The 277,720-nt window shown below is 36.3% G+C and overlaps 33 protein-coding genes, 1 long non-coding RNA gene, 1 other non-coding gene and 1 pseudogene across 57 annotated transcripts in view; 20 read left to right on the plus strand and 16 right to left on the minus strand.

Moving 5' to 3' along the window:
• The first annotated feature begins 24,173 nt into the window (after positions 1-24,173).
• Positions 24,174-28,106, plus strand: LOC127905527 (acetyl-CoA-benzylalcohol acetyltransferase-like). Its single transcript, XM_052454379.1, has 2 exons — positions 24,174-24,643; positions 27,413-28,106. Exons 1-2 carry the CDS (start codon positions 24,174-24,176, stop codon positions 28,104-28,106), a joined length of 1,164 nt encoding a protein of 387 aa, XP_052310339.1.
• Positions 28,107-30,119: 2,013 nt separating this feature from the next.
• Positions 30,120-33,575, minus strand: LOC7459930 (2-alkenal reductase (NADP(+)-dependent)). The gene is made up of 5 exons (XM_002309686.4): positions 33,096-33,575; positions 32,243-32,420; positions 31,387-31,553; positions 30,934-31,016; positions 30,120-30,657 (listed from the first exon to the last, which is right to left on the minus strand). The coding sequence occupies exons 1-5, from the start codon at positions 33,333-33,335 to the stop codon at positions 30,279-30,281; spliced, it is 1,047 nt and encodes a 348-aa protein (XP_002309722.1). The 5' UTR covers positions 33,336-33,575; the 3' UTR covers positions 30,120-30,278.
• Positions 33,576-33,901: 326 nt separating this feature from the next.
• LOC7459929 (NADPH-dependent oxidoreductase 2-alkenal reductase) lies at positions 33,902-36,106 on the minus strand. The gene is made up of 5 exons (XM_002309685.3): positions 35,626-36,106; positions 35,315-35,495; positions 35,052-35,218; positions 34,803-34,885; positions 33,902-34,657 (listed from the first exon to the last, which is right to left on the minus strand). Exons 1-5 carry the CDS (start codon positions 35,869-35,871, stop codon positions 34,279-34,281), a joined length of 1,056 nt encoding a protein of 351 aa, XP_002309721.1. The 5' UTR covers positions 35,872-36,106; the 3' UTR covers positions 33,902-34,278.
• A 296-nt stretch (positions 36,107-36,402) lies between these two features.
• Positions 36,403-39,427, minus strand: LOC7459928 (2-alkenal reductase (NADP(+)-dependent)). Its single transcript, XM_002309684.4, has 5 exons — positions 38,843-39,427; positions 38,259-38,439; positions 37,843-38,009; positions 37,499-37,581; positions 36,403-36,934 (listed from the first exon to the last, which is right to left on the minus strand). Exons 1-5 carry the CDS (start codon positions 39,089-39,091, stop codon positions 36,556-36,558), a joined length of 1,059 nt encoding a protein of 352 aa, XP_002309720.1. The 5' UTR covers positions 39,092-39,427; the 3' UTR covers positions 36,403-36,555.
• A 1,854-nt stretch (positions 39,428-41,281) lies between these two features.
• On the minus strand, positions 41,282-42,179 carry LOC127905523 (probably inactive leucine-rich repeat receptor-like protein kinase At5g48380). The gene has a single exon (XM_052454366.1). It carries the CDS (start codon positions 42,079-42,081, stop codon positions 41,566-41,568), a length of 516 nt encoding a protein of 171 aa, XP_052310326.1. The 5' UTR covers positions 42,082-42,179; the 3' UTR covers positions 41,282-41,565.
• Positions 42,180-45,352: 3,173 nt separating this feature from the next.
• LOC7469535 (polygalacturonase) lies at positions 45,353-47,419 on the minus strand. The gene is made up of 3 exons (XM_002309682.3): positions 46,868-47,419; positions 46,176-46,465; positions 45,353-46,002 (listed from the first exon to the last, which is right to left on the minus strand). The coding sequence occupies exons 1-3, from the start codon at positions 47,306-47,308 to the stop codon at positions 45,555-45,557; spliced, it is 1,179 nt and encodes a 392-aa protein (XP_002309718.2). The 5' UTR covers positions 47,309-47,419; the 3' UTR covers positions 45,353-45,554.
• Positions 47,420-52,980: 5,561 nt separating this feature from the next.
• Positions 52,981-54,860, plus strand: LOC7459926 (polygalacturonase). The gene is made up of 4 exons (XM_002310349.4): positions 52,981-53,533; positions 53,643-53,932; positions 54,050-54,278; positions 54,383-54,860. The coding sequence occupies exons 1-4, from the start codon at positions 53,081-53,083 to the stop codon at positions 54,599-54,601; spliced, it is 1,191 nt and encodes a 396-aa protein (XP_002310385.2). The 5' UTR covers positions 52,981-53,080; the 3' UTR covers positions 54,602-54,860.
• Positions 54,861-84,414: 29,554 nt separating this feature from the next.
• Positions 84,415-86,360, minus strand: LOC7469534 (polygalacturonase). Its single transcript, XM_002309680.4, has 4 exons — positions 85,735-86,360; positions 85,330-85,619; positions 84,969-85,197; positions 84,415-84,865 (listed from the first exon to the last, which is right to left on the minus strand). The coding sequence occupies exons 1-4, from the start codon at positions 86,170-86,172 to the stop codon at positions 84,647-84,649; spliced, it is 1,176 nt and encodes a 391-aa protein (XP_002309716.2). The 5' UTR covers positions 86,173-86,360; the 3' UTR covers positions 84,415-84,646.
• Positions 86,361-90,870: 4,510 nt separating this feature from the next.
• On the plus strand, positions 90,871-92,509 carry LOC18100818 (polygalacturonase). Its single transcript, XM_006380192.3, has 4 exons — positions 90,871-91,375; positions 91,469-91,758; positions 91,968-92,196; positions 92,288-92,509. Exons 1-4 carry the CDS (start codon positions 90,935-90,937, stop codon positions 92,507-92,509), a joined length of 1,182 nt encoding a protein of 393 aa, XP_006380254.2. The 5' UTR covers positions 90,871-90,934.
• Positions 92,510-96,944: 4,435 nt separating this feature from the next.
• Positions 96,945-100,002, plus strand: LOC7469533 (probable uridine nucleosidase 2). The gene is made up of 9 exons (XM_002310348.4): positions 96,945-97,113; positions 97,508-97,623; positions 97,749-97,808; positions 98,201-98,386; positions 98,465-98,569; positions 98,922-99,018; positions 99,284-99,391; positions 99,487-99,622; positions 99,714-100,002. Exons 1-9 carry the CDS (start codon positions 97,065-97,067, stop codon positions 99,820-99,822), a joined length of 966 nt encoding a protein of 321 aa, XP_002310384.1. The 5' UTR covers positions 96,945-97,064; the 3' UTR covers positions 99,823-100,002.
• A 1,441-nt stretch (positions 100,003-101,443) lies between these two features.
• Positions 101,444-105,331, plus strand: LOC18100817 (inositol 1,3,4-trisphosphate 5/6-kinase 4-like; annotated as a pseudogene).
• Positions 105,332-106,712: 1,381 nt separating this feature from the next.
• LOC7465612 (la-related protein 6B) lies at positions 106,713-112,226 on the plus strand. Of its 2 annotated transcripts, none has more exons than XM_006380189.3 (10): positions 106,713-107,443; positions 108,113-108,194; positions 108,708-108,802; positions 108,916-108,987; positions 109,149-109,228; positions 109,351-109,450; positions 109,997-110,044; positions 110,138-110,206; positions 110,901-111,050; positions 111,583-112,226. In XM_006380189.3, the coding sequence occupies exons 1-10, from the start codon at positions 106,859-106,861 to the stop codon at positions 111,847-111,849; spliced, it is 1,548 nt and encodes a 515-aa protein (XP_006380251.3). In that variant the 5' UTR covers positions 106,713-106,858; the 3' UTR covers positions 111,850-112,226. The 2 variants fall into 2 exon arrangements, with proteins under 2 accessions (XP_006380251.3, XP_002310383.4); XM_002310347.4 differs by having other exon boundaries at positions 106,715-107,443; positions 111,580-112,226.
• A 434-nt stretch (positions 112,227-112,660) lies between these two features.
• TRNAI-AAU (transfer RNA isoleucine (anticodon AAU)) lies at positions 112,661-112,734 on the plus strand. Its single transcript has one exon. It is a non-coding gene; the product is annotated as a tRNA-Ile (tRNA).
• Positions 112,735-114,819: 2,085 nt separating this feature from the next.
• Positions 114,820-117,965, plus strand: LOC7459924 (outer envelope pore protein 37, chloroplastic). The gene is made up of 6 exons (XM_002310346.4): positions 114,820-115,415; positions 115,508-115,597; positions 115,842-116,012; positions 116,273-116,367; positions 116,798-116,918; positions 117,573-117,965. The coding sequence occupies exons 1-6, from the start codon at positions 115,020-115,022 to the stop codon at positions 117,702-117,704; spliced, it is 1,005 nt and encodes a 334-aa protein (XP_002310382.3). The 5' UTR covers positions 114,820-115,019; the 3' UTR covers positions 117,705-117,965.
• A 493-nt stretch (positions 117,966-118,458) lies between these two features.
• On the minus strand, positions 118,459-125,170 carry LOC7465611 (uncharacterized). Its single transcript, XM_052454552.1, has 15 exons — positions 124,940-125,170; positions 124,613-124,826; positions 124,446-124,514; positions 124,243-124,333; positions 123,972-124,038; positions 123,720-123,766; positions 123,074-123,244; positions 122,848-122,946; positions 121,965-122,033; positions 121,230-121,418; positions 120,912-121,050; positions 120,011-120,155; positions 119,448-119,558; positions 118,965-119,366; positions 118,459-118,858 (listed from the first exon to the last, which is right to left on the minus strand). The coding sequence occupies exons 1-14, from the start codon at positions 125,072-125,074 to the stop codon at positions 119,359-119,361; spliced, it is 1,554 nt and encodes a 517-aa protein (XP_052310512.1). The 5' UTR covers positions 125,075-125,170; the 3' UTR covers positions 118,459-118,858; positions 118,965-119,358.
• Positions 125,171-125,238: 68 nt separating this feature from the next.
• On the plus strand, positions 125,239-126,978 carry LOC7465610 (uncharacterized). The gene is made up of 3 exons (XR_002982936.2): positions 125,239-125,520; positions 125,985-126,063; positions 126,767-126,978. It is a non-coding gene; the product is annotated as an uncharacterized LOC7465610 (long non-coding RNA).
• A 767-nt stretch (positions 126,979-127,745) lies between these two features.
• On the plus strand, positions 127,746-133,689 carry LOC7459923 (type I inositol polyphosphate 5-phosphatase 13). Of its 2 annotated transcripts, XM_024605167.2 has the most exons (11): positions 127,747-128,966; positions 129,306-129,558; positions 129,719-130,532; positions 130,748-130,872; positions 131,043-131,127; positions 131,229-131,388; positions 131,491-131,531; positions 131,617-131,884; positions 132,090-132,213; positions 132,305-132,665; positions 132,981-133,689. In XM_024605167.2, the coding sequence occupies exons 1-11, from the start codon at positions 127,877-127,879 to the stop codon at positions 133,326-133,328; spliced, it is 3,669 nt and encodes a 1,222-aa protein (XP_024460935.2). In that variant the 5' UTR covers positions 127,747-127,876; the 3' UTR covers positions 133,329-133,689. The 2 variants fall into 2 exon arrangements, with proteins under 2 accessions (XP_002310380.4, XP_024460935.2); XM_002310344.4 differs by having other exon boundaries at positions 127,746-128,966; positions 131,229-131,531.
• A 159-nt stretch (positions 133,690-133,848) lies between these two features.
• On the minus strand, positions 133,849-139,722 carry LOC7459922 (ankyrin repeat-containing protein At5g02620). Of its 4 annotated transcripts, none has more exons than XM_002309678.4 (4): positions 139,475-139,722; positions 138,252-139,385; positions 136,027-136,436; positions 133,849-135,171 (listed from the first exon to the last, which is right to left on the minus strand). In XM_002309678.4, exons 2-4 carry the CDS (start codon positions 138,973-138,975, stop codon positions 134,314-134,316), a joined length of 1,992 nt encoding a protein of 663 aa, XP_002309714.2. In that variant the 5' UTR covers positions 138,976-139,385; positions 139,475-139,722; the 3' UTR covers positions 133,849-134,313. The 4 variants fall into 4 exon arrangements, with proteins under 4 accessions (XP_002309714.2, XP_052310389.1, XP_052310388.1 ...); XM_052454429.1 differs by having other exon boundaries at positions 138,252-138,701; positions 138,822-139,722; XM_052454428.1 differs by having other exon boundaries at positions 138,252-138,701; positions 138,762-139,722.
• Positions 139,723-142,428: 2,706 nt separating this feature from the next.
• LOC7465609 (polygalacturonase) lies at positions 142,429-144,732 on the minus strand. The gene is made up of 4 exons (XM_002309677.4): positions 144,134-144,732; positions 143,438-143,727; positions 143,068-143,296; positions 142,429-142,953 (listed from the first exon to the last, which is right to left on the minus strand). The coding sequence occupies exons 1-4, from the start codon at positions 144,566-144,568 to the stop codon at positions 142,735-142,737; spliced, it is 1,173 nt and encodes a 390-aa protein (XP_002309713.2). The 5' UTR covers positions 144,569-144,732; the 3' UTR covers positions 142,429-142,734.
• A 2,623-nt stretch (positions 144,733-147,355) lies between these two features.
• LOC7465608 (uncharacterized) lies at positions 147,356-153,408 on the plus strand. Of its 2 annotated transcripts, none has more exons than XM_002310343.4 (3): positions 147,356-150,419; positions 150,516-150,640; positions 150,739-153,408. In XM_002310343.4, the coding sequence occupies exon 1, from the start codon at positions 147,514-147,516 to the stop codon at positions 149,605-149,607; it is 2,094 nt and encodes a 697-aa protein (XP_002310379.4). In that variant the 5' UTR covers positions 147,356-147,513; the 3' UTR covers positions 149,608-150,419; positions 150,516-150,640; positions 150,739-153,408. The 2 variants fall into 2 exon arrangements, with proteins under 2 accessions (XP_002310379.4, XP_024460698.2); XM_024604930.2 differs by having other exon boundaries at positions 152,682-153,408.
• Positions 153,409-160,430: 7,022 nt separating this feature from the next.
• On the minus strand, positions 160,431-164,409 carry LOC7459920 (thioredoxin-like fold domain-containing protein MRL7L, chloroplastic). Of its 6 annotated transcripts, none has more exons than XM_024605830.2 (8): positions 164,247-164,409; positions 163,805-163,977; positions 163,130-163,695; positions 162,329-162,410; positions 162,122-162,233; positions 161,898-162,013; positions 161,445-161,514; positions 160,431-160,879 (listed from the first exon to the last, which is right to left on the minus strand). In XM_024605830.2, the coding sequence occupies exons 2-8, from the start codon at positions 163,973-163,975 to the stop codon at positions 160,827-160,829; spliced, it is 1,170 nt and encodes a 389-aa protein (XP_024461598.1). In that variant the 5' UTR covers positions 163,976-163,977; positions 164,247-164,409; the 3' UTR covers positions 160,431-160,826. The 6 variants fall into 6 exon arrangements, with proteins under 6 accessions (XP_024461598.1, XP_024461599.1, XP_024461600.1 ...); XM_024605831.2 differs by having other exon boundaries at positions 160,431-161,010; XM_024605832.2 differs by lacking the exon at positions 161,445-161,514.
• Positions 164,410-164,783: 374 nt separating this feature from the next.
• On the minus strand, positions 164,784-170,796 carry LOC7459919 (poly(ADP-ribose) glycohydrolase 1). Its single transcript, XM_024605170.2, has 11 exons — positions 170,479-170,796; positions 169,831-170,016; positions 169,550-169,653; positions 168,680-168,884; positions 168,428-168,532; positions 168,112-168,230; positions 167,033-167,176; positions 166,028-166,166; positions 165,729-165,935; positions 165,355-165,417; positions 164,784-165,185 (listed from the first exon to the last, which is right to left on the minus strand). Exons 1-11 carry the CDS (start codon positions 170,728-170,730, stop codon positions 165,036-165,038), a joined length of 1,674 nt encoding a protein of 557 aa, XP_024460938.2. The 5' UTR covers positions 170,731-170,796; the 3' UTR covers positions 164,784-165,035.
• A 4,586-nt stretch (positions 170,797-175,382) lies between these two features.
• LOC7465606 (4-hydroxy-tetrahydrodipicolinate reductase 2, chloroplastic) lies at positions 175,383-178,390 on the minus strand. Of its 2 annotated transcripts, none has more exons than XM_002309674.4 (10): positions 178,254-178,390; positions 178,000-178,062; positions 177,649-177,886; positions 177,156-177,289; positions 176,983-177,057; positions 176,783-176,881; positions 176,335-176,444; positions 176,144-176,231; positions 175,788-175,849; positions 175,383-175,660 (listed from the first exon to the last, which is right to left on the minus strand). In XM_002309674.4, exons 1-10 carry the CDS (start codon positions 178,353-178,355, stop codon positions 175,600-175,602), a joined length of 1,032 nt encoding a protein of 343 aa, XP_002309710.3. In that variant the 5' UTR covers positions 178,356-178,390; the 3' UTR covers positions 175,383-175,599. The 2 variants fall into 2 exon arrangements, with proteins under 2 accessions (XP_002309710.3, XP_024460909.1); XM_024605141.2 differs by having other exon boundaries at positions 175,762-175,849.
• Positions 178,391-178,703: 313 nt separating this feature from the next.
• LOC7465605 (6,7-dimethyl-8-ribityllumazine synthase, chloroplastic) lies at positions 178,704-181,589 on the plus strand. The gene is made up of 8 exons (XM_002310340.4): positions 178,704-178,847; positions 179,037-179,155; positions 179,257-179,349; positions 179,447-179,542; positions 179,709-179,787; positions 180,360-180,406; positions 180,493-180,552; positions 181,186-181,589. Exons 1-8 carry the CDS (start codon positions 178,721-178,723, stop codon positions 181,222-181,224), a joined length of 660 nt encoding a protein of 219 aa, XP_002310376.2. The 5' UTR covers positions 178,704-178,720; the 3' UTR covers positions 181,225-181,589.
• A 634-nt stretch (positions 181,590-182,223) lies between these two features.
• On the plus strand, positions 182,224-185,292 carry LOC7465604 (inactive glucose-1-phosphate adenylyltransferase small subunit 2, chloroplastic). The gene is made up of 9 exons (XM_002310339.4): positions 182,224-182,723; positions 182,899-183,189; positions 183,315-183,584; positions 183,681-183,848; positions 184,005-184,108; positions 184,199-184,310; positions 184,459-184,557; positions 184,711-184,830; positions 185,029-185,292. Exons 1-9 carry the CDS (start codon positions 182,538-182,540, stop codon positions 185,143-185,145), a joined length of 1,467 nt encoding a protein of 488 aa, XP_002310375.2. The 5' UTR covers positions 182,224-182,537; the 3' UTR covers positions 185,146-185,292.
• A 6,426-nt stretch (positions 185,293-191,718) lies between these two features.
• Positions 191,719-194,735, plus strand: LOC7465602 (desiccation-related protein At2g46140). Its single transcript, XM_002310337.4, has 3 exons — positions 191,719-191,895; positions 192,948-193,888; positions 194,435-194,735. Exons 2-3 carry the CDS (start codon positions 192,950-192,952, stop codon positions 194,438-194,440), a joined length of 945 nt encoding a protein of 314 aa, XP_002310373.2. The 5' UTR covers positions 191,719-191,895; positions 192,948-192,949; the 3' UTR covers positions 194,441-194,735.
• Positions 194,736-199,442: 4,707 nt separating this feature from the next.
• Positions 199,443-201,470, plus strand: LOC7459918 (protein AUXIN-REGULATED GENE INVOLVED IN ORGAN SIZE). Its single transcript, XM_024605861.2, has 2 exons — positions 199,443-199,978; positions 200,415-201,470. Exon 2 carries the CDS (start codon positions 200,971-200,973, stop codon positions 201,376-201,378), a length of 408 nt encoding a protein of 135 aa, XP_024461629.1. The 5' UTR covers positions 199,443-199,978; positions 200,415-200,970; the 3' UTR covers positions 201,379-201,470.
• Positions 201,471-202,635: 1,165 nt separating this feature from the next.
• LOC7465601 (ankyrin repeat protein SKIP35) lies at positions 202,636-207,591 on the minus strand. Its single transcript, XM_002309673.4, has 5 exons — positions 207,426-207,591; positions 206,867-207,241; positions 206,088-206,757; positions 204,349-204,781; positions 202,636-203,731 (listed from the first exon to the last, which is right to left on the minus strand). Exons 3-5 carry the CDS (start codon positions 206,723-206,725, stop codon positions 202,925-202,927), a joined length of 1,878 nt encoding a protein of 625 aa, XP_002309709.4. The 5' UTR covers positions 206,726-206,757; positions 206,867-207,241; positions 207,426-207,591; the 3' UTR covers positions 202,636-202,924.
• A 6,002-nt stretch (positions 207,592-213,593) lies between these two features.
• LOC7459917 (guanosine nucleotide diphosphate dissociation inhibitor 1) lies at positions 213,594-218,509 on the plus strand. The gene is made up of 13 exons (XM_002310335.4): positions 213,594-213,979; positions 214,496-214,558; positions 214,659-214,742; positions 214,855-214,962; positions 215,051-215,223; positions 215,452-215,563; positions 215,681-215,761; positions 215,875-215,937; positions 216,077-216,178; positions 216,325-216,449; positions 217,292-217,502; positions 217,611-217,685; positions 218,250-218,509. Exons 1-13 carry the CDS (start codon positions 213,893-213,895, stop codon positions 218,298-218,300), a joined length of 1,335 nt encoding a protein of 444 aa, XP_002310371.1. The 5' UTR covers positions 213,594-213,892; the 3' UTR covers positions 218,301-218,509.
• Positions 218,510-227,088: 8,579 nt separating this feature from the next.
• On the plus strand, positions 227,089-229,366 carry LOC7465599 (putative pentatricopeptide repeat-containing protein At3g25970). The gene has a single exon (XM_002310334.3). The coding sequence runs from the start codon at positions 227,155-227,157 to the stop codon at positions 229,288-229,290; it is 2,136 nt and encodes a 711-aa protein (XP_002310370.3). The 5' UTR covers positions 227,089-227,154; the 3' UTR covers positions 229,291-229,366.
• A 3,231-nt stretch (positions 229,367-232,597) lies between these two features.
• LOC7465598 (MLO-like protein 1) lies at positions 232,598-237,896 on the minus strand. 2 transcript variants are annotated; one of them, XM_024605033.2, is made up of 14 exons: positions 237,506-237,896; positions 237,278-237,335; positions 236,945-237,162; positions 235,772-235,888; positions 235,596-235,665; positions 235,291-235,385; positions 234,700-234,774; positions 234,497-234,585; positions 234,266-234,315; positions 233,834-233,874; positions 233,507-233,716; positions 233,357-233,424; positions 233,201-233,261; positions 232,598-233,087 (listed from the first exon to the last, which is right to left on the minus strand). In XM_024605033.2, exons 1-14 carry the CDS (start codon positions 237,620-237,622, stop codon positions 232,905-232,907), a joined length of 1,452 nt encoding a protein of 483 aa, XP_024460801.2. In that variant the 5' UTR covers positions 237,623-237,896; the 3' UTR covers positions 232,598-232,904. The 2 variants fall into 2 exon arrangements, with proteins under 2 accessions (XP_024460801.2, XP_024460802.2); XM_024605034.2 differs by having other exon boundaries at positions 235,605-235,665; positions 237,506-237,892.
• Positions 237,897-250,749: 12,853 nt separating this feature from the next.
• On the minus strand, positions 250,750-251,481 carry LOC112328175 (uncharacterized). The gene has a single exon (XM_024605108.1). It carries the CDS (start codon positions 251,479-251,481, stop codon positions 250,750-250,752), a length of 732 nt encoding a protein of 243 aa, XP_024460876.1.
• Positions 251,482-254,556: 3,075 nt separating this feature from the next.
• Positions 254,557-256,466, plus strand: LOC7459915 (F-box/kelch-repeat protein SKIP20). Its single transcript, XM_002310332.4, has one exon. It carries the CDS (start codon positions 254,944-254,946, stop codon positions 256,306-256,308), a length of 1,365 nt encoding a protein of 454 aa, XP_002310368.3. The 5' UTR covers positions 254,557-254,943; the 3' UTR covers positions 256,309-256,466.
• Positions 256,467-256,681: 215 nt separating this feature from the next.
• On the minus strand, positions 256,682-262,642 carry LOC7465597 (cysteine protease ATG4). Of its 3 annotated transcripts, XM_052454499.1 has the most exons (10): positions 262,378-262,639; positions 261,533-261,613; positions 261,064-261,438; positions 260,873-260,958; positions 260,675-260,725; positions 260,170-260,549; positions 259,168-259,306; positions 257,400-257,455; positions 257,238-257,308; positions 256,682-257,139 (listed from the first exon to the last, which is right to left on the minus strand). In XM_052454499.1, the coding sequence occupies exons 3-10, from the start codon at positions 261,254-261,256 to the stop codon at positions 256,943-256,945; spliced, it is 1,173 nt and encodes a 390-aa protein (XP_052310459.1). In that variant the 5' UTR covers positions 261,257-261,438; positions 261,533-261,613; positions 262,378-262,639; the 3' UTR covers positions 256,682-256,942. The 3 variants fall into 3 exon arrangements, with proteins under 3 accessions (XP_052310459.1, XP_024461266.1, XP_002309707.1); XM_024605498.2 differs by lacking the exon at positions 261,533-261,613 and having other exon boundaries at positions 261,064-261,532; positions 262,378-262,642; XM_002309671.4 differs by having other exon boundaries at positions 261,064-261,613; positions 262,378-262,641.
• A 376-nt stretch (positions 262,643-263,018) lies between these two features.
• Positions 263,019-269,043, plus strand: LOC7465596 (histone-lysine N-methyltransferase ASHH3). Of its 6 annotated transcripts, XM_024605036.2 has the most exons (15): positions 263,019-263,138; positions 263,239-263,300; positions 263,755-263,823; positions 264,437-264,563; positions 264,815-264,926; positions 266,178-266,277; positions 266,658-266,736; positions 266,850-267,021; positions 267,126-267,206; positions 267,352-267,529; positions 267,684-267,711; positions 267,811-267,901; positions 268,507-268,555; positions 268,639-268,722; positions 268,815-269,043. In XM_024605036.2, the coding sequence occupies exons 3-14, from the start codon at positions 263,791-263,793 to the stop codon at positions 268,708-268,710; spliced, it is 1,122 nt and encodes a 373-aa protein (XP_024460804.1). In that variant the 5' UTR covers positions 263,019-263,138; positions 263,239-263,300; positions 263,755-263,790; the 3' UTR covers positions 268,711-268,722; positions 268,815-269,043. The 6 variants fall into 6 exon arrangements, 4 of the variants coding, with proteins under 4 accessions (XP_024460804.1, XP_052310269.1, XP_024460805.1 ...); XM_052454309.1 differs by lacking the exon at positions 263,019-263,138 and having other exon boundaries at positions 263,146-263,300; XM_024605037.2 differs by lacking the exon at positions 263,019-263,138 and having other exon boundaries at positions 263,146-263,300; positions 267,355-267,529.
• A 6,491-nt stretch (positions 269,044-275,534) lies between these two features.
• LOC7465595 (methylenetetrahydrofolate reductase 2) overlaps positions 275,535-277,720 on the plus strand; it is a 5,849-nt gene continuing 3,663 nt past the window's right edge. The window contains exons 1-5 of one of the 3 annotated variants that reach the window (XM_024604877.2): positions 275,535-275,722; positions 276,367-276,453; positions 276,777-277,395; positions 277,482-277,542; positions 277,696-277,720. The exon at positions 277,696-277,720 is cut by the window's right edge and continues 58 nt beyond it. In XM_024604877.2, coding sequence (XP_024460645.1) covers positions 276,952-277,395; positions 277,482-277,542; positions 277,696-277,720 — 530 coding nt within the window. In that variant the 5' untranslated portion in view covers positions 275,535-275,722; positions 276,367-276,453; positions 276,777-276,951. The remainder of the gene's footprint in view (positions 275,723-276,366; positions 276,454-276,776; positions 277,396-277,481; positions 277,543-277,695) is intronic. The other 2 variants (XM_024604878.2, XM_052454777.1) reach the window with 2 other exon arrangements.

The following is a 277,720-nucleotide window of genomic DNA, read 5'->3' on the forward strand; positions in this document are numbered from 1 at the left end:
GAACAAAAATTAATTCTCAAACATAATTAACATTCAATTTGGCCCATGATTAAATCAAATTGGCCTATTAAAAATTTAATTATGTCCTTAGACTTAATTTTTATGCAAATTCGTCCAATAATCATTTAATTTGACCTTGAATTTGCATTATTTTCTCCATTTTTGGGCATAATGAGGTACAAATAGGCCTTGAAGTTTCTCCAAAATTGCAGCTTGATTCCCCGGTTTTCTTTCTCCACGTTGCCAGCCTTTATTATTATGTTTTTATTTTTATTTTGAAAAAGAAATGTGATTTTTTGGGAATAACCCAGAATTGGGTTATGATAATGACTATTAAGGGAACCCATATTCTAAAGAAAGGTTCTAGGCCATTACATGATTGGTAGGCTTTCTACTTAATCTTAAAAGGATCTCTTGTTGTCCTAGTGTTCACCCTCATGAAGGTAATTTGAGGGCTCAACAGGTAACAGGATGACATGTGTATCAATCATTACCCGTCTAAGCACTCAACGAAGAGTTGGGCACACAAACTTAAACCTTGACTAAAAGTCATAAGGTAAGCTGCTAGTCTCTCACTTAACCTAAAGTTTCTATGTGTGCCTTCAAAAAATAAGACGTGTGATGCATTAAGTAGTTCTATACAGTGCATGGACAAATATGTACAAAATTTAAAGCGAATAAGCAAATAAATAAAGGAAATGCATAAACCAGTGGAGTCGCCATTCTGTCGCATGTGTGCGGCATCGCGACGAGTGTCCACGCTCTCGTATATTATTTGGAAAATGGGGAAGACAAGGATTTCTAGTCTTTTATCAGTGCAAAGAGGGAATGAGAGTCACCACCTAGTTTTTGGTTACTAGAAACCCTAACTGGCTTCAGAGATTGGGCTCGGGGACTAGTTGCGTAAATGGAAGCTATTATCACCCCAAATACACCCTACCTAAGGTAAGCTGTATTGTTTAATTGTCCAATATATGCTAAGGTGTTATTGTGTTTTCTAATTGTTGGTCTGTCTAAGGTTTAAGATAAGTCCTCCCAAGTAAGGAGATCCTTATCTTATCGGGTGAAACCTAACTGTTTTAACATTAACAAAAAGAATAACTAACTCTTATTTAATATCAGGAATACATCATATGTATAAATGTATAATCCCATATATTAAAAGAACAAAATAATTTTTTGGTATTTTTTGAAATATTGGCCTAGTTGTCATGACTTTAATAAACTGGTTGTTAAAGCTCAAAATGCATGCTAATACATATTTTTTGAAAAAAAATTGTATGAAATATGAATGATTTTTTTTATCCTTGAGAGATTTGGTCGTACCTATGAAAAAAGAAACATATATTTTTTTGTTTTTTCCTGTGTAATTGTTTTGCAATGTTTTGGAGATAACCAAGTATTTTAATACCAAATTTGTATCTTTACAGTATAAAAATTCAAACCAATATTAATAAAAAAAAAAGAGTAGAAAAATACACAAGAAAATCATAATTTTTTTTGAAAGGATACCTAGAATTGTTTTGGAATTTTATATATATATATATATATATATATATATATATATATATATATATATATATTGGATTGGGCCTAGCCCAAATAAGTGGGGTGAGCTCACCTTGGTTGGGCCGAGGTCAGCCCAAAAGAGAAGCTAGGCCGAGATAGGCCCAAAAGAGTTGGGCCAATATCGGCCCAAAACTGGGGTTGGGCTGATGTAGGCCCAACAAACCCACTCAAAGATAAACTGGCATGGATTCGACTTAGATGTTTTGGTCTGGGTCAGCGCTAGTTTGTCCCAGGAATAGTGGCTCTCTATTGTTCATTAGTTGAATAGTGGAGATACTCAGAAGTGGGGGGAAAGAAGAAGAAGAGGAAGAATAAGGGAGTAGGCTAACCAGACAGCAGCCTTGGTGGTGCTGACATTGACGGTGGTGTTGTGGTGTTGCTGTAGTGGCGACTGGGAGGAACGGTGGCAGCTGTTGTGGTTCTTCTTCTTCTCTATGCAGAGACACAGACCTCTTCCTTTTCTTTTCTTTTTTGTTCTTTTTGTTTTTAAGTTCTCCTTCATTTTCTTTTCTTGTTCTTATCTCTCTTCAACCACCCCTTTGTTTCTAATTTTTTTTTTGTATTTTTTCTTTTCTTTACCTTCCTCTGTTCTCCCCTGTTTATTTATCTCTCTTTTTTTCTTTTTTGTTTCTCTGTTTTGCCAATCTCTTGTTCCCTCTTTCTATCTTTTTTTTTTCCTTTTAAAAACCCCCCTCTCTCATCGCCTAGTGAGGGGGTATTTATAGGGGCAAGGGGAGTGAGAGCTACCCTACCCCTGTCCAGTTATAGGGATGAGGTAGTTTAGCTAGGGCGGCCTCTGCGCAGCCACCCGCAGGGCATGGCTCCCCTGCCCCTTCCATGATGGGTATAATTGTCAGTGTTTAGGCACCAAAATAGGTCAAAGTCCAAATCATTTTTAACAAATGGCATTTTAGTGGCAACATTTTAACAAAGTTTTTAGGTGTATTCCTCTTTTTCAAAACAAATACACATGATCCCATGTTTTCCTAAGGATTTTTAGGAAATCAAAGTTTTAGTACAAAACAGAAATCAAATTGGTGTTTGTTTAAACATATGAGTTCTAGAAATTCAAGTGATCTCATAGAAAGGTGACCATACACCTAAAAAAATTGAAGGACAACCCAAGCACCATGAGATAGCTTCAACTGAATGAATAACGAGAAATTATTTTCCGTATTTGTATGTGAGAAAGCAAGGCTTATTGATCCTAAGTGCATGTATTTGAAATGAGAAAAGGCCATATTTGATAATCTTTTCACGAGTCTAAAAATATATCATTTGCAGTCCCCTTTTGAGCCTAATAATGTTTTCTTGGAAATAACCTTGGCTAAGATCACATCCCACACTAGGAGGCAAGTGTGAGAGATATATTAAAATCCTTAATAATTAACAGTGCCCAAACAACACTATGGGGCATGAAAGAAAATTCTTAATGATCAAAGGTGCCCAAACAAAACTGGAGGGCATGAAGAAAAAAATCCAAAAGATCCAAAAGATTTGAGCTTTTCATAAAAATATCTAATATGTTGATGCTCAAAATAAAAATAAAAAAAAAACAAATGAAAAGCCCCAGCCCGACACTAGGGGGCATAATAGACCATTCTGGAAATCAATTTAAGTGACAAAAAGATCGGGAAACAATCACTAGTGAACTTTAATCTTGAAATTCCTTAAACACCTTTTGAGCCTGCAAATATCCTCTTTCTTTGTAGCCAATAGCCAAAGCCTATGTTACATGCTTAATTAAGCTCTTTTTGATCAAAGGCAAGCAATCTAGATCAATAGGCAATCCTTTCTCATGCAAAGCAAGTTATTATTCATGCAAGTAAAATGAATGCTTTGAAGAATGATTCTCTCAAACCCTCAAATTGAATCTTAAACCTCTTTGACCACCAAAATATCACTTTATTTTTACCAAAAATAAGATTTTTTCAACACCTATGAAGACCTATCCATGATGATCACTGGGATTTTTTTTTCCAGAACAAGTTTGTTTTAAACCAACATCAAAATGCTTTTTTGTCCAGAAAGGCTTTGAGATTCCAAAAATTCTCCATGAAAATGACTCCTTATAAATAACCAAATCTTATTTCATAAAATCCCATCCCCTAAGAAAACCCCGAACAAACACTTACGTGTATTGTCATAACCCAATTTTTGAATAAATAATAAAAAAATAAATAGATAAAAATATAATTGAGAATGGGGTTAAGACAACACAAAATTTGAAGTTTGAGGATGTAATTATTAAATTTGGGAGTCAATTGGTCAATAATTGAAGAATTAATAAGTTGGAGACTTTAATTAAAAATTTGGATTAGTTTAATTAATAAAATCAAGTGCTTAATTAAAGAATTGATAAGCTTGAGGACTTGTTAAGTTTTGATTTAATTAATTAAAGAAGTCAGGGGTTTGATTAAAGAAATACCAGAGTTCTGGGCTGATTAGAAGCAAAATGTCAGGAGATTAAAAGACTAAGGACCATAGTGAAATTGCGGGTTTACTTTAGGAATTTTAACTGATTTTTCCAGGGATAATTTTAAAAGAATTAAAAGTTGAAGATTTAATTAAGGATCAAATTGAACAATTCAGAAATTAAAGACTGTTTTGTAAACAGTGTTATAATTTAGGGATTCAGTTGAAATTAATCCAATGGCAAAATTAAAAGAAATTTTTAATTACTTGAGATCCAATTGTTAAATTTCCAAAGATCAGGGGTCAAAATGAAAATATCCATTTATGCCGAAACAGCACCGTTGCTGGGTAGAACAGTCGTGTTTGTTTTCTTCATCCCGATTCAACAGGGGAGCTGAAAATTTGCAACAAATCCGATCCAATCGTGGACCACGGCTCTTGCCCACGATCCTGTTCGTGGATTGAATAACAGTCCTGCAAAGGCAGGACTGGTTGGTGGGCAAGCGGCTAGAGCTCTATAAAAAGAGGCAGAACCAGAGCAAAAAGGAGGAAGAAAAGGCAAAAAAACCCAGAGCAAAAAAAAGAATACACAGAGGGAAGGAGAGGAAAGGAATCCTGCATACACATAGAATTATCCCCGCCATTGCCTTCATCTCTGCAGACATCCCTGCACAAAAAAAGAAAACACCCAAAACAATAACAGAAAGCCGGCACCTTCATTTCATCCCAGGAGCAGCTGAAAGAATAAAGCATTCGGGCACAAAAGCAAAAAGAAGCAGAAGGAAAAGGTCATAGGCAGACGACCACGCTGCAAACATCTTCACTGTCTTCAGAAGCAGGTACGCCCCTTCTTCAAACCCGTTTTGCATTCTTTGAACTTAGTGTTGCAAGAACACTGTGCGAAGGTAATTTAATTACCTTCGCACTGTTTATGCACGCGTGAAATCACTTGACGCTTGCTTTCTTTGATTTTTGCCCAGCCGGGTCACTGGCTTGGGCCAGTGACCAGGCCGGGCTGGCTGGGTCTAGCCCAGCCCATGTGTGTTGAGTTGGGCCCAGCCCAAAAGTATAAATATAAAATATAAAAAAATATAAATAAAAAATATAAAAAAATAATAAAAATTGTGTATGTATAAATAAAAAAATATAAATATGAATTTATTACTTTTTATTTATTGACGCCAGAGTCAGAATAAAAATATTGATTCAAATTTATTTCATTGCATTTTATTTAGGTACATAAAAATAAAAAATGTGCATGCAAAAAAAAAGGAGATAAAATAAAATAAATTTATTGGTTTATTCACTAACGCCAGAGTCAGGAATAAAAATAATAAAATAAATTTATTTTATTTTATTATATTTTAATTTTATTTAGCTACATAAAAAAATAAAAATTATGTATGCGTAATAATAAATTTATTTTGTTTATTCACTGACGCCAGAGTCAGGAATAAAAAATACTGATTTAAATTTAGTTTTTATAGCTACGTAATATTTACCAACGCCAGAGTTGGAAGTATCCGTAGTTGAATATTCATTGGCGCCAAAGTCAGGAATATTACACGCAAATCATCATAGTGTAAACCAACAAAATGTTAGCAATTTATGACAAAACTAGCAATACAGCCTGCCTTAGGCAGGACGCCAAGGGGTGATAATATCTTCTCTTTTGCGTAACCAGTCTCGTACTATAGAATCTCTGTTGACCAGTTAGGGTTCCTAGTAACCATAATACTAGATGGCAACTCCTTAAATAATACCATTCCCCATTAAAGAACAGGATGCCAGAAATCCATTCTTTTCCATGATAATTTTTAAGGCCGCCGCGATGTCGGGTGTGACATGTATGATCAAACTGGGGGACAATCCAGAAAAACCTATAACAGGGCTAGCTCCATGTTTCCCTTTATAAGAAAACCAAATGTAGGGGTAGAGTTGGCAACCTTTAAGATAAAAGCTGGAGGAAAAAGATAATACTAGGCCCTTCCAGGGATACTCCAAGATATGACTCGAGTAAGTAAGAGCGAAAAGATCATCGAAGCTTACTACCAAGACTCAAACTTTTAAGAAAAGGGATACTCCATGAAGAAAGGGGACCTATATTTCTCAGGTAAGTATTCATGCATATTGATCATGATGCATCACTTTTATCATTGATAGATTAATGTCTCACCATCATCTCTTTCGAGTGCGCCTTTGAGCCTTCATCTCTCAAGTACTGCGTTTTCTAACCCTACCTCATTAGGAGTGTGCCTTTGAGGCTCATCTCTTAGGTAGTGTGTTTTCTAACCCTACCTCCTTTCAAGTGCACCTTTGAGCCTCATCTCTCGGGTAATATGTTTTCTAATCTTATCTCATTTCAAGTGCATATTTGAGCCCTCACCTCCTTATAAGTACACCTTTGAGCCCTTATCTCTCGGGTAATGTGTTTTCTAACCCTACCTCTTTTCGAGTGCGTCTTTGATCCCTCATCCTCGTTCCAGCCCTATCATATTCTCCCTTCTAAACATCGTATTTCAACTTGGGTAGGACACCAATTATAATGAGATTATTTTTAAAAATCTTTGTATTTTTCCACCTAGGTAGATAACCCATAATAATGAGACCATTTTTCACATTTTTTTTCCATCTGGGTAGATCACCTATAATAATAAGACCGCTTTTTATTTTTAATAATTTTTTCACCTAGGTAGGTCACCCATTATAATGAGACAATTCTTGAAAAATCTTTATATTTTTTCACCTGGGTAGGTCAACCATAACAATGAGACCATCTTCCATTTGAGTAGGTCACCCATTACAATGAGAACACCTTTTCATTTTTCATTTAGGTAGGTCACCCATTACAATGAGATTGTTGTAACCCATTTTTGGGTCCCCCACAAAAATATAAATATATAGCCGGAAGAAATTAGAAAAATAATAAGAGGTGGGAGCACTCAGAAAAGAATCAGAAAAATTGATGAAAGAGGTTCAGAAATACAAGGAGTGAAATTTTTTACAGGATATACTTGAATGATGAGAGCCCTGTTAGAAAAGAAAAATTAATTTTGAAGAGAAAAGGCCAAAATTAGATGTTTATGGACTCAATTGGATTTTATTGAAGGTTTAATTGAATTTATAGAGGATTTGATTGCAAGAAAAATTGATTTTTAAGTCAATTTAGGCTTTAATTGGAAGAAATTAAAGTTCTGGGGTCGAATTATAATTTTTTAGAGTTGATTTGGTTAAATCAGGGGCTAAATTAAAGAAATTGAAAGTTTGTTGATCAATTGAGGGTCAAATTGCATAAATCAGAGACCAAGGACCGAAGTGAAAAACACAGCCAACTATGGGGGGCGGAGACCGAAATATTGTTCCTCTTTCTTCTTCCCCCGAACATGCAGCGGGGAAGAAGGAAAAATGAGCTTTTGTTTAAATTTTATCGGGGCCTCTCTCGCCTGGAGCCCACCGACCAACCCGAGGCCCCATGCCGTTGGAGCCGAACCTCGACAGTAGCACCCAATGGCCGACCAGCCGCCACGAGACCCGCTCCCATGCGCAACAGCAAAAGCCACACCCACTTGCTCTATAAATAGCACCCAACACAGCAGAAAGAGGCAGAGAGGAGAGGGGGGGGAAAACTTTTTGAAACGGAGAGAGGAAGAAGTTTAAAACGAGGACAGTTTTGTTGAACGGGAGAGGGCTGGAAAACTAAAAGGGGAGGAGTGTTTTTGGAACGAGAAAGAGAGAGAGCACCCAAAAACAGTCCCCCTCCTGGCCATTCCCCTCTCTCGGCCATTTCTTCCCTGCACCCGAAACAGCCTTCTCTGTCAACGGAGCCCCAGACCGACCTCATTTTCTCCTCCATCCCAGCAGCGGCAGCAACACCAGGAGCCGCACCAACGCTGCCAACGCCCTCATCATCTCCTCCAGCCCAGCAGCAGCAGCAACAACAACACCAGGAGGAGGAGCAGCCGCAGTAACACGCCAACTACACCAGCATTGCCAAACGCCACCACCATCCCGCCTCAGTTCATCTCCTTCCTCCCACCCGACGCTGCTACTTGAAGAAAAAGGGAGCGCCTGCCTCACGAGCGGCAGAAGAAGAAGAAGAAAACAGCTGCTGTCACTGGAACCTCCGCCATTCCACCACCATCAGCGCTGCCAACAATAGCAGAAAAACATTGCCCGCCACTGCAGGGAAGAACCATCGTCGCTCCATCATCATCACTACCAGCTGTCACTGGCCTCCCAGTCGATAACAACACTGTGAGAAGCAAAAGAATAAAACAGAAACAGAGGAGAATAGAGCAGAAGAAAAACACAGAGAAGAAGAAGAAGAAAGGTCGACCACTGTCCAAGCCACTCCCCAGGCCCCCGCCGCCAGCACCTCCACGAAGCCGCTGCAGAGAGGGAAGAACATTGTTGACAGAGGGAACAAAAGAAACAAAGAGAAGAAGCAACGCATAACAGAGGGAAAGAGAAGAACAGTAACCTCTCTCTCAGGTCTCTTTCTCTCCACCGTTTGAAACAGCACCATTGCTGCCACAACACTGTCACCATCAACGCCACCGTCAGGTAATCCTTTCTCTCCTCTGTCCAATTTTTGTTCGTCTTCATTTGCATGCAGAATGTGAGCAATTCACATTCTGCAGCAAATGAAATATAATTAGGTGGTTACTGTGTGGAGCACAGTAACCACCTAATTATAATTCACTAGTTACTATGCGGAAATAATTATAATTCATTTGTTATGCACTGTGCATATATAGTAACCCGACTATTGTATGCATGTACAGTAACCCGGTTACTGTTGTTTCGGGCTGGACTGAGTCCAGCCCTGTGGAAAGTAGACCCGTTTTATTTTGGGCCGATTTCGGCCCAGTCTCCTTTCGGGCCAGGTCTGGCCCGTTCGAACAAAAAATTCTTCAAAAATTATTTCAAAAAAATGTGATTTTCTCTAAATTTATTACTGTATTTTGATCAATATCGGTTTGTATTTTTATACTGTAAAGATACAAATCCGGTATTAAAATACCCGGTTTTTGTCAAGTCTTCAAAAAAATGTTTTGTTTTCATGCATACGGCCTAGTCTCTCCAATATATATATATAAATATTATAACATCATATTTTCACACAACAAAGGAAATTTCAAAAACAATATATGTATTAGCATGCATTTTGGCTTTAATAACCAGTTTATTCAAGCCATGAGAACTAGGCCAATATTTCAAAAAATTCTAAAAAAATCTTTTGGTCTTCTTTTAGTATTTGGGATTACGAATTTATACGTAGAACGTATTCCTGATATTAAAAATATGTTTTTTACATAGACGTTAGAACAGTTAGGTTTTACCCGATAAGATAAGGACCTCCTTATTGAGGAGGACTTTTCTTGAACCATCAAGGGACCAACAACTAGAAATACAATAACACCTTAGCTTTTTTATCAGACAATCAAACAATGCAGCTTACCTTAGGTAGGGCGTATTTGAGGTGCTAATACCTTCCCTTTACGCAACCAGTCCCCGTGCCCGATCTCTGAGACCAGTTAGGGTTCCTAGTGACCAAAATACTAGGTGGCGACTCCCACACCATTTTTCATTGATAAGAGACAAAGAATTCCTTGTCTCCCCATATTTACCAGATATATATCCATACCCATTGAGGGTGGACGATCGCCGCGACGTCGCTCACATGCGACAGAGATCATTTCTGAAAAATCTTTGTATTTTTCCACCTAGATAGGTCACTCATTACAATGAGATCATTTCTGAAAAAAATCTTTGCACTTTTCCACCTGGGTAGGTCACCTATTACAATGAAACCATTTCTGAAGAAATCTTTGCATTTTTCCTGGGTAGGTCACCCATTACAATGAGACTATTCTTGAAATATTTTTGCATTTTTCAACCTGGATAGGTCATCCATTACAATGAGACCATTCTTGAAATTGTTTTTTGCATTTTTCAACATGGGTAGGTCATCCATTACAATGAGACCACCTTTTTATTTTTCATCTGGGTAGGTCACCCATTACAATGAGACTATTTTAAAAAAAAAACTTTGCATTTTTCGTGGGTAGGGCACCCATAATAATGAGACCATCTTCCATCTGGGTAGGTCACCCATTACAATGAGACCATTCCTAACACATCTTTGTATTTTTCACTTAGGAGGTCACCCATAACAATAAGACCACTTTTTATTTTTTCCATCTGGGTAGGTCACCCATTACAATGAGACCTCTTGTCACATTTTTTTTTCATCTCAGTAGGTCACCCATTACAATAAGAACATCTTGAAAACTCTTTTTCATTTTTTCCCTAAGCAGGTCACCCATGACAATTCGACCATTTCAAAAATATATGAATTTCATAAAAAAAAAACCCTTTTTGTTTTTACTTTGAGTGTGCTTTCTAGCCCTCACTTCAAATACTTTCAAAACATTTCATCATTTCTTGATATGGTGAGTCTGTTATCTCTCTTTCTTTTTTCTTCTTTACAAAACTTACTATCTAAGGTCTCTTACGAGACTTTCTATCGTAAGTATTGTAAAGAGGGGGGCAACTGTCATATCCTATTTTTGGGTTATTCCCCAAATTCACTTCTTCTTTTTTAAAAAATCAAAAAAATAATAGTAGTGAGAAGATGTTCAAAAATACAAAAATTGAAATCCGACAGTATATTTTTGATTGATGAAAGCCCTGTTGACAAAGAAAATTCAATTTGAGGAAGAAAAGCCCAAAATTAGATGTTTATGTGCCCGGTTAAATTTTATTGAAGGTTTAATTGAGTTTATGGAGGGTTTCAAGAAAAATTAAATTTTAAGTCAATTTGGGCTTTAATTGGAAGAAATTAAAGTTCATGGGTTAAATTACAACTTTTAAGAGTTGATTTGGTCAAATCAGATGCTTAATTGCATAACTATTGATGTTTATTGCCAATTAAGGACTTGATTGAAGAAATTAGAGACCAAGGACAAAACTGGAAAAAGCGTGTAAATAAAAGGACTGAAATTGACTGAATCAGGGGTCAAATTGAAGAAATTGGAAGTTTGTTGATCAATTAAAGGTTAAAATGCACAAATTCAAAAATAAGGACTAAAATGAAAAAAACGGCTAATATTTGAATTTGGCAGGGATACAATTGAATTGATACTTAAAATCAAAATTGCAATTGAGGACTGATTTGGATTTTGACTTGTTTTGGTGACATTTTCTTTTAAATAAAACAACGCAATTTGTTCAAAACGACGTTGTTTCATCCACTGTTAGAAAAAAGAAGAAGCACGAAATGGTGCTGTTTTGAACGATACTGTGCTTCTTTTTCCCTTGAACACGCACAGGAATGGGAAGAAGAAGAATTTTCCCCTATAAACGCCTCCCTCTCTCTCCCTCCCCACTTGTCTAAACACTAATAATTAGCCCTTATGGTCTACAACCATCATGGAAGGGGTAAAGGAGCCATTCCTGGCGGGTGGCTCTAGGCCGGCTGCGCAAAGGCCGCCCCAACTACCCTAACCCATTCCCATGACTAGACAGGGGTAGGGCAGCTCCCACTCCCCCTGACCCTATAAATACCCCCTTACCAGGCGGTGAGGGAGGGGGGTTTTGAAAAGGAAAAAAAGATAGAAAGAGGGGATGAGAGATTGGCAATATAGAGAAACAAAAGAAATAAAAGAGATAAAGAAATAGGGGAGAACAAAGGAAGGTAAAGAAAAGAAAAAAAATATGAAAAAAACAGAAGCAAAGGGGAGGTTGCAGAGAGATAAGAACAAGAGAAGAAAACAAAGGAAAACTAAAAAAATAAGAACAAAAAAAGAAAGAAAAGGAAGAGGTATGTATCTTTGTATAGAGAATAAGAAGAACCACAACAGCCACCACCGTTCCTACCTGCTGCTGACACAACAACACCACAACGCCATTATCAATGCCAGCACCACCAAAGCCACCACCAGGTTAGCCGCCTCCTCCTCCTTTTTTTTCTCCTTCTGCTTCATTACCCCCACCCCGACTATCTCCACTGTTTCGTTAATGAATAGTGGAGAGCCATTATTCCTAGATCGGACCAACATCAACCCAAACCAAAATGTTTGGGTTGGGTCTGGCCCAGTTTATCTTTGAGTAGGGTTCGTTGGGCCGACATTGGTCCAACCCCCGTTTTGGACCATTATAAGCCCAAATCCTGTTTTGGGCCGATATTGGCCTAACTCTTTTGGGCTGACCTCAACCTAATTTATTTGGGTCGGTCTCGGCACAACCAGGGTGGGCTCAACCCATTTATTTGGGTTGGGCCCAACCCTATATACAACAACAGCAACATATATATATATATATATATATATATATATATATATAATTTCAAAAAATTCCAAAAAAATTCTAGGTATCCTTTAAAAAAATTGTGATTTTCTTGTGTATTTTTCTACTTTTTTAATTAATATTGGTTTGTATTTTTATACTGTAAGGATACTGTTGCGAAGTCGCGGTCACACAAATTAATTTCCCTAGCTTAAATAAATAAGATAGTATAGAGCAAGCAAATGATCGATCCCACGAGGAAGGTTTAGTTCAAATTTTTACGCTATACGATATGAAAAGGGGGGGTTTGAGGTTATCTAGACTATAGTAGACTAAAACAATCAAGCTAAAGTAAATAAATCAGAAAATCGAAAGAACAAACCTTGGGTTGAAGTAGACGTCCACCTACGGAAATCAGAACCGATCATTGAAACTAAACATCAATTTATATTTTGAATCTTTATCTTTTCTTAACATTGATAGCTAACAGATCTGTTGTATAACTATTCCTAACCAATAAACAACCATAGTATTTGCACTAGTAATTTTGTTCAAAGGCAAGTTTAAGAACTAGATAAATTGATTAATCTAAATAACATAACTGTTGGCAGTCCGTGTTCAATTTGTTTGAATGTTATCCCTGAGATTAATAATGTAGATCCGCCACAATTATTAATCTCAGCTGTTTCACAAGTTTATATACCACAACTCCGGTTTTGATATCAAACTTAGCAATATATTGTTCATAATAATAACTTAGAATTCACTCTAGCAATTAAAATAAACAATCATAGGAAATAAGCATATAAAAATAAACATATTCATTCATCATATAAACTGAAAAGAAAAGGATAAAATAAATCTCATAGTTCTTGAAATCTGAAGGTTTCTGTGTCTTTGCAACCAAGAAAAAGAGTTTAGCCTTGCATGTCTATTAAACAAGTTGTCGCACGAGTGCGGCGTTGCGACAATCATCCACTCTCGTATGTATCTGGCAAATATGGTGAATAGAGAAGAGAAGGAATTCTTGTTTTTTATTAGTGGAATAAGGGACCATAATTAGAAACTCTAACTAGTCTCAGAGATCGAGCACGACGACTGGTTGCGTAAAGGGAAGGTATTAGCACCCGAAATACACCTTACCTAAGGAAGTTACATTGTTTAATTGTCTGATATATGTTAAGGTATTATTGTATTTGTAATTGTTGGTCTGTCTATGGTTTAAGAAAACACCTTCTCGGTAAGGAGGTTTTTATCGGATCGGGTAAAAGCCTAATCGTTCTAATGTCTACATAGAAGAACTACCTTTTTAATATCTAGAATACATTTTACATATAAATTCATAATCTCAGATACTAAAAGAAAACAAAATATTTTTTGGTTTTTTTTTAACTGGGCCGGTAGCAACCAGTGGAGATGCTCTCCACTGTTCACATGCAACATGAACAGTGAAGAGTGAATTAATTCACTCTCCACTGTTCATTTTGCATAACAGTAGAGGAAACCAAAAAAGATGAAGAGGAGAAGGAAGAAGGAAGAGGGGCGCACCTGCGGTGGCTTCATGGCGGTACTACTGGTAGTGGCAAAGAAGGTAGAATGGTGCGGCGGACAGGGGGTTCCAGACGACGGTTCTTCTTTTTTTTTCTTACTATTTTTTTGTGTTTCTTCTTCTCCCCATTTATGTCTGCTACTTCTCTATTTCTTCTTTTGTTTCTACTGGTGGTGGAGTTGTTGTCGATAGTGGCTCGAAGCGCTTCTTGTGGCTGCGAAGAGGAAGGTAGGTGGTGGTGGTGGCGGACTAAAAGGGGTTGCTGCAGTGGTCTTCTCCTCCCTTCTACTTTTCTTTTTTCTTTTTCCTCTATAACCTCTCTGTTCTTTTTCAAAATCTTCCCCCTTATTACCCTGTTTTCAAATCTTCCCCCTTGTTTGTTTTCTCTTCTCAGGTAACTCCAACCAATTCTTCCTTTAATCTCTCTTGTTCATTCTCCTCTTTATAATCCCCCTGTCTCTTTTTTTTCTCCTCTTTTCCCCCAAACAATCCCCTCTTCCCTTTCTCAAACTGTCTTTCTGTTTCCTTCTTTCTATATCTATCCCCCTTGATCTCTAGTTCTCCCCTTGTATTTATAGGAGGCAAGGGGAGACGGCCACCTTACCCTGTCCAAGCGCAGGGTAAGGTGGCCGAACATGGGTCTTCTATTTCTTCCATAATCGTGGCAAGGTTTGGGTTATGTCAGGGGGGGAGAGAGAGAGTGGGAAAAAGTATTTAAAAACCTTCTTCTTCCCCTGTTGCACGTCCAGGGGAAGAAGAAGAATCAGTGTCATTCAAAACAGCACTGTTTCGGGCATTCTCTCTCTTTTTTTTGGAAGAAAAAGAAATGAATTTGGGGATTAACCCAAAATGAGTAATGACACAACTAATCAAAAAGAAAAAAGAATGCATGATTTTGGATTTAGAGGAAAGGGCATTTTTCTTCTTTGTTCTGGCCGCCCCTGTCTTCCTTTCTCTCTTTCTTTTAATTTGATAGGAAACCCTAACAAAACAGTCATTATCTAATTAGACAATTTACATTTAAGTATTTTAATAACTATTTTTCTAAAAAAGAAAAAATAGTCTTGCATAAAATCCTCAAGATTTGACTTTGGACTTAAAAGAGTTAAATTGCGAATAAAGACTTGGATGTCGATTTGGATGCTTTGGAAAGTAATTTGGACTTGTTTCTTCACAAAATCTGTCTATTGGCAGAATTCATATGTCATCTTAGAAAACTCATATCTCTCTCATATGAGCTCATTTTCTTCTGCAATTTGGTAGACTGATAAGTCTTTGAGTCAGGAATCCAACAAAATTGATTTTGCATCAAATGGACTTCTCTAGCTCAAGATATTCAAGTCGGAATGGCCAAGGGTCACCATTGGTAGAATGCGAGATTTGTCTTTGAAGACTGCGATCTCCATGCTCTTTTTATTTTTATTTTTATTTTTCTTTCCATATATATATATATATATATATATATAGAAAGGTATGGATGTTAGCTTTCTAATTCCACTAGAATCACTTTATTTTGACCTCTAGAGCTCAAGCTCTACGCTAAACATTGATCGGAGGTCAAATCTACCAATTATCTCCAATTTACTTCTTTTTTAATCTTACATCCAAAAGTGCCTTCAAAACATAAAACAAAGAATATCAAGACATTTTATATATAAAATATAGGCAAAACACTAGGTAAACATGGGTAACACTATCAAATAATATGGTAGCATCAGATACAAATTAGGTATTAAAATACCAAGTTTTCTTCGAAACATTGCAAACAAATTACACAAAAAAGAAACAAAAAAATATGCCATGTTGTCATGTACATGGCCAAGTCTCTCAAAGATATAAAAAAAAAATTATATCATATTTCATACAATTTTTTTTTTGAAAAATATGTATTGGCATGCATTTTGAGCTTTAATAAACAGTTTATTAAAGCCATGAAAACTAGGCCAATATTTCAAAAAATACAAAAAAATTATTTTGTTCTTTTAATATCTAGGATTATAAATTTATACATAAGATTTATTCTTGATATTGAATAAGAGTTAGTTATTCTTTTTATTTACATTAGAACGGTTAGGTTTCACCCGATAAGATAAGGATCTCCTTACTTATGAAGACTTATCTTAAACCTTAGACAAACAAACAATTAGAAAACACAATAACATCTTAACATATATCAGACAATTAAACAATGCAGCTTACTGTAGGTATGACGTATTTAGGGTGTTAATACTTTTTCTTTACACAACCAATCCTTGTGCCCGATCTTTAAGGCGCGCAATTAGGGTTCGTCTTAGACAAGAATGCACAACTACTAGTCTACCAATAGTTGAAGAGTTTGTGCTTTCCCGATGGACATGCCTCAAACATATCAAGTTTGGTTAATTTGGAGGATTGCAGATTGTATGGAATGAAGAGCTATGACTGCCACGTGTTTATGCAAACACTATATCCATTAGCTTATCGTGATTTATTGCCAAAAAAGATATAGGATGCACTCACGGAGATCAGTTATTTCTTTAGAGATTTATGCTCCAGCAAGTTGCAGACATAGCTATGAGGCAAAATGACTCCATAGAGCATCTACATATACATTTACCATATGAGACAAAAGTTGGAGGCCTAGTCCAGTATAGATAAATATATCCATTCGAGAGGTTAGAGATTACATATGCCATACAATCTTTGATACTATTTTCATTGTTTTTGTTAATTGAAAACATTCTTTTAATTCCATGTAGGTACTTGTTCAACCTTAAGAAAAAGGTAAAAAAACAAGGCGCATGTTGAGGCATTGATATGTGAGGCCTATATTGTTGATGAGATCTAAATATTTATCTAGTACTATTTCAAGCCTTATTTGAGAACAAGAATCAATCATGTTCCAAGGCATGACAATGGTTGTGAAATGCCTTTGAGTGAGAACTTGTTAATATTCTCCAATCATGGATGACCCACAACAAAAAATGTTGTCAGGGGAAGATATTTGTCTGAAATAGAATGTAAATAAGCCCTCAATTATGTGTTATTTAACTATGATGAACTGAGACTTTTTATTCAGTAAGTATATAAACTTTGTTATTAATGGGCTATTTCTCTCTTGTAATATCACAAACTCATACATTGTTGAATACCTCGTAGGTAACATCATCAATATTTACTGTCCAATAACTTACAGCTAACCGAATCTCAAATCTTTCAATTACAAAATGAACAATTTGTGACGTGGTTCATAAAACATGTAAGTATTATCACAAACTCATTATCTATCAAGATACTTAATTTCGTTAAAGAATTCTCTATCACTATTAATTTTTATACTTGTTGTACGAGGTTTATAAAATGGGAAGGAATGTTAACGCTAAATTGTCTTTACTAAGTCTGGGTCCTGAAAGAAAAGTGAAGTGTTACAATGGTTATTTTGTTAATAGGCACGTGTTTCACACTAAAGAATATGGGCAAGGTTGAAAGACATATCATAGCGGGGTTTATGTTAAGGGATCAACTTCTAATGAGTTTGAAGTTGACTATTATGAGAAATTAAAAGAGGTAATTAAATTGCAATATCATAACGAGCATAATAGAGTCTTTTTATTCAAATGTTATTGGTATGACACCACTAACAAAGGAATCAGAGTAGATCGCCATCATGGTTTGGTCAAAATTAACTCAAAAGCTAGACTCTACAACGTCAACGATGTCTTTGTTTTTACCAAGCAATGACAACAAGTGTGTTACACATACACCCTTTCCTTTAGAAAGGATCATTCAAGAGTTGATTGGTTATCCATATTGAAAATCAAACCTAGGGGTCGTTTCGAGGTTGTTTAGGATAAGAACGATGACTCAAATGTCAGAGATGATGTCTATCAAGTAAGTGAGTTGGTTGAATCATATTGAGTTGCTCCATCAATTGACTTGGAAGAAAATTCAAATTTTCACGTCTTCGATAATATTTTTGTTGATGTTGATGGTGAGGAGTTAAATGTTGTTCTGAGCTCCAGCAGACAAGCACAAGTCGATGAAAATGATGATAACAATGATATCAATGTAGAAGATTGTGTTGGAGCTAACAACGAGTCAATTGAAGAAGAAGAAGACAATTCTGACTACTTATGAAAACATGAAAATGTAATGCCATAAACGATAATGTAATAGTTATCAACAAAGAAGTATTCATTCTATTATTGTTATGCGAACTTTTGTTATTGTGTTGTGTGAGCAACTTTCAATTTAAGTATTTACAAGATGGATAGATACGGAATACAAAAACAATTTAGCTTCATTCATTGTGTAGTCACCGATGGAAACACCGACGGTTTATATTTGTCGGTGTATTCTAGAGACGAAGGAAACTATTCCCCTCCCCTTGGCACTATTCACTATACAGTCACCGATGAAAACATCAACGGACACAAACCGTCAATGTATTCTAGAGGCAAAGGGAATTGTTACATACCATCCCCCTGCCACTACTCACGGTTAACAACACCAAAAGAAATACCACCTACAATACTGATGGAAACACCAATGGATCGTGTCCATCGGTGTATTCCAAAGCGAATGAAATTGTTCCCCTTCTCATATCAGTGATTGCAATTATTGAGTGTCAGGTTCCCGAGAGAATTACTGATGGACTACAAATTTCAATGCCTTGTTAATTAATGCATCTCTGACTTTGTACTGTTTTCTTTTTTTATCAACAAAATCATGGAAAGATTGCCAAAAATGTGGAGGTTTTTTGAAAATTTTAGTGCGAAATGAAATTTCAAGGTGAATTTACCGAGGGAATCACCGATGGACTAATTAAAAATAATAATATTTAATATTCTATCGGTGATTCTCTCGATAAAAACGTAGTATAAAACCCATCGAAGATGCCATAAGTTCATTTTTTCCTCTCATTTTCACAATCCTCTCCTCACTCTCTTTCAAATCCCCTTCACTTGAATCCTCTCTTGAATTGTAGTTTTAGTGGTAGAATTTCAGGTTTTTACTATTAACACGATTAAAAGGTATGTGTGGTGAATCTTTTGACTTTTTTTCTTCTTATTCTTTTTATTTTCTTTAGATTATTAACAATGTATTTTTTTTTATCACACGTAGATAAACTCTGAAATTAAGCACGCCATTTAAGTAAACATTTTTCATTCCTAAAGCTTATATTTGTTTTTGTATTTTTTTTTGTATTTTTTTGTCTACATTGCAATAATGTTTTACTTAGTTTGTTGAATTTTAATTGTTATTGTTAAATTTGTAGTATAAATGTTAATTGAATTTATAAGATTAAATTTTTTTTCTATGTTATTGTCTACATTGCAATAATGTTTTATTGTGTTCGTTAAATTTTAATTGTTATTGTTATTGTTAAATATGTAGTATAAATGTTAATTGAATATTAATGGATTAATTTTTTTTTCTATGTTATTGTCTACATTGCAATAATGTTTTATTGTTTTTTTAAAAAAATTTAATTGGTATTGTCAAATTTATAGTATAAATGTTAATTGCAATAATTGAATTTTAAAAACATTATCACGTTGAAAATGAAATAAAATTGAGTAATCCAAAATTATTGGTAGAAATAAAATAAAATCAGTTGGTTTGTGGCATATATTTTGTATATTTACAGGATTGAAAATTATGGGTAGTATCTAGTATAGGGGAGGTGTTGCCGAATATTTGTTTTTAAAACGATATTAATTATATAAATATTCATAAAATTTGTGTAGATGCATAGAGAAAAATCAACTGAAAGTCGTGAGCACATGATCACAACTAGTTCTTCTAGCAACGATAATGACAACAACGTGTCATTAGGTGATGACCAAGAAAAGGCACCTGCATCGACTCACGACGCTACCTCTTTGAGTGTTGTTCCACAATGTAGAGGTGGTGTCCCTTCATAGCAAAATCCATTCAGCCGTAAGTACAAGGCGTATTAAAAGGATGACCTATAAGTCAGGTTTCTAAACATCTTGATTGGAATCCTCATTTCGATGCATGGTTTATAAGATTTAAGGTTGATGTTAACTTAAAATCTTCAACTATTTTTTAAGTAAATTCATTTACTTTATTTAGAGTATTGATTTATTTTCTTATAAATTGTTAATGCAAGGGTAAATTTGAGTGGGATAGAGAAAATGACAATGTTGCGAGGAGAGTTTGGGAGAATCACGTTGTAATTAGGTAACAACGAAAATAATACAATAATTATTTTTTATTTTAAATATTAAAATTTCAGTTGTCATTAGCTCATATAGAATACGTTTATATCATGTAGGTTACATGATTTTTGGTATGAGGCGCAAAAAAAGCTAAAAAATATGCTAGAGAAAATGCTCTACTAGGCTGGAATGACATGGCGGTTTAGAAGGATTTCAGGCCGCCATACATCCTGGAGGATACATGGGTGGAATATATTCAGCACATGATATCCAAGCATTTCGCATGACGCTCGTAGTCCGGTGTGGGGAACCAGAGCTGACAAATTCACAACTCGGTTACCACGCGCACCAGCAGCTCCGTTCCTTTTGTTTTGCATGCGAAGCGGATGGTAAGAAGCATTTTAATCACATCTATCTTTAATTAATTTGTTGTTATTTATAAATATATTTAACTTGCAACATTTTTTTTCTTACAAGCTATGGCTCTTGAACTTGAACCGAGCCCAATGGAGCTTTTGTGAAGACGTGCGTGCGAAGTGAAGACCGCCAAAAGGAGGTGTAACAATTTGTTAACAACCGCGCTCAACACTTTATGGTATGTTCATTCAACCATTTTCTTTTGTAAGTTATTATTTTCTTGAATTGAATTTGATGATTTTAGTTTTTATTTCCAAGAGACATATAACAACCGATTGAGGGAGAAATACGAGAATGATCCTTCAACCCACCCAAATTTTGATCCGAATTTGTCGATGGAGGCAGGATCATCTGGTGGACCTGATAAAAATTGGGTGTATGAACTCTCCAACTCTACGACCAAGAACTTGCGGATGACTTGTAGTGTCTCAACCATTAGGAGTTCATAAGTGACTCGAAGAGTATGGAATGCAAATTTTTTCTTAATTAGCAAGAAGCACTAATTGCTTAATTTCTTGTCTATGTTTTAGGCCGCATGTCTCACCATGTTAACTTTTTCATAATTAGCTTGACTTTGCAACGAGAGCCATTAAGCTGGCTAATTCCCCTTTCTTTTCCTAATGATTCAATAACCATGCAATAATCCAATACCGAGCTTCACAATTCGACTTGTGGATTAATCTGATGTTCAAATGGATGACTGCTTCTCCATCCCTCAACATTCTTCTAGCTTACTACGACAACGACAATCTTTATTAACCATATCGTGATTTCCTTTACGATCCCTCTTTTACATTAACTTTTATAAGTTGCCCGAATCCAATACCGAGTCCTCTATTTTCTTTCGTGGATACTTCTTGCTGAAATTGCAGTATTTCTTCTCACAGCTCCCTGGATATGGAAAGTTATTCGTATCTTATGCATGAAAAATATTCATTTTGTTTTATTATATATAAATATCAAATTTTTTTATTTATAGCTATATTTTTTACTCAATATAAAAAAAAAAAAACCTACATATTCATTCTTTTATCTTATAAAAAAATATTTGATCCATAACAAGGTGAGTTGAATAAACATGTTAATAATTTCTCTATTTTGAAAAAATAATATTTACAATACTCCTTTGTGTTTCTTTTTCAATTTCAGTTTTTAATCTATTTTTTTTTTCAAATTTATTTTAATTTTCAAATTTAAAATTTTGTTTTTTTCTAATATTTCTCGATTGTTGATTTTATACAATGTTTTTAATTATTCTTTATTGAAAAAGAAATTCTATGTGTAAAATTCTATATTCTTGACATATATTCACATTTAATGGGAAAATTGATCAAATCACGATACAGGGATCATATTTAAAATATCTAGAGTAAGGGGACTGTATAAAAAATTAAAAAAAAAGGTGTCACAAATGGAATATATAATTATTTCATTGTTTATTAGAGCTTTGAGTTTAAAATTAGAGGATTTGAATGCAATTAAAAAATGAATTAAAGATTGAGAGCTCATATTAATGATTGGTCTAACAAATAAACGTTGAGAGATTACAAGGAAATGAAAAAAAAATAACAAATTAATAAAATGACAAAATTTGAAAACAACATAGGAAAAAAAAATAAAACGATTTATTTGTTTTTTTTTATGTTTTGTGTTTTCCCTTGAATCAATGAAATCTCAATTAAATTTTATTTAGTGATAAGAATTTCAAATTTAAAAAAAAAATTGATGGTTTTGCAGATATACATGTTTGAATTATGAATCATAATTTCATTTAAAAAAAATTACATGGCAATCTAATAACAAATAATATATTTACATAATTGATTAATGTTCTTATATATAATGTCTATATGCAGGGATATATCATATACTATTATTCCTTTATGAGCTTTCATGTCTCGTAACTTTATTGATCTAAATATGACAAAGAAGGTATTTTTTTTTTAATTTCACCCTTCAATATTTATTTGGTAATATTTTCACACTTATAAGGGACTCTTATTCGGAGATTAAGAAGATAAATCATGGATTCAATCGCAAGTTAGGTGAAGGAGGTTATGGCTCAGTATACAAAGGAAAGCTTCGAAGTGGTCGTTTTGCAGCTGTAAAAATTTTGCGCAAAGAAAAAGCTAATAGGCAAGAATTTATGAAAGAAGTTACCACCATTGGAAGAATTCACCATTGCAATGTGGTGCAACTCATAGGCTTTATTGTTGAGGGCTCGAAGCATGCCCTTATATATGAGTTCATGCCTAATGGATCTCTTGAACAGTATATTTTTTCTAGGCAAGGAAGCATACCGCTGAGCAACCAAAAAGTATATGAAATTTCTCTTGGGGTGGCTCGTGGCATTGAATATCTACATGAAGGTTGTGACATGTAGATTTTGCATTTTGACATCAAGTCTTAGAACATTCTTCTCAATGAAAATTTCACTCCAAAAGTCTTAGATTTTGGACTTACGAAATTGTATCTAACTAATAATAGCATTGTGTCCCTCACTATGGCTAGAGTAGCGATGTGTTAGGGTTTGGACCGATGGTGTTCATAATCATTGCACATTGGAGGCTGAGCATGTTGACACAATATTTAATGTGGTTCGACAAATCATCTACATCCACGGAAGCAGTCCATATTATTAGAGATAGAGAAAGTATACAATTCACACATACATGGAGAAGGAGGATCACATCCACTCAATGGTGGTTGTCAAACTTATGACTTTCTAGTTGCTGCATGTTTTTTTATAAATGGACGGTACCATCCGTTAAAGGTTGCTGCACATTAAGCAACAAACCTAACAATCACACCCTTTGCCATTCATGTGGGGCAATTGTCCTCATGCTTCTTCAGCACATGCTTGTATCTTGCAACTCTTCTAACCTTACCATTCTAAGAGCATCTTTGGCTAAGCTTACAAGTACTTGCCAAACCTTTCAATCACCAGAGTAAGCAAAGAACATGTTTGCTCATACCAAAGGATCACTACAACCAGATGGTCTGCCACATCACATCTGAAGAGTGTTAACGTTTGTCTCTTACACACGCAACACTCCCCCATCGAGCTTATCAATCATGCTTAGTCTGAAATGATCTATCAAGCCTTACACCAAGGCTTGCAACATCCCCTCAATCGGAAATATCTATCTCTGAGTGCGACAGTCATTAACTAAGAATGATAATATGATTATGAGCTCACTATTCTTCCAATAGTCTACTCTTCCAAGAGTTGTGTCTTACTTCTTCATGAGTTTCTCTCTGTTAGTCTTAAGATTCCAACTAGCTCTTCACCTTTAACCATGGGGGCAACTTATTAAAAGTTGATCTATATATATCTTTATACTCTAAGTATTAGAATGTCATTACTGAGCTCACCACTTTAACAAGATTCAACTTGTTCCCAGAACCTGCATAAGTCCTCTGCTCCTACCTAGCAGCCGTGTCTTAATGCTCCACAAGTCATCCACTTACTTATTGACAAAAGCTAATGTTTTCTAGCTCATTGATCTTTAGCATGAGGGCAATATCTATGAAAATCAATTCAGCACTTGTCTTCATACTCATCAAAGCCACTACATTGGCTATCCATACACTTGTCCACTCATATCTAGGCATTTCATCGGCTCTGGGGTGATCTGAATTTATGCTCATATAATGGCCCTCATACCTTCTCTCTAAGGTGTCTTCGCCTGTTGTCATGGGGCAGTTGCATCCTCCTTCATCTGGTATGCCTCAAAGTGACTCTAAAATTCTCTATCACCATGTGCACTATGGGAGAGATAATTGCCACTGATTACATAGAAAGATGGAGTTGTGGTACACTCTTCACAATTCTCTATCTCAATTTCTATGTTTGGAGCTTTTACGCTTTTCTTCATCTTGCTTGCACTCGTTCACTTGGGATGCTTGACAGCTCCACTTACATCAACTCTTCCTTTGGTGTCTTCACCTTTATTATAGGTGGTCGCCTTTCATTACAGGCATTCATACCCTCTCAATTAGGTGCCTTTGCAACAGCTCATATTTCCATCCTTGCATGCATTGGAAAGGTCTTCGATATTGTCTTCATTAAGAGCACAAGAGATTTTCTGTTGTACAACCTTAACACAGTCTCAGCTCTGAGCTTTATCAGGGAACACTTCTTCTCCTTGTACTTGTTGTCTCATTATAGTACCTTGCTAGATCCTATGGGTACTCCTGCACAGTCTTCATATTCCCTCGTGCAATTTCTATTCACCAGGTTTCTCTCAATTCCTTGCTTATATTTAATAGTTGCTCATCCTGTCACAACACCTATCCGAGTCAAAATAGGGTGCCAATCTTTATCCCATATTGTATTTCTCTTCCATTATCAAGGTCTTCATCAATTCTACTCTTGAGAAATCATAGTCACCGAATCTAGCTTCTTTGGAGAAATCACGGCTCCATCAGATCCTTGAACATACGGAACCCAAGTGTTCCTTTGTGCCTTTATTTTGCTAGTCTTTAATTATTTCATTACAAACTATTACATATATGAAAATAGTACCATATAGAGAAAGGAATAGGATACAAGCCATCTCTACACAGTCCCTAGAGAAGAACCCTCCTCATGATCTTGTCCTGAATGCAAAACCCAAATGCATCACAAATAAATATGCAATTGTTATCTTTACATAACCTATGAACCGATAGCAAGTGTTGTGACAGTTTAGGCACATGCAAAACTTGTTTTAATTGTAAAGAGCGCTGTAGAACAACAGAATAGAAGAACCAACATTAGAAATGCTCAAACCCGAACCTCCAGCAGTGGTAATAGTATCTGATCCTGAGAAAGGAGTAGCTAAGTTGAGTTGAGCTAAGTCAGAGGTCATATGAGTTGTTGCTCCAGTATCAGCAACCTAAAATTGCTCAGTAGATGTAGAAGGAGGAAAATTTACATGCATGGCACTAAGATTGGTGGAAGGAGGTCTACCTTGATAGGACAAGTTGCCTTTATGATAACACTGAATAGCAGAATGCCCAAATTTCCAACAAATTTGGCATTGGACTGAAGAGGTAGAAGAAGATGATTGATTATGCCGTTGACAGCAATCAACAGCTACATAGCCTTTCTTGCTACAGATTTGACAAATGGGAATGTCAATGCCAGGACGAAGAATATTAGGACTAGAAGAAGGTTAAGCTTGATAAGGGCGTGGACCAGGTTGATAATGACCATGGCTTCTTCCACAAACCTTTAAAATAAGAGCGTCTATTGTTAGAATGGTCACCGTTAGTGAACATTGCATTAGGACCATTAAAACCACCCGTGGAACCATGGAAAACTCCATGATGACCATTAAAACCCCCACTAAAGCCAGATGAAAGATGAGAAGATGGGAAGGACTTCGAGCTTGAAGAGTATCCTAGAGGTTGAAAATTAGAATTAGAAGTAGAATTACCTTCATCAAGAACAAGAGCCTTGCCTTGAAATGTCTGATTTTGGGCCAACATTGCAGAAACAAATGGGGATGCAGACTGAGTTTGCTCAAGAGTGGCTTCTTCAACAAGCAATTGAGATCGAAAATCTTTAAGAGACAAATGTATTATCTCTGCCTCTAATTATACACCTAAATGTGTTGTAGTCAGAAGGTAGGCCATTAAGAGCCAAGATCACAATATCATCATCCTCAAAATAAACTCCTGCTGCAGAAAAATGATCTCTTACATCTTTAATTTTTTGCAGATAATGAGAAACTGGTTCTGATCCCTTCTTGATATTCTGAAGCTCACTTTTCATCTGAAAAATTCATGCTTTGGTCATTGTAGAGAATCGATCCTTCAGCTGAATCCACATATCATGAGCACTAACACATCCAATAACATAGGAAATTGCAGTAGAAGAAAGAGTGGCAATAAGCAACTGCATCAATGCTCGATCATGCATTTTCCACACCTGATAGTCATCAGTTTCAGTGCCCTCAAGATCAGAATCTGCATCAAATCAGCTAGGACACTTCCTTGAACCACCAACAAATCCTAAAATACCATGGCTTTCCAGAAGAATTTGCATTTGAAAGTGCCATGTGAGATAATTTGTATCGTTAAGCTTAACTGTCACAGGAGTAGAAACTGTAGAAAGCAAAGAAGTTATAGGTGATTGAACAATCTGGAGTTGAGAAAAGGTCACCATTTTTGTTTTAGAATGCAGAAAAGGAGAAAAATATGAAGAGAATTGCCGATGATGAAGATAGAAGCAGAAGCAGAAAACAAGGAGTGCGGAAGCAGAGGATCAAGAATTATGCTTTGATACCATATGAAGATAGCAGATTTTTCATAGAAGACTGCTGGAGAATTAAGCAGAAATATGAAGAAAGCAGAGAGAGTGTATAACAGTTGAAGGAAGAAGATGAATGTAATCACTGTTTTTCATTACTTAGTTTTTACATTGTTGCAGATGTATTTATATCAAAAGCTGTAGACGAAAACTAGCTTCTTTCTCCAATACTAACAAACTTTCCTAACTGTCTAACAGTATTTTAACTGCTAGAGCCTTTGATCTCTTGACATGTGGCACGATCAGGTTCATTCATATCTTTACTCTCCCCACCCCACCTTTCTTGAGGTATAATATAAAATCTTATAGCAGTTTGGCTTTTGCTGGAAACAAAGCACCAGAATCAGCTTAAATAATCACTGCAGACATTTTATATTGTTTATACAGAAGTTTTTCAAGGAATCCAACCTCTAGTTTGTGTGAAAATTCTTCACAAAAATCTATACATCATCTCTTGCAAAGCGAAAGAATTTGAATATGAAGGTTCAGATCTTAGCTAGAAAGTTGATAACTCCATCATCTCCAACTCCACTCAACCTTCAGAAATTGAAAATATCTTGTTTAGATCAGAATTTTCCTTCAAATTATTACACATCGTGCATTTTCTACTACCCAGCCAGCGGTGAAGAAGATTGTGTTAATACTGCAGAAAAAAGCAAGCACTTGCAAAAATCCTTATCAGAAATCTTGACCTTACCCACTTGGAGGAAGATACGTGAAAGGAAGTGTCTTCATTGATTGTAATGACAATGGGGCAGAATATTTGGAAGCCAAAGCTAGTGGTTGCCTCTCTGAATTTCTCAAGGAAGGAGAGCTTGAAACCGAGCTGAGGAATCATTTAGCTCCACCAATATTTCAACCAGAAGAAAGCCCTTTGCTTATAGTTCAGTTCAACATGTTTGAATGTGGTGGACTTGCCATTGGTATATCTGTGACACACAAGATAGTTGATGGATTCACTTTGTTTACATTTGTTGATGCTTGGGCTACTGCGTGCCGAATAGGAATCGACAAAGTTCACTCCCCAAGTTTCCAATTGTCTTCCTTCTGCCCACCAAAAGATATGTCTTCCATCAAGACTTTTTCCCCGAGGAGCAAAAGAGATAACACGATTGTCGAGAAAAGGATTGTGTTTAATGGCGCAGCTCTATCAAGTCTGAAAGCAGCTGCTCATGTCAACGTTAATAATTCAGGATCGCTGAAAAACGAACCATCACGAGTGCAAGTGGTGACAGCTTTCATATGGAGGGCTCTCATCAAGGCCTCTCAAGCCAGATATGGATGCTTATGTCCTTCTTATCTAACACACATAGTTGACATGAGAAGGAGGACAGCGCTACCGATTCCAGGGAATATGTGTGGAAATTTTGGAAACATGTCAATTGCACAATTCATGATGTGGTAAATTGGCTCCATGAAGGAATGAGTAGCATTTTCTCAGAATGTGCTAAAGCTTCAAATGGTGATGACATGATTTCAATAGTGACAAACAAGATGCTTAAGATGAAAGAAATATTTGAAACAACTTAAATAGATGTCTATTTGTTTAATTCCTGGAGTCGGTTTCCAATTTATGAAGCAGATTTTGGTTGGGAAAGGCCAGAATGGGTGAGTAGCGTGTATGCACCAATGGAGGGGATTTTGCTATTGGACTCTAACGATGGCGATGGCATTGAGGCATGGGTTCGTTTGAAGGAAAATACCATGCTTCATTTTCAACAAATGCTGGAGATCAAATATTAATTCACTTGCCAAGAACAGCGAGCTCAAGAAGGTTTCTTTGGTTCTAGTTTCAAAATATTTAATTTGATTACTCAATCTTGTTGTTTCTTTCATGTTTTGGTTGTTTCTTCCTGAGTTGAAGTTATGAGTTCGGTAGCTGCTTCTGCTGTGATGCTGCAAAATGGCCATTTTGTTGCTCCTAGCTGCTGCAGATTTTCCCTGGTTTTCTTTCTAGGTTCTGCATACTTTCTGTATACAGACTACCTGTTTATTTCCTTTCTTATATAAAATAAAATGGACTTTCTAATCAAAAGAACAAAAAAAATCTGTGTATAGTTCAACTTTTTCAAGCTTTTAATTGAGCAGTTAGGGATTAAAGAAACCTGAAATTTGAGAGGTACTAGTTTTTGTTGGCTTGATAAAGAACAAGGCAGCTGCTCTTGATGTCCTTACTAGTGTTCTCTTACTCCAAAAACGTTGATCAATTATTTGCATCTGCAGCTGCATAATTAGTTGAAAGAAAAAGTACACAGCCAACTTAGCATACCTCACCTTGATCCTGGTTTAACTTCTGAGTTACTAATTTTAATGGTTCTTTTCTTAGGCTTGATCGATGGCGATATTGAATCTGATGACCCTTCTAGTATTTTGCTATTCCAGAGATGCTAAGATATATAGCTAAGGAAATACATCTACAGCTCTGTCATTTGTAAACAGAAATCACCGACTGAAAGAATTTGGAACAATATCTCATAGCACATAGCTCTTAAACTTCATTCTTTGGTGACAAGAAACATGTTAACTATAGGATGTTACAAATGCTAAGTGCAGTAAGGCTTGATAGAAATATTTTTATTTTTTTTTTGAAAAGAATAATTGTATAGAAGGGAAAAATTTATACAAAAGTACAAAAAACATACCCCAAAAAGTATAAAAGGCATGTTACCCAGGTCAAACTAACCAAAGGCAACTGGAAAGAGAAGCAAAAGCTAAAACAGAAGCAAAAGTAAAAATAACATACTGTCAAGACAAATAGGATCGGTTTCTCAGAAAGCTAGGTGCGGTCGATCAGTTGTTTATACAGAAACCTAAAACCTAATTTTTAAAAAAAAAAAAAAAAACTAGAAAACAATTGTTTGACTCCTCCGGTTGACTGGTTTATGCAAAACAATGAGAAGTAGCAGAAGCACATTGAAAGGTGCTAGATGGACCTTAGGGTAGCTAAGTTCTGGTACCTTGGTTCAAGTTCATTTACAGTATCATTAAAATCAATCACAAAATCGATGTATTAGTTGAGCAATTTCATAACTTGCTAGATTCTCCTCTCTAGTATGCATTGTCTAGATCATAATTTTTTTCATTGTTTAAAAATAAAATCCCAGGCACATCAAATATTCAAAAACTAAAAGCAATATGGCTTTCTAGCAACAAAAACAACCAAAAAAAGTTCAACAATAACGACCCAGACCCCAAAATGCCATCTTACAGAAGAGATTAAATCACAGGGGCCACAAAAAGGAGGGTTCAGAGGTGTTTTTTTTTTCCTTTTTCAGCACCATACATGTGACAGTATTTACTGCAGGGAGAAGCTTTTTCATCGTTTCTTCAACACGAAAATAAATCTTTCTACATGAAAAATCTATGGCTTTGAAGCAGGAGAGAATGAATATTATAAGTATAGCAGTCGGAACCACACTTAGAGAAGGATAAATCATTAAACCAAATTTGTCCAGGCTTGAATTATTAACACAGCCATTACACAGAAAAAATGCGTGCACAACCACCTTCGACTTTTAAAATGGTAACAGCCATTGTCCCAAGCTAGAAACAAAGAAAAAGATACAATGGGCTACAGTCACTCACGAGCAACTACAACCAGCTTTTTCCCAACATTTTGTCCACTGAAAAGGCCTACCAGTGCTGCAGGGCCATTCTCGAGTCCTTCAGAAATGTCTTCCATGTACTTTATCTTTCCCTCTCTTATGCAAGGCAATACAAAGTCTAGGAACTTGGGATATTGATCATAATAATCTGTAACCACAAATCCTTCTATGCGTACCCGCTTGTAAACGACAGTCATTAAATTAAATACACCTTCAGGTTTGTCAAGATTGTATTGGGAGATCATTCCACATACCGCAATGCGGCCACGAAATCTCATGTTTGGAAGCACGGCGTCAAGCATCTTGCCCCCAACATTTTCAAAATATATGTCAATGCCTTCAGGGAAGTATCTGTAACAGTTGGAGGCCAGTTACCATCAATGCTTGAAATAATATTGCCACAGCTAATGCGATGTTTATCACTCCATTCCTTCCCCCTCCCCTCCCCTCCCCTCCCCAAATAATATGCTCTCTACAACAATTTTGTGATAAATGGTTTTAGATGGCCATTTCATGCTGGTGAAATTTGGGAGAACTATAATCTCCATGGGATGGCAAAAGATGACTTGAAAAAAATGAAGTATATCAGTGAGTTGGCTTAATGCAATAACATTTACATATACTGACCTTCCCAGAGCAGCATTTAAGTCAGGCTCCTCTTTGTAATTAAAAGCTTCGTCAAACCCAAATTTGTTCTTCAATAAATCAACCTGGTTAAACATGAGAAGAGAAAAAGATACTGTATATCTCAGGGTCATTCACCCAACCAATGGAGGGGGTCACAACTAACATTCAAGAAACGAAAAGCAAGATCCAACGATGTTGTCAAACTCTTCAATGTGATGTCAATGGATGAAATTTCATGAAGACACTATGCCTTATGTTTGTGCTCCCTCATAGGAAAGAATCATGCACTGTATGGTGCTCAAAAATTACAGAACATGAGCTGTAGGCCCATTAATAGATGGAAAATTGGGAAGTACAAGATAAAGTTCTTTGTAAGTAAAAATTATTTCCCAGATTCAATGATTACCAGGAATGACCTAAAACCAAAAGTATTAACAGTGAATGCTGGCTCACCTTTTCTTTACTTCCGGCACTTCCAACAACATAACAACCCATTAACTTTGCAAATTGCCCAACAAGCTGACCAACAGCACCAGAAGCTGCTGAAATGTAGACGTGCTCCCCTTTCTTTGGAGAACAAACTTGATAGAAACCAAAATAAGCAGTCATACCAGGCATGCCTGTAAAAGCAAATGCACATACAATGAGTTGAAATGAAAACATAATTTCCTCTCTTTGGAGAACAAACCTCATAGAAACCAGCATAAGCAGTCATTCCAGTCATACCTGATAAAAATTTGAAAGGACAGAAAAACTAAGAAACAGAGCAACATGAAATTCTTGGAAACAAATGCAGAATTTTTATGCAACAATGCACAAATTTTATTAGATGCAATTTTTCCTTCTCTTTGCGGCACGGAGTTATAATTATCTCACTGCAAGATTGACCACAAACACACTTGGAACATCATACATGAAAGTGAGGCTATCCTAATAACAAGAAATGAATATAATAAACAATGTCTTGCATTGGAGTCAGTTTTGGATCCCAGGAACCACATTCAGTTCATTTTGTTTAACTCCTAAGACAATTCAGTTGTAGGAACTATAGCAACATAATAGCAAACTTCTAGGAATTGGTAAATATACAACATTCAAGTTTAATTGCCTAGTTATGATGCTGTGGGCAAAAAAAAAAAAAAAACTTACAGGGTGAATGAGTGACATTCTAATGATAACAGGGAATGACAATGATAAAAATTACATCTTTCATATGGTATGGGGGATTTTCTGTTTGTAATGGCCAAAAGTTCTTGTAATGCATCTAATCGATGATAGTTTACACATACCAGAACCTTCTATGACTTACCAAGAATTCCTGTATAGTATGAAAGGGGCACATCAGTATCCTGAATTTTAAAGAAGGGTTGGAATGAAGTGATAAGGCTGTACTCTTCCCAGCCTACTGTCCCCCAAACAAAGTCGCCTTCTTTAAAGCCCGGGTGCCTAGAATCCAACACTTTCGCCACTCCATACCCACGTAATGGCTGGCAAGTTTCCACCACACAAATTACAAAATGCAAATTTAGTACACACTAACCATATACAAACCAGCAATTTCAAAAATGCAAGTTAAGATAAATTTACAGGAGGTTTATTTCCAATCATCTGTCTAATTTTCAAAATTCTTAGAGATAAAATATCAATGAGTTCATTTCCATTTAGGTATACGTCTCTCCAATGCTTTGCAACAGAAATATTCCCATGCAACTAGTCCCCGTCTTTCTTTTCCAGTTCTAATAAGTAGGCAATGACAGCAAGATTGGTAAATTAAGGGACACAATTTTCAATAGACATTCTTCCTTAGAAATCCACAACATATTGACTAAAGAACTAGGAAAAAACTATAGTCCACGGGCTTGATAGATTGTTAAGTTTAATTCCATTGATCAACTGTTTAAGTCCTAAATTGTCAACAGGAATCAATAGTCTTTCAGTAAAGGCTATAAGCTTTCAACAAAAATCACAACAATGGTATCAATTTCATCCTCTTATCACTCGAAAGGAACATTAAACAAAACCCTCCACAATTCCCACTTGTCCTAACCCATAAAGCCAAAAACTTTACTTTCCTAAACACATTTTCTTTCCAATTCTCAGCACCCAAACAGAAAACAAAAGCAAAAAACGAAACAAAAACGAGAGATAAGAAAAGGGCTTACAGAGCCTGGGGTATACGAAGTGAAAGTCCTTTGGTCTATGGACTTCTTCATCAAAATTATCATATACGGGTCACAAGAAAGATAGAGATTCTTAACAAGAACCCCATTATTACAACCATCTGGTACTTTGAGTTCAGTGGTAGTAGTGGCAACATACATGTCTGATTCTTTGGGGAAACCAGACACATAGTTCTTGAATAACACATGCTTGTTGCTCACTGTTTCACCTCTACCTGCCATTGTTGAGCTCAGGCACGCTCTCCAAACTCTCTGGAAGCTTTAAGTTACAACTGTTGGTTTATCTTTCTTGGTAAAGTAGTGAAGGCGGATGGGTTGGTGGGCCATGTAGGAGCAGTGATACGCAAATTAAACCAATTATACAGAATATTCGTAAAAATCACTACTTCGAAATTAATGAAGTTAATTTTTGCATTTTTGGAATAACTTTGCTTAGAAAAGTTTTTTAAAAAAATATTGTGTGGTTCAATTTCCATTTTAGAGTCCCATCACCTTTATATTTATTTTTGAGAACTTAAGATTATACATGTTAATGGGTCCCATCACATGTCCTTACACTGTTAAAGACCACAGAAAACGCATACCTACCAGAGCTGCAGGGCCACTCTATCGTCCTTCATCAATGTCCTCCTCCTACTTTATCTTCCCTTCTCTCTTATGTAAGACAATACAGGATCCAAGGAATCATGATAATAGTCATTAACCACCAACAACTCATAGTGTAACTTCAACAATATTTTGGTAAATTGCAAACAATGCTATGTTAATCGTCATCGTTTTCAAGCATAAGAGAAAAAGTAGTTGTTCATGGCATTATAATCGAAAATCTTCAACTGATATTGTCTATGATCATGCATGAAAGAGAGGTTAACAAGATATGTAAGCCATCTCTCTTATTGTCATACCTAAAATGCGGGTTTACATAAATTCAAAGAACTAAACATCAACCATAATATCATTTTTGTTTACCCCTTATTAGTTTATCTATATTTTCTTAAAATCAATTATTTTCCTATAAATTTAGTTCCCATCTACATTTTACATCTCTATAATATGTCTAAACATTCTGATGAAGATCAAGGTAGGCTGCTAAAAATAGGGCTATAATATTAAACTGCTTTAATATCACTCAAAAATAATGCTAAGGTATGCTGAAGAATACTGATCACTCATCAGTAACCTTCACTACTTGCTTTCCGATGTTGCGGCCGCTAAAAAGGCCGATCAAAGCAGCAGGGCCACTCTCGAGTCCTTCAGCTATGTCTTCCACATAAACAATCTTCCCTTCTCTGATACAAGGCAGAATAAAATCCAAGAACTTGGAGTACTGGTCAAAGTAATCCATAACCACAAACCCTTGTATTCGAATCCGCTTATAAACAATATTCGTCAAGTTTTGAATGGTTTCAGGTTGATGAAGATTGTACTGCGAGATCATTCCACAAGCAGCAATGCGGCCGCGCAATCTCATGTTTAGAAGCACAGCATCAAGCATTTTCCCCCCAACATTCTCAAAGTAAATGTCGATGCCTTCGGGGAAGTACCTAGTAATGGAAACAAACCTCAAATCATATATAAGGGATGTTTTCTCAATATCAAGTTTCATATACAAAACCGTAAATCTGGATGACTTCCATGGATTCTGGATTCATAAAAGTGATTTGTGAATCTCTCTTTATATGGACTGACCTTTTTAAGGCAGCATCCAAGTCATGTTCCTCTTTATAGTTGAAAGCACCATCAAACCCAAATTTGCTCTTCAACAGTTCAACCTATAATGCCATGAAAGCAAAACAAAATGCGATCAAATTCACATGTCTAGGATGGACTAATCTGATTAACAACGTCCTCACGCAAATTGTAGCTAGTGAAGTAAGAAGCCAGAGGATAAAAGCATGTCAAGTGAAATAATGAAAAGAGTAACCGAGGTTTTCCCACCTTTTCTTTACTACCAGCACTTCCAACAACATAGCAACCCATCAACTTAGCAATCTGCCCCACAAGCTGACCAACTGCACCAGATGCCGCTGAAACGTAGACGCTTTCCCCTTTCTTGGGAGAACAAATTTCAAAGAAACCAAAATAAGCAGTGATTCCAGGCATGCCTGTTAAAGTACATTCACACACGAGTTGTAGCTCATTGAAATTCATAACAAGCAGCTGCATAATTAAGATTTACAACAAAAAGTAAGAGAACTTACCAAGAATTCCAGTATAGTAGGAAAGGGGTACATCAATATGGAGGATTTTGGTGAGGCATTCAGGTGTGGTAACTAAACTATACTCTTCCCAGCCTACTCTCCTCCCCCAAACAAGATCACCTTTCTTGAAGTCAGGGTGCCCCGAATCAACCACTGTAGCTACTGCAAATCCAGATATTGGCTGTTCAATTTCAACAAAACAGAAAAAATTAGAAAAGCACGCACAATCAATATAATCAAGCCAGTCCACAATTTGATTCATTGTGATGCTTTTATTGGAGAAAGAAAAAAAAAAGAGTGAGTTCGCATACTGAGCCAAGGGTGTAGGAACAGAAGTCAGGATCGGTAACCGGCGTGTATCTCATGCGACCACGGAGGTAAGGATCACAAGAAAGGTATAGGGTCTTTAGCAAAACAGCATTTTTACTATCTTCTGGTACTTTGAGTTTTATTGTTGTGGTTGTCACTTCGAAATCTGATTCTTTTGGAAAACCACAGGCATAGTTCTTGAGTACCACTTGCTTATTGCTCACTTCACCTCTGATATCACTTGCCATATTGCTGATGTTTTAGCTTCCAACTTGCAAGATGCCCGAAGACCTAGTTATATATTATCAGAGTTTACGCTGCTGATGATGTAAGTGTCGATTGTAAGTCCTATTTATAGTATCTAGCAATTTACTTCTGGTCAGATTTGGGCGGTAACCACATTGTTATGGCACTATGGTTTCCATTTTTTCTTGATTCCTAGTGAATTTAAGCCACATATAGCTTCTTGGTGAGATTTGAAGTTGAGAATCAGCACATGTGCTTTTGTTTTGCTTGACTATGGATATAGTGCTAGTGCAGGACTAGTCCAAGAAAGACAGATGTCGGCCTTTGTATCAGTACTTCTCTTGGTATAGATTTTTTGCTAGCACTTAAAATGGAATATGCAAGCCATGTAACGTGTCAAATAAAAATAGGATTGTGAACTAGCCACAACAGCACGCGTTCTATGGTTTTTGCTCGGTTGAGAGCTGAGCTCCCAAGAAATTTAAGGCATGGAGACTATATATATGAAAGTAAGAGAACTGTACAGACTGGAATAGACAGCATCCCACTGGTTGAATTTTATTAGAGATGACAAAATAAGTTTACAACCATATAACTGCAGCATCATGGATGACAAAAATCCATAGCCTTATTCAGACATCTCTGATATTCTATTCAGATTGACAGAATATACTAAAGCAGGCTGATCACTCATTTGTAACCTTCACTACTTGCTTTCCAACGTTTCGGCCACTGAAAAGGCCAACCAAAGCAGAAGGACCATGCTCGAGACCTTCAGTTATGTCTTCCACATAAACAATCTTCCCTTCCCTGATATAAGGCAGCACAAAATCCAGGAACTTGGGATACTGGTCAAAGTAATCGAATATTATAAACCCTTCCAAACGGATTCGCTTAAAAACAACAGTCGTTAAGTTTTGAAGGCCTTCAGGTTGCTGAAGATTGTATTGAGAGATCATTCCACAAGCAGCAATGCGACCATGGAATCTCATGTTAAGAAGGACTGCGTCAAGCATTTTACCCCCAACATTCTCAAAGTAAATGTCAATGCCTTCAGGGAAGTACCTGATGACACAAACAAAACTCAAACCATAAAGGGGCATTTTGAATCTCCCGCTAGCTATAGCATTGCTTACTGGGTGACAATTTTCAGTTTCTGCTAAATTTTATATCTGGCAAGTGATGCAAATTACTCTGTGAATATTAAAGCGTAGTGAAATCATTGGTTGAATGGTGGTTAAGCATGAAAAATGCCTTCTGTGAAGTACACCTAAAGTTTCAACGCTTGCTAATCTATAAAGAGTAACCACAGATCAAGTGGGTATCTAAACCAATAGGGCATGCAAAATTATCAAAAGGGTTTTCCATGGAATGAAGTGTCACAAAAAAAAAAAAAAAATCTATTATGAGACTGCATATCAAGCAAAATCAACGGCTGCAAACCTTGACTCAAGAGATAAGACATTCTAAATTTAATTACCACATTTAATGTGCTGTGTGAACAGAAACCCTTGAAACCACTACTGGCCGCCAACTTTGACTCCCATGCACAGCTAAATGTCCAAAGACTGACCTTAACATTAATTGAAGCTTGCTGTAAAATTCCCCAATGCAATTACAAAGACTGACCTTTTCAAAGCCGCAACCAAGTCATGCTCCTCTTTATAATTGAAAGCATCATCAAAACCAAACTTGCTTTTCAGTAGTTCAACCTTGTATACCATAAAAGTAGATCAAAATCTAATCAGCTAATATGTTCAAGATGAAATCATTCAATCAACTCCCTCCAATTGAAGAAGAAAGACAAGAAAAGGGTGACATAAAAATTGTAAAGCTGATAAGTTACCACCCAGAAAAGGATGATCGTGCTCTATGATTTTTATGAATTTTAATGAACAAGATTCTTGGACGAGTACAAGTAAAATAGAGTAGAAAGAAGCCACCAAGTAGAATAAGGTTCTAAGCTGCCTCACCTTTTCTTTACTTCCAGCACTTCCAACAACATAGCAACCCATCAACTTTGCAAACTGGCCAACAAGCTGACCAACAGCACCAGATGCTGCTGAAATGTAGACGCGCTCCCCTTTCTTTGGAGAACAAACTTGATAGAAACCAAAATAAGCAGTCATACCAGGCATGCCTGTAAAGGAAAATTCATTTACAGGATTTGGCTCAATAATTAAAACAAGCAAAACAACATTAACACAAGAAAAGCAGACAAAAATCGAAACACCCGAATGCATTCTTTTAAGACTAACAAGATTGGCCTTGTTGCTGCAGAACTCTAAGGCATTGCAACTTGCTTGCTGTCAATTGTGAAATCCAATTGACCAAACAATTGTTCCTCTCATAATGAACAGAACTTACATCAAGAAGGCAAACAACTTACCAAGAATTCCAGTATAGTAGGAAAGGGGTACATCAGTATTGTGAATTCTGAAGAGTTTCTCAGGTTCTTTTATTAAACTGTACTCTTCCCACCCCATTTTCCTCCCCCAAACCAAGTCACCTTTCTTGAAGCCAGGGTGCCTAGAATCAACAATTTCAGACACCCCATGTCCATCTATTGGCTGTTCAATTAAAAAAAAAAGAGAAATCACAAAGCAATTTTGGAACTATCCCACATCTTCATACACTAACATAAGCAGCCATTTGGTCTTGAATTCCAAAACATATTTAAATTAATAGCAAAAGAAACCCTTTTTCTAATTAACTAATAGACATCCCATTGGTCTTCAAGTACAAAACATATTTAAAAAGCATGATTGCTTTTTTAATTGCTTTCTTAATCATTTCTTTGTTAAACAAATCCCATAATTACAATCAACATCCGACTAAAATCTTCCACTTTCCTTGTCCCACAAATAAAAAACAATCAAATGAATTGCTGTGTAATAATAAACAAAAAGAAACAGCATATATATATTGGTGTTTCTTGCAGTTCAAATATATAGAGAGAGAGAGGGAACATACAGAGTCAAGAGTGAAGGGAGAGAAGTCGGGGTCATCAACTGGACGATTTGCCATGCGACCACGCATGTAAGGGTCACAAGACAAGTAGAGATTCTTAACCAACACAGCATTATTGCTACTTTCATCTTCTGGTAGTTTGAGTTTTGTGGGACTTGTTTTCACGTACATGTCTGATTCTTTTGGAAATCCAGTGACGTAGCCCTTCAATATGACCTGCTTGTTGCTCACTTCTTCGCCACTACTTGCCATAACTCTCCCTTATCTTTTCCTCTTCTGCTCTACTAAAACCAAAACAAAATGGTAGATTGTGGATGTTTGAGATTTCAAAAGGCAAAACCCATTATTTATAAGGGATTGAAGGGAGGGAAATTGTTCAAGGAACAAAAAAAAAACAGTAGAGGAATGGACCACCACCATCAAAGATATACACACAGTTACACACACTAAATAATTATAACTTAACCAAATAACATATTGATTCTTAATTAAATAAGATAAATAATTCATATTATTATATAAAAGTACTGCAGAGCTAAACTAATCGATTATTTAAAAGAATTTATTTTCCCAATACTTCCACATAAAAATAAATAATTACTGAGCTTAAATAAAAATGGGAAGAATGAAGAGATAAGATTTGATTGCGTATCTTCTTCTTCATGTCAGTCCATGGTTTAGAATTTAGATAGAAAATAGTAGAAATAAAGACTTAAAATGATGGGCGAGTAGAATCCATGCATGTTGCGTATGAAAGGGTACATAAAAGCAATAATGTGAGGGCCAGAAATTGACTCCAAACTTAAGCCACGTGTATATTGCTGGATGCATAAACCACATTTTGCTTCTTCTTTCTTGGCATGATTCATGCAGGTGTGTATGATATTGCGGTAGCTCAATGACCACACAAATTTAAGCCACAGTTCAGAACTACTTTAAAAATAAATTTAGATTTTATCTTTATATTCAATTCTTTAACTAAACACTGTTCTTCCCTTTTTCTTCATCTTTTCAGCAAGCAAACAAAGAGTACGGGGTTTTTAAAATATTGTGACAGTTTTTTTAAAATATTTTTATTTAAAAATATATTAAAATAATATTTTTTTAAAAAAAATTATTTTTAATATCAATATATTAAAATATTAAAAAATATCAAAAAATATTAATTTAAAATTAAAAAAATTAAAAATACTTTTAAAATACAAAATCAAAATACTCACCATGATTTCAACACTGTCATCCTAAAATCTTGTCGAGCTTGCGAGGTGGGGCTCCCCAATAATCAAGCTAGCGTTGGGATCCAGCGCCTGGTGCTCTTCTTTTATGTTAGGGTAAAGACCATACACAACATTGATTGAAGGTTATGACTCAATTTTATGAATTTCTTTTGTTTAAAGATAAATTTTATAGCCAAAAGGGTTTACGTAGTCTCAAATTTGGTCTTCGACAATTGAAAGTGTCGTCAAACTCAAATTCGATCTTCAATAGTTCAACCTAGTTTATCATCATAAAATAATGAGAAATTTGTAACCAAGTCAGCATGTCATTCCCACCTTTTCTTCACTTCCAGCACCTCCAACAACATAGCCGAGCAACCCCCCATCAAGCTGACCAACTGCCCCAGGTGCCACTGAAATGTAGAAGCCTTCGCCTTTCTTCGGAGAACAAATTTCTTAGAAACCAAAATATAAGAAGTCATCCCTGTAGAAGCAAATGCACCAATTAACTGACTAATGTCGAAACAAGAAGCAGAAATGGACTTCTAAGTCTACGAGGACTTGCCAGGAATTCCAGTGCTGTAGTAAGAAAGGGGTACTTCAAATCAGGATCATGAGTAATTGGCAAATTTCTCATGCCACTGCGCTTGTGGGGATAACAAGATAAGCAGAGATTCTTAACCAAAACAGCGTTGTCGCTAGCTACTTTCTTAATTTCTGGTACTGTGAGTTTGATGGTGCTAGCTGTCACGTACGTCTGATTCTTTTGGAAAACCAGTGACATAGTCCTCGAGTATCCCCTGCTTCTTGCTCGCTTCTTCACCACCCATATCACTTGCCGTACTCTTTTGGCTGATTAATATGCTTTCCCTGTTGCTCTCTTGCAAGTTTCCAACAAGGCCAAGCCAATTATTTACAGCACTCGACTACTGTATATTTCAATTCTTGCTGGACGGTTGGGCTGGGTAGTAACTCTGATTATGAAAAATAAAATTTAATAACGTAATAATTAATATTTTCGAACTAATTTTTATTAAAATCCTTCTGGGTCAACTAAATCCACATTAATGCTTACATGGGAATTGAAATCGCGTCGACATAGGGAGCATATCCACTTACATGTGAGGCTAAATTTCCAAAGACTAATTAATTACATCACCAAAGCATTCATTTATTACATAAGCATAATTAAGATTCTTAATGCATAAACACAAATGAACGAGGAAAGATCAGCAAATGTCCAGTGGGCTGTAAGTTAAACAGGCATAGGCCTTTTTCTCTTTGGGTACATACATGGCCAGTGGGCCCGAAAACAAATGGCCTGATCATAGTAATATCAGCCCATGGACTTGAAAACAGCATGCTTTTTACAGCCATGGGCCCATGGCACATAATACATTTTGAGTTCAGATTTCAGAACATGTAGATCCACAGGGGCCTGAAAACATAACCTGAAAATGTTGCCCGAAGATATTCAACAGCAGGCTGGTCAGTCACGCACAACTTTCACTACTCGCTTTCCCTAACTCCATATCCATGCACATCTTCCTTAACAAATGCCATCTCCCAAAAATCACTATTCACACGTGAACTCTTAGTCGAAATCCTGAGCATCGCTTCTCCGAAATTTGATAACTTGGGTTCAAAATTCCTATCAAGTAAAATACTCCTTGAATTTATGTTGAGATGCACCACGCGGGCATTGTAGCCATGGTGGAGCCATGCCAGGCCTCTTGCTACACCAACTGCTATTTTCACCGTCAAAGGCCATTCCAGAATCTTCTTCTGGGCTTCCACAGAATGCAGCCAATCGAAAAGTTTTCCATTTGATATATACTTGTACACCAGAAGCCTTTCCTTTGATTCTATGCAGAATCCTAGCAGTGGCAGCAAGTTATTATGTCTCAATCTGCCCAATGTTTTCAATTCTGATACCATATGTTCCTCAAAGTGTCGAGAATCATGCATTCTCTTCTCCGCAACGAACCAACCATTAGGAAGGGTAGCCTTGTACATGGTTCCCATTAGTCCCTACCCAATGATGGTGCTTTGGCTAAAATTTTCGGTTGCTTTGCTGAGATCTCTGAAATTCATTCTTGTGACAACTTTCTCCAACACAGAAATCTGTGGATATATTCATCTAAGTTTGATTAGTGCTATAGTATGCATCTAAATAAAATCCGAACCAGATAGGACATCAGGACTATGCCTAGATTTTACTCTAATCCATGGATTCAGCTTCTTATATAATAGTTGTGGCAAAGGATGATAAAGAAATAAACAATTACAGCATACAAAATCTTAACAACTGTACCAAATGAAACAATATCCTCCGTCCTTCTCCATCATAAGCCTGATCGAAAATTGACGGAATCTGAAATAAAAAACAAGATCAGGCTGATTTAGACATGCGTAGCATCAACATGGAGGCTTGTTCTGTTCATACACAAACAAAAACAGTATATACATGCACAGACTGTGACGGAGAAAGCACCTGTTCTGTTTTTCCCAGCAGAAGTTCTGCAGTTGGGTTCCTGCATTCTTGACGTTCTTCAGCTCTCCTCTGCTTCTTTGGAATCATCGAAGATATCATTTCTGCTACTGTGATTTTGTTATTTCTCTTCCCTACATACATCCAGGGTACGCAATAGGAAGTGAAAACAACAATAGTTGAAGTCATCCAAAAGACATAACCAATCATAAACCCGCTTTTGAATGAATCTTTAAACTTCCTGTTGACACTCTTTTCGTCATTAATTGAGCAACTTGTTAATAGCTCTCCACAAAGTTATTCGTTACTCGCAAAGCTGTTAGTTGAAACAGTGCCATTCACAAAGTTTGGCACTGGACCTGACAGTAGATTGTTGGAAACATTAAAGATCTTGAGCAGACCAAGCAGGGCAATTTGTGGTGGGATATGACCTACTAGTTGGTTATGATCGAGCTTTAGGAGAGATAGATAACTGCAATTGCTAATGCTTGATGGGATTTCACCGGAGAAATTGTTAAAGGATTGATCACGATGTATATACGGTAGCCTTTCCGTGATGCCAGATGGAATCTGTCCGTGAAGCTCATTGCCTGAAAGGTCCAAGCCTGTTAAAGATGTACAGCTTTCAAATCCAACAGGAAACTAGCCCTTGAGCCCCATATTAGGGAGTCTGATCTTCAGCAACCCGCTGGCATTTGCCTTTAACCATTATATCCATTTGAATCTGCAAGGACCTGTCATGGGCTCATGTACTGCAAGTCTGAGCTGCTCTGTCTTGTCATTGTGATGGTATTTCACATCAATTTCTGAAAAGTAAATGTGTTTTTTTCATTTGGCTAAAATCGTCAGCGTCAGCAATCCATCCATTAAAAGGATGTGAATGTTTAATAACAATCTTGGACTTTACTTTGGGAGTATAAGCCATTCCTAAAAAAAACAAGGGGTACAACAAGAAGTAAACTTGTAGCATTGTTGATCTTTGATCTGGAATGGTATCAACACAATTGCATGCATCTTTCAGCAGCTGAAAGATTTCAGCATCAAATCCTTTCCCTGTCAGAGACTTAACCGATGGCATCACAAAGATCAGAACTATTCAGAAAATGAATAATCCATTCATTAAGAGTACTTTTTGAAGAATCAGTTATTTTGCTAAAATCCATCCCAGTAATCAGCTCAAGAAGCACAACCCTAAATCCATGCACATCTTCCTTGGGGAACGCTGTCTCCCAAGACTCAGCATTCACTCATCAAACACCTGATTTGATGTAGGATGCATATTAACTAATGTGGAACGTCTAGTAGATTTTTCATGGACCATATGACAAGTCCAAACCTAACAAAAAGTCTAGACAAGCCAAACGATTTTTTTACAAAAACAAGAATAACTTTTAATTCAATATATTCTACATACTCAGGTCCCTGTAGAATAATTAAGTTATCTAACACTGGTCGAAGTCAAGATCATACCCAAATTAAGAACAAAATATGTTATTTCAGAATTTTATTTATTTTCCTTGTTATTTTCGAATTTTTTTCTTAACTAAATTTTCAAATTTTATTTGGTTCATGTTTCATAACTATGTAGGTTTTATCTATTATTCAAACAATTCAGTTGTTATTTTTTCGGAACAGATTAAAATGTTAAAGAATTATTAATATTCAAAATTTATCACCCCAGAGTTTTCTCTCTATAGTTAAGGGCTGCAATTTTATTTCGTGAGAAACCTAATTTCTTTCTTGTTGTTTTAAGCTGCGTTCCTCTCTCTCACAGAAAGCCTACATATTGCTTTACCCCATGTTTTCTTGTTAATTTTAGGAGTTGAAGTTGTATGTAGACATCATGAAGGATTTAATAACCTAATCGGTCAGCAACTGGATGCAATAGAAATAGAGCTGAAAGAAAAAGGTCATCAGGTTGAGTTTTTGGAAAATATGCGCAAAGTTGCAAAAGGCGTGAAGAAGATCATGACCATCGATTACCCTGAAGAAAACCGCAAGGCGCTGCCGGAGATTGGATTGAAGAACTCCAGAACAGCATCTCTACCATTTGAAGTGAACTTAGTTGAGAAAGAGTTTTATATTTTAAGATCCATTTGGCATTCACTATTTCAAGTGAAATTAATGTAGAAACAATCCTAATGTGAAGCTGCTGCATATGATTATAAGATTGTCATTTGCTTGGTGTACCAAATACCAATCTTCCAAGATTCAAGACTGTTCTGATTTGATCTCTAATTTGGGCATCTTTCTGCTTCCTTTTTTTTCTTGGTGTTTTTCTGATGGTTATTTGTTGACATCTCACTTTTTCTCCTAAGAAAGTTTATAATGTTAGTGTTTCTCTTGTGCTCTTGTTCTGTTTCTCGATTACTGCCATAGGCCCGGGCAAAGAAAACAGAGAGAGACAGAGATGTAAGCTTTTTGTCTATTTGGATTCTCATAGCCCTCTCCATGTTCAGCAATTGCATTACACTGGAACCAGAAAGACCATGCTCTGATCTCTTTCGGAATGAATGTTCATCAGAATCAGTATCGGCTTCTCTTATTACTTTTCATGGTTCCAAAAACAGCTAGCACTGACCCTTATGAAATTTTTTCCCCATCTAAAATCACAAGTCTATTCGCATTATTGATGGTTTTCCTGGAGTTCTTGTATGTCGAATCATGAAGATGCTCATCCACCACCACCATCATCTTTAGGGGATTCAGCATGGTATAGACACAAAATCATTCGTATGCATATGTGATACTTGAAGGAATGTAATTTTGGCCCCAAGAGAGAGAAGTATTGGGGTGTACTGTTACTTGAAACATAATTTCTTCAAATATTCATTCATATAATGAGAAATTTAGACGATTATTTTCAACATAAAAACAATTGCAAGGCCGGGCTCCAAAGCAACCTCAAAGACCCGGAAGCGCCACATGCTCAAGCAACAAACTTCCTAGCTAATCTAATAGCTAGCATGCATGACATAATTTTCTTCTAGGATTGGCATTTTACATGTTAGAGACAGCTACTAGGCTGAATAAAACCGGAGGCTGTTCCATCAGCATTGTTGCAAGATGCACCAGCTGGTTGATTCATGTAAGTTAGCCTCACATTCTCCATTTTGATACCAGTGCATGGAGACCTTTTACTACAATCAAATTTCACTGCCACTTGTGTTGCTGATGTTCCATGGATATCTTGGTACGTCACACCACTAATTTTAACCCCAGAAGATTGACCAGGACAATTTTTGTTGTCAGGACAGTAGTTTTGGTCGATGACAATGGGATTTTGAACTTTGGTCATGACGGCATGCTGGAAAAGAACATTCCTTACAAAACCATTGCTTGGTCTCCCCCAAGTTTTGATTCTCAACCCATTTTGAGTACCGATAAATGTAACGGTTTTAACTGTCACATTTTGCACCCCTGGCTCCACAAGGTCCTTCCCCAGACTACCAATGCTGCAAGAAACCGCACACAAACACACCCACGTTTGAGTCCCATATTTATAGCCGCATGTATAGATATAGTATATAACATCATCATCTTATCTTATGCGAAAGATAACTTTTTTAAAATCACGTATTATATATATACGAAGGTGTGCTTAATTATTTGATTAATTCAGCGGTACCTGATTCCATGGCCAGGACCACATACAACATTTTCGATCCACAAGTTAGTGGTTCCGGCACCGACCGAGACACAATCATCACCGGTTCCGATCTTCGAGTTCAAGATTGTGACGCCGCTCGATAGCTGTACATGAATGCCATCCGTGTTTGGGCTGTTCCCGGATGCAGTGATCTTAACCCCTTGAATTCTCACATTGTGGCAGCCATTGACAACGATGTGGAACATTTGGCTATTCAGGGAATGCAGTCCACTGATCACTATGTTTTGTGAATTGGAAACGCCTAGTGTCTGCACATGCACACAAACTACAATTAAAATGATCATTGATTAACGCATTTAAATATTGCACTTGAAACGTAATTGAGGCTTTAGCTGGACCTCGTAAACAAAAAGCTATAATTAGGACTTAATTAGTTGTTGACCTTTGATATTCTTTATTAATTCATATTGCAATAATTAGGGCTTAAGTGAACATGGACCATACTAGTCCCAAGAAGGCAATAAGTTGAATGGTAATGTTTATGACTGATGAAATTAAGTACTCTTAGACTCCATCAACTATGCTTCTGTTGAGGATAGGCAGGAGATGATTACATTTCAAGGTTCGAGTCTTGATTACTCTTTGCATCTTATAGAGAATAGAAAAGAAGGGGGAAAAAAAAAAAGGTGGTCACAAAATATTGAACGTACCGTGGCACCACTTGGGCAATTCTTGCCAGATTGCTTGCAATCCCACAAACCAGAACCATGTCCATCAAGTATCCCACCAGAAACTGTAACTCCATCAACATGCTGAAAGGAAATCCAGTTTGCAGCATTACCGATAACCCGATAATCGGTGGGAGCCAGAAGTGAGCCATCTATTCTTACGAGGATTGCATTATTCTTGCAAGGACCACTGAATTGTACGTTTCGTAGAAAGTACCTGCCTGGTGGGACATAGAGGGTAGAACGGCTAATAGAGCCACAAGCCTGTGTCCAAGCAGCAAGAAAGGCTTTGGTTGAGTCAGTTCTCCCATCTGGTTTTGCCCCATAATTTAGGACATTGTATTGTGCTGCACCTGCTAAAGATGGGGCAAAGACAATGACTAGCGATGCAAGGAGGAAACAATTTCTTATTGCGTTTGCCATTTTTTCGCTTGAAGGATACTAAAGGAGTCCCTGTTCAAGTTGAGAGATCAGAGGAAATAGAGAGAAAGTTGAAGAGTTGTGAGGGGTGAAGGTGAGAGGCTTAACGTTTTAAGGAGGTATTTATAGGGTCAAGAGAGGAATTAATTAATGGAGTTTTAATTGCAGAAATAATTAAATGCAAAATAAAGCTGCGCCGTAATTCAAGAGAAGGGAGGTAAGCTTTATATTAATGGATTCTTCAGTTTTAATTAATTTTAATTTTTCTTTACTGAAATTCCTTTACGTGCGTACCTACAGCAATTAGGTAGATGGCTTGCATTTACACTATGCGATTCATCTGCTGCGTACAAGCAGAAACTTCCTCCATGTGAGGATGCATGGATAATGATTTCATGCATATATATAGATCAATAGACATTAAATTCTGGCCATGATCCCATGTTAATTCCTTAAGTATACACATGAATGTTATTCTTGTTGTCTTCAACAAATAAATGGTGAAAGCATATATATAAGCAAGTCTTGCTGTTGAATCATGGGGACCTTAGCAGTTGCTACGTAAGGAAGTAGTAATTATTTCTTCTTGTGATACGACAAAGAATTGGAAAGCTTAAATCGTTGTATGAGACTCTAAGAATTGACAAAGTCTGTACTCAGTATTTTTTTTTAAAAAAAAAAAAAAAACGTCAGAATGAAGGAAAAGGTCGTTACTTAGTGTGTCCAAAGCTAATCTACAAGACTCTAAATTACGTTTGAATGTACATTCACTGTATACAAATTACGGGTATGAAAAATAATTACAATAATATGTACGTGCTAATAAGTCGACATTAATTAGTGTTTCCTTTTTCTTTAATTCTAACCTCTTTTATATAATAATAATAAAAAGAAAGTAATAATATATGTTTCTTTAGGAAGGATTAATGTACGTACAAAAGGTTGCTTGAAATGGGAGTTTTAATTAATTACTTTTAAATATAACATAAAGCAAAGAAATTATAATAATAAATAAAAAATGGGTTCACCGTAAACGTGAGAAACAAAATAGAGACTAGCTAGCTAAGGCCAAACATGCATCATCCCTTCCCTCATCTTTTCTTGTGCGAGGTCACGGCAGCCTCTTTGCTTTAGGCACATGAACAAGGCTGCTTTTTGTTTTTTTCTATGTTTTTCTTTTTCTTAATATTAATATTCCTTTTAGATTTATGTCTCTTCGATCCCATATATATATATATATATATATGATGGGTGTAAATTAAGTTAGAATTTATTCAGGAAATTAGTAACCTTTATCTTCAATAAAAAAGAAGAAGAAAAGGTTTTTTGGAATTTACTTCCAATAAAGCAAGCATGCAGATATTATTACGTGCCTTGGAACAACGGCTATTTATGTGCAAGTACTGTAGTATCCACGAAAACGGCATCGAATAGAATGTGATGACAGACAGCTGCAGATATTGTTAGGCAATTCATTCTTCCACACATCTTTCTTTAACTGGTTGCCTTTGTTTCGTCTTGGGATCTTTCAAATCTCATCAACAGTCCCACACATTACATTCATGTATGTACGTTCCAAACCTAACTAAATTATACTCAAACTCAAAAACAGTGAATTGTGAAAGCAAAAAAAAATATTTTGTTTTTTTTAATATTCGAAATTATAAACTTATACGTAATTAAAATGTATTCTTGATATTAAATAAAAAGATAATTTATTTTATTTTTATGTTGACATTATGTTTTAACTTATGTGATAAGAATCTTTTTACTGAGAAAAACTTTTCTTAAATATTAGATAAGCCAACGATTAGAAAATAATATTGCCTTAGTTTACATCAAATAAATAAACAATGCAGTTTACCTCAAGTAAGACATATTAGGAGTGTTAATACATTCTCTTTACGTAATCTGTCCCCTTACCCAAACTCTAAAACTAGTTAGGGTTCATAGTGTCCAAAATATTAAGTGACGACTCTCATTACCCCTCTTTTACTAATAAAAAACAAGAATTCCTTATTCTTTTCACCCACATCATTTCTCGATAATTCTAATTTAGAAGAATGATTGTCGTGACATCGAACATGTCCCCCGCAAGTTGTGGACCTTCTTAATTTTAGAATATATAATCTTGGACAAATTAACTTATAATTATTAATGAGTTTATCCAAGATGTGGATTCCTTAATTTAACCGCCATTGACGTATAGCTAGCTTTACCTAATTAAGATGAACATAAAAAAAAATGCTGCCCTTTATCAATTATTGTCCATGAGATCAGATCGATAATAAGCAAGTCCATGTAAAAAAAAAAAAATCTCTAACACAAACACAAACACACAAGTTGCAATTGGATGTTTCTTGGGGGATGAAAACAGAAAAGATACACATTTATGTGGTCGTAAATGCAACTCCCTTGTTTATGGGATTCCTTGTTTTAGGCAGCTTGTGCTTTTGGAGTATCAAACTAACTTATCACATGATGTTGGCTTATATTAACTGTTAGGCACATGATATCTGCTCCAAATTCAACTTTCTTCTCTCCTGATCCTGAAATTCCATGCATATTCTATTTGTTCGTGTTTGTCTTGCAATTTCACGATCAATATATTATATATTATTATAAATCATAAGGTCAAGCATACATATAGTACCCCACAGCAGTATGGTTCCGTAGAGCGCATATGATGACAATTCTATATGTAAAGGTCCAAGTTCAGGCTGAGATTATGTACCAAAATAAAGAGACTGTAACTTATGGGTTAAGCCAAAGAAATTGAACGCTAAGGCTTTTATTCCTTTTATCTGAGCATGGAGAGGGCACTACTTGACTTGTATAGTTATTTCTCAAGTTTACCACATGCAGGGGGCTTTCTTCTTCAACTGTCTCGTTGAAAATCATACTCGTGCATGTGCCTATAATCTTTTATACACACAAATGTGCTATATATGCATTTATTCATGAACAGTTAACATGAGCAATTTATTTGATCAACAACCAACCTTGGGAGTTTGGAGGCCATCTGCTATATATGGAATTATGACTTTATCTGTGGTGATTAATGACGAAACAGTTTAAAAAACACCATCCACCCCATTACTAAACACGCTTACAAGAAAAAAGGAATCGTAAAATATGATTCCTGAATGTTCTCTTCAATTATTTCTTTTTTAATCTCATCAATATTGCACTTGCAAACTGATTTTACTTTTTAATTTAATTTATTTCATAGCAGCTATCTAGCAGAAGAGTCTGTTTATATACGAGGAGGGAGGGGTGTAGGGCTCATGAAGGCCAATAATTAACCAGTACATAATTAAAGGAAATGATTATGGGATCGAGCTAGGTAGCTAGATTGCCAAACTAACTAGCTAGATGTATATTTATGTAAGTTTTGTGGCTTAATCTACGATTTAAGTGAGAAGTTAACGTGTCTTGTTGTGGTTGTTAACTGTATATTTATGGTATTATTATTATTATATAGACTAGAATATATACCATGTGGATGGAGTTAGATGTTGAATTTGGGATGCCATGCATGTGCATATTAACCTCAAATTACTACGTGTATGAAAGTGATGGTCAAACACATCACATGCTACCTCGCTCTAGAAACAATATTATTTGCCTGAAACAAGGCAGTTGCAACGAAGCTATAGAAGACATGCAAGTTTTGGTTTTCAAACACACCAAAAGCCCATTCCTTGTTGTCTGTCGATCAAGCTCAGCCAGGAATTTTGGTTTTTGAACAATACATGTGAGCCCTACAACCTGTACTGTTCAAAAGTTGAAAAATATTATTATCCCTTCTGCACTCAAGATCTCATCGATCTCCATATATAGCGTTTCGAGCGAGCAATCATTGAGATGAATTACAATAATGGAAGTAAAGGCCTGTTAATTATTTTAACAATTAATCCAAGATCCCGAGAGATGATAGAATTAAGGTACCGTACTTGTTAAATAATAGACAGTAAATTCTGACAACTCAAGGTCAATCGGGGGAATAATCAATTCCCTTCTCCACATGGGATTTAACTTGTGAATCGGAATTCAAATCTATATATGTAGCTGGTATGAACATAGTTCTTGAAAAAAAAAAGTAAGTTTAAGAAGAATCACATGGGATTCATACAAAATTAAAGGATGTATTAATTAATCAAATATTTTTAAATCTGTAATTGAGATGAAACGCAGACTACATTATATGAACAATGAGAAACTAATTAATTCTTATTAGTCTTCCCAGTAATCCCTTCGAGTAAATTGATAGCAAGCAAAAGTATGATTTTGATTTCATCATGATCCTTCATTGACATCATTTAATTTATTTTAGCATATCATTTAAAAAGATAATACGAAAGATAGAGTAATTAACATTTCCTACTTTTTAAATTGATAGCATATCTTTTCGCCCCATTTCCTCTCTGGTATGAGGTGGAGCTTGGTGCCTGTGATTTGATTAAGCTGGTACATGTCCTCAAAATCTTGGCACAATTAAACTCATGAAAGCTATTAAAGCAACCAGACTTTTGGAAAGAAACATGCAAAAATGGCTAGTGAAGGCCACACATACTTTAATTGCTATCGATTGGTTCCAACCTTCAACCCACAGAATTACAGTATACAATATTGTTTTATGTAAAAAATAAATAAAATTATTTTGGAATTCACTCAACAAACCACCCTTGTACAAGAGGAAACCCAAAAACTATTCTAATATATAACCATGCCTGATATCTTGTTTTAATTATGTGTACCAAAAAGAGGAGGTACACTCCCTGTACGTAGCTAGTCAACTAGAGAGAGAGAGAGAGAGAGAGAGAGAGTAGGATTTCAAGGCTTTGAGCTTGTGGTGGAAGCAAAGAGAGATATGGAAGTAACATTACAGCGGGAAAAAAGAGGCGGTAAGGTGGTAGGCAAGGCGGTGGTGCATGTTTTCTGTGTCGTGTTATCGAATAGATATTGCTTAACATTTATTGATATTATGGATAATATATTTAATAAGAAAACCTACCTAATTTAGGAATTTGTCATCTCAAGCCAACCATATCCATGCAATTGTCCTTCTCCATCCTTTCATACGCATGTTGGTTCTGGATATATGACTTTTTAAAATGACAATAAAGGAATATATATTATATGTAGAATTCTGATATATTAATCTCCCATTATTTTCTTAGTTATACAATTGTAATAAACTAAAAATCAATTAATATTATTGTTTCATAGTTAATTTTGAGTTAATTAAGCCACTCATATATATATATAAGAAAAAAAAAATAGGTATAATTCATGACACTCAAACCAAAACAGTAATCTTTAATTACAAGTATTAGAGTAATTAATTCGTGATTTGGTAATGTTATTTCAATCTTTTTTATCTAATTGCATCACAGATCCAATATTTGGTATAAATAGCTAATAGATGGTGATTAGATTAAAATTTTGAAATTTAAAATTATTTAATTATTACAACATTAGCCACTGTTAATTAGCAGTAATTAAATCCTTAATTAATGCTGAAAGGATACAGCGGTTATACTTTTCCATTTCATAAATTCTGCGTATGAATTTCGCCTAATATTTATTTCAAATACCCAAAAAATTCCATATTCCATTGGCAACTTAATTTCCTATAAATACCGCTTCTGACTGCATCGACAATATCCCATCAGTACTATCCAAGCACAACAAAGTCTCTCTTTCTCTCCCTTTCAACCACTGATCACTTACATCGATTCATATATATATCAAAACCAAAACGAGCAAGCTATGGCAGTCCTTCCACTACCAGTGAGCCCTCTTCTTATCACCCTTCTCTCCATTTCCTTTGCCTTCTCACCTTTAGCGAAGGCAGCAGTACAATACAGTGTGCTAAGTTATGGGGCCAACCCTGATGGAAAAACTGACTCAACCAAGGCCTTTGCGGCTGCTTGGTCACAGGCATGCGCCTCCACACAGCCAGCCACTATCTCTGTTCCTAAAGGGAGTTTCGCTTTAGGTCAAGTGAGGTTTCAGGGTCCTTGCAAGAATAATGCTATTTCGATACGTATAGATGGTACCCTAGTCGCTCCATCAGACTATGGGGTCCTTGGTAGGACTAAAAATTGGCTAATCTTTGAGCATGTTAATGGGGTTACTATATCCGGAGGGACTCTTGATGGACAAGGAGCAGGACTGTGGTCATGCAAGAATTCCGGCAAGGATTGCCCCAGCGGCGCGACGGTATGCTAAACAGACATAATGAAATATCTTACAGTTTTGGCCTGTAGACGAAAATCACGCCATCTATTTTCAATTTCTTAATTTTCTTGTTAATCTATTTATGGTGCAGTCACTTGAATTCTCCAATTCAAACAACATCGCAATTACCGGATTGGCATCATTGAATAGCCAAATGTTCCACATTGTCATCAATGCCTGCCAAAACGTCAAAGTGCAAGGAGTGAGAGTCTCTGCTGCCGGAGATAGCCCTAACACCGATGGAATTCACGTTCAATCATCGACCGGAGTCACCATCTTGAATTCTAGGATTGGAACTGGTGACGATTGTGTATCAATTGGCCCTGGTACCTCTAATCTTTGGATTGAAAATGTGGCATGTGGACCTGGCCATGGAATCAGGTAGTCAAGGAAATTGTAGTCTAATGATAATCAACCATGCATTAATATCATGTCCTCCTAATATTCATTGTGTTGCTCATCAAGGGAATTAAAATAACGCCTACATTGTTGATGTAGCATTGGAAGTTTGGGCAAGGACTCTCAAGAGGCTGGTGTGCAAAACGTAACAGTCAAAACCACTACATTTACTGGTACCGAAAATGGGGTGAGAATTAAGACATGGGGAAGGCCTAGCAATGGTTTTGCTAGAAATATTCTTTTTCAACATGCAGTCATGACTAATGTCCACAATCCCATTGTAATCGACCAGAACTATTGCCCCGGCGAGGAGAATTGCCCAGGCCAGGTACGTTAATTAAATTTACCGTCTATACTAGTTTTCATTAGATTTTGAATGGTAACACGTAAAATACACTAAAATCTTTCTCCATTTTCTTGTACATTAAACAGTTTTCCGGTGTGAAAATTAGTGATGTGACCTACCAAGACATCCATGGATCATCGGCTACGGAGATTGCAGTGAAATTTGATTGTAGCAAAAAATATCCATGCGCGGGTATCAAATTGGAAGATGTAAAGCTCACATACAAGAATCAGCAAGCTGAAGCTTCATGCAGCAATGCTGGTGGAGTTGCTTCAGGCCTTGTTCAGCCCACTAGCTGTTTATGAGAGCCTAATTAAAGAGGGAATGGTTGATCAAACTCAGAAAAAGATTTATTTATTACCATATACTATATATAGCTATAAAAATAAAAAAGAATGCAATGAGTGAAATAGCTCTTTGAGTGAGTTTATTTCTTGAGTCTGTGGCACATTTCTGCCCGATCATTGCAAAAACAATGAGATTTGTTGTGTACAAATGACCCTTAAAAATGCTGTATGAGATTTCAATTCCTTTTTCCTTTAAAATAGTATTGTTTCATATCTCTCATTTATTCTTACTTTCAAAGTTTTTATCTTTCTTGCTATACTGTCCAGTACGCTGATAAAAGGTCTGAGAGTCTGACATTTAAAATTCTGTTCCCATCAAGATGCCAACATTCGATTCCCATAAATCTACAGATGAAACCTTATGTATTGTTGTTGAAGTCCCACGCAGCGCTTAAGTAACTATAAGGGTCTCTATCACAGAATTTTTAATAGATTTCAAGCAATAAATGTCAGTTTCAGTACCTATAGTTATGGTGAAAGTAGCTAAAATTGAGAACATAAAATTGTAGATAAAATTCCCCTTGATCTATCGTTCAACAACTTCTTTGGTGAAATCCCAGCAAGTATTGCTGATTGTTATTATCTAAATGATCTAAAACTGGACCACAACAAGCTAATAGGTCATATCCCACCACAAAGTTCCCAGCTCGATCGATCGTATCAAGACCTTTAATGTAGCTAACAATCTATTATCAGGACCAGTGCCAAGCTTTGTAAGTGCCATTGTTTCAGAAGACAGCTTTGCAAATAACAAAAGAATAAGTGGAAAGCCTTTGTATAGATGTTCAAGTGATCATCGAAGGAAGTTTGATTATTCAATCTAAATTAGTTTTGTGTTTGGTTATGTCGCGTGTGCAACTTCAGCTGTGGTTGTTTTTCACATCCTACTTTGTACCCTACCCTGGACATACTCGGGGAAGAGGAATAAGAAAATCAAGATATCAGAAATGATTCTGCTGATGGTAAGGAGGAAGTACAAGAGTGTTGGTGGGAGAAACCACTGGTGATGGTTTTGAAACACTGAGAGGGGATAAAACACACGGTTTTATTTTAATAACAAGAAGTTTATAAAATAAACAAAAGCTCTTAATAAACGCCCTCTCTTTTTTCTCTAGTGTTTCTCTCTTATCTCTCCCACGCGCTGATAATAGCATAAACTTAGTTGTCTATTTATACATAAATTGAAAGTAAGAAAAAATCTTAGTTGGCGGCTTGTAAAGGCTGCTGGCGGTTTGTGAAGGCGGTTGACAGCTGGTGGCTGGCAGCTTATAGCTGGCGGTTTGAGAAGTCGCTGGCAGTGACTGTAAATGGTGGTTGTCGTCTTTGACCTTCTAGAATGAGTTTAATGCAACAAATTCCCCCTTTAAACTCAATCGAGGGATGTCATGCCAAGTATGAACTTCAATCTGATAAATATTTCTCTCTTCAATGGTTTTGTAAAGATATCTGCAACTTGATCATTTGTTTTGCAGGATATCAGTTCAACTTCTTTGTTATTCACATGCTCTCGGATAAAGTGATGACGTGTATCAATGTGTTTACTTCTTTCATGATACGATGGGTTCTTTGCTAATGCAATCGCTAATCAATTATCAATATAAATCTCTGTAGGATTTTCTTGAGGAAATCCTAAATGCTTCAGCATATTCCTTAACCATATTAAATAGCATACAGCTGAGTTGGCAGCAACATATTCAGCTTCACAGCTTGACAACGTTACTATCGATTGCTTCTTGGATGACCATGTGAAAGATGTATCTCCCATGAAAAAGACAAATCCCGTTGTGCTTTTCCTTTCATCCAGATCTCTACCCCAATCACTATCCGAGTAGCCAACAAGATTGAAGTTTTTACTTGAGGTATAAAACATACCTTCATTTATTGTTTCTTTGATGTAGCAAAGAATTCTCTTGGCTGCATTCAAGTGAGACTGGTCTAGTATCTTCATATATCTGCTGATAAGACCAACTCCGTAGAGTATATCCAGTCTAGTACATGTCAAGTACCTTAAGCTTCCTACTAAGCTTTTGAAGTTGGATCAACATTTCAAACTTTACTCTTTCTCAGGGTGCGTCGTCTGCGCGTGGGCTACAGTGACAAACTTTCAGTCGGAGCGTGTGGGCTACCTCTGGCTCCGATGAAGCTGATTTTTGCACCAGCGAGTTCGTATGGATGAACCCTACACTGTGAAATGATCAAAACTTGTTTTTGACAACTTTGAAAAAACGGATGTATCCCAACAACGCCTCTGTTTTTCTGACGAACAAGGCTCTGATACCAATTGTTGGTGGGAGAAACCACTGGTGGTGGCTTTGAAACACTCAGAGGGGATAAAACACACGGTTTTATTTCAACTACAAGAAGCTTACAAAATAAACAAAAGCTCTTAATACACGCCCTCTCTTTTCTCTCTAGTATTTCTATCTTATCTCTCCCACACACTGATAATAGCATAAACTTAGTTGCCTATTTATACACAAATTGAAAGTAAGAAAAAATCTTAGTTGGCGGATTGTAAAGGCTGCTGGCAGTTTGTAAAGGCGGCTGACAGCTGGTGACTTGCGACAGGCAGCTGGTGGCTGGCAGTTTGAGAAGTCGCTGGCGGTGACTGCATACGGTGGTTGCAAGTAGTGGTTGCCGTCTTTGAACTTCTAGAATGAGTTTAATGCAACAAAGAGAACACAAGACCATCAAATCATGCAGTTTTCTTACTGTGGAGATAGTATCTCTGTTCCTCTCTCTCAGCTGTGTGCATGATTAAATTTTCTGTTCTTTTTAAGATTAGAAAACTTTCTGTTCTTGTTTTCACAGTACATTTTTTGCAGAAAAAATACTATTTCCATATTTCATATTCATTATACATCTGTTCAAAACACGAAAAAACAAAAAGTTCTGTTTGCGGCTCTTGGTGAAGATGGTTTGTTTTTTGTCAGGTTTTGATTGTTTTGCATTCTAAAGAGGTAATGGCTGGTTATAGCAGGTGCTTGGTCTAAAGACCTCTATTGTTTTGTGTGGAGGCAAAGCTGCATACTAGGGCTGTTGCTCTGTTCTTGTGGTTTTTTTGGCCTCTTCTTCTTCGTTTGGTTCTTTTGCTAAATCTGTGTGTTTTTGAAGATTTGTAACTCCTCCTTCCCGCCAGCTTTTGGCGTTTTAATGCATTTCACTAGTTATCAAAAAAAATGAAAGACCATTTTGTTTTAGGTTCTTTGATTGCCTCACATCATCTTCTCGTGCTATGCCTCATCTTCCTCCTTCTGCTCTTGTCAACAGGATAAATTTCTGATCCGAGTCTAAATCAGAATAGACGTCAGAGGGCGAGCTATACCTTCTGCTCCTCCTCCTGTTGCTCTTGTCATCAGAATCCGATTCTGGACCTAAGTCTGAATTAGAAGACTCATCAGAGGACAAACTGCTTATCTTTTCATCGGAATCAGATTCAGAACCCGAGTCTGAATAAGAAGACTCGTCAGAGAACGAGCTATACATCCTACGCCTCCTCCTACTGCTCTTGTCATCAGAATCAGATTCCAATCCTTAGTCTGAAGACTCATGATCAGAGGACGAGCTATACTTCCTAAGTCTACTCCTGCTTCTCTTGTCATCAGAATCAAATTCGAAACTAGAGGCTGAATCAGAACACTTGTCAGAGGATGAGCTGTTCTTCCTGAGCCTCCCCCAGCTGCTCTTGTCATTAGAATCAGATTCAGACCCCGTGTCCGAAGACTCGTCAAAGGACGAGCTATACTTCCTAAGCCTACTCCTGCTTCTCTTGTCTTCAGAATCATATTCCGAACTTGAGTCTGAATCAGAAGACTTGTCAGAGGACAAGATATACTTCCTATGTCTCCTCCTCCTGCTCTTGTAATCAGAATCAGCGAAAGTAGAGTCTTAATCAGAAGACTTGTCAGAGGATGAGCTGTTCTTCCTAAGCCTCCTCCTGCTTCTCTTGTCATTAGAATCAGATTCAGATTCCGAGACGAGCTATACTTCCTAAGTCGCCTCCTGCTTCCCTTGTAATCAGAATCAGAATCCGAACTCGAGTCTGAATCAGAAGACTCATTAGAGGACAAGCTATTCTTCCTAAACCTCCTCCTTCTGCTCTTGTCATCAGAATCAGATTCCGATCCCGAGTCTGAAGACACTCACTTCCTAAGTCTCCTCTTGCTGCCCCTGTAATCATAATCAGATTCCGAACTAGAGTGTGACTCATTAGAGGACAAGCTATTCTTCCTAAACCTCCTCCTTCTGCTCTTGTCATTAGAATCAGATTCCATTCCCGAGTCTGAAGACTCATCAGAGGACGAGCTATAGCTCCTATGACTTTCCCTCTTCTCCTGCTTCCTCTTCTTCCTTCTAAGAGATGAGCTGTATCCCGAACTACTAACACACAACGACCTATGCTTTCTCTTATTCTTGTTCTCCCTCTTTCGCCCCTCCGCATGCTCCTTAGAAAACCAAGGTATGATAGATTTTGCAGAAGATCTTTCTCTTGGATTTCTTTTCAACTATGCTTATCTAAGAGCGGCGCTAGCTAGCTACGAACTCTCCAAGAATGGACTTTTAACGTAGGAGTTCATACTGTTGAAATTAATTTTGAAGTTTTAATTCAAAATGTCTTTTAGAGTTCTTCTATGTGTCTCCTATGTGTCTCTCCTAGGTATATTCATGTAATTATTAAAAATATGTTTATCTTTTAATTCTATTGAATTAACCTATTATATATGTTCAAAGTATTGTACTTTCTCTTTTAAAAAAATAATATATCTTCACCGTGCTTCCATTTTTACTTTTCTCTGTTTCAAATATTTCTAACACATACAGTGCTGGCTCCCTTGCTGTGTATATTTAGTGCAAGTATAGTTCAACTGAGAGTGATATTTATTGCTTAAATCTTGATTAAAAAACTCTCCAAGGATTAGTCATTTTCTGAGTAGATATAATTTTTATGACGCCATCGACAAATCTTGATTGGGCGAGGATTTAATGCTGACATCTTTTAGTTGCTAAAAGTTGCAAGCAACTGCGATGATACCATTTGTTGTAACCCATTTTTGGGTCCCCACAAAATGTATATAAAAATATATAGCCAAAGGAGGTTAGGAAAATAACAGGAGGCAGAAGCGCTCAGAAAATGGGTGGAAAATTGGTCAAGGAGGGTAAAAATACAAAGATTGGATTTTTGACAGTATATTCTTGAAGGAGGAGAGCCCTGTTGAGAAGGGAAATTTGAAATTTGAGGAGAAAAGCCCAAATTTGGATGTTTATGGACTTAATTGGATTCTTAAATGAATTTATAGGAGATTTGATTGTAAGAAAAATTGATTTTTAAGTCAATTTGGGCTTTAATTAGAAGAAATTTAAGTTCTGGGGCCAAAATATATTTTTTAGGAATTTATTAGTTCAAATCAGGGGCTTAATTGCATAATTATTGAAGTTTAAGGGCCAATTAGGGACTTAATTGAAGAAATCTGAAACCAAGGACCAAATTGGAAAAGGCGCGCAAGTATAGGGGCTGCAATTAACAAAATCCGGGGGCCAAATTGAAGAAATTGAAAGTTTAATGGCCAATTAGGGATGAAATTGCATAAATCCGAGACCAAGGACCATATTGCAAAAGGCGCGTAACTTTGGGGCCGAAGGTGAAGTTATGTCGGGACTAAATTGCATCAAATCAGAAGTTTTAGGGTCAATTAGGGAATAATATTGAACGAAATTGAAAGTCGGAGGACTAAATTGAAAATTGGCAAAGAAATCCCTATTTTTATCAAAACGGCACCGTTTTGCACTTAAAAAAGAGGCAGGAACCAGGCGACGCATCGCCCGGTACTGTTCACTGTCTTCCCCGCCGAGCTGCCCGAGTGGCCGACTTCCAGGCGTGTTTGCTGCCTCGTTTGGCCCCCAAATCCGACAAAGCATGCACCGACATGTCCACCTGGAACCCATTTATCCTGGGGAGTGGTCCGGTCGGGTCAAAAAGGTTTGGAACAGCTCCGTTTTGTGGCCCAAATCGTGCACCTCGGGCAGTCTGCAAATTTGGCAGTTCGAGGTGCACACTTTGAACCAACGGTTTGAATTACTCAAGGCGAATCAAGGGCTGGGATGTTTTTCCCATTGAAGACGAGATTACCCTCTGTCCGGCCCTATAAATAGGATCAATTTTCATGCTCAAACGGTTTGGCAAAAGGGGAGCTCAAAGTTGGCACAAAATAAGCTTTTCTGCCCGGTTTTCCTGCAAACAGCCTTCCCTTTCTTTTCTTTTTTTTTCTCTCCACCGTAGTCCAGCCCCCCCACAGACCCACACACACCCGAACAGCCCTCACACACCTCTCCCCTCCCCTTGATTTTCTTCTTCCCCTCAGCAACCAGCAACAAGGGACACCCCCCCTCTCTTGCAAAGCCAAACCGGGGCAGCCCCCTTCCTTTCCTCTCATTCTCTTCCAGCAGTCACAAAGAAACACTGTCCCCTCTCCCGCCCATCAACACAACGCCAGCAACAGATCTTCACCTCAGCTGCTCCTTCACCGCAGCTTCAACAGCCCCAGCAACGCCTCCCGCGGCCTCCTCAGCAGTGACAGCCTCCACAGGAGCAAGCCTCCGCCTTCCAGCTTCTTCGCCGGCCAACAGCAGTCTTCCTTCCTCCAGCGACGCCCAGCAGCAACCGGAGTAGCAGCTCCTTCCTCAGTTACACCGACAGCTCCAGCCGAGAGCTTTCCTTCTCCTCTGCAGGAATCGGCTCCTTCTTCTTCTAGCCGGGACCAGTGCACGCCAGTGAAACCACCAGCCTCCACCGCAGCACCGCCGACATACCAGCGACGCACCGCCGCCTCCACGCCAGGTGCTCTTCTCCCCCCTCTTTGCACATTGTTTGGTTTCGTCTCCTGCATGCAGAACGAGCAGCGTTCTGCATGCAGGAAGGGGGGAAAATAATTCCCCCCGTTTGTTTTTTAATTAGGCTGGGCCAGATTGGTTCTGGCCCAGCAATGTGGTTTCCTCCTGTGGGCCGGACTGATCCTAGCCCAGCCCTACTGGCTGGGCTGGTTCCGGCCCATGATAAAACAGATTTTGTTTGGGGCCGAGATTGACCCAATATCCCTTGGCCCGAGATCGGCCCAGCCCGGCCCAATTATATATTAAATGTTATGTATATTATATTGTGTTTGTATTATTTATATCTGATATATATAGAAAAATTAATTAATTTCTTCGAAAATTATTTCAAAAATATGTGAGTTTATTGTAATTTTATTACTGTATTTTGATCAATATCGGTTTGTATTTTTATACTGTAAAGATACAAATCCGGTATTAAAATACCCGGTTTTCGTCAAAACATAAAAAAAATACATAATTACAAAAAAATATTTTGTTTTCATGCATACGGCCTAGTCTCTCCAACATATATATATATAAATATCATAACATCATATTTTCACACAAACAAAGGAAATTTCAAAACAATATATGTATTAGCATGCATTTTGGCTTTAATAACCCGTTTATTCAAGCCATGAGAACTAGGCCAATATTTCAAAAATTCAAAAAAAATCTTTTTGTCTTCTTTTAGTATTTGGGATTACGAATTTATACGTAAGACGTATTCCTGATATAAAAAATATGGTTTTTCATAGACGTTAGAATGGTTAGGTTTTACCCGATAAGATAAGGACCTCCTTATTGAGGAGGACTTTTCTTGAACCATAGACGGACCAACATACATAGACGTTAGAAGGATTAGGTTTTACCCCTTAAGATAAGGACCTCCTTATTGAGGAGGACTTTTCTTGGACCGTAGACGGACCAACATACATAGACATTAGAAGGATTAGGTTTTACCCGATAAGATAAGGACCTCCTTATTGAGGAGGACTTTTCTTGAACCATAGACGGACCAACAACTAGGAAACACAACGAGACTTTGAATTTTATCAGACAAATAAACAATGCAGCTTACCTTAGGTATGGCGTATTTAGGGTGCTAATACCTTCCCTTTACGCAACCAGTCCCCGTACCTAATCTCTTAGACCAGTTAGGGTTCCTAGTGACCAAAATACTAGGTGGCGACTCCCATTCCATTTTCCTACCAACAAAAGACAATATTTTCTTGTCTCCCCACATTTGCCAGATAGATACCATACACACTTCCTAGATTTTAAAAAGTGGAATCTTCGCCGCGACGCCGCGCACCCGCGACAGAATGACGACTCCACTGGGGACCTTGTGGACTAAGCTTTGTTTTTGTCTGATTTGTTTTTTGTTGTTTTCGTGTGTTTTTAATATACCTTTCCTTTTGTTATCTGCTTATATGCTTTAAATTTTTTTTTACACATATTGTTCATGCATTTGTATAGAACTGTCTCATGCATCTTATAGAACTGTCACATGCATCACATACTTTTTGAGAAGCACACACAAAGCTTTAAGCTAGGAGGGGGATTAGCGATCTGCCCTATGACTATTGGTCAGGGTTCAGATGCGTGAAACACCCAACTCATATCTGAGTGCCTGCTTGGTAATGGTGGGTATACTTACCTTAACTGTTCCTTGCAACGCCCCCATACTGTCTTTACGAAGAACGTCACTGGGCAGATATGAGACCCTTTTAAAGACCAGATAGAAAACCTACCCATTCTCACCTAATAATTAGAACTTGTCCTTAGGATATCTATCTTATGTTCATTTGCATCATGTTTAATAATGTTAAAATCATCAATCCAGGTTTTGAACCAAATCATGACTAAGTACCTATCTTTCCAAGAGTTTGGGCAAGAATCTGAGTTGACTCAAGTAGCTGAAGGAAAATGCCCAAGAATCGATGCTAGTAGGTTGCCTTGCATTACTAAGATAAATCACATGGTAAATGACTTGGGGAAGTTAGTGTCTATTATGGAATACATTGATGAGACTATTTTTGAAAGGCGATATGGGAGAATTGCACAGCTAATGAGGTTACCCGTACAAGCAGCAGCAATCAAAGCCCTACTGAATTTTTGGGATCCTAGTTATCGGAGTTTTACCTTTAGGAACATTGATATGACACCGACTTTGGAGGAATATGAAAGGATTCTAGATTTTCCAAACAACAGCCACAGGATGTATCTAAGGCGAAGATTTGAGGACACAGCTTCGGAGGTAGTCAGTTTATTAGGCTTGGGAAAGATCAGTCAATGTAGAGTCGCCGAGGGGGGTTTCAAATGGAAGGTCATAGAAGCCCGAATGAAGAAAAATGCTGAAGAAGGCAAGTTAGGAGAGGAACGATACAGGTTGGTGGCCTTCGCCATTTTTGGGCTAGTATTGTTCCCTTCCGAAATCGGAGTCATCAGTTTGGAAGCAGCAAGTGTCTTCATAGAATACGAGCGTGACCAGATCAATCCTTCATCAGCTATTTTGGGAGAAACCATGTTATCACTCAATCACTGCAGAATGCATGGAAAAGGAGCCATGAGATGTTGCACCCCTATGTTGTATTTATGGATTATCAGTCATATCGAAACACCAAGGGACATTTTTAACAACTTTTGGTGGTTTGACCTACGACCGTTAAAGGTTACCATGGATGAGACTTGGAAGAATTGGGATGAGAAAGCATGGATAGATAAATATGCAGCATTGCCAAGGAGCAACTTCAAATGGAAAGCACCATGGATGAACAATGCCATCTGCACAATGAGCTGTGGAAATAAGATATGGGTTCCCTTGATTGGTATAACCGGGTACATCAGTTACGCGCCCGCCCTAGTAACAAGACAGTTGGGTGGAATGCAGTACGCGCCAAGAACTCTGGGTTTAGCTGATTTCATCGGTTTATTCAAGCACCAACCCTTCCTCGAAGAAATGGAGCTTATCCGACAAGATTGGGAAAGACCCCTGATGGTAAAAAGGGAAGAAGGGAGCACATTTGAAACATCATTCAGCCAGAATTATGCCGTTTGGAGGAATGAAGAGCTTTCTGAAGAAAGGGGTTTCTCCATACCAAAACATCCAGAATCCGCAATAGAGCAACCAAAAAGGAAAAGGACTGATATTGAGGAAGAGCTGAGAAAGCAGCTAGAACAATGTAGAAAAGGGCCGAGGTAGCGGAAGAAATAGCAAAAGGGGTCCAGGCTGAGCTAAAGAAACGAATGACCGAATATGATGAGCTGGTTAAGAAGAATGGGCTCGCAGAAAAAGAGTTGGCAAAGGTTAAAAGATCAACAAAAGGCAAGATGAATGTTGACAAAGAGGTGATGGATTCCTTGAAGAAGGGAAAGAGCATTCTTTCAAAGAAAATAGAAGTTGAAAAGGAGAAGAATCGGCTAGCCCAGCTCGACATAGAAGAGGAAAGAAGGATTAGAGCTCAATATATGGTGCAGCTTGAGGAAGAGAGAAGTGCAAGAAAGGCCGCCGAGTCTGATATGAGAGATTACCAGAAAAGAGCTGAGTCTTCGAAAGGAAGAATGATGACTTTACAATCTGAGATCGAGATACAAGTAGAAGAGTTGAGGGAGTTGAGAAGCCATTACTTCGAGATGGAGGAGGAGCTTAGTAAGGCTAAGCAAGAGCGTCAAGAATGTCAAGGCTACATGGACAGCTTTACAGTCCAAATTAACTCCAAAATAGCCGAGCTGGATATCGAAAAGGAAGAACTGCAGAGGGTAAGGGATAAGTTGGCCCGGTCGGATGATATGGTTCGAGTGTTGGAAAGAAGTAATGAAGCCCTAGGAGCCAGCAACGAAGTGATAATTGCAGATAACACTGTGTTCCATGATAAGATAAGGCATATAACGAAGCAGGTCGAGCAAGTAGCCCGTTATGCGGAAAGGTTGCAACGACAAGCTACCCAAGTTGGAAATGATGCTTCAAAGTATCGGGAATACATGGCAGCCATCACATGTTTTATTGGGGACTTAGCTAATAGGGGAAACGCCTTTTAAAGGGTAACAATGTATAACGCCCTGTTTTGTAATCATTGTATGAATGACTTCTATTTATAAGAAGGCCATGACCTATCTTTCTTTCTAAGTGTGTTTTGGTAAGCTACTATGATAAAGAACTTGGCAAACCCTCCTTTACAGCAATCGGGTCAACTCAGAAATTTTGCCTAAAGGATTACGAAAGTCATGAATCAACTTTAAAATATACATTTGCACGAACATCATATTTTCATCACACATTTGTTTTTAATTTATCATATGCATGCCAGATCGTGAAACATAGGTCCCGCATCCAAAGTCCACAACACCCGGTCTAGAGCAAGAATGGAGAACGAAGAGAGAGCTCACTTAGAGTCACATTATCAGACCGAGTTGGAGTCCGTAAAAAATGAAGTTTCTCGGTTAACTGATTTACTTGAGCAGCTTCTAAGAGCTAAGAACGGGGAGGGAACATCAGCACAACAGCCTGAAGGAGCGCCAGCAGCGCACGTCCCTCAAGTATCCCAAAACCAGGGGGCAAACTCGGCCAATGAACAACATTTTGTGCCTATCACCCCTATCCAGCCAACTCACGCTCCAATCACTGTGGACTTAACAGCGGAGGGAGTCCCGGATAATAGGTCTCCCAGTGTGATGGACCAAGACAAGCTATTTGCTCTAGAAGAAAGATTAAGGGCAGTTGAGGGTAATGACTGGTTTGACCCTATGCGAGCAGCCGAAGTATGTTTGGTACCAAACATTGTGGTGCCAAAAGATTTTCGAATACCAGAGTTCATTAAGTATACCGGTTTGGAATGCCCAAACACTCACCTTCGATCCTACTGCAACAAAATGGCAGAAGTAATCCGTGATGATAAGTTGCTAATCTATTTCTTTCAAGATAGCCTAGCAGGATCCGCTTTAAGCTGGTACATGAGGTTAGACAGCATCAGGATCAAGAGCTGGAGAGACTTGGTGGAGGCTTTCCTCAAACAGTACAAGTTTAACATGGAAATCGCTCCTGATCGAACAAGTCTAATGGCAATGGAGAAAAGGAGCCAGGAGTCAGTAAGGGCTTATGCGCAAAGATGGAGGGATGAGGCAATGCATGTCCAACCCCCTTTGATAGAAACGGAGATGGTGAGCTTGTTTGCCAATACCTTCAAAGCACCTTATTATGAGCACCTAATGGGTAGCTCCTCTCAACATTTCTATGATGCGGTATGCATAGCTGAAAGGATAGAACAAGGGATTAAAGCTGGGCGAATAGCGATGCCAGTGGAAAAGAAGGGTTTTATTGGAAGAAAGAGAGAAGGCGATGTTAACAATCTGGAAGGTGGGTACAAGGGCAAGAGAGTAGATTTCCATAATCCTCAAGTACCTACCTCTCAATTCTCACGCATAAACTTTAACCAACCTTTTTCCCCTAATCGAACAAATAACCAGTCAAACTACTAAAGACCCCATACAAAATACACTTCAGAACAACTGCCACCGTTACCCATGCCTTTGAAGGACATGTACGCCAAACTGTTGAGCATTGGACAAATAGCTCCTATCCCTACACTACCACTACAACCACCATTCCCAATTTGGTACAAGCCCGAGTTGGCTTGCGAGTACCATGGGGGTAATCCCGGGCACGGGATTGAAACCTGTTACGCCTTCAAAAAGAGGTTGTTGGAGCTTATTAAGATGGGATGGGTATCCTTTGAGGACAAGCCCAATGTTAATTCAAACCCATTGCCTAAGCATGCCCCAAATAGTAGTGGAATAGGCATGATCGAAGTGGGAAATCAATGCAAGGTGTCGAAGGTGTCCATGAAGAGGTTGTACGGCATGTTAGTACAATCAGGATTTCTAAAGACAAAGGTGGAGAGCCATTCGGAGGGATATGATTATTGTGAATACCATGGAAGAGATGGACATCATATTGAGGATTGCATCGAGTTTTGCGAAAAGATTGCAAAAATGCTAAAAATGGGGGAGTTGAGGATTGAACCCATGAAGAACAGCGGTGAGGTGAGTATGATGGAAGGTCAAGATGAAATGACAGGAGTATGCAGGATCCAGCCAACAGCTCATGGGCCCCCAAGGCTAATCTTGGTTAAACCGCCCTACACAAAAGGGAATCACAATGCCATGCCTTATAATTATGGTTATGCCTCTAACGTTCGAGCTCCTCTTCCTTTGTTCCAGCCTGAGATAAGTGGTTTGACCAGGAGTGGTCGTTGCTTTACGCCCGAGGAGTTGAGGAAGTCAAAGGGCAAAGAAGTGGTAGATCTGGACAAAGCACTAGAAGTTAATAAGCCAGTAACGGAAGAGGAATCGAATGAATTCTTGAAGTTGATCAAGCATAGCGAATATTGCATAGTGGATCAACTAAAGAAGACTCCAGCTAGGATCTCCCTTATGTCCTTGATACTCAGCTCTGAGCCGCATCGAAACGCCTTGCAAAAGGTATTGAATGAGGCATATGTACCCCAAGACATCGAACATAAAACCATGGAGCATCTAGTGGGGAGGATCCATGCAACGAATTACCTGTACTTCACAGCTGACGAGCTCGATGCTGAAGGTACCGGACATAACAAGCCTTTATACATTACGGTTAGGTGCAAGGACTGCCTCATAGGAAAAGTACTCATTGATAATGGCTCGGCCCTTAACGTGTTGCCAAAGCACATGCTGGAAGAAATGCCGATCGATGAATCCCATATTAAACCAAGTACTATGATGGCCAGAGCGTATGATGGATCGCCTAGGCCAATAATTGGGACTTTAGAAGTGGAGCTATACGTGGGACCACAAATGTTCCTAGTAACACTTCAGGTTATGGATATCCACCCTTCCTATAGTATGTTGTTAGGAAGACCTTGGATTCATGCAGCGGGGGCAATAGCTTCGTCATTGCACCAATGCCTGAAGTATATCATGAATGGGATGTTGGTAACTGTCAAGGCCAAGGAGACAGTATCCATGACAAAGAATGTAGCTGTGCCTTTTATCGAAGCAGGTGATTGCAAGGGTAACAATATCCATGCCTTTGAGATTGTGAACACCGACTGGGTGCCAGAGAACACAGTGCTAAGAAGGCCCAGGATCTCAGAAGCAGCAAGGATGGCAAGTCTATGCTTCTTGAACCGCGAGATCCCATTTCAGTATAACCTTATTATCGGGATACCAGAAGGGGTTAATCTGGTAAAGGTGAAAAGTGCTGCTCAAAGATTTGGGCTAGGGTACCAACCTAACCAAGAGGATTATCGGTGGGCTGCTGGTCGGAGAAGGGCAAGAAGGATGGCTAGAATCAAAGGAAGAGAGCTAGAGGAAGAAAAACTAGAAATCCCTCCCCTTAGCGTGTCATTCCCAAAAGCTGCATACATAATGCAACATGATAAAGAGGCCGAAAGCCTTGGTCAAGAACTGTCAAACATGGGCATAAATACCTTGGGGGAAAACAAGGTGGAAGGAGATGACATGAAGACCGTAGTAAGAAAGGGAGATGAAGCACTCCCACAACTGACGGTATACACCATAGAAGAAGTCTCCGCCAAGACCATTGTGCGCAAGTTGGCTCAGGACGAGAAGTTTCAGAACTGGGTGACCCAAGAAGCTCCAGTAGTTTTCAAAATGTAAACCAACTTTGTTTGCCTTAGCATGCTTTTGTCATTGCTTATGTTTGCTGTTATTTCCTCTAGTTGACAATCAAGGCTCATGATGTCAGCTAGATTTTATGTTTGTCATGGAGCCCACTTTTTCTTTAAAATAAATTGTGAGATCATGCACTTTCCACAAATTGCTTTCTTTTTTATGCATTTACACCAAACACTTCCCGCTTTCAGGAATCCTGAAAGCGGATCTCCTACAACATCACATATATTTAGCATCAAGAATAAATGGCCAAACTTGAACGAGCATGTGATAGCTATGGAAGAAGAAGAATGGGATGAAAGCAATATTAGTGAATTCACCAGGCTAGTAGAACAACAGGAACAGACTTGGAAGCCTATCGCCGAGGAACTCGAAACCATCAATGTGGGTAGTGATCAGCTCAAGAAAGAGTTGAAAATAGGTACCTTAATTACTTCTGAACAAAGGATAAAAATGATCACCCTATTACAAGAATATTCAGATGTCTTTGCTTGGTCCTATGAAGATATGCCGGGTTTGGATACAAATATTGTAGTACATAAGATACCGTTGGAAGAAGGTTGTAAGCCAGTCAAGTAGAAGCTGAGGAGGGCCCACCCAGATGTCTGGATCAAGGTCAAGGCAGAACTGGAGAAGCAATGGGATGCTGGCTTCCTAGAAGTAGTTAGATATCCACAATGGGTATCTAACGTTGTTGTGGTGCCTAAGAAGGAGGGGAAGATTAGAGTTTGTGTGGATTTTCGGAATTTGAATAGAGCTAGCCCTAAGGATGATTTTCCCCTACCACACATAGATGTTTTAGTAGATAACGCTGCCCGGAGTTCCACTTATTCCTTTATGGATGGTTTTTCAGGATACAACCAGATAAAAATGGCTCCGGAGGATAAGGCGAAAACAACTTTTGTCACACCTTGGGGGACGTTCTGCTACAAGGTCATGCCATTTGGATTGAAGAATGCAGGAGCAACCTATCAAAGAGCAATGGTGACTTTGTTCCACAACATGATGCACAAGGAAATTGAGGTGTATGTAGACGACATGATTGCCAAGTCTAAAAGGGGAGAGGATCATGTTGAAGTTTTGAGGAAGTTGTTTGAGAGGTTGAGGAAGTATGAACTAAGGCTTAATCCTGCAAAATGTTCGTTCGGAGTTAAATCGGGCAAGCTGTTAGGATTTGTAGTAAGTGATAGAGGTATAGAGGTGGATCCAGATAAAGTAAGGGCCATCCAAGCTATGTCATCGCCTAAGACGGAGAAAGAAGTAAGAGGATTCTTGGGAAGGTTAAACTACATTGCTCGGTTCATAGCTCAGTTAACAACGACGTGTGAACCTATATTCCGACTACTAAGGAAAAAGAATCCTGGAACCTGGAATGAGGAGTGTGAGGAGGCATTCAATAAAATCAAGCATTATTTACAAAATCCACCTTTACTGGTTCCTCCGGTATCAGGAAAACCTCTAGTACTATATCTAACAGTAACTGAAGCAGCCATGGGATGTGTATTGGGGCAGCATAATGAAACCGGAAGGAAGGAAAGAGCCATTTATTATCTAAGCAAGAAATTCACTGAATGTGAGTCTAGATACACGGAGATAGAAAGGCTTTGTTGTGCGTTGGTGTGGGCGGCAAAGAGTTTGCGGCATTATATGTTATACTATACCACTTGGTTGATTTCAAAAGTGGATCCTCTGAGGTATATTTGTAATAAGCCTTTTCTCTCAAGTCGAATTGCAAGGTGGCAAGTTTTATTAGCAGAATATGACATAGTATATATGACAAGGAAAGCCGTAAAAGGAAGTGCAATCGCGGACCATCTGGCCGATAATGCTGTTGAAGATTACGAACCTTTGGATTTTGACTTCCCCGATGAAGATATATTGTCAATAGAGAAAGAAGAAGAAAAGACAGATTGGTGGACGATGTTTTTTGACGGTGTAGTGAATGTATATGGTAACGGGGCCGGTGCGGTAATAATCTCTCCTGATAAGAAACAGTATCCAGTTTCGGTTAAACTACATTTCGAGTGCACCAACAATACAGCTGAGTATGAAGCTTGTATCCTCGGTTTAGAAGCGGCATTAGAGTTGAAGATAAAGAAGTTAGATGTATATGGAGATTCAATGTTGATTATCTGTCAGGTTAAAGGGGAATGGCAGACCAAGGAGGGAAAATTGAGGCCATACCAGGAATACCTATCCACGCTAGCAAAGGAATTTGAAGAAATTAGATTCACCCATCTGGGAAGGGAGGGGAACCATTTTGCGGATGCTTTGGCCACGCTAGCTGCTATGACTACCATTGATCTCAAGTGCAAGGTACAACCGGTACACATTGATATTAGAAATGACCCAGCTCACTGTTGCTTAGTTGAAGGAGAGATAGACGGACAGCCTTGGTATTATGATATCAAGAACCTTGTGCAAAATCATGAATATCCGGTGGGAGCTTCCAAAACGGATAAGAAAACCTTAAGAAGGTTAGCTATAGACTTCTATTTAGATGGAGAGATTTTGTACAAAAGATCATTTGATGGAACCTTGCTAAGGTGTTTGAATGAGGCAGATGCTAGAAAGGCATTACGAGAGGTCCATGAGGGGATTTGCTCAACACATGCTAGCGGGCATATGATAGCAAGGAAAATACAAAGGGCTGGTTATTTTTGGATGACGTTAGAAAAAGACTGCATCGACTATGTCAGGAAATGTCATAAATGTCAAATTTACAGTGACAAGGTCAATATGCCACCAGCTCCCCTATTTAATCTAATATCCCCTTGGCCATTTGCAATGTGGGGAATTGATGTAATCGGTCCGGTTAACCCAAAAGCTAGCAATGGGCATAGATTCATCCTCGTGGCTATTGACTACTTCACCAAATGGGTGGAAGCTAATTCGTATGCCCATGTAACACAGAAGGTAGTGAAGAGGTTTATAGAAAAGGACTTGATTTGTCGATATGGTCCTCCTGAAAAGATAGTGACAGATAATGCACAGAATTTCAATGGCAAAATGATAGCGGAGCTGTGTACTAAATGGAAAATCAAGCATTCGAATTCTTCACCATACCGACCAAAGATGAATGGCGCAGTAGAAGCCGCCAACAAGAACATCAAGAAGATTATTCAGAAAATGGTAGTCACATATAGAGATTGGCATGAGATGTTGTCATTCGCACTTCACGCATACTGCACTACAGTCAGGACCTCGACAGGGACTACCCCATATTCTTTGGTATACGGTATGGAGGCAGTGATGCCGTTGGAAGTGGAAATCCCATCGTTAAGAGTATTAATGGATTCCGAACTAGAAGAGGCTGAGTGGGCCAAAGTGAGATATGAGCAACTGAACTTGATCAGCGAAAAGAGGATAGCTGCAATATGTCATCACCAACTTTACCAGAAACGAATGGCCAAGGCATATGATAAGAAGGTTAGACCGCGGTTGTTTCAAGAAGGGGATCTAGTATTGAAGAAAATATTGTCGTTACCTGGAGACGATCAAAGCAAATGGGCACCGAATTACGAGGGTCCTTACGTAGTAAAGAAGGCATTCTCAGGAGGAGCGCTGAAGTTGGCTAGAATGGATGGAGAAGACCTAGCTCGACCTGTGAATTCTGACTCTGTAAAAAGATATTATGCTTGATGTAGGCTCCTAAATCAATAAAGCAAAGTTTGGCCATTGACTTCTTTCTTTTTTGCATTGATCTCACAACAATCATTTTTTTTGCATTAATCCCAACAGTGCATGTCTTGTTGTTATCGCACCTAAAAAGTTTAGCATTGGCTGAACGAATTTCTTCTTTATACAAAAGCCCAGACTAAAATCACATCTCTACACTGGGGGCAATAAGAGATGTTTTCATGAAAAGTTTTACGAAAGCCTATAGATTTGAAAACCAAGCTAAAAGCATTTGACAAAAGCATGACAAAGAGGCAATGATAAGTCATACATTTTTCAGAGACTTCTTCTTCAAGGATATGATAGGAGGCAACACGAGAGATGAATCCAAAGCAAGCTTATGTTAAGAGGGAGTCTCATGAACTAGAAGAAGAGGATGGGGCCTATGTTTCAAAACCAGGTACGAATGCATGCATGGCATCTAATCATGAATCATTGCATATATGTTTTTTTGGATCGTTACAGGAGGAGACCTTGATGCATTCCAACAAGATTGGAGACGAAGAAAGAATCATAGAGGATGATAGCAAAGAATCACGGTTTTGAACCATAGTGGATTCTGGAACAACGAGAAGAACAAGAAAAAGAGAGAATGAAAAGTTTTGAACCCTGCCATCAGGAAGAACGACATCGATATCAGCTTTGGTAATAAGGAATCGCCAGATGGGATTCCAAGTTGATTAAAGGAGATCGCCAGAAGGGATCTCGTGTTTCGCTATTAGAAGGTCGCCAGATGGGACCTCATATTTCATGTTGAAAGGAATCGCCAGATGGGATTCCAAGTTGATTAAAGGAGATCGCCAGAAGGGATCTCGTGTTTCGCTATTTGAAGGTCGCCAGATGGGACCTCGTATTACATGTTGGTTAAAAGGAATCGCCAGATGGGATTCCAAGTTGAATAAAGGAGATCGCCAGAAGGGATCTCGTGTTTCGCTATTTGGAGGTCGCCAGATGGGACCTCGTATTACCTGTTGAATAAAAGGAATCGCCAGATGGGATTCCAAGTTGAAGGAGATCGCCAGAAGGGATCTCGTATTTCGCTATTTGGAGGTCGCCAGATGGGACCTTATATTTCGTTTGAATAAAAGGAATCGCCAGATGGGATTCCAAGTTGATTAAAGGAGATCGCCAGAAGGGATCTCGTGTTTCGCTATTTGAAGGTCGCCAGATGGGACCTCGTATTACATGTTGGTTAAAAGGAATCGCCAGATGGGATTCCAAGTTGAATAAAGGAGATCGCCAGAAGGGATCTCGTGTTTCGCTATTTGGAGGTCGCCAGATGGGACCTCGTATTACCTGTTGAATAAAAGGAATCGCCAGATGGGATTCCAAGTTGAAGGAGATCGCCAGAAGGGATCTCGTATTTCGCTATTTGGAGGTCGCCAGATGGGACCTCATATTTCGTTTGAATAAAAGGAATCGCCAGATGGGATTCCAAGTTGATTAAAGGAGATCGCCAGAAGGGATCTCGTGTTTCGCTATTTGAAGGTCGCCAGATGGGACCTCGTTTTTCATGTTGATTAAAAAAAGGAATCGCCAGATGGGATTCCAAATTGATTAAAGGAGATCGCCAGAAGGGATCTTGTATTTCGCTATTTGGAGGTCGCCAGATGGGACCTCATATTTCGTTTGAATAAAAGGAATCGCCAGATGGGATTCCAAGTTGATTAAAGGAGATCGCGAGAAGGGATCTCGTGTTTCGCTATTTGGAGGTCGCCAGATGGGACCTCATATTTCGTTTGAATAAAAGGAATCGCCAGATGGGATTCCAAGTTGATTAAAGGAGATCGCCAGAAGGGATCTCGTGTTTCGCTATTTGAAGGTCGCCATATGGGACCTCGTTTTTCATGTTGATTAAAAAAGGAATCGCCAGATGGGATTCCAAATTGATTAAAGGAGATCGCCAGAAGGGATCTCATATTTCGATATTGGTTAAAAGGAATCGCCAGATGGGATTCCAAGTTGAGGAGGATTGCTGTAAAAGACAAGTTTCAGATCAATCAAGCTTCAACCAGATCAGTTTCGGGAGTTCCGTTTTGGGTTTATCTTTATAAAACTTACTGCGCAAAACATCTGCTCCGTAAGCATTATAAAGAGGGGGCATCTGTTGTAACCCATTTTTGGGTCCCCACAAAATGTATATAAAAATATATAGCCAAAGGAGGTTAGGAAAATAACAGGAGGCAGAAGCGCTCAGAAAATGGGTGGAAAATTGGTCAAGGAGGGTAAAAATACAAAGATTGGATTTTTGACAGTATATTCTTGAAGGAGGAGAGCCCTGTTGAGAAGGGAAATTTGAAATTTGAGGAGAAAAGCCCAAATTTGGATGTTTATGGACTTAATTGGATTCTTAAATGAATTTATAGGAGATTTGATTGTAAGAAAAATTGATTTTTAAGTCAATTTGGGCTTTAATTAGAAGAAATTTAAGTTCTGGGGCCAAAATATATTTTTTAGGAATTTATTAGTTCAAATCAGGGGCTTAATTGCGTAATTATTGAAGTTTAAGGGCCAATTAGGGACTTAATTGAAGAAATCTGAAACCAAGGACCAAATTGGAAAAGGCGCGCAAGTATAGGGGCTGCAATTAACAAAATCCGGGGGCCAAATTGAAGAAATTGAAAGTTTAATGGCCAATTAGGGATGAAATTGCATAAATCCAAGACCAAGGACCATATTGCAAAAGGCGCGTAACTTTGGGGCCGAAGGTGAAGTTATGTCGGGACTAAATTGCATCAAATCAGAAGTTTTAGGGTCAATTAGGGAATAATATTGAACGAAATTGAAAGTCGGAGGACTAAATTGAAAATTGGCAAAGAAATCCCTATTTTTATCAAAACGGCACCGTTTTGCACTTAAAAAAGAGGCAGGAACCAGGCGACGCATCGCCCGGTACTGTTCACTGTCTTCCCCGCCGAGCTGCCCGAGTGGCCGACTTCCAGGCGTGTTTGCTGCCTCGTTTGGCCCCCAAATCCGACAAAGCATGCACCGACATGTCCACCTGGAACCCATTTATCCTGGGGAGTGGTCCGGTCGGGTCAAAAAGGTTTGGAACAGCTCCGTTTTGTGGCCCAAATCGTGCACCTCGGGCAGTCTGCAAATTTGGCAGTTCGAGGTGCACACTTTGAACCAACGGTTTGAATTACTCAAGGCGAATCAAGGGCTGGGATGTTTTTCCCATTGAAGACGAGATTACCCTCTGTCCGGCCCTATAAATAGGATCAATTTTCATGCTCAAACGGTTTGGCAAAAGAGGAGCTCAAAGTTGGCACAAAATAAGCTTTTCTGCCCGGTTTTCCTGCAAACAGCCTTCCCTTTCTTTTCTTTTTTTTTCTCTCCACCGTAGTCCAGCCCCCCCACAGACCCACACACACCCGAACAGCCCTCACACACCTCTCCCCTCCCCTTGATTTTCTTCTTCCCCTCAGCAACCAGCAACAAGGGACACCCCCCCTCTCTTGCAAAGCCAAACCGGGGCAGCCCCCTTCCTTTCCTCTCATTCTCTTCCAGCAGTCACAAAGAAACATTGTCCCCTCTCCCGCCCATCAACACAACGCCAGCAACAGATCTTCACCTCAGCTGCTCCTTCACCGCAGCTTCAACAGCCCCAGCAACGCCTCCCGCGGCCTCCTCAGCAGTGACAGCCTCCACAGGAGCAAGCCTCCGCCTTCCAGCTTCTTCGCCGGCCAACAGCAGTCTTCCTTCCTCCAGCGACGCCCAGCAGCAACCGGAGTAGCAGCTCCTTCCTCAGTTACACCGACAGCTCCAGCCGAGAGCTTTCCTTCTCCTCTGCAGGAATCGGCTCCTTCTTCTTCTAGCCGGGACCAGTGCACGCCAGTGAAACCACCAGCCTCCACCGCAGCACCGCCGACATACCAGCGACGCACCGCCGCCTCCACGCCAGGTGCTCTTCTCCCCCCTCTTTGCACATTGTTTGGTTTCGTCTCCTGCATGCAGAACGAGCAGCGTTCTGCATGCAGGAAGGGGGGAAAATAATTCCCCCCGTTTGTTTTTTAATTAGGCTGGGCCAGATTGGTTCTGGCCCAGCAATGTGGTTTCCTCCTGTGGGCCGGACTGATCCTAGCCCAGCCCTACTGGCTGGGCTGGTTCCGGCCCATGATAAAACAGATTTTGTTTGGGGCCGAGATTGACCCAATATCCCTTGGCCCGAGATCGGCCCAGCCCGGCCCAATTATATATTAAATGTTATGTATATTATATTGTGTTTGTATTATTTATATCTGATATATATATAGAAAAATTAATTAATTTCTTCGAAAATTATTTCAAAAATATGTGAGTTTATTGTAATTTTATTACTGTATTTTGATCAATATCGGTTTGTATTTTTATACTGTAAAGATACAAATCCGGTATTAAAATACCCGGTTTTCGTCAAAACATAAAAAAAATACATAATTACAAAAAAATATTTTGTTTTCATGCATACGGCCTAGTCTCTCCAACATATATATATATAAATATCATAACATCATATTTTCACACAAACAAAGGAAATTTCAAAACAATATATGTATTAGCATGCATTTTGGCTTTAATAACCCGTTTATTCAAGCCATGAGAACTAGGCCAATATTTCAAAAATTCAAAAAAAATCTTTTTGTCTTCTTTTAGTATTTGGGATTACGAATTTATACGTAAGACGTATTCCTGATATAAAAAATATGGTTTTTCATAGACGTTAGAATGGTTAGGTTTTACCCGATAAGATAAGGACCTCCTTATTGAGGAGGACTTTTCTTGAACCATAGACGGACCAACATACATAGACGTTAGAAGGATTAGGTTTTACCCCTTAAGATAAGGACCTCCTTATTGAGGAGGACTTTTCTTGGACCGTAGACGGACCAACATACATAGACATTAGAAGGATTAGGTTTTACCCGATAAGATAAGGACCTCCTTATTGAGGAGGACTTTTCTTGAACCATAGACGGACCAACAACTAGGAAACACAACGAGACTTTGAATTTTATCAGACAAATAAACAATGCAGCTTACCTTAGGTAGGGCGTATTTGGGGTGCTAATACCTTCCCTTTACGCAACCAGTCCCCGTACCTAATCTCTGAGACCAGTTAGGGTTCCTAGTGACCAAAATACTAGGTGGCGACTCCCATTCCATTTTCCTACCAACAAAAGACAATATTTTCTTGTCTCCCCACATTTGCCAGATAGATACCATACACACTTCCTAGATTTTAAAAAGTGGAATCTTCGTCGCGACGCCGCGCACCCGCGACACCATTCCAGATCGAAGACCAACAATACTTCAAGGGTACAAAAACACAAAAAGCAATAAGGGAGAGATGTGGCTAGATTAATGATTTAGAGATGCAGCATGAAGTTTCCCCAGCTAGTTCAAAAGGCAAATCTGTTGAGATTGAATAGCAGAGACCCAATGAAAACAGGACAAACATTAACAAATCTCAGTACGTGGTTACAATAGCTGTGTTTGGTGTTTGTTACTCTCTGACTAAATTTAAAGAGGTTCAATCCTTTGTCTTGTTGAAGTATGGTACCTAAGCTAGAACAGGATTACTTAGCAGTAATCTACTACATGATTATCTAGTTGTTAGCTAAGATTACTATCTAGATTAGGATATGTTTTTGAATTCTTTTGTTGAGTTTATCTAGGATTAAACTAACTTGTAAACATCTCCTTAAATAAAGGAGAAGTTGGCTGGTACGTTTCTATAGTTTGCTTTTCTTTGTAATTCTGTTTTCTTTTCTTATAAATAAAAGGGCATGGGATGGCAGTAACCAATAACTCAATTCTGCTCTTTGTTCTTTATACTTAAATACTAAGTTCTGTGTTCTTTCTTTTGTTCTTTCCATCGTGGACTTAGTTCTTTGTTCTTTTCTCTTTTATCAGCAAACATAAGGCAGTTCTTTATATTTCTACAATTGGTATCAGAGCATTCTTAGGATCTTTGAAGGGCTTTCTTGTGAGTGAGAAACACGAGAGTACAGAGAGGATAAATCAAAGTTTTTACTTTGAGGGTTGGTGAGTGAAAAACACGAGAGAATAAAGTGAGTTTTTTTTAATGGATTCTGCAAGCTTTTCACCAAAAACACCATTGTTTACAGGACAGAATTTTGGTGTGTGGGCTGTAAAAATGGAAACCTATCTCAAAGCTCTTGATTTATGGGAGATAGTGGAAAGTGATAGGCAACCTACTCCTTTAGGTAACAATCCCACAATTGCACAGATGAAGTTCTTTAATGAAGAAAAGGCAAAGAGATTCAAAGCTCTTTCTTGTCTTCATAATGCTGTAAGTGAAGACATCTTCACAAGGATCATGGCATGCAAATCTGTCAAGGAAACATGGGATAAATTAAAAGCAGAGTTCCATGGTGATGAGAAGTCAAGAAGGATGCAGATTCTGAATCTGAGAAGACAATTCGAAGGTCTGAAGATGAAAGAAAATGAGAGCATCAAAGATTTCTCTTCTCAAATTTCAAAACTTGTGAATCAAGTAAGACTTTTGGGAGAAGATTTTCCAGACTCTAGAATTGTAGAGAAAGTCCTGGTGAGTCTGCCAGAAAAGTTTGAACATAAAATCTGTTCTTTAGAAGATTCAAAAGATTTTTCTGAAATGAGCTTGCAAGAACTAGTAAATGCATTGCAAGCTGTGGAGCAAAGGCAAGCATATAGACAAGAAGGATCAAGTGAAGGAGCTCTTGTAGCAGTTTACAGAGATAAGAGTCGGGTTAAGAACATCTTCAGAAATAATCAAGAAGGAAAAAGAGAAAAAGGGAGAAGCTGGAAATCTGCTAACTGGCAGCAGAACATCAATAACAGCTTTATGAGGGGGAAAGAGAAGAAAAAGCATTTTCCTGCTTGCAAATACTGTCAGAAAACTAATCATCTTGAAGCCTGGTGTTGGCTCAAGAATGCTCAATGCCGAAACTGCAAGCAATTTGGGCACATCCAAAGATTTTGCAAAAATAAAACAGAAACTGAACAACAAGCTCAAGTAGCCGATTGTTCAGAAGTCAAAGAAGATCTTTTATTCATGGTCACAATTCAGGACATGTGTAATTCAGCAGAGCCAAAGGACTCATCATGGCTCATTGATAGCGGCTGCACTAACCATATGACAGCAGACTTAAGCTTATTCAGAGACTTGGATAAAAGCTACCTATCTAAAGTCAGAATTGGCAATGGAGACTTTGTGAAGGTTGAAGGAAAAGGAGCAATTGCAGTAGAAACACTGTCAGGTACAAAAATTCTTAAAAATGTTCTTTATGTGCCTAAGATCAACCAAAATCTAGTTAGTGTGGGTCAATTGATTGAATCTGGCTATTCAATAGTCTTTAATGATGGAGTGTGTGACATTAAAGATAAAAATGGAGTACTTTTACTTTCTGCAAAAATGATGAACCGAAGTTTTAATGTTAACTGGAAGGAAGTATGTTTGAGTGCCAATACCTATGAGAACAATGAATCTGTTCTTTGGCACAAAAGGTTGGGACACTTCAACTATGCAACTCTAAAAAGAATGGCTGACCAGCAGATGACTCACGGGTTGCCAGATATTCAAGAACAGCAAATTATGTGTGAAGCTTGTCAGCTGGGAAAACAAACCAGAACTGTTTTTCCTGACAATGCATATAGGGCAGTGTCTAAACTCCAGCTTGTACACACAGATGTCTGTGGACCTATGCACAATGAATCATTAAATGGTTCAAAATATTTTCTTCTATTTATTGATGATTTTAGTAGGTACTGCTGGGTTTACTTTCTAAAATCCAAAGCTGATGTGTTTGCTGAGTTTATTAAGTTCAAGGCAGCAGTTGAACTAGAAACAGGAAACAAATTGAAGATATTGAGATCTGACAATGGAGGAGAGTATACATCTCGACAATTTGAAGCATACCTTGCTAAAGAAGGGATTAAACACCAGCTGACTGTTCCTTACACACCACAGCAGAATGGTGTAAGTGAAAGAAGAAACCGAACATTGATGGAGATGGCAAGATGTTTGCTATATGAGAAGAAGCTACCATTGAATTTCTGGGCAGAAGCAGTAAACACAGCATCATATCTTATAAACCGAATGGCTTCAAGAGTTTTAGCAGATAAAACTCCTTATGAACTCTGGTATGGTTTTAAACCTAGTATTGATCATTTAAAGGTGTTTGGCAGTATTTGTTATGTTTTGAAACCTGAAGTTAGAAGAAGAAAACTTGATCAAAAGGCTGATATAGGGATCTTTATAGGCTATAGTACAACATCTAAGGCTTATAAAGTTTATGATCTGAATTTTAACAAAGTTGTGGTTACTAGAAATGTCAAAGTTGTAGAAAATGCTACTTGGGATTGGAAAAATTCATCAGGTGAAGGATCAAAACAAATACAACAAGATGAGTTGGATGCTGCAAACATGATTGATCAACAAACAGATGTTGCTGGGAATATTGAGCAACAAACTGAGTGGGATGCTGCAGAGAATATTGATGATCAACCAGTAAAGGGGTCAAGATCTCTATCAGATATCTATAGCAGGTGTAATGTAGCTGAGGCAGAACCTGTAGATGTTGAAGAAGCTATGAATTCTCAAGTTTGGATAGCAGCAATGAAGGAAGAGCTTGCAATGATAGACAAAAATCAAACATGGATGCTAGTTGACAGACCAACTCATAAGAAGGTAATTGGAGTGAAATGGATTTTCAAAACAAAATTAAATGCAGATGGTAAGATCAACAAGCATAAAGCCAGACTTGTAGTGAAAGGATATTCACAAAAGGCAGGGATCGACTTCACATAAACTTTTGCTCCAGTTTCCAGACATGAAACAATGAAGCTCCTGCTTGCTCTAGCAGCACAAAACGGTTGGTATATATTTCAATTGGATGTTAAATCTGCATTTTTGAATGGTGTGCTAAATGAAGAGATTTATGTTGAGCAACCTGCTGGTTTTGAAAAATCAAATTCAACAAACAAAGTTTATTTACTGAAAAAGGCATTGTATGGATTGAAACAAGCTCCTAGAGCTTGGTATAGCAGGTTGGATAATCATCTTTTAAGCTTGGGATTTAACAGGAGCATGAATGAGGTAACTTTATATGTGAAGCATGCTGAAGGACATAAACTCATTGTATCAGTTTATGTTGATGATTTGCTTATCACAGGGGACAAGGAGCAGCTTGTAGAGGAATTCAAAACCAATATGAAAGACATGTTTGAGATGAATGAACTTGGTTTGTTGACATATTTTTTAGGAATGGAAGTAACTAAGTCTGATCAAGGTTACTTTCTTTGTCAAAAACGTTTTTCCTTGAAAATACTGGACAATTTTGCAATGAGCAAATGCAAGCCAGTAAGCACACCTATGATACAGGGGCAGAAGCTAATGAAAGAAGATGGATCTCCAAAAGCTGATGGGAAAGTTTATAGGAGTCTAATTGGGAGTTTGCTATATTTAACAGCCACACGTCCTGACATTCAATTTGCTGTGAATTATCTTTCCAGGTTCATGCAAGAGCCAAGTCAAAACCACTTTGTGGCAGCTAAGAGAGTATTAAGATATTTGAGAGGGACTGCAGGTTTTGGCATACATTTTGTGAAGTCCAGCTCAATCAATCTTGTTGGATTTTCAGACAGTGACTGGGGAGGAAGTGATGAAGGAATGATGAGTACTTCAGGTTACTGTTTTGCTGTGGGAAAGAGTGTGTTTTGCTAGAATTCAAAGAAACAATCGGTGGTGGCACATTCTACAGCAGAGGCTGAATATATAGTTGCTTATGTAGCAGCAAAACAACTTATATGGCTGAGAAAAATGCTAAGTGACTTAGATTGCAATCAACAAAATCCCACAACATTGTTTTGTGACAACACATCAGCTATAGCCATTTCTAAAAATTCTGTTTTTCATGATAGAACCAAGCACATGAAGATCAAATTTCATGCAATCAGACAGTTTCAGCAAGAAGGAGAACTGGAACTATGCTACTGCACTTCTGAAGATCAACTAGCAGATTTTTTCACCAAACCGTTGGCTAAAACCAGGTTTGAAGATTTGAGGGCAAGAATTGGAATGTCTAGCTTTGGAACCAAGGAGGAGTGTTGAAGTATGGTACCTAAGCTAGAACAGGATTACTTAGCAGTAATCTACTGCATGATTATCTAGTTGTTAGCTGAGATTACTATCTAGATTAGGATATGTTTTTGAATTCTTTTGTTGAGTTTATCTAGGATTAAACTAACTTGTAAACATCTCCTTAAATAAAGGAGAAGTTGGCTGGTACGTTTCTAGAGTTTGCTTTTCTTTGTAATTCTGTTTTCTTTTCTTATAAATAAAAGGGCATGGGATGGCAGTAACCAATAACTCAATTCTGCTCTTTGTTCTTTATACTTAAATACTAAGTTCTGTGTTCTTTCTTTTGTTCTTTCCATCGTAGACTTAGTTCTTTGTTCTTTTCTCTTTTATCAGCAAACATAAGGCAGTTCTTTATATTTCTACATGTCTTTCCATGTTCATATTGTTTCAGATATAGCATTTTGTATTTAAAATGATTTCTGCCAAATGCCACTGTTAGCACTGGTGTGTTACTCTACTATTATAACAGATAGTGACAGATATTAATTGCTTAGTTTTTAATTTCATTTGAAGGTAGTTCCCTCTGCAATATGGAATTTCATACTTAGATTGAAAGGCAGCATGATAAAATATTATTCTTTCTCAGGACTCCATCTGGGATTTCAGCAACAAAATTGATGGTTTCATCTTTGAATATATTGGAGTTGAATGTTGAAATTCTAATGATAATAGACTCACAGATTGCATTTGGTTAACAAATATAGAAATGACATAAATATATTTAGTTGGAAGGTCAAAAATAGAAATATAAAATAAATTTATTTTTAGGATAGTTTTGGAGTGAATTTCAAGGATATCTCTCTTTTGTCTGGAAACAGATGTGGGGCTCAAGGACCACTTCCATGCATGGGTAAGGTTTTTTGCATTGCAAAACAATCTATTATCAGGGCAACTTCATTGGACCTTGTCTTTCGAATCAGTCTTTTTTAAATGATAGGCTAACTTCTTGCAGTGGATAGGGTGGGTTCTCTGTTTTTATTGAAAAAATAGCTACCCCTTTCAAGAAGTCTCCAACCATCTTTTACTTCAATTTTTTCAACAATTTTGAATGTGAGATGAAGTATGCCATTGTTACTGCAAAAGTACAAGTGTTTCATAACATTTATCTTGAGATGAAGGTCGATCACTTCCTGTCAATATGGAAGGAAGTTTTCTGCTTAAATTGTACTAACGAGGCAACCCTTGTCTCTAGCAGACAAACTTATTATAGCTATAGACGTAGATGCTAGTGCAGAAGAGACTTGCCTTGTTCACTTGAATTAAGAATTAATCCTCATCGGAAAGTTCGAAACAGTGAATGATAGAAAGTCAATAAATATTTGTATATTTTATGATAATTTAGTTAGGGAATTAAGCTATGGTTTAGCAACAAACACAGCACCACTATCTTACTTCTCAACCAACAGCATAATTCTGATTCAAGCTCTAAAAAAGAAATCGAAGTTTATTAAGTAGAGAATATAATTCTTACATCAACTATAACTATAATTGCAAAGGTCGGGCAGAAATGTGCCTCGGGCTCAAGCAATAAACTTTGACTCAATGAGCTATAATTCGCTCATGACATTTTTTTTTCTCTTATATATGTGTGTATGGTAGTACGTACTAGCTATTTCTTCTTAATTGAATGCTTAGTAAAACTAGCCATCTTCAGGCTCTTATAAACAGCTAGTAGGCTGAACCACGCCTGAAGCAACTCCCCCAGCATTGCTACATGACGCTTCTGCTGGTTGATTGTTGTAAGTGAGTTTTACATCTTCCAATTTGATCCCCGAGCATGGATTTGTTTTGCTACAATCAAATTTCACCGCAAGTTCTGTTGCTGATGATCCATGGATATCTTGGTAGGTCACATCACTAATTTTCACACCGGAGACCTGTTTAATGTACAAGAAAATGGAGAAAGATTTTAGTCTATTTTATGTGTTACCATTGATCACAATCTAATGAAAACTAGTATAGACGGTAAATTTAACGTACCTGGCCTGGGCAGCCCTTCTCGCCGGGGCAATAGTTCTGGTCGATTACAATGGGATTTTGGACATTAGTCATGACTGCATGTTGGAAAAGAATATTTCTGGCGAAACCACTGCTAGGCCTTCCCCATGTCTTAATTCTCACTCCATTTTCTGTGCCTGTGAATGTAGTGGTCTTCACCGTTACATTTTGCACACCAGCCTCTTGAGAATCCTTGCCCAAACTTCCAATGCTACATCAATCATGTAAACATTATTATCTTTCAGTTCCCATAATTAGCAACGTATTAAATATAATTAGGTGCACATGATAATTGATATTATTGTGTAGTTGATTATCATTTCACTATTATTTTCTTCATTACCTGATTCCATGGCCAGGTCCACATGCCACATTTTCAATCCAAAGATTAGAGGTACCAGGGCCAATTGATACACAATCGTCACCAGTTCCAATCCTAGAATTCAAGATGGTGACTCCGGTCGATGATTGAACGTGAATTCCATCGGTGTTAGGGCTATCTCCGGCAGCAGAGACTCTCACTCCTTGCACTTTGACGTCTTGGCAGGCATTGATGACAATGTGGAACATTTGGCTATTCAATGATGCCAATCCGGTAATTGCGATGTTGTTTGAATTGGAGAATTCAAGTGACTGCACCATAAATAGATTAACAAGAAAATTAAGAAATTGAAAATAGATGGCGTGATTTTCGTCTACAGGCCAAAACTGAAGATATTTCATTATGTCATGCATATGACTAGCATACCGTTGCGCCGCTGGGGCAATCCTTGCCGGAATTCTTGCATGACCACAGTCCTGCTCCTTGTCCATCAAGAGTCCCTCCGGATATAGTAACCCCATTAACATGCTCAAAGATTAGCCAATTTTGAGCCCTACCAAGGACCCCATAGTCTGATGGAGCGAGTAGGGTACCATCTATACGTACCAAAATAGCATTATTCTTGCAAGGACCCTGAAACCTCACTTGACCTAAAGCGAAACTCCCTTTAGGAACAGAGATAGTGGCTGGCTGTGTGGAGGCGCATGCTTGTGACCAAGCAGCCGCAAAGGCCTTGGTTGAGTCAGTTTTTCCGTCAGGCATGGCTCCATAACTTAGCACACTGTATTGTGCTGCTTTGGCTAAAGGTGAGGAGGCAAAGAAAATGATGGAGAGAAGAGCAATAAGAAGTGGAAGAACTGCCATACTTTTCTTTTTTTCTTTTTTGACTGATAACAATTAATGCAAGTGATCAGTAGTGGAAGGAAAGGGAGTTAATTTTGCTTGGAGAGTGATGGGACATTGAAGCAGGTGGAGGTGGTATTTATAGGAAGAATTTGGAGATTGAATATTCATAGATTACAAACAATCAACGCCGTATTTTTAGAAGAATTCCGGCCTCCATACTTGTGTGTTTCTTCACCAAATTACCCTTTATCGCCGCATATATATATATATATATGTACAGTTAAAGGATATGTCTGTTTGCTTCAACCAGAAGCTCCAAGTCTCTTCACACTTTAATCCTATAGCTAGCTAGCTAGCTACGTACCCTTTTAATATTTCCCATAATATATGCTTTAATTATATATTTTCCCAAACCAATTATAAATGGAATTAAAGGAATAGCCTCGATTGCGAGTTATTAAACCAATAAGTACCCTTGTGTATGGGTAAATGGTTTATATATTTCAAATTAAATTAGTATCAGCAATTAATGGTCTCAATTATGTAATTAATTACCACTAACATAATCACACAGATACGTTATTATATGTATTGAAGGCAGAGTTGAACGTGACAAGTGGAGCAAAGATCACGGAGATAAAATCGGCTGCCTTCCTTTAAGTTCTTACTGCCTTAAATCATGGTGTCTTCCTTCAATTTGCGTATTTTATTTTATTTTTTGACTATTTGGCCATCCCATATTAATAATTAAATAATGTTGTCGCACGTAATTCTTGTTTTCTTGTCACTTCACCTGTTTTTTATTGGACTTTCTTCTGAAAACTGCCCGCCTATACAATTCAACTCTACAATTTTTATTTCCAACATTCACGCTGAGTTTTTGACTAATTTATCTTTAGTCATTGGGTTTTGAAAGCGATTATATCTACTTGAATGAGAGCCTATAAGTTAATATCTTAGCTTTTAGTTAGCATTTGATTACTATTCTCTATAATAGGAAAAAAAAAGACATTGAGAATAAAAAATCTATTTAGTTAGAAAAATAAATATATAAAAATAAATTTATCTAACAAGACAGTTGATATGGTAAGCCTATATATTGTTTGGAAGTTGGAAGAAGGAATTAAAAATAAAATAACAAACAAGACAGTTGATGATATGGCTTTCAGGTCACTAACCATTTCTCCCTCACCCAAATGTTTGAGCACTCCAAGGGTTTGATTGCTTCATGGCAATTTCCATGAGTTTCTGGCAAGATTGTTGGGACCTAATTTCAAATAATTAAGAGTAAGCCATGTGAAATGAAATCACAAGCTGCAGCAGACAGCCGCAAAGATCCCCATTACCAGGGATTTCAAGCCCCCCGCCCCTTTTTGTCTATCTAAATCCCATCGTGACTAACAAATGACATCATGTAGAACTAATTTCAAGTACTGTATCCAATCACATGTGAAGGTGGGGATCGCTCAGTGTTCTACGATCGATCTGAATGGACTAATAACTATATATTTAATAACAAGTAGAGTTCCTCAATCCTTCACTTCTCAACAAATTAACAGATCCTCGGATAATATTTTTCAACTTTTGATTAGTTAATGTTGTTATTCTCGCATGTATATGTGATCATGTGGTGTTCAAAAACCAAATTTCCTGGCTGAGCTTGACTATTAGACAGACAAGGAATGGCCTTGTGATGTGTCTGAGGACCAAGACTTACATGTCTTCAGCCCATTTCTTCAACACAAACACATCATGTGTATAGCAATGTTTCATGCGTGAATGAAAGCTATAGCTTAATTGCAACTGTCTTCTTTTAGGGATTCCTTGTTTCAAGCAATCTTTGCCAGAGGAAGCATGTGATGTTCTTGAGATTATTTAGCTAGCTAAGAGCTCATCCCAAATTCAAGCATCCAAACCCCATTAATTAATTCGAGGGGTGTGTGTGTGTCATAAAACGCAATAACTTCTTTTTGGACCAGCAGATAAGCCACGAAACTTAATTATCTAAATATATATATCTAGTTAGTTTGGCATCGATCTAGGCTAGCTAGCTTATCTTGCTAGCTCCTTGACCCTCCTCATATACATAACGATGTACTCTTTTGGCATCTTATCAGATACATCAAATTAAAAAGTAACACTGTTATGATGAAAGAAAACACAAAAGTGATTCGTTGGCATTAACTGGCAGAACTTCATCTTGAAATTGATCTTATGCTAGCTGAATGTAGGGTAATCCATGTGCCATAGACGTACTATATATGAAGACTAACACTTTGGTTCTGGATACTATTGGCCCCTATTCATTTCCATTAAAATCAATATATTAATCCAAGATGGCAAAACTTAGGGCTCATCAAAAGAGAATATATAGCCGATTAACTTGGGCATGCGCAGATCAATGAACATTCAATTGACGTGATTTCAAACAACTTATAGTGGCAAGTAACTTTCCTTGAATTAATGGAGAGGGGCCAACCTAGGTCATAGTTTTTCACATGGGTACGACGTTTTCTTCTTGTACTGTCTAGGATTACTATATGCATTGACAGTTGATCATGAGAAATCAAAGTACACACAGTCTTTACTTGACTTATGGTCCCAAAACTTTTAAAGGCTTGTTCAATTCCGTCTCCCACAGGAAGGCAACATAAGGCTAGTGATAGATATGCATGAGAGATCGTTGAGGCGCGCGCAGACACCATAAACAAGCAGTTTGGAAAACTCAAACCACACCGAACATCCAAACCTTAAGAATTTTTTAAAAAAAATCCTTAATTATTAAGCCATACCAATCGCCTTTCACAATTTTCTCACCATCTCTTTACCATGATTAGATTATGGATGCAATAGAAGAGAGCTTAAACTGACCGGTTTTTTTCCTTTCAAAATTAACTAGACTTGTTTTGATTTAATTGGGCTTTTTTTATTGGGCTTGGGTTCTTATTAGCTTGTTTTGGTTTTTTCGGACAATTATCTAAGATGTTTTGGTCTTTTTCTTTGCTTTTATTTGTTACGGGCCTGGCTTGTGATTTTTTTATATAAATTTTTCATTACAAAAATAATGGATTATTATATATAATGCTAAAAAAATTAAGGACTAAATTGAATATATAGCAAAGTCTAATTAAGGACTTTATTGAAATTCTTGAAAAATAAAGACTGAATCGAACTTTAACTTTAACTATATTCTTCAACCTATTCCTTCTACCAACCTTGCCACTGCATGTCGATGCTATCTTTTCTCTGCTAATATTGCAGTCCTTCCTTGTTGATGCTAATGGAGATCTTCTGGCCAAAAAAAAGCAATGGTGGTGGAGCTAGTTTTGGAGTCAAATGATGTTCATGTCGACAGGCAAACCATTTTTCCCCAGCAAGTTACCTTATCCTGTTATCCGCAAACCCTAAAACAAAATCCTGCTGAGTAATCATAAAATTAAATCCTACTCTTTTCAGCAATTCTATAATAAACTTCAACAAGTATAGCACCTGACTCCACCCAGGAACTTTCATCTTCTATATCTAGAAGATGTGAAACTTTAAAACTAAATGGTGAGTGGTTAGGATATATATATATTGGTAGAGAAAAATCGAGGAGATTGGCAAACAAGAGAACCCTACTTCTCTATAATTAGAAAAGCTTTCCATTGAGCATGGTAATGGCCCCAAAAATAACTTTCCAGCTAACCATATATATATAAAGTAGCTAGAAGAGGAAAAGATTAGAGTAAATTAGAGAGAAACAAACGGACAGGGTAACTGTTGATGTAGAACTCCATGGCCATCTCAGCATGCAGTGCTCCTAAAAATATTCAAGTTCCTTATGGCGGCACTTGATTTTGGCATGAACAGTAGGATCTCTAGCATGAGAAATAGTATTCAGAATTGAGATTTATTTGATCAATCAATCCCAACAAAAACTAACTAATTTGATGAGGAAGACTTAATTTAAGGAATTAAGGACTCGAATGTGGTCCAGTTGTCTTGATAGGACTCTCTTCTGGGCATAAATTAAGGAAGCAAGGAAGTATACTTGAAGTAGATTATCATGATATATAATTCCTCTGCTAAGCATTATGATTATATAGAAGGTATAAAAACACTGATTTTGCCTAGAAAAGGGGCATAAAACAAGAAAGGGTTAGCGACTCGGCGCTGCCGTGTCACGTTGACAGTAAAGCCCTTCCCTTCTCTAGCTGAATTTATCAACTGACCATCTTAATAATTAATTAATTAATTCTTCATTTCAAAGAAAACCGTGCACCTGCAATATTCTCCTTTCTGCTTTCTCAAGCTTCTAAAAGTTAAGTACCAATAGGCCTTTCTCAAGTTTAGCAAATTTCGTCTGTTAAATTTGCTAAACTTGAGTGTTATGCAGATTAATTTGTATCTTGTCCTTCCCGCCATCTTTTGGCGTTTTAATGCAATACTTTATTTATAAAAAAAACGCCTTTCTCCCCTGATTTTTTTCTAACTCTGCTTAATGACTAATCACATGGAAAAAGCAGATGATAAATATGGAAGCCATCCAAGTTTTAAGCAAGGGCAATCTGGTAATGAAAGTTACCAAAAAGCATAAATATCTCCCCTTAACCTTAACGTTTGGTGCATGCAGCTCTTGCTTTCGATTCATTCAAAATCCAATTCCAAGAACTTCTATAAATAAATATCTCTAAATCTAATTCCTTCGAACCCCACCTCCTCCCTCTCCTTCAACTCTCCAGTTATCTTTTTCTATTGATCTGTCTTTTTACCACAAGCTGTTATACCAAAGAAATTAATGGACAGTTCTACAAGTTATTTTGTTCTTGCATTTGCGTTTTTTTTCCTTACCTCATCAGCTTCTTTAACAGCAAGTGGAGGAAAACACAACGTGTTGGATTATGGAGCCAAACCTGATGGAAGAACGGACTCAAGTAAGGCGTTTCTTGCTACATGGGAACAAGCATGTCGCTCTACAAAACCTACCACCATATATGTGCCACCAAGTAAATTCTTGCTCCCCAAAGTTGCTTTTCGTGGCCCTTGCAAGAATAATGCTACTTCGATACGCATCGATGGCACACTTGTTGCTCCATCTGATTATCGTGTCCTTGGTGAACAATGGATTTTCTTTGAAAATGTTAATGGGGTTTCGATTTTTGGAGGGATTCTTGATGGTCGAGGCATTGGCTTGTGGACTTGTAAGAATAGTAGCAAGAATTGCCCCACTGGAGCTACGGTATGTTCAATAATCACCAAAATATTTTCCTAAATTTAGCCTAAAGTATAGTATAAAGAAGAAAATAATTGGACTTTTTTGTGTATTTTGTAGTCACTCGGATTTACCAAATCGAAAAATATAGTGATAATGGGATTGACATCCCTGAACAGTCAGATGTTTCATATAGTCATCAATGGCTGCCAAAAAGTAAGAATGCAAGGACTTAGAATTTCTGCCTCTTACAGAAGCCCAAACACAGACGGTATTCATGTGCAATTATCAGATGGTGTCACTATATTGAACACAAAAATAAAAACAGGTGATGATTGTGTATCAATCGGTGCCGGTACAACTGATTTACGGATTGAAAATGTTGTGTGTGGACCTGGCCATGGAATAAGGTAATAAAACCTCTCAAAAATGTTATATCCTTTTTTATACCTGTCGATACACTAACAAAATGTAATCTAAGAACGAGAAAAGAGGGACATTAACGTCTGTTGAGCTACAAACTCATTGGCATGTAATTAACTCGTTTCTTTGAATACTATGCTTGATTATGTTGTTTGAAGTGAATAAAGTATATAGGGATTTTTGTGATAAAGTGCAGCATTGGGAGTCTAGGCAAGGATCTTGAAGAGCCTGGTGTGCAAAATGTGACGGTTAAAAACGTTACACTAACGGACAGCCAGAATGGTTTAAGAATAAAGTCTTGGGGGAGACCTAGTAATGGTTTTGCTAAGGACATTCTTTTCCAACATGTTGTGATGACCAATGTCCAAAATCCAATTGTCATCGATCAGAATTACTGCCCTGACAATAAAGACTGCCCTGGTCAGGTACGTAATACTAATCCTAATTATATCCCTCTTAATTTATAAATCCTCAATGAATGAATACGTGAGTTTTGATCATTTGGAAGAACTGCAGGCTTCTGGCATTAAAATTAGCAATGTGACGTACAAGGACATCCATGGAACATCGGCAACGCAAGTTGCTGTGAAATTTGATTGTAGCAAGAAGCATCCATGCACTGGGATTCGCTTGGAAGATGTAAAACTCACTTATAGAAATCGACTAGCTTATGCATCGTGTAGAAATGTTGATGGAACTGCTTCTGGTTCTTCAGTCCAGCCTCAAAGTTGTTTGTAGTACAAAATTTGTTATAATTAGAAGAAATTAAATATGGAATCTTTTATTGGTTATAGTTGATGACATTGTAATGTATACAAATGAGAAAATAAGGTGGCATTTGATTACTATTTTGAAATAAAAATAAAATGGAGACAGTGAATACATGCTGTTTTATACTTTATATTTTAAAAATACAGAAATTTACTTTAAAATTGTTTGAAAAAATTCCATCCATTCTCGAAAACACAGTGAGGATGGTGAAGATAACACTAGCTAGTACATATATATATTGTCTTCTTTGCAGCATCCTCTCAAGCATCAAAATGTGGTCTATAATAATAGTGTAAGGCTTGGAGCTAAGCCAGACGGCAAGATCGATTCTAGCCAGTAAGAAAATGGCTATATAAAGAGAGAAAGAAACAAAGAAATAGGTAGGTAATTTACAAACCAATCAGGACTAAACAAAACATGTTTAAAGGTTTCATCCTCTTGATTACAAAAAGGATGTGTTAAATCATTTCTTTACAACAAACCTTTAAGAAACTTTTCTGCGGGGGTTGTTATTGATTTTGGGGCCCCATATAAATAAAAAAAAGAAAAAGAGAAAATGCAAAAAAAATAAAAGAAGTATTGGAAGAAAATAAAAAATATATATATTAGTAAGAACTGAGAAGAACATACCAGAATGCCTAAAAAATTATCAAAGACTGATTATGAAAGATCAAATATACAAGATTAAAAAATTTAACAGTGTATATTTTTTACTGAAAAAGACTCTATCAGCAAAAAAAATTTAATTTGAGAAGAGAAATTTAAAATTGGATGTTTGAGGACTTAATTAGAATTTTTTTTAAGGTCTATTTGAATTTATTGAGAACTTAATTGCATGAGAAATTGATTTTTAAAGTCAATTTAGGTTTTAATTAGAAGAAATTAAAGGTTGGGGATCAAATTGCAATTCTTAAGAGTTAATTTAGTGAAATCAAGGGTTTAATTGCATAAATATTGAAGTTTGATAGGAAATTAAAGACTTAATTGAAGAAATCCAAAACCAATGATCAAACTTGAAAAGGCGCATGAATATAGGAGCTGAAATTGACCAAATCAGGGGTTAAATTGAAGAAATTGAAAGTTTGTTGGTCAATTAAGGGTTAAAATGCATATAGAACCAAGAACCAAAATGAAAAAAACATTCAACTTGAGGGCTGATAATTGAGTTTAACAGAGGTAAAATTATATGAAATTAAAAAAAAATATGTCAATTAAGGGGGTATATACCACAATTGAAATAACATGGACTAAGTTGAAACTTTGCCAAATCCCAAATTAAAAACCATAATTTCTAAGGTTTAACCTAAGCGACGTGTCATTCAGCCTCTATTCATCTTCTTTCTTGGTAGTTCATGATGATCACGTTGGCATCTTCAAAGAGCTCGTTGTGGAGTTCTAAACCTCCAAATAGGATATAATCTAACTATGCCTTTTTCAAAAAGGTTCTTAGCTGTGAATTTTTTCAATTTAGCCCCTAATTGACCTTAAAAGTTTGATTTTCTTGTTATTTTACCCCTTATTTGAACCAATTGACTTTGTAAAATTTAAATTTGGTTCTCTAAAATTTCAATCTTCTCAATTAAACCCAAAGTGGGGCCCCAAACTTAATTTTTCACCAATTAAGTCCCTAATAAATTTAATTTGACCCATTAAAAGCATAATCAAGTCCTTACACCTAATTAAATCTTTTAATTGGACCCAAATTAATTCTTCAACATAATTAAACTTTAGTTTGATCCATGATTAAATCAAATTGGCTTATTGAAAATCAAATTATGTTCATAGACTTGATTTTTATGCAGATCCATCCAAAAAAAATTTAATTTAACCTTAAATTTGCATTGTCTCTCTAGTCTTGGATACAATGGGGTATATAATTATGCTCCAAAATTTGTTTAAAATTTCAGCTCGATTCTTCTCCACATTTGAAAATCTTCCTCGGTCAGCTTTTGTCAAATCATCAGTCTTCTTGTTATTATTATTTATTTTTTATTTTTTATTGGAAAGGAAAAAGGGTAAATTGTCAATGTGGTTGATAGCTTGTACTTGGTGTTTGGTAAGCCAAAATAACTTGTGGTTAATACCTGCAAAAGGCCTCATCTGATTGATGTGAGGACTCTTAGATGTTTAAGTAAGCATCTTCTTATAGAGATAAAGTACAATAATATTCTAGAGAGAGATACTCTGAAAATATGTATGCAGTAAATAATAAAGATTGTGAACTTTTATTTTGAAGGATTCATGGTATATTTATAGTTAACAAGTCTTGTCCTTTTATAGAGAGAAGAGGATGGAGTGTAATTTCACATTTGTGGTACATTAATTTTGTATTGTAAGCTATATTCCATTCATTTTATCCAGCTAAGAGATGGAGACATGGTAGACTATGAGAGATTTTAATACATCTAATGGTGTTGGTGGAATGTAAACTTATTTAATTAAGTCTATTTGTTAAGAAATAACTCCACTATGATTTATGTAAAAAATTTATGGAATTAATGGCATTAGATCCCGGTATCATGTTTGAATCCATAGGTGTAACGAATCTAACCATGCTCAGGGTGGGATGACAAGTTTTCAGACTCGACACTCTTGAGAAATGCACGCTAGACCCATCTCGTTGACCTGACAGCGCACCATGCCAAGTTGTTGGGCCTAGTAGGTGCCAGACCTAGGTTGCGCCTGGGCTTGGCAGGCACTAGCTAGGCCCAGGATGTGCATGGGCCTGGCGTACTACTACGTGCTAGCTCAACACGCCCAAGAGTTCGGGAAAGTTATACTGGAGTGTTTTTCTGGATCTTGTATTTTTGAAAAATATATACAAATATTAAGTGATAAAATCTTGAATCATCAGCTAGAAACGTTGTTTTTCAAAATATTATCATGAAATACGCTGTATAAACCTATCATCTATGATCAAAACCACTGCCCTAGTACCAGAGATTGTGTGAAGCGTAGATAAGGAGTAAAGATTAGTACTAGAGGAGTGACATAAAAGAACATAAAGGGAACGTCAGCCATACAAATAGCAATGAATTTTGTTTGCAGCTCAATTAGTCCATACAAGGGACTCAAATTGGAAGACATAAAGCCTACATATTACAATAGATATTCATTTGTTTGTGAACAGAATGATAATTTATTTTCTTTAGATTCATTTACATTAACCAATAAATTCAAAGCATGTAGTGGGGATGATATATATGTTTATGGCATGCATAGATCAATCCTAATTGCTAATCCTGCTCACAGCTCGTGAATGCAATTAGAGGCCTTGCTTGAAAAAATTCCTTCAACCTCCATTAATGGGCATTTACGAGAAAGACAAAAGGGTTTGATTGAGATTTCTTTGCATTTTAGGCCATGTTTGTTTCTCGAAAAATGGTTTCCGGGAAATCACTTTCCAAACTTTCATGTGTTTGTTTGTCATTAGGAAAGTTGGTCAACAAAAAACACTTTCTAGTCAAAGGAAAATTTGGCTTGGTTTTCAGGAAAGTGTTTTTCTAGAAAATTTGGGCGGAAAACACTTTCCGGAAGTTGTGAAAAATTTAGAAATATCATATTATTTGCTGATTATATCAAATTTGGTCCTCAAACTTTTGATTGTTATATATATTTTGTTTTGAATATTTATTTTTCAAATTCATCTCTTAAAATTTAATTTTTATATTAACTTTGGTACTCATTTTTATAATTGTTATTTGCTTTTCTCTTATCATTTTCTTATTGAAATTTTTTATTTATCAAATTTGATCCTCATTCTTTTGATTGTTACTTATTTTATTTGAAATAATTCATGAAATGTTAATTATTATGATTTTAATTTCTTCATCTTTCATTTTTATTTTATTTTTTAGATTTGATTTCTATTATTTTAATTATTATTTATTTTATTTGAGATAATTTATGAAATTATATTTTTTTTCAATTTCATCCTCATTCAACTTTTTAATTTGTAAGATTTGTTCCTCATTATTTTAATAAACTTGAGAAAATAAAATATTAATAAGTTATTTTCCAGCTCATTTTCCATGACATAACAAAACACTGGAAAGTATTTTCCAATTTATTTTTCATTACATTACCAAACATCGAAAAATAATTCATTTTTCTGAAATTTATTTTTTCAAAATTAATTTTTCAAAAAAAATTATTTTTTAGCAAACAAAGAGACATTAATAATACGAGGAAAGGCCTTTCGTTGTGGGATTAATTGAAAACTTCTCCTTCTGCCTGGGTTGGTTTCATTATTATGCTTTTATCCTTTTTGCTTACACAGCCATGTCGTGGTGTTTTTAAGAAAAATTAAATCTTTTTAAATTAATTTTTTATATATTTTTAAATTATTTTGATGAAATAATATAAAAAATATATTATTTTAATATTGGAGATGAAAATACCAAAAACTACCTTTGAAGCATAAAAGAGAAAAGGATAAGGAATTGAGCTGCCACTGTGAAAATCCTCTCAACAAGTCAAGTAAATCATCGGAGTGCTCACCTCACCTGTACCTGGTACCTCCATGGCAGCAGAACCAAAGAAGATCATCATAGACACTGACCCTGGCATTGGTATGTAATTATTATATGTATCCCTTTCTTTCTTTCCTTCTTTCTTTTTGACTCCTCTAATTCTCAAATCTTTTTGTTTTTATTGTTTAATTTCTTAACATCCAGACCTTTAAATATTGATGGATTTCCCTTGAGTTTAGACACCAGTAATGAGTTAAATTATCAAGTTTAATTACACGTTTTTTTTATATCAATCTCTCTTTTTGTTGTTGTGGGGTTATGTTTTTGGTTGTTGAGAAAGTGGATCAATTGAAATTCTGAATCTTTAGACTTTTTCATGATCCGGGATTTGAGAAAGTCTATATCTTTTGCTAAAAAAGAGTTGTTATTTCAATTTTTGCTGGCTCAAATTTGTCTTCTTATTGTAAAGATTTGAACTTTTGATGCGATGCAGATGACGCCATGGCAATCTTTCTTGCTTTGAGATCACCTGAAGTTGAGGTGATTGGGCTTACTACTATATATGGGAATGTTTATACCACTTTAGCCACCAGGAATGCCTTGCATTTGGTAATTCTTTCTCTTTCTAGATTTGAAATTTGATTAACTGATTTGAACTTCCAAGGTTTATGATATAAATGATATTGAGCCATTTGCAAATTACAGTATTTCTCTGTGTGCTGTTTGTGGATTAGTTGGAGGTTGCAGGGAGGACTGATATTCCAGTTGCCGAGGGATCTCATGTCACAATAACTGTATGTACTCATTCTTCATTGTTGAATAGATTATGTGCAATATTAGCTTCCTTTCAGAATTTTTTTAATCCTTATCTTCTGTTAGTTTCATATAAGCATTGTGTCTGCTTTGGTGAGGAAAGAAGTGTGGTTTGACTCTTTATGGTTGTTGTTTTCTAAGGACAACCTTGTGTTAATGGATTTAGTGTCTACTCATGGAGCCGCTAGTTTTCTGATATTGCGACAAGTCTTTTACTATTTATTTTCAACTTCTGCTCTTTTGGTTTTAACTCTGAATTTCACACACAATATCACAATTTTCTGTTATCAAATGATGATGTAAAGATACATACTGATATGTGGCTGAGTTTCGATAATTCTTTTTATTCATTGTGTCTCTGTTTCCTGTAAAGAAAGGTACAAAACTTCGGATTGCAGATTTTGTCCATGGTGCTGATGGACTTGGCAACCAGAATTTTGACCCACCTAAAGGAAAGCCAGTTGAACAGTCAGCGGCTGCTTTTCTGGTTGAGCAAGCAAAACTTCACCCTGGAAAAGTCACTGTGGTGGCATTGGGTCCACTTACAAATATTGCTCTGGTCAGATTCTTGGTCCTTTGGATTTTTTTAGCAGATTTCATTTAGTATATTACCTAACAGATCATCTATATTGTGCAGGCTATTGAATTAGATCCTGAGTTTTGCAAAAATATCGGGCAGATTGTTCTTCTTGGTGGAGCATTTTCAGTAAACGGGAATGTAAATCCAGCAGCTGAGGCAAATGTGAGTTGCACAAATCCATGCAGTCAATCCGCTGTTGCAGTGGTCTTTGCTTTCTAGATATTGCTGTTTTAGTGGCCGTATGCACATCTGAGCTTTGCTGTTTCTTCTTTTATTTTAATTTTCTTTATGGGATTTGTTATCTGTAGTGAACTTACATTTCATCTGCTCTTTTCTAGAAAGATCCTTACGTCTTGGTCTGAGACTTGAGAGAGTGTCATTAGAAAGTTTGGAAGCATAGTTTGTCGGTTAGCTGTATCACTCCTACTAATGATTTTGTGTGCACATATCCTAGTCTGCTCCCCTACTCCCCCATCTCTTTATCTAACTTTCTTACTCCTGACTGGATGACCAGATATTTGGCGATCCTGATGCTGCTGATATTGTTTTCACCTGTGGAGCAGATATTTTGGCTGTGGGGATAAATGTTACCCATCAAGTTGTTCTCACAGGTGTTACTTCAGCAATTATTGTGTTACCTTAGCTGATATTCTTTTTTTCTTTTTTCTTTTTTTATGCATAAATAATCTTGGCGATCAAGACACTAAAAACACTAATACCGTTTCTTAAACACGTTTATTTGTGTTACTTGTTATGCAAGAGGCAATGGTTTCTTTTACACAATTCTCTGCCAGTGTGACTCAATTTGTGTCCTTTAAAAACACCCTCATTGATGATTTCTAGTTTCGTTGATTTTTTTCCCTGTTTTATTTGCAGATGCTGAGCGAGACAAATTGATACAGTCAAATGGAAAATTTGCTCAGTACCTGTGCAAAATTTTAGAGGTGTACTTCTCTTATCATCAAGAAGCATACAGCATGAGAGGTTTGTTTACTAAAATGCCTTCATTGATATATCCAGTGATTAAGTGGAATTGGAATCCTCAAAAATACTAATCCTTAGTTCTGTTATTGATGTAGGAGTGTATCTTCATGATCCAACAGCACTCCTTGCAGCCGTGAATCCTTCACTTCTCACTTACACAGAAGGTGCTGTTAGAGTCCAGACAACTGGCATCACAAGGGGACTAACATTATTATATGACAAACAGAAAAGGTAAGACTGCATGAATACTTGAAATCATTAACTTCGTCAAACTAAATGCCTTTCTAATGATTCTTGTTTTCTTTTTCTTACTATAAACCAGGTTTGGAGAAGTGACTGAATGGACTGATAAACCCACAGTTAAGGTGGCCGTGACGGTTGATGCTCCCACTGTTGTCAAGTTGTTGATGGAAAGGCTTATGGAATCATAAACTTTGCTGGCAAGAGGTCTCTGATGATTAAGGAGGCTATCATGTGGACATATATTGATTATGTGATTGTGTGGTTCTTCAAATTCCAAAATTTTAAAATAACATTTGGAGTCACGGCAACGAGCTAAACTAATGGTTTGTTGTTGTTGTAGTTGTCATCACTGTATCATTTTGTACTCAGCTATTGATTCCAATTTAAGTACTTGGGGGGGGGGGGGGGGGGGGGGGCACAAGGCTGTGTATCTCGTGAGCAAATTTTTAACAATTTTTGAACCCCGACTTGGATTTTGAAGCTCAACTAGCCAGGAGACGTGTGGATCTAATAGGTGAACCCATCAGTTGAACTCATTTACTTGCGTGTGTGAGGTCATGGTGCGCTAGACTAATGAGAGACTGAACTGGACAGGAGTCACAGGACAATATTTGTTTAAGGCCCGTTTGTTTGCTGGAAAGTAGTTTCCTTTTGGAAAGTGAATTCCGGGGAAAGTGAATTCCGAGAAAGTATTTTCTGATGTTTGGTAGTGTAATGGAAAGTAAGTTGGAAAACATTTTCCAGTGTTTGGTTATGTCATGGAAAATAAGCTGGAAAATAACTTATTAATGTTTTATTTTTCTCAAGTTTATTAAAATAATGAGGAACAAATCTTACAAATTAAAAAATTGAATGAGAATGAAATTAAAAAAAAATATAATTTCATAAATTATCTCAAATAAAATAAATAATAATCAAAATAATAGAGATCAAATCTAAAAAATTAAAAAAAAAAGGTGAAGAAATTAAAATAATAATAATTAACATTTCATAAATTATTTCAAATAAAATAAGTAACAATCAAAAGAATGAGGACCAAATTTGATAGATAAAAAATTTCAATAAAAAATGATAAGGAAAAAGCAAATAGCAATTATAAAAATAAGGATCAAAATTAATATAAAAATTAAATTTTAAGAGATGAAATTGAAAAATAAATATTCAAAACAAATTATATATAGCAATCAAAAGTTTGAGGATCAAATTTGATATAATCAGCAAATAATGACATTTCTAAATTTTTCACAACTTCTGGAAAGTGTTTTCCGCCCAAATTTTCCAGGAAAACACTTTCCTGAAAACCAAACCAAATTTTCCTTTGACTGGAAAGTGTTTTTCGTTGGCCAACTTTTCTAATGGCAAACAAACACAGGAAAGTTTGGAAAGTGGTTTCCCGGAAATCACTTTCCGGAAAACAAACACAGCCAAAAGGGAAAACACTATCCTGAAAACCAAAACAAATTCGAAAAGTGTTTTCGTTGACTGGAAAATGTTTTCCGTTGACCGAAAAGTGTTTCCGTTGACTGGAAAATATTTTTCGTTGACCGAAAAGTGTTTTCAGTTGACCAACTTTCCTAATGGCAAACAAACACAGGAAAGTTTGGAAAGTGGTTTCCCGAAAAGTAAATTTCGGGAAACAAACATGGCCTAAGTGAATGTCTTGTCCTCTCAAGTGATATCCCGTCCGTTTGGGACCGTAACGGCCTCTAAACTCTGAATCAAAAACCTTATATATACGCACGCACTTCAATGCAAAAGACCCTCCCCTTTCAAGGCATCTCTTACTCATAAACAAATTTTTAACAATTTTTGAACCCCGACTTGGAGACGTGTGGATCTAATAGGTGAACCCATCAGTTGAACTCATTTACTTGTGTGTGTGAGCGCATGGTGCGCTAGACTCATGAGAGACTGAACTGGACAGGACAATATTTGCTTAAGTGAATGTCTTGTCCTCTGGTGATATCCAGTCCATTTGGGACCGTAACGGCCTCTGAACTCTGAATCAAAAACCTTATATATACGCACGCACTTCAATGCAAAAGACCCTCCCTTTTCGAGGCATCTCTTACTCTGCTCTTCTCTACTACTAAAGCAGAGCATCACTTATTCTTTCCTTTACCTTCCTTTTCTCTTTACATTTCTTCACTCACTCACCTGGAGAGTGACAAAGAAAACCCAAAATGGGTTCATTGTTGAAAGGAGTGATAATCCATGAGTCACTTCTAATTCAAGATCATGCCACCACCTCTTTCCACCCTCCAGCTCACTCTCTCCTCCGCAAGCTCCGCCATTCCAACCTCCACATTGGAATCTCTTACTCACCTTATCTCCCTAACAATAAGGTTTCCCCGGTGATCCTTTTATATTTCTAGTTTGTTTTCGATGAGATGGTTGTTTCAAAGAACTATTTCTTATCTGCTTTTTGCTATTGGTGGAAGTACTTGAAAAAAATGGCAATGCAATACTCCTCTGATTGTTTTCCCTTGAATGATGAATCATCTATTGACGGTGTTAATGAGATTACACTCTTTTGGTGAGTTTTGTTGGTACCGTTTTGTTATTTCTAGGTATTGCTGACTTTGGTTTAGTAGCTGATGTCTGTGGATTCTGTTTTGTATCTTGTCTTTAAGGTTTCAAGTTTAATTTTTTGAAGCTGGGTTCTTGTTCTTTTTCTCCTTTCTTTTAGATGTTGAAGGTGCTGGTGCATGTGAGAATTCAGGTGTGGTTTGTATCAGTAACCTGGAAGAGTTGCCTTTGGTAATCTGTGGCTTAAATAGAAAAAGGTTAGTATGAAATGAATGATTTTTATTCAAGTAGCAAATCCATTTCTACAATTATTTACAATGACAATTTTATTTCTTTATTATAATGTTCTCTAACTTTTCTGCAAATTGTAATCAGGCAATTGGCGACAAAGCTGTGACTGTTGGTTATATCATGAAGCCTTCTCGTGAAGAAGTTTTTTCCAAGGTGAGCTCTTAACAGAGAAATTGGAAGTATTACTGATATTAGAGAAAGACTTGCGTCTTGGATCACAGATGTTTTCCAGATACGCAAAGAATTCAATGTGAAGCCGCGGTATCCTGATTAACTCCTGAATTGCTATTGAGAATTGATTCATTCTATTTTCTAGATCTAGATTTCAATCTGACTTAGCTCTTCGTTGATTTTGTTTTAAAAATTCAGGGTAATTGTTAGGTTGTCTTGTTTATTGTACATACTCCATGTGGCATGTCTCTATCTTTACCCATGTATAAATTGGAGTTGCGACATATGTCTATAATTGCAAGCTTATTCTTTGTCCTTGTTGCAGAGGGGTGCATTCCCCATGAACCCTACTCCAAATGGTTTGATGTTTCTACCCCTCACATTTGAGCTCCCCCTACCATCTCAATTACAACTCGTTGACTTAGTTCTGGTTATCTCAGTTGACTTGAGCAGTTCTTCAGAATCCACAAACAGAATAACTTTCTCTCCAGGCATGCAGGAATTGCAAAGATAGTTTCAAATTCTTGTTTATACAGTGTTATGGTGAGGATAAATCAACATGTTGCAAAATATATTTGGATCCCTTTCTTCTACAGATATATGGAACATCATTCTGAAAGCTTTGCAATTGATCCACTCGATAAAAATAAATCCTGTATTGGATCGGCTAAAAGTCCAAAAAATTCTTCTTGGGCTGGATGATCTCAACAAAGAAGGTCACCGGGCAGTAAGAGGAACCCATTTCCTAATGGTCTTTTGATCAGAATGGTATTTATTTTAAATAGTAAACTGAAACACAAATCATTGGACACAACCTGAAATGAGTAGCTTTCTTGTCACTGCAAAATTAATAAGATGATTTTTGGTGTTGTTTGTTGTTTAAGCATATGTTGCTTGGGTGTTTTTCATGTTGGAACCCATTTTCATGATGCACATTAAGACATCATTCACGCATATTCTCTTGAACATTTCACTGTTTTATCCTCAAATTTAGTTACAGCCAGAGTTTAAATATGTAGGTAAATGGTTTTAACGACCCTGATTTGGCACAAAGTCAGTTTGAAGCTAAACTATCTCTTCCGAGTATACTGAAACCTTAAGTTTCCTGTGGAGTAGCTGATGCTTACAGTATGGTAAGAATTTGATTGGTTGCATATGATCTAAAATGTTAATCAGGATTTCATCTCTTTAATGCAACAGGGACTATGTAAACTTGGCTGTTTCTGTGGTCGCTAAGCTAGCTCCTTAATTATTATATCTCAACTTTACATGTATTTTCTCCAATTTTAGGTACTATACCTATCAGGTAAGATTTGTTCATTATTGTAAAGTTAGATGCTTAGAGCTGCTATCAATTTTGAATATAGAGTAAGTATCGTGGTCTGCACCAGCTGTCTGGATAAGCATCCTAGGTTACTGATCAGTCCGAGATTTGGAACTGACCGAACTGCCTAGCTCCATCATTCGGGTTTACCTGGGCACATTATTACATTTCTGACATTTTGGACGTTGTTTGTGGTTCTTTACTAGGGGACTATAGTGATTTTTAGTGCAATTCTTAAAAAAAGATGACTCTCTCATTACAGGCAATCATCTGTGGAGTTGAAGATTTTAAAGATTTAAATATTCCTCTTCCAGCAATTGTTCAGGTGAGCACAAAAGTACTGTGCCAAGTTTGGTTTGATTTTTTGGTCTTGTATTCTGGCACTACAGATATATGAATCAATGAACGTTCACTGATTGTGTATGCTAAACTGGAAACAGCTGAACAATGATTAGTGTTTGTATTCCTGATTGTGAACAGTTTTTTTTTTTTTTTTTTTTTGGTATTGCAGGAGTACGTGGACCATTTATCTAATATATTCAAGATTTATGTCTTGGGTGAGCGACTTTTCTATGCGGTAAAAAAATCTATACCAAATGTTAATGTCTTGACCAAATCATCTGAAAGAAATGAACTCGGACCTTTACTCTTTGACAGGTAGCAGTTGGTTTCTTTATTTGCTTTCTGCTTACTTGCATTATGATAATGTCATATGTTTTTCAATTTTGATAATGTTGCGCTTAACCTCTGCAGCTTAAAATCTCTACCCATCAGTACTGAGCACTATACAGATGCAGATTCCTTCAAGACCAATATTCATTCTTTTGATCTTGAGCTGGTCACTGATGCTGTGAATTGGCTTGCAAGAAAACTTGATCTTACCATCTTTGGCTTCGATGCAGTTGCAAGTAATGTTTTCTTGTCTACATATCTTTTGCAGTCTCCATCTTTTACCGGTCAAAGGCCTGATTAATCTTTTGATGATCTATCTTGTTTATTCGATGAGTGGTTTCTCATGGTAGAAACCCAAGATGCTTAATGAGAAAGTATCACTGAGAAATGCTTCTCTGTTCTTGTAGTAGATTGGCATCCACCATTCCTACTGGATCCAATTTTGCTAGGTGTCCATGTTCTTGATATTCCTGTTGTTTGGTCCCTCGAGTCTATTCTCTTCGGTTACATCTTTTTCCGGGCTGCATCATGAGAAGCCAACTGCATTCTGGAATATAAGTTACAATCAATCTATTACAGACCGCGACCCCGACCCTTCCAGTGCGATATATAACTTGTAGATGCATCTGTGTAATTTAGCAGCAACTTCAACTGCTCCATCATCTTTGTAGCTGAGTCAAGTTTAGTATATTTCTGAACGTGCATGCAAATCTACATCCTCTCATCTCTTGCCATTGCCTGTTTTGCTGGGGCTGAAAAGAATTCAGATTCAGGAAGGCACTGGTGACCATGTGACTGTGGATGTGAATTACCCCCATCGCTCAAGGAAGTACACGATGATATTGCTGTACTGGCCATTTGGCATGCTATATAGACAGAAGTTCGAGTCAAAGTAGAGGAAATAGAAAGCCATGCTCGTGTGCTGGAAGCTGAGCTGTGGTCTTTCCTTTAGCCGAATAAGATCATATACCAAGAGAATAACTGGAAATTAAACCGGCAGAGCTAATGAACTTGTAGTTGATGGAGAAAAACATTTAAATCCATGTAAAGTCGTCTTGCTCACTGGCTTTTTAAAATCGGGCAGTACTCAAGTTAAGAACCCTTACAGCCATCCCTACCACGCATGCATAGACCCCACAAGACATGGATGGACCAGCCCGCCACTAATTATCATTATCAAGAAAGGAATAATGATGATCATGGTCATGATTATCATTTTATAAAGATTAGGCTAAATACAAAGTCCAGACACCCACCCTTAATCCATTTTAGGGACCTTCCCACACAAGATGAAAACAAAAGGACAATGGCCACTTCACCATCCTCTCCACAAAAACGAAGAAATGGACATGGAGCAACCTTGGCTTGACTCGGGGGATAAGTGTTTGATTCCCACATTTTTTGGCTTAAGAATAGATTAATTAACGTGAGAGCAAAGACGATTTAAAATGGGTTTAATTCTATTATTATTATGATTTAATTCAGTGTTTAATGTTGTGGTGTAGAATATTTTTTAAAAGTAATTTTTATTTGAAAATTTATTTTATATTTTTATTTATTTTTAAAATCAAGACATTAAAATAACTGAAAAATACTAAAATATATTAATTTAATATTTTTTAAAATAAATATATTTTTAAAATGTATTTCAATAAATACAATTTAAATAACTTGAAAAAATTAAAATAAAAAATAAAAAATAACAGGAAAGAAAAAATAAATAACATAAATAGGGTCCACATTTGATGGATATTTTATAGGAAAACCTCAAAAATTTAATCCTTAATGTATTATTTTATTGTTAATTAAGTCCTGAGCCTATTGGTTTTATCAATTTTACCCTAAACTTAATCTAGACAACTTGAGAATGTTTTTATTACTATTAACACTGGACGGATAACGGGATGACATTGTCCAATGTTTATTACATTTTCGTCAAAATAGATAAGAATAATAATAAAATAGATTTAAGGCTTAAATTAAATAATATAATAGTATAGGGACTAAAGTAAAGTTTCGGCATAATAAGTGAGTGAGCGGGCTGTATAAAAAAGGAAGGAGATGAAGCAATGAAGCCGAGAAAACCTCTCCATTGTCTTCCCTCCCCGGTGCTACCTCCTCCGCCCACCTCCCCCCTCCCCAGGGCCCCACCTCCCCCGAAAAAATTAAAATTAAAAGCACTAGATCCATCCAATCCCTAAAATAAAAAATTGAAAAAAACCCTAAATCAAATAGAAATGGCACAACAAAATCAAGAAGAAGAAGAAGAAGAAGTGGTAGCGATAGTAGAATCTGTACCTGAATCCCTAGATCAATCCTCTTCTTCTTCTTCTTCTGGTCCTTCGCTTTCTCGTAACGTGTCCTTCAGTAAACTCAACGCGCAAGCTCCAGCCTTTGTCCCCACGCGCCCCCAATCTCAGCCTCAACCTCCACCACGAATGACCGTGATCCCTCCTCCTCCGCCTCCTCCCGCCGCTATGATGCATATGTATCCACCACCTTCCCCGTTTCATGTTCCGATTCATAGCCCTGTACATTTGCCTCACGTCATCCCCGTCCAAAACCACCCCCACCACCATAACCACCATCACAACAGCCATAACCACCTTCACAACCACCAGCAGCATCATAATCAGCACCAACAGTATGTTCCTGTTCGGAATCATAACCAGCATCATCAACAGCATAATTCTAAAAAGGTGCAGCAGCACTCTGACGAAGAGGTCGAGGTTATTGGGAATAAGGATGCAGCTGCTTCTTCGGATCATGCCTCAAAGAGTGACAGTAAAAGTGATGAAGCTATGAATAAGCTCTTAAATCAGGTAGTTTTCAAGTTGTCGAATTTGTTTTTCTTTCTTCAAATTTAGGGTTTGTACTTAAGTTCACTGATTTAATTAAGTTGAGCTTAGATTATATGAAAAGAAATTTCAAGTTATTCTTATTGATTTTTGCAAATAATGGGGACTTAAGATGTAATTACAATGCTATTGGATATGGTAGAAGTCTTGAATATTGTGCTTATTGTGAACATGAAAAACAGAATCATCACGAACCTAGTTTACAATGTACTGGAGTAAAGCTCTATTCGGTATTGCATTTTGGCTGCTTTTGATGGTGTTTTTCGAGGTTCATTTGGGTTGTAAAGCTTCAAACTGGATGCTTTTGGATGGTTTTGATATGCGAAAAGCACCCAAAAAAGCATCAGATTGATACATTCTTGCAAAAGCACCTGACCCACATTACCAAACACACACTAAGTGCTGCCAAATAATCTAGTTAGATTGTTGATGAATTGGGTTTGTTTGATAGTCACTAATAGATACATGGGGTAAATTGTAGTACTAGGAAGGAATAATGAGAGAGGTAGTGGGCAGACAATAGGATGAATTGAAGTGTTAGAAACATGATTTAAGAAACCTATGGTTTCATGTTTAGTACTGTAAATAACTGTCTTTCTTTTTGGTTTGGCATTCACTCATAACTATTTGCAGGTGGAGTACTATTTCAGTGATTTGAACCTGGCCACTACTGATCATCTTATGAGGTTTATTACCAAAGATCCTGAAGGATATGGTAAGGTTTTTTTAACTTCTGTTGTTTAGTGCTTCTATATGGTATAGTTTCAGTGCAATGTTATCATTATCTACTTCTCACTCAATTATTTTTTAAAGTTGTGCCTAGTACTACTTTCTTTTTATTTTGATCTCTTTATAATGATTTGGAGAGTACGTCTTGTTTTTGGAAATGTAGCTATGATGACAATTGGATAAACAACCCTTTGATAACCAGCTATGATAAGTTGTAAATGTAGCTATTTATTAAGGTTAGAATCAAGAAATAATGAAATTGTGGTTTTGTTGAAGTTCTTTGTGAATTGTATCCATGCAGTTTGTCCATGCATCTCCAAAGAAGTAGTTTTTTCCCTCTTTTTTCCTAAGTAACTCTTAGAAACATAAAATTAAGCAAGAGTCTTATACTATTAGAAGCTACATTGTTTACCCAACTGTTATTTCAGAATTTTTGTCTGAATTGTTGTTATATCAATTATCGCATATCCATTTTAAGTCCTTGTTTGCTTTAATACAGTGCCAATATCTGTTGTTGCTTCCTTTAAGAAGGTTAAAGCTGCCATAAACAGTAATTCTCAGCTTGCTAACATTCTGCGGAACTCAACAAAGCTTGTAAGCTCTTTCATAGACAATTCTCGTGATTGCTTTCATCATCCTTAATCCTATTTGTTGGCACAACTTCTTCCAGTTGTTTTTGTTGACCTCGCTGTAAGTACATCCTCCAGGTAGTTAGTGACGATGGAAAGAAAGTAAGGCGCCAGCATCCCCTAACTGATTCAGATGTTGAGGAGTTGCAAGTGTGTTTTCTTTTCCCCACTATCTTTTGTTAGGTGGCATCATTGTTGGCAATTCCTTTTGTCTTTGGCAGAATGCATGAAAGTTTGTATTTTGTTCTTTATTCATAGTTTAGAGAGAGAAAAGTTGTGGTTTTGTTTCTAACATTTTCCTTGATCTCTAGTCTCGTATAGTTGTTGCTGAAAATTTACCTGAGGATCATTGCCACCAAAACCTCATGAAGATATTTTCTGCTGTTGGGAGGTGCCGAGATCATTTCTGTTCATAATGATATTTAATTGGATGGTTTCGCCTTTTACTTAAAGCATGCCAGATATAATATATTAATATTAGACATTTCATACTGTTAACCTTTCCTTTTTCAGTGTGAAGACAATTCGTACCTGTCCACCTCAAACTTCTGGTGGTGGTGCTTCTTCAGCATCTAGATCTGCAAAAGCTGATGGGATGCATTTCAGTAACAAGGTACATATGCATGCATGCCTAGGCATCAGTTATGTTTTGCATACCTGTAATCCTTATCAACATCATCATGCGTTTCTATCTCTTGGTGAGATAAACAATTTATTATTTGAGTTGCAAGACAATAAACAGAAAAGGTTAGAAAAAGATTTACATTAAGAAAAGATGCGGAATGTAACATGATTTCAAAACATTATAAATAAAAGCTATTAAAATAACCTAGAAAAAAAAAAAGACCTAGAGGAATAGCCACCTGGTATCTGGTCTTGCATGTTTGCTTATCGGTTGTTGCCAGCACAAGGTTATGGTTAGTATAACTATTAAGAATTAACCTTTAAGTTTGTAGTTTTCTCAAGAGATGTATTACAGAATGGCCTACCTGCCAAAGGAAGATGCATATGCTTTGCTCTGACTGTTAATGCTTTCGTTTTTTGTTTTCCATTCATCAATTATTTTTAACAGATAGCTGGTTCTTTTAACCTTTTCTTGATTATTTTTGTCATCTAAACATGAAAATCATAAAATTTAAACTCCTTGTATCGTTTGCAGTTGCATGCATTTGTGGAATATGAGACCATTGAGATTGCTGAGAAAGCAGTAAGTAGTTTGTTTTTTTCATGATTTGCTTAGGTGTGCTTTCCCAACATCAATTTCTCACTGCACTAATCAAGTGCACATGCTATTATGTAGGTTGCTGAGCTAAACGATGAGGGAAACTGGAGGAGTGGTCTTAGGGTTCGGTTAATGCTCAAGCGTGGGGTATATACGAAAACATTGTCTTCATCTTTCTTCCTTTCATGTCTTTTTTTCTTCCTGCTCTGTATTTCTAAAGAATAATGCTAGAGATACCAACTTATAAGTTTCATCTCACCTTGATTTGATAAATCTTCGTATATGATAGTTAGGAAGCCAGTGCTAATAAAATAGTTCTTAAATGGAGTATTGCATGCTTGTGAATTCTAACCTTTGCAAATTTGGTTCTGAACCATTAAAGTTGATGAAATAACCTATTGAAATTTGGTTCTGAACCATTAAAGTCAATGAAAGTATGATGAAAGGTTTATGATTCATATTAGATAGATTGAGAGTGGGAGAATAATTTCTGGAATAGCTAAGTATTCTAAAAGAGTGCGGTGAAAATAGGAATGGGTGTCATATATGTAATACTCTGTACGCAACCTTGGTGGGTGTTAAAACCCTTGAGTCTCCATTTAATGGTATTGGCAGTTCAAATATCCTGTGTGGTAAAGGTTTTAAATTCACTCTTGTTTCCTCCAGCCCTGTCAACCAATGCCTACCCACTGTAGGATGACATGGTTTCATGAGTCATGATGTGCACTTTTGGATGCGACGATAAAGTTCTGCCAATTTCAGTTAATGATTTGCAATTTTTTAATTATGTTTTTGGAGTTAGCTTAGTCCCTTGATTTGTGGTTGTTTCTTCCATCATTAGTCAAAATCCACTCAGGCACGAGGCAAGAAGGGGCATGATGGTCAAGGGCATTCAGAGGAAGATGAGATTTCTGCAACTGAGCAAATGCCGAATGATAAACAGACAGAAGATCTGTCCCAGCAGCATGATGCCCATTCACATGAGCATTCTGTGAGTGTTAGCAAAATTCCATTGAATGTGAACATGCATGATTTTGAAAATCATTTTCTACAGAAATATCATTTTGCTTGGCCAGTTGGGACTGACATGGTATAGGCTTTGTGTTATTGGACAATTAGAATCTGGACTTGTTTGATTTTGCTTTCTGTTTCACTATATATACCAAATAGAGTAGGAAGCTTGATTAATAGTGGCAATAAAATTTATGATTAGGAAAAGAATTAGGGGGGTTGAATTGGTTTTTCTCGTGTCATCCCATGAGGTCAAAAAGAGGGGAGAAGGCTGATTTGAGATGAAAAAGCTACCAGTCTTTGGGATAACAAAGGAATGTTTATGTTATGATGATACATGCATTATCCAACAGAACTGCCAGCATCCTAGATTTTGTAATTTTTCTGCTGACAAAAAAATACATGAAAAACAATTGCTTTCATTTTCAAGTCTTTGAAAGCATCCTTATTTTATTGTCTCACAAAATGACATTTTCAGCACTTGGTGAACTGACATCCTTGTACTTTAGCAGGGAGAGGATCATGCCAATGACAAGGAAGGTGCGCAGAGAAAAGGGCGTAACCGGGGGAGGGGCAAGGGACGTGGGCGAGGTCAATACCATCATAACAACCATCACAATAACCGTGGAAATCATCTGGGAACTTCCCCTTCAAATAATCCAGTTATTGGCGAGCATCCAGCAATGGCCAAGCAACCTCCAGGGCCACGGATGCCAGATGGCACTAGAGGATTTGCAATGGGTCGAGGGAAGCCGGCTGCTGTTAATAATATCGCATGACTTGGTATTTCTACAGAGTTCAGTTTTGGTTCTAATAGATGTGCTTGTAAGTTTATGTTGGGGGTGGGGGGAAGTGAGTGGTCTTCTATATATGGTGTAGATGGCAGGGGTTTTAGAAAGGCTTGTCCATCTGTAGTAGTAGCTTGTTCAGGATCAAGGGTTAATTTTGCTACACAAGGGTCTGGTATTTCTTTCATGTTGGTATCTTGCATATGGGCATGGATGCTCTAAAAACAGTTTTTCTTTTTTTTCCTTTCGTTAAGTTTTAGCTTTGCATGATGTCGAAGTGAAAAGGAACAAAACCCTTGTTGGGGGGAGTAACTAATTCTTATAGATAAATGCGAAACTCCAAATATCAAACAAAATTGTGCTATCAATACCTGTTCTCCCTCTTCCTTCCATCTCTTTTCTATGATTCTAGGCAAATTATTGGAACCAGGAACTGAACTGTGTTTTGCACGAGCTAGCCTGGAGGAGGCTTATTAGTGGGGCAGTATTTTACCCTACCGTTTTCCTTGCGAAGAAGGAGACTGGAAAGGCTGTCAGAACCAATCTCCGAAACCAAAACTAAAGCATGTCAAGGGTAAGCTTCGAAAATCCAAAGCAATCACGTGCGTGATTGCAGGAATCTGATGGAGAGCAGAACACAGTGGTTGAAGTCAGCAAGAATACCCACTTTTTCATGAACACCCAACAAAATGACCATTGCATTTGCTTCATGAAAAAGCACGAAAGAAGGCGATAAGCTCGGAATGCTTGCAGAATTTGGTTTTATAATACAATACATTTTGTCACCGAAACGTGTTGTAATGGCCTATTAGCTCAGTTGGTTAGAGCGTCGTGCTAATAACGCGAAGGTCGCAGGTTCGAAACCTGCATGGGCCAATCAGTTATTTTGTCGATAGCTTTTTGGGTAATCTAAATTCTAAACTACATTTTATTTTTATCCTTCAGAAATCTTCTACTTCGGCTCTAACGTTTTTAGTTTTTCCACCATCATTGTTTTAGGACTAATAACATTGATCAATTAAGAGAAAGTAAGAGGGGTAGTGATTTTCACTGTGGCAAATTTATTATAGCTCTGGATTTATTGATATTGTGGATTTAAATAATAAATTTATGATTTTGTCCCCATGAACAAATACACAATTGACATTCGCAATGGGGTATAGTGGTTTTTTTGTTAATTTATATATAATAAAATGATTAATATACCCTTTGAAGCAATAATAATAATAATGCACTGGCATACATTATATTTTGACTTTCATTTTAAAAGTATAGTAAAATGATCACAATGCCTTTGACTTCCAATTGTCTTTAACTACGATTAGGTTTTTTTTATTATATATCTTCTTCTTTTGGTTTTTATGTTATTATTATGTCTAATTATGAGTAATTTAGTTTTCTTAGCATAAATAAAATATTATTTAATGTTAAAAGATGGGTTGCATAGGTAGACCATGATGCATATAGGAACGTTTGTACTTTTCAGACAGTGCATATAACATCATCCAACGACCAAACATTGGCTTCCACGATGACTTTTTGATCCTCGCGACGTTATTTTCATTTCTAGGCGGCGCATGCAGCTAAAAGTTATTGGGTTTTGCGTCGATAAACATTTTTTTCCCTTCCTTCTTTCCTCTCTCTTCCTTGATTTTAGTGCCCTCCTTGCATATTTTCAAAGCAAACCTTTGATTTGTTTTTCTTCTAATTTTGGTCCTTATTCTTTTTATTATTATTTATTTTATTTTAAATAATTCATAGAATTGGAATTCTCTTTCAATTTGTTTTAATCCTCCTCTGATTTTCTTTTCCCTTCTAAATTTGGTCACATTATTTTGATTGTTATTTTTTTTTAATTATTCTTTTAATTGAATTATCTTTCCAATTCCACCCCTTAAATTTTTATATCATTCTCTTCATTGAATTATTTTTTCAATTGCATCCCTTAATATTTTATTTCATTTTAATTTATACTAGATTTAATCATTATTCTTTTAATTTTTATTATTTTAGTTTTTAATCTTTTTTTTTTGTTGGAATTTTCTTTTTCGATTTCATCCCTCAACATTTTATAGATTGGAATTTTGTTACGGAATTTGACTTTATAGTTTTTTCAGATTTACCTTCAATGAGATGATTTCGATCTTAAGACCCAAGTCACGAGTTTGAAAAATTAGACCGGGTTTTTTTTCAGATCCTTTTTTACAATTAATTTTTTTATAATTTCATCATTCTATAATGTTATCTCAATTTCAGTCAGATCATGAATTTAACATGTTGACCTAACTTGATCCAGACCATTTTTTATTTATTTATTTGTTGTTATTGTTGTCGTCTATTTTTATCATATCATAAATTTAATCAAGGTTATTGAATCCAATAAAACCAATAATATGACTTTTAGATTTCTCTTATTTTTTAAAAAAATATTATAGTCACCTAAACATTTTATTTCACTTTGAAAAAAAAATTTAGTCTGCCTACTTCTTTATGTAGGTCACCAACCTAGTTGCTTTTATATTCCATCTTGAATTTGCTTTAAAAAAATGATATTTCATTTTATATAGGTAGATAATTTAATTTTAATTTTAATTTCTAATAAAACATAGAGATTATTATGTTAGCAATAGTGTGCTTATCCATAATAAACTAAAATCTTTGTTGCCTCGTAATTTTGATACAATCAAATTTTTTCTTTTTATGAATTAATTATTTTATCTCAATATAAAAAAATATAAATAATAAAAATATATTTAGTTGTAAGGATTGAGATAACAAAAAATTATTTTCAATTTTATTTTTGCAAATAACATATCCTTTATGTAACTATATATTATATTAAGTATTGTTAACTTATCTAATAACTAAAGATTGCATATTAGAATCTTTTAAACAATCCAATGTTATTGAAAAGATTTAAACTATATGAAGCAAAGCACAACATTACTTAATCATGGAGATCAACTAAGTTCATACAAAGAAAATTTCAATTTTTTATTGATCTCCCAAAATCAAATCAAAATCCACAAGCTCCCCCATCTAAATTTCCGCCTTAAAAATCCAAAAATTCCCACAGGGATTTCCTGTTCTCTCTCTCTCTCTCTCTAAAAAAAAAAGTGGGAGAGAATCAAATATCAATCACCCTAACCACCACCACTACAATGGCTGAATCTTCTCCTCCCCCTCCTCTTCCACCAAGCCCTAACCACATGGTCCCACCGATCCCACATACAGACCCACCTCCACCTCCACCTCCTCCTCCACGATCATGTAAAACTTGTTTACTTTCAAAAAGACCAAAACTTAGAGTGACCTCTGAGTTTGACAGTGACTCTTCTTTGTTCTTCCACAAAGTTTCCTGTAAGCTCCTTGATAGCTTTGCAAAGTTCAAACTTTCTTTTCAAAACAACAACAAGGGTGAACTCTCTCAACCCCAGTTTGCTTTCACTTCCAAACTACTCTCCATTCATTATGACCTTGAAGAAGATAATGCCCTTGTTAAGGGTTCTTTTGATCTTGGTCCTAATTTGCATTTTAAGGCTGCCCATGATGTCAAGGTCCAATTTTTTCACTTCAACTTTGTTTCTTCCATGGTGGTTCCTTTCTTTTTATTTTTTTATTTTTTGACATGGGTTGTTGTTGTTTGTAGGCACAGCAAGGAGAGGTGGCTATGGTTGCTGACTTGGGTGATCCTGGTTATGCACTTGAAATTTCATCTCCTGTTCCAACTGTTGGAGTGGTAAGTACTAAGCTCCACCATTTTTCATTCATGTTATTGTTAAACAGTGTAACATTTTCAAAGTTGGGAACTTTTAGGGGATTCAAAAGTTTGTTCTTACTTGTTTTCTGGCGACTCACTGGGGAATTTTGGCTTGTGGCTTTGGGATATTGATTGGGGTTGGAGGAGAAAATAAAAGATGGTCTCTTTTTGTATTTTTTTCCCCCTCCTTTTGTTCACATATATGGTCTTCCTGTTGTTGCAGCCGAGGGCAACCCTAAAATTCCCGCTTGGTGAAGTTTCATTGGAGGAGAAAGAAGAGGAGGAACTAAGGAGAACATTGTCAGTTAGTGGTGTTGTCAAAAGTCAGTTAATGAATGGCCTCTGCACTGCTCAATTTAGTGATGAAGATTTGAAACTGAAATACTGCTACAAGGTAAGGCTATATTTCACTAAGATCGTTTTTGCATGTGTTGTCCGATTAATTGCCCGGGCATCCTCTCGTACTGGTCCCTGATATCTATACTTGTACAATGAATATAATTTTTGAATGGATTTTGGATTATGCAAATGAGTTATTTTTGCCCAGGTGGTCTCATGGCTCTTTCTGGATTGATTACATGCTTTATGTGGTGTTTCGGTGTCTTTATAGTGCCTTTATATAGGATATGCTGAAGAGTTTTGAATTCATTGCAGGATGAGGCACTTTCCATTATCCCTAGCATTTCACTGCCTTCAAATGCTTTATCATTTGCATTCAAGCGTCGGTTCACTCCTTCGAATAAGTTGAGGTACAATCTCTATACACTTTATCCAAATCCAGGGGAGGAGTATCCTCTCTTTCTCTCTCCATACTCTGAAGTCCTTGTTTCATGTCTCGTGTTATATGTCCTTTTGACAAATGTGTTAACTTGGATGATGCATGTCCAAGATTTGTATCGCTCCTATAAATGAATGCATGACCGTAGTCATCCTCAATAGTTTCTTGTTTTTAAGAGGGATAAATGTCTGTCTTTCCAGTTAGTGGAGAAGGGGAGAACACACCCTAGTAACTTATCCCAATCCGCAGACTTGCGATGTAGCTCGATTGACTGTTTTTCAGGGAATTGAAGAGAGGGTGCAAGTTCCTTATCAGATTTTAATATTATCATTTTATTTGGACATTCATCTATGTTAATGTAGATTCTTAAGCGGGTTGTTATGTATTAATGTGTGATGCAGCTACTGGTACAATTTTGATACTAACAACTGGAGTACTGTGTACAAGCACACCTATGGGAAGGATTTCAAGTTAAAAGCTGGTTATGATTCAGAGGTGCGTCTTGGCTGGGCATCGCTTTGGGTAAGTTTTCCTATTTATTAAGATTTTCAACCATTGCTTTTCCTATTTGTCTGCAATTGTAATTATACCTCAACCTATTGGGCAAGTGTCACAATTTTTGCACTCGTACAGTGACAGTCAATGTTGATGGGTCTTCTATCTCTTAATGATAATTTAAACTCATTGCAAGCTTGTTCTGATTAGTGATAATACCATTTTGTCATTTTCCCCCTATGTTATAAAGATTTGTAGTTACATAACCACTCCTTGTTGTACGGGCTAAAGCAGAGAGGGTAGTGCCTTTGATGTTTTGACATGGCATTTTTGAAGTTTTGCCTTTATGATCTACAGATTTAGTCCATTTTTCTAATGTATATAGTTTTGGCTCTTTAGCACCCAAAAAAGACTAATTACATTGAAGTATGAATATGAACAACTAGCATAATATGTTACCGTCGCATTGCCAAGTATGGTAAGATTGCATCTCAAAAGTCAGTAACTTTTTAGGAATTAGGATGCCATGATACTTGGAAGAAGGAAATAGAAATTCAATAACTGAGGATCATAACCCTTTTCGCAACTTAGTATATGTAAAGTAGTCACGTTTCTTATTTGGTAACGGAATTCAAGAGGCGTTAATATATGACCTTGTAATGCACAATCTCAATGCTGTAGGTTGGAGATGAAGGTGGCAATGCAAAGACCGCCCCGATGAAGATGAAGGTCCAATTTATGCTGCAAGTGCCACAAGATGACATCAAAACTTCAGCACTAATGTTCCGTGTTAAAAAGAGATGGGACATATAACAGTACGGTCTGTTGATGGGACTCCCTTGTTTCTGTTAAATGCGGGTTCCACTTGAGTAGTTCTGGGTCTTGCCCATCTGTGATATTGCTACATAAGAACGTCAGTTGGTTAATAGTTTCTCCTTGCAAGAAATCTCTCTTCTGTGGGTGTGGGAGCTTAAAGTGGATATCTAGTGAAAGGAAGCTCCTGCTGAGATTTTTCCCATGGCATGTTGTTGAAGTTGGCATTATTATAGTGCAGGAAAGTCTGTTATTCGATCATCCCTTTGCCAAATTTTAGTAGATCTAACAAATTGTTGAATAAAAATAAAATGAACCATGGTAGTTGCTGCTAAATCAAACCGGCTATAAATGGCAGGAAAACTGCTAGTGCAGAAGAGAAGGTTCTTGTGGAGACAAGCTACTCTCTTTACATAAGCGACTGTTCGAATTGGTCTCCATTTAAACAGCCGAAGCTAATTAACTTGATTTGCCTAGACGTGAACAGGCCAAAGTTGAGTTGATCAATTTTGTCTCAAATTGATCCGAGCGTAGAATGTGTTACTGAAAGCATTTCAATTGAACAGATCCTCGTGTCTTTGGATCTGAATTGGGAGCATCCAACTGCTTAGCAGACCTGAACGCTAACTGCTCGAAATTTACAATTTAGAAAGTTTGCAACTTGAAAGTAAACCCTGACCACAACCACAGCCAAGCCCCTCAAATGTGGTGGCAGCCACCGTGGTTATGGAATTACTAATCACCTGAAAATAAGTGAAAATACAAAATTCTCCACTGTTGTCATCCTAGATTCATATATACCAAGCGAAGCAAATGTCAATTGTCTAGAATTTTCGACATGAAAGATGTCCTCTTACATTAGAAATTCAAATCCTTGAGACAACTTTTCAACTCCATTAAGTTTTCTATGGCCAATAATTGGATCAATGAACTATAAAAATTGGATGCCAACTTACAAATACAGAAGAAATTGCCGTTTGTAGGTGAGCAACTTAACTATTGTTTCTCATAAGATCCAGATGTAGTATAGTTACAGGTGAGTTTCAGTGGGTCACGACCACTTCAATTCAAGGCTTTGCATAACAGAGCTGCAATACAAGAACTGTTTGGCTTCAGAAGACTAACATGGTCAAGCCTCTCTTGAAGCAAGATTACTGCCAAAGTTAACAACTTGGTTTTAATATGCAAATGCTCAGAGAAAGCAGTAAAACAAAAATAACACAGCATGAGAAAAAGAAAAGTAAATGGAAGGAAGCAGACCTCTACATATGTACACAGAGCTTTGTGGATTAGGTCAGTCAGTCGTCGTTGTTAACAAGGTCATTTTCATCATTATCCTGCTCGTATATCTGATATTCCCCATCACTGCTTTCACCATCTTGCTTTTTGTCAACACTGGCGTCCATCGATGGGAAACTATTTAAGAGTTGTTGCAAATAGCTTGTCGAGGTGTTCTCCATAGCTAGATGCAGGTGTGTATATATAGGACACACAAAGCAGCAACAATATAAGGGCAGGTTTCAATAAAAAAAAACATTGCTATAGAGAGATACTTACTGCAAATTTTTTTTCTTCTGTGCACATTTAAAACATAACAAAGGATGGGAATGATAAAAGGATACAGGAATAAAAATTCAACGAAATATTGCCAGCCTCACCAGCCTACAAACAAAAAGAAAAAACTTCAAAATGCTTTATCAAAGGAAACTGCGCAAAAAATGTGTAAAGCAGACATTTGATTACCAAATCCATTCCATGTATCCAATTCCTCTTCACCATCATCAGATTCGAGTTCGTCCACCTCAACATCAACTTGATTTTCACTAGCTTCATTGTTTTTAAAGGTTTCATGATCTAAAAAGAATTGAGAACCAAGCAGGAAAGAATTTAACAGCCAAACACACATTCCTACAGTACTCTCATGCCAACTATTGCAAGTTTGCAACTATAGCATCATTCAAAAAACAACCTTCACTGATAGCTCAGCCAGAGTTCAGAGTAAGGCGCAAAATAATGAAAGGAAAGAAAAAGAAAAAGTGAATAAATATGAGGAAAGGAAGAAGAATAAGCAAAGAGAATTATTGCATGCTAGAAAAACCATTGTTTATTTATATGTTTGATAAATATAAAAGCTCAAATCACTTTTGGTCATAATGGTTTGAAATTCTTACAGATTCGTACTCATGAGACTATTTCAAAAAGTGTAGGATGGCACAACAAATCGGAATAGATAAACTTCATAAAAGATGAATATTACTATTTAAAGCAAAATTGGACAAACAACAAGCGCAGGAGTTAATTTAAACCTTCATTAGTTTGCTGATGCTCCTCCTGAACAGGTTTTGGTGCATCTTTGTAAATGCATAATCTCTTTGACTTCATAAATTTCTCAGAAGCAGCTTTGAGAAATTTTTCCGCACCAGTTTCTGGGTATAGTGATAGGAACCTCACCTTTACACAAAGTCTTAAACTATAATGCACATGCGGTGATAACCATCCTGTTTCATACTGCCAACTAAATTACATTAATCCTTGATATTTAAACACGAACAAACATTAAACTACAGAAACAGTTTAGATAAAAACATGAAAGTATATAAGTTGCCTCCATATGATAAATTTTATCCCTGTCATGACCTGTTAACAAGTCATGAATTTATAACCAAACTACCCTCATCCCAAGACATGCAGATGTAAGCAAATCATCATGAATGGTCAATCATTAGAGATTGATCAATTGAACCAAGTAGACGAATGAAATTTGATTCTTTGTTAGGATTTGCTATTTCTTTTGGATTTTTGTATAGGAATGGCAGTCTACCAGCACGCTTTCCATCAAAGATGTAAAAGTAAATATACTGTAAAAAGCTCTATTTCTTTATGTGGTAGCTCATGTTGTTTATTTAATGGTTTAACAACCTGATCAAATAGAGTAAAAGGCCACAAACTTAGGTACAGTGTTCAGAATTGAGATGGACACTATGATAACAAATCTTGGCAAGTACAATGTGATGAATTTACTATGTGATTTGTATTAGACATGGAAGAGAATAACACTGAAACATGCAGTGTATTTTGATATTTGATGCAGCACCATACATATATGTGCAATATGTTCTGCTGTATTATCATGCTCAAAGCTCAAATAAGCACACATGCCAACACATATAATATCAATATCAACACAGCTCAACATGAAAAACTCACAATGCAACTTGTCTGCTTCGAAGGCTTTTGTATCTCTTGTTGAATGTAATCATCATCAAGTTCATACACCTGGAAAGAATATTGGTTTCTGTAAGGAAAAAATCGAAATTTGCATAAATCCTCCCATCTATGCTTCAAGCTGCAAAGTCACAAAGACGCACAATCAGTATGTGGATGAGCTTTGGCATGGAAAAAGTAAATAGTCTTGGCGTGGAGATATGAGCCCCTTGTGGACGGTGCATATCAGTTCTCAAACATGTAGTTACATACATAAATCACGTGGAGAGATCTAGAAAGGTAACAGGACAATAAAGAGACCATGTCAATTGGCATATCATAAGCTTCAAGTAGCAGCATCTATCATTGCCAATCCAAAGACCTTGGTATAGGAATGAGGTTGGCCTAGTTGTTGACAGTGATTTGATGTCAATAGAACTCTTTTGCACAAGCTTATAATATTCTCTAGGAAGAGGTGTGGTATCATCCATCATCCTCAATGCCATGGTCCTGGCAGTAAAAACATTGCCTCAATAACTTAGGGGGAAATTAGTTCATGACTCTAAGTAACTACAAAAGCGAACCTAGGGTCTGTATGACACCAGTAGACAGCTCAGCATAGGTGTGCATCCAAGGAGCTGGTCTATGAGTTATAAGGCCCTGTGATACCATCAATGGCAACAAGACACCCAAATGGGCATTAAGCTTTGGGATCAAAAGATTTGAGGTAGGCCAGGAACTAAATGATGCAATGACATGCTAGTGGATGCACTGTGAATGTATCAGAAGCTTCAATCTGCCAGGTAATTGCACACCTGAAATGGTGCTGCCACTGCCCTGCTTATACAACTATTTTGGCCCTGGCATGCTCAGACCAGTCCCTTGTTTAACGGTGCAACAAACTATTGCACTACATTAAGCTGAATTGTTTGAGCTATCTTCAAATACTGCCACAGACTTCCCTTTCAATTTTGATGATTCCAGTTGGGATAGATTAAACTATTCCAAATTTCAGCATGGCTATGATACAAGGTAAACGTGTGAAACAATACTTACCCTTTGGCAGTGTTAGCATCACAGTAACTTTTTAATTCAGGCGGTACTCGAAAACCAATGCTTTGATATCTGCTAAAGAAAATACCATAGATGAGCATATGTCGAACACAGATTTCATGGTTCTCCAATCCAGATAAACACTTCAAAAGCACTGCATAGAAAGCATACTGATATGGAAACTCATGCAACAAGTTAAAATAAACTAGAACATAAGAGCAACTGAATTTCAAATTTAGTTCTCTTCCGAGCGACTCACTATAACGAGTTCTCATTCTCGTAGAAGAGAAATTTCTCTGACATGACAGTAGAATACTTAAGATTCTCTTCCAAAAGAAAAAGGATTAACCACACATTTAAAACCAACTGCAAGCTATCAACAATAAACATGGAAGGAAAGGGAAAGTGACATAAAATGCCAAAGGCTGTAAACCTGATCTATAAATCTAGTAAATGGACACCCAAGAGTCTGAACCTGGACCAGTAATATCCACACAAAAATTGCCCACAAACATCATGTGCTTCCCAAATTACTGTTTTCCTGGAGAAAGGTACATCTTTCCTCTGCTATAATGTTGGAAACAAGCTTGTTTAGTTTGTTTCAGGTGATGAAAAAGAACAGAACAAGCAGTTCCTTTGTGGGGATGATTAATCATGATTCATGGCACATCCTGAGGAGGCAGACATCTTTCATAATCTCTAAACCAAAAGACACAAGATTCTCAATGAACCGCCCTTTCTAATGCCTAATAGGAGCATGAAGACTTCTTCCATTCACATGCAAAAGAAACTAACTGACCAGTTCCTTAAAAGCCACTAAAAGAAAGAACATTAGGATCTGAGCCAAGAAAAGACCCAAAAAGAATGTTGAGGTAAGATCTCTCACCTGCGAGAATCGGGATCTTTGCGAGGATCATATCCCTTTCTGATCCAGAACTTCTGAAATGGTCCACCTGAAAAGTAGTACCCGACTGTGAGCAGAAGCCTGCCAGTTTAAACCAATGAAAGGTGATTACTCACATGAAATCAAACCTGTCTACTTGCCAGAAAATATCCAAATGAAGCAACCCCGAGCAACCCAACAAAGAATTATCAGAATAAGAGGTAGAAACCTTTTAAGTGTCTGGTAGGTAAATTTAAGATTCTTATCAAGCAAGCGTTCAATCAGTGAATATTTGGGCCATATAGGCTGCTCCTCAAACAGCTTAGATACAACCATCTGCCACTCCCACATTGGTGTGCCTTCTGTTATGAATTCCTTCCAATTTATTTCCTTAGGAATCTGTATGAAAGCTAAGGGCTGCCAAGTAAAACAAACAAGACTTTGTAGGATATAACTTGAATTTTTTAAGAGTTCATTGTTAGGTTTCATTGTAATGCTTTGTAGTTACTGCTGATGCCTGATGGGTATAATACTATAATCCATAACTCAACAAATAGGAACGAACACTCATCAAGAGGTCTACACAATAGAAATGCACTACATGTGGTCTGTACACAAGAAACACTTCTTAAACATAAAGAGCTCCCCTACCACAATTTAAAGAAATAAATCCAATCCAAAACATTTTAGAAACCACCCCTTAGATCGTTAGAAGGGTGGTTAACCCAATCAAAACATTATCTATTCTCTTGACATTCAAAAGCAATGGAAAGGCCATGGATACCGAACAATGTTCTAATATAAGTATCATTGTAGACAAGAAGGACATGAAAACATAATTACTCATGAAATGAAAGCCATGTAACATCAGGATATCTTCAACATCCTTAAAATCAATACCAAGCGCTGGCTCAAAGGTCATCTGCACAATGGAAAGTAAGAAAATGGTTAAGTTTAGCATAATGCTTTGTGAGTAAGATCTGACAAAGAGTAAATGTAATGAGATCTAACTCACAAATTGAGTATACAAGCTAATCTTGTAATCTCTGTACATGCCATGAAACCACATTAACATCTCACCTTAGTTCAGTGATGACTAGAAAAACCAATTCATTTTTATTCAATACCTTGGGATGAGTTTCTGGAAGTTCATCTTGTTTCTTTCTTGAACTTGATGTTGATGGTGGTCTTAACCTGAAGACATGAAAACTAAAATCAATCCTACAATTATTTGGCAATCTAGATTCCAAAAGAAACACTTATCAATCCCCTCTAACAGCATTTGTTGTTCCTCCTTCTTGGCACCGTAATCAAAGCCCTCCATTAAAAATTTGATTACAAAGTCAGAACATCATATAAACAACATGGGCAAAAGCATTCAGAAACAGAGCTTCTTACACAATATTTTCTGGCACGTCTTTGAGTGAAAAAAGTGGAGGCGGTAGCATCATCACATCATCCGGACCCAAATCCATTAGACCAGGTTTTTCTACAAAATCAAACAAACAGTATACCAAAACAAAAAAATTCCCGGTTTTATATACAAATGTAAACACTATACAAAAAACAATTGCTTTGAAAATATGGTTCCTTCATCTCACTACAATTCTTCCATCTCTTCCTGCCAACATCAGCATGAACTGGAACAACATGCTCGTAATCTGCCATTCCTACAAAAAATTCCAAAAGAGAAAGAACCCCAAAGCAAGAATCAAACTTTATCCCTTATTCAATAAAAAAACATAAAAGAAGACAGTTCCATACTAACCCTCAAAGTAATATGCCTCTGGTATTCTAGCAACAATATCAGCATGAAACTCATCTGTTTCTTGCTTTGCATCATTAATGGGACTTGACTTCTTCTTTTTAGTAATTTTCAATAACATACTGTGACAAGAACGAAGCTCTCCTGACACAGGATGTGAGTATGGATCCTCAGGGCGAAAATACAGTTCCAACGTATTAGATTGTGAACTACGAGCCTAATATTCCAAATTCAAAAAATTAACTACTAAAATTAATCACTAATAACACATAAGAAAAGCTGAAAAATAAAGGGCTGTCATTGGGACTTGGAGCTTGTTTGTTTAAGTACCTTGAGAATTGATTCAGTTCCTCCAAGAGTTTGGATAGCTCGAGATGTTGAAGAAGGATAACCTGGATAATGAACTGCAAAACCCTCATTCCTTGGTATCAATCCACTCACTTTCCCTTCTTTTATCTCTCCCATTCTTATTCTTCTTGTCGCTCTTGCTCTTTGCAGCAGCTCCTCTTCAGAAAAAGAAAATGGTAATGTAGTTTTTCTCTCAAGCCCCGAAAGAAAGAGCAAACAAATATAAAGTTATGGGCTTTATGCAAAAAGGAGCCTAATTTATGGTCTTCTGTTGAAAGCCAAAAGGCCTAACATAAGTCTAGCTTTTACTTTTTTTTTTTACTACAACGTTCTATTACTACACTCCTCTCCTCCTTCCTTGGGTCTCTCTCTCAGTGGCATCATCATCAACCACTAGAGCAGCTGTTCCATATAGAAATTTGTGGATTGGTGCCACAAACCTGAGGATGGACAAGAAGAGAGGAGAAGGAAAGGATCCAAGTGAAAAGGAGAAAGAGGGCACAGTGTTAAATTCAAACCTGAGGCTCATCAAACGCAGCAATTCTTAACCACTGACTCTTCCGGTAACTTTCTTTCTTTTCTTATAGAGAATCACCTTATTTCAACTAAAAGATTTCAAATTTGCTTCAGATTCCAATTGGGGTAAGGAAATTTGCAGGAAAAGCCTAGAAACTGAAGCTTTTTGAGTCCAAGGTACATCATGGTTATAGAGACGTCATATTGTTAGTAAATGATGTAATTTAGGTGGTTGGAGAATTGTTGGGAGTAGGGATTGACACCATGGGATTTAGGTTCAAATTATTGTGATCCTCTATCTTTCTTTTATAACTAGGGGCTGATAGTTCTATTGAAATCTACTCAGTGATCATGTTGGTGGACCTCCTTATAACGTATCAGTCTCTGTGCACTTCTCTACCTTCAGTTTTTTTCCTCTGTTTTCTAATCTTAATACCATAACCAATAAATTCTAGTTTGTCAGTTTATTCTATTCTTACTAAGAGTGAGTTTATCACCCTTTTTTTCCCAGTTCTGAAGAGGTGTTGCATCCCATGGGCTTCAAGGCTGCAACCATTGTTGATAATGAACTTGCAATTGGAGCTTGGAAGGTACATCAACAACGTTTTCTAGATAAAACTAATTCACGGTTTCCAGCTTGCAAAAACAGTCATGCTTTTCATGGAATACCGCTTAATTCACAAAATACTGTATTGTAAATTGATTGAATGTTAAAGTTGTCCATGATTTCTCCATTGCCATTCATTTTCCATATCATTTGTGAAGGGTCTGGATTCAGTCCAGTAGAGCAACCACCACCTGGTGTAGCCCTCACCTTTTTTTCCCATGCCTTGTTGTGAACTACCTATTGTTTTTATCAAAATTATATATTTAGGAGTTTTGGTGAGAGTCACTTCTTGATTATGGGTATGCAAGATAGGGTTGGGCCAATCTGAGAGTATAGGGTCAGACTACTTCCAGCACGCTACATTAATTTCGAAGTCCTTTTTACCAATAAAAGTAAATCTATTATGTTTAATGGCCCAAAAGCATATTGAAAATTTAACCACTCCCACTCCACCTGATTCTTGTTACAATGACATAGCAAGGAGTGCACTGTGCACGTTCATTCCATTTGCAAGAGGGATTTTTAGTTAGTAGTTCTGATTTATATACTTGGACATGGCATATGGTGTTTTTTTTCCCTCTAGCGCATAAGATTATTTGTTATTTTTTCTTGAAATGAATTTAGATTACACTGATGGTTAGTAGAGGATGCTTAAGAAATGATGTTTTCCTTGAGCATTGCTGCAGGGAAGAGAAAAGTTTGGAAGATGGAAGAGGTCTGCAACCCAATCCTAATGATGATTGTCATTTCCTCCCAAGGAGACTTTGAAGATCAATATAATTAATCTCTTTGCTATATAAGAGCCACTCCAACCATTGTAAATTTCCCATGGAACCTTTTTTATAAAAACAATTGTTAAGATGTTATAATACTTTTGATGCAACATGCACGTTCTCTATGACAGCTCGTTACTTTTACAACTTCAATCCCATTAGTATCAACTAATCAACTTCAAACTACCCTCTGGGAATGTATTTATTAATGATAACAATCTCTACATCTTCTGTCCTGTCCCAACGATATGGTAAATCATAACTAGGAGATGAGATAAACAAATTTAGCATGACTACCACGATTATGTCCTTCAAATTCTCTACCCAGTAGCTTTTACAGTTGTGACTTGAGAAAACAAATTTAAGAAAAACTATAAATTTTAGTTTTTTTAAACCAAGATTTCAAGAGAATCTTTAATTAATATGATCCATACAATATGTTAATTAACCAAATATTTTAAAAAATATAATTGAAATAAAATATAGTTTCAATCATACAGGCGATCTCAATGCAAAATACACACTAAATTTCACAATCACCTGTTCTTGAGAATAAATTGGGAAATCCTAAGGGTTTTCACATCGTTGGATAGGATATGGATTATCCTGGTTATGCTCATTATGGTTCCAAAAGAATTATCTAGCTTAAAATATATGATGCTCTTGTTGATAGAACAAATTCTACATCCTTATCATCCCCAATGGCTAATGGTTTTCCTCCTTCTTAATACAAATGCCATGCCATAAAATTCATTACCATCTTCCAAATTCTCTAGTGCTGACCTGCAAAACAAATATTTTGATGTGATGTAATGTAATGTAATGCTAATTTTATAATTTGTTTTTTAATCACACCCTCCTGTGCGATCATTATCATGACCAAGTTGGGAGAGAGGATAAGTCAGTGTAAGAAATAAACAAATAATTAAACAACCTTAATTTAATTTCACATCTAATCATATATCTGTAAGAGGCCCTGGAAAGCGATGCCAGCATTCCTGTCCTTACGCGGATCAGCATAATATGCCTAACTCTTCGCTCTCTCTATTTTCTGTCTATCTGCCTCTTCCTCTTGAACAACACCCCAACGTGCTCTCCTCTTTCCTTCTCCTTCGGATCCTTTCCTTTAGACTCATTCTTCTTCTTCTTCTTCTTCTCCTCCTCCTCCTCCTCCTTCCTCCTCCTCCTCCTTTCAACATTTCCAACTTTTCTTTTGAATATTTACTTATATCTGATCTCGTCAATATATATATATATATATGTACACCACCATCTTCATGGTCATCAATGGATCATGATAGAAACAATGACATTTTTGAAGATGAAGATAAAGAAGCTTTACAAGGTCTATCTCCTGTCCCTCCACCCCCGCGAAATATCCATTCTTATAGCCAGCAGCTCCGTGCCACCTCTTCAGGACCTACTGCTAAAAGACACGACAAAGGTAGAAAACACAGCCTTGATGACATCCCTATGCCTGTGGTTTCTGAAAGTTTCTTTGACGTCTCTTCCTCTGACGATGAATTCTTCCTTCATTCCTCTTCTCCTTCTAACACCACTCGTTCTCGCGGTGCCAGCGGTGAAGATTTCTTTGTTGGTGCTGACGATGATCAACTCAAGCAATTCCAACCATTGCCTGAGTTCATTGGAAATGGAAGTGGGACCGGAATCTTTAAGTATCCAGCACGTTCAGCCATGCACGGTGGACGGCCACCTTGTCTAGAACTTAGGCCACATCCTTTAAGAGAAACTCAAGTGGGGAAGTTTTTGAGAAACATTGCTTGTACCGACACACAGTTATGGGCTGGTCAGGAGTGTGGGGTAAGGTTTTGGAGTTTTGAGAATGCATACGAGGCTGGTAGGGGTTTAGGTGGGAGAGTGAGACGAGGCGATGAAGATGCTGCACCATTTTATGAGTCGGCGAATACCTCTCCTACATTGTGTTTAATGGCTGACAGTGCTAATAGATTGGTTTGGAGTGGGCATAAAGATGGGAAGATTAGATCTTGGAAAATGGATCAACATTTGGACGATGCTAATTCTCATTTTAAGGAAGGATTATCATGGCAGGCTCATAAGGGTCCTGTTCTTTCTATAGTTATGAGTTCTTATGGTAAGCCAGCTTTCTTCATTTTATTATATTGCTTTTGGAAAATGGTAATTAGATTTCAGTCTAATATTAAATTATGTTCTTGGGGGTTATGTAGGGCTAAGACATGCATGGCATCTGAAATATGATTAAAAAATTCTAGGGAAAGACACGAGTTATTGTCAATTAATCTCATTTCATGATCTTTGATTAATCACTGTCGTCAATTAATGTTGTTGAGTACTTACCATCTCTTGGTACTCATTTCTTATCTGTTATACTTGCCAAAACCTTTGATAAATTTGGCATGTTTTTGCTTTTCATGGCTCTAACTTCAAATTTGTTGTGCTTTGATACATGTAGGTGATCTGTGGTCAGGTTCTGAGAATGGTGTTATTAGGATTTGGCAATGGGATGTCATTGAGAAATCTCTCTCTCTTTCATCAGAGGAAAAGCACATGGCTGCTTTATTGGTGGAGAGGGCTTGCATTGACCTCAGGAGCCAAGTCACTATATATGGTGCCTGTAGCATATCTTCTTCAGATGTAAAGTGCTTGTTAGCTGACAATGTTAGAGCTAAAATTTGGTGTGCTCAGCCTCTTTCCTTCTCTATTTGGTATTGTTTTCTCTCTGAACTTCCTAGAATGTCATGCGTTCTTTAAAAATTTTCGATAAATGTTCAGTTTTGGGGGATTGAGGATGCCATTAGGCTATGCCTCGGCCACAAGTTTCTTAAATTTTACTCGTGAAGCTTTATAAGCATTACATTTCTGCAGGGATGCTCGTACAAAGGAGCTCGTGAAGGTATTCAATACCGAGGGCCAAATTGAGAATCGAGCTGAACTGCCGTCAGTGCAACAGCAAGATCAGCCAGTAGAAGATGAGATGAAGGTAAAATTTGTACACCCATCAAAAAAGGAGAAATCCGGGGGCTTTCTGCAACGTTCACGTAATGCTATAATGGGAGCAGCAGACGCTGTTCGCCGAGTTGCAACCAGGGGAGCAGGAGCATTTGTAGACGATACCAAGAGAACAGAAGCACTAGTGCTGACTATTGATGGAATGATCTGGACTGGATGTTCCGATGGCCTTCTTGTGCAGTGGGATGGGAATGGAAATCGTTTACAAGAATTCAGTCATCATTCTTCTGCTGTTCAATGTTTTTGCACTTTCGGAACACTGATATATGTTGGCTATGTGAGCGGTATGATCCAAGTATTGGACCTGGAGGGGAAAATGATTTCTGCATGGGTTGCTCACAGTAATCCTGTGTTAAAAATGGCTGTCGGAAATAGATATGTTTTTAGCCTGGCAAATCATGGTGGCATACGTGGATGGAGTATTGCATCCCCAGGACCTATTGACAGCATAATACGATCAGAAGTGGCATCGAGAGAACTAGAGTATACAAGACGGAACAGTTTCAGAATTTTAGTTGGTACATGGAATGTCGGTCAAGGAAGAGCATCCCAGGACGCCCTTAAAGCATGGTTAGGTTCTGCTGCATCAGACGTCGGCATTATTGTTGTTGGGTTACAAGAAGTAGAGATGGGTGCGGGTTTTCTTGCCATGTCTGCAGCAAAAGAAACTGTAAGATCAAGTTGGTTTACTTTCATTGGAATGGATCATGAAAAGTTCGTGTACAATGAATACACGCAGAGAGAGAGAGAGATGCTTGGATGAATTCCTAGTTGTTTAATCACAAATATTGATTCCAGATAAACATCCTAGAGTTTAGAAAAATCAACACTCTGGATTTTTTCTATGTTGTTCTGCACATTATTTTGTTTGCTGCTTGTTTGTAGGTAGGACTTGAAGGGAGTGCCATTGGGCACTGGTGGCTGGACAATATAGGAAAAGCCTTAGATGAAGGAAAGACTTTTGAACGTATGGGTTCCAGGCAGCTTGCAGGCTTGCTCATATCTCTTTGGTAAGAAATTTAACTTTAATGTGTGTTTCATATTTAACTTGTTATTTTCACGAGAAAGCTCCCAGTTAGTATTTCCTTCCTTTGAAGTATCATCTTAATCCTGTCTTCGTGCCCTAAGGGATCATCACTTTTATAGTTTATTACATCTGATATTTTGAGTTCTCAATTAGGGTAAGAAAGAATCTCAGAAAACATGTTGGTGATGTTGATGCTGCAGCAGTTCCATGTGGCTTTGGACGTGCAATTGGTAATAAGGTTCGTATGTCTATCTTCATAGTGCTTTATCGCCAATATAAAACCATTTCATTTGCTGTGCGCCATTTTTTTTGGCATTGCTGACTAATCTGTCCTTGCAGGGAGGTGTAGGTTTGAGAATTAGAGTTCTTGACAGGATAATGTGCTTTGTTAACTGTCACTTGGCTGCACATTTGGAAGCAGTCAATCGGCGCAATGCTGATTTTGATCATATTTTTCGAAACATGGCCTTTGGTCGGTCATCAAATGTTACGGCAGCTGGTATGGTGCGATTCCTGTTTTTGTGTTGCGTTCTTGCCTTCTCCACATTTTTATTTTGGATGCTTTATGTTTCTGGCTTCCCACTGGTCCTATCTATTGCAGCTGGTGTCTCAACTGCCAGTCACACGGTTAAGGGTACTCATGTACGTTATAATGACCCTTTTATAGTTTCTAGGATAATCTTTATTGGGCATGACCTATGAGTTACAAGGTATTGGGGCTTCACAGGCTGCAAGTACAACCCATGAAGAATCCAGGCTTGATTTAGCTGAAGCAGATATGGTGGTGTTTCTTGGTGATTTTAATTATCGGCTTTTTGGTATATCATATGATGAAGCAAGAGACTTTGTTTCACAAAGAAGCTTTGATTGGCTTAGAGAAAAGGATCAGCTCAGAGCAGAGATGCAGGCAGGGAAAGTTTTTCAAGGAATGCGTGAGGCAGTCATTGCATTCCCTCCTACTTATAAGTTTGCAAGACACCAACCAGGTTTAGCAGGTAAAATTTCGCAGAAATGGTAGAAGTTTTGGCATCCCTTTAGTTAAGACGGTTCACAGTACTGGAAATGAGCTTAAGCTTGTTTGAAAATCTTAAACAGATTACCTCGATTGAGTTTGCTTCTGAATTCTTATTCCTTTTTATTAAGCAAAATATTCTGATTTATCATTCAACGTAGAATTTTTACCATGTGTATCATCCACAGGATACGATTCCGGGGAGAAAAAACGCATTCCAGCTTGGTGTGACAGGATAATATACCGTGACAATCGATCAGCTCCAGTGTCTGATTGCAGTTTAGACTGCCCTGTAGTCTCATCAATTATACAGTAGGTTTCACAGTAGGATAATTTTGATGCTTCCCTTCCCCCTTACAAGCAATTCTGCATAGCTCTGATATTTGATTTTCATGTTCAAAAGGTATGAAGCTTGCATGGATGTCATAGAGAGTGATCACAAACCTGTCCGCTGCAAGTTCCATGTTCAAGTTGCCCATGTTGATAGATCAGTGAGGAGACAAGAATTTGGAGAAGTGATCAGGTCTAATAAGAAAGTAAGGTCTATCCTCGAACAATTACCTCATGTGCCAGATACCGCTATAAGCACCAACAACATCCGCCTTCAAAGCCAGGACACAGTCGTCTTTCGAATCACCAACAAGGATGTTAAGGAAAAAGCCATATTCAGAATTACCTGCGAAGGTGTGTGCACTGTCAGCGACGACAGAGAGGAAAACACTTATCATTCACGGGGTTTGTTTGGCTTTCCAAGATGGCTCGAGGTAATTTACTATTTTTTAAACTTGATACAAGTTTATAGAATCAGGTTGTAAAATTAAATGCCCTGAACCCAAGCCACACAGCAGTATCAGTCCATGCACGGCCAGCAAGTTGGCTGGCAACGTAACAAGGACATTTCATCCAGAATGATCTTCTGTAACTATTAATCTTGAAGAGTTTACCTTCATACTATCTGAATCTTTTATTCCCCTCTTCAGCCTATATACCTTTTGTTTTCAACCACTCTTTCCATATCTGATTCAAATGAAACTTTTCGTTTCATTCTGAAGTAGCTTCTTTCCTGTGTCTGGATATAGGTAACACCAGCAGCAGGCATAATTAAACAAGACCACTTCGTGGAGGTCGCAGTACATCATGAAGATTTCCGTTCCTTAGAAGAGTTAGTTGATGGAATCCCACAAAACTGGTGGTCCGAAGACACACGAGACAAGGAAGCTACATTGTCTGTGAATATCCAAGGCAGTAATAGAACGGAGACACAAAGTCACCAAATCGTTGTTCGACACTGCTACTCAGCCAAGACAGTGCGCATCGACTCTAAATCAAACAATTCTTGGAAAGGAAAAAGAGGCTCAGTTCACCGGTCTGACCTTAGGCAACTAAGTGGTTCCTCTGATATGGTTGATGATTTCCGAAACTTTTGAAGCTATAGTGAGGTCTTATAGAAACGGGCAGGACTTGTTGACATCACCTGGAAGCAGCATTGAGGTTGCTTGATCCAATACCAAGTCATTAAGTCTTCGATGTATATACTCTTGGAAATGGTTCCCATTTCATCATGTTGAGAACAGGTTCCTTTAGTTTATGATGGCTTGCATATGTTGATCTCTGGTGAGAATTCTTTATCTCATTCTTTTCCTAGAAAAGAAAAAAGTCGAGCACTGTAATCAAATCAAAGCATATTGTACTATATTAGTTTTTCTGAAGATTGCAGTAACAATGTTGCAATTTTCCAAATGCCCGTTTTGTAAGCTTGGAACTATTTGGAGTTTTGTTTTCACCTGTCGTAGCAGATTAAGAGCTAGGAGCTAAATGAGCATGAATGCTCTAGCATTTAATAGCTGGAGTTTGTAAATCCTTCCATTGTCGAACCTTTTCAGTTTACTTGGTAGACTAAATTTACGCAAAAGAAATTTTCCATCTAAACTGAATACAATCAAAACAGGGATGTAAAGCTTTTCTCCATTAATTAGATGGATCCTGTTATTACTACATTTTCTACATACTACGCATAAAATTCAAGCAGACCCTTGTACAGCATCAGTCATTGGCATCTTCATACCTGCTTTGAGCTTCAATCGAATCTGTAAGAAACCATCAAACTCAGATTCACACCAGATCTGAGCTCATCCAATAGGAAACCACCAAGAAACCTGCAGAAGGAAACCAAAATCGTGTTGAGGAAGCTTTCTCAGAGGTCCATGTACAGCCAGAATGAGAAGATGAGTGCCTTCCTCTCGATTGCTGAGTGTTATGTTCATCTCAAAGCATTATTTAGTAAATCAACACCTTAGCTCCACTTCTGACATCAAATTCTATAACCACCAGAGAGTGAGCGTAGCAATTTCATATATAGAGTGAGATAATAGTCATAGAGTCCTGGTTTCAGCTCTCCATATTCTAATGTCTTTAGAGTGCATACATCCTCTTACATTCACTGTTCAAAATCTCTTGATCTGATGCCGCGGACATAGAATAAGAGCGGGACCGACTTTCTCTCCTTATATTCCTTAAAGTTGACTCCTCCATCCTATGTAAAATGACAAAATAGCACATGGAGCCAATTGTAGCGAGCATGATTATGCCACCAAGGACTGTTGCATAGATAGCAAGCCACCTAAATTTCTTACCCACCACCACATAAGTAAGAGAAATAAAGGCCGCTGAAATGAAGAGGCAAGCGAGCCACATGAGTTTGTTAATAATAAACACAAGCTGCTTCTTTCCCTTTTGTTCAATCACAACAACAGACGTTTGGACTACAACGACAGCCAGAGAAATGAATAATGCCAGGCTGTCAAATATGATGAAGACTAAGAAAGCAGGATTTCTTGCTACATGGGCTTGCCCAATTGCTGCCCCATCAGTTTTCTCCTCAACATACTGGCCAGGCACAGTGAAAATGGCTGCAAAAGCAACTGTAGCAATGAGAACCGCAACAATAGTTGCATTATTTATAGCATTGTTGAGGCCACTAATGTGTAGCTTCTTCAGCTTCTTGGCAATTTTCTGCACCTTGAAGCCAGTTTGACGGGTCTGTTGGAGCTGGGACTGGACATCATGTTTTATGGCACTGACAGTCTGCTTTAGTTGCTTTGCTGAACTAGGGGGCTTTCCACAGTCTTTGGAATTGTTAGCCCCTGCTTCCTTCAAAATGTATACAAGGTCTTGAACCCCAAGTTTTTCTGCAATGTCTAGTGGGGTCTCTCCAGCTTTGTTAATAGCATTGATGTTAACACCCTCGACTGATAACAGACAACGTACATTCTGCAATTAAATGATGAATCTCAATGAATGTTGCCAAACAAATATAAATTCTTTTGAATAGATGAAAAAGAAAAAACAAGAACTAAGAGGCAAGTGAAGAAAACATGATGTTATCTGGTTACAACATAAGATCCAATAATGCCATTATAAATAGTTTAATTTTTGTCAAATCATAGCCCCAAGATACTCCACCCACAATTATCTGTTGAAGTTATTTACAGTAAGAGTCTCCTTTGACATTGTTTTCATTCCTCAATCAGTCAACTTTCCAAAATGTCTCAAGCAGAAGAAATCACTTCTTTCGACAGGGATATAAGATATTACAAGGTTTCTCCTTAAAATCCGTTCTGTGTATTATACAATAAATACCTGAGGTTTTCATTGAAAATCCATATTTCAAACACAGAAAATGCAATTAATAGCCAACTCCATAACATATTGCCAAACGATCAATTTTTGACATCATTTATGCAAATCATTTCCAACACTGTTTGAGAAATGGAGTGTTGAACATAAAAAAATAAAAGTCACATATAATGCATTTCATCGTTTCTGAAAGTTGTTTGGATTTAACAGAAAGTGAGAGGATAAACCTTATCAAGGATATGATGGTCAACAGTTACTGTGCGACTAGAGCCATAATCATAACGAATCTACCTAAAGTTTTTATGTTATCTATAGAGACCCTAAGTTGTAATGATCACCAGAGTTCATGCATCAACAATATATGTCTCACTACAGGATGCTTATGATGAAACAGACTTCATCAAGGAACACATCCTGCATCGCTGTAGTCTCTAAGACATGTAACTAACTCAATAAGAAAGGGTGAGAGATAAAGAAATGAGAAAGTACCTGAGCACGCCCTTTCTTTATTGCAACATGCAATGCTGTGTTTCCCTTATTGTCTTCCACATGCATAACAGAGGGGTCAGGTTTTAGCAATTCCAGCACAATTTCCTCATTTTGCCCTTTCACAGCCATGTGCAATGCAGTTTGTCCTTTTTTATCAGTCCTAAAACCAGTGCTTGAATCCTTGATTAGGAGGGACCTCACAACTTCCAAGTGCCCCATCCTTGCAGCTGAATGGAGGACAGTCTTACCATTATTCCGTGCAATCTTAACAAGATTTGCATCTGTTTCTAAAAGAAGATTGACCACATCAATGTGCCCTTGAGTTGCAGCAGTGTGTAGAGCAGTTGTACATGATGAATCAGTTGTCATGGCCAAGTTGGGGAACACACCCAAAAGCTTCCTCAAGACATCTGCAAAGTTTAAGAAAATTAGAAGTGACAACCAAAATTTTTTTAAGCAGAACATTTTATCTTGCATTGCAGATAGCCACTACAAAAAATTTGTTTGTCTTGTTTTACACCTCAACACAGCCTCTAGTCTCAATATCAGATAAAAAAAAGGTATGCAGTAGGTTCATATTCAATGCAAAACTCTAGCAACATCATACAAAAAATAAATCGGCTGAGATCTGCAGCACGGAGGAAAAGGATTCATGTTACTGTCCCCAATGAGTTTGACCCTAATGCTCAAGTTAAGTTTCTGATGGAAAAGAAACAATGCTAGAAAGATTCCTAAGCAGAAAGAGCAAGAGAAATACATGCACACAGGTAGATGAATTCAGAGACTAAAAAAAATACTAGAGATGAGAAGGCTTGAACTACATTGAGTTCTAATTTCATGCCCATCACTCCAAACTCTGGAAATTCATACATTATCAGGTTCGAGCATCCATACCCAATGCTTTGAATCTCAAACAGGTTAGTTTGTAATGGAGTCAAAATACAACATGAAACGCTGACAGAACATTGCTAAAAAGACATTGTGGACAGTGGCTGTTCATGAGACAGTGGCAAATTCAGCAGCAATGGCCTATGCGAGCAGTGGGCTGATGCGAGTTTGGACTTGGACTTGGACGATGGACAGTCCAAGGCAGGCAGCAAACACAGCAGATTTGACAGCATGGAATGACAGTTACGCAGTAGTATAGTGGATTGTTATGACAGTTATGATCATGGCTTAATGGGGGAAATGGGTGTCCAGATCATGGGGGCATGGCTGCTGAACATGGAAACATGGTTGGGATTGTTTCTCAAGACACTAAGATGATGGTGTCATGACGTCAAAACCACCCACTAAATTCATGAGGGGGGGGGGGGGGGCACTACTTCCTAAAATGTAGAATGTAGAGATAATAGTTTTATATTTTGTAACATTTCATATGCTTGTCTATAAATAGGTTGTGTAAGGGATGCTAACTTGGGTGTATAGCATGCAAGTTTTGTGCATCGCGCGCGCACATACAGATTTGTGTATTTCCCTTTTGTTGAGATTAATAAAGGTTGTAATTGTTTCCTGTAATAATTTGTGTGCTTTGTATACATTGCATCCTTTCTATTTATGTGTTCTGCTTGTCTCATAACAGGAGAGAGTATGGGGAAACCTTGAGGAGAGGGGAAACATGTAGTTGCTAGACAAATATGAGTGGATAGAAAGAGGAAAGGTTGAGTCTTGCAGAGGGCTGGGCTGCCGCATAGGAGCTGGAAAGTTTCAATGAGAAATTAACCCTATGACACTCCCCCATTTGGGATTGTGGCCCAAATGGAGGTTGGCTAAAATTCAATTTTTTTCTTAAATTTTTTTTTTATGTTTTCCGATCGTTTTGATGTGCCGATGTCAAAAATAATTTTTTAAATTATTTTGATATATTTCTGAGTGAGAAGCACTTTGAAAAGCAACTATGCTGCTATACTATCAAACACCCCTTGACCAAAATCCATGTAGCTCATATGAAAAACACTTGACATATCTCATGAAATTGGGGGATTCTAGTATCTTCTGGACATGATTTGCATAATACTTGATTGAGGACTTTTTCTCTTGTCAATACATGAAAGTATTTGATAGCATGCAAGGAATGAGATTAAATCATAGGAAAAATGATACATGGAAAGAATGGAGCCATTTCGTCAGTTCAAGTGAGTTAACAACTGTTATTAAAAAACATACCATCAAGATGTTAATGGAGAACAAAAGTTACAAAGTGCAAAATCAGAATGATTTCTTACCAAGATGACCCTGCTTTGCAGCCACATGGAATGGATCATACCCATTCCTAGCTGCAATAGATGCAGTCTCCAGGTCCATGGATTCGAGCATTTCAGCAACAACCTCAGCATGCCCATTCTCTGCAGCTGCATAAAGAGGAGTTTCTCCTTCATGATTCTGCATTGCCAACAGAACCTCCAAATCAGTGCCATCAGAATTCTGAAGGATCTCTCTCACTCTACTCAAATTCCCAGTACGTGCTGCCAAATGAATCTGTGAGTCACCTCGCTTTCCAGGTGAATCTTTAGTCTTTTTCCTCTCACCACCACCAATAAAACTAAGTTGTCTCTCCATCACTACACGAAAACTCTTCTGTTTATCCAGAAATCCACGAAAACCCTTCTCCACTCCACGAAAACTGGGGTGTTTTTCAATCACTCTATGAGAAGCTGACCCATTTTCTGCTACACCTTGAAAACTGGGGAGTTTTTCCATCACTCTATGAGAAGCTGACCCATTTTCTGCTACACCTTGAAAACTGGGGAGTTTTTCCATCACTCTATGAGAAGCTGACCCATTTTCTGCTACACCTAGAAAACTGGGGTGTTTTTCCATCACTTTCTGTTTATCTGGTATTCCTTGAAAACTCACTTGCTTTTCAAACACTTTCTTTTTGTCAGTTACTCCGCTGAAACTCCGCTGCCTTTCCATAATTCTTCCATTGAAGCTGCTTTGTTTCTTCATGGTGATCACACACGGTATCTCACAGACTTATCAATCAATCTCAAAATTGTCAATCCCTTGCTTCTAACTGAAACCTTGATTCTTTAATTTTGAAACCCAGAAATTACTTTCCTTTCAAAATGGTCATGCACAAAAATCCCCAGTAATAAGCAAGTCTCAAATAAAAGACACTTCCTTTAGCATCCTCTAAATCTCGATTCTATGATTCTAAAGCCAAGAACTCAATTCCATTTCACCACGGTCAAGCATGAATTTCACACAATCTCAGTCTTATCTTATCCTTGAGAATAATAACAGTTACTCTATATACTTGAAAACCCAGTTCCCAAACTTACAAGAAACGGTCACCAACTTCTTGGGGGTGATAAAGTCTCGAACTTTGATAAGCCAAACTGAACAGCATCCATCCACTGTACATTTTCAACACTTTCTTTCTTACTTGTCAAGATGATAATCAATCAATCAAATACAGAAAACCCAGAAAGTGAAAATTCAATACCTGACGTGAGAAATGAAATCCCAAAAACTGAAACTTTCAATTTCCACCACAATATGAAATATCAAAACCCCAGCAAGTGATTTCAAAGAAGCTCGACAAAATCTAACTTGTTTTGACAACTAGAAGCTGGAAGGGACAAAATATCATCAGCAACCAGCTGCTTTTTTCATGTTCTCTCTCCAAGGATGCTTTTATTTTAAATGAACTGGTGAAAAATGGAATCTTTTTGACTTTTAATTGATTTACTAGTAGCTGCTTTATAGACTTACGATAATGAAAGAAAGCCACAAAAGCTCAATACAGAGAGAGAGAAAAGCCCCAGCTGTATTTTTCTTGTACTAAACTTGAATTCAATTAATCTTTTTATTTTATTTTATTTGAGGATAAGATAGTATTTGTTTTGATAATTTAGTTATATTATTTTAAAATTTTAAATTATTTTGATGTGTTGATATTAAAAATAAATTAAAAAAATTAAAAAAAACATATTTTTATATATTTTTCAATTTAAAAATACTTTAAAAAAGAATTATTACCACAATACTAAACACACCGATTGATATAACATAATTATATGGATTTAGATGTGTTTTAAAAATAATTTTATCTTAAAAAGACAATGTTTTTCTTAGTGTTTTTTAATGATTTTAATATGCAGATATTAAAAATAAAAAAATTATTTTAATATATTTCGAAGCAATAAATATTATACACCATGATATTAAATACACTTAATGAATTTTACAATATATCATTAATTATTAATGACCATATAGATATATTATTTGAGATGATATGTATTTTTTTTACAATTTTAAATAATGTTACAAATTGAAGTCTAAGATTCTCCTAGTCCTAGGCACTTGATGATCTAAACTTAAATTAAATCAATAATAGGATTAGTTTAAGATCCTATCCACTTCTAATTAACTTTTTTTTTTTAATCTTTTAAATTATTTATTTATTTGGTGTAAGAACATTGTATAAAGAATACCATCTTTCATCTATAAACTTAATAGTTTGGTGATATTTACCCTCACGGTTTAAAATAAAATAAAATTGAGATCCATTTTTTTACCACCTTAGGAAGGGAAAGCAATTCTATGGCTCTGCTGCATCTAGCCAGTAAATCTACCCATTTGCAGGAGTGTATGAAGAGCATGTTAGCAAGAAGTACTCATCCCATTTGCATTTTGGGTAAGATATTTTATAGAAAAATATTTTTATATTTATTTTTTGAAAAATATTTTTTATTGTAAAATATTTTATAAAAAATTATTCAATATGAAATATTTTATAATCAACCGTCAGAGTTAATTTCTAAAAATTATTTTTAATTGATGAAGTTCCCTGAAATATTTGTAAAAGATATTCATGACCGTTAAATATTTGGCGTGAAGAACCAAAATAAGAGGGGCGGGCATCCAAGCAATTATTAGACCGCCCATATTTTCAACACCATAAACATACAAAAACAGTTACTTTGTAGAACTTGTGAATGGCGGGGGTGGGCGGCACCCACAAGCCACACTAGTGTTGACTCAAAAACAACGCGTGATTCTTCTGTGCGTTGATGGCCCAATCTAGCCCCTTCACCGACCGATTTGGCTCCTGTTATTTATAGAAAGATCAAACGATCGGCAGATCTTATCTTGTTTCTTTATTTATTGACCTCGTCAAAAAAAGAAGAAGATAGAATATCTTGCATGAACACAGTTTACAGAAAACTAGTTTATAGCACAAATACCCATTTCTCGTTCTTCCATTCTTTCCCTTTCCTTTGATTTTATTTCCAACAAATAGTTTACATTTATTTGTAGCGCCGCACGTAGTCTCAAAATCCTTTTTTTAAAAAAAATTATTTAATATTATTATTAAATTTATATGGCACATCAAGTTAAAAACTTTTTAATTTAATCTTTTATTTAGCATGAATTTAAAATTAAATAATGTGATAATTGCTTCAACATAATTTAAAAAAGTATAGTTAGTTATGCTTAGTCTAAAAACAACCCCAATAAGTAAAAGAAGAAGAAGAAGAAAGAAAACCACACTAGTACTATTCTTTTCATATATAATCCTTTCAATTGTTTTTTTTTTCTTTTTGATCGGTTCAATGCTTACTATAAAAGACAACAAGTAATTAATTAAGTATATATATAGTATGATATGCAAAACAACTAATTAATTGGAGTTGCCTTACCAAAACTAACTAACTTTATCAAAGGTAGTACTGAGAGCAAATTAATCACAAAGATATTCAAGGTTTGACCAAGATATTGTCAGCAGCTAGAAAGCAAGCTAGTATTCTCGATCGGAGATAAATGTAGATAAATTGTAGCCGTCGACTGTCTCCCTTGCATGGCCATATATGCATGCTTTGTCAATTAAACAACTAATTAATTATAGAAGAGAAACATCAAAATCCATTGACTGCTTTTCTTTTCTCTTTTTTCGTTTTCAGTCTGGTCATAAATCTGTTTCTAGAAGAGAAATTAAGATGGTCCAAGGAAACTTCTATCGGCCGGCCCCCGCCCCGATCTGCTGCCTAACTTGGAGGGGATAGGGGAAGAACTTCCCATTTGACCAAGACTATCTAATTTGCCTGATGACGTCACTCCAAATTAATTTTACAGAATACATATATAGTGACCTCATTCACGAAAAGCTCCTACTTGATTACCGTACATGCATTACTTGGAGTTAGAACCCTAAGGAGCGAGGTGGCTTAGGTTTGCTTTTTTAACATGAATTTTTTTTTAAAAAAAAAACAATATATAAACTAATCTAAAAATATCTTTATAGTTTAATTAATAAGAATACCAGATAAGCATTGTTTTATTTTTTACATTTAGAACTGTGTTCGGATGTTTCTTTAATGTTTTCTAATATTTTTGATGTTTTAATATTACAAATAAAAAAAATATTATTTTAATATATTTTTAAATAAAAAATACACAGAATAATAAACAAACACTAAATGATAACACAATTACAGGAGATCACGTTATGTGCAATAGTATTTTAATACAAATTAAGCTCTTTAAACTTAATAATTGAAGAACAATATTATTTGTATCAGTGGGATTCACTGCCACACTCAATCATGTTAGCTTTAATAGCCGCTTAGACATGGTGTGTTTCACCCATTAATTGATTAATTACTTTTTTTTTTTTCTAAAAATGAAACAATCAGCTTTATTGAGTATATACGGACCGACTGATCATCAGTCTTAATTATATATTCTGATTATTAATTGTTATACACAACTCTCAGGCATAAGCACTCCAGCGCTTGTTCCACCTACGTTCTTGCATGATGATGTTGCTGCTTTATTCTTGTAAGTAAGTCTTATGTCTTGTAATCTGATTCCTCTGCATGGATTACTAGGGCTGCAGTCAAATGTTACTGCCTCTGCTGTTGCTGATGTTCCTTGTATGTTTTTGTATATCACCTGACTAATCTTCAGCCCAGAAGTCTATTACAGATTAAACATAGAACACGGTAATAATTAGATCTCATCGATCGTGCATGGTTTTACTAAAGATCAGATAACAATTAGCTTATTCAAAATGTTGTAGCAACTAATTACCTGACGAGGACAACCTTTGTTGTCAGGGCAATAATTTTGGTCGATGATAATTGGGTTCTGAACATTCTTCATAATCAGGTTTTTATAGACAACCTTCCTCACAAACCCATTGCTGGGTCTGGCCCATGATTTTATCCTTACACCATTGTCTGAGCCACTGAAGACTGAATTTGTTACCATTATATTTTCCACTCCATCTTCGTTGAATTCCTTGCCTAGACTTCCAATGCTGTAAGAGGTACAACAAATCAATCAGAACCACTTCAGTTACTTACGTACTAGGACTCCTTGCAATTAATTAAACTACAATTAATCCATGATGATCGATAATATATATAGACAATACACATGGAGGTTAATATATATTTACCTGATACCATGTCCAGGGCCACACTTAATGCCGCTCATCAGCATGTTCCTAGTGCCTGGACCAATTGATATGCAGTCATCTCCCGTCTGAAGTGTGCTGCCAGTGATTGAAACTCCGGTCGATGCTTGCACGTGAATGCCATCGGTGTTGGGGCTTTGGTCTGGTGCAATTGTCCTTACATTTCGGACCACAACTTTCTTGCAACTGTTGATAACAAGGTGAGTTGATTGACTGTTGATAGACGTCAAGCCGCTAATCAGGATGTCATTTGCCCAGTTGAATGTTATCGACTGCATTGCAAAGAGAGTAATTTGATGCTAAGAGATAAACCACTCATGAATTATGGGATTGGTTTTATTTTATTTTTCTCACAAAAATGTTTATGCATATAGTTGATTTAGTTAAGGTTTGTTAAGCTGAAAGACAGGAAAAAATTGATGGACGAAGGACCGTAATATTAGGGGTGGACTGGTCACATGAAAGCACTGTGTTGGCCATGTGGATCAGATCAACTTTAAATAATTAATTGATCACTCGCCAGCACTTGCAAATATGATTAATATTGCAACTTGTTGAATTGCTACTTACATTAATTGAATGCTACTTACATTAATTGAAGGATATGTATATAGATAGTATTGTACTTCTCAAAAAAAATATAGATAGTATTGTATATATTGTAGATTTTTTACTTACCGCAGCTCCAACAGGACAATTCTGTCGAGATTTCCTGCAAGCCCAGAAGCCAGCACCTTTAGCATCAAGGGTGCCACCAAAGACAGAAACTCGATTAGTCTCGATGAACAAAATCCAGTACCCTGAGTTGCCTAGGGCACGGTAATCTGTAGGAGCTATAAGGGTTCCACCTATCTGAACCGTAATTTTATTCTTGCACGGACCCCTAAACACTATTGCCTTTAGCAAGTACCTTCCTTTAGGCACATAAATTGTGGACGGAGTAGCCGATCTGCATGCAGCTGACCATGCCTTAAGAAAGGGTTGGGTTGCGTCAGTCTTGCCATCTGGTTTTGCACCAAACTTGATCACATTATGGGTTGTAGAAGCTGCGTTTGACAGGTGAAAGGAGTAGAAGAAGGAGAGTACTACAAAAGAAACAACAAACTTGGCCATCACGAAGGGATTTCTGCTGTCTTGCGCGCAATAAGAATCAAGGGGAGAAATTATGATCTAGCTAGGTAGGCAGTCCTGTTGGTTGATACACAAATGGCAGGTAGATCACATATTTATAGCTAGGGAGGTGTTTGAGGTTGTTTTACATCCGCTAGCTCTTGATCAAACAATTATTAATTAACCGAGATTAATTAAAGATATTGTCATGAAACGTTAATTACTTTCATTAGACGCACGTCCCCAGATGTACTTGTAGTGATGATATGTACGTGCACATGCATTTTTACAAGTAATGACGACTCTTCACTTTGGGAAGAAGTATGAACATTGCCCATGTGATAAGTTGTTGAGCGCACACTGTAAATTATGATGTTATACAGGCAACTAGTTGTAGCATGAGCGGTCATGCTTGGTTAATATTAGCGTAGATGGATGTTCTTCCTCTCTAAGTTCTGATCCAAGATTGGTAGATACGGTGGTGGCAGGAGATGACGAGACATTTAATAAGTTAATATGTTGCATTGCGTGTAAGAGTCGTACGGGAATAGCCGCCGTCTCTTTTTCTACGTGATGCGTGGAGTGGAGGAAATTAACCCGGAGGGAGTACGTACCTGCTGCCGTGAATGTTGCCGATCTTGAAGCTCAATATCCTACATAGCTACCAATCATCAATCTAAAAGAGGAGGGAATTAAGGCCTCGATTTGCTTAATTTCAACTTTGGACTAGTACTAGTCCTATTCTCTTCCTTCCTTTTGATGGGATTTTTTTTTGGTTTTTTTCTTGACGAGTACTCTCTCTCTTTTGCACTACTAATTAATTAATACGTGTGCGTGTGTGGTTTTAAAGGAAAAGAATCTTGAATATTTAAGGCTTAATTAGATAACATCAATATCCACTAGATGGGGCCGGGGGGCGGTTGATTTTTTCTTGTTCGAGGACCAACTTGCTTAGAATCGGGGAAATAGGGCAGATAAATATGTGTCTTTTTTCCCTTATTGTTTTAGTAATCAACTAACTAAAGCATGGTCATTAATACGATAACAATTTTAAATTAGAGGCGTACAGCCGTGCCGCACATCATGAGGTTTTTTTTTTTTATCTTGGAGAACGTCGATGAAGGTAGTTGAAAGGAAAGGATATTAGTTATAGCTAGTTGAGTAATTAACAATATAATTAATATGGGAGTTGCTTAAGTCAGGCTTCGCGTATCTTAATGATGTCTAGCGTTAATTCTGTGCGGACCAAGTTGGAGGTTTATAGATCGAGAGATAAGATGGTAGGAGGCGTGGTAAGCACGCACCCAGCATCCATGATGCTAGCTCTTGTACGTACGGACGTACCAAATAATTAAATGCCTTGAAATACAATTAAGTGTATGCATATATATCAGTAGAGTCCATTGACTCAAGACCTGTTGACAATGATTTGATGGCATTTATTTAGTGACCACGAAAAGCAACCCTTTCAATCAACCATGTGCACGAAACAGTTCGAGCACGACATGCATCGACTAGATTCAGGATTGATGCTAGCTATTCCTATTCCCCCTCTTAAAAAACATAATATAGTTTTTACATGCTGCGATTCACAGTTGTAACATTTAATTTAGAAATCACGACATGCATAGCGGCGATCGACGAGTTGTGCAATGTGCAGGCTTGACTGTTTTAGGGAAGAAAATACGTGTTATAAGATATTGAACATACTTGCTACTTTGAAATTACATGCATTTTATGTATTTTGATAGCTATCATAGTTCTAAAATGTTAAATATAATTAAAAAAATGTTATGTTTTTCAATTACGACTTTGTTATATTTCAGTGTTTTGTAACCGTGACAGCCACCGAACTGTACTATGTTCACAGATATTTAGGTCGCCAAAATATCAAGTTTTGTGGGCTGATAACCCAAAATAGCCCTTCCCCTTCATGAACTTGGGCCGAAGCCAATTAATAGAGACAGGCTGAAAATGAATAATGCTTGAATGAGCCCTTGAAGACAAGTCTACACGGCCCGGCAAACCCAGCCGACTCTTCTTCTTCTTCTTCTTCTTCTTCATTACCTCTCTCGGAGTGACTAATTAATCCTTTGTTGCTGCAGCTGATCTATGGTAATATGTCAACTTATGCCTTCATTCCAATCTGACTCCCTTACACGTATTGAATTGAGCCACAAATAACTTATGTCAATCTGGGGCAGTGGGTGTGATCGATGGTGCATGATAGGATCAAAGGCTCATTTCATCATAATATTTTGAAATCAATGTCTGCCCCATGATTTTTCCCCAACCCCATCTTCAAAACAACACCTTTCACCGATGCTGCAAGAGATCAAGAAACTAGCATTTTGTTTAGCAATAATTATGTTTTGATAATTTTTAATTAACTGTGTTTAATTACAAGAAACTAGTAGGAGAAATTAAGAAGTCGTGAGAACGGACCCAATTCATGCATGTCCAGGGCCGCAAGCAATGCCATGGATCCACAAATTCTCAGAGCCAGGACCTATGGATATGCTATCATCTCCTGTTTTTTATCATACTGTTGGTGCTGGAAACTCCAGTTGGGTATTAAATCTTTAAATTTATGATCATAACAAAATATAAACTGTATCACATAATCAAACGGAACCTTAGCAAGCAAAGTCAAATAATTTATCGGGCAAAACAAACGTTCCCTTGACCTGAGATTAGGCCTATTTAATTGTAATTAAAAAATTAAACAAAGCAGGGTCCAATTAACCTGCTGCCATTAATCCAACGGTATTTCAGTGGAAAACAACAAAAGAAGGGGCTAAACTCAGAAAAAGGCAAAACTCCCCCCCCCCCACCTCTCAAATTCAAATCAAATCAGTCAACTCCCTGCCAAAAAAAACTCATCCATTCACTCCCTTTTTAGGGTTAGATCTCAAACTGTAACTCTCTCTGTTCAATTCTCTCGCCAAATGAACCAATCATCAAAAACCCACAAGCAAAAACGCCAAACTGGATTACCAGAACAACCCACCAAGACCCACAGGAGAAAGAAACAGCCTCAGCACCAGCCAAGCTTTAGAAGAAACCCACTTCAAGATCTCAATAATGGTGGCATTGATAGCACCAGCATTGATAACACCAGCAATGCTTCTTCTTTATCCTCCATTGAAGCTCCTAAGGGCTGTCTCAGGTTCTTCCTCTCTCACTCTTCTTCTTCCAGGACTGCAAAAACTCCTTTCAATAATAGCAGTAATAATCAGAGACTGATAAAAGTAAAGCCCTTCTCCTCAAAAACCCCCACGTCAGCTCCTGATATGATGAGACCCCCAAAGGAGAACTCATCAAGGCAGAACCTTTTTGAGAGACCCATTTCAAAAAAGGTGGAGAAGGTGAAGAGAAACCATCCTCCATGTCTGTACCAATGGCAATCTGGTAAGAAACGCACTTGTTCTAGAAATGAAATTGCTAATGCTAAAGTTTCGTCCTTTTCGGAATCAAGTGGCAGTCTTGTAAATAATAAGCTGAAATCTGGGTCTGGAGAGTTGAAAAAGGTGATAATTGATGGAGTATATGAGGGTAGTGAAGCAAATTTGACTCCTTTGTGTAAAGTGGCCAGTGGGTCTGGTTTGAATCTTGGAGCTGATGGTAAGGTTATGAATGATGATTTTTATGAGAAATCATCAAATTGTAATACTGACTCAAAATCAACAAGTAGCAATACCAAGACACCTCCAGTTCAGCCCTCAGTATCACCAGAGATACAATGTGGATCATCTATGAAGCTAATGACAGGGAAACCGATTACTCCTGCTACTTGTTATGGTGCTGGTCATGTTGTGTCTGGGGTCACTGACAAGAGGAAGTGTAGGCCGAGAGGGATACTCGCTTGTGGAGAAGCTAAAGCACTTGGTAGTTTTGATAGTGATGAGGATATTGAACAAGAGAATGATATAGCGCTTGTTGAGAATTCTGCTCTTTCTGTGTTGCCTTTGCCTATTGAAGCTTCAATGCATTGGCTTTTATCACCCTGCGATGAGGAGGATGAGGACCAGAAGGAGAATTCTCGAAACAAGTTATGCGGTTTTCAGAGATTGGAGGTGCGTGCCATGCTCAATTCTCCTGCTTCAATTTCATCTGGCTATGGTGGCTTTTCACCGAATTTGTGCAATACAAGTGCTAACAGAAGTATCTCTACTGTTAGTGCTGGGAGGAGGAGGAGTGCTTCTTTGCTTTCTCCCAGTGAGCTCCCTCTTCCCGAGTTTCAAGGATTTCTGGGAACTCCTTTATGTGACGACTTTGCTGTTTCACCTTTAGAAGAAGAGACGAATAATCGCCGTGGCCTAGATGGAGAGAACTCTCCATTCTCCATAGGCTCCTTGGGTAGTGGGAATGTAATCCAGACCCCCCAATCTGATTCTAGCTCAGATAGACGAGTTGGCGCGTCTTGGTTACAAGTAGATGGTAATAGAAAGAAATGTAGCTTTGATTCTGAACTCAATTCAGTGGCTGAGCATCTTCAGATGACTAGTTTATCTCCCAAGAGCCATGCATCAATATGGGATCCAACCAATTCAAGTTTTCGATTTGATTCTCTGACCATGCCTTCCAATTCAGTCGATCTTTCTAAGTTTCACAAAATTTTGGACGATCGGGCTTCTTGGTTTTCTAATTCTACAATCGAGAATGTATCACAATCTCAGATGAGAATATCTTGGAGGGAAGGATTGGTAAGTCGTATTTTTGAGATGGATGAATTTGATTGTTGTAGATACTTGTCTGATGAAGAGCATGATGGCAGTGCCTGCAAAATTGATTGCTCAAAATCTCATAAGAGTCCTGAGCTCAATGTTGATGCAGCAACTGATCGCATTTCAATTAACTGTTTTGGATCTACTGAATATGTAATGAAGGAACAGGGAACAGGTGACAAAACCAAGGATAGCCTCCCTTCTCAGCCACCATGTTCATGCGCAGAGTCCATAAGCACCGATGGTGGTGGTCTTGTTTGTTCAGATGATTCAGATTGGACCCTATGCTACAAGAACCATTTGTTTCAAGTATAATTCCTCTCCATTGTTTTTTAATTCAATCAGATAAACTCTGGCAAGCTTTAGCTCAAACGTGGTTCTTAAGGATCGATATTGTACTAGTTACACAATTTGTATTTCAGTTGTATTTCTCTTGATTTTACTTAGTTTAAATATTGATATTCATTGTTATATGAAATCCATTAACACTCTTTATTCCATTGCTAAATTGTTTACATCTCATTTGATGTCTTGGGGACCACTGAAATATATGTTTTTCTGCTTGTTCATAGCTTTTATTTTCGTACTGAGTTTAAAAGACGGGTAAAAGAAGGTGTTAGGGGACATAGCAGCATAGCAAAGGAAAAAAAAAAGGGTGGTAAACATAGGTTGAGAGATCTGTTTTAACTGACGATGATTGTGCAGTGTTACTGGCTGGCCAGAAAGATGAATGAACGGTCCATGATGCCCAGCCCTTTCAGTTTGAAAATACCAGGATGTGCCATCTCAAAATAGGCAAAAGGTCTATAAAAACGAATCTTACATATGCTGGATATAGCTATTACTAAATATAGCAATTGGACAGAAAATTATTAGTAAAGTTCAAATTACAGAGCAAGTTGCCTGGGCCTGGAGGTCGATGCTAATCAAAGAAGAAGAGTAATTGTTAGAAGGTGTATGACAATGGGGTTTAAAACACAACCAATTTATGATCTCTGGATGTGCTTTGGAGTAATGGTGCGGTAGTAAATATGAGCAATTGTATTAGAAGAAAAGAGCATGTGGTGGCATTTTCAAGGAATAGCAAATAGAGGAGCTTTTTCTGCAAGCCATTGTCATTTGAGCAGGTCTGAGATTAATAACCCTTTACTGTCATCTCTCATCTTTTTTTTTTCTTGGCCAATTGTACAAATAGATTGGCAATGATAAGCTTTGTCTTGCAGTGACTGAGTATATTGATTTGCCGGGCTGTGGTCCCGGTACGAAGTCACAACTCCACGATAAAGTTGATACCAGATGCGTATTTGCTAATATTGGATTAACCCTCTCTGGCAGTCTTGTATTTGAGGTAACCATTTCACGGCTCTCATATTAAATTTCAAAGTGTGGATACAAGTAGAAGCAAGCTTTTAACTAGAAATTTCATTGCCTGATTGAACAAGCTAGTTCCAAAACAAGAAAGTGACTCAGCAAAGAAAATATCTCGTGACGTGTTACATTCTAGAGTTATATCTCATGGATTGCGGGAATTTATTCATCAATGGGTATTGTAGCGGAAATAATCTTGCAGGTTTAGGAGTATGACTTGCTGAAGTAGAGGGACAGTATGGACAAGAAAGGGTCATGACAATTAGGGGGGGAAAAGGATTTTCGGCTTCACAAGGAGATGACAACCTGAATGTTATCCTTTGTAATCAGCTTTGTTTAGTCAAATTGCTGGAGATGTCATAGGCAGGGTAGGCTTATTGAGTTAATGACAATGTCACGATGCATCTGGGATTTGTTTCAATAATACTTGAAGTAAGCATCTTACAACCAATTATTTATCACTTCTATGAACAAGGATATCTGTGGAAATTTGTTCCTGAAGTAACCCTTGATAATGTATAAAGAGCACCTAAATTTTGGTTCTTGAACTAAATAAAGAACATGGACTCTGACATTCTAGTAGACTGAATCCGAGTAAACTGAAAATGATCTCTTGGAGGCTCTTTATCATTGCTACCCTTTTCTTTTGCCCCTGGGATAATCAGATCGCGTCTTGATCTAAGATTCAAGACGTTGATCCTACAAGAAAGATCATATAGATATGCATACAAGTGTGCATATGCATTGCTTGTCAACGCAAGTAATTTGATTAAACTTATCCAGAGTTAGTTGCCATGTCAGGTAGACATCACAGGTTAAATCTTCCAAGAAACAGTCCCTGATTTGGTTTCTAGATATTACTCTTGTGCAGGTCATACTTGCCTCTTAATTTGACAAAATCCAAACGGAGTATTTAGTAATCATTTATGTTGTTTTAAGATAAAAAAGGAAAAAGAAAAAGAAAAACCCAGAGTACTCTTATATATGCTTCTATTATTCTAAGTCACCATCACCACATCTCCTATGATGATTAGGTAAACAAGAACTAAGGCATATAAAACATTTTGTTTAATTATTCCACCCATCAATGCCGGCTATGATCATCTACGGATTGTGGTGAAAAAATTTATGCATTAAGGACCTAAGGCCACTCTGCTTAACAGAATCAATGGACAGTAAAGCTTCATTTGTGCCGCCTATGGTCAATAGATGACAGCTTTTTGATGTGACATCAACCAAATCAACTTGGATTATCATAGCACAATAACTAATCATTATTGTAATAACTAGAAGTGACAGACGAAACATAGTCTTAGCAGCCAGATATGAAGTGGTGGGATATTTTTACTGGTTGGGTGGTTGTAAAAGGCCTTTACAGGTTTAATAGAAGTATGTGGTCAAATTCTTTATTACAGTAAAATGTCCCTGCTTTCTTGTGCCTGAGTGTTTGTTTTTAACTTGTATTTTGTCATGGGAGATGAGTTTGCCAATTCAAACCTCACTGGATGGTTTATGCGTGGACTCACTCAACATGACCAAGTCAGCAAAAGGAAGATATGATTCTTTAATCTTTTGCTCACTATAAAGAAATGAGAAAAAGTTGTAGAAGGGATATCTAGGTATAGTTGATGCATTCGAATAGACAGATTTCTTCATTTTGCTTGTTCAATACCATGCCATATCACCATTGTTTGATTTTGAACTTGGATTTTTATTTTTATTTTTTATAATATGATATAATTCAGTCTCTATACATGATTTGGCTCTATTTTGTTGTAATGATAATGATGATCTCATGGAAAGATTATAGAGTACGGGAAGTTTTGTTTAGTTTCTTTGTGAAAGTCTTGAGATACAATTAGACGTGTTGGACTTTTAATCCCCACATCAGAGAAAAGTTTTGTGGACATTGGTATATCACTCTCACACCCCCACAACAGGGCCACCACTAAACCCACCAAGGTCTAAAGTCTATAACTCCAAGCCTTATTCAAACAATTGATTTGTAGTTGCATTCATAGGGAAAGGGAAGAACCAAACACGGAACAGGAAGTTCAAGGTGTGGTTTGATGGAGGGCCTAATTCCTCTGGTTTACAAAGCTTTCATGAAGAAAAAAACTCGCAGCCAATATGAGTGCCTTTCATCCGGTGCTGCACGAGGTTACAACATCTCGGATTTCTACGTTCATGAAGCACCTAAAAGTGAGCTGCATTTGGAACCATCCATGGAGAAGAAAACTTATCAGAAAAAAGGTCATCAGAGATATTTTTCTGTTCATGGAGATTTCTCAGGTGGATTTTCGTCGCTGGCAGATCGCTCAACAGCTGCTGCTTCTCCTCAAACAAAGAGACTTGTGAGGTTCAGGAGCCAAAGAGTGTAGCCTTATTGGATATATAACAGGTTCCTAGAAATGAAACTTCTTCTGGTATCAAATGTCACAAGATCTTGATCCCTTTTTTTTTTTTCCCGTATAATTAATCTTTGATGTAGTCTTGCTCAATTCCTGTTGTCTGAAAATTGCTCCCCTTCATTTTTTTTTTTCTTGTGATGTTTCTCGTCCAAATTTGATGAGGTCAACTGTATAAAAATAAGGTTGTGCACGAGCTCAATGATTTGTAAAGGTTCTTGAGCGCATGCTGCATGCTTGCTGGTAAGGATTTGGTCTTTAATTCTTCCAATGGAAAGAAGGTGGTAATAAATATACATCTCACTACTAAAACAATATATTTCCCGTTTCCACTCTTCAATTTTCGTTGCGGTTTTTAAGGCAATTATCCTTTTTAAGAATAGATTTTTTTTTAATTTCATGCTGCCAACCCTAACTAGTTGCTTTGGCACAAATCATGTTAGAAAGAGATAGAGAGAGAGCACGTATCAGCACATATGAAAGCAAGCATTGAGTAAAATTCTTGGGGGTGAACGATGAGTTGTGAGGATCATTTGCTTTAATTGGTGACTGTGGACAATATATATATATATATAGAATAGCATTGCAAATTACAAAGTGTATAGCACACCTGCGATTAAAAAGTCAAGTTAGGCAACCTTATCTACTTCATTTATAGTACTGTTTATGGTGAGGAAAAAACAGAGAAACTTGCATGACTCTCTTTCTATCTTGTAATTTCGTCGGTTTTTGATTTTTTTAAAATATATAATGTATGGAAAATTAAATAGCAATGATGAATGATTTTTATATATAAACCATATTAATTACTAATAATTTATTACATAATTTCATATTCTTAAATCATGTATAGTATAAATATCTTAAATGTGAAATATATATATAAATGAGATTATTAAATATATAAGACTTTTTTTTTACTAATTTATTAGGATGTGATTTCATAAGTTGTGTTATAAAGATTTTAACGAGTTTTGTTTTAAATATGTAAAAAATCTAGGTCAAGTCCGCGGTAACTGGCCATTCACCTTACTTAACTCAAAAAAAAATAAAATATATATATATATATATATATATATATATATAGGTGATGACTAGCCATGTAACTTGTGATTTGTTTCGGGTTAGATTATTTAAAAAAAATAAATTAACATACAACATTTCCTTACATGTTTATAAAAAAATTATAAATCACAAATCAAAATAATTATAAATATATTTAATTAAATAAATAAATATTTGATCAAGAGATAATTAAGATTAAGATATTTGAGCTTGTAACACGGGCTATGCACTTAATTGTCTTTAATAATTTTGTTTTTTAAAATAATTTTTTTTATAAAGTATAAAGTATAGGGCCTACAATAAAAACTTTAAAGAGACTCAATATCAATAATTTATAAAGTATAGGGATTACAATAAAAAATTTTCCCAAACTTATTAAAGTTACTTATTATTTTTGTGTTTTTTAGTTTAGTCCTCCGTCTTTTAATCACACCCTCCCCCTAAATTATTGGCTTATAATTTGATCAAATAAGAATCAAATTAATAAAAATAGAAAAAAAAACAACACTGTGAACAGTTTGTCCACTGTGCCTTATGAGGTGATTTACATTGCGTTTTGCACAGTAAATCCTCCAATGCCATTTTAGTTTTTTAGTTAATAGTTGATAATTATGAGTGCATTGTATCGGATATGGGTGCACAAGAGATTCATCAAAACTGATTTATTGCCATCCTTGATATCCTTTTTGAAGAAAATTTGCACAAGAAAAATATTCCTAGTTAGTCTTGATTAGTTTGGTTTGGTTGTGCCTGGACTTGAAAAGGCTAAAAAAGCTGCCCTCGTTAATGGAGGAGCACATATTTGGGCTATGGTGGTTGAGTTTTCCGTCCAAACTTTTGAAGCTCCAACTCCAAACCTAGCTAAGCAAACATCTATCCCTCAGATTCCAGTCAAGTTTAGAAGGCTCAAGTCTTCGGCGTTTCGATTTGAATGAGAACAGACCGACTATATACATACAATCTTGAGTCGGTCTTAGGTTCAAGTCATGATCAAACCATGACCAAGATGTTTAAACATGTTGTATGAAACTGGTTGGGTCGAGACGAGATTACAGAAGTTTTCTTTCTTTCCCACGTTGCTAATTAGAAGCCAAGAAAGAAAATGAACAAAAAGAAGGGACAATTAATTTATAAGTAATTAGCAATTATAACTTGATACCCTTTCAAAATAGAATTTTACAAGCTCATTCTTCGTTCTTAAAACCTCAAGCAACATAAAATTACTACTACTACTACGACGTACTGGATTAGCCAAAGGAATTGTAGCAAATTCTAATATTCTCGGAAACATTGTAAACAGAAGATACATACATACTCAATGCTAATCCTAACAAGTATATGTATGTCCTGCACTGTAAGTATAAGCTAGCTGCTAGAAACATTACTTACTACTGGATTTTGATTTTTGTTGCCCATCAATGGTTAATTTACTTTCTCAATACCTGATCATAGGTCTGTAAGTTCGATTAATCTGAGAAAGGAACTGATCATCTATCTTGGTAACAACATGCATACACGTTAGTTTCCAAATATGCAACAGTACCTTAATGGCGGCATCTCTTGAGCATTCTTTAGCCAGGGCCGGTTGTGTTTCGCTAGTGTTTCAGAACAAAAATATATTTGATTCAAGTGAAGGAATATAAAGACATGGTCTTGAGAAAGTTATAGAATGATTTATTTATTTATTTTATCTTTTTAAAACAGATTTTCTATGTCCAAGACAATAATCAAACGCGAATAGAGTAATTCCTGAGCACTTAACTTCTGTTATGCTATTTGATAGTCATAATTCTGCCATCTCGATCGTTAAATAACTCTTCCAGCCTCCAAATCTATCTTTCCTATCCTGAAGAACGATTTATTTTGCACTGTAAGATCAGGGGGGGGTAGAGCCTTGTGATATATGCTGGTCGCATTCACCCCGAAGCTGCTCAGATTCTCAAAACTACACGAGTCAACGATTTTTTGCACCACACCTTGCAGAAGCAGAGCTCTTCTTCCACGAGTGACCCAAGAAGTTAGCCAAATTTTCTTCCATGAAACAATGTATCCTTCTTCAAATCTTATTACTTGAGAAACAAAATCCCGAGACATGGTCCCATCAGGGTACGAAAGGAAGCGTACGCCTTTGCAACACAGCTCAAATGCCAGTACAATATTATCCCAACTAATGAAAAACAAAAAAATCTAGATAAAAAACCTTTGTTATGGTGATGTTCAAGCTCATCTCCTTTGTTTGATTGGGTGTGACGTGACAATGATCCATTCATCAAGGCTTGGAAAATTACACAGAAAACAAAAGGAATCTAAAACTAGAAATTAAAGAAAAGGGTACAGCTTACACCTTGCTCTCCTTCTTTAAAGTTTTCCAGCACTGAATCCATTGCAGCTGCAGCGGCCCTCCAAGTATAGTTCTGAGAACTGCATATGCATATTGCAATATCATGAATGTTTTCGTTGATGGTCATCTAATATGACTTTCAATGTTCACTAGATGACTATCAACAAATATATTCATGGTTGCAAAAATAAAGTAAAAGAAGTGGCCTTTAGGCATTGCGAAGCTTTCTTGGCACAAAAAAAATAAAAAAATAAAATATAAACTTAAATCCAAGAAGAGAAATTCACTAGATTTCAGAATTATGTCTATTGGTTCCAAGTTCTGATGAAGAATATATATATATATCCTTGGGCATATTCCCCTTGGGAAGCATATACTTATGGAATAAACCCTCTCATGGTATCTCTTCTCTTCACTCCTCTCACTGGTTGGTAGGAAAATTGAAGGTTGGTTGGATCTTGAGATAGGGAAAGGCTGATTGAAGAAATGGTCAACACAATTTAGATATTGTTTGATATTGCAGTAATGATTATTTTTTTTAAAAAAATTTGCTTGTAAAATGTTTTTTTTAATTTATTTTTTACATCAGCACATTAAAACAATTTAAAATACCAAAAACATTAATTTAAAACAAAAAAATTTCAAAAACATGATGCCGCAAAAACAAACACCACTTTAGTCTAGGAGAGAGAAACATACTGTTAAACAGATGAAAGTGCCAGATTTGGACCATAAAAGAAAGGGTCATGGACTTTATTGTTATCTATTTTTTGGATCCCCGTATAAACGAGAAAGGAAAAAAAAATAAAAAAAATTATTGGAAGAAAATATATATATATATATATATATATATATATATATATATATATATATATATATATATATATATATATAAAGAAGATGGCACTATGGCACCAAACAAATGACCAAAGATTGGTTAAGGAGGTTCAAAAAATACAAGGATTTGACAATATATTTTCGACTGATGAAAGCCTTGTTGACAAAGAAAATTCAATATAAGAAAGAGAAATTCAAAATTGGATGCTTAAGGACACAATCGGATTTTGTTGAAAGTTTAGTTGAATTTATGAAGGGTTTAATTGCAAGAAAATTGATTTTTTAAGTCAATTTGGGCTTCAATTAAAAGAAATTAAAATTTAGGGGTCGAATTAAAATTTGTAAGAGTTAATTTGCTCAAATCAAGGGTTTAATTGCATAAATATTGAAGTTTGATGAGTAATTAGGGATTAGATTGAAGAAATCCAAAACCAAAGACCAAACTAGAAAAGATGCGTGGATATAGGGGTTAAAATTGATCGAATCAGGGGCAAAATTAAAAAAATTAGAATTTTGTTGATCAATTGAGGAGCAAAATGCACAAATTCAAAATCAATAATCAAAATGAAAAAGGCGGCCAACTTTAGGGTTGACATTTGAGTTTGGCAGGGATGAAATTGAATTAATTCTTAAAATCAAAATCTCAATTGAGGACTTGATTAAATAAATAAAAAATTGAGGACTGATTTGGAAATATAGACTTCTTATGTGTCATTTCATTTAAATGAAACGACGCGTTTTGTATAAAACAACGTCGTTTTGTTTATTGTTATTAAAAATAAAAGAGGCAGAAATAAACGACGTCTTTTGATGATACTGTATACCATCTTCTTTCCCTGGACGTGGGCTGTAGGCAAGGGAAGAAGGTTTTCTTCCCCTCTTTTACAACGCCTCTCTCTCTCTCTCTTCCATGTGCCTAAAACCCTAACACAACCCACGCCCCTCTTATGACCTACTATTGTGATGAAAGGTGCAAAGAGAACAAGCCCTGCGAGCGGTCCTGGGGTGGCTGCACAGTGGCCGCCCAACCACCCTACCCCTTCGGCGTAACTAGACAAGGGTAGGGTGGCATAGGTTCCCCCTTCTCGTTATAAATACCCCCTTACCAAGAGGTGCAAAGGAGCAGAAAAAAGAAAAAACTGAGAGAAAGAAAAGGAAAGAAAAAGAAAAAGAAAAAAGAACAGAGAGATAAGAAAAAACAGTAGAGGATGTAGGCAAAAAGAAGACCCCTCTTCTCTGCACCTGTTTTATCGTACCAGAGACCCTAGCAACCGTGAGTTCTCTTTCCTCTAGCAGTAGCACCTTTCCTCTCCGCCAATTTTCCTCATCGTCGTCATAACAACGCCACCGTGCGCAACCATCAATGTCAGCAACCACATTGCCCTCGCTGCCAGGTCAGCTTCCCCCTCTCTTCTTCCTCTTCCTCTTCTTCTCCATTCCCTCCTCCACTATTCTACAAGTGAATAATGGAGAGCCCACTGTTTCCGGGTCAGACCAACGCTGACCTAGACCAAAATGGTTGGGCCAGGTTCGACGTAGTCTTTTTAGAAAATGATATGTTGGGCTGACATCGGCATAACCTCTTTTTTGGGCCAATCTTGACCCAACTCTTTTAGGCTAACCTCGGCTCAATTTCCATTGGGTTGATATCGGCCCAACCAGAATAGGCTCAGCCCACATAACTGGGTCGAGCCCATCCCAATAGATTTAATTATTTAATTATAATAATATATAATATTTTATTATATATTAAATTAAAAAAACAAAAAATTCCAAAAATTTTCAAAAATCTTTTCAAAAAATTTTGTGATTTTTTTCACGATTTTTCCTACCTTTTTTACTTAATATTGGTTTGTATTTTTTTTACACTGTAAAAATACAAATCCGGTATTAAAATACCAAATTTTCTCTGAAATGTTGCAAAATTTTAAAAAAAACAACAAAAAAAATATCTTGATTTCATGCATATGGTCAAGTCTCTAAAAAAATATAAATAATTCATATCATATTTTCATACAAAAATACATTATATATATATATATATATATATATATATATATATATATATATATTAACATGAATTTTGGGTTTTAATAACCAATTTATTAAAGTTACGAAAACTAAGCCCATATTTCAAAAATACAAAAAAAAATATTATTTTTTAGTATCTGAGATTACGAACTTATATGTAAGACGTATTTCCGATATTAAATAAAAATGTAGTTCTTTTTGTTTTGACATTAGAATTGTTAGGTTTTTTTTACCTGATAAGATAAGATCTCCTTACTGAGAATGACTTTTTATAAATCTTAGACAGACCAACAATTAAAAAACACAACAATACCTTAGTTTATATTAGACAATTAAATAATACACCTCACCTTAGATAAGACGTATTAGGAGTGTTAATATTTTCCATTTACATAACTAGTTCTCGTATTTTATCTCTGAGACTAGTTATGATTTCTAATGACTAAAATACTAAATAGTAATTTTTATTTTTTCTTTCAATAATAAAAGACTAGAATTTCTAGTTCTTTTCACGTACAACTTTTCTCGATCGATGCGAGAGACTTAATTCTTTCTCATGTGTTTGTCTGATTTGTTGTATGGTCGGCCCGGCAACGGGGAATTAGTGATCCAAATCTTTGTTTAGTTTGCAAAGCCTAATAACGTCATGATCAGCTAAGACGTTATGTCCCATCTCCATCAAAACTCACCTACGTCAAAAGCCCAACCCAGTTTAGTAGACAATACATCCAGCCTAAACTTAGCTTCTCGTAACCCAACTATGTTTGTCAACAGATTTTTCTGTTGAAGACACAGAAAGGTTACTTGCAGGCTTTATCTGAATACTTTCCATTCTCGAAGGACACCACTTAACAACTCATCTACCAAAAGGATTTATCTGTCGTGAATCTCATAATACTCTGAAATTCTGAAATCTTTGTTGGTTACATGCAGTTGGTTCACCTAGTTGAACCTTTAACCTAAATTCTCTGTTAGAAAAATACTAGAATAATCCCAATTGGCCAAAGGGTTGGCTCACCTTCAAGACAAAGCAGCATGGATCTCCAATAATAAAATGAATAACAGCAAACGTTCTAACAAGACCAAAATTAACAGAACTCAATGTTGTTATCATCTAAGCGCACATTAATAAAATATTCACAAGGAACAAAGCCAACTACGTATTACGTCATGTATTCTGGTTGTCAGCCACACAAGATAGACAAGCCAAATGGTAAAACAGAGGGAAGTTGATTAAACCAAGAACCTGAGGGATTATATAAGTCACCATGTAATTCATATATGGAATCGCCAACAAGCTAGGGAAAATTAAAGCGAGGGAAATACTAGGCAATTGCGAAGATTGTATACATGGATAGATGCTGCTTATCTGTCGTCCTGCTTGTCCTGGCTTTGACTCGTTCTCGTGTAGATGGATTGAAGAGTGATAACCTTTGCCGCCAGTGTTCAAAGAGAGACACAAATAAATGTCCGGCAAGTGAAGCCTACCCCCATATGACAGCATTTGATGACACCCTTATTGCAGGAGCCTTGCAGTCTGATTATGTGGATGCAAATGACAGAGGTGTTTACTCAGTACCAGACATTAAAGGTGGAACTTCTTCAAAATACAACGCTTATTTTGGCTGGGAATCTACTTCTGGTTCAGGTTCTGGCTTTCATAGGTAACTGTAAATGTTCAAACTTTCTTAAAACAAAGCCATTGCTCAATTACTGCCTCAAAATGTTAAAAACTTGCTAGATTGGAAACTACCCAGGCCTATAGTATTTGCTAGAAAACATTGTGCCTATAGCCTAATACAAGACTCTTCAATGTGACAATGGAACACAGGTTTAGAAACTACATGGACAGATGCTCAGGTGGACAAAGCTATCTAACTGTAGACAAGAAGGGCAAGGTGAGCCTTCGTTCATTGAAGTCACTGCAAAGCTTAGGCGAGGCTGATTGGAAATCCATCAATCCACCAAAGAGACTAAACCACCGAGAATTCAGATTTTGGGTGAATCGTATTACAGGAAAATGCCTTACAGTTTTTGAAGAGAAGAAAGATAAGAGAACTGTGGGCGTATCTGAGTGCAAGTTAGATGGCTCCAATACTTACCAGCTCTTTGCCTTTCGCTTCCACTATCACAAAGCCTTCTGCTCTTGTGGTGTTCACAACGAGTGATGTCCTGAAGACTAATAGCAGTCACAATAGCACTTCTAGACTACATGCAGTATTATGCACGTATGCGTTAAATCTCTCACTTAAAATTTATCTTGCTTTCACGATCGTGATGTACCTTCATTTGATGTGAGGAATAAAGGACAAGAGCTTTGAGGTAGTGCTCAAGGACTGAAAATCAGTTGGCTTAATTAACTTTGCACTCCACCCACCTACACTTTTCTTACAAACAAAGCACTAGTTTTACCACCTTCTGCCTACACACATCCCTTACAGTTCTTGTGAAAAAGCAAACTCAGAGACCCTATCTTACCATCACTAACTATTGAAAACTTGCACCCCTACAATATTTACAGCACAGCTACAATTTTAGAACGATTGGCTGCTTACATGAACAGATGGGATCAATTCCTGGCTATCTCCAATGTCATTCAAACAAGGTGGCTTGCCAGCTCCATAATAGAAGTATGCCATTATTTTTGAAAATTCATCTGCAGTTCGAATGGCTGCACCACCAATTAAAGAAGAAGAAGAAGAATATTAAAGTTCTCAAGTCATATATTGAAAATGAGATAAGAAATTGAACTGACAATTTCTTGGGATTAAGGAATTACCTTTCTCACGGTACAAGATCTTTCCTGCTTTAGTAAAAATAATTTCTGGGAAGACAGAAACTTTTAGAGCAGAGACCAAATCAGTCTCAACAACAGCATCAATCGCAACACACTGTGTCATATGCAAATATAATATTAAAATTTTGAGATAAGGATCTCTAGGGAGGGAGGAAAGGTAAAGGGTGCATAATTAAAGGCTCTACTTACTCTTGGTGAAGGTAGTCTGCAATTCCAAATTATGTGCACAGCCTTCTCCAGTGCATCTCGAATATTTTCATTTTCCTTTGGTCTGGGGAAACCATAAATTTAGGTGAAATTAACAGCAATTTTATTTTATATGTGTCATAGATCCAGCCATTAATGTGCAGACTGAAAGTGCAAACTCTAGTATCATGAAGGAATTCACAGGACTAGGAAAAGATATCTATAGTATACAAATAGTTCAAGCCATTATCATTTCTAGCATTTCCTTCCCAGCAAAGCCAACAATAAAATCTTGACCCTAAGGCATTCCCCAAACCTGGAACTTTACTGCGCTTTGATATATACCATTTTGTGGATTTTATAGGCCAAGAAATTATGTGGAATTTCAAAGAAAGCACCTGAAAAACTCAGTGTTTCCCAAAAGAGACCAGAGATATATGAAGTCATACTGATAGAACTAGCAGTAAATGACTACTACAATACTTAATTGTAATGACACTACCTGACCACCGGGAAATCTAAAGCATCACTCCTAAACAAGGCAAGGAAATAAGTGAATAAAAAGGGACCCTTTTTTTAATAAATGAAGCCACGATGCAGAAACCAAACTTGAGAATGGTGCACCTTCATAGAATAATGAAAAACAAGCCCTTTGTTTTTAATAAATGAAGCCATGATGCAAAAAACAATCATGAAAATGGTGTACCTTCATAGAAAACTGAAAAACAATCTAAGAATTTCAACTTGAATAAGGCGAATAGCTTGAGTAAAGCATCAAACAACTTGAATAAAACCAAAGCCAACCTTTTATAGCGATTATGTACTAAGACAATCAAAGGACTGATGTCTTTGAATACAGCCTCCTCCCATCCTGCAGTGGTAATGTCTTTTATTGGACGGATGTAATCATCATCTTGCCACACAATCTCTTTATCACTATCATAATTCTCATCATCATCATCCTTCTTCTTATTCTTGATAGTAATCTTGTTGAAGAATTGATCCAAACCGAAGCCCCGCCCATCAGCGTCTTCAGGCCAATCAGGATCATCCTCATCCACAATAAGGGGGTAATCAGCCAAAAGCTTTTCCATTCTCATCCTCTTTTCTTCAGAATCAAGCTCCTCATCCTCATCCACATCAGGATGCTTTTTCATCACTTCTCTAATTTTCATTCTCCACTCCCGTCTCTCTTCAGCATCCATAAGATAGGGGTCATTCACCTTACCTTTTATCGACGAGTAATCATCATCATCATCATCGCTCTCACTAAATTCTTCTCGTCGTTTTTTCTTCCCATCATCAGACAAGACTCTTTCATCTCTTCGGGAAGCTCTACTAATACTACTTTGAAAACCACCACCATGTAGCTATTAAACAAAAGTGTTCAGTATCTCTATAAGAAACAAAAGTTTTGACAAGAAGATTTGATAACTATGAACATGAGTAGCATAAATTGTCAAATGAGAAGCAACATACCTGAGAAGGGTACTTTAAAAACTTGGATGAGAGACAAGAACAAGTGGAAGAAACCTCAGTGTAGGTGGTTGGTTTGTATTCGGAATGAGCAGTGATAAAAGGAAATGAAGGAAAGTCTTTGAATTTATTATCTCTAATAGGTGAAAGCAAATGGTGGAGCTGTACTGCCATTCCTGCACATTATTTCAACAAAAAATAAGAAAGGAAAATCTAAAATTCCAGTTCAAAGAACCATATCCAGTTCAAATGATTGCACAAATTAAATGCTTTTATGTTTTTATATAATGGGTTTTGAGAATATCAAGAAAATAATTCATAAGAGAAAAAAAAGAACTCGACTAATATTGAGATTAAGGCATCACCATGATTGATGTATATGGAAGCTCAAAAGGCATAGCATACTGTCATTTCTTGCAAAACTTGGTAGCGGGTTGGTGCTTACCTTATTCACTGGTTATTCTTCTTGCTGTGCCTTTTATCCTCCTCCTTCTTGTTCTTATAGATAAGGTATTAGAGCAGGAGCAGCAGAGGCTCTTTCTTACTTCCAGTTGAGAGAGAGCGAGAGACTCACGGAGAAGGGAAGGATAAGCCCAACTGCTGTTTTATCTCGTCAAGGTTTTATTATCAGGCCAGGTGGGCCTCTGGCCCTTTTTCACTTTGTTAATTTTTCAAACAAACTTAAAAGAAAAGGCACATTGAAGAAAGAATTTCTTGCATTGATGAATTGTCCACTTCAGAGGAATTTCTCAATGTCAATAATGTCGCTGTCTACACAATTACAACACGCAGATCACTCCCATGCATATCCTTAATCCGTAGTTTGGTTATTGGAAATGAAACACCAATAACGAAAATGGGAACTTGCATTCTTGTTGCCGAGATTCTTCCATGCCTAAATAACATTGATCTTGCACCAACATTACAGAAAAATAAAAATAAAAATACATCCTGATCAAATAATAATCTTCAAGAATCCCACTAACAAAAAAGATGATTAATTTTATAATAAAGAGCGGATCATAACATTTTTGAATGCCTATCATGGATTTGTTATGAAGAATATCCATGTCTTAGTTTGATTTACAAGGTCGAGAAAGCATTTTAAGATGCTCAACAACTAGAGCAAAGTTGCATTTCTTACATGGAGAGAACTATTGGAATATGATAGATTAAAAAAGTGAAGCTACAAAGTTAATTACATAGTTAAAAAAATAAATAAACAACAAAAAAGTTAAGGAGCCTCGTGGGCATATAGTGAAGGGAGCAGCCATGCAAAGAATCCCAAGTTAGTTTCCTTGTTGAATCTCTGAGAAGAGTACTCCACCAACATATACCAAAGGTCTCCGACCGTCCATCCATGCAACAGAATCCATCGACTTAACTGCAGAACAATGTAGCCATGAAGCATATATTAGCATGGCTTAGAACATAGAATATGAAAACGACAAAGATTGTAGTTTATTCTGATCAGCTTAATTAATTTCTTGGAGTAGATCATTTCCACACTTCCATAAAGAAGTGTTCACTAGTGCCGAGATTACTACAAGTACCTGATTCAGATTCTGCAATGATTTTAAGCCAAATGTGTAGTACAAAACGGAAGGTCTTAATGCCTGAAAGAAATGCACATTGGTTAAAGGAAATGTTGGTATCAAGCAGAAAAAAGGTAAGCTAGTTGAATAAAAGTTTCACTACTAGATGAGGCACCACACTACTACCAATTTCAAAAATTATTTCACAATGGTTTATGAGATACATAAATTATGTACTCTACATGTTTGTGATGGTAATCCTGCAGTTGTTTGGTAAACAATACCTCCCACAGAAGGTCAAGATGTAAAAGCTGCTACTAAAAACTCTAACACTTCAACTCCCCTACATATCTTTTGATAGCTATTGCAAGTCAAGCTCAGCAAAAGATTACCTGAGAAGCTGCAAGCCACTGAATTATGGACTTTAGTTCAGGATCTCCACCAAAAGCTCCGCATCCCCAATTCCCCGTAGCAATACCAATTTTAGCTTCAGGGTCTTCACACCAACTACCCTTCTTGTCAGAATATCTGATCACTTGGTTTACAGATTCTTCTCCATTCAATGCAATTTCAACAGAAGTCGAGGGGGCTTCATCCATCTATTTCAAAGCAGGTTCATATCATTCTGAGTATAACAAATAAAAAGGAAACGAAAAGCAAAACACCCAGAAAAACATGGGAGAGCTCGCACCGGGAATTCCTTCACCATAACATCATCATCTTTACCAGCTTGAATACACTGAGAACCTTTCAAACCACCATCTTGAAACAGTCTTTTATGGTCACATTTAGATTGATCCAAGAAGCCACAGAATGCCTTGTTGGTCTCCCTGTGAAAACCAAACAAGTAGGATTCAGAGCAATGAACAAAATTTCCCTCAACGCTGGTTAACAAGATAGTGAACCAACAGTTTAACAGGCTACATATATAGGCAATAAAGCCATGTCGAAAGATAAACCAACAGTGCGGTTCTCTTCATTGTTCTACATAATTTAACAGCTTCACATAGCAAACTCTGAAACGCTATTTAGACCCCATGCTAAACTATTGGTTATGAGTATGAATAACGAATTTCAACCACTGTCACAAAGGGCAAACTCATCTATCCCAAACCAAGCCACTCTAGTAAGTGTTTTCACAAAACATTGTCAAAAACTCTACATTGGAAGGAGGAGGAAGTAGACACAAGAACATACTATTTTCCGACCCAACCAGACTTAGCCTTCAGATTTTAGAGCTTCCTGAGTTCTCAATTAAAAGAGTCATATTAAATAAACACTACCAGAGCATGTTCTAACTTGAAAGTTCTGTTTTTTTTTTTTCCCCTCAAAAGAAAATGGCATCAATTTTTCATGAAGGACCACTCAACATGCACAACCTTTTGGTCTGCATGGAAGAGCCTAAAAGGAGCTGATGAAACTAAAAGGGAGATTGTTCCTTTTGAGAAAGATGGAGAAAGTCATATTGTTCTTGAGCATAGACCGCTTGTCACATCTTTGAAACAACGTGGCATTGTTTTTGGGGACATTTCTCTTTCTTTATTTACACAGAGGTGATTCTTCCTTGAATACAATTTTTCATATCGGTAACTCACGAATGAAACTTTTTACACTCTTCTATAAATTCTCTCATAGAAAAATCTCCCTTTCAATTCATATGCAAGGGTGTGGCACTGGAAAACCAAATTTCACATACCGAAGGAGGTATTCAAGTTTATATTGTTCCATCCCTGCATTGCACAATGCATCTATGGCAACAATCCTGGTTCTACGTCTTCTGAAACTATCAACATCCCTTTCGTCCACATGGTCACCTGAAAAACGAAATGAAGAGGCATACCTGCACCAGTGTAAGAGCAGACTATGAGAAGAAATTGACTGCAACATTAGTTAACTTAAATCAGTATTCCGCTCATATGGGAATGCTTGTTATTTTAAATTTGGCAGATATAATAAAAATTTAAATATTTCAACATTAATAAAGGAAGGATAGCAAACAAAGGCAGGCTAGATGTACACTAGTCAATCATGGATGAGAAGTCTTATCAATTAAGTAAAGTAGTTATATTTGAAGCAACAGGAAGAAAAAACAGATTGAAAGATAAATCTTCTGCAAAAGTCATTAATTCATTAATAATACTCATAATACATCGTCACAAAAACTGTAGATTGACATTTTGGAGAGTATGTATGACTTTGGCACCTACAGAAGATGATATATTGCACAAGGACGTCATAATGCATATGGAACCAAGCCATTTTCATTTCTTCACATTTCTGGTTTATGGCATGCATCAACACGTAGAATTTCCACAAAGTAAAGAAACTGTGTGCTTGCTATCTAATTTCTCATTAAAAAAACCATCAGAAATGGAATGGATTGTCCATTTTAGCAAATATAATTTCAGTTCCAAAAAAGTGTTTTGGTGCAAGCCAAGACACATAAAAAACAGCACACCATAGAAACACATACAGTTTGGTCTATGATAGTGACATTGGATAGATCTACACATTGAGAGTAACAAGGCTGTTAGCCCACCAGCTGGAAACTCATCAAGGGCAAAATTAATTTCCAATTGTATATACTCCGATCTGTGCACTATACCTAGACACCAGTTTATAACACACCAATTCATATAACCTGAAAAACTAATTCATCAATTATCACATGCATACCATTGAAATTCATGTGATTCAAGGAACACAAAACAGATATATTGCTTAATGATATATCCAAAATCAAGTTTCGGATTTCACCCACCAAGTTATGCTCACCCTGTGTAATTTGAGAATCTTTCAGCACCAACAATTTCAATAGCCTCATTGTCTTCCATGCAAGGTAAGAAAAGCATTCCAGCAATTAATTCAGGATTGATCATGAACCGGATTTCTTCCTAGAAAAGATAATAACGCAACAATGTTGAGGGTATCATTTAAGTAATATTGCAAGAAGATAACAGCAATTGTAACATGACAATAAGGAAAAATATGCAAGAAACAATAAAAGAAAAGAATGGTTGAATGAATAAATGGACTAATTTGAGTATGAACCATAAACAATGACATCAACTGTCCATAAAAAAGTCTATACCTGCACGCAGCCCCTATGAAGAGCACCACCTCCAAGATACTTGTTAGAAAAATCAACTTCAAGAGCTCCACTGGATTGGTCTTCGATGAAGCCTGAACTATGGACCTAGCAAGATGTAATGACCAGCTAAGAAGTAATTGTCTACAACTCAAGAAATGAAATTAAACAAATTACTGAATTAGGTTGATAATTTTACACATTGTTTAAATTTGAACTTTCACTAGCTATGCACCAATCCATTTATCACCTTACCTCTAAAGTGCAGAGAGAAACAACAGATTTGATCCAAAAATCTGCCTTGGGATAAAAAACACACAAAGGAAGTTGTTCTAAAGGAAGAACCTTCCTCTCAAAGGAGACAGAGCCCTCAGGCATAGATAAACATATCCTTTCAAAATAATGTATAATACACTTTATTTTGTTCTCCTGCTTTTCACTGTAACTCGAATATATATCCCTGAGATGTGATGACGTGTCAGATGGATCTATTTTCCATGTCAAGAAAAACAGTTTAAAAGGAGTTCAATAAAACAGAAACATGGTAAACCAAATTGAAGAGGCAAAACAAATTAGTAAATAGCATATATCACTAAAACTTTCATTTAACTCAACAATGAAATGTGGCATAAAAATATCCAGCAGAGACTCTTTATGTCACACTATACTGTTAGTGAGCTGCCAGGTCTTTTTCTTAAGAATATGGGTTTTGGAGATCCTAAACAACTGTGTTCAACACTCTCTGATGTTATAAAATATAGAGAAGAAGACATGAGAAGATGTTAACAATAATTCCTGTATCTTTTTGAACTGTTCATCTAATTTTTTTTCTTATAGAATATGGTTCGAGTTCCAGAACAAATAAGCATTTTATATGTGACACAGTAGCCTACAAAGATACACCTAAACCTCTAGCATGAAGTAATTATATGTCTGAATTAGTTTCCTTTTGAACAAAATATTGTCCCCATGAGAAAACAAAGGATGGATAGAGCCATATGAAAATACCAGTGGGATAGTAGCTAGCCTAGGTAGTGAAAATTTCAGGTCTAATACCCACAGCTCGTAGTTACTACATATGCATAAGTTCAAGATCTTCACAAAAGAAAGCTGAAGGTCACATACTCGAACAAATGATCAAAATTGATTGTTGGAAGACGTTTATCATCTCTATCAGAGACTGGAAACAAACAAAAGAAAGCGCATACAAGGAGAGAACCAATCAATTCCTGAAAAGTAACATTTGAGCAACATTATCAGTATATAATATTAAAAGTTGAAGAAATGCTTTTCTAAGTACATTATTAAACTGTAATTCACTTCTCCCATGACGCATTTGAAGCAGAATTCGAATCCAATAAAAAAAATGGTACTTGAGAAAAGAACAACTAAACACTCGGAGATACCTGACCGAGGAACACCACGCCAGCTTCTTGTGGGCCCAACAGGCGAAAACCAGTTTTGACACCATTACGCAAGTTATCAGCATTTTGATAGTGAGACTCCAAAAGAGATGGCAATCTCAAGAGCAATTTAGCCAATGTTGGGACAACGTCAGCAAACCATTTTGCAGCCTCTTCCCGTGAAATCAGCTGCGTTAAACTCCTCCTCATCAGTACAATATATAAAACATCATCTTTACTGCTATAACATAATCTCAACCAAGCTAAAACAATCCAATAGACATCAGTTCGTGCATATGAAGATACTAAAAACATGTACTGAAAGCTCAAAACTTTATTAAAAAAGCATCACGTTATATAAGACCAACTAAGAAGAAGTGAGAAATAATGGGTTTTCCTCAAATTACACTCCTAGCCTGAAACTGGCAACATTTCCTTCGTAGTTCACCAATATGACAACTTTTCTGTCAAAGTTTAGAACTTTGTAATCGATGAATCATATATAGGAGCAAAAGACATGATGCGTCTTTTTCAAATCACTCTCCTTGTAGAAAAGTTTGAACATCTTTAACCACCGAGCTTGAAAGATGCAATAAAAATTAGAGAACCCAGAAAACAAAAGAGAAAACCCAGTTGAGTTTGAGAGGCTACCTCATCAAAGAAGAGAGCATAACCTTCATGGGCAAAAGGAGAGAGACGATGCAGAGAAGGGAGAGCAAGAGAATCTCTGATATTGGAAATAGCATTGAAAAGCAGTTCACCAGTGTCAACTTTGCTGTAAAAAGGTCCTTTGGAGAGTGTTTTGAGTAATTCAACAACTTGTGATGGCCAAAACAGATTTGATGAGCGAAGTAATAAAGGCAGAAACGGTAGCATCGACTTCAAATCTTCTCTATTCTCCATTTTCTCTTCCTCTGTCTCTTGTTGCGGTTATTTCAGGGAGACAGGCGCACACGAGTGAGTGTTCATATATATTTTTGTGTCTTGCTTTTTCGTTGATTTTTTTTTCTTGAATTATTATTATACATAAAAAAATATATTTAAAAATGATATAATTATAAATTTTAACTACTATAACCAAGGTTATTAAAATCACGATTTTAATACGGTACAAAAAATACAATACAAACTCGGATCGTAAAAACGAATCATAAAATCATAAAAAATTTTAAAATACATTAACAAAAAATTCAGTCCAATTAATTCAGTCTTATAATACTGAAATGATATTAAATTCAATCCAATTCAACACTTTTCATTTCAATTTTCACCCCATTTCAATTCAGTCCAATTAATTCAGTCTTATAATACTGAAATAGCATTCAATTTAGTCCAATTCAACAGTTTTCATTTCAATTTTCACCTGATTAATTCATTCCAATTAATTCAGTCAAGATATATACTGTGGGATTCAATTCAACAATTTTCAGTCCATTCAATTTTCACCCAATCAATTCAATCCATCCAATTTTCACCCGATCAATTCCATTCAATTCATTTCAACATTATGCATATACAAATTACAGGACCGGGCAAAATCAAAATTATAATTAATAATTACAGGGTAACAGCTAACAAGGCAAAATCAAAATCTATTACAGAGGAATATACAATTATGATTTACGGGGTAAAATCAACTACTGCAGTGATGATGATGAAGGCAAAATCAAATTACGGTGAAGAGCCGTTGATGATGATGGCTGAACGGCTGCCGGTGAAGAGGCCCAATGTCGCCTGCTGCTGTTGATGAAGAGGAAGTCGTTAGCTGTTGAAGATGGAAAAGAAAGGAGAGCGTTGTCGGCGTGCCGTTGTAGATGAAGATTGAAGAGGAAGCCCGAAGCCGTGAGCTGTTGAGGAGATCGTTATCACTGTTAAAATTGCGATAAACAGAAAAGGAAGCCGCGATCGTGAGCACTGAGGAAAGAGAAGGAGTGAAGACTGGACTGTGACCGCTTTTGTGGAGATCGTCGTCGCCGCTTTTGTGGTTGCTAGTGCCCGGTTGGTTAATTAGAGAAGGGGATTAGGGATTAGCCGATTAAAGATTTGTTCGGTTGGAAAAAAGAAAAGGTCTTTTATGAGTTATGAAGAGTGACCTAATTCCTTGAAGACCGCGTGGCGTGAGTCGCGTGACTGTGCATTTCCACAGCCAATAGGCGCCTGATAGCTGGACCATGGGGGGGATTTTGTTTCAGCGCATCATTTTGTTACAATTGCAAAATCGGTCCTGAAATCGCGATTTTGCGCGATTTCATCCGATTTTAGCGATTTCACCCGATTTCACCCATTTTTGATTTTTTTCAAGCGATTCAACCCGTAAAGCAGGTTTTGACTCGTAAAATCATATGATTTTACGAGTCAAAACGCGATTTTAACAACCTTGACTGTAACGACACGGGGTGACAAAATTGTAAATTTAAAGTTTTTTTTAGAAAATAAGTTTTTATATATATATATATATATATTTGGTATTTTTATTATTTTAAATTTGATATATTTATCATCATTTTTTTTAATTTTTTTCTTTTTTTCTTTACATTTGTTTTTAAATATTATTTTTTATTTTTTATGCATTGAATATTTATCACTCATTTATATTATTATTTTTGTTCTTATCTTTATTATTTTGTAATATATTTTTTTATTTATTTCCTTACATTTTTTTTTGAAAAAATATTATACAAAAACTAAGCAAATGATGTTTCACAGTAGAAATTGCAATATTATTCTATTCTTCTGCTATATTAAAAATTAGTTTGAAATCTTACATACTTCTATTAATACATATTATCTTTATTATATTTTATTATATATAATAATTAATTTTTTGATTCACGGTCATATTTTTTACTTGAAATAAAAAAATACATTAATAACACCTACACATTAATGTTTTTGTATCAGAAAAAAAATTATTCGAATCGCAGTGAGGTGAGTTGAATAGATACCTTAACACTTTATTTTTTATATTTGTTAACATGGATAATTCTCAATGTATTTAATTAAATGCATATATAGATCTTTTGATTTATAATTATAATTTTTTCAAGAAATTTTTTTGAAAAGCTTACATATTTATTTATTTATTCAAAAAAATTATCCAAAACTTGTAACCAAGTGTGAGTCAAATAACTAACACATATATTAAAAGAAAATGATGTTTTCCGTAGAAATGACATGGTTATAAATTTTGTCAATTTTTTATATTGTAGCGGTGTCAAAATTGTAATTTCAAGGTATTTTTAGAAAACAAGTTTTTCTTTTCTTTCTCTTGGCATTTTTATTATTTTTCAGTTTTTTTCCTTACACTTTTTGTTTGTGAAAAAATATTATTTTTTTTATTTTTTATACTTTAAATATTTATCACTCTACACGTGATTTATTTATACCTTTCTTTTTGCTCTTATTTTTATTATTTTTTAATTTTTTTTCTTTATACTTTTATTTGTTTTTGAAAAAATATCACACAAATACTAGGAAAATAATGTTTCATTGTAGCAATTGTAACATTATTTTATTATTCTACTATGTTAAAAAAATAACTTGAGATTTTACATGTTTTTATCAACGTATATAATATTTACTATATTTTATTATATGTAAATATCAATTTTTTAATTCACGGTTATATTTTTACTTGAAGTCAAAAAACACGTTAAAAACACTTACACATTAATTCTTTTATGTTAGAAAATAAATTATTCGACCCTCAGCGAGATGAGTTGAATAAACATGTTAACACTTTGTATTTGTATTTATTGGCACAGATGGTTCTTGATATATTTAATTAAATGCATATATTGGTTTTTTGATTTATAATTAAAATCTTTAAAAAAACAAACATGTTTGAAAAACTTGCATATATTGTTTTTTTGCCAAATATATTATCTGACTTGTAATGAAACGCGGGTTAATTAACTAGTTAGTGACTAAAACCAGATAAAATTCTAAGCTCTACCTACTTTTAGAAAATTAGAAAAAATAATTTGATTGTTATTAGTTCTTAAAAATTACTATAATTTTCTTTGTTAAATTCAATATAAAACCATTTAAAATTATAAGTTTAGATTCCCACTTATTTCGTATCTTACGAAACAAAACAAAAATTATCTAGTGCCATCTGCAGTAGAAGGCAGGCTTCTGTGGTTAGACGTAGGACACAGACCAGTTTGCAATTCACACATATTCACGCATGGACATTGCTTTGTAATTTTTACTATGATAGGACACTAAATGCAGGCAAGGGTTTGATGCATCGCTTGAAGAAAACACATATCATCGAATCCCATTCTTGAAGAAGGGTTTGGTAAACCAAGAAATAATTTTAAAACTGATGATAAATATTTTTTTGGCTTTATAAAAAAGGAATTTAGAGCCTAAGTCATGTTTAGAAGGTAAAAATACGTAGTGTTAATTATTTGATAGGAGGGTGGAGTTTGCATCCGTACCAGCAACTTGATAAAATATCATGCTCAGATAACATGGTTTAAGCTCTCTTTCAGACTCAACATTTTTAAACATGGCTATGAGTTGAGCCCAAGTGAACATAGATCTAATGAGCTACCAAACTTAATGTCCCTGGACCTGGCTGCGTATTGAGCTCAACAGGGCACGAGTCTAGTAAGTTGTCACCCAATGCCTTTGGGCATCGGCACTATGTCTTGCCCAAGTGAGTATGAGTCTTGTAAGATACCAGACTTAGCGCTTTGGTGATTGGTTGCACGCCAAGCCTAATTGGATATGAACTCATCGACCTTGGGCTCGGTTGCTTGCCCATCCCAATTGGACATGGATTTAACATGTTACCAGACTCGAGTTCAAGCGGGTATGAGTCTAGCAAGCTATTAGGCCCAACACTCTTGGATTTAGCTGCTTGTTGAGCCTACTTATGTATGAATCTAACAGATTGTCAAATTCATCATCCTTAGTCTTAGCTGCATGCCAAGCCCAATTGAGCATAGATTTGACGCCCTTCTCAACCCATCAACCTAGGGCTTGGTTGTATGCCAACCCTAATTAGGCAATTGTGCATGTGTCTAATGTGTTGCCAAGTTTAAGTGGACAACAATCTAACTTGTTGCCATACTCATTGACTATGAATGACTAAAAATCTAAAAATCATTATAGGCTATAAAACTTTGCTTACTTATTCTTATGACTTTTAATATAAAATATCAATATTAGAGATATTTGTCTCCTTACACCCATAGGTGTATCCAAGAAACTACGATATTTTCATCACATTAATGTTGTATAAAAGATATTTATTTTTTATTAATGTTATCAAGAGAAAATGACTCTCCAACTCCTTTAACTCAAGATTCATGAGTTATAAATGTGTTTGAACTATCCAGGTAAATCGATCATAATCTTTATTCTCAACAAAAATAGCTTTGTAATTTTATAACATTTATCACATGAACAAACACTTTTGTTTTTAAAATCAAATCTAATTCTCTCATTTATTTATTGTAAGTATTTGCTTTTATTATCTAAGGGTCCGAATATCACTGCAGGGCAATTTTTTTTTTTTGGATAAAAACTCTATCTTGCTCTGTATTTGTTATCTTCGAAACAGGTTCCGCGTAAGTATTTCAACTATATCTGTCATTTGTAACGATGACACAAAACGCAACAACATTCCCTAAAAAGCATCAATCCAACATTGCCTGCACTACCCAATCATAGTCCTGAGGGTACATTGCAAAAAAAAAAGCCACTCCAACTCATTTTTCTCACACTTGTTGCTCAAGTTTTCTTGCATGCTTGGTAGAGCTACCCTGCTCTCTCTCTCCCCGCCACAACAGCCGTCCCATTGAGGTTTAGCAGGATCCATCTAAGCATTCAATCAATTCTCTGTCAGTGCTCAATGAACCACAAACTATGTAGCAATGGAAGCGCCATTGCAAATGGATGAAATTAAAACGGTGAACTAACTTGTTGCTGTCATGACAGTTTATTACTTGTTACCCTCCCGCAAGATATCGATTATATTGTAGATCCGCTTGTCAGCCTTCGATTGAATCTGCGTTTTAATCACATTTAAAATTTCTACTGACAATCAACTTAGAAACCACAGCAAAATTTCTCAATAACAAATTTATTCCCAGTACACATTAATCTTCAAATAGAGAAAATACTACAGAAGAACTATAAAGTAGATGAGGAGGTAGTAGTAGTTATGAGTGCTACAACAATGAGTTTCGAATCTTTGAATAAGGTCCGAGCAGGAAACAAATTGGCAGTAGGGCCGTTTTCATATGGCTTTATGGGGAGCACTAACAGCTAAATTAAGTGTGAAGCAGGTGAAGAATTTTACCTTCTCAGCAAGGAAAAGTACAGCGTCAATGGTGCCCTCAGCATATATCGATCTACCGCACACATTATGTTGAAACTCCAAAGAAACACTGCAAGAAAAGAAATCAGAAAATATATTTGTTTTCAACAAAGAGAGAAAAAAATAAACACAGAATCCAAATGAAAATGAACAATCAGGATGTTTGTTCTTACGTTTTACCAGGTGATGACAGATAATAGAAATGAAATGCATGACCAGACAAATACTCATCTGGAACTCCCACCAACTCTTTTTGTTCCTTGGGATCCCGAATCATTTCTATCTGGACAAACTCAGCAGAAAATCATATAAAAAAGACAGCACATTTTTTGGGACCAGTTGCCATAACAACATACGACCAAATCCTCTATGCAAACACTTACAAGACAGCAAGGTTGACAAGAAGTTCAAACCGGAAAAGCGGTGTCGAATGAAGGCTGGGATTAAAGATATTATGACTGAACTTCATGATCAAATTTCAATTTCTTTTGTAATCATGTCAAATTTCAACTTTTACATGTACTATGATCAACAAAGCAAATGAAGCGTGGATTTCAGTATTTTCCAGTGAATATAAGAATAAGTTATGCTGTAATGAAATGTGAAAAGCTTTAAAGCCACCTGATCATCAAAAGACACCCCCAATTTCTTGAAGCAAGAAATGACAGCCTTGGCAGTTGCAGATGTGTCCAACTTTGCTGCTTGATGGGACTCCTTCACCTAAGAATCAAAGAGGTCAGCAAATATTAGAACTACTGTAACAACTCAAGTGAGGAAAAGAACTTCTTTGCTGAAAAGGAATCAATGCAGAAAGACATTACATGAAGGGAGTATCCAGAGAAAGCACCAGGAAACTGCTCAGCCATCATGTCCATAGCTGCAAGAAATGCAACCACCTATCTAAAAGAAAAAACCCGTTAGTACAGAGAACATATTAGGTTAAATAGCATTGGAATCCATTTCATCTAACATTAGAGGCACTGAATCCCATCACCTGTTTCCCCATTTGTGGAGAGATTACTGCATAAACTTTTGAGTCATCCACAATCTTGTATAATCTATCCCTGTCTCCGCCAGTAGTTCCCATAACAAATGGAACCCCAACTTTACAATACAGATCTGCATTATCTACACATCACAAAAGAGGAAAAGGGAAGTCAAAAGATTAAAAGAGGATCCATAAATGAAGTAAACAAAATCATGGCTATTTTCCATGCAATTCTAAGGTAAAAAAATCCTAGATGCAACAGAAAACTAAAATAATTGAAAAAACTTTAATTAGGATATCCATATCCCATATTTTGCAGCACCAAAGTATTTTCTTTTCAAGTAGTAAAGGTTGCCAATTGAAAAACAATTCCCAATTGAACTCAGAGTAAAATAGCAAACCTATGAATTTTGCAGAGTTGAGCTACCAAGTAAATTCCCTTTTGCGAAATAATTAAGATTTCTTCTATTTCAAGTGTCATAAGCTCCAAGAATCTTACCATTCACCAAAGTAGGCAGAGTGTAATCAACCACAATCATGTTCGGATACTCATCATAAAGGGAAGCGAGCACACTATCTCTTTCAGAAGGACCATGGATTTTAATCTCATTCCCACAAACTTCCACAGTATTACCAGCCTCATATTCGGGGCCAAATGATTTTGGAAGAATTTGAAGTCCAGCAGAATTCGCTGCCATTATAACAGAACTCCCCATTTTGCCATTACAGCCATTTACCTCCAATTACAAAATAATACAAATTTATAACATCCAAAATCATTTTTCCACAAATGACGAAACAATTCATATCAGCTTACCAATTAATGAGTAAAAAAAATAGCACATCTTACCATGATAGGAACAGCAGTACTTTTGGTTGACATGGACATAACAACCACAAAAGGTTTCCGTTTCTGATGTCACAAAACAAAAACAAGTTAATGTATTAAAGGGTGTTAGCAAACTTAGCTTGTTAAAGTTACATTTTTTGCGTTGCCCTCTTTGTCTATATTGATTTATGCAGAAAGCAAAACAAAAAAGGGAAAAGCTTTGGTTCTAAAAACAATGAAAGCAGTAAAAAGATAGCTGCGGCTTTTTACATCACCTGATAATGGTTGGTGAAGAAACGAGTTCGATTAGAGTTAAGTGGATTGCAAAGAAAGGGCGGTTTTAATGGCTGCTTAAGCTCTGCCCCTTGAACCCACATTTTGCGCTTCACAAGGAGGAGGAGATGGTGATTTGTTTTAGGGTTTTAGGGGGTTCCCCACTAATCGAATAGTGAAGTAAAGCCAGCAAGCCACTCGAGTTGATCCAAAAATAAAAACACTAGATTGATGTCAGACCTTTCAAAATGAAAACGGTCGTTTTGTAAGAAAGAAATGGACTTCACGTTTGCAACCAGCAAACAAAACCCGGGTTCGGATCCAATGTTGACAATCCATTTATGGCATGTGTCTTAAGCTTAAGACTGAGGGAGATTAAGTGGGGTTTTGTATAGGTTCTTTCATTTTCTCTTGTCAATCACCAAAATCTTTTCTTTTCTTGTCTTAAGAGAATCAAAAGAAAAGGGAAATGGCTTTTCTGTCTGCTTCAACCAAAGCGTTAATATCGAATTCAGTTCTTTTTCACCATCAAAATCGGAGCTTTTTGCCTCCCCATCAGAAACCAACGCAATTATCCTTCTCTTCCTCTTCTACTGGTGAGCCATTTCTTTTTCAATCCAAATTACTAGTATCAATTAATGTGAAAGATGATTTCTTATGATGTTAATTTCATTGGGATTCAACTCTACTGCAATCTATGATAATTAATGTTGAGTATTTTTCTCAGCTTGGATAGTAATTGAGAAAGATCGTTTTTTTGTGATATTGATTTCAAAACTTTTCAGGATTTGGGACGATTAGCATTGCCTTCGAGAGGAAAGGGCGGCCATCCTTGGTGGGAACAGCAGCTGTTAGGCACTTGGAAGGGTCAGTTACCAGAACTGAGGGACTTCGCTTTGCAGTGGTGAGTTTTTCTTCTTTTTTCTTTTCACAGTTTATTTAGGTTTTCGTTTGAATTGATTGTTGTAATTTGTTGACATTGATGATTGGAAACAACATTCAAAGGTCGTGGCCCGGTTCAATGAGATTATTACAAGGCCACTTTTAGAGGGAGCTGTTGCAACTTTCAAGAAATATTCAGTCAAAGAAGACATTGATGTAGGCAAACTGTTTTATTTTAGAAGCTTTTTTTCGAATTTGCTTTCTTTTTGTTTGTAAATTTTGATTAGGGTTGTTTTCATGTATTTCTCTTCAGGTTGTGTGGGTTCCCGGTAGTTTTGAAATAGGCATTGTTGCAGAAAGGCTAGGCAAGTCGGGAAAATATAATGCGGTTGTGTGCATTGGAGCTGTGGTATGAATGATTTCTCTTCATAACCTTGAAAGAAGTTATTACTTGATGAAATGTTAGTAGTGAAATGCGTTAGGAGGGGTGGCTTCCTCCTCATTTTTCTTTCATTGAAGCACATGTTTACAGGCTGACCCTGATATGTGAATTATTTTCTTGTTGTTAATGATAGGTAAGAGGTGATACTACTCACTATGATGCTGTCGCTAATTCAGCAGCATCTGGAGTCCTTTCTGCTGGTTTAAAGTCAGGTTGGTAGTTACACTCTGCTGGTTTTATTGCTTGGTTTTGAAACGATGTTGTTCTCTGTTGACCAGGGTTTTAAAAGTTTGTCCTTGACTGTAGTAATTACCTTATTCTGTACAAGTTTCTGTGACATATTATGTCATATTGTAAAGTGAATATGGAAAGGCAACATGGGCTCAAATATGCTAGCAATCACCTATTAAGAGTGGTTGTTGTTGTCATTATTGCATCAAATATTACTGTGGTGCGTGTAATACTTGGCAAAACTGATGAAACACTCTCATCTAATGTTCTTCACACATCAAACACGTGTGTAAGAGTGTGCATCGTCACACACAACCAACTCTTTATTCTGTAGATGTCATTTAGCATCAAATATGTTCTGTTTCTGCCTATCACTTGGAGAACTGAGAAATTGCGTTCTCCTTTAATGTAACACATACTTGCTTCGTCAACCCTTAAGGAAATGATCTTGCTTCTGCTGCCTGTCAGTTTACTGCTGCTCTCTCCATTTTTGTTGAAAGGCTTCCCACTTCCCAGTGAAAAACTGATGATGCTTTTTCTTGAGAATTTGCAGGGGTTCCATGTGTATTTGGTGTTCTGACATGCGAGGACATGGAACAGGTGAAAGAAGCATTTAAATAAAACCAAGACCCATAGGTTTCTTTCAAGAATGTTTCATCTGAGAACTTTTGTTTTGATAATTGCAGGCGATAAATCGAGCTGGTGGAAAATCGGGGAATAAGGGTGCTGAGGCTGCTCTGACAGCAGTAAGTTGATTATATGCTGTTAAATGCTTTGGATAAGTGCGTGTGCACTGATTAATTATGTTCTAGTATTTAATTCTGTGTCTTCTGCCAGCATGCTTATTCTTAATTTCTTTCTCAATTTTCTTCAGCATATTTCTTCCTTCATTAAAACTTAGTGGGATAGGAGGTGGAGGGTGAGTGTTCATCTACTTGGTTGTCAGTAAACAATATATTCTTAGTAGCAGAACTGAGTTTTGTGAGGTGTTGTGGGTGGTGCAAAGAAGTGTTGCCTAGTTGCTCAGCTGAGACCATTGTCCTTTAGGCTCATGCTTCAAAATTTACATTCTTAATGCATGCAATGGTTCAATAAGCTTTTCTACTTGGTTTCTGATGTACCCTCTACTTCTTGTCAATGTGAGAACTGTTTCATTGATGCCAAGACATAAAGATACAATGAAGTCCATTTTGTTCTTATCACACCATGGTTATTTCCTTTTGCTAGTAATATAACAACTTGATCTATCTAAAAATTTGGAATCACTAGTTGTACTTCTTCCTGGCTGAGATATAACAAGACAAGAAAATAAATTACCTTTTTGAATCTTTTGACTGGATAATTTAATTAATTTTTTTTTAATTTGTTTTGTATTGCAGATTGAGATGGCATCCTTGTTTGAGCACCATCTAAAGTAATGGTACTGTCGCTTTGAGGAGAGTTTATCAAATCCTTTATACCCAGTATCATCTTGTCCTGGGAATGACTGAACTTGTATTTTCATTTTCTTCGAAACTGCTAGAATTTTTTGAGAATTTGATGAGACAACAAATGGGCAGCCTCAACATCTCAGATGATAGTCAGCCATTTGTCTATTGCAATTATTTTCCTTAATTCATGAAATTGCATAGGCAATGGAAGAGACATCACAGAACTATGTTAACTGCTCACATATCTTGACATGTCAAATGAATATGAATAGATAGAACTACCTAAGTTTGACAAGAAATGCCTTAAAGCTATTTCTGGAAAGAAAGATGAACGAAAGGATTATTTATTATTCTGTTAGTTCTTTGGGAACTGTGTTCGTTGTCTTACGTTATTTCTCCTTGTCTCCTCACCAATGGAGAATACTGCCTTAATATTTCATGAACAGAACAGCCATAATATTTCTCACTCCGGCCATCTTGTAGCTGTTTTCTGCATGTGAAGAAAAGGAATGCAGAAAACAGAATTCCCCATGAAGCTACGCTGTATTGTAAATGTGCAGATGAGGGGATGGAAGAATGAAAAGAACAAAGAGAGAAAAAGAGACGGCTGGCCATAACCCCATGAACCTGAGACAATGCCTTCCTTGATAACCACTCTATTCCAAAATGCCAGGCACCAGCTATTGCCCTTCAAGCTTCCTTCTCAGACAAAATGACCAAACTGTCCCAATCAATCTTGCTTGTTGCCCTTTCTCTTTTGTCCCAAAACAAAGGACAAGGGAAATGAAGCGAGAGCCATTCTCAGAAGGCTGCAAGGACAATGTGGTAAATCTATCGGGTGGTCTAATGCTCTTGTCGTGGGGCTGTTATGTACCATTAACTTGGCTAAGACGAACAAATAAAGTGAACAAAACGCAATCGAGCCAAGGAATAAAGATTAAACGAAAAAAAAGGCGACACGAAGCTTAGAATCAAAGTTAAACATAGTATCACAAACAAAGCTGCCCACATGAACCGTGAAAGCTTGTCATTATGCTGGCACAGTTTGTAAGTATGAGTTACGGCTAGCTTTTTTTGTGACTATGTCTGGCACAGTCTGCAAATACAAGCCATGCAAGGAAGATTTCTCTTTGCAATAGCCAGCAGGAAGAAGAAATCAAAATATTCTCTTCCATTCGACTCTTTTAAATCTGCAATGCAGAGAGAAGATGCTAAGCAATATACATTGAAAGATCATAATTTTGACTGAGGGTTCATCTTCATACACTGATACATCATACGGTCTATTGCTCTCTCTTGACATGGTGATATTGCAGCTTTCTGGTCCCACCCCTGTAAATCCCCAAGCAAAGTTCTCCATCCTTGAATTGGCTCCTAGTAGTCGAAAACATTTAACAACTTTATCTTCTTTCTCTTTGCCAAGTTTGTTCATATCCAATTCTCAGCAACCTCAACACCCCATATCCTCATTCTCTCCAGTAAATCAGGTCAATTTTTCTTCTTTTTTTGCCTGCCTTAGTTTCAACTTTCTGCTATTGATCTTCCAATCGATATATATAACTTTAAAATGAAAGCTACAATTTAGTTTGTAAATGTAGTTTTTGCCAAGGTTTGGAAATGCTTAGCATGTGTGTATAATGTTTGAGAATTCATCTATGGCAGAGTGTTGCAGCTATTGTATTTGGAGACGGATCAGAGTCAAGACTCTATCCATTGACAAAGAGAAGATCAGAAGGAGCCATTCCGTTAGGAGCAAAGTACAGAATCGTTGATGCAGTTATCAGCAACTGTATTAACAGTAACATAAACAAGATATATGCTCTAACACAATATAACTCTACTTATCTCAATTCTCACCTCTCAAGAGCATATTCTGGCTTAGGCCTTGGAAAAGATGGGTTTGTTGAAGTTATTGCAGCATATCAGAGTCTTGAAGAGCAAGGCTGGTTTCAGGTCTACTAGCTGGTCTACTTTCATAACACATTTGTACTCGATGCTTATAGCTTCTATTCCATGAGGGGCCAAACTACGATCCACAAAGCCAATGTGATCATTTCTGTTTAATTTGTTTTTATCAGGGAACTGCTGATGCTATAAGAAGGTGCTTGTGGGTACTGGAAGAGCACCAAGTGTCCGAGTTTCTTGTCCTTCCTGGCCACCATCTCTACAGAATGGACTACCAGAAACTAGTAGAAACTCATCGAAGAAGCCAGGCTGATATAACAATTGCAGCTTTGAATTCAACAAGAGATCAAGACCCAGGTTTTGGCACATTAAAAGTGAATTCACTAAATGAAGTTGCAGAGTTCCACGTGAAGTCAGAGAGGGAGCCAATGATTGTCCCTTCGGTAAGTTGATTTCAGTAATATTCTCCTCCATATAGTTATGATACTGCAAAACCCAGTGGGGATCATGTTCTCTAAATAATCTCTGCTAAACTGCAGGCTCAAAGTTCCCAAGCATTCAATGATAATGCTTATAGGAAGTTATCAAGCATGGGGATCTATCTTGTTAATAGAAATACTATGACAAAGCTTCTAAATGAATACTTCCCCCAGGCAAATGAATTCGGAACTGAAGTGATACCTGGCGCAATTTCGATTGGAATGAAGGTCTGACTAGATTTAGCTAATTAGGCATTAATTTTGACATTAACTTTTGTTTCTATGTAATAAAATTCATTTGTTCTGTCCAAATATGTAATGATGTTTCCGTTTCTTTTATGAGCTTTGATTCATGAGAAGGTGCTGATTACGTGCATGGAGCAGGTTCAAGCTTATGCATTTGATGGATACTGGGAGGACATGAGTAGCATTGCAGCATTTTATCAAGCAAACATGGAATGCATAAAGGGATTAAACATGGGATACAAGTCAGTGTTTTCTCTTCGAGGAAGGCTGAAAGTATAACACCTATGATGGCCTCTCACTAACGAACACAAACTTCATTTCTTTCCTAGCAGCTTCTACGATAAAGATGCTCCTCTATACACCATGCCTCGCTATCTGCCTCCATCTACTATAATTGATGCTGTCATAACAGACAGTGTGGTTGGAGATGGTTGCATCCTTAATGTAAGAATAACATTTCCATCTCCCTCCCATGTTTCTCCCTTCTGCCCAAAGTAAGGAATATGCTGTCGTAGATTGTGTTTGATCTTGTTTCTGAATCTGTCTTGCTTTTGTTTCCTGAAAATGTGCCTTTGGCCTTAATTAAGAGTAGAGGTGCAAGATAAAAGGAACAGTTCTTGGTATGAGGACAACCATTGGAGAAAAGGCCATCATTGAAGATTCAGTCATCATGGGCTCTGATATCTATCAAGTAAGGGTGGTTCTTTTTTCTTTTTTTTTAATAACCTTTCACTTTTTCCTGTTGCAAAAGAAATATAAGCACATTTTCTAGTAAAAAACCTATGCATATTTGCACACATTCCTCCAATTATGTATGACCAACTGAAATGTGGTTGTTCAACAGAAAGACTATATCCAAAGGAGTAGCAAGGAGGGCATGGCAATTCCGATAGGAATTGGTGATGAGACTCACATAAAGAAAGCTATTATAGATAAGAATGCAAGGATTGGCAGAAATGTAATGGTATGTAAAATCTAAGCATATCAAATTAGCAACCAAATACAATGCCAAAGCTAGTCATGTACACAAAAATACAATCGATTTCAGAATGTCAAGGTGCAAGTCCAAGGCATTATTAAAACAGGATTGTCTCTGTGGGACTGAGTATTGAGTTCCTGTCATTCCTTACTGGTGTAACATCCATGCAATTATGTTATGCAGATTATTAACAAAGACAATGTGCAAGAAAGCAACAGGGAGGCCAATGGCTACATAATCAGTGGAGGAATAGTGGTGGTTCTAGAGAGTGCAGTGATCCCAGATGGCAGCATTTTATGATATGTTTGAACGTTGAACAACATGATTATCATTCTTTTATTTCTCAATTTGATTAAAACAAAATGTATACTGACATTTTTTGGAGGAGTGAGTGATCTCTATGCCACTTGGAATGTCATTCAACATGCAATTGACAATAAAATTTAATTCTTTCAGTGATTTTCTACAGCTATGAACTTTTGATACTTTTCACACATTTTACGTCCTTAAACTATCTTACATGTGCAAATTATGCCTCACGAATGACCATATTTTAGGAATTAGGAAGGGCACAAATTTCTTCCCAAAGTTAGTCAAGAGACTGTTTAATTAATTGTGATAAACTACAAGGACTAGCTTATAATTAACTCTAGAATGTTGGGCAAGAAAGAAAAAGTTTAAAAGCTGAAAAACCCAAAGGATTCAAGTAACACAGAAAATAAAAAATCACATATCGGTTAACAATCACTTTGTTTGTATTCAAGTTATACAACTTATAACCTTTAGACATTGAGCTATAGCCAACAAATATACACTACTTCTCACTTGTCTCATCTAGCTTGCGCCCCTTCTCTTTAGATATTTGAGCATAGCAAATACTATCAAATACCTTCAAATGATTCACATATAGTTTTCTTTCACTCTAAACTTCAAATGATGTGCTACCCTAAACGGCCTTCATAAAACATTTGTTAATCAAATAAACAATTGTATACACTGCTTCAGCCAAAAAATTCTAAGGTAGCTTCTTCGAATACAATATACACTTTGCCATCTCCATCACGGTTTGATTCTTCCTTTTTGAAACTCTATTTTGTTGGTGTGTGTAACGAACAGTAAGTTACCTCTCAATACCTTCATCTTCACAAAACCTGGAAAATTATCATAAAGTGTACTCTTTACCCCTATCACTTCTTTACACTTTTATGCAATAACCATATTGTTTTTCAGACATTTAAATTTCTTGAAAATTATAGCAACTTTAGATTTTTGCCTAATAAAATACATCAATGTCGTTCTATTATAGTCATCAATAAACAACACAAAGTACCTATTTTGAAAATGAGATGGAGTGAACATCGAACCATAAATGTTAGTGTGCACCAACTCAAGTACATTCTTAGCTCTTCATGCTACTTCTCTTGGAAATGATTGTTGATGATGTTTCCTAAGAGCACATCCATCACAAGCATCTTTCATCTCTTGAATGAATGGATGTCCTTGAATCATGTTTTTTTGGTGAAGTAATTTAAGGCTACCAAATTCAAGTGATCAAGTCTCTTATGGCATGGCCTTGAATCATCAACCAAATCCATCTTCAAAGTTACATCTTTTCCACACTTTAAGTTAAGTGAAAAACACCTATTCACCATCTTCAAACTTGCCATAACTTGCCTCCTTAGAGTTTTATCATAAATGGTGCAATATTAGCCTTCAAAATGCAATGAATAACTATGCTCCATAAGTTGCGCAACACTCAATAAATTTTGGTCAGTTTGTGGTACATTACCTTATAAATCATCTATTTTCCCTTTTTAGTTTCAAATCTAATGGTACCTAGACCACTTGTACTCATAAATTCTTCATTCTCAATCTTTACTCTAGTTTGCCTCATTGTATCAATGTTATTGAACATGTTTTTGCTACAAGCACTATCAATGAGTCATTGTCCCTTTTTGTTTTCTATGCCACTTTGACTAGCATAAAACATGCTTCCATCACCTTCCTTATCTTTGGTAACATGTGTTTATTAATTTTTCCTCACACCACAATCTTTGGCTAAGCGATCAAACCATTTACAATTGAAACATTATATCTCCCTTTTATACCAACAATCCTTAGACTTATAGCCTAATCTATTACAAGTATAACATCTTCTAGCATCACTATAGCTATTGCTCAAATTTGTTTCTCTTCTACCCCTTTGATTTCTACCCAATCCTCTACTTTTACCTCTTTCATATCCTTCACCTCTAAAGGATCCAACACCTATTCTCACATTACTAAAAGATCTTTTCTCATGGTCATGTTTACTAAGAGTATGCTTTGATTGGAAGCATTTTCTATGGACTTCTCACTCCTCTTAACTAATATTTTCTCATAATACTTCAAAAAACCCATCAACTCATGAACACTCAAATTAGACAAATCTTTAGTTTCTTCTATAATTGTCACAATAGGATCAAACTTTTCTAGAAGGCTAATCAACACTTTCTCTATAACTCTTCTATTACTAATATCCTCACCACAACTCTTCATTTGATTAACAACCTTAGATTCATATTAGAAAACTTATCAACAGCTTTATTTTCCTCTATTTTCATATTCTCTAACTCTCTTCTAAGACTTTGGATAATAGCTTTTACATTCACATCACCTTCATATTCACTTTGCAAAGTCTTTTCATGCTTGCTTTGCATTTGTGGCTCTCATGATTCTTGGAAAAATAGGATCATTAACTCTTTTTTAAATCAAGCCAAGGGTTGTTGCATCTTTAATCCTCTTTGCTTTCAAATCTTTGAGCTGTGCTACGAGAATATCGTCATTATCTTTATATTCTTCATATGTTACATCCATCATCTCCCACAAGTCAAGAGAGATGAGTAAAGTCTTAATCTTTATGCTCCAAATTCATAATTGTCTCCTTTGAATATTGAATGTTGGACTCCAACTTGAGCAACCTTCTTTGGACATTTTCTTCCTCCTTTAATCTTAGATAAAGCTTCTCTTTGACCTCTATTCTGATACCAATCTATTTAGTGGTTTCTACAACCAATGAGTCTCACAAAACACTCTCAAACCACACTTAAGCATAGCATATCATTGCTGTAATTTTATGGTACAAAACTCACACAAGAGAGGGCTTACAATGGAGGAAGACACACACTGCTATTGTTTTTTCTTTTTTCTCACAGCACTAGTTTCTACCTATTTTCAACCTAGCTTTCAGTTGTACCTACTGTCATTCACTTAAATAATTTTTAGCCCCATGCGCCCTACTATTTAGATAAAATAATACACTTAACTTAACACACATCCAACTCTAGTTAACTTTAAGCTAACACCAGTCAACTAACTTTACAACACATTAACGATAAGAGTAAGGTTAAGATAGTTAAGGACTTGATTTGAAAGATGATTTGGATTTTGATTTGAAGAAAGACGTTAAATTAGAAAATGATGTTAGTAACCTTATTAGGATGGTGAGTATGTTATGAGATGGCATGTTTCAAGAAAAGAAGGAGAAGACCATGGAAGAGTTTGTTCAAAGGGTGTCCCAATTCTCTGGACCTTCTGATTGTAAGAAATAGATTAACTTCAATAGAGCGATTGTGGAAGCATAAACTGTAGAGGAAGTTTTGAAATCACTGGTGAGATGATTACTACTGTTGGGAAAGGGTTTACTCATTCACTGTTATCCCCATTAGACATTGCTACTACACTTCATCGAATTGTCCTCGGTTGTCAAAAAAGGGTTCTGAGATCATTCATATGTCAAAGGACTGATTTAACCCAATAGTTTAAGTTTTTAGATGAAGTTCTAAGTTATGATTTATATTATTTATTAACACACCCCTCAAGTGAAAAATCTTTCGGCATGAAACTTGTACATGCCTACATTACCTTGTGCTTAATTTTTATCAAATAAAATATGGATAGTGAGGTTTGAACTCGTGACTGCTTGATCAATAAAGCTTTGATATCTTGTCAAAGAACCATATCAACTCAATAACTTGAGCTTTCAAATAAAATCTCAAGATATAATTTAATTATATTATTCACTAATATCATACTTTCAAACGAGCTTGCTCAGGCTTTTGCTTCTCTATATGAGCCAGCTGACTCTTTGCTTGAGGCTTAGGATACTAATTATAAATCTGCAAACCAATAGTGCTCCTTAAAGGCTGAAACATCATATTCTGATGAGGAGAGCAGCAATGAAGTCAGTGGAGATCTTGATGCAGAAGGACCTTTAGGCCCTCCGGTGCTCAGATTTAGAACACGTTTGGCTACGTGGTGGCGTCCACGTTTCCTGCGGCCAAATTTTACAAGATGTTTGGTTAATTAACAAACACTGATTACTGTACATGGATCCCATGAAATACTGTGTTTGAAACGCAAGGAAAAAGGAAGCAGCTAGGAGCTGCTTCCTGCGCGTTACAAGCAAGGAACCATGCTTCACTGTTCACTGAACAGTGGAGGCATGCATCCACTGTTCACTGAACAGTTTTTTTTTTTTAAATCAGTGCAGTTAATTGATTTCACTCGCACTGAACGTGAACAATATTTTTTTTAAAAAAAAAAATTAGTTTAAGGTGAATTAAATTTACTTGTACTATAATCTCAATTTTATTCCGGATAATATTTTACCTAATTTTGTAGTTCTTGTCGGATGAAATCTGTATGTAATGGAATTGTAGATAGTTTAATGGAACAATAATTTTTTATATATATAAAATATGATTTATTTCATGATGTAATAGCAATAGTTAAATCCACAATATTTAAATTAAAAACTATTAATATTAATATATATTTTTTAAAATTATTTTATAACCTCAATTTCAAAAGCACTCTTAACCAAACATATTAAACTACTTTTTCTTCAACCTCAATTTCAACCACAGTTTTAACCAAACATCTATTTTTTCAAACCAACCTCAACTAAAAATACTTTTTATAAAACAATTTTTTTCAAACCACAACCACAACAGCTACCACAATACCAAACACACTCTTAGTAGGTATCAGCTGAGAATATAGCTTGGTCATATGCTGTTCTAGGACAACTGGACCGAATTTAGTTTTCAAAAGTGTAGAGAACTCTGAGCCATTCTGAGGAGCAAAGGCTTTCAGAGCAATACAGAGAGGATATCATGTTTGCTTCTCAGGCTCATCTTGTGAATCAATGCTTGAAGCTCGAGTACCCGTCTGGAGTTGTCACTTGGGGGCAGTCTTGAGGAGAAAATTGCTCGTGCTGGAAAAACTAGAAGGTTTAATCAGAAAACAAAACTTCTTTATTTGGGAAGGAAGTTGCTCGTCTCCTGGTGAGCACTGGCCTTGATTGGGTGAGAGAATATGTTGTGGACGGATACATAGTGGATGCTGTTGTGGTTGATAATTAAGAAGATTGCTTTGGAGATAACTAATTAATTTCTCCAGGAATACTGGTTGGTATCGTTACCAAGTAGAAGACAATAGTTGAGTTATCTGTTTGTTCTCGCTCAGCTATTTTGCTTTCAATTTAATTATTTATCCTCTTTAATTTGTTCTGCAGGAGTGCCTATACCATGCTGAAACGGTCGTACATTGATGCTGCTGGTTGGAAAGTGGTATCACTGTCTCCTCTAGAGACGAGCCCCTTCTTCTCACAATCCAGAAGGCTTCAGTATTACATATTTATGCACAAAAAAAATTTACAAGAAAAACTGACAAAACCATGAGGTTGAAAGTGTAACTGGAAAACATGGGGTGGTTAACTGTTTTTGAAGAGAACATCAATATAATATCCACGAAATCACACTGGCGTCAGTTTTTCAGGAGAAAAAAAAATGTTTAACTTGATCATGTACATGTAGCTTGCTGGGAAAGAGTTAAAAGTAAATTAAATTAGGGAGATGGAAGATTGTGCATAGTTACTTTAAAAATTGGAATCCATCTTGTTTTTTTATGGTCACCATCCTCCATGCTTCTGCAAGATAACAAAACAGATCTAAGATATATAAAACTCTTAAGAGTTTGAACCAAGAGAATGTTGTGTGCATCCATGCATGCATCCGTTATGTATATAATAAGCACAATGAACCTTTTGAGTTTTGAGAGAGGATTTTTTAAGAAATTGAAAACGTAGAAGAGCTTGTAGTTAATAAGGAAGAGGAATGGCAAACCAACCATTATTTGTATGATGATGATGCATTACTTGTATAAACTGATAGTACTATTATATGTGGTTTGTTTGATTGAAGCAGTGGGAGGAAATTAACAGAAGGCATGCAGTGATCATGAGAGATGGAGTACCAGAGAGAAATCCTCAACCTCAAGGAGCATGTAGGCGTAGAGAGTAGCAGCAGCAAAGATGCATCACCTCAAGGAGCATGTAGCTAGGCGGAGAGAGGAGTGATGCAGCATAATCGATCGATCATAAAAATTAATGGGCAGGGCATAAAGGAGAAGAAATGATGGAAGTTTTGGTAGATTCAATATATACTAGTTAGTCCTCGTTGATTTTGTACGTTTATCTTTTTCAGTTCAGTCATAAGAATCAATCAAATGTAAGGAGGAGCAGCAGCAGCAGTAGCAGGAGGAGGAGGAGGAGGAGGAGGTTGTGCTTTGTATTATATTTATGCTGTTCCTGTCTCAGCCAGCCATGTATTGTGAAATTTAAATAAAATAAATAAATAAATATTGGTGGGAAGCTGAAGCAGAAGCTGGTTTTTACGTGACGAAACGGTGTCGTGAGTGCTTGTTATGTGGATTGAGTTGAGATGGAGAGAGCCGCGTGTTCCGTTTAGAGTGGTAGGATTTCTATCCATCCATCCATCCATTACTTAACACTTGAACACTTGTCGTTTTTCAGATTTCAGACAGAAAACGCGGATCTTTTGTCGGTGAGTACACGTGTACACGCCTCATCCTTTGGTCAATTATGTCTTTTTGTAAGCGACGTGATTGCTCGTTACCACTCCCATTACACACGATCACACTCTCTCGTTCAACCATACGCTGCTGCTGCTTGTATCTTGTAATCTCCGATTTCGGTTTCATCTTCAGGTAATCTCTTTTCTCTTCTACCAAAACAAGATCATCATCATCATCATCTTCCCTCTTCTTTTTTCTTTTTCTTTTTCGTCTTCTTTTTGTACCGTATTTGATCCATGCAAAGATTGAAATTTTTTTTGTTCTGTTGAAATATCCATCATCTCACTGTTTTGATCTGCACTTGAAAGAAACAGATCAGATCTGAATCTCAGTTCATTGTGTTTCTGAATCACTGATACTTCTGACTTCGGTTTCCATAGTTATCATCTTTTCTCATGATGATCTAATACATACGATTAATAATTAGGAGATCTTAAAATTACTACTTTGCTTCATTTATGAATATTATTAATACATTATTAATGTAATGCTGAACTCATCTCTGTTAATCTTTTTTCTTTTGATTAATTGGTATGATAATCAATCAAGTCAATTGCTTTATAATCCTACATTTGATCCCATTTTTCTAATACATACGCACACACATCTTTCTATCCACAGTTGCTAAACTGTCATCTATTTTTCAGATCACACCACGATTCTCTCTTAAAAAAGAAAACTAAAACGAAATAATTTTTTGTCAATTTTCTTGTAGAAAATGGGAGTCATTTCCTGTTATTTACCTCTTCTTTCTTTACAGCATTGTATTTGTCGGAGTCTTGAACCTATAAATGTGCTGTTGTGTCTGATTTTGACTCAACTGTATTTCATTAACCATTCCAAAACTTCACCCATACAATACGGAGTTCGATTTTCCTTGGTTTTTGAGTAGCCCGTAACAGTGGTGGTTTGAGAGTTTCACCACAAGCTTAACATTTTTTTTTGCTTCTTTCATAAGGGAGACGTATTGACTTTTGCATTTCATATATCAAAACAATGAGGATTGTGTTGCAGTTATTCATCTTTAGCTTACCAGTCATGAATCATGAGCACTCTTCTTCTGCTTTTTTATTCATTCCCTCTTATGTGATATGTTTCTGTTTTCCTTTCTTTTCCTGGTTAATTGCACTGCTTCGTCCTTATTTCGCTCTTTAACATTTGGAATATGTGCTGCTCGTTTTAAGGTATGGCTTCTTCTGACAAGCCAGAAATAGTTGATAGAGATGTCAAGGAGGATGACAAAGATGAAGAGAAGGGTGGATTTATTGACAAGGTGAAGGACTTCATTCAAGACATAGGTGAAAAGATTGAGGGAGCAATTGGATTTGGGAAGCCAACTGCAGATGTTACTGAAATTCACTTCCCCACAATCAACCTTGAGAAAGCCGAGATTGTTGTTGATGTGCTTATTAAAAACCCAAATCCTGTTCCGATCCCTCTCATTGACATCAACTACTTGATCGAGAGTGATGGAAGGAAACTTATTTCGGGGTTGATCCCAGATGCTGGAACTATTCGTGCACATGGCGAGGAGACCGTCAAAATCCCAATTCATCTGGTTTATGATGATATTAAAAATACATATGATGACATTAAGCCTGGGAGTATAATTCCTTACAGGATTAAGGTTGACTTCATTGTAGATGTGCCTATTTTTGGAAGGCTTACTCTACCACTTGAGAAGACTGGAGAGATCCCCGTACCTTACAAGCCTGATATTGATATTGAGAAAATTAAATTTGAGAGGTTCTCCTTTGAAGAGACTGTGGCAGTGCTTCACTTGAAGCTGGAAAATAAGAATGATTTTGACTTGGGCCTCAATTCTTTAGATTATGAGGTTTGGCTGTCCAATGTGAGCATTGGTGGTGCAGAACTGGCAGAATCTACCAAACTCGATAAAAATGGTATAAATTATGTCGATATTCCAATCACCTTCAAGCCTAAGGATTTTGGTTCCGCACTCTGGGACATGATTAGAGGAAAAGGCACTGGTTACTCCATGAAAGGACATATTAATGTGGACACACCTTTTGGAGCTATGAAGTTGCCCATCAGCAAGGAGGGTGGGACAACCCGCCTCAAGAAGAGCAAAGAAGATGGTGGTGATGATGACGATGACGACGAGGTACTTTAATTGTTAGATTACTTGTTTAATCAGTCTTTTTCCATGTGCTGATGTCCTTGGCCACCCAATTGTTGTTTCTGTACTGTTATATCAGACATTTTATTGGCTTGATTCAAAATCTGGCTCGACATTGTTTTAATTTGATTTTCAAAGGCTTTTAAAGGTCTCTGCATGAAATGTTGGTTGAGACACGGTATATTTGCATCTGTAAATTATTCCATCTTCTCCTGCCTTGCTAGTCAATGACGTCATGACCTTTTCCCGAGGCCTAATCGTGTACCTTATTCTAACATAATTGGATTGCGTATGTTAACTCAACCGTGCAGAATTGCTTGAGTTGCTACAATCATAACATACCATCAAATGAATTCCTTTAGTTTTTAAGTAATGGTAATGTATGACCACTTCTAACATGACAATGCGCAAGGTACTATAGTGGGATTAAGTGCCTTCAACTCTTCATGTTTGCTGTTGCACATTCTGTTATGATATTGTGTTTTTTCCTGCACTAAACCGTGTCAATAATTTTTCCTACCTTGTATGCAGGAATAAAAAACAGACAGCATCTGGAGTTGTTTCTTCAAGTAGCTGTTGTTCGCTTACTGGTAGAGAGTCAGTACAATAATACATCAGAAGGTTATTGAAATGAAGGTATCAACTTCTCTGCAATCTTTAAGCAGGGAAATCAGCATCTCCATTTGTGCATTTGTGTTGTTGACTATATTGCAATGTGGGCACCTTCTCTGATATCTTTAAACAGGGAAATCAGTGCCTCTATTTGTGTATGTGTGTAATTGTTGGCTATATCGGAATGTGGATTTTTTATAAAAAAAATACTTTACCCCTATCTGCAAGCCTTGGTAGTTTTTTTGAGAATGGCAAAATCATAACTATATTGTTCTAATGAACCGTGTTTCACTGATTTCTAGGTTTTTTTTAATTATAATTATAATTATAATAATATAATGTTTTTGGGAAAACAGATGGTAGCTGGGGGCTTCCTTGCCTCAGCTCATAGTGTTGCATCTGTTTTTCTTGTTAGTAAAGGGATCTCGAAGAAGAGAAAAATCTATTGCCTGGTTGCATCGTGGGCGTTGTGTTAAGACCAGCCCGTATGTTGTCTTGCCTATGGGCTCTAGTATATTGTACAACAGAGCACTGTAGGGTTACCCTTCTGGAACGTGGAATTGGACAATATATTAACGTCGATAATAGTATCCTGGGACATGTGGATTAGGACATTATCTCCGATGAGAAAACCTTGTCCCGTTCTGTTCAGCCACGCCCTGTCCACCAGATGCATAATCTCATCTGTTCATCAAACGCACCTTTAGTCTTATAGCTAATTAGGTGTACCTCGTTCAATAGGAAAGGCAAGTCTCCACAACGAGAGCAGAGAATTTGAAAGTAATAATATCATCCTGGGTTAGGCTGCCAGGTTGAAAAGGTTGGATTATACAGTTAAGCCCTCCATTGACGACTCTGCTCCGCCGCTTGATAGATCAACTCTTGGGAATATATATATATATATATATATATATATATATATATATATATATATATATATATAGAGAGAGAGAGAGAGAGAGAGAGGCAATTTGGCGAGGTAATATCAGCCAAACTCGCCCTTCCTGGGTTTCCCAAGTAGCTCCCATCAGCATTAATTTAAATATAGCCTGGTTGGTTCAGGAAGAAGACCTAGCTTGAGTGCTAGTCTGAACTCTCATGACAGTCAAAAGCAAGCTCGCAATCCTCAAGGGAGATCATGCAGCGATCAAAAGCAGAAGAAGCGAGGGTCCCTTGAAAAAACTTGTCGATATGGGGCACACCAGTGTTTTCTTTGGAGACACTGTTGGTGTGGCATTTCATTAATTTGTAGGACCTTAGCCTTGGTTTCTTTTCTCTCTCCGTTGCATGCCAGACAAATCAAGTGAGAGACAAGAATGGTGTGGCCATTTGGACCTTTACTAGGCCCCGTATCTTAATTTGTGTTTCGCTTTAATTAAAACTTGCTTTGTTAAACACGAATTTTAATTAGAGCTTTAAGAATTTAAGAATTGTGCTTTGTTTAACAAAAATATTCAAGATGATGATTAGTTAGTTGCCAAAGATGGCCATGACTCAGCTAGGAGCATATCATTTTCTACGTTCCAACTGTGAACAAACAGAGAGGGATGTTTGAAGGAATCAGAGAGAGAGAGAGAGAGAGAGAGGGCATTGCAGAAGCAACATGGTGGGTACGTACAGGAGAACGTCAAATCATGTCCCTCGTACACATTTCACAAGTGATTTGCTAGGCTAGGCTGGCCTGCCAAAATGCCATTCCTTGCTAGCAGGCAAGGCAGGAGCCATATGAAATGGGTCTGCAGGCTGGGTTGGGTCCCAATTTCTTAAGTCAAATGTTACGCTAGTGATATGGGTTTCACTGTGCAGGGACAGCATGCGGTGAATCGACTCGGACCAATACTGGCCCTAACCACCCTTGCTTGCCCACTCCACTCGTCGGGTGCCCATGACTTCCACTACTTCATTTATATTGGCCCAAATTATGCCATTTGGAGCCACAATTTCTTATTATTCATGAGTGCTGTGGTCGAGGAGGAGTGTTTGTGTTCTTAATTGAAAATGTATTAATATGATATAATTTTTTTAATTTTGGTTCGAGTTAATCTGAGATAGATTAAAATGCGTTTATGGTTATGTGTGAGAAAAGTAGCATAATGTTGTTATACAGAAAAACACGCGATCGTTTATTGTTACTGTAGTTTTTTTTTCCTTTTTTTTTTTTCTCACCAATAAAAGTAATGTTGTTTAAGAATTAGGTTAGTTTTTAGAAGATTGACGAATTTGATAGCCGGAAGAAATGACCAGAAAGCGGTGCGTCTATTTTTTCCAAGGAGTTGAATATGTGGTGATAACTATATATATCATGCACCATTGGGCTGCTTTATGTGCCTAGCAGTAATTAATTAAAACACCCGCTGATGATGATGCCCTGTTTGTCCACAAGGCATGCATAGTACAAGGCCCTTAAATCTTTACATCTTCGAGATTTCCTGGTGCTCAGTCAATGGCAATATGTCACTGTGCATGCTAGTCGTTGGAGAAGCACAGCTAGCACAGCTGTCCAAGTCCAGCCACTTTTGAACTTGTGTGGCATCCCTTTTCTTGCTTGCTCAACAGCTACACCAAGGAAGCTTCCATGGAGCTTCACTTGGTCCCCTTGCAGCCCCCTTCGCAAACCGTACGTGTGTCACTAGCTCGTTCAAGGTGTGAGGTTTGTTATTCAATGTCAAGATTCACGAGCCTCTCCTCTCCTCTCTGTTTTTGTACAAAAGTGCCGAATGCTACATCCAAAAGATAATAATAATAATAATTATAATAACCCTTTATTGTAAGATGAAAAATATCTGTGCCCAAAACAACAACGTCACGAAAGTGGATGAGTTTGGTTTGGCTAGATGGGAATGGATATTGACCAGAAACGATCGAGAGGTGGGGTTGGTGTTCAATCAACGTAGTTGAACCAACTTGGGTGTTTTCAATCCTAAACACCGAAATCAGACCGCAATTAATTTCAAGAATATTTTTTGATTAGGTTCCTGAACAGGAGCTTAATTTGGACTTTTTTTTGTTTTTATGAGGGAGATTTAGACACCTTACCTTAATCAATGGATCCTAGCTACTATGTATGTAGTTAGAAAATAAATGATGATGCTATATATGCAATGTATTTTGGCTATCCATTGAAATATGGTCGGTTGATAAACAATGGTTTTCAGCTGGATAGAAGGGTACTGCGGAATCTCTTGATCGATCGATCACTACATTCTTGACGATGAAGATATTGAATAATATTCTGCAATTGTTTTTTTCTTCAAGTGTTTTAGTCTTCCTGGTGCACCGCAGAAAAGAACATCTGATCATGTTATTGTTTATTGCTGTGGTGGAACCTGCGATGCAATCCTAGCTAGTGGATGTTTTCGTATCTAAAAATATTTAAAATAAAATATCAAATTGAATGCTTTTCAACTCAAATATATATATTTTTAAACACATGCAGTTCAAATTAATGCATGAATAATTAAGAGCTTTAGTAAGTCAAGCAAACCCACCATGCCCTCCCCTGAAGAACTTGCCATTGCAAATCAATATTCATTGAACATTGACGTTGTAATTAAGTTCATTGTTTGATGAATAAGATTCTGAATTATTCATGAAACCTTAAGTAATGGGTTTGAATGTACATTACAATTAACCTTGAAATTGAAAATCCCTCTTTCAAGTTCATTAATTTACACAATTCTCTTTCCAATTTGTCTTTGACCAAACCAGCTCCATATACCCTTGGGAATCTGTCTGCCCCTTCTTTACAATACATGGGAGTGATTATATATAAATGGCTAAAAAGGAGCTAGGGAAGAAAGAAATGAAAAGGGATTCCATCCATGCGAATGCATGAACTTAAAATTAGATAAACTTGCAGACAGTATCCATTCCTCCCAGACATTCATGAATTTTCAATTCTAATAGTGTCACAGAGCAATGCCTGATGATAAAGAATGAAGGGGCCATGGCCTATAGCCTATAGCCTATAGCCTATAGCCAATTCTAAAATATGAAAAACAAATTAAAAAGGGTGTTTGTACGAGGAAGGGATAAGCAAGTTGGTACGTCCAGGAGGGGGGGGGGGGGAGATACATTGAATTGGAGAAGATTTGGAGTTCCACATGGATATTGGCATATGTTCTTCTTCTATCTAAACCACAGCATCTCCTTTCTTTTGTCACGCTTGATGATCACATCTTGACCATTTCTTTTGGTCCACTACTCGACTTCTTCTAAGATTTTATACAAAAGCAAGCCATCAGGGGCTTCCAAAAACCCTAAACTAAACGCTGCTACTAATATTTAATTGGTGTTTTTTTTAAAATGGTAAATATAGAAGATTAAATACTAAAAACAATATGTCAAACTCGTTTTTAAAAAGCATTCAAATCCAATTTCAAACACCCTCTTATCACCTAATTAAACTTGGTTTGCTGAGCTCACGAACTATCTAATCAATGTCTTGTGCTCCTAATAAAATATTCACCAATCGAAATCCAAGCATTTGTAGCAGTAAGAAGGTTTTTTTTTTTTTTTTTTTTTTGATTTACATGGAGTGTCCGGGCCAGCTTACGCGCACCACGACTATTTCCCACGGTCCACTGGACATCCTGCAAGTCCAGGAGCTTTGTTTTAATTAATCAGGAGGATGTTGCTTGATGAGATTAATAGATGGCTAGGCTTTAATTAATGATGGATGAACACATGCCATGGCTAGGGGAATTCAATTGGGGGCCAAGAGCGGACCCATTTGACATGGCAGCAAAGGAAGTGAGAAAGACCCGATGGCATGAGATGAGAGAGAGAGAGAGAGAGAGAGATGGGTAGTCGTATGATTTTAGAACAAGACTCCTTCCATTTCAGACCCTAATGTGGATCACAAGAAATAAAAGAAGCTTGGGACTTTTCTTTTCTAGAGAGAGAGAGAGACGCTATAACATGTAATGCCATCACCACTTTCTAGAGAAGAGTCCAGGGGTGGTGAACCTTGGGAGACACATAGCCATACTTTTCCAAAATCAGCAACTTGCATGTCAGCAAAACCCCACTTGAATAAGGGAATTCACTGAACCCAACCCATACTCTCTCTCTCCTCCCTCTCTGACAAATATGTTGCGTGAATGTGAATAATAATCAAAATATTGCTACTGTGCTGCTAATAATGATACAAATACAGTGCAAGAAGCCAAATGCCATCACGGAATTCATCCTCTTTCTTTTCACCTTCCCCATACCTTCCTTCCTTTCCATCCATCCGTTTTTCTTAAAAGAGAAAGAGATCCCTCTCCTTCTATCTTAGCAACAAAAAAAACTTGCACCATCAAGGAAAGAAATAGAGAGGGAGATGCTAAAAGTTTATGTTTGTGCATTCTATCTTTCTTGTTGCCTTGTTAGGGAATTCTCTCCTTACTCTTATTACCACCACCACCTCCACCTCAACCTCCACCATCAGAAACCAAAGCATTTCTATCAGCATCACAGGTTACTACCTTGTCTACCCCTCTCTTTTGAATTCATCTTTCATGATGTTTCACTATTCTTTTCTTTCTTTTTATACTTTCTTAATAACTCATCGTAAGCTAGCTTTAATGAGTTTCTTGAATTGAACAGTGTCTATTTCAAAAAACAATCTTTATGATGACCCAAGTTTCTTTTCTTCTTTTTTTATTGCTATCTATGTTTAACATGAGTAGTACTTCTTAATTAAATCATGTTAGCCTTTGAACATGTAATCTTGTAAAGAAGAGGAGAAGATGAGATCTATGCAGCACATATATTGAATCTTTCTGAAATTTATATCTTTTTTTTTTTTTTGGATTGATGTGTATGTTGGCTTCTGGTTAATAGAATCTTGGTTAAAGATGATGAATTTCTTGAAACTGATTGAATCTTTTCTCGTTTTTTATTTGGAATCCAGTTGGGTTATTGGGGACGACGTTTCTTAATTGGTACTAAATTTCAAGGCACTTGATCAATTCTCCAGAAGCAGGACAGACAAATTGTTCATAGTTCATACACATAGGCAATCATGGTTGAAAGAATTTAAGTTAGATTGTTGTTGTAGATTGGTTGAATCTGATACACATTAGTTTCTAGCAGTCAAAGCACTATCTATCCGCATTGAGATCCAAGAGGCATTAGAGTTTTTGGGGTGCTGGATTTGTGAATTATCTTCAAGCATAAGAAGCTGCTAGCTGGTGGTGAATCCCGCAAATTTACAAGCTTGGCTGAGGTGTGGATCATTGATAGTATCGACGTTTATTGTTGCTGCATTAAGGCTGTTAAGTGCATTTAGTAATTGGAATCAAAGCTTAATCACGGAGAGTGATTCTTCTGGTTTGAAAATAATTGATTGTCCATTGATCTACTGCAAGAAACCGAAGCTGGAGATCTGCTCTGTGGCATATTGAAATTAACTCTCTACTTGAAAGAAAATAATCTTATCTGGGGTGCTGGGAATTTTGGAAGTTAAAATGAGTTTCGAACATTCTGAGTCAGAAACAAGAGTGCCAAGAAGTAGAATCAATCTGCAAGACCGTTGTTCTAGCAGCATTATGGATGTGAGAGCAAGAAAGATCACTACTAACAATCCCCTTGCTACCCCTCCTAATACAAGAGTAGAGAAAAGGAAAATGGAGTATAATCGATCTCTCTCGCAAGGAAGTAGCAGAAGGTTGTTGACTGCAAGCCATTTCAGCTTGGTATCATTGCTTTTGCTCGTATGTCTTACTGCATCTTTGTTGATTCTTCCCTTGGTACTACCGCCGTTGCCTCCACCGCCTTTCATGTTACTTCTGCTACCAATAGGCATCTTAGTGTTGCTCATGTTCTTGGCTTTCATGCCTTCTAATGCAAGGGACATAACTTATACATGTATGTAAATGGTGTTTCAAGAAAATGTGTGCACCTTTGTCTCTTCGTACAATTTTTGTAACTTTCCTGAAATGTTAAAAACAGAAGATCAGTTCTTTTATTTCTTAGTCTTGAGCTATTTCTAACACGTGATCAGTGACATTTTTTCATCGTTAATTAGATTTTTCAGGTAATCTTGTGCTTAGGGCACAGAAATAGAGTTATTTATATGCAGGGGGATGCTGTTATTGTTGCAATAAATCAACTTCTGTCAGGGATTCCAGCTCTTCTGGTTTCCCTCCTGTTGTTTATACTTCGTCATCGGCAATGTTGGTGATGGAGTACAGCCCTCAAGTTGTTGCCTTAATAGTTTATTTAGAATGCTTGGAGAGCACAATGCAAGGGATCCCAGTGTGGCCTAACTTGAAGATTCTACCCTTCTTTCTTCAAATTAAAGCTGCATTGCTGATGTTTACATACATGAAGAATGCGAATGTTCCAACCAAGATGGTCATGTAGAAAGAGAAACAAACTTCCAAAGCAAAATCCTATTTAGGAAGTTTATTATAAATAGATTAATGTGTTGATAACATTTTTGTCCTGTCCTTTTTCTTTTTTAATGTATGGCATAGTGAAAAGTGCTATGTATTGGCAAGAATTTGAGAGAGAAACATGATGATGGACATGAGGCAATAGCATGTTATGAACCATGATTTGGTCACTTGCATTGTTTGACCTTATGGTTTGGTTTAAATAATAATAATAATATATTTTGCACTGATCTAACCTCAAGTGGTGGCAACCCTTTTCACCAAGAGGGAATGAGAACAAGTCGAGATCTGACCCCTATTAGATGCACCAGGTTTTTAGGCATTTGCAAATGACTATATTATAATTACAACATGATGGACAGATTTCATAGCCAGCCATCCCATCATCCCCGAGAATGATTTCACAGGTGAGGTCCATGACCATCCGACGATTCATCACATATTAGATTCAATGGCTGCTGGTCAAATGCCATGTGAAACATCATTGTTTTAGACCACCCTCTCGGGTCAGGCTCACCTTCATTTGCATACCCTACTTTGATGTCTTTGTCTATATTTCCAACCACCAACCACCAGGCAAGCCACCCATCTTATGAACAGGAAGCAGCCAACAAATAAAACTTTTCTCCCTTCTTCGAAACCTGTCAATTCAACCACAAATGGAAGAAGAGAGGGAGAGAGGAGAGAGGATCCCACATACCGACCAAATCGAAGACAAAGTGCGAAGAAAATAAATAGGGGTAACTATCAGCTAATATACATTCTCATTATATATGTATATATTGATCAATCAACCCTTTGTGTCATAGTTGCTCTCTGTCTTGCACATAATAGTTAAACATGCACATGATTGATATAATAATGATATAATGATTCCAGAGAGAACTAATACTTTAGCCAGCCACATTATGGACGGAAAATTGACAACCTTTTGAGATCTGTCACCCTAACCACAGTTGAAATGTTTATTGTCTATGAGATATGGCGGGGAAAACTCTAGTCAAAATTCACAACACAAGATCTTCTAGGCCACGCTGCGGGTATGAACCAAAAAAGGAGGAAGGTAATGTTCCAAAACAGCCAAGAGTTCTTTTCCTTGGCTCACATCTTCTAAGGACCCACCCCCAAGTTTTCTAACAGCTTCAACAAGCTGACCCCTTTGCTTTTGTGAAAGTAAACAACCACCAGTTGCTACACACTCCCTGAACAATGGCAGATAAGCAACTGCCACTCTTAAAGGGCCTGGCAGATCCCTTAAGGATATAGGCGATCCACCCCAATTCAAAATCCTCACAAGATTCATGTAATGTTCTTGTCCTTGCTTTAATCCATCCAAGTATGCTGCCTCTGACCAGTGCTCTCGAAGAAAAGCCCTGAGCTCAGGGGCGACAGACTCATCATCAGACCGAGCAATGCTGTCAGCAACAGCATAAGTAGCAGTAGGATCACCCAAGAAATCAGAACATAACAGAAATGCCACGCCATCAAGTGACCCGCCACTTCGCTCCCCAGCAGCCTTGAGAATTTCTATGCTGAGGGCAGCAAGAACATGATGAGGAACGTGAGGGAGGAGATATCCAGCAACATCAACTTGGCTACTAGAAGTCGCAGCAGTGAGAGCAAGGCAGAGTTCCATGTCACGGCAACCCCTTTTCACAAACCACTGAACAACCTGCATGCAACCCCTTTCAGCTGCTCTCATTAAAGGGCCCAAGAAAGCTATGGCATTGCCCTCTTCCACTAGACATTCCATTGTACCAATTTTGCAGTAGTGAGAAGCAAAACCTAGGGCCAGATCAACATCGACATCCAAGCTGTTCCAATGGGCAATCTAAACAGACAGATCCCATATTTGACATGAAAAAAATTCAAACAAATAAGTCAGATAAGCATACTTAAAATGATATTAAATTCCCAAGACATTTCTCTCTCTCTCTCTCTCTCTCTCTGACACAAACAGGGACATGTGTGCGCATGGAAATAGACATTGCAGCCATGCTTTAGAAGATAATCAGTTCTGCAGGGTGGTGCAGAGGAAAAAAGACGAGGTAAAGGCATCAGAACAAACCAAAAAAAAAACAAAAGTATATCTTTCACAAATATAAAAGACGAGGATTTATCTGGAATTTTTGCTTACTAATAAAGATTCACCACAGCATTTATTTCCTTCTTTACTACCATATGTGGAAACTATTTGCAGCTTTACACAACCAAAGCCAAATTCATTTGAGTATCATATGAAGAGAAGAAAGAAAAGAAATTCACCCTAAAAATACCTAAAGAATTGCTAAGATCATTGATAAGATTCTAACTGTATCTCTTGCTCTCTAATTAAAATAGAAAGATTCTTCTTCCGAGGAAAATTAAAACCACAACCTTTCAAAATACTCGGTGAACATAAACAGAACAGTGCAGAAAGAAAAAGTTACATGTGTGTGACTAATTCACCTGTAACAGAATGCGCACAAGTTCTGTACTTCCAAAGCGAGAGGCTTCAAGGAAACACTGGTTAACATTGTCTGCACCCCCTTCAACCAACATACCAAGCAACCCTTGGATTGCAGCTGCTGATATCCCAGATGCCCAGCCAGGATCGAATGAAGTGGAGAATAAAGTAAGCGGAAAACAGGCTGCATCAAAGGCCTCTGTGAAATCCTTCCCTGTGAGTTGATTGCCAGCGAGATCAAGAAACGTCTTGAATGCAGACAATTGAAGTTGAATCTCAGCAATTGAGCTTTGAATCACCCGGTCTCTATTCGCCTGGCAGCGAGAATGGAAGCCAATACATTTCAGAGCCCACTCAGTAAACTTTTGAACCTTGGCACTGGCTTCTGCCTTCAAGACCTCATCTCCATTGCACTCCTTAAGTCGCTCCTTCAATCTGAACAAAACGTGAAAGTAAAACAAAGAATGCAAGTCAACAGGATGCTAAAAAAACAAAGGCTTTCGCTACCCATGTTATCAAAAAAATTGTTGTGGCTGAAGTTTTGGTTTTTTCATTTACAAATAAAAGCAAAAGAGGGGACGTAATTTTTCATTGTGCGCATACGGTTTGTCATAGCTAATTTATAAAAAGACTGTTATTATATTGTCTCAGAAATTAAGCACACTGAGCAGAAGCTACAACCTGAAATCTAAAGATACACGATTCATTCACTTAGTGAAGGCTACATGAAAGGTACAATATTTTCGCCAAAGACTTTGCCATTTATAAAACAGAATTGAAAATCACATCAGAATCCAGCCATTTCATGTGCATCCCCATCCACGTGGACAGACAGAATGCAATAAAAAAAATCATATTTCATTAATATTAAATCCGTATAGGAACAGAAAATATAGAGAATATTTGTGAAGCGCATTCTAAACAAACTATATGAAGAAACAAAGTAAATTTCCCCTTCGCATATAGAACTGAAATTGTTACAACCTCTCAGCATTTTATTTAATGCATTAGACCGATGGGTAGATTAAGGTTGCCGGATAAATACATCAAGGACCAAAAGGTGTCGGGGGTAGGGAGGGTGAAGGGACAAAGAAATAAAGAATAATAGATCAAACACAAATGATGGCAAAATATAAAAGTTATTGACGGCAAAACACAACCTAAATCAATTTCTTATTTTACAGATTCATCAAGAACAGTGGATTACGAGATATAATTTAAGATTGTCCCATGTCAATATACAAAACATTGAATGATCCATAATCATCAAGAAGAATGCTTCAGAATATGCAAGCACAAAAAAGATACCACGTGCCCAAAATATTATAAATGGGCTTATAAGATTAACCATTGTACACACTAGAAAGAACTGCAAAATCAACCTAGCAGAAATCAGTAAAAGAAATTACAGAAGAACCTCATAACACAGTAGGCCAATCAAATACCATAATACAAGGATGCTAGAACCCTAGAATAGAGAATACAAGTTTTGAAAAATGACCCCCAACACCAAACATATGATGAATGCAATAATATAAGCTACAACATATACACAAGCTCATACATGCAAATGCATATATATATATATATAGATTAGCATGTCTAACACATAGGTATACTTATACACACTAATATAAACACATACGACATATATTCTGTCCAAAGAAATGAAAAGGAAAACACTGATTGTTCCATAAACTAAGAAAAATATGCGGCTATTTTATTTTTTCCGCAAATATACCTTTGGGCCATCACATTTACTGTGTCTTCAAGATGCATCGTTTGGCTCTGGCAGGCCGAAACACATGAAGCAAGAAAAGAAGTTCTAAGAGCAGCTCTAGTAAAGTCATAAGCACCATTGGCAATAATCTTCTTAATCAAACTGGTTATCCCGTCAAGCTCTTGCTGTGTGCTCAAAAACCAGATAGAGTCCAGTGTGATACACAAGGCATCATTAAGGGTCTGTGGATCAGCCAACAATATCAAACTCTCAGCAGGCTCCCAGTCATGGCAACTCACTGCACTCTGAAACATCCGGCCCAACTCAATCCTATCTTGCCTACTGAGTTTCTTCTCCTGTCCAAAATTCTCCTTGTCGCCAATCTCAGACTCCATTGCAACCACATGTGGCTTGATTTTTGTCGCACTACAACTACAAACACCTGATACTCTTGACTCTGTACTGATATGGGGTGCTTCTCTTGAAAATACAACATTACTTCCCTCGCCCATTTCCGATGAGAAACATTGAATTTCACTCTTTGGACTTCCAATTTCATTCTCTTCGGTTTCCATTTCCACAGTAAATGACTCTTCGGGGTTAAACACATCCTCCAGATGCATATCAGTCCCCTCCACCAACGCTGTCTCCTTTTCCATACTTTCCACTATACAACCACCACGCCAGCAAACTAAAAAACAAATTAAAAAAAAATCCCAATCAGGCAAACACTCAAATATCCTTAACAATGCGATCATAAATACTTTTAAGTAAGAAAAGTACAGAAAATATTGAAAAACCTAGTAAGAAATGAAGTGGCTTCTCCTTCTTCAAAATCCCAATTCCATCAAAACAAATGACAGATTACATTCAATCATCTTCTCCAGATGGCTCCATTCAATCAAAATAAGGAGCAAAAAGATTAAGCCCCGTAATTATAAATTAGCTTTTCAGGAAGAAGAAGAAAAAAAGAGTATCTGGGCCTCCTTGAACAACTTGAATCTAATAGCTGAAGTACCAAAACGATCAAAAGGAGCAAACCCACTAATTATATAACTTCAAAAAGGATAGACACAGTTTCCATAACTAGAAAAGAATATAGATAAAAAAAAACTGAAAAGCAGAAACCCCTCCTCCGTCTTGAATCAGCATCATCAAGGATCCACAACCAGACCCTAAAACACAAAACCCATTTGCATCAATAAGCAATCAACAAACAAGTTACTATCTTTTTCAATAAACAACAAATAAAAGCTCAAAAAATTAAGAAAATAGAGGAAATATAAAGGGAATGAGAAGCAGAGATGGTGTAAATAAAATAAAATAAAAGAGAGCAAGAGAGAGAGATTGTGAAGATACCAAGCCTGGGTTCTAAATTGAGAGATTTTTTTGTGCGAGAGGGAGAGAAAAGGGGGAAGAGAAAAACTTTTTCTGCCTGTGGTTTTTAATTACTAGCGGTAGGGAGAGAGATTGTTTTTGGGGTTTTTTTTTACTTATAATTTCTTTGGACACCAAACCAGACCAAAAACTAGAGAAAGAAAAGCTTTGTCTTTTTCTGTTGTTTAATATTTTTAATCATAGTTATTTCATTTTCAAGATGCGCTGTGTGAGTTTGTCTACATAAACAAAAATGAATTAATTCTCCACTAGATCAATCAAGTTTTATCAAATAAAGTGTTTGGAAGAGTAATGGTTTATTTCTTTTTAATGTATTTCAATTTAAAAGCATCAAATTAATATTTTTGAATAATTTTCAATGGTTTTTATGTATTAATAATAATAAATTAAAGAGATACTATAGACAGGATGAATTGATCAATCACCTTGATGAGATGAGCGTGAGGGGAACAGGAAAATGAGAGTCAGCACCACAAAGGAGGAGGAATTAATTAATTAATTAATCAGAGTAGGAAAAGGAATATTTTAAAATTACAATTAGGATGAATGGCTCCTGAAAATGAGAGTCACCACCACAAATAAAGAAAAGAAAAGGGTGTGGGGCCCATGCTTACAACACCCCCCCACTACAATCATTACACTCTCTCTCTCTCCCCCTCCCCCTGATTATCTCCTTCCTTCTCTTTTGTCCTTTCGTCTCTTCTTGGCTTCTCATCTCGCATGAGCAGTAGCACCATTCCATTGTTTATTTACACCAAAAAATGCTTCAAGAAAAAGGATTCCATAAATGAGATCTCGCAACTAACACACACCCTTTTCTCCATTTGTACTAATATATATATTATCTAATGTATTTGCTTGTTTATTGTCTAGGTGAGGGAATAGTTATATGGCCCGCGTGTTGCTGTGGGTTAATTTTTTTACATAAAAAATATTAAAAAACATTAAAATCTAAATGTGTTAGGTTTTTTTACAAAGCTATATCCAAGAGTCTCGGGTTTGACTGCAACGCCTGACCTAAGAGTGATATTTATAATATTAATAATAACATTAAACTTGCATGATCCAAGTTTAAATGGGTCTAGCTGCAATACTAGACCCAATAATCTTGGATGTGGGTCTGGCTGCAAGGTCGTGTCATAAAAATATGATAATTAAATAGATTAATTAAAAAAAAACCAACATGAAGAAAAAAACTAATGAAGAAAAAAAAATTTGAATTAACTGGGTTAACTCGTCAAACCTGAGATCTGTGTCATGAAAGTCTGATAACTAAATAGAAAAAAAATTAATATCAACAAACTAAATAAAAAAATTAATTAAAAAGAAAAAAAAGAAGGCATCAGCCTTTTCACCGTGGCCTGCACTGTGCAGTCCACCGTGAAAGGCATAAAAAGAAAAAAAAAAGCAAAAATAAATAAAAATAAAGACATCAGCTTTTTCATCGTGAACTGCATACAATATAAAAAGATGAAATCGAAAGAACAAAAATAATGAGGAAAAGAAAAAACAATCTGAATCAACTGAGTTAACCCACCAAATCAAGTTAACCCGTCACACCTGGGATTCGTGTCATGAAAGTGTGATAGCTAAATAGAAAAAGATTTAAATAAAAACAAAAAAATTAAAAACAAAAAAAAAAGCTCAGCGTTTCACTGTGCAGTGCACAGTGAAACACTAAGCACTTTTAGTATATGTTATAATAATAATAATAATAATAATAATAATTATTATTATTATTATTATTATTATTATTATTATTATTATAAGTAAAAAAATATTAATTAAAAAGGACAAAGCAAAGAGAAAAAAAAACTATTGAAAAAAAAGAAAAAAAAATCTGAATCAACTGGGTTAACCCGTCAAACCTGGGATTCATGTCATGAAAGTCTGATAATTAAACAAAAAAAATTTAATATTAAAAAACTAAATTAAAAAAAATAATTAAAAAAAAAAGACAAAAAAAACTAAAGACATCAGCTTTTTCACTGTGGACTGCACTGTGCAGTCCACAGTAAAAGGCTTAAAAAGAAAAAGCAAAAAAAACAAAGGCATACGCCACGGGTTATTTTTTTTCCTTGCATAAAAAACATCAAAAAATGCTAAGATCTAAGAGTGTTAGGTCTTTCAGCAAAGATATACCCAAGAGTCTTTGGTCTAGCTGCAACGCTTGACTCAAGAGTAATATTTATAATATTAATAATAATATTAAACTTACATGACTCAAGTTTAATTGAGTCTGGTTGCAACAGCGGATCCAAGAGCCTTAGATGTGGGTCTGACTGCAAGGTCGTGTCATAAAAGTGTGATAATTAAATAGATTAATTAAAAAAAATAAAGAAAAAAAAAACCAACATGAAGAAAAAACTAATGAAGAAAAAGAAAAAAAATCTGAATTAACTGGGTTAACCCTTCAAACCAAGTTAACTCATCAAACCTGAGATTCGCGTCATGAAAGTTTGATAACTAAATAGAAAAAAAAAATTGACGGGTTAACTGGGTTATCCTGTCAAGCCCGGGAGACGTGTCATGAAAATCTGATAATTAAATAGAAAGAAATTTAACATTAACAAACTAAACTAAACAAAAAAATTAATTAAAAAGAGGAAAAAAAATTTCGGGTTAACTCGTTAAACCAAGTTAACCCGTCAAACTCGGGATTCGTGTCATAAAAGTCTGATAACTAAATAAAATAAAATTTAACATTAACAAACTAAATTAAACAAAAAAAATTCATTAAAAGAAAAAAACACAAAGAAAAAAGCAAAAAAAAAAGAAGCCATAAAAGCATAAAAAAAGGAAGAAGAACGAAAAAAATAAAAACAAAAAAAAACATATAATAATAATAATTATTATTATTATTGTTATTATTATATATAAGTGAATGAAAATAAAAGGCGTGGGAAAGCTACAGTGCTTTCCCACGCCTTTTAGGGTATTACTTAATTGGCCCTTGACAATTGAACCTAACTTAAAATTAGCCAGTAAGAGATAAAGAAAAGGAAAGAAATCAAGCTTTGAATTGTCTCAATGGATTCAAGAGAAACTCAGGTATGAAAAGGCAATCCAAATATACAGAGCACTCTCCTAATTGTGAAGTTCAATACAGCTGCTTGAAAATCCCCAACTCCATGAATTGTCGTCTGAGAAAAGATGACTTCCAGCATTTAACGTTATGAAATTAAGGTCGGAAACAAATATTGATCCACTAGCCCGTCAGCACCTTGATTTCCCACTCCCTGATTCTTTATGGTGTCAGCCTCGTTTCGCCCTTGTTGACGGCTGTTTGCAAGCTGGCTTGCCTGTGCCATGACTGCTTCTTCACCACTTCTGGTTGTTCTTACGGCCATGCATGGCTTTTCATTCTTGTTCCTACATTCAACGCCATTTGTTTCCGAGTTCATCATGGATAAGCTTGGATTAGATTGAGAATCTTGTGTTTTGTTTGATGTAATATAATACAATGAAGAACAAAAATAAAATAAAACATCAGGAATTCACAAACATTATTCTTAAGAATATTTCCTTAACACAAAGCTTTTTTACAGGCTTCAACAAGTTTCTCCTTCAAAACAAGAGTTATAGAAATAATTAGACCAAGCCAGCAAACTTTGCAAACTAAGAAAAATACTATGGTTTTTTCAGCACTCTTTAATTGTAACAGTGCATGATATATCTAGGTTGTTAACATATAATAACATATAAAAATACTATGACTATTATTATTATTATTATTATTATTATTTGTCCATAAATATTATTATTTTTATTATAATTAAAGGTATTAATATAAAAAATGCTATTATTTATTTTATAAATATTACTATTTCTATTATAGTTCAAAGTATTAATATCAAAAATATTATTATTTGCGGTACAAATATTTTTATTTTTATTATAATTGAAAGTAATAATATTTTATTTTCATTGTAGTTCAAAGTATTAATAACAAAAATATTATTATTTGTGGTACAAAGATTAGTATTTTTATTATCATTGAAAGTATTAATACTAAAAAATATTATTATTTGTGGCCCCAACGCATGGGCAGGGCAACCCAAGCGCCAGGTCTCGCCATGTGGCGCGCGAGTCCAGTTGTACGACTTGGGCAAGGCAGCCTTGCGCCAGGTGTCCTCGCGTGGGGGAGCGGGCCTAGCTCACGCTAAGGCAAAGGCAAGCCAGCCCTAGCGCCACGTAATGCTTTTTTAACCCGACTCAAAGGCAGGTCAGCTCAGGTGGCAGGTGTCCTCGTGTGGGGACACGAGCCCAACTGACGCCCAGGGCAATCCCACCAAAACTTAAAGCGACCATCTTCTCCTGAAGCATCTCTTCAATGCCAAATGCATCCCAGTAAAAAGACAACTCCACCTCTCCCTCGCTGCCCTTGCAACTCTTTGTGGCAATGGCTGGGTTGTCATTACATTACTTCAATTCACAGTGCTCTGAGTTTAGATAAACAATAAGAGGAGCGCTAAGTCCTTTTAGTATATTGTGTAATTTAAATGTAACATAGGAAATTGTATATTATACAATATACTAAAAGTAAAAGGAAATGGTAAATTATAGTAGAAATTGTAATATTTTTATTTTTTGTCTACTATTATTTGAATTGTAGCGATAGTAAAATTGTAATTTTTGGATTTTCTTTGTGAAAAAAAAAATGATTTGCTTTTTCTATCCATTTTTTCCTTTACATTTTACATATTTATCACTTTATACCTAACTTATTTATAACTATTCTTTTTCTTTTTATTTTTATTTTTCTATAATTTATCTTTTAGTAAAGTTTTCCTTTTTTTAAATTTTTTTTTCTTGATAAAAAGTTATTAACATTTGAAATATTTATCATTCTATACTTACAACCCATTCTCTATTAATGGAGTGAGTTCTCTATTAATGGAGTGAATGACACTTTACACTTGAAATATATGTATAATTTTGTTTTTTTAGTTGATATCCTTTTGTAATATATGTTTTTTGAAATAATGTTTTAATTTATATTTAAATTAAAATATCTTATATTTGGATTTTTTTAGCTTGTTTATTTAATTTGTTGTTAAATATAGATTGTTCTTTTCATTATTTTATAGGTATTTAATATTTCGAAGAGATTATCTTAATTCATCTATCATTTGTTTTTTATGTTTATATAAATAAACTTTATTCTTAAAAATCAAAGTTATTTATTCTTGGTAAGAAACATTGACCTTTAAGATAAAAAAAAAATGTGCGCATCAAAGAGAAAAGTTGGGGTTTAATATCTCACTCATCTATCTTTTATTGGAACGGTTTTTTTTTTTTAAAAAAAATACTTTGTCATTAGCAGCTCTATCTTATTTTATTGATATATATATATATTCTTTTTTTTTTGCATAATTCACTTTTTTACATTTATCAGTTAAGAGAATTATTATGATACAGTTACTTATAGTGAAAAAAAAAAATTTACTTGTAGTGAAATGCATGTGAAATAGCTAATTAGCTTAACTAAATTCAACTTTCTATTTATTGTGTCTACTTATTTTTTTCCAAATTTGAAAACTGAATTGCACATTGTTTTAAATAAGTGACTAAAACATATTTAATACTCATGTACTTCCTTGAAGGCTTCAAGGGGAAAAGAGGATTGATTTTTTTGTTTTGGTTTTAGGGTTTCAATAAAACCAAATTGGATGTGAGTCATGAACATAGATGTTTTTAGGTCGGATGAAAATTGATACAAAATGTTTCTCGACCTCAACTATTTTCGTTGTTTTTAAAGAATTTTATTTTTTTTATTTTAAATTAATTTTTTAATATTTTTAAATCATTTTAACTTTTAATATCAAAAATAAATTTTAAAAATTAAAAAATATTATTTTCATATTTTTTAAAGTGTTAATCATTTTAAAAATAATTACAACTATAATATCAAACGGGCTCTAAATAATTGTTTTTTCATTTGTGTTATAAACATATTTTTTAAAAAAATTAAAATTTTTTATTTTTTATTTATTTTTAGATTATTTTGATATATTAATATATATTTTTTATTTCCTTTTAAAAAAAATTCATTAGATTAGATTTAGTTATATCTGTTAACCAAATCAACTTCTTAAACAAAGTCAGAAACAAACCCGAACCAAACTAAGCTTAAAATCGAACATGTCATTGAAGTAACTCACAAAGCCATAGATAGGTATGACCTTGCCTTCATAAAATCAGAAGGGCTCGCATTGCAAGGAAGGTTTCCTGAACTAAGAAACAAAGCATCTCTGTTTTGCTTTGCCTTGAAGGTTTTATTTGTTAATTAATCAGTACGTAAAACATTAAACAAAGTTATTGCCTCAGCAGCTGTCTTGCCATTCTTATTTCTTCTTCTCCTGTAACCTTTAACTCTAAACCCAACCCCCACCACGAAAGAAAACATCGTGTCGATCTTCTGAATCATGGATGAAGAGTATGATGTGATAGTATTGGGTACTGGTCTCAAGGAATGCATCCTCAGTGGTCTTCTCTCCGTTGATGGCCTCAAGGTCTTTCTTTTTTCCATTTTTCTTCTCTTCTTCCCAATTTGGTATCTGATGCATCTGTATCGTTTCATTTTTCAACACTCCTATCCCTTTTAGAGTAGGGTTTTGTTTTTCTCACACAGATCAAGCTAACTGCTTACGTTTGATGATCATTTACCGATTCGCAAAGACTTTTGCTTTACTGGAGCTATTTATTGATTGATTAAAAAAATGCAAACTTTATGGATCTTTTCGAAAATAAATGGATTGATTCCTGGTTCATTAGTTTCTTATGGGAAGTTTTTAAATGGGTTTTCATTGAATTGCTTGTCACTTGCTTATTGGGTTTTGTGTTTCACCTCAATTATGATCATCCTTGCCTTGCCTTTTGAGGTGCACGTTTAGTAATGGATCTTTTTGCATGGAATTAATGCAAGTAACTACATATTATCTTTGTGTTCTCCTCTTGACATTCATTCTGATTTATTTGGATCGTATTGGATTTTGTGCACTTGTAAGAGTTTTGTCTTTGTGAGCCAGGTCCTGCATATGGATAGGAATGACTACTATGGAGGAGAATCTGCTTCCCTTAACCTCATTCAGGTCCTATTTACCATTCAAGATCTGTCTTTGTTTATCATTCACCGTTTTTCTACTACTGTTGTGAGTAGTTGATTTTGAATTTAATTTAATTTATTTACAGCTCTGGAAGAGGTTCAGGGGAAACGATAAGCCTCCAGCACATCTGGGCTCAAGTAGGGATTATAATGTTGACATGATTCCTAAGGTGTATTTCCCACCTTGCTTCTTCTTCGTGTTATTTGACCAGTTATTCAATTTTTTGAGTTGGTCATTTTTTAAATCTCTATTGATTCGTCGACGTTTCTCTTTATGGCTAGTTTATGATGGCAAATGGCAATCTTGTACGTGTCCTCATTCACACAAATGTTACCAAATATCTGTACTTCAAAGCAGTGGATGGCAGCTTTGTCCTCAACAAGGGAAAGGTATGCTCAGTAGAGGTTGATTATTCACTTTACTTTCTGTTATGATATATTTTTTACTCAAAGCCATCGGTATAAACTATTGCAATAGGTTCACAAGGTGCCTGCAACTGACATGGAGGCACTCAAATCTCCTCTGATGGGTATTTTTGAAAAGCGCCGTGCTCGGAAGCTTTTCATATATGTCCATAACTATGAAGAAAGTGATCCTAAAACACACGAGGGAATGGACTTGACGAGAGTGACTACCAGAGAACTGATTGCGTATGCCCCCTCTCCAGGCTTATATGTCACACGTGTCTCTTTATGCGTACTTTTCTAGTACCACACTGTAGCTTTCATGGATCCTCATATTTTGTTCAACACCGTTGTTTTATTTTGGTTTGAGAAATTTCGTAAGAGGTTATTTGAATTAGTGCAAAGTCTATTTGTATTCAACAATAAACTTGGTGAGCACTTTTGTTTCTTATTACACAGTTGACTTTTTGTCAGAAAATTTGGTCTTGATGACAATACCATAGACTTCATCGGTCATGCAGTGGCGCTACATAGAGATGATCGCTACCTCAATGAACCTGCACTGGATACTGTTATGAGGATGAAGGTGATCATTTTTCAGAATCTATAGCTTAGTTCCATTACAAATATTTTGAATCTGTTACATTTGAAATTCTTTATTTTACGCATTTTTTTGAAAATTCCCCTCCTGATTATGTGATAGCTATATGCGGAGTCTTTTGCTCGTTTTCAAGGAGGATCGCCATATATTTACCCTCTGTATGGTTTGGGAGAGCTCCCACAGGTCTCTTTCTCCCCCTGCCTACCCCTCCTCAATTCTTTCACCATCCGTCTCAACATACTAGATTTGTTATAAACTGAAATGACAATGTTATTTGGATATGTTATTCTGTTCAGGCATTTGCACGGCTTAGTGCTGTTTATGGAGGCACATACATGTTAAATAAACCTGAGTGCAAGGTACTTATTTATGTTTCTGAGTTTGATATGCTATTTTGTGTCCTTGCATCACCTTGTATACTCTTGAGAAAATTCCGTGTGCATATAATCGTTGTGGTTGAGTAGAAATATAATATGAAAGTGGCATATCTAATTCCAGGTAGAATTTGATGAGGAAGGCAAAGTTGCTGGTGTCACATCAGAAGGGGAAACTGCCAAGTGCAAGAAAGTTGTTTGTGATCCTTCCTACTTACTCAACAAGGTACAGAGGACAAAATAAGTAGTCAATGAAGCCTGACTCTCTCTCTCTCTCTCTCTCCCTATATGTGTGTGTGTGTGTGCGCGCGCGCGTTGAAGATAAAAACTGAATGTTTCATTATTTACAGAAAGTTGAATGCATTTGAACAGGTTAGGAAGGTTGGGAAGGTTGCAAGGGCAATTGCCATTATGAGCCACCCAATACCAAGCACCGATGAATCTCATTCAGTGCAGGTTATCCTGCCACAGAAGCAGTTGGGTCGCAGATCAGACATGTGAGTTCTAGATATGTTCTTATTTCCAATCCCATATTATTTCTTAAAAAGTCGAAGGATTATAATTGTTAACATATCAACATTACCTGTTTTTACTGTTACCAAATATCAGCCAGCATGAGTTGTGTTTGTTTTGTAATGTAAACACAGCACGGCAGTTGGCCATTAATTAAAGGTGGTTCATTTAGGGAGATAGAATTGTTTTCATAGGAAATTATAGTTAAGTCTCTTGTCTGCTGCATTGTTAGTGTTCTTATTTTTTGTAATTGATTGTTTCGGGTTTATGTATTTTTTTCTTCAGCAAATTGGTTATGATTTTTTTCATGGTAAAATTCTAAAATGGATATGTTCTTTTATGATTTTTCGGCTATCTTGGAAAGTTTAGTTTCTCTCTAATGGGCAAGGAGATCCATGGGGTGTAGTTGATTCCCTTTGTCAAAGAACCAATTCAACCCAAAAGTTTAAGTTGTTAGGTGAAGCTTAAAAAATGATTTTATATTACTTTTTTAACACACCCTCTTAAGAGAAAGCTCTTAGGGCTTGAAACTTGCACAAACTCACCATTACCTTATGCTTAGTTTTATTAATTTAATTAGTTAGAATGAGGTGGTGAGAATTGAAATCGTGACAGTTTGGTCATCAAGACACTGACACCATATCAAAGAACCAATTCAATTCAAAAACTTACGTTGTTAGGTGAAGCCTCAAGAATGGTTTTATATTATCCTCTAACACCCTTATCCCAAATTGAATAGTCTATCCAAGGGGGGAGATTTCATTACTGTGACTTTGCTGAAGAAACAATAAGTGCTAAATTTTTGTGATGCTTCTGTGTTGAGCAGGTACCTTTTCTGTTGTTCTTATACTCACAATGTCGCTCCAAAGGGCAAATTCATTGCATTTGTATCAACGGAGGCAGAGACTGATCATCCTGAGGTTGAATTGAAGCCTGGAATTGACCTCCTAGGTCCTGTTGATGAGATATTCTTTGATATTTATGACAGATACGAACCAGTTAATGAACCTTCATTGGACAACTGCTTTATTTCAACAGTGAGTGTATTTTTTGTTTTCTTAATGCTGATGATGCTAGTTATGATTTCTATTGCTTCACCATACCTTCATGGATACTCCCTAATTGAGTTCCTTAATCTTCGACAGAGTTATGATGCCACAACACACTTTGAGTCAACTGTCACTGATGTTTTGAACATGTATACCATGATAACTGGAAAGGTAAGATTGCACTTTCCTGTGCTGGAGAATTTGTTGTAAAAAAACTCTTCTGAAGAAGCTCTACCGTCTATTTGGTCTTGTGATACCATTAACAGTGATTCCGTTATGTAGACAACCATGATGTTTATCAGCTGAACCTCACAATACTATACCACAAGTGAATTTTCAGAAAACAATGGCTGTTGAATACTATCTTTTGTTGGTATTTATGTCTTTGCTAATGTGCATACCATTGAGCTGTGGGAATTATCTGTCTGGGTTGTGTTGAGGGAAAATATCTAATTAAAGTTTGTCCTTGAGCGTAGGATGAGGGACTAAACTAGCATTTTGAGTTTCTCAGGCCATGGCTCCAAATCCGGATAAGAGCAAAAATTCTATTCACTTTAAAATTGAACTGCTAACAATATTTGAATCATACCTAACCAAGCATCAAAGGCGATCATTTTGCTTAGCTGCATTTTAATATTAATTGTATTAAGTAGCGTCTTTCTTGTTTCTTGTTGTTTGTCTCTTTGTCTGCTCTAGAATCCACTTTGTGATTAGTTCTTGTCTTTCATGTCACAGGTTCTTGACCTAAGTGTGGATTTAAGTGCTGCCAGTGCTGCGGAGGAATGAAGAAGCTGCATTTTCATGCACTGATAACGTGCATTGTTCCAAGTTTCTTTGAACACCTTAGATTTGGCACATGAAATCAGACTCGTCTAATTTGTCTTGTCATGGGTTTATCATTCCTTGTTATAAACTATATACCATGTGACCTGTGATAGGATGTTTATGCTTTAAATGTTGTTATAATTCGAAATGTAAGATTTGCAGCTTTCATCTGTGTTGTGTTCTGGATGGTTGGGTTATAGGGTTGAGTCCCTGGTTATAATTTAAAGACAGTGCCACCCAGTTAAACCATTTGCTTTGTCATATTATACACATGAATGAAATGATGCACAACGAGCGTGCTGCTTTAGAGAGACAACTTGAAGCATGGATGGTGGCTGTTTTTATGTAGGGGGCACACTTGATTTGATTAAACAAGGACAAGGCAGCTGCATGGCTTAGGAACCTGCAAGTCTTTGTCTCAAGTTTATTAAGCGCAAGGAGTATCCTCTGAGGGCCACCTCTGAGCTTTGTGGGAGTTTATTAATTACAAGGAATTTGGTAATTATCAAATTGTCAAAGTTTAAGAAAGAAACTTTGAAAAAAGTTCCTTCCAAGGCCACCCTATGTTTAGCCTTAATAGCTGATGTCCGCTATATATTGTCATGACTTTGATCAACCGATTAATATTTGCTTCAGAGTTCAGCCACTGCTCTTAGCTGGTCGTCATTATTAATACTGCGAAAAACACCCACGGTAACCGAGGCAGCCCACGTCTGGGCTGTAAGTACATACCAAACCTCCCTATTTTTCTTAAAAAAAAAAAAAAAAACTTGCAGTATAAAAATTTACCTTCTTGTGTTTTGGCTTACTTTCTTCGATTGTCCGCTTGATCATGGAGGAGACTCTTTTTTCCAATCAATCAAATTTGTGTCATTATAAATCCTGTTGTGGAAAGACCAATGGTGTGGCCTGCCGAGAGGACAACAAGGTCCATCAGGTTTAGCTCGTGAGATTGAAAGAAAGCTATGTATCAATAACTCCTGCTTACAAGGAAAGAAAGAATAGGTGTATTTATGCTTTAAACATCAACTCCTGCTTACAAGGTTCATAGAGTCACGAGCTGCGAAAGCTACAATTTCTACGCATGACACCACATGCATTGCCATTGCAAGCTTGGTTGACAGCTGATTTAATTTGGTCAGCCACTTCAAAGCTCCTGAGTGAATTCAAGCTGGGTAGGGCAGTCTTCTTACTAGTGAAGGTGGCTGTGTCATCTAAGAGATTATTTGAGCCATCACAACCCTGCAGCCAATGCAGCAGTTAACATTTAAATCTACAGGTATACTGCAAAATACAATAAGAAAGGCTGAAGAGCATTCGTAGGTATTAAGCTTGAAAACTTGCAGTGAAATTGCAGCACAAGTGCACAACTAGCAGCAAGGTGCAGGTGCTTTTGTAAGCAACCACAAGAGGTTGCATTACACTCTAATATTTTAATGAGTTTGTCCACACAGAGAGAATCTGCAGTGAATAGCAACTGAACTTGTATTATTGAATAATGTTGGGATCATGCTAATATTCCTGCAGAGAGTGAGTGCGGATTATTGAATCTTGAACTGGTTGAAATAAAATACGAATCTTAGGTTTTTTCCAGAATGCTTCCGATCAATACTTGTTCCTGATTGATTGAATAAACATTTCAGAATTTACAGACTGATCACAGATGATGGCCACAACGATATTGGGCGGTTAATCTCTTGCAAGGGGCTACCAGTCTTTGAAAATCCACAGAAGTCCATAGTTCCCCCTTGCAGACCATGACCTTAATTTGGTTTTAGACCCATGTTGCTTGTCTTGTCTTGCTTTTTTCCCAAGTAACAAAAAAATATACTACCATTAACGTGGTGTTCGCTAAAAATGTTGAACTTGGCCATTATATGGACGCTGAAATCTATTATTGTATGGATCAAAAAAACAACTTTGCAAAATAAGCTGGTGGTATGGATCGTGCATGGAAAATATCTCAAGAATATTATTGTAACAATTAAATTTTGATTTCGATATAAATAATATAAAATCTCTCTTAAAAATCCGTGCGTGAAACATACAATATTGTTGTTAATGCAAACTCATTTTCATTAAGAAAATATATAGTCTTTTCACAGCCTCACCCAAAGCTCGATCTGCAAGATATAAAGGAAAAACTGGTGAAGAGTATTGGTCCAGTGATGGGCACGCAGTGCTGATCTCATGGAAAACAACCGGCACCTGTGAGATTATTAAATTTAGTCTTATAAGAGAATAGATTCCAGCCCCACAATCTAGAAAGAATGTGCATAAGATTATTTTCTTTTTCTTTTTTAATTTTTATTTTGAATGTGAATGGAGCTAACATTCATCGTAGGATACTATACACCATCTTCTTAAAACTAACTTGTGTTAGTGACATCCATATATAGAAGGGAAAGAGATTTTATGATGTCCATTGATTATTGCTACTGCATAATAAGTCTGCCAAAGCCTTGATATTTTCAAAGTATACTGGTAATAAAAATAATTATGTTTAAATTAAAATAAATAAAAGTATTTATTTATTAAAATATTTTAAAGCAATGAAACTTTTATTATTGTTAATGATAAATTCTTTGTCTTTAAAGTTTTATTACTCATCACTTGTGCAACTAGAATGTTAGTCATATGTCCCCTAAAATTCTAAACACCACCACTTTAGTTTCAATGCACTTCTAAATAAAGTTTTTGAACTAAAAATTATATAACTCAAATATCTTTCAACAAAAAAAACTAACATCTAGGCTTTGAAGAAAAACCAAAGCATTTAAATAAATCTCCAACAATCCTCTATGTCAATGAAAATTGTCTCACCAATTTTAAAATGACACAGAAATTTATTGAAAAATACTGAATTGATAGATCATTACATCAAGATAGGTAACTTTTAGCCATAAACATTCTTTAATGAAATACTATCAGATTTACTAGGCTAAAAAGGTAATGTCATGTCTTGAACTAATCAACCTATTATGTAAATCAAGATAATAGTACTCACATATTTCTCTACCTAGATATTTTATTTGGTTTTCACTGTTGTGTTTACTTTGACTATGAACAACTCTTGGATTCATGAGTGTTTTAGAAAATTCAACCTTTATCAAAATTCTTAAAGAAATGATCACATTTCTCACTCATATATATATATATATATATATATATATATATATATATGATATTTATTAAGAGTATTATGTTATGCTCCACTTAGTGTACTAATATATAAAAATCATTAAGAGCATAATTCATCATTTATCATGCTGCAACTATCACTTATGTCATTATAGGAATAAAAGGAAAATAATAATTTTCTAGTGCTACCGAGAATGTCATATGATTTAGTTTTTTTATTTGAACATAAATCTTAAGATCTTTAATAAATTAGGTATCATTACTATGATTATATTCTTTCATCTTTAAATGATTTAAGCTCATTCATCTCGATAAATTATATATAAGCTTTTCGACAAACCTTTGGTTAACATATGCATAATATTTTTCTTATAATTTAATTACATAGTCAATGAAAATAATGTCTTTGTTGAACATATGACATTTATAAAAAATCTACTGTCAATTTAAATTTACATTGTATTTTTCAGGTTATGTTAAAAATATATTTTTTACAATTTTAAATAGAACCTTAAAGAAAAAAACAATAATTCTTGAGTTTACATTATATTTTTCGGATTGTGTTAAAAATATATTTTTAAGAACATGAAATATATATAACCCTAAAGAAAAAAACAATAATTTTTCGGTGGTGCAAAACAAGAGTAGTACAAAGATCAATATGGAAATATATACTAAGTTAGGAGACAATGATGAAATTTTTATTTTTAAAAAAAATAAAAGGTTCTATAACACATTTTAATCCGTTTAAAAATTTAAAATCAAATAAAAAGAAACATTTCATCTGCTTAAAAGATAAATTCTTTCTCTTTAAATGGGATCGATGCTTGACTTGTTGATTTAATCTTAACTTAGATCGAATAATCCGTACTGGTATGTTCTTTTGATTTTTTTAAAGCTCTATCTTAATTATAATAATATTCTCCAATTAATGTATTGCGTAAATCCTACAATGATACCTTATCTTTTGTCAAGAGTAGTGATGGTGGGCTGAACATGACATTAAATCCTTAAGAGATGCTACATCTTAAGCAAGACACTCTCTAATTCCAGAAGACACCCACCACATTTTCATCTTCTTAAATTGTGAGAGGCACCGTTAATTGTGTGCAGCCTTCTCATAGCTTATCACGTTTCTTGCATATCCTCTCGATTCTCTAATTCCTCGCCCAGAACAGTACTCCCCTCCCCGTTAATTTCTAAACAGATTAACAGCAATGGAACCACCAGCTCCTGATGTCCTCGAATGGTTGCAGAAAGTACATGTCCCTACAATTGTTGCAGTGGCAGTGATAGGTCTCCTGCTTCGTAGTTGCTACAGATGTCTTACCAAGAGCAAGAAGAATGGCAAGACAATGAAAGCACCCGGGCGGAACTTCCGCATGTCAAGGAGTGATTTTGATGAAAATCCTTCTGCCTATTTTAGGAACTTGCGCAAGAAGTAGACTTAACATATATCGATCCCAAGCCCCCAATACGGTTGTTTCACCGGCAGCAGACCCTGCTGTGATTTCTTCTTTTCTAGTGGTTTTTCTAAAGCTTTGGACCGTGCATGGTGAGCTTGTGTGAACTTGAATGTTTCAATATCGAAGTTGGTCTTCATGGTCAACCATTTGCATCTCATCACTTCACACACACACACACACACACACTAAATTTAAATTTGCTAAGTACTTCAAAATAACATGGAGTGTGTGTTTGTAGAATCGTCTAGAAAAAAAGTTTATCTCATTCGACGTAAGAACTAATTTGAAGATAACAAATAAATAAATAAATACATGTAGCTTAAATAATTATATAAAAAAAAAGTTAATAATAAATAGAATGATGGAGGAGAAAATATATATTAGGTATAAGAAAAAAACTTAATCTTGATCAACTTGTAAATTAATTTTAAGATAAAAAAAAAGAGAGGCATTTAACCTAAGTAATAATGGATCGAGGAGGGAGTGTGAGGGACGTCTGCTTGTCAGGGGTCTGCCGAACTACAGTATTAAAGCAAAGTCAAAACTAGCAGAGGTCTATATATATGGAGTTCTTTCCGTCCAGTCACAGGTAACCATGTTAATAGATATCAAGACCGCAATATTTAGATGGTCTCATGATCACCATATATCCCTTAAGTTTCTTTTCTTTTGCCTTGTTTTAATTGTTAAAACTCAAAAAAAGTTGATGATTGGTGTAATGGAAGGTAGCAAGAATCCCATCAAGAAGCAACAGAGCATATCTAGCCTTGCATTGTGCTGAATCTTCCATCATCATCATCTTGGAATTTACTCTCAAAGCTGTACAATGTAGCAGCAGCAAAGTTTTAGCCTAAACAAATATTTCATTCTTCCTAAAACAGATTTCAATGACTCTATATATAAGATCAACCTTGTATTAATAAAAGTGTGCGTGGAAAATATTCATTGAAATCATTGCAGTGATCATTTCCTATATGGTATCAGAGCATTTAACCTCCAACAAGCCAACGATCCTAATCTCAATCATCTCCTTCCCCAGACCATTGAACCAACTAGTATGAGGCAGGCAATATCTCATCCTCGTTGGCATGAGTCCATGTCCATTGAGCTCACTCCTCTTATGGAACATGGGACATACTTCCCTCTCTTTTAAATTGCAATTCAGGAGGTTATAAGTGGGTATCTAGGGTGACGAGAAAAGCTAATGGGTCAGTGGATAGGTTCAAAGCCTGTCTTGTTTCCCTGGGCTACAATCAAAGACCATGACTTGATTACAAAGAAACATCTAGCCCTGTAGTCAAACCTGCCACCGTTAGAGATGTTCTTACTATTGCTGTTATGAATTGATGGCGGTTGAGGAAAATTGATGCTCGCAACGCTTTTTTAATTCATGAAATAACTGAAGAAGTATACAAGTTGCAACCCTCATGTTTTAAAGATGTGTCTAGGCCTAATCATGTTTGCAGATTGTGAAAAGTAATCTTCCCGGGTTTGGTATACAGCTCTCAAAACTGCAATTCTACAACTTGGTTTTTAGAATCCCAAGGCAAATCCATCACTATTCATCTCCGACCGAGACTCCATCACTTGTTTTTGACTGGTTTATATTGATGATCTTGTAATTACAAGCAATCATTCAATATTTGTTAAGAAACCTGGGTGAGAGTTTTTCTCTCAAGGACATGGGTCTTCTCTTCTGTATTCTTTTTCTAGGTATTGAGGTTGTGCCCACTCAAGTAGGGTTATTTTTATCACAACATAAATATGCATATGATATCCTATCCACCACTAACATGAGTGGTGCAAAGGATGTCTCTACTCCAATTTCCACGAGTCATTCTCTTCAATTAGTTGATGGCACTGCTTCTGTGGACAGCACAGAGTTTCGCAGAGTTATTGGCAGCCTTCAATATCCTATTTGCAGTAAACAAACTCTCTCATTTTATACACAGTTCAACCCAAAGTCACTAGATAACAAGAAAAAGGCTTTTTCGATATTTAAAACCGACCATTTTCCATGGCATACAATTGTTAAAGATGGTATTCCTGCTTTAAGAACCTTTTCTGATGCAGATTGGGCAGGCAATATTGATGATCACACTTCCAAATCTGCATATATAAGCTTCTTGGGTTCAACTCCTATATCTTGGAGCTCAAAGAAGCAAAGAGTTGTTGCAAGATCCTCAACTGAGGCAGAATATTGTGCACTTGCTAACGCAACATCAGAAACAATGTGGCTCCTTAATCTCTTCCATGAACTAGGTTTCAAATTCACATCAACACCTCATCTCCTATGTGGCAGCAAATCATTCTTGCATGAAACACATTCAAATAGATCTTCATTTTGTACATGACTTGGTTTAATTAGGTATTTTGCAAGTCAGAATACGTTCATACTGAAGATCCTAGCTAACTTACTGACAGCCACTACCCAGGAACAAGATTGATCTTACTCATGGAAGCTCAATCTTGCAAGGGCATATAAAGGAATGTAGCAAGAATCTCGATCAAGAAGCAACAAAGTTTATCTAGCCTTGAATTGTTCTGAATCTTCTATCATTATCATGGAATTTACTCTCACAACTGTACAATTTAGCAGTAGCAAAGTTTAAGCCTAAACAATTTCATTCTTCCTAAAACAGATTTCAATGACTATATATAAGATCAACCTCATATTAATAAAAATGTGTGTGGAAAATATTCATTGAAATCATTGCAGTGATCATTTCCTATACTCGGTACATGACAATTGACATCGATGCTAAGAAAGGCTTGCATCTAAAAGATGACTTCGCAATTTTAAAGCTTGCCCTCGAAATACCACATTTTAACATTTGGTTATCTCTTCCTTCCTTCCTGGTTTAGAAAGACAAAAATACACTTTAAAATCGTCGTAAGAACATATTTATTCTTAAATGTGCAAAGCTCTCATAGCAGTTTCATTTTCCAGGAAGAGGATAATGAGAGCGTAAATGAAAATGATGCTGATCTGAACAAGAGTCTAAACAAGCAGAGAAGACATGCTGTAGCAGCAGCTCCAGTGGAGCAGAGGAGGAGTATTGCATCCAGAAGCACTTACAAAGACAAGGGTGGCAAATCCTCCCAGAATTCCCGAATGCAGAGACAATTGTGCAGCCGGTGAAATAAGCAAAAGCTTTGTGCAATGATAGGCAGAGGGTGTCAATTGAGTTGTTTGCGGCAATACTACAACGAAGAAATCATTTTCCCTAACTTTGTTGTGCGAAACAACTCGGAAAAAAGAAGTGAAAGAAAAGCTCCGAGTATAAGCATGATGAAGCGGCATGAATGGAAAGAAGCAGAAGGAAAGCTCTTGATTCTGTTTTCAGTACGTCGGAGTTGAATATCACGGGCTTCTTCTTGTTTTTTCTTTTTTCTACTATTTATAGATAGATGGTGTTATATAGCTAGGAAGAGGAAGAGGTGTGGCCTGTTGCGCCATTGAATTTTTTCTACTGAATTCTGATGAGATATGTCTGCGAGCATTTTCCTTGCCAATATCAGTGTTGGGATCTCAACTGAAGTGGATTTTCAGAGATGGTTTTGGATTGTTGCTCGTCGAACTCATAATATTATCATGTTTAAGATTGATAACTCGGAAATAATTTGCCTGTGATGACTTGCTTCTGTACCATCCTACTGCCCTTATGATGAAGCATACGAACCACCAACAGTTGACATATTACATCCATATGCCAGAAACCCCTTGGCAGAATGAGAGACTACAACAAGTGCATCCATCCATCACATACAACTGGGAGGTAGGTGTGAGGACAATGCATCCATTCTTCAGGACGAAAATGAATAGTAAAACGCAGGAAAAGCAAAGGGGTTCATCTGACAACTGCTTGAAAACTGATGGTTGTGGGAAGGCATAACACCTTAGAGTCACATAAGCGATTTGAGTGAGATACAGCGCTTTTCTCAATATTGAAAAATGGAATGGATGAAACAATCAAAGCTTCATCTTTATGGCTGGTACTTGCGGAGAGATGGTAAACTGCGTTTATGCTTGATCAAGTTTCACTAATACGGGCCGGCTTCGCCAATTCACGGACCAAGTTGGCAAATTTACAATTATTGGGCCGAGGCCCATGTAGTGGTTCTAAAACAACAACTAACCCACGAGACCTTCGGCATCTCGGCATCATCAGTCAAGCTCGTCATTGCAACAGAGAGAGAGAGGATGAATGAGGCCGTTGAATTCAGTGGTTGAGAGCTCAAGACATGCTTTGTACAACGTTTTCTTAACCCATTGCCAGGCCTTCAAATCAGGTATTATTTCCCACATTTACGTTGCCAACAACATCCTCTTTCGCTATTCAAAATGTTTCTCTGGAGACTTAAATCTTGCATGCAAACTGTTCGACGAAATGCCCCACAAAGACACCGTTACCTGGAACACCATGATCACTGGCTATGTAGAGTCTGGGAACTTGGGTGCTGCTTGGGAGTTTCTAAAATCCATGAAAAGACGTGGCTTTCAAGCTGATGGTTATACCTTTGGAAGTATACTAAAAGGGGTAGCTCACGCCTGTCGACATGATCTTGGGCAACAAGTGCATTCCTTGATTGTTAAGATTGGTTATGAGCAGAGTGTTTATGCGGGTAGCGCTTTATTGGACATGTATGCCAAGTGTGAGAGAGTTGAAGATGCGTATGATGTGTTTCAAGGCATGCCAGTGCGTAATTTTGTCTCGTGGAATGCACTCATCGATGGCTTTGTGCAAGTCGGAGACCGCGACACTGCATTTTGGCTATTAGATTGTATGCAGAAGGAAGGTGTTAGGGTTGAAGATGGCACATTTGCTCCGCTTTTGACATTGCTTGATGGTGACAAGTTCTATAAGTTGACGATGCAGCTTCACTGTAAGATTATTAAACATGGCCTTGAGTTCTACAATGCTTTATGTAATGCTACACTCACTGCATATTCAGAATGTGGTTTGTTAGAAGATGCTAAAAGGGTGTTTGATGGTGCTGTTGGTACCCGAGATTTGGTTACCTGGAATTCCATGCTAGTAGCTTACCTAGTTCATGATAAAGATGAGGATGCATTTAATCTTTTCTTGGAGATGCAAGGGTTTGGCTTCGAGCCCGACATCTATACCTATACCTGTGTCATAAGTGCTTGTTTTGCAGCAGCGCATAAAAATTATGGGAAATCCTTCCACGCATTGGTGATAAAGAGGGGACTGGAAGAATCAGTGACTATCTGCAATGCATTAATAACTATGTATCTCAAATTGAATAATAAATCCATGGAAGCTGCGTTAAACTTGTTCCATTCCATGAAGTCTAAGGACCGAGTCTCTTGGAATTCCATTTTAACCGGGTTTTCACAAATGGGGTTTAGTGAAGATGCTTTGAAACTCTTTGGGCATATGAGATCTTCACTGGAGGAAATTGATGACTATGCCTATTCGGCTGTCCTTAGATCTTGCTCAGATTTAGCAATCCTCCAATTAGGCCAACAGATTCATCTCCTGACTGTTAAGACAGGTTTTGACTCAAATGATTTTGTAGCCAGTTCATTGATTTTTATGTACTCCAAGTGTGGAATTATTGAAGATGCTTGGAAATGTTTTGAAGATACCACAAAAGAAAGCTCAATTACTTGGAATTCAATTATGTTTGCATATGCACAACATGGGCAGGGTGATGTTGCACTGGACCTCTTCTCCATAATGAGAGAGAGAGAGGTGAAGCTGGATCATGTAACCTTTGTTGCAGTTCTGACCGCATGTAGCCACGTTGGACTGGTTGAACAAGGTCGCTGTGTTCTAAAATCCATGGAATCTGACTACGGGATTCCTCCTCGGATGGAGCATTATGCTTGTGCGGTTGATTTATTTGGTCGTGCTGGATATCTGGAGGAGGCAAAAGCCTTGATTGATTCAATGCCATTTCAACCCAATGCAATGGTGTTGAAAACTCTATTGGGTGCTTGTAGGGCTTGTGGTAACATTGAGTTAGCTGCTCAGGTAGCAAGCCAGCTGCTAGAGGTAGAGCCTGAAGAGCACTGCACGTACGTTATCCTCTCAAACATGTATGGGCATCTTAAGAGGTGGGATGACAAAGCCTCTGTGACAAGACTGATGAGGGAGAGGAAGGTGAAGAAGGTCCCTGGTTGGAGTTGGATAGAGGTGAAGAATGAGGTACATGCATTCAAGGCTGAAGATCGATCCCACCCCTATTCCGAAGATGTGTATCAGATATTGGGAGAATTAATGGAAGAAATGAAGAGGCTACATTCTCTTGCTAGCTTTGATTCTTTGATGCATGATGTCAATCATATGTACCCGAGCAGTGATTTAAGTTACTGAGCCTTAAGTTATTGTTCATCGATTCCGGAAAATTTTGCAATTACCTAAGCTGAAACAAATATAAAATTTTACATCACTCGAGTGTATATTTGCTAGTGCATTGTAAGTGTTTTCATAAAAATTAAATACTATTGGATTGAAAAGACTTCAATTTGATATATATATCAAATTGAATATTTTGATATCTTATCAAAACCATTCAAAAAAGCGTAAAACTGATGTGTTGGGTGTCAAGATTGTCTTTCCATTTTTTAAGAGGCCCTGCTTCCTTCCATCCTTGCAGTCATTACATTTCTATCAGAAGTTAACTAGGCAAGCACATGTCATTCCAAAAAAAAAAACCTAAGCAAGCATATGCGGCAGACAAGCAAGATGTACTCAAATCACCCCACCAACCATCCTGTCCTCAAAACCCCACGACCTGCTCAGATAATAGAGTACCTTACATTGTAAGAAACTGCATTGCCCTTTTCCACATTTGTGCCTCTTCCAAGTTCAAACTGAAGCAAATCCTTGCCTTTTCTATGAGGCATGGCATCCCACTAACCAACTTAGAAATGGGCAGGCACCTTATATACACCGCTGTTTCCCTTTCAGTCCCTATGACCTATGCACACTATTTTTGTTCAAATCCAAAGCCCAGATGTTTTCACATGGAATACCATGATTATGCTGAGAGTGAAAATCCAAAACCAGCCATTGAATTGTACCACCACGTGCAACTGAAACCTGACACACACGTCAAACATATCCTTTTCTTTGATTGTTGGATTGGCTGTTAATGGATTCGGTAAAGAAACGTTTGAGCATTTCCAGGAGATGGAGAGAGAGGAATTGGTGCCTAGTGGGATCACTTTTGTTGGGATCTTATATATGCTTCTAGTCATAGCGGTAAGGTTAATGAGGGGTTTGAATACTTCAAAAGGATCGATGGATCGAGGAATATGATATTGTGCCTAGAATAGAGCACTATGTTTGCATGGTTGATTTGCTAGGTAGAGCAGGCTTGGCGAAAGAAGCATATGATCAATCTATTTAGGATATGCCTTAGCAGCCTAATGCTGTTGTTTGGAGGACCTTGTTAGGGGCTTGCACAATACATGGGCATTTAGGTTTAGGAGCCTTTGCAAGAGCCCAAGTACTCTTACAGTTGGAGCCTAAAGATAGTGGAGATTATGTGCTAATCTCCAATCTGTATGCATACGAGCAGCGTAGATGTGCATGAGGTGAGAAGGACAATGCTTTATGAAGGAGTGAGAAAAACTCCAAGGAAAAGCCTTGTAGAGTTGGGAAATCATGTCCATGAATTTGTTATGGGTGATTGGACTCATCCTCAAAGTAAGACAATAAATGAAATTCTAGTGGAGATAGCGAAGAAGTTGAAATTGGCAGGTTACGTGCCAATTTCAACTTGACCAATATAATCGTAAGGAGAAGAAAAAACACTCTCTGTGCATGCCATGTTTCTCCCTTACTTGCCGTGATTATACCGCTTGTTGCTGTCTTTTATTTTTCCGGACTGTGTGAGGGTGGATATGAAGATTTTGAGCTGCATGCCTTGGAAACCACGACTAGCATTTGGTCTTCTTCACGTGATTTGACTATACATGCAACTGGTGACTGATGTGGCAGTGACAATGACATGAAAGCTGGTGCTTTTCTGGTGGCTTCTTGTATGCATCAGGGAAGACTGGAGAGGACTGCTGGAGTGGAACCCGTGAGTGTACTTGTTGCATGTGAGTGTGGAGAGTGTAGCAGCATGCATGGGAGGAGATGGCAGGAGAGGGTGCAGCTCGGTCCATGTGTGCAGGGTGGATGTATGCGTTATTTGGTATATATACCAATGCACTTCCTTCTTCACAGCAACTTCAGCAACATATACTTGCCACGAGAACGTTTCCTGCATTTCACCATAATTTAGCTTGGAAGAGGAGGAGGAGACAGAAGATCAGGAGACAGAGATAGACAAGGACACAGAGGAAGAGTCTTCTGACTACAAGATGGAACGAAGATATTTGAGGTCTGCAGTTGCTAGACTAGCTACACGCAGGAGTAATAGGCGTGCATCTGGAACTCCATGCATGTTCCCCCATGATTTCTTCTTCGTCAGAGACTATTGTGGTTGACTCTCTTTCGCAAGCTCTTCGTCCAGTAAAGGTAGAGGTTGAGTCTAATTCGTGTTCTCGCCAGGATTTTCAAGTGATAGGCTATGCAAACCCTCTCGATCGACATCACATGGTCAAGGGATTTGGTGACCCCATGAGGGTGTTACCCCACGTTTTCATGGAGAAGATAGCGTGGCTACTGTAGGTACCAAATCCCATTTCTCACGTGCTTTGACTGTAATGTTGAATGTCTCTAATGGAAACTCAGGGAGAGAAAGATAGTTCGGAAAGTTTCTGAAAGTGTTCGATATTTTTCTTATTGCTTCCTCAATGTGCATTACACCTTGTCTCCAGTTTTTGTTTCTGCTTTCCAATTGTACTATGTACTTGGGAAATCCTTGGTTCTCATCCGTCTCTTTAAGCTTTTTAGGAAGACGGAAGTCAGTGCGTGTCAATCAAGTTGCTTGCAGCAATACCATACTGAAGAGATCATTTTCCCTAACTTGGCTGCGTGAAACAACTCGGTAAAAAGAAATGAAGCAAAGCCCTGAGCAGAATCTTAATGGAGCAGCATAAATGAGAAGCATAGGAAAAGTTGAGAATGCAATCATGATTTTTAGTCTATGTTTTCAGTATCTTGGGAGTTGAATATTACACGTTTTTTTTAGTTTATCTTGAAATTGATGGTGGGAGAAGTTTCTATTATGGGAAGAGGAAGTAATGTAGCCAGTTGCAGATTATGTTATACAGAGCAATGATATTTTTCTTGTCAGTATTAATGCTCCTGTCTAGCTCATGTAATATTAATATGACTGAGATGAAATTTCCGTTCGGAATTGCTTTCATGTTTCGACAATTTCAGATGTTATACGCTTCTTCCTCCTTTTGTCTATTCATTCTGATCGACTTGAGACTAGGTAGCAGAAGCCAAGGTAAGAGAAGATATGCTTTAACATCTCTCCGTCTTAAAACTTTTTTGTGTTGAAAAAACAGAAAAGAGTGTATGTTAAGTATGACAATCAGTCTATTTGTCAGGTGACATGCTAGCTGTTGAACTATTATTTGTCTGTGTTCGACAGGAAGGTTCATTCCTTTGATAGTTGAAGTTGGCAGTGAAAGTTGATAGCAGTGGCAGTTGCCAATTTCCATCGACAAATGCATACCTGCTGCCTCTTTTCCTATCTTTCAACGGATACAGATAGTTGTTTTTTGAAAATGGAATTCTTGAATATACCAACACAAGCAAAATCTTACAAAATTGTTTGTGAATCTGGAACTTGGAATATAGATTTAGTTGGTAAAACCAAGTTCCAGGTGAGATATCTATTGCAACCCTTCTTTTCTAGCTGTCTAATGTCAAAAACATCGACTCTCTCAGCTTATATACTACTATATATTACAGAGTTGGCAGGTAAATCGGTTTCTGAGTGCCTCCAAGGTAGTTCATTTAGTTCCATAGTATGCAGTTCCATGTACAATCTCTCCTGGTTTGTTCTCTTCCATTGCAGTCTACTTTGATCCAGCCTTTGCCATCTGAATCAGAGGAGACTCCTCTCTGTGAACGACTTGGTTATGGGTAGATTCATTTGCAGCCTTTCTCAACACTGTCTTCTTTTTTGCTTGCTTAGCCCAACCCACAAGCCCTTCTTGAACATGTTCATCAAATATTGCTTTCTTAAATGAACTTCCCATCTGCATTATAAAAAGAAAACAGAATCACCCCTTCTCAGTCATACATCCTGGATTATTTTTTAACAAGACACCTCGGTACTACAACATCTTTCGGTGAGAAAATTCTAACTTACCTGTGTCACAATTGCATAGAGTGGTAGGGTACTGTAACTGCAGAGCAACTGAATGAATGCCCTAAAAGATGGGATTGACATTAAAACAAAGCGTGTAATTAGAAGTTATGCCTTTATATATGGTAGAAAACACAATAGACATGAAAGTGAATTTACCCTATAACGAGTCTTGGAATAATATAACTAACTTGTCCCATTATGCAGGAGTCGAAACCATATTGTAGCTGTAATAGATTGTGAAAAATGTCACATATTTCAGTAGCCATTTGCTAAATGTTGTTAGGAAATGTAGTGTTGTGACTTTACCCATATCCAGAAGAAAAATGCCATTTCGAAAGAGTTTTGGAATAAAATGATGTGGATCAAAATAAGAACGATTTTAGGCTTGTTGAACCAGAAGTGATCATCTGAAGGATGAACAACCAAATCCCCTTGGACTGCTACATGTTTCTCGGCGACCTCATGGGCCAACTGAGAGATTACATGCTCCAACTTAGTTCCCACGGCTAGTAGAAGCTGCCAAAAGAGCACTACCTTTAGATTTTCAAATAAATTCTTAAACAACCTCTTTCATGGATAATAAGAGCAAAAGTATAAAATAATAGCAGTATAGGAAACGGTTGGACAGCTTACAATGAAGGGTATGAATGCAATCCAGAAATATGCATGCCAGCCTGCATAACAAAATCAGGTATAACCTTCCTTGCTCAGAAATGACTTTCATACCACAGGGCAGGATGGAAAACGGAGAGCATGGCATCAGCTTAATTATTTCTTATCAGCAAATTGACAAGGCATTTTTTAGGAGTGAGGAAAAGAAAAGGTTTTGGCTTGTCGGTCACACATTCAGTTTTGGAAACCATAACTTCTTTGCAATCGGTTTTCTCTATTCTTGAATAGTTTTTGGTTCTAAATTGCACGAGTCATTGAAACTACACTAATTGCCAAATTCTGCACTATTAAGCTGCCTAAAAATGGTGTGCTGAGTTACTATAAGAATGCGTTTTAGTATAAGAGGTGCAAAATGATCCTCTAGTAATTGAAAGGCAATATTAATTAGCTTACCAGCAACATTCAGCAACAAGAAAAGAACCACAAATAACCAAAGATACCAACTGCAGCCGATGAAACCAGAAATTAGTACATTCACTTTGCACAGAAGAAACACTCATGGAATTAATGATATGCACTTTGAAAAGGATGGAACATGTTAGATTCCATGGAATTAAAGCTCCATGAAGGCATGAATTAATAGTTTGCATTGCATATGATTAGTGGCATATAAAAATCACTAACCTTATTCCAACAACTTTCTTAAAGTCAGCTTCAAGGGCTCGCATCATGTATTTGTGAAAATTAAACTTTAGGTTTCCCCTGCAATGAGTCTGTAGAAGAAACCCTTTAAAAATGTGAAGAAGAGTTTCTTTTCTACAAATCTGAGTTTTTTTTTTAAGAAACGGATATGTAGAGTTTAAGTGTGAATAGAGTCATGAACCCACCATAATGAAGCCAAGTCGCAATGTGATATAATCAGATCTTGTTACCGATCCATAGAACTGCTTGAAAAATGATTGCTGAAAGTAAAAGTTAAAGAGCGAAGCCATTAGAAATATAATGAATCGTTTCTGAGATTTAATCTCATGATATGAAGAATGTCATATAAGAAGTTCATAAAACATGATCATTTAATTTTATCACCCCTGATTGACTGGTGTTTGCTACATAAGACTGACATTAATTATGCATAGAGATTATGGTTTTCCAGCTAAGAGTTATTTCGCTTCGATAAAGTTTCTCATTGGCTTGTGCTGAAACTTGTGAAACAAATTTTTCACACTTAATGGAAAAGCATAATTAATAGGGGAATGTTTTCTTGGAGTCATACCAACTAATAAAAAAAATTTAATCTATAGAAACTCGTCTTTAGACAGGAAATATTTTACGTGAAGCATTTTTTCATATCAAAATCATAATTCAATAATTGGACGAGAAGATTTTTGGTACTGGGCAGTGTAGAACAAGTCCAAGTGGTTGTCGTTTCTACAAGTTTTGGTATTCAGTTTATCAAAGTTAGTTGTGGAAGGACTTACCACCCAACCCAGAAAGTAAGAATTCTTTCCAAAACCCAGATAGCGTGTCTTGATAAAATCATGGTCTTGAACATTCGTAAGCTTTGGATCTTGAGCTGAAAAAACATATGCATGTGTAAAAAGAAAATCATCAGGAGCTTGGAGAAAATATAGAAGTGCATCATTTGAGTCTGAAGTTAAGCCAGTATAATCAAGATAAAATTCTCAGGAGAACAAGCATGTAAGATCTTCCAGGTTGAACACACTGGACGTAATGGCTAACCTATTTCAAGGAAAAAATTAATAAGAGAAAGTAAGCTACTAACAAGCAATACCTTGTTCTGGATCTTGTTCCTTGTTCGAGATAGAATCCTCCCAACGTTTCCACTGCCTTATCTGCACCGAAAAAGACATTTAACAAACACTATTCAATATGAGGGATCAGAGAATAATGCAGTAGTTAGGGAAAAAAAGAAGAAGCAAGTGAATACGAGGAAATTACCTTAGCACTTCCGAAAAGAATGGTTAGAGCACAGAAAACCACATGCACACAAGCAAGCACGAAGATAAATATATGAAGATGATGCAGTGCTGTTGTAGATAACATAGGAACCTTTCCCTGGAATGTGATCAAAGAGGATAAATGTTAGCCATTTACTTGTAAATATCCATTTACCATCAAAGCACATGGCTAAGAGAAGGTTACCAATTCTTTCTTACAGCAGACATGAATTTACAAAATCCTGTCAAATCTGTTTGCTGACACATTTCATACTTTGTTTATTGAAGCTATTAAACAACAAAATGCCGCTTGCTTTAATCCGTACTTTAAAGGACTGGGCTCAAGTTAATATTTTAAGTTATACTTAATGAAAACAGCTAGAATTGCATAGGATTTCAGCTTTCAAACACCATTAAGGGACCGTGAGTGATATCTTGAATACTGGAGAGCATGAATTTGAAGATTAACTGATAAACTGTGTCTTATCACAGAATATGTGTGTGTGAGAGATGTCACGAGTAATGAAATTCCGCTGCACGGATACGAGCAATTGAAACTTTAAGAAGAAGCAAATGTAGGACTGATTCCCCCAAAATTAAAAAGGGTGTTCTTGAATGTAGAGGTGTGGATAGAGAGTCAAGGCAGAAACTAAAGTGTCTATGGAAAGAGAGGTTACAGTTAAAGTTACAAACAAGGGTACCAAACAGGTCATTCAGTCTTTTACGAAAACTCTCTTTTGTTTCATTGACTAGGAAAAGCAAGCCAAATATTATAATCCATATTAATCATCAAGCATGTTCGGTTGAGGCCTGAACGTCTCCCTAGCCACTACAAGACTAATATATTCATCACCAAATTCAGTTTTCAAATATTCTGCGTGCGTAGAATCTATATATCAACCTGATCTTCTAATATTGTATAGCTCTTCCATCCAAATTCCTGTCCGTTCCCTTTAACATGAGCATGTAAGTAGAGGTCTTTTCTTTTTTTATTCAAAGGAAAAAAAAACAGAGAGTAAATGTAGTTGGTGCGGCAGCATAAGATCCGTGTTGCCTTGACAACCACTCCATCGAAATTAAATTTAGATCAGCAAATCAATGAGTGCTTACTAGTAGTAATAACAAAAAGAAAATGAGAATATATAGTACGTAGGAGTAATTAATTATTGATTACCTCGGGACAAGAATTAGCGGGGGAGTCCTCGGCTAATAGGCGTCGGGAAGTCCCACCAGGAAAGAAGGAAAAGAAAGCCTGGAAGTGGGCAGTAGTTCCTTTAGTTTCTTTCTTGCAGGGCAGCATTTTCTTAGACAAATCCTCAGAAATGCAGATAGTGTTAATTCTGCCTTGGAACACTGTCAGTAGCAGTGATATAAACCCCAAAAGCATCAACTCTGCACCAGCGAAAATCAAATTAATCAACTTCTAGATTATAAAACATCAATCTGCAGGATGCCAAACGAATTCCTATATATGAATATAATGATCGTGAATTAATATATGATTTACCTTCTTTGATTTTCTGTAAGGCTTCAAAGAGCGGTTTCTGGTGTTTTCTCTTCAATAACTGCAGATTAAGGGATAAAAAATGAAGATGATCGCTTGTACTGCATAGATATAGCAAAAGAGATCGATGATAGAGATCAAAACTGGAACAAAGCATGGTAATCGAATTCAATATAAAAAAAACAAGATGAAGAAGAAAAGAAAAGGAAGGAAATAAGAGTGATGGATGACCTTGCCAAGGAGGTGAAGGAATCTTTCAACAATAAGAGAAATGAGAACAATAGCAGAGCAAACCGCTGCCACAACCCATGTGGGAGTGTACTCTAAGGTTGTCCCTCCTTCTGCCATAATGCTGTTATGTTAGTGTATTACTCCTGCTGCTGCTGCTGCTGGTGGTATTCTTCAAATCTTCTTTCTTGTATTGGCTTTGCTTGGATGCATACAACAATGAGATGGGATCAGAGGAAGATCTGCAGGCGGGATGGATTTAAGGAAACAAATGTTTTTCTTTTTTTATTTTATTTTTTTCCAATTCAAACTCGACTGAAATGACCACTTTATACACTGGCCTTCATGGCCCCATTGGATTTCTGATTTCTGAATACGGAGTTGCGCCAAGGTCAGTGCCTTGATTGGTGGCTTGGACCTAAATTACCTGCCTTTAAGCTTTCCTGTTTTCATTAATATTGATCACTCCATTTTATTTTTTATTTTTTTTAATCTTTTCAAAGTAGGGTTTGTTTAAGAACTTCATTCCACTTTATTTCCCAAGCTAAGAGTACTATAAGCCATGCAAGCGACGCATCACCATTCTATATAGTTCTTTTTTTACTCCGTAATATATAGGAATATTAGAACTATAATTAAATAAAATAATTATCAAGGGATGAAAAAAAAGTTGTATTATATAAGAAAAATATCTCGTTGTTTTTATATGAATACTATAGAACTTAACCAGTATATATTTACCGGTCTGTTTTATTAATCATTGTAAATCCTAAAACTCTTAATAATTAATAATAGTAAACCGCGTTATATATTATGTTGTAAGATCGGAAACAGCTGGTTGTTTGTTTGTTTCAATGAAAAAAACAAAACAAAACGCGTTTTATTATTATCCCGATTGGATTGGATTGGATTCTCCTGTTAACATCAAATAATGAATGATTCTTTTCTTAAATCGTTATACATAGAAATATATATAATATAATTAGTAGTAACTGGTGGGCAACGATTGAAATTACAATGTATTATTATTCGAATTTGGGCCCCACGATATTAAGAAATCGTATAATTAAACAGAGGTTTATTTTATATATGTTATAGAGATGGAACAATTTAATTACTTCGTGCGTTCCATTACGATAGAAGAAGGCTATTTCCAATGTTCTAAATTAATGTCTATCGCCATTACATTAATTTAGAGATCGATCGATCGATCTTGAAGCCCTCACTCACTATCTGAACGTGTGATTATCTCCATTTTCATTTTAATCATATAATTAAGGTGGCTTAATTTTTAAATTGCATTATTAATTTGCATCAGCAGCAAGCAATTAAATTGTTTTTAGGGTTTAGGGCCTTCGCCTTCCCCCACACATTATTAGCAAATTGCTCCCCTGATTGACGGCACAACACGTGGAAGGAAGACTGGCTGCCTTTGTCCTAAAACTGCCCCCGACCGACCAAAGTTGTGGTTGTCCATTAATGGAAAAACACATGCTATCGAATTGAAGGGTGCGCCTCCACCAATTGGAAACCAGTAAACTAGTCTTGCTCCTCGCAGTCAATCACACACACGATGAATTTCCACTTGGTGATCATCATTCTTTATTTGCTGCACTCATTTTCATCTTCAGTTCTTGCTTGCCAGTTGAAAAGATTTTTACAACTTGTTGTGTGTTCTTACGGATACAACGTGCGCATTTGTACGAAATAAATAAAGAATTTGATGTTTGTATGAAATTCCTCAGTTAATTTTTTTATGAAATGGAAACAACTTCATTTTCAAATATTTTTTAAATAATTTTTTCTTACTATTTCTTGATAAATAAATAAAAACGTTCATGATTCACCTCCATCTAAATGTGTGAGTGGTTATATTTCAAAATCAAATATGCTAAAAAAAAATAAAGATATTGGTATTTGCATAGTGGTTAATTATACGTTGATATCATTATTCTTTTATATAAAATTTAGAAAGTATATAGTTGGTGGTAAAAAGCTTAATATCTACAAAACAATTATTTTTAGTAAGGTCTAAGGACCTCTCAATAATAAAATCAGTGATTGTTTAGTAATGATAACAGTAAATAAGAAAATGGGCTTTAAATATTTTTTTTAAAATAGTTTTGTTCTTGTTTTTGCATTATAAATATTCTGATAATTAAAGCAAGAATATTTAGATGAGAGAAATTGTTAACATTTTACTTAGATAGTTCAGGTGGTATTTATAATCCTTAAACTCTATTGTTTTAATGAAATGAAGGGGTTAGAGAATCATTTTCTCCTAACCACATTAATAGAGATAAATATTTCCTACACAACACTAATTAAAGGCAAATATTATTTATACATCATTAATTAGATGTAAATATGGTAGGTCCTTGGAATAGTTTTTATCATAGTTATTAAACCCGGCCCGGGGGTTGACCCGGCCAAGGGGCCGGGTCCCGGGTTTCATGGGTCAACCCGGGTTAACTCGGGTCAACCCGGAAAAATTAAAAAAAATTAAAATTTTAATATTTCATATGAAAAAATCCATGTAAATATAGATTACACATATTATGAAGTTTAAAAGAATATTTTTAAAAAAAATTATCCCACATTAAAAAAATATTATGTTAAGTTTTTAAGTTAAAGTATTTAAACTAAAACAGTTTTTTATCCCACATTGAAAAAACATAACTTTTTCCTTGGAAACATAGAGTATACATACTAATGGGTTTCAAATCCCACATTGAAAAAACATAACTTTTTTCATGGGAACATAGAGTATATATATGAAAGGGTTTCAAATCCCACATTGAAAAGATAATATGTTATCTTTTTAAGTTGAAGTATTTAAATCAAAAAGTTTTTTTATCCCATATTGAAAAAACATTATTTTTTTCTTGGGAACATAGAGTATATATACTAATGGGTTTCAAATCCCATATTGAAAAAACAAGGTTTTTTTCATGAGAACATAGAATATATATATAAAAGGGCTTCAAATCTCACATTGAAAAGATATTATATTATCCTTTTAAGTTGAAGTATTTAAACCAAAAGGTTTTTTATCCCACATTGAAAAAACATGATTTTTTTCATGGGAACATAGAGTATATATATATGAAAGGACTTCAAATCCCACATTAAAAAGATATTATCTTATCTTTTAAGTTGAAGTATTTAAACCAAAAGGTTTTTTATCCCACATTGAAAAAACATGATTTTTTTCTTGGGAACATATAGTATATATACTAATGGATTTCAAATCCCACATTTGAAAAAAAAAAAAAAACCGGGTCTCGTTCGGCTTCGCCCGGGTTTGGCCAGGTTGTTGCCACAGCCGGTCTTTTATTAAACCCGGACCGGTCCAGCCACCGGGTCGACCCGCCGGGCCGGGTTTAATAACAGTGGTTTTTATACACCTATGGATGTAAGGAAACAAATATCTTTGACATGAATATTTCATATTAAAAGTTTTAAAAATAAATAAACAGAACCTTATGACCCTAACATGGGTCTATAACGACATCTAGACCAATTAGGTTTGGTGCGCAGCCAAATTCAAGGGCAGTGTAATTGGCAGCTCACCTAACTCATGTTCTCTTGGACTCAACACCTAACAAACCTAAGGATGTTGGGTCTGGTAACTCCTCATATCCGTGTTTGCTTGAGTTCAGCACATGGCTGATGTAAGGATGTTAGGACTGATAGCTCGTTAAACTCATGATTGCTTGGACTCGACATGTATCTAAACTCAAGGACGTTGGTTTAGCAGCTTGTCATACCTACGTCCACTTGGATTCAACATGTGGCTAGGTCAAGAATACTGTGTTTGGCAGCTCGGCGAGACTATGGTTGTTTGGACTCGGCACGTGGCTGAACCAAAGTATGTTGGACCTATAAGCGAGTAAACCTATATATTTGGGCTTGGCATTCTATGAAATCTAGGTGTGTTGGATATGAATACAAGCCTCACTCATATGTCAAGGAATCGCCACCCAATTATTAGATCTTTTTAGACATGATTTAGATTTTTTCACGAATCTTGAATCATCATCAATATGCAATTAAACTCACTTGCTGCTCATCTCGTGGTTAACAAGAAAAAAAATGATGGGTTTTTAAGTGAATCAAAATCCTACATGCATAGTTCATTGTTGAAAGAAAGACGAAAAGGAATTCAAAGCATAAAATGGATTGCAGAAATAGTTTAGACGGGCCTCGTACTGAGCTAGACTCAATCTAATGGGTGGTGGACCTGACTTATGGCCGAACTTCATTTGATAATGGGCACTAAGAGTTGGGCCTTACTTTACTCATGACTTCGACCTCCCCAGGGCAGCCGCACCGCACAAATAACATCATGTATGAATGGCTTTATTAATTTTGGATTACACACGTATGTATGGGCTCAAACCTTTGAGGCCAAGGATCCACACCCTAGTGGTACTTTCAAGTTTCAATGCCTCATTTGCTATCATTTTTTATTATTATTAAATAAAAACAGGTTTTTTCTTCATTTTTTTTGTTTAGAAAAAATATAAAAAAAACCACAACTGATTGTTAAGAACTCTTCAAATTCAAACAGACTTTTCTATAAATTTGTGACAATAACTGTTGATTTTGTTTATTTTTTCAATAAAAATACCCAGGACAAAACCAAGTCATAAATTTTTTATATCTATTTTTATGAGAATCTAAAGATCAAAAAAGAAGAAGAAGAAGAAAAAACTAGCCCTTGGATCATGGCTTTGTACATAATCATTGATTCATACTGAAAGGCCATCATTATCGGCGTACGAATAAACATTCATATGTGGGTAAATTAACGGACCTCGTTTACATACATGCATTATCTCTCCAGATTTTTTAGAGAGAGAGAGAGAGAGAGTCAAGGCAAGTAGAGTCGTGGGGGGCGGCAGTGCGGCGATCATGCTGCATGAATCGTGCAATTAGATGCTCCGGGGTTATTATTATTATTATTATTATATGTGAATCCAATCTGATAAAAATTGAAAGAGTAGCTCATGGTGATAGCTAATAATTAATCTGTATTACTAATTCTCCTTGGAAAGATATTTTCTATAAGTATATTGATTTCCGGCTTTTCCGCTTCTCCAGAAGTTACGGTTTAATGTTGCTCCTTAATTCGTTTTAATTTATTACATTTCAATCCCATACTTTATTCTCATTGCATTGTAATCCCTATTAGTAGAGAGAGAAAGGAGAGAATATATAGTGAATCAATTGTAGCGAACCAACTAGATTAAAACACATATCATTTTCATAATTTTAAGGACTGGGCCTCTCTCTTTCTAGTTTGTTTTTTTTAAAATCTAAATATTAAGACTTGCATCCAAGAAGATTATTTTTTTAAGAAAAATATATAAAATCCATGTAGGGAATGTGTCTTTAAAATCGATTAAAAAAAGGATCTAGCCTTTGTTGATGTACAATCTGTCTTGATGGTATTTTTAACGTAAAAATCAATGTATGTATACATTGATCCAATCATAAAGAGATGGAGTGATTCTGCATGCTTCTTCTTGTTTTGCATTTCTTAATTAGCTCCTGCATGTACCGTCATGATCAGATGCTTATTAATTTATAAATAATTAAGTGGGTACGTTAATTAATTAATTAATTATGGATTGCGTGTCTTTTATACGCAATAGATAATTAAGAACGTCAGTTGATACGGATTTGACAGGTTAGGCTATGATAAAAGCTATATACAGAAGAACGTCAGTTGAACGTCAGTTGATTAACTGTCATCTCTTTTTTGAGAAGATACAGTACACACAAACCATTGATCACATACTACTTGCTGGGCAAAAAGTTTGGGGATCGAGATTAAGAATGTATGTGATTTTGGGGCCAGGAAAATCCTCTCGACCTTTAAGGGTTCAAATGAAATACGTCTCAAATACACAACCGAAATTAGCGACTCTATTATTTTTCTTTGCTAGAACTTGCAAAAAGAGACGGACGATGATATTGTAAAAAAGAAAAAACAAAAACCTATAGGATGTCAAATGCTTAGTTTTCTCTTGCAATCCTTGGACTCGAACAATGCATGCTTTGGATTCATATACAACAGCAATATGATTAAGATTCTGGTGTAAACAAGAGACAAATGAAAGGGAACAAGTATATATAGATGCTGTAGAAATGAATTGTAAATTAAGTTGCCGCCGGGCAAGGATGGATATTAACTAAGAAAGATTACCACTGGGCTGGCTGGTAGCTTGTTGGATCTAAAAAGTCCTCAAAATTATTTAAGAATTAACGCCCCCTAGCTAAGGTTGCTTTCGATTTGATAATAGCCTCTAAGTTCACGAGGTAAAATATAAAAAGAAAAACATCCATTTAGCTTATCAATAAGGTTTATGTGTTGGATATTTAATTAATTTTTTAATTTTAGCAATTTAATTTATTTTTTTTAGTCAAGGTAGTTGGTGACTTGCACTTTATATTTGATAAGCCAAGGTGACTGATGTTTAATATATATAAAAGATTTTTTTTATATAAATCTTGAGATTCTTTTATGTTTAAGTAAATATTTTTTTAGAGAGAAAATACAATAATATTTTAAAGAAATAGATTTTGAAAATATGTTTGCTAAAAATATTGAGAATAAATAGATTGTGAACTTGAAACTTGAAGGATTCATAGAGTATTTATAGTCACAAGTCTTGTTCTTTTATGGAGAGGAATGACTAAAGTGTTATTTTTCCTTGATAGCATTGATGAGAGATAATTATGTCTTACATATGCATTAATAAGGCATAATTATTTCTTACACGTGTATTAATGATGGAGAAATATCTCTCTTACAAAAATATTAATATGATGAAAATATAGTAGTCTAATGAGAGATTTTATATATATATATATATATATATATATATATATACACACTCGGGGGTGTAGAGGGAGTGAGATCTAGAATGTAGTTAAGCTTATGGAGGTTGAGCTCTTTCCTTAAGCTGAGTTCTGAGAGTTGGCCATTTCCTTTAGGATGAGTTCATGGATTATTGGGTGCAGGCATTAGGGATGATCATTTTCGGTTCGGTTCGGTTTTAAATTAAAAAAACTAACCAATTGAAATTTATATTTTTTTTAATTATAAATCAAACTGAACTGACTAACTAGTTCATACCGACCATTTTAGTTCGGTTCGGTTCGGTTTTTTTTCTTTTAAAACCGGTTGGACCTGTTTCCATTTAATTGGGCCTTATCATGTTTTGGGTTCAAATCGACTACTTTGTGATTGTTGTCACTGCTGCTACATTTGTCATTTACTCATTTGAAGAAGCTGATGCAGACTGTAAAAGAAAGTTGATTGAGGATTTTGGTAAGTCAGAGGCAAAAATCAAGACTACAAAATAAGATTATGTTGGTGGTTCTGTTAGAAAAACAAGACATTTTTCTAACAGAAAAGTGATAGTTGCAGGTAATTGTCAACAGCCAAATGAGAATTTCAAACAATAGTTTACGGCCAAACTATAACAAAGAAATAATTTTCAAGTGAAACTTCAACTAAAAAACCAATAGAAGAGGACAAAAGACAACAAGAAGATTCTTTCCCTGCTCGAAAACCAAGTTGTTCGTCCTTTGTGAGTTCAATGAACCAACAACCTTCAGACACACAAAGCTGATGAGAAATTCAACATTAAGCCAAGTTGTGAAAACTGAAGCAGATTCTTGGGAGAAAGTACTTTTCTATCTATTCATAAACAATTCAAGAAACCCATTTTTTTTTTAAAAAAGACATTTAAAACCTAGATCAATTTTCTTAGTGAAAACGAGCAAGCAAACGATGAAAAAGTACTTGGATTTTCTCTTCTTTAATCGCACAAAACTAAGACATCAGAGATAGAAAGAAGAAGGAAGAAAGGGGGGAGGGGGGCAGGCGGGGGAAAGGGAGGGGTTGATTGCGAAAGAAAAGGAAATTAGGGAAATAAGGTTTCAGTAAAAAAAATAAGCCTTTTATACCCAGGTTTGAATTGGGGTTGAAACTTGAAATTGAACCGGTCCGGTTTGAATTGGTTTAATCGGTTTCAGATTTTTGAAACCGGAACCGAACCAAACCGGATTTATTTTTGTTTTTTAATCAATTAATTCAATTTTTTTTTATTTGGTTTTCTTGGTTAACTCTTTTTGATTTTTTTAATTTTTGTGGTTTTTTTTTTTTTTTATCATTTCTAGTCGGCATGTTACACGAGGCCATGAGTTGTTGAGGTTTGGGAGATTTTTTAGGCTTGGGTTTATTAAGTCACAAATATACTTGGCCAAACAAGGTAAGGTACCTTCCCTTATTCCTTCCTTAATTCCATCCGCAAGAAAGTATTTAGGATACCATTAATTGTTTGTCCCCTTTGAGATTTGTATTTTTGAATTGTATTGTAGCTTTATATATTCCCAATTATTAATTGATTAAGCGATCGATAAAACCAAGCTAGATACACTTAAGATGTACTCGTAATTAATTATATATTAATTTGCGTTGACCCAACCTAGTAAGTATAATTAGCCGTTTAGCGATATTGGAAGTTCAAGTATATAAAAAATTACTTAGTTAATTACACAAACATGTTGATCATACATGTGTGGCATGTTAATTATACACTGATAACTTCAAGCAAGGGCTGCAGAAAACATGTTGTGCTGTTTTTTCTCACATCAAATCTCCTACAATCACGTTCCACTCGATTAATTAACGAGCTCTCAAAACATTAATTTAATCAATTATAAATCTTGAATCGATAGACTGATGCTCTTAATTAGCCTTTTCTTTTTTTGTCGGTGTATAAATTAGTGGCTAGCTTAGCTAATTAATTATGTCCCCCGGGCCGTCGATACCATCCATTAATAGCTAGCTGGTGAGTGCTGCCAGACAGGACGCCATTTTTCAAGCAATGATGCATGCCCCCTTTTCTTTTTCACTTGAAGGGAAGCCGCTTTCGAGTCCCCTTCTAGAACCCCTTGCTTGACAATTCTTGGATCTACTAAAAAAATACAATTCATAACGTCGTCAATATCTTGTTAAATTCATACGTAAAATTTAATTACAAGCTTGCAAGTATCGTTACCATATAATTAAGCTTGTACATATTATATATTCTTCGCGACAACTACTTATAAACAAATATTACTTTATTTATTACATGCAATTGGGATTTATTTATTTAATTTCTTAAGAGAGGCCGTTGCCATCATTTTATATATATATATATATATAACACATGTATCCCATTGGGGATGGGAAGCGGTCAAAGTTTATATCCGGTTAAAATATGTAGAAATATATTACTCTCCTCTGTGTGATGTTAAATTAGATAATCCAATCGATTCGGGTAATATCAAATATAGGATGAAATTACTATCCTTGATTTTTAGAGCTCTAGGCTGTCTTTGTTTTTGCTATAATACTCTTATTTAAAAAAAAAAAAATTGCTTCGAATTAATTTTTTGGTATTTTTTTTATCATTTTGATGTACTAATATAAAAAATAATTTTATAAAATAAAATAAAAAAATATTATTTTAATACATTTTCATTATTTTAACAACTAAGTATAAAAGCATTGATAATTCTAAGCAATTGATTAACAGTTCAAGATGAAGAGAAAGACTTAACTTGTTTTATTGAATGAAGGCTGGTTTATATAGCAAACCATTACAACAGAAATCAGATAAATAAGCAACCCACGTTTGACTCTCCTATAAACGTGGTCAACAAACAAACAATAAATCAAATGTAATCCTTGATCCTATTAACCAGGATATTATTGACTGACTTAGTCCTAACAATCCCTCCCTTAAACTGCATAGTTGTTAACTAGCAGTTTATTCGGTTGGTACCTCACAGACACCCAGCAAACCTCTTAGTTTCTCAAATGTATCCATCTTCAAAGCCTTTGTCATGATATCAGCAATTTGATCTTGCGTGTTGCAGTGTTTCAGCTCAATTACTCCTTCTTTGCACAGCTCACGTAGAAAATGAAATCTAACATCTATATGCTTGCTCCTGCCATGCATAATTGGATTCTTTGCTAATTTAATTGAAGACATATTATCACAGTGTATGATAGTATGTGTTCCTTGCTTGCAATCTATCCTTTCAAGTACTCTTCTCATCCATACCGCTTGGCACGCACAATGAGCTGCCGATATAAATTCTGCCTCAGTAGTTGATAAAGAGACTACTGGTTGTTTCTTGGAGCTCCAAGCTACTGCTCCTTCACTTAACATGAAAACATATCCCGAAGTACTTCTACGGTCATCTTGATCCCCAGCATAATCACTGTCAGAGGAGGCCATTAATCTTTCGTCACCTGCAGCTTTTCTTTTATAATGAATGCCCAAGTTTACAGATCCCTTCACATATCTCAGAATTCTCTTAATAGCCTGCATATGTAGAGTTGTAGGTTTCTCCATGTATCTACTGATCAAACCAATCCCAAACATGAGATCTGGCCTGGTTACTGATAAATACATGAGACTTCCAACCATTTGTTTGTATTGAGTTACATCCACTTGCTCGCCATCTTCATTTCTCATCAGCTTCATACCTGGTATCATTGGATTGCGAACGGAATTTGCCTTTTCTAAGCCAAATCTCTCTAGTACTTCTAGTGCATATTTTCTTTGGCTTAAATAAATTCCTTCATCATTCTGCACAACTTCTACTCCAAGAAAAAACTTCATTTTGCCTAAATCCGTCATATCAAACTCTCGTTTCATTGAGGCTTTGAAATCAGCAAACATCCCTTCATCACTTCCAGTGAACACCAAATCATCTACGTATATGAATATTATCAGAATTTTCTTGTCTTCTCCAATTTTAACAAACAAAGTATGCTCGCTTGGACATCGAGCAAAACCTTCCTTCACAAAGTATGTTTCAATCCTGCTAAACCATGCCCTTGGTGCTTGTTTCAAACCATATAATGCTTTCTTCAATTTGAGGACTTTGTGTTCTTCTCCCTTTTTCTCATAGCCGAGAGGTTGCTCTACGTATACATCTTCGTCTAATTTTCCATGAAGGAAAGCACTCTTTACATCCAGTTGGTACACCTTCCATTTTCTTTGTGCTGCTATTGCTAGAACCATCCGAATTGTGTCCCATCTTGCTACTGGTGCGAATACCTCGGTGTAGTCAATTCCATGTTGCTGTGCATATCCTTTTGCTACAAGTCTGGCCTTGTATTTATCAACTTCACCTTTTTCGTTGAGCTTTGTCTTGTATATCCATTTTACCCCAATCTTCCTTGAATTATTCGGCAGCACAGTTAATTCCCATGTGTCATTCCTTTCTATTGCAGCAATTTCATTGTCCATGGCTGCTCTCCATTGTTGATCTTTTTCAGCTTCTTCGTAGGTGTGTGGATCTCCTGCAGTAGTGTATAACACCATATTTTGTGTTTCTTCTTCTTCAGCTATGTTTGCTCCCATAACATAATCCTCCATCCACTGTGGTGCTCTTCGATTTCTAACACCTGCTTGCGGCAAATTTTCATTTTCTTCTTCTGCTTCAGGTTCTGCAACATCTGCTGCACTAGTATCTGCCGCAACATCATCTCCAATCTGCTCCTCATCTTCTTCTAGTTCTTCTTCATGTATACTGTCATTGTTGGCTCCCCAGCTTAGTGTGTTGCTTGTGTTGACTGCTGCCCAGTTCCAGGTTGCATTTTCTTCAAATATGACATCTCGGCTGATTATCAACTTCTTTGTGAGAGGATTAAACATTCTGTAGCCCTTGGTTTCTTCACTGACTCCCAACAGTATGCATTTCATGCTCCTTCAATCCAGCTTTGTTCTTCTCTCATTGGGTACATGTACATGGCCAATGCAGCCAAATACTCGAAAATATCCTACTGAAGGCTTGACTCCACTCCATGCTTCTTCAGGGGTGACTTCTTTTATTGCTGCAGCAGGACTTCTATTTAGTGTATGTATACACCAATTTACGGCTTCTGGCCAGAATTCTCTGGGAATGTGTTTTTCAGACAATATGCTTCTAACTAGATTCATTATTGTCCGATTCTTCCTCTCAGCAACACCGTTTTGTTGAGGAGTATACGCGGCCGTTAATTGTCTTTTGATCCCATTCATACTGCAGTACTCATTAAATTCTTTCGAAGTAAATTCACCACCTCTATCCGTGCGTAAACATTCCACCAAGGAACCAGCTTCTTTTTCGACTAGATTCTTGAATTTTTTGAACATATTGAAAGCATCTGATTTTTCTGAAATGAAATAAACCCAACACTTTCTACTAAAGTCATCAATGAAAGTGATTAGGTACCTCTTGCCACTGTTGGATTCTGGATTCACGGGTCCACAAATGTCAGAGTGGACGAGCTGTAGTTTGTGTGTTGCTTTCCAGTGGCTTTTCTTTGAAATGTTGTCTCTGTGTTGCTTGCCACTTAAACAATCTGCACATACTTTGGTATGAGCTTTAAGTAGTGGCAGCCCGTTAACCATCTTGTTATAATACAACATCCTTAATCCTTTGAAGCTGAGATGAGCAAACCTGTTATGCCATAGCTGTGCTTCACTTTCTTCACTAGTTTGAAAGAAAGCCACCGATTCTTTGGGAGGTATAGTTGCAAGCATTATGAACATTCTGTTGACTGTCATAGCTATCTCCATGATGAGGCCTTTAGTTGGATGAAATAGCTTGCATGTATTACCTTTAATCAGTATTGCTAAACCTTTCTCCTGTATTTGCCCTATACTGAGTAAATTGTTTCTCAGCTCTGGAATGTAATAAACTTCATCAATTCTTTGTATTGCACCAGCTACTTTCAATTTTACATACCCCTTGCCCATTACTGCCATTCTTGAATTATTGCCAAGCTTGACCGAATGTCTAAATTTTTCATCTAATTCTGTAAACCATAGTTTATTCCCACTCATATGATTGTTGTAACCTGAATCCAAAAACCATACCTCTTCTCTAGTTGAGTTATGAAGTTCCACATGTGACATTAGTACCATTTCTTCTTCTGCATTCAATTCTGTCAGCACCATTTCGTCTTCTTCATGCCATTCTGTCAGCACCATTTCTTCTTCACTTAAATCTGTCAGCACCTTTTCTTCATGTAATTCTGCAAAATCATGAAGTTCTGCATTCAATTCCTCTGTCAGCGTCAGCACCATTTCTTCTTCATTTAAATCTGTCAGCACCTTTTCTTCATGTAATTCTGCAAAATCATGAAGTTCTGCATTTAATTCCTCTGTCCGCACCATTTCTTATGCATTCAATTCCTTTGTCAGCACCATTTCTTCTTCTGCATTCACTTCTGTCATCACGATTTCTTCATGTAATTCTGTGAAATCATGAATTTCCACATGTGACAACAATAGCATTTCTTCTTCGCAATCCAATTCTGCATAATTAGCTGTTTTTTCATAACCAGGACATTTATAAGAAAAATGTCCTAGTTTATGACATCTAAAACATTCAATAATAGCTTTATTGAAAGATTGTCTTCCCCAGCTCCTGCCTCTGCCTCTGAAATTGCCTCTGAATCCTCCACGGTTTCTGCCCCTTCCTCCAAATCGAGCATCTTCTCTTGCTTCAGACATGACCTTAAGAACTTGCTCTTCCTCTTTGTGCCCCCTCATCCTTTGTTCATGTACAAGTAAACTACTTTGAAGTTTATCAATAGTCATTTCAGCAAGATTATTTGATTCTTCAATGGAGCATACGACATAGTCAAACTTTGTTGTCATAGACCTCAAAATTTTCTCAATAATAACAATCTGCTCCATTCTTTCACCGTGTGTTTTCATTTTGTTGGCAATGGTAAGAGTTCTTCCAAAGTACTCATCAACACCCTCACCATCCTTCATTCCAAGTAGCTCAAATTCTTTCCGCAGTGCTTGTAGTTGTGCTCTTTTCACCTTAGTGGACCCTTGATATTTCTGGCGCATTGAATCCCATATCCCTTTTGCAGAATCTCTATTCAGGATTGTTTCCATGATAGTTCGATCAATGGATTGAAAAAGATAATTTTTCACTTTTAAATCTTTCAATCTCATCTCCTCCATGTGTTTCTGCTGGACCTCCGTGAGTTCTGCTCCAGCTCCAGTTGTGCTTGCAGGAATTCCACTCTCTATTAAGCTCCAGTAATCTTTCGATCGTAGCAGATTTTCCATTAACATTGCCCAGTGGTCATCGTGACCATCAAATCTGGGAATTGCAGGTTGGACAAAATTTCCCTCTGCCATGAATTTATCTTTGATTTCACTTTGATTTCGCTCCTCTCCTCTCTGTGTTTCACTCGTTTCACTCCCCCTTTTGTTTTTTATTTTTACTCTACCCACACACTCCTTGCTACTGATTGCTCACACTCCTCTCGTGTTTCACTCTTCTCTCTTGATAAAAAGCTCTGATACCAATTGATAATTCTAAGCAATTGATTAACAGTTCAAGATGAAGAGAAAGACTTAACTTGTTTTATTGAATGAAGGCTGGTTTATATAGCAAACCATTACAACAGAAATCAGATAAATAAGCAACCCACGTTTGACTCTCCTATAAACGTGGTCAACAAACAAACAATAAATCAAATGTAATCCTTGATCCTATTAACCAGGATATTATTGACTGACTTAGTCCTAACAAGCATTACATACTAAATTAAATTAAATTGGTCGAAACTCGAAATGGATAAAAAAATGATAAGGGGATAATGTCCAAATTTATTTATTTTTAATATAACGATGTTATTATATTGAACACACAAAAAAGAGAGCAAGTCATGGGTAATTCTCTGACAATGTATTTAAACTTTTCCCAGAGGATTATTGCTTCAGTTTCTCGCGCTTCGATGTGTATCGAAGCAATTTTTTTTAACAAAACACCAAAAATAATGTGCAGGCATTAGTAGTGCTTGCTACAACATTTTAAAAAGATGAATCTACTAAGCTAAATTGAGAAGCATATGCATTGAAAAAAGTTAGTTTTTTTATGAATTTTATCCATATAATAAGACTAGATATAACCTGATTTTAGAGTGACATTTTTTTTTTAAAATTAAAACAACGGCAAACTGGATTAACATCGAGCAACCTAAATTAACCATAATATTCGTAATTTAGGTTATGGGCACAACCCTAGTGAGCTAACTCAATAGAGCATCTAACTTTTTCTTTTCCATTTCTATTATTCCCTCTCAATGCCATGCCTTCATTGGATTCGGGTTGGATGAAATCCTAGATGAAATTGAAAAGTTATAAGAGAAATAGGGATTAAATTAAAAAAAAATGGCTTGGGTTCGGGTAGAATTAAATAACAACTCAATTGAGAAGTTCAAATAGATTCATGGACCAAATTTTTTTTTTAAAAAAATCTAGCGCATAAAGAACATGCGTCAACATGTGGAAAGTGGTCATGATTTTTTGGCGGCGTGTGAGGCATCATATGGATTCCAAAGGCAATCTTTTTTGGTTTTGTTGGAAGCATCTTATCATCCCCATTATATCAACAAAATTTGATATAAAAAATTCGATCAACAAAATAAAAAATTAAATCAAAAGAATGAGTACCAAATTTGATAAACAAAAAAACTAAAGGAGGATGCAATTGAAACAAAAAAAGAAAATTTGAGAAATGAATTAAAACAAAACAAATAAATATAAAAAAATTAGGAACAAAATCAAAAGAAAAAGAGCTTGAAGGGCTGATATAAAAATATAAAGGGTCGAGGAAAGAGAGAAAGAAAGAAAAAAAATAAAATAAAAGGATGTCGGCAACTAATCGAAGGTCCGACAAGAACATGCGTTGCACAAGAAAAAAAAGGAAACTGAGACGAATCTAGTGACACGGTGAAATCAATTTTTTGACCACCGAGTTCAACGCATGTGTCAACAACTTTTAATGTTATTTTTCGAAAACACCATCCTACCCTTGTAACCCAAGTATAATTATATATATAAAAAATCATTGTGCAATTATGAATTAGCCCCTAAGTTAAGCCTTAAAAAATTGAATCCAAAGGTAATAAAATAATTACACTATAGCTACAAATATGAAATGCAAAAAAAAAACCCCTAAATTATAGTTAACTGATTGTTTACTTTTAAACGCAATAAAATCATTGCACTGTGCAAAGAATTAAAGAAAATATCAAAACACCTCTCAGCAATTCACAAATAACAAATCAACCAAAGAAAAAAGATCATTTTACTCCTAAAAGGCACTTAAATGAGAGTTTTTTGAAGGACGAAACCATCCATTTACTATTATAATCCATGAATGACAAAGTGATATGTATAGTGAATAATCCACATATTTTAGCTTTTTTAAAAAAATTATTTTATATAAAAAAAGTATTTGAAGTCCAATTAATCCACTGTAGATGTGTTGGGTATGCAGAGAGGAAAACAATATTTGGTGATTGCTCCTTGATCGATCATCATGATAATAGATGTACATCCCTGCATTTTTCTAATTTTCTAATAGTAAGATAATCATAGAATGTGTTTAAGAGTACCATAATAATTGTTTTTTAAAATAATTTTTGCTTAGAAATATATTAAAATAATATTTTTTTATTTTTTAAAATTATTTTTTATCTAAAAATATAAAAAAAAAATTTAAACAAATTTAATTTTCAATGAAACATCACTTAAAATTCAATTCCAACCAGTTCCATAGTTACCGGTAGTAATGAGTATAAAGTTAAACAACAAAAGATAGCCACACGTGCATGACATTGAGACATGACAATGAACGATGGAGATAGAATGGCTAAGAGCATGGGCTTCTAGAAGATATAGATTTTATTAATTAAATGGGATAGCTAATGTGGACCTGCACTCAAGTATGAGCAGGTACAAGTGGGTAGGGCAGCTGATTAATAAAATCTTTGCGAAGTTTAGCGTCCACCACCACCACCACCACCACCACCACCACCACCACCACCACCACCACCACCACCACCACCACCACCACCACCACCACCACCACCACCACCACCACCACCACCACGACGACGACCACGGAGCAGCTGAATATTATTCATTCACAAATAACAATTCAACTCTCCTCTCCTCTATATAACCACAGCAGCCTTCATTCATTGCTAGTATTTGCTATCCCAACCCTCAAACTGAAGGCCATAGCTCTCTCCCTGTATATATATATATATGCGCGCGCGCGCGCGTGCCTGTCAGTTTGTCCCTACATATTTTACTAGTTAAATTACCCTTCATTTTTCAAATCTTTTCTTTCTTTCACGCAACCCCATTGAAAGCATTACTCTACAACCGTCCTTATGTCTCTTAAATACAAACCGGACTTATCTCCACTAATGTCCAGCTAGCTAGCAATCTCTTCTTCTTCTTCTTCTTATTCTTAAAGTATTTTACTCCTTCATACAGAAAGACTTGTTAAACGTAAGAAATTGTTCACAAGAAGGGAAAAAAAAAACTTAAAAAATGGAAGAAACAAAGACTAGTATTATCAAACTACAAAAAGCACTGGAAGACGATCAAAAGCAGCTGCAGCAGCTGATTCCAGGCCTGCCAGATGAGATTTCTATGGAGTGCCTGGTGAGAGTCCCTTACCAATTCCATTCCAATATGAAATCAGTTTGCCATACTTGGCAACACTTGATTTCCCATCCTTCCTTTTATCAACAAAGGCTTAAATCTGGCACTTCTGAACATCTTGTTTGCCTTGTCCAACCTCTTCCCCCAATAAATGACTCCACCACCACCACCACTACTGAATATGATGATAATCCCCTTGATAGCAACAACAATAAAACAACCAAAAACGAAGACAAGCAAGAGCAGCAGCAGCCCATTCATAGCCCACCTCAGTATGCACTGAGCATCTATAATATCACGCATAACATCTGGCAGAGGACAAGTCCTACAGAGGGATCGGGAATTCCTATGTTCTGCCAATGTTTAGCCCTTCCATCCTCTGGAAAACTTCTCCTCTTAGGGGGTTGGGATCCCACTACTCTGGAACCAGTCCCTCATGTATTCATCCTGGATTTCTTTGGAACCACTGGAGCTACCTGCAACTGGAGACGCGGAGCTTCAATGTCGGTTCCACGCTCTTTCTTCGCCTGTGCTGTCATTGGATCCTCAAAAGTGTGCGTGGCAGGAGGCCATGATAGTCAGAAGAATGCATTGCGATCTGCAGAAATCTACGACGTTGAGACAGATCAATGGAAAATGTTGCCTGATATGATTGAAGAGAGGGATGAGTGTCAGGGACTGACATGGGAGGGGGATTCCAAGTTCTGGGCTGTGAGTGGATACGGCACAGAAAGCCAAGGGCAGTTCAGGTCTGATGCTGAGTTTTATGATCTCTATAGTGGGTGTTGGTCTAAGGTTGATGGGGTTTGGCCTTTCTCGAGTGCTAGCCCTAGAGGAACCACAACTGCAGTTTGTGTCAACAGGGACAAACACCAAAGGTTGTGGTTCTTGGGAGGTGACCAACAGCAACAGCAGCAAAGTAGAGAAGTAGTCCAGGTCAGTGACACCATTAGACTGGAAATAGTCGGTTCAATTCCACTTCCAAATTGCATTACCGGAACAAACCCGTGTGTGACTACTTTCAATTATGTTGGCCAAGAAGGGGGGAATCATAAGAACAAGCATCGGTTGTTTGTAATGAGCGGCGGCGGTGGCAGGGGATCATCGACACTAGCTTGTGGCGAATGTGATGGGGAAGGGGCATCCATCTCCGATGGATATAGCAATGATGGCACCATCAAGTGGAACCACATCCACACTCCTGTGGAATTTTCTGGTTTTCCATACTCAGCTTCTTCTCTCATAATCTGAGAATAGACGGCAAACCACATCTTTTTTCCATATGCACTGTGGAGCCAGTTAACTAGACATCACCTTTGAACGGAGCCAATAGTAGGGAACTAAGAGTACTATGTGCTGAACATTTCCTTTTCTTTGTTAAGCCAAAAATCTATGATACGAGTTAAGTACGCGAGCATGCATGCGATGACAGATGCTAGAACATGAATGCTGCTGGTTACTTTCAAGTTACTATCATTACTATTGTGGTTTACTCCCAAATGCTAATCCATTCTTCAAGATCAAACACCACCATTGTCGAACAACACACCGCCCGTGAATGGAGGGAGGGTCTTGGGTAAATTCTCCATCTTCTGGGCCAAACCAACAAGAAGCCAAGGAAATGTTTCATCAGCCAAACGAGATCTAATTCAATCATTAACCTTACAACATTTGCAATTTTGTTAAATGTTTTTTACACCGTAAAAAAAGATTGAAAAGAATCATAAATATTCAGTGTACTTTCCACAAATGTTGAATCCAACATCTAAAAAGGAGTCGTGAACTCCTAATTGCACTGCAATAGGAGGTGCCGAAGAAAAGGATATACAATCCCAGTACAATCCAAAGGATGTTACTAGTTTCCAATCCCTCGAGTCATTTCCATTTAAAGGAGTTGCCAGTCATCCTCGTTTAAGCAGCCCTCTGCATCATTCATAGTCATTACACCAAGGGGATCATCATCTCGGACCTCACTACTATCATGCTTTGATGATTTATAGGAATTAGCCACCGTAAACAACGGGGCACCATTTGATTCGTCTGCCAGCTTGGATGCCAGTGAACAGAAATCATCAAAATCATCTGTCCACCAAAACAAAAAAAAACAAAGGCTAGTTATCAGGTTGCATTTGAAAAGCTAAAATGACAGAATCGTAAACCAATATAATTTAACCAGCAACCTTTGTCTCGACAATAAAATCCAATTGCCAAGGATGGATCAATCAAATCCAGAGGAATGTGCCGCACAACACTGCATGAATGATCAAAAACAATTAGCAAAGTCAAATAAATAAGCTGACATAGATAGTAAAACAAGAAAATGAGTCCTTGGATAAGCTCACTCGCAGTGGTAAGATGAAGTATTGGCCTCTACATCATCTCTGCTAAAATTGACCACCTGAAGACGCAAGCACCAACAAGAATATCTTCAAAATATTAATTTGAGCACAATCTATTCAATTGATGGGAAGTAAGCACCAATATCACTATTCAGCCTGATACAATTAGAATGAAATAAAAAAAGAATAGGGCACAATGATGTCAAGAGACACCAGTTTAGGATGGAAATAAATGCTTGTCTCAATAATCTTAGCAAACCACTTTTGAAGGTTAAGAAAACTCTAAATGACAGATATTGCAGGATTGGAAGAGGAAATATTTGTGGCTTATGCAAACGCCAACTGGAAAGAGAGAGCATAATATGACACTGTGTAAGCCAGGAATACGAGAGAGGAGAGAAGGAGAGGGAGGGAAAAAGGGGCACAGGAGTAGAGGGGGAGATAAAGAGAAAGATGAACAGATATAAGAAGAAAAATGGAAAACTCAATTACCAATAACCATTCCAGCTACCTCAAAATAGTAGACTGGTGCTTTTATAAGGCACCTAAACCTAATAAAACCCTAATATAAAATATAACATATCATAAAGTCCTAATTCCAAAAAAAAAAAAAATCTCTACTGAATATCTTAATAACCAAAAATAACTAGATTCACTAAATAGCATAGAATAACGTCTTCCAACTTTCCTACAATAAATATCACAAAGATCCTCCATCAGACTAGTATGTTAGCTCGACATTGTAAAGCAGTGAAGTTATCTACATTACAACCCTATATGCTGCAGAAATCAACTGAATTGCTAAAAAAAAGAAAATGCAGATAAATGCAACAACTTCAGTGTAAAAATCAAATCAAAACTGTTTGACTTGAATGCTGCAATGAACTTCAATGGACCACACATACTGAGATCTTTAAGAGCCACTAGCCAGATGCATTGATCACTAATTAGCTCCTAATATTCATCAAAAAGGCTAAAGTTAGATTTGTTAGAGTCATGCTCCTTTCCCTAAGGCTTAGCCTCATCCTCCAAACAGACTAATTAAGTTGATAGACTAATATGAATGCGACATGAGAAAATATTTTTCATCTCGATTTTATGTAAAATGGGTTCTGTAAATCACAGAAAATATGCAGATGATGGTTGAAGATTATGAGGCATCAGCTCCTAAGACCAAGTAACATGATCACCATGGAGAGACTAGTGTTTAAGTCTACAAAGTTTCTGAAGTGTTTTATCATGCAAGTATGAAATGCATTTGGCCCACAGTCTAGGACACTGCTATATACTTATGGTAACATGTTAACCACAAACTGGTGCACCAGACTTTTGGCACTTTTCTAACTTCAACTACCTTTCAGATTCATATCAACCCTGTCCTTTCCATTTAGGATCAAATGCATGCTCCTCCGTTGTCCTATATTAGTTGTTTAAATGCTTGTTCTGAATTGAAGTCATGATTCCTGGTTTATTTGTCATATTTGGAGGGATAACACCAGCAAGCAGTCAAAATCCATCGCAATGAAAGGGAAGCAATTGTTTTAGGTAGTAATGTTTCATTTTGAAACTAAAGGAAGCATCTCTATAATCTCATTAAACAGATTGGAAATTCAAGTGAGGTATATGGATTCAATTTCTGGTATATCATCACTATGCGATGAAGTAAGAAATAGAAAATTATTGCCATAAAATTATGGAATGACATAGTAATGAGTAAATTAGTCATCTACAATATGTGATGATAGATAGGTCAGAAAGAATTATGATTTACCGGCTGAACTTCATGTGGATCAAGATAAAAAGCATTCTCATCTTGCACACCAACAATGTAAGTTGAAGCACCAGGTTTCCCACCCAAAATTCCAAGGCTTTGGGGAAAGGTGAATGTTGCCTGCAGGGATGGAATATACCTGAAGCAGTTCAAATTCCAACTGGTTAACAAATATGACAGTACACTTAATACAAGTCTAAAATTAGGTTAGATTAGAGAATCGGGGCAGTGAAATAAAAAGTAATTTGGTTCTTTATTTTTAACGTTGAATCATTTGATACATTTTCCCATTCCCTGCGTGAATGTTGTGAAAACTTGTGCAAAACTGCCTTACACAAGAATAAAACAGGATCATCCTATTGAACCTTTCCACTATAGAAAATGAAAATATTGCTAAACCAAAATCCATTTTGTCAATGCAGCACCACACCTTTTCCAATAAAAGAAGCACCCTACAAATATAAAAAATAAAATAAATAGAAATCATAGAATACATTTTTCAGCCTATCACTAGATAAAAGGTTTGATTGCGATCTTCTTATAGCATATAAATGCTCAATGACATCCCTAGGTTCAAAGTATTGATATTTATTAGAGAAAGATAGTTAAGATAGTGATTATTTAATTCGATGACTCACATTAATTGGACCATCACACTTCTATCAAAGGCTCCTCAGAAACATTCACATCCAGCCTACCAGGTCCAAAAGAATCAGTATGTTTTCATGGAAATTTAACATGGCTCAGGTAATGAACAAAATATTCAACTATTCTTAGCCCTTAAATGGTCATCACAGGTCATGATTCATGAATACAATGGATGTTCCTTAGTTTAATCACCATGAAAGCAGCAAATTAAACCAAACCAAAGAAACAGGGCAATAGAGCAAGATGAAGTTCTGCATATCAAAATAATTTGCATCAAAACAAAGCAAATCAAATTCCCAGCTCAAGCAATGATGACTTCAAAATGAAAGATAGATGTAGAACATGATCATAGACCTTGGATTTATTTTGTCAAGCCCAAGAACCAAAGGAACCAGCAGAAGAATTGGCGTCCAATCTTCTCGACCTTTAGAAAACTCTGAACAATGTCTAGCAGCATCTTCAATACTGAGAACTGGAGCTCCCCCTCGCTCCCCATCTTCACAACCAGAAACAACATAAACAGCCATTGGAAGTGTCTGGTATTCAAGATTGGTTTCCTCTCTCTTAGAGCGGGCTAGAGATTCCCAAGAGCGGCACATGGCATAAGGGCCTACCCATGATCCAGCTGCAAGTCCATAAGCCTTTCCAGCTTGAAGAAGATTGTGAATAGAGAAAGCCGATGCCTCCGAATCACCAAAAAGATGTAAGATCTCAACATAATCTCGATCCAATGGCTGCATAATTAAACGTGAAGGAAGAAACATGATCCATGATAGTGTAAGAAGATCAGATTCATCTTTAATTCATAATTGAATGATGGGAAATTTTTTTCTTAAGAATTCAAATTTCATAGGTTCACCTTGTCCACTGGTTTTCTCCAAGATCTCCCTAATCGATGAAAAAGCAATGCCTGCAGAGTTAGAAATGAGAATTCACCATTAACTGGAAGGCAATCATCATAACAAAATATATAATGACCCAGGGCTGGAAAGTTAACTGAAATAACTGAACTATCATAGAAGAAAGTATTGATGTGAGAAATGCAACAGCAATATACCTGAGCAACAAGCATCTGACTACTCCGAAGCATACAACCCCAGTTTACATCACTTGTAAGTTTTGAATCTTCAATCATATCAAAACCTACAAATGAGCAATTTAAGATGGTTCCCCATAATTATAATTACCATGCCTGCTAAAGCTTTACTTAAAGATATGCTGAAATGGATAAATAGTCATAACACAAACCTTTTCTATACGTGATTAGAATTCGTGATGAAAAATCACGATGAAATGCAGCTAAAGCATTGGTAGCATCTGCATTCCCAGAAGAGTCATCTTGTGAAATCTTGTAGCGCGCTCCTAGAAGCCATATGTCACTAGTCGTGTTAGATATCCCTGTCTTGCTTGTCCCTAATACACGCTCTTGGATTCTCCTCATTGTGCCACCTGCCACTATTTTCTTCACAGATGACGTCCAACCATTACTATGTCTAATATGAGGTGCTTCGTTGTGACTAGTTGAAGACGAGTCGCGATATATATCAAAGACCGAGAAAGCAGATGCGAAGAAGCTTGACCACAAAGAAGGCTTGGAAACCTTAGTGTCGGTGGACCCCGGTTCTGAAGAATCAGATATAAAAGAACTCTTTGGGGTGTCAGTTGTAGTAGTTTTAGATGGAGAAACAGCCCCCCTATCACGAAAAACCTTCATTACCTAGTCATGGAGCAGCAGAAACGTCTCATAGATGCAACCAGAGTGTTGTCGAGAATCCAAAGAGAAACAGAAACTGTGTAGCTGAACCATACAAACATGCAATTGAAGAGAAATGTTATCACATCATACAATTGAAGAGAAGGTAGATGCAATCAACGGCCATATGATGTGCAAACTTTTGAACAACTCAATCAAGGACACAATTTTGGCTGTGTTTGGAAATGCATTTGAAAAGCCTTTTGAAAGTGCGTTTGGGCAGAAAAAGTATCAAATCGATGCCTTTTCCAGTGCTTTCGGATAATTTTGATATGAAAAGTCAAAACCAAAAAAAAGCACCCGAAAATCATACCCTCCTGAGTCTAATCTAAACCTCGTAGATAGGAAAGCTTAAAAGGAAAAGGGCAATTATATGAAAAGAAATGAGCATCTCCTCTGTTTGGGATTTCATGCAATGCATTGGTTACCAAATTATCTGATTGATTGTTGTTTATAATTCAGTTTTTTTTTTTTTTTATTAGTAAAACTACGATTGATTGATTCAAAAACAAAGCTAGCTAATTCCATCATCCAAATAATACCGACTCTGACTGAGCTGGCACACACAATCAATCTTATAATAGAGTATTCAAGAAAAAAACACTAAACTCAGAGTAATTCATCATATATAAGATAAAGATAAATCTAAACCCAGAGCAAATCAAGAAAAGAGAGAAGCAAACCGTAATAATTCATTCTTTTCCAAATTAATTAATTAATCAATCAATTATGAGTATCTATCAACAAATATATATATATATATATATATATATATATATATACAGAGAGAGAGAGAGAGAGTTGAATACCTGAGAGAGTATATTTGAGGAAATTTTTTATTTCGGGAGAGGGAGGTCTCCTTGCTTGGCTTGGTTTATGTTTCAGAGGTGGTTCCTTCTACTGCTACGCTACTGCTGCTTCTTTTTGTATTATTATTAATTTTTTTTTAGTTTTGAGGAATTCCTTCCTTTTCCTTCTTTTTATCAACTGACTGCCTTTCTGTAAATAATGTAAAATTCAAGGACGAAACAACACCCTCCCTCCCTCCTTTGTTTCCATCCCATCTGGCTGGCTGGAAGGAATTATACATTACAATAATACCTTTTCTCAATTTTCTTTTTTCTTTTTAATAAAATAAAAGAAATGATGATGATTGATGGAGGAGGTCATTTATCATTTGTTTTCGTGTATCAATTTCCTCCGCGTAACTAGCTCCGCTCTACGGCGTCGTTTCCAAATTTCTGTTGAGTTTGGGCCGGTGTTTCTCCTCTTGGCGCTTCTCCTCGTTTGTTTCACAATCCTGTGTTTGTATGGGCCTCAACAGCATTCAGCCCATGTCCATGGTCCATGGGATACGCTTTCTCACATCACAGGAAAACCTAACCTTCAATTGCTATAATACAGGAGGATGCACACTATACTACTATACACAACAAGAAGTAAAGAAAAATAGTAAATACTAGATAATTTGTAGTAGTAGTAATAATAATAATAATAATTACAATATCATATACTTTCCGTTTGCAGTTGAAAGTGTTGTCATTGTGCGAACTATGGAATCATAAGTCAGGTAATATTATTATTATTATTATTATTTGGTCACAGAGAGAAACAAGTAACTTCCCTCCCTAACTCCCTCTCCAATCTCTCTCTCTCCCCCTCTCATGTAGAAGAAGAGCAAGAGGAAGGAGAACAGCAACAAGAACAAGATCTGCTCTCTTGACTTCTCCCGGTAAGCCACACGCACCCTCTCATATTCCTCCCCTTCTTCTCTTTATCCATAAAATAGCCGTTGATATTAATCTTCTCTTGTTGGCTTGCCAAGACAAGATGAGATTTTTATATTTACAGTATTCCTTTTGGATTTTCCCTTTTTGTATTAAACATTCGCTCTGTTTGTTTGTTTTGGTAATTGATTTATCAATAACTGGATCAATGAATTAACTGTTTTAACTGCCTTCCATTGCCTTGTTGTAATGATATTTTTTTTTTTGTGAGTGATAAGGATTTCACTTGGTTTGATTTCTAGGTTTTATTTTTCCAACTACGACTCATTTGAGCTTGCCTTCAACACTCTGAAACCTTACACCCTATTATTATTATTGTTATTACAATTAAAAAAAAAAGACATTTTTATTTCTAGATTCTGACTCATTCTTATACTTTTGGATGCTCTATGTATGTAGGTATTGCGTTCTTTATATTCTGTATTCTGAGCAGTTATGCTACTTGAAGCCATGCCTGCTGCGAAGAAGGTTAATTTTTTCTTCATTCTATTTTCTTGTTTCTTTTCGCTTGGCTTCAAAATTTGAGTTGGTTTTATTTTTTTATCTTTAAGAAAAAAGAACTTCTATAATTAATCAGTGAAAAACTACACACTTGACTTGGTAAAAGGTGCGCACAAGGCTGGGAGACCAAACATGGGATTCATTTAGCCGACTCACTCAAGCCTTCCACCCTTTTAACGAACTGTTCTTCCATGGTTTTAGTTTTAGCAGCCCCAATACTATTTGCTGTACCACTGCGGCGATTTTTTCTTCTGTAATTCCTATTCCGCTCCCATCCTTTTCTTTTGTTTTTTATTCTTGAGATTCACTGCCATGCAATTTAGGATGTTTCAGACTTTTTTTTTTTTCCTTTAGCTATCTCTAATGATCAACAATACATAATGTGTATTCAATTAAATGGTCTAGAGAGAGTTATAGAATTCCTTTTTCTCAACTTGTTGGAACTTTCTTATAGCTGGCGGTGCTCTTTTAGCTGATCTTTTTTCCCGTGTATGATTTTCAGAGATGTGCTACATTGGATTCATCTTATTATGATTTAGTCGTTGATGTTTTTCTTATTTCCATATCTTTTGTTTATTAGAACCTTGATCAACGAATCACCCTTGCATTCAACAAGTTGCTGAAGGACATAGGAAATCAGGTTGAGTTTGAGCTTCCAGATTCATTTAATAAATCAAAGTCTACAGCCTACACCCTTATAAAGCGCAGTATCCACTCAAAGTATGTGAAATTTTTAAAGCCATTTTATGGAGGTTTTAGTTTTAGCATTCATTTTTCAGCTTAGAAAAGCTGTTATGATGTCTTGTTTTTCCTTCCATTATTAAATGTCCCTTTTCATTTCGCATGTCCACATGCTTTTAAAGTGTTGGGTTCTCTCTTTCTATCTGTATCCTCGTGTATGAGTATATATGCGTGTACGAACCTACCATGTTTGCTTTTCTTGATCAACACTTTCAAGATATATATCTCACTAAGAAGATTAAAAGGCGCCTTGAGGATGATGGCATATTCTGCTCCTGCAGTGCATCACTGGGTTCCTCTCGTGTGTGTGATAGAGATTGCCATTGCGGGTAAGAGCAGCCTTCAATATCTCGGTTAGTCCGAGCTGTATTTGATAAATTTTCATTCTATAAACAGCTTGTAATCATGTTTCATCTAGTAGTATGCTAGTTTGATCTAATTTTACTGGATTCAAATTTATTGTCAGTCTGTACATGTTTATTTCCAAGCCTTATTGGATAGTACATGATTGAAATTTGGAGATGCCACTTTTAGGCCAGATTGCCTATGTAACTTGTTCTTAATTCATCGTCTGTCTTCTAGCACATCATCCCTATTTATGATAAATTTCTGAGGTCCACCACTTACACCTCTGGTAGCCAATCCCTCATGATTTACTGCTCGGAACATTGACATGCAGGGAGATCTAGTGCGCCAAAGGGGGCGTAGGGCTCCCCATCCCAAAGGTGAAAAAATATACTAATTCTAACAGTCAAAGATGATATAATGTATTTATTTCTGCATAACGATCCCCTCAAACTAAGAACTTATCCTTTGGCTCCCCTCCAGTAATTAAAAATTGGGTCTTGCCCCATGCACATTGATGAGTCAGAGCCCTTGGGCATTGATTAGTGCCTGACTTGAACCCAAGCTCTAGCTAATGCAGCAATACATTATATTCATCTTGATATCTTTGCTGAGTGCATATTCACGGTTTAGTTCTGTTACTAATGAAGAGGTCAAAATAGGTTCATAGTTAAGTTTGATGATTGTTAATTGTCAAAGCAGGATGATATGATCGGTTGAAATAGTTTTATACTTGAGTTTGATTTTCTAGGAAACATGTGTTTGATCCTGCCTAAATCTAGAGTTGATACAAGAGTGGTTGTCATGCACTTGAATATAAATGAATTATTACCATGACAAGGTCATTGAATTTGACAAAAGATGTCAGGAGTTCATAGTGAGTAACTATCACAAGAAACATTCCCATGATCATGGTCGCTGTCATCCATTGCCTTGTCTTTGGTGATTGGAGCTGACTGGTTCAGACTTAAGAGGATGTCATGCAGCCTTTATGTAATTGCTACCATTGGTTGTTTTTAATTCTCTGGGAGTTTCTTTAATAGCGATTATTATTTAATAATTTAATTGTGCCTCTTCTTTTTATCCATTCATTGTCTTCATTGGAGGTGTGTGGTTATGAAGGTTTCTTGTGGATTTATATGTGTTTGATGTTAGTATTATTAGTGTTAGGTTTCTCATTTATATGGGAGCTTCTTTAATAGTTTAAAAATTCTATAATTACTTTTATCTCCAAGGATGCTGCTGTCTAGCTGCTCTTCAGGCTGCAAATGTGGGAGTTCATGCAGCAATAAACCATTCCAGCACCGGCAGGTGAAGAAGATGAAATTAGTGCAGGTAGATGTGTATGGCTTCTCCTGGTCTATCTTAATTAATATGTAGAGTAGGACTTTATTAATGAAGGGTGAAAGGCAGTAAGAATGATGCTCTGCATGAGGGAAAAAAGAACCATAAGGATCCCACTGGTATAATTATATGACTTGTCCCCTTCTCTGATCCACTTTATCTTGGATATTGTTATTTAGCCTGAGGATTGTGGACCTGGAAAATAATTCATCTCATCTTTCTAAGTATCTTTATCCACAGGAATTATTTGGATGTGGTTCAAATGTCATAGTGCCCTGATTTCTGTTCGCATATCATTTCCTTTGTGCAAGTATCTGTTTTTACCTATACGCGCACTCAAAATATGAAGTTAAATAAGTTATTGTTTGTAGACCGAGAAATGTGGATCTGGGATTGTGGCAGATGAAGATATTAAACAAGGAGAGTTTGTAATAGAGTATGTTGGAGAAGGTGATGTCCCTCTGTCGCTGCTTGCTATTCAATTGAAATTGCATATTTAACAAGTTGATGTTTAATCACTTTGGCAACCTATTAATTAATACTTGATCCATTAATCAATGCAGTTATTGATGATAAGACCTGTGAGGAAAGGCTTTGGAAAATGAAACACTGCGGGGAAACAAACTTTTACTTGTGTGAAATCAATCGCGATATGGTTATTGATGCCACATACAAGGGAAACAAGTCAAGATATATAAACCACAGTTGTTCTCCCAACACTGAAATGCAGAAATGGTGCTCCACTGACCCTTATTCCTCACTTTAATCATGTTAGTGTTTAAACATTGCAGATTTACTGTTTTAGACTATCTTAATCGATTTACCTTTTTTCTTAAAAGGATAATTGATGGTGAGACTAGAATTGGCATATTTGCAACCCGTGACATAAGAAAGGGCGAGCATCTGACATATGATTATCAGTATGAGTGCTTGCTTCCACTCTTATTTCATTCTTTAATTATGGTTGAGTCTTTTTTGCTTACACAGTAAGCATTCTTAGAAAAACTTTTTTTTTTGTTGCTCAATTCTTCAAAATCTATACTCAGTCCAGTCTAATAAATTTAGCAGGTTTGTTCAATTTGGCGCAGATCAAGATTGCCATTGTGGTTCCTCAGGTTGCAGGAAAAAGCTAGGGGTTAAACCGAGCAAGCCTAAGATGTCTTCAGATGCTGCCTTAAAACTAGTAGCATGCCAGGTGGCAGTATCCTCTCCCAAACTGAAAGCAATGATGTCTGGAAAAGATGTATGCATGTGTAGTTGTTTTATGTATGCTTTTGCACATATGATTCCATTCAGCTTCTACCCTTTTCTTTCCTTTCCTTTGCATTTTTTTTCCCTGTGTATGATATGCATATATTTCTGCTAAAAGACTGATACTGGTATTGTTATTTGTGAAGGTTTATCAGAATGGAGATTTGCACATAGGTAAGGAAGTTCTGTTCAGCATGTTACCTTGTTTTGTTAATTTCTGAAATATGGTTATCTGAACATTATTCCTTTTTGTTCATTTTAATTTCATCCCAGGGAGTTCGCAACGCGCTTTAAGTAGTCTACCAACATACTCCTGTAATTGCATTGGCGAAGTGGTTAGACTATCTCGCCGCACTGATAAGACGTATGTTTAGAATACTACTAATTATCATTCAGGCTTTCATCCATTTTGCTAAGTAATAATTTGAAAGTGTTTGATTGATGATGAGAGAAAAAAGATTTGGAATTAAGTGACTACTTCCCACAGGGGAGCTATATTTTGGCTTGTGATTTCTACGTTCTCCCTGGTGAATGTGTATTGGTTATAGCCAGAAGAATGCCATGGAATTTGTGTTTAGAAATTATAAAATAAAGGTGTCACTTATTATCCCTCAGCTCCTGCAGATAGGCTATGCAATTAAAAGCGTGTCATCAATGGTCCCATGACTTGGCAGTTCAGGATCAACAAATGTCAAATTATCTTCTTCTTATTTAACCCCAGTTAGTTATTGTAGTACCACTGGTGTTTTAGAAGGTTGGTTTGGTGCACACCTTAATTTTATCTAACTGTTGAATCTAACAGCTTCTGAATTTGGCTGAATTTGTATCTCCTACTGGTTTCTTGTCTCTTTTTTTTCCCTTGTGGTTCATGAATTCCCATTCAAAGGTTTCGATTAAAAACTGGATTCTGATATTTTGCATATGTGGCGGTTCTATTAATTAAGTTTTTCCATGTATCGATTGTTCCAGATATTTTGGGATTATTAAACGGTATGATAAGTATTCAAGAAAACACTCGGTAAGAAGAGCTGTTTCTCTGATTACTGTTATGTGAATAAGTGTCGTGATCACATCTGATTTCATTTATTTATTTTTTGGCAGATCATGTTTGAAGATGGCACTGTTAAGTTTCTTGACATGTCAAAAGAAGATTGGGACTTTGTAACTTCGTGATTTAATTCCAGGGTAAGTAATCATGGTTTGTGTCGAATCAAAGGATTACAGACGATGAACTGCCATGTCATGATGCGTTTTTATCTTTTTTTGTTGCATCTCAGGTAATAATCGTGGACAAATGTAGTGTGCTTGACTTAACCTGACAAATTTGCATAAATGTTGTATCAAGGGTTTGGGCCGGTTCTGTGCTCCAATAAAACAAGATTTGATTGCATAGGTTTACACTTAGCAGAATGTTGTATCAAATGCATTTTTTGGTTGTTTTTCTTTGATAAATAAGGAATTCTGTAGTATTATTATCTGGTAAAAACATCTGCTCGTTACTTGTAATTTGCTTTGCTTGTGTTGAGAGTTGCCACTAGAATCAGACGGACTGAATTCAGCCGAGAAACAAAAATAAAAACGCTGCGGTGTGCACTATTTTCTCAGTAAATCATTTAGGTGCTGCAAACACCTCGTAAAAAGAAAAAAAAAACAGGTTTTATTTTAATTAAATGATAAAAAAATAATCATTTCTTATTTCTTAAAAGTGAAAAAAATGATGTTTAATTTTCAACTAATTAAATATAGAATATCAAAATTGAGTACAAAAAAGTATAAAAAAATCAGTGTGAGTCAACTTAAATTAACATAATAAACATGTAATTTGGATAATATAAGATAGTCAATTACAATTAATCTATTAAATCTGCATCTTAGGTCATGAGGTTGAGATAATTTAATTAAAAAAAATCAAAGAAAAGCATAACCAATTTGTTTTTTAAAAAATAATGTTGAACGATAAAATCATAAAAGAAAATAAACAAAAAAAATATCAACCCCTGTTAATTTATAAAACCATGACTTAGGTCATTAAACCGAAAGCATTATAGATAGAAAAATCATAAAGTTTAATCCCTAATAAATTAAACATTGAAGAATGAAAAAAAAAATCATACAAAAGAACCCAAATAGAAAAAACAATTAAAAGAATGGGGATAAAAATCAAAATAAAAAATAAATTAGATGGCAACTACAAATTATTAACTAGAGGATTAAATCGAAAAGAAAAATAACTTCAATAAAAGAACAAAAAAAAATCAAAAGAATAAGGAGCAAATTGAAAAAAATAATATATGAGAAAAAATAATAAATATCAAATTGATATTGAAGAATGAAATTAAAAACAAATAAAACTTTTACAAGAGGGCCAAAAACAAAAATTAGAAATCAAAAGAATAAGAGCTAAAGTTGAAATATTAAAAAAAGGACCAACATATAATTTTTGGGGGAAGAGAGAGAAAAAAAATAAAGGTCACAAGTTTGATGATTTAAGCCACGAACCCTTGGTTGATCCAATATATTGTTATCTCAGTTTTTTTAAAAAAAGATACCTTCTTGAAATTTTTTAAAGCATTTGATTTATTTGGAATTAGCTTTCATAATATGTTTCTGTTTGGTTTTTATAAGATTAATTTATTTTGATTTTTTTATAGGGTTATCACATCTTATAACTTGAATTGTGGGTTTGATAGCTTAACCCAAATCGATCTAATAGGTTACTGTCCTAATATTTTTTTAAAATAAAAATGACATCTTCAATTTTTTTTCAAATCCAAACCACATTATTTTGGGTGTCCATGTTGCTTTTTGGATCTAAGTGTCTGGGCCTTTTCTTTTCATCTAGATTTTTTTTTTTATTCTTTGGTTTTCTTTTCTTGTGTTAAAACAAATATGGTTTGACCCACAGCATAGTGAGAGGAAATAACATAGTTATAAGAAAATATAAAAGATATTGATATTTTACTATAACAATCCACAATAAAATACCCAATTTGCACTTACAAAACAAAGCTACAAAACTAGTTATCAGGGATAATTCAATAATTTCATTATCCACTTATCATTGTCAAAATTAAAGGTTACAATTAGGTAATTTCACCTTTATCACACAGTAAAATTATTATTCTATCTCCGGACTCAAAGATTCTTAAAGTCAACAGGGTGTTTTTGTATTTTTTATTTTTTAAGTACAATAAAATGACTTAAATACTCTTAAAAGTATAGTTCTTTACCAATGAAGTGTTGGTCTAGCGGTTAAGACACTGCTATATCCCTGCAAGGGTGAGAACACAAGTTCGATCCCCAAGAAGCACACTTATTAGGAGGGGTAGCCACGAACCCCGAACATGACTAGTCTCATCTTTTAAAAGGGTGTGAGGATACCCGGGCAAGAAAAAAAGAGAGTAGAATTCTCTTTAACTTATATCCAAGGGAATTTTTGTATTTTCATTCAGATTGTTTTCTTTATTATTATCAGGTTGGTAGAGGGTAAATTTTATAATTTTAGAAATATAAATATTATTAAAAAAAAATGGTTAACACATGTGTTGCAAGTGTCAGCATATGAGTAGGGGTGACAATCTTCATGAGATGATGTGTGTCAGCATGAGATGGCCAAACAAAAGCCTCAAGGTTGATGCTTGAATCGTCTTGGCAGCCCCTTTATTTCTGGGTGGTACGTGTTGTGAACAGAGCTCTAGTTTGACATTGATGACCTTTTCTTATCTTTTCTCTCTCCTCCTCGATTCTCATGTTTAAGAGTTTAAATTCTTAAAGCAATCTTTTAATTTGCTTTTCCTTCATATTTGATGCCTGTTTTTTTTATTACTATTTGTTTTATTTGAGGTTGTTTATAAAATTGATTTTTTTTTTTAATTTCATCCTCCTTCAATTTTTTTGTATGTAATATTTGGTCCCCAATCTTTTGATTGCTATTTGTTTTGTTTGAATTAATTTTTATGATTTCACCCTCTAATTTTTTTTCCTATCAAACTTGATCTTCATTTTTTTTATTACTTATTTTTTTTTTACATTAGGGAATTTTTTAAATTGATATCTTTTTTCCAGTTTCATCCTTCAACATTAAATTTATTGGAATTTAGCTTCATGATTGAGCCCAGGTCTAGAATTCCATGGGTTGTGGGTTTGGAAAATTAACTTGAGTTTAGAAATTTTTCCCTATTTTTTTTTCCTTTATTTTTTTAAACTTATGTTTTTTTTTGTTTTATTCTTCAACATTTATTTAATTGGAGATTGGGCTCCATTGATTTTTTTATTTGTTTTTTTATATAATTTTTCACTGATTTTGAAGATGATCGTGATTATCTCGAGTCTTTTTATTTATTGTTCTTTTTTTAAATTTAGCTTTTTTAAAATATATTTTATTTTTGAATTAAATTAAATTAAATTAATTAAATGTAAGCATAAGATGCTCACTTCATGATATTTTTTTTTAAAAAAATTATTGGGTAGACATCATTTTATTGAAACAGATAATCATTTGATTAAATAAAAAATTTATTCAAAGCAACAAAGTTATTAAATATAACAGAGTGCATTTTTTTTATTGATATTTTTATGCAAAAAACATGTTGAAAAAACCTACATATTTATTTTTTCTTACTACAAAATAAAATTATTGAACGAGAGTCAAGTAGCCTAAACTTACAAACCTAGGCTTGATTATTTAGGCCCCGTTTGTTTCATGAAAATCACTTTTCAAACTTTTCTATGTTTGTTTACCATTAAAAAAGTTGATCAATAGAAAACACTTTCTAGTTAAAGAAAAATTTGGCTAGGTTTTTTAGGAAAGTATTTTCATTTTATTTTTGAAGTAAAACACTTTCTAGAAGTTGTGAAAAACACAAAAATATCTTTATAAGCCACATGAATTAAAATAAAATAAAATAAAATAAGTAATGATAAGAGGGATTGTTTTAAAAGTTTTAAAACAGGATTTGGACTATGTTAATTCAAATAATGGTATTAAATATTAAAGGAAGTTTAAGGAAAAACCCAAAATGACAATTTAGAGGAATTGTGGGGTACAATTGCAATTAACCAAATTTTTCACTCTCTTTTAGACCCCTTAAGGGTCGGCTGGACAACCATAAAAAAAAAGGGGAGGAAAGTTTGAATTCCTTCCAATTTTCTCATGCTAAATTCCTAAGGAAGAGTGAAATTGAGTGATAGAGTGGGTTTTGGAGAAGAGTAAAAAAAAAACACTAAAATTAAGGAAGTTTTGAAGAGAGAGATATTAATTAAAAGGGATAGTGAAGAAATGAGAGGAGGAAGAAGAAGACTTGGGGAAAACTTAAGCTAGTTAGCGTTTGAAACTTAAATTACGACTCAATAGGATGTTTAGAGCTTGTTCATGTCAATTTAAATAAAACTTTGTTTGAAATTAATTTAGGTTTCTTAATTTGAAATTGAGAAAAAAAGTAAATTTCTTTGAAATTGATTCTCTAGGAACATTATAGGTTATGTAATGAATGAATTTATGATGAAGAAATTGAGGGGGAGGGTGGGGGGGCTAAAGAAATCTCAAGTGGTCGGCCATGGGTAGAGAAGGTGAATAATGATGTATTCTTAATAGTTTGCATAAATTGTATTTTTATTGTGTTATTAATAATGTAAATAATGATTTTGGATGATTGATGTTTTTTTACATAATGTTGATGGATTTTTAATGAATTAAGAATTTAGCTCAACTAGAGAACTTGTTGGCTATAAAGTACAAATCGATTCTATTAAGTATATGGCATGCTTTGTATGGAGATATGTTTTTAGAAGTTTGTTAATGAAATATTTTGATGGTTTAATGGTGTAAAGGAAAGAAAAGAATTGAAAGGGATTTTCATGGTATTCTTGAGATAAAGTGTGGCTAAGGACCACAAAAGAAGGGAAATGATTGATTTGAATGGTTTGAGAATCATGTTAAATGCAAGAATAAGGAAAAAAGGTTACTAAATAAGAAGTTATGAAAGCTAGTAATTTCATGTTTTTCTTCTATTAGAGCCAACCAATAATGGTGAAGAGAGGGTTAAGTTAATCATGTTTTAAATTGGTAAGGAAATTATAGCAAGATATGATACAACGTAATTAGAATGTAAATGAATGGAGGTAAGAGGATGAAAGCTTAAGCGAATGATTATATGTGATTTCACGACCTCCATGAAAAAAGTTTAATAAAGAACCTAACGATAAAGTTACACGGCTAATATGGTAAATTTCGTTGGAAATTGACTTGGAACATTGAGAATGAGAAAATTAGATATAACCATACAATAATAATAATAATAATTTTTTTGAGTTACTAAGGGTAGTGTTTATTAATGGGTGAATTGATTTGCAAGGAGTACCTTGGTAGCTAGGGCCATTTGCTTAAGCCGAAGGAAGAACTTCAAACACAACACTTAGGTTCCTAACACCTATAAAATTGAAGTTATGTTGTTGTTAATATTGTTGGATTTTATTTTCTTTTTTTTGATATTATTATGAAAGGCAACTAAATAAATGAATAATGGAAGGAAGGAAAATATATGAATAAAAAATTTGATTAGCTACTCCTAACTGGAGGTTAATGATGTTAAGGGATTTTTGACATCGACATTAAAAAAGACGAATTAAAGTATTTAAAAGAACTTGATTAGTTATTCTAAATTTGGATATTTAATAATATTAACGGATTGCAATGATATCGATATTTACATTGACCTTGATTAACTATTTCTAATTGGAGGCTAATAATATCAAGAAATTTCTTGACATCAATGTTTTCAAATGACAAGTCAAGATAACCGTAAAGTAATTGATTAGTTATTCTGGACCAGGATAACTGATGATATTAATGAGTCATATTATTTGTTGACTTTGCTTAATCAATCCCAAGCAAGGGAGACCAATAATACTAGTAGATTTATTAGCATAAGCATAAACTTAAGAATTGAGAGAGAGGAAATGAACCTAATTTATTAGTTTCGGGAATTTGAGGAAGCTAGTAATATCGGGGGGTACCTTGATAACAATGAATTTCCAAGACTTAGATTAAATTTCTAACAGAAGATAACAAGTTAATGCTAGTGACCTAGTATTAGAATAATTTTGATAGAACTTTTTAGAAATACAAAAAATATTAATCATTAACTATTAATAGAAAAGCCACTAGTAGTATTTTGACCGTAGAGGATTAAGATTGATTTGAAAGTTAGAAAAAAAATGTATAAAATAAGACAATTATTATTAAAGACCAAAATTTTCAATATTTAATTAGTTGTAATTAAAGGAATGGTTATTATTACAATATCATTTTAATAATGTATTCATTATTGTTTATGGTTGTTTTATTTATTGTAATGTTATGGTGCCACATCTTATTCTACTTTTGTTATCATAGATTAGAAGTAAAATGTATCATTTTGGGATTATTTGTAATGTTAATTATATAATAACTATGTTAAACTTTTATTTTTGATGCACAAATATAAACGAATTCTACTATTAAGATATTTTCATGATTTTATGCATGTGTTTGATTTCTATTTCTTTAAGATGCATAATTATTTATGAATATTTTTCTTGAAGATTTGAGTGAAATAATGTGTTAGAGAATAATATAAATTATATCCAGGAATCTCATCTAAAAGCTTAAATTATTGGGTTGAGATGATTCTTTAACATGGTATCAGACCCTTGATGACCAAGCGGTCACGAGTTCGAATCTCACCATTCCTATTTATTTGATAAAAAAATTAAACACAAGAATGTAATATGGGTCTGTGTAAGTTTCAAGCTCAAAGGGCTTTCACTTGAGAAGGTGTGTTAGAGAATAATATAAATTATATCTTGAATCTCATCTAAAATGGTTAAGAAAAACTAGAATGATTAATTTGTAAATAAAATATATGAATTAAAAATGTAACATGTTACTGTTGATAACTTAAGAATAGTTTGTTGAAATTTCAGTATATTATAAAACAAGAATTTCCCACAGCATGACTGGTTTTATAGAAAAACACATGTACTCCATCCCATTTGTTTACTGGAATATATTTTATCTTGGAAAGTACGTAGATTTCATAGATAGATCGAGCGTATTAATTTAGCATGACTGTTTTATAAAACAATGTTGTATTCAACCTCTCTCACCAGGAATCTCCAACAAGAGTGACACCCGTTTCTTATTAAGGTTTGTTTTTCTTGGATCTCAATCACTTAAACATAATTGTCTTTTTGTTTAGATCTCTTCTGTTTTTATTCACATCTGTTGGCATGTTTTTCTATTTGGTGGGTTTAATCTGTTTTGTGTTCCAGTTGCCTAATATGGGAATAAACTAGTGATTTAGGAGATGGTTTTTCTTGGTTTTGATTGAAGAGGTCAGTTTCAGTGATTAAAAGTTTTGTTTTTGGATTTGAAAAGTGTTTTTGAAAAAAACAATATTTTTTATTTTTTTACTATAAATTATTATTTACTAATATAAAAAATAAAATTTAAAAAATATTATTTTTAGCTTTAATTGGGATTTTAGTCCATGGGTGTATAATTAAAGATTAGCATAGTGCTGATGCGTTTCTTTTTCTCTTTACATGTTCTGTGTGAATTATAAATAATCTCAGTGTTGAACTGTAGTAGTATCTATTGGGCATCATTTTCGACAATACTTTGTCTAATTTAAATTTGTTGTTCAAAAAAATAGCCCAGGCAAATCTAAAAGTCTATAACACCAATGCTGGCAATAAACTGGGTATCATGAATTATAGCGGTTTCGTTATAATAATTTTTGCTACCATAGCAGTCAGCTTATCAGAGATTTGATTTTCTTCTTCTGAAAGAGAAACATTGCCGAGAGACCGCTTGGGTTGCAGTGCAAAGCCTGCTGCAGTTATCTCCCTGGAATGCGAAGGGTGCAATTTAATTAGGTAAACTCTATAAATAAATAAAAATGGAAAATATTCTCATGACGTCCTTGTTTTATTTCCCATGGCCGGATCGATCTTGACACGAATAAGAAAATCTCAGGATAGGGAAAGGTCTTCTATTTTTTGAAACCAAGATTGAATAAACTTATTAATATAATTCGAAATGCGGCGAAGGAGTGCATGCAATTCCTCAAGGAGTCGTGGTTTTGCGTCTGGTGGTACCCGTAGCTACTTGTTTGGTTGCATTTGCTTATCTCTCTGTTTGAAAATACAAAATATTACTCTTAAAAAAATCGTTCAACTTACTTACTCACCACTTGCAGGTATTATTATTATTATTATTATTATTATTATTATTATTTGCTATCGCAAACCGGACCCCTCCTCTTTCGCTGCTATCGGTGTGTTTCCACCTTTCAGTTTTACTCATTTTATACCCCTCTCCCTCCCCGCATTTGTCGGAGTGAGACCGAGAGAGAACAGACAGAGAAACAGAAAATGAAGGTGATTGATAAGATTAGGGAAGCAGCAGGAGGAGGTGGAGATGCAAATGGCAATGGAGGAGATAATAGCAGCAGCAATAAGGTTGTTTTCTCCTTCGAGTTCTTTCCTCCAAAGACAGAAGATGGAGTGGACAACCTGTTTGAGAGAATGGACAGAATGGTGGCTCACAATCCTTCCTTTTGTGACATCACTTGGGGAGCTGGTGGTTCCACCGCAGATCTCACCTTAGACATCGCCAACAAGATGCAGAACATTATTTGTGTCGAGACTATGATGCATCTCACCTGCACCAACATGCCTGTTGAGAAGATCGATCACGCTCTCGAAACAATCAAATCCAATGGAATCCAGAATGTTCTTGCTCTTCGTGGTGATCCTCCTCATGGCCAGGATAAATTCGTCCAGATCCAAGGCGGCTTCGCTTGCGCTCTCGACCTCGTCAGTAACACATATACATACTCTACTCTACTATTTCTTTCACTTCTTGTCAATCCAATGTTTTTTTTTCCCTCTTTCTAATGCAGGTCAAACATATCAGATCCAAATATGGTGATTACTTCGGCATTACTGTTGCTGGTTATCCAGGTTCTTATCATTTCCTCTGCTTTCCCTTTTCTTATTACTTAAATTCATTACATAAATTAAAATACCGATATGAAATCAAAATATTAACAAGCAAATACAGCTCTTTATTTCATCATTGCTTGTTTGTATTTTTTTTTTATGAATCAAATTCAGAGGCACATCCTGATGCCATTGGAAG

Source organism: Populus trichocarpa, chromosome 7 (genome assembly GCF_000002775.5).
Source record: "Populus trichocarpa isolate Nisqually-1 chromosome 7, P.trichocarpa_v4.1, whole genome shotgun sequence".
NCBI lineage: Eukaryota > Viridiplantae > Streptophyta > Magnoliopsida > Malpighiales > Salicaceae > Populus > Populus trichocarpa.

What these genes read in the sequence shown, in the direction of transcription:
- LOC7465601 (XM_002309673.4), bottom strand. Translation starts at nt 206,725, where the DNA reads ATGGAAAAGGAGACAGCGTTGGTGGAGGGGACTGATATGCATCTGGAG. An exon ending in GTAAATGTGATGGCCCAAAG is followed by an intron (nt 204,782 to 206,087) that starts GTATATTTGCGG and finishes CGTTTTGTTCAG; the next exon opens with ATTGAAGGAGCGACTTAAGG. An exon ending in TTGTGCGCATTCTGTTACAG is followed by an intron (nt 203,732 to 204,348) that starts GTGAATTAGTCA and finishes CTGTCTGTTTAG; the next exon opens with ATTGCCCATTGGAACAGCTT.
- LOC7465608 (XM_002310343.4), top strand. Translation starts at nt 147,514, where the DNA reads ATGAACCAATCATCAAAAACCCACAAGCAAAAACGCCAAACTGGATTA.
- LOC7459924 (XM_002310346.4), top strand. Translation starts at nt 115,020, where the DNA reads ATGGCTGAATCTTCTCCTCCCCCTCCTCTTCCACCAAGCCCTAACCAC. An exon ending in CTGTTCCAACTGTTGGAGTG is followed by an intron (nt 115,598 to 115,841) that starts GTAAGTACTAAG and finishes CTGTTGTTGCAG; the next exon opens with CCGAGGGCAACCCTAAAATT. An exon ending in TTGGCTGGGCATCGCTTTGG is followed by an intron (nt 116,919 to 117,572) that starts GTAAGTTTTCCT and finishes TCAATGCTGTAG; the next exon opens with GTTGGAGATGAAGGTGGCAA.
- LOC7465606 (XM_002309674.4), bottom strand. Translation starts at nt 178,355, where the DNA reads ATGTGGGTTCAAGGGGCAGAGCTTAAGCAGCCATTAAAACCGCCCTTT. An exon ending in CTCCACAAATGGGGAAACAG is followed by an intron (nt 177,058 to 177,155) that starts GTGATGGGATTC and finishes TCTTTTAGATAG; the next exon opens with GTGGTTGCATTTCTTGCAGC. An exon ending in TACTTTTCCTTGCTGAGAAG is followed by an intron (nt 175,850 to 176,143) that starts GTAAAATTCTTC and finishes ATTAAAACGCAG; the next exon opens with ATTCAATCGAAGGCTGACAA.
- LOC7465604 (XM_002310339.4), top strand. Translation starts at nt 182,538, where the DNA reads ATGGTGATATTGCAGCTTTCTGGTCCCACCCCTGTAAATCCCCAAGCA. An exon ending in GAGATGGTTGCATCCTTAAT is followed by an intron (nt 184,311 to 184,458) that starts GTAAGAATAACA and finishes AATTAAGAGTAG; the next exon opens with AGGTGCAAGATAAAAGGAAC. An exon ending in GGATTGGCAGAAATGTAATG is followed by an intron (nt 184,831 to 185,028) that starts GTATGTAAAATC and finishes TATGTTATGCAG; the next exon opens with ATTATTAACAAAGACAATGT.
- LOC7465611 (XM_052454552.1), bottom strand. Translation starts at nt 125,074, where the DNA reads ATGGGAGAGATAAAAGAAGGGAAAGTGAGTGGATTGATACCAAGGAAT. An exon ending in GAACTGAATCAATTCTCAAG is followed by an intron (nt 124,827 to 124,939) that starts GTACTTAAACAA and finishes TTGGAATATTAG; the next exon opens with GCTCGTAGTTCACAATCTAA. An exon ending in AGAGGCATATTACTTTGAGG is followed by an intron (nt 124,515 to 124,612) that starts GTTAGTATGGAA and finishes AATTTTTTGTAG; the next exon opens with GAATGGCAGATTACGAGCAT.
- LOC7465612 (XM_002310347.4), top strand. Translation starts at nt 106,859, where the DNA reads ATGGCACAACAAAATCAAGAAGAAGAAGAAGAAGAAGTGGTAGCGATA. An exon ending in TGAATAAGCTCTTAAATCAG is followed by an intron (nt 107,444 to 108,112) that starts GTAGTTTTCAAG and finishes AACTATTTGCAG; the next exon opens with GTGGAGTACTATTTCAGTGA. An exon ending in TGCGGAACTCAACAAAGCTT is followed by an intron (nt 108,803 to 108,915) that starts GTAAGCTCTTTC and finishes TACATCCTCCAG; the next exon opens with GTAGTTAGTGACGATGGAAA.
- LOC7469533 (XM_002310348.4), top strand. Translation starts at nt 97,065, where the DNA reads ATGGCAGCAGAACCAAAGAAGATCATCATAGACACTGACCCTGGCATT. An exon ending in CACTTACAAATATTGCTCTG is followed by an intron (nt 98,387 to 98,464) that starts GTCAGATTCTTG and finishes TATATTGTGCAG; the next exon opens with GCTATTGAATTAGATCCTGA. An exon ending in CCATCAAGTTGTTCTCACAG is followed by an intron (nt 99,019 to 99,283) that starts GTGTTACTTCAG and finishes TTTTATTTGCAG; the next exon opens with ATGCTGAGCGAGACAAATTG.
- LOC7465602 (XM_002310337.4), top strand. Translation starts at nt 192,950, where the DNA reads ATGGCTTCTTCTGACAAGCCAGAAATAGTTGATAGAGATGTCAAGGAG.
- LOC7459919 (XM_024605170.2), bottom strand. Translation starts at nt 170,730, where the DNA reads ATGGAGAATAGAGAAGATTTGAAGTCGATGCTACCGTTTCTGCCTTTA. An exon ending in TTCATAGGGGCTGCGTGCAG is followed by an intron (nt 168,231 to 168,427) that starts GTATAGACTTTT and finishes TATCTTTTCTAG; the next exon opens with GAAGAAATCCGGTTCATGAT. An exon ending in CATTGCAGAATCTGAATCAG is followed by an intron (nt 165,186 to 165,354) that starts GTACTTGTAGTA and finishes ATTGTTCTGCAG; the next exon opens with TTAAGTCGATGGATTCTGTT.
- LOC7465598 (XM_024605033.2), bottom strand. Translation starts at nt 237,622, where the DNA reads ATGGCAGAAGGAGGGACAACCTTAGAGTACACTCCCACATGGGTTGTG. An exon ending in TTCTTTTCGGAAGTGCTAAG is followed by an intron (nt 235,666 to 235,771) that starts GTAATTTCCTCG and finishes TTTTCGGTGCAG; the next exon opens with ATAAGGCAGTGGAAACGTTG. An exon ending in ATTCCAAGACTCGTTATAGG is followed by an intron (nt 233,262 to 233,356) that starts GTAAATTCACTT and finishes CCCATCTTTTAG; the next exon opens with GGCATTCATTCAGTTGCTCT.
- LOC7465609 (XM_002309677.4), bottom strand. Translation starts at nt 144,568, where the DNA reads ATGGCCAAGTTTGTTGTTTCTTTTGTAGTACTCTCCTTCTTCTACTCC. An exon ending in GGCCCTGGACATGGTATCAG is followed by an intron (nt 143,297 to 143,437) that starts GTAAATATATAT and finishes TACCTCTTACAG; the next exon opens with CATTGGAAGTCTAGGCAAGG. An exon ending in ACAAAGGTTGTCCTCGTCAG is followed by an intron (nt 142,954 to 143,067) that starts GTAATTAGTTGC and finishes AATCTGTAATAG; the next exon opens with ACTTCTGGGCTGAAGATTAG.
- LOC7459926 (XM_002310349.4), top strand. Translation starts at nt 53,081, where the DNA reads ATGGCAGTCCTTCCACTACCAGTGAGCCCTCTTCTTATCACCCTTCTC. An exon ending in GGACCTGGCCATGGAATCAG is followed by an intron (nt 53,933 to 54,049) that starts GTAGTCAAGGAA and finishes TTGTTGATGTAG; the next exon opens with CATTGGAAGTTTGGGCAAGG. An exon ending in AGGAGAATTGCCCAGGCCAG is followed by an intron (nt 54,279 to 54,382) that starts GTACGTTAATTA and finishes TACATTAAACAG; the next exon opens with TTTTCCGGTGTGAAAATTAG.
- LOC7459930 (XM_002309686.4), bottom strand. Translation starts at nt 33,335, where the DNA reads ATGGCAGGTAGAGGTGAAACAGTGAGCAACAAGCATGTGTTATTCAAG. An exon ending in CTTCGTATACCCCAGGCTCT is followed by an intron (nt 32,421 to 33,095) that starts GTAAGCCCTTTT and finishes GAAACTTGCCAG; the next exon opens with CCATTACGTGGGTATGGAGT. An exon ending in TTAAATGCTGCTCTGGGAAG is followed by an intron (nt 30,658 to 30,933) that starts GTCAGTATATGT and finishes CAACTGTTACAG; the next exon opens with ATACTTCCCTGAAGGCATTG.
- LOC127905527 (XM_052454379.1), top strand. Translation starts at nt 24,174, where the DNA reads ATGGGAGAGATAATTGCCACTGATTACATAGAAAGATGGAGTTGTGGT. An exon ending in GTGCAATTTCTATTCACCAG is followed by an intron (nt 24,644 to 27,412) that starts GTTTCTCTCAAT and finishes ACTTGGAGGAAG; the next exon opens with ATACGTGAAAGGAAGTGTCT.
- LOC112328175 (XM_024605108.1), bottom strand. Translation starts at nt 251,481, where the DNA reads ATGGAAACAATCCTGAATAGAGATTCTGCAAAAGGGATATGGGATTCA.
- LOC7469534 (XM_002309680.4), bottom strand. Translation starts at nt 86,172, where the DNA reads ATGGCAGTTCTTCCACTTCTTATTGCTCTTCTCTCCATCATTTTCTTT. An exon ending in GGACCTGGCCATGGAATCAG is followed by an intron (nt 85,198 to 85,329) that starts GTAATGAAGAAA and finishes TGATTGATGTAG; the next exon opens with CATTGGAAGTTTGGGCAAGG. An exon ending in AGAAGGGCTGCCCAGGCCAG is followed by an intron (nt 84,866 to 84,968) that starts GTACGTTAAATT and finishes TACATTAAACAG; the next exon opens with GTCTCCGGTGTGAAAATTAG.
- LOC7459918 (XM_024605861.2), top strand. Translation starts at nt 200,971, where the DNA reads ATGAGTTTCGAACATTCTGAGTCAGAAACAAGAGTGCCAAGAAGTAGA.
- LOC7459928 (XM_002309684.4), bottom strand. Translation starts at nt 39,091, where the DNA reads ATGGCAAGTAGTGGCGAAGAAGTGAGCAACAAGCAGGTCATATTGAAG. An exon ending in CTCCCTTCACTCTTGACTCT is followed by an intron (nt 38,440 to 38,842) that starts GTATGTTCCCTC and finishes TTAATTGAACAG; the next exon opens with CCAATAGATGGACATGGGGT. An exon ending in TTGGTTGCGGCTTTGAAAAG is followed by an intron (nt 36,935 to 37,498) that starts GTCAGTCTTTGT and finishes TTGTGTCATCAG; the next exon opens with GTACTTCCCTGAAGGCATTG.
- LOC7459917 (XM_002310335.4), top strand. Translation starts at nt 213,893, where the DNA reads ATGGATGAAGAGTATGATGTGATAGTATTGGGTACTGGTCTCAAGGAA. An exon ending in CTTCCCTTAACCTCATTCAG is followed by an intron (nt 214,559 to 214,658) that starts GTCCTATTTACC and finishes ATTTATTTACAG; the next exon opens with CTCTGGAAGAGGTTCAGGGG. An exon ending in ATGTTGACATGATTCCTAAG is followed by an intron (nt 214,743 to 214,854) that starts GTGTATTTCCCA and finishes CTTTATGGCTAG; the next exon opens with TTTATGATGGCAAATGGCAA.
- LOC7465597 (XM_024605498.2), bottom strand. Translation starts at nt 261,529, where the DNA reads ATGAAGGTTTTTCGTGATAGGGGGGCTGTTTCTCCATCTAAAACTACT. An exon ending in TCTAATCACGTATAGAAAAG is followed by an intron (nt 260,959 to 261,063) that starts GTTTGTGTTATG and finishes GCTCATTTGTAG; the next exon opens with GTTTTGATATGATTGAAGAT. An exon ending in CTTGACAAAATAAATCCAAG is followed by an intron (nt 259,307 to 260,169) that starts GTCTATGATCAT and finishes GAACTGCTTCAG; the next exon opens with GTATATTCCATCCCTGCAGG.
- LOC127905523 (XM_052454366.1), bottom strand. Translation starts at nt 42,081, where the DNA reads ATGGGAACCATGTACAAGGCTACCCTTCCTAATGGTTGGTTCGTTGCG.
- LOC7465605 (XM_002310340.4), top strand. Translation starts at nt 178,721, where the DNA reads ATGGCTTTTCTGTCTGCTTCAACCAAAGCGTTAATATCGAATTCAGTT. An exon ending in CAGTCAAAGAAGACATTGAT is followed by an intron (nt 179,350 to 179,446) that starts GTAGGCAAACTG and finishes ATTTCTCTTCAG; the next exon opens with GTTGTGTGGGTTCCCGGTAG. An exon ending in TTGTGTGCATTGGAGCTGTG is followed by an intron (nt 179,543 to 179,708) that starts GTATGAATGATT and finishes TGTTAATGATAG; the next exon opens with GTAAGAGGTGATACTACTCA.
- LOC7459922 (XM_002309678.4), bottom strand. Translation starts at nt 138,975, where the DNA reads ATGAAGAAACAAAGCAGCTTCAATGGAAGAATTATGGAAAGGCAGCGG. An exon ending in TGCAAAGCAGGGTCATCTTG is followed by an intron (nt 136,437 to 138,251) that starts GTAAGAAATCAT and finishes TAAACTTTGCAG; the next exon opens with ATGTCTTGAGGAAGCTTTTG. An exon ending in TAAAGAAAGGGCGTGCTCAG is followed by an intron (nt 135,172 to 136,026) that starts GTACTTTCTCAT and finishes ATTTAATTGCAG; the next exon opens with AATGTACGTTGTCTGTTATC.
- LOC7459923 (XM_002310344.4), top strand. Translation starts at nt 127,877, where the DNA reads ATGCCTAACTCTTCGCTCTCTCTATTTTCTGTCTATCTGCCTCTTCCT. An exon ending in TGTCTGCAGCAAAAGAAACT is followed by an intron (nt 130,533 to 130,747) that starts GTAAGATCAAGT and finishes GCTTGTTTGTAG; the next exon opens with GTAGGACTTGAAGGGAGTGC. An exon ending in GCTTTCCAAGATGGCTCGAG is followed by an intron (nt 132,666 to 132,980) that starts GTAATTTACTAT and finishes GTCTGGATATAG; the next exon opens with GTAACACCAGCAGCAGGCAT.
- LOC7459915 (XM_002310332.4), top strand. Translation starts at nt 254,944, where the DNA reads ATGGAAGAAACAAAGACTAGTATTATCAAACTACAAAAAGCACTGGAA.
- LOC7465596 (XM_024605036.2), top strand. Translation starts at nt 263,791, where the DNA reads ATGCTACTTGAAGCCATGCCTGCTGCGAAGAAG. An exon ending in GATAGAGATTGCCATTGCGG is followed by an intron (nt 264,927 to 266,177) that starts GTAAGAGCAGCC and finishes TTTATCTCCAAG; the next exon opens with GATGCTGCTGTCTAGCTGCT. An exon ending in TCTCGCCGCACTGATAAGAC is followed by an intron (nt 267,902 to 268,506) that starts GTATGTTTAGAA and finishes CGATTGTTCCAG; the next exon opens with ATATTTTGGGATTATTAAAC.
- LOC7459920 (XM_024605828.2), bottom strand. Translation starts at nt 163,975, where the DNA reads ATGGCAGTACAGCTCCACCATTTGCTTTCACCTATTAGAGATAATAAA. An exon ending in GTACATAATCGCTATAAAAG is followed by an intron (nt 162,411 to 163,129) that starts GTTGGCTTTGGT and finishes TGGTTTCCCCAG; the next exon opens with ACCAAAGGAAAATGAAAATA. An exon ending in AATTGATCCCATCTGTTCAT is followed by an intron (nt 161,515 to 161,897) that starts GTAAGCAGCCAA and finishes ATTAGTCTTCAG; the next exon opens with GACATCACTCGTTGTGAACA.
- LOC18100818 (XM_006380192.3), top strand. Translation starts at nt 90,935, where the DNA reads ATGGACAGTTCTACAAGTTATTTTGTTCTTGCATTTGCGTTTTTTTTC. An exon ending in ATTGCCCCACTGGAGCTACG is followed by an intron (nt 91,376 to 91,468) that starts GTATGTTCAATA and finishes TGTATTTTGTAG; the next exon opens with TCACTCGGATTTACCAAATC. An exon ending in ATAAAGACTGCCCTGGTCAG is followed by an intron (nt 92,197 to 92,287) that starts GTACGTAATACT and finishes GAAGAACTGCAG; the next exon opens with GCTTCTGGCATTAAAATTAG.
- LOC7469535 (XM_002309682.3), bottom strand. Translation starts at nt 47,308, where the DNA reads ATGGCAAACGCAATAAGAAATTGTTTCCTCCTTGCATCGCTAGTCATT. An exon ending in ATTGCCCAAGTGGTGCCACG is followed by an intron (nt 46,466 to 46,867) that starts GTACGTTCAATA and finishes GTGCATGTGCAG; the next exon opens with ACACTAGGCGTTTCCAATTC. An exon ending in GGTCCTGGCCATGGAATCAG is followed by an intron (nt 46,003 to 46,175) that starts GTACCGCTGAAT and finishes GGTTTCTTGCAG; the next exon opens with CATTGGTAGTCTGGGGAAGG.
- LOC7459929 (XM_002309685.3), bottom strand. Translation starts at nt 35,871, where the DNA reads ATGGCAAGTGATATCAGAGGTGAAGTGAGCAATAAGCAAGTGGTACTC. An exon ending in GTTCCTACACCCTTGGCTCA is followed by an intron (nt 35,496 to 35,625) that starts GTATGCGAACTC and finishes GAAATTGAACAG; the next exon opens with CCAATATCTGGATTTGCAGT. An exon ending in TTGGATGCTGCCTTAAAAAG is followed by an intron (nt 34,658 to 34,802) that starts GTCAGTCCATAT and finishes TTCCATTACTAG; the next exon opens with GTACTTCCCCGAAGGCATCG.
- LOC7465599 (XM_002310334.3), top strand. Translation starts at nt 227,155, where the DNA reads ATGAGGCCGTTGAATTCAGTGGTTGAGAGCTCAAGACATGCTTTGTAC.